This window comes from Drepanopeziza brunnea (genome assembly GCF_022702325.1).
Source record: "Drepanopeziza brunnea f. sp. 'multigermtubi' strain 214-2 chromosome Unknown ctg8, whole genome shotgun sequence".
Taxonomy (NCBI): domain Eukaryota; kingdom Fungi; phylum Ascomycota; class Leotiomycetes; order Helotiales; family Drepanopezizaceae; genus Drepanopeziza; species Drepanopeziza brunnea.
Window position 1 is genome coordinate 758,519 of NW_027094071.1, and position 236,470 is coordinate 994,988.

At 49.4% G+C, this 236,470-nt stretch overlaps 62 protein-coding genes across 64 annotated transcripts; 33 read left to right on the forward strand and 29 right to left on the reverse strand.

Annotated features, from left to right (window-relative positions):
• Nucleotides 1–14,394: 14,394 nt before the first annotated feature.
• L3040_005165 (uncharacterized protein) lies at nt 14,395–15,155 on the forward strand (the record flags this gene model as incomplete). The annotated part of the gene is made up of 3 exons (XM_066157255.1): nt 14,395–14,533; nt 14,800–14,861; nt 15,144–15,155. The coding sequence occupies 3 exons, from the start codon at nt 14,395–14,397 to the stop codon at nt 15,153–15,155; spliced, it is 213 nt and encodes a 70-aa protein (XP_066011570.1).
• Nucleotides 15,156–16,069: 914 nt separating this feature from the next.
• On the forward strand, nt 16,070–17,293 carry L3040_005166 (uncharacterized protein; the record flags this gene model as incomplete). Its single annotated transcript, XM_007296968.2, has 2 exons — nt 16,070–16,264; nt 16,319–17,293. The coding sequence occupies 2 exons, from the start codon at nt 16,070–16,072 to the stop codon at nt 17,291–17,293; spliced, it is 1,170 nt and encodes a 389-aa protein (XP_007297030.2).
• Nucleotides 17,294–20,855: 3,562 nt separating this feature from the next.
• Nucleotides 20,856–28,803, forward strand: L3040_005167 (uncharacterized protein; the record flags this gene model as incomplete). The annotated part of the gene is made up of 5 exons (XM_066157256.1): nt 20,856–20,869; nt 20,924–25,721; nt 25,775–26,826; nt 26,881–27,797; nt 27,890–28,803. 5 exons carry the CDS (start codon nt 20,856–20,858, stop codon nt 28,801–28,803), a joined length of 7,695 nt encoding a protein of 2,564 aa, XP_066011571.1.
• Nucleotides 28,804–34,319: 5,516 nt separating this feature from the next.
• On the reverse strand, nt 34,320–35,051 carry L3040_005168 (uncharacterized protein; the record flags this gene model as incomplete). The annotated part of the gene is made up of 2 exons (XM_007296971.1): nt 34,320–34,810; nt 34,865–35,051. The coding sequence occupies 2 exons, from the start codon at nt 35,049–35,051 to the stop codon at nt 34,320–34,322; spliced, it is 678 nt and encodes a 225-aa protein (XP_007297033.1).
• A 1,904-nt stretch (nt 35,052–36,955) lies between these two features.
• Nucleotides 36,956–38,394, reverse strand: L3040_005169 (uncharacterized protein; the record flags this gene model as incomplete). The annotated part of the gene is made up of 2 exons (XM_007296972.2): nt 36,956–38,177; nt 38,294–38,394. The coding sequence occupies 2 exons, from the start codon at nt 38,392–38,394 to the stop codon at nt 36,956–36,958; spliced, it is 1,323 nt and encodes a 440-aa protein (XP_007297034.2).
• Nucleotides 38,395–40,328: 1,934 nt separating this feature from the next.
• L3040_005170 (uncharacterized protein) lies at nt 40,329–41,440 on the forward strand (the record flags this gene model as incomplete). Its single annotated transcript, XM_007296973.2, has 2 exons — nt 40,329–40,759; nt 41,014–41,440. 2 exons carry the CDS (start codon nt 40,329–40,331, stop codon nt 41,438–41,440), a joined length of 858 nt encoding a protein of 285 aa, XP_007297035.2.
• Nucleotides 41,441–42,766: 1,326 nt separating this feature from the next.
• Nucleotides 42,767–46,982, reverse strand: L3040_005171 (uncharacterized protein; the record flags this gene model as incomplete). The annotated part of the gene is made up of 3 exons (XM_007296974.1): nt 42,767–43,226; nt 43,412–46,853; nt 46,907–46,982. The coding sequence occupies 3 exons, from the start codon at nt 46,980–46,982 to the stop codon at nt 42,767–42,769; spliced, it is 3,978 nt and encodes a 1,325-aa protein (XP_007297036.1).
• A 1,307-nt stretch (nt 46,983–48,289) lies between these two features.
• L3040_005172 (uncharacterized protein) lies at nt 48,290–49,953 on the reverse strand (the record flags this gene model as incomplete). The annotated part of the gene is made up of 2 exons (XM_007296975.1): nt 48,290–49,690; nt 49,747–49,953. 2 exons carry the CDS (start codon nt 49,951–49,953, stop codon nt 48,290–48,292), a joined length of 1,608 nt encoding a protein of 535 aa, XP_007297037.1.
• A 1,678-nt stretch (nt 49,954–51,631) lies between these two features.
• On the reverse strand, nt 51,632–53,890 carry L3040_005173 (uncharacterized protein; the record flags this gene model as incomplete). Its single annotated transcript, XM_066157257.1, has 7 exons — nt 51,632–51,943; nt 52,002–53,037; nt 53,090–53,133; nt 53,206–53,337; nt 53,390–53,431; nt 53,516–53,554; nt 53,636–53,890. The coding sequence occupies 7 exons, from the start codon at nt 53,888–53,890 to the stop codon at nt 51,632–51,634; spliced, it is 1,860 nt and encodes a 619-aa protein (XP_066011572.1).
• A 2,302-nt stretch (nt 53,891–56,192) lies between these two features.
• On the reverse strand, nt 56,193–58,609 carry L3040_005174 (uncharacterized protein; the record flags this gene model as incomplete). The annotated part of the gene is made up of 7 exons (XM_007296977.2): nt 56,193–56,246; nt 56,297–57,066; nt 57,141–57,590; nt 57,646–57,772; nt 57,826–57,996; nt 58,087–58,202; nt 58,261–58,609. 7 exons carry the CDS (start codon nt 58,607–58,609, stop codon nt 56,193–56,195), a joined length of 2,037 nt encoding a protein of 678 aa, XP_007297039.2.
• An 880-nt stretch (nt 58,610–59,489) lies between these two features.
• On the reverse strand, nt 59,490–59,907 carry L3040_005175 (uncharacterized protein; the record flags this gene model as incomplete). Its single annotated transcript, XM_066157258.1, has 3 exons — nt 59,490–59,590; nt 59,640–59,660; nt 59,706–59,907. The coding sequence occupies 3 exons, from the start codon at nt 59,905–59,907 to the stop codon at nt 59,490–59,492; spliced, it is 324 nt and encodes a 107-aa protein (XP_066011573.1).
• Nucleotides 59,908–61,480: 1,573 nt separating this feature from the next.
• Nucleotides 61,481–62,517, forward strand: L3040_005176 (uncharacterized protein; the record flags this gene model as incomplete). Its single annotated transcript, XM_007296978.2, has 3 exons — nt 61,481–61,786; nt 61,947–62,291; nt 62,353–62,517. The coding sequence occupies 3 exons, from the start codon at nt 61,481–61,483 to the stop codon at nt 62,515–62,517; spliced, it is 816 nt and encodes a 271-aa protein (XP_007297040.2).
• Nucleotides 62,518–63,269: 752 nt separating this feature from the next.
• On the forward strand, nt 63,270–65,515 carry L3040_005177 (uncharacterized protein; the record flags this gene model as incomplete). The annotated part of the gene is made up of 5 exons (XM_007296979.2): nt 63,270–63,316; nt 63,402–63,874; nt 63,923–63,979; nt 64,029–64,946; nt 64,995–65,515. 5 exons carry the CDS (start codon nt 63,270–63,272, stop codon nt 65,513–65,515), a joined length of 2,016 nt encoding a protein of 671 aa, XP_007297041.1.
• A 4,621-nt stretch (nt 65,516–70,136) lies between these two features.
• On the forward strand, nt 70,137–71,534 carry L3040_005178 (uncharacterized protein; the record flags this gene model as incomplete). The annotated part of the gene is made up of 2 exons (XM_007296980.2): nt 70,137–70,316; nt 70,362–71,534. The coding sequence occupies 2 exons, from the start codon at nt 70,137–70,139 to the stop codon at nt 71,532–71,534; spliced, it is 1,353 nt and encodes a 450-aa protein (XP_007297042.2).
• A 5,306-nt stretch (nt 71,535–76,840) lies between these two features.
• L3040_005179 (uncharacterized protein) lies at nt 76,841–78,790 on the forward strand (the record flags this gene model as incomplete). Its single annotated transcript, XM_066157259.1, has 4 exons — nt 76,841–76,991; nt 77,081–77,357; nt 77,410–77,448; nt 77,515–78,790. The coding sequence occupies 4 exons, from the start codon at nt 76,841–76,843 to the stop codon at nt 78,788–78,790; spliced, it is 1,743 nt and encodes a 580-aa protein (XP_066011574.1).
• A 2,163-nt stretch (nt 78,791–80,953) lies between these two features.
• On the forward strand, nt 80,954–82,138 carry L3040_005180 (uncharacterized protein; the record flags this gene model as incomplete). The annotated part of the gene is made up of 2 exons (XM_007296982.2): nt 80,954–81,364; nt 81,548–82,138. The coding sequence occupies 2 exons, from the start codon at nt 80,954–80,956 to the stop codon at nt 82,136–82,138; spliced, it is 1,002 nt and encodes a 333-aa protein (XP_007297044.2).
• A 1,045-nt stretch (nt 82,139–83,183) lies between these two features.
• Nucleotides 83,184–84,776, reverse strand: L3040_005181 (uncharacterized protein; the record flags this gene model as incomplete). Its single annotated transcript, XM_007296983.2, has 1 exon — nt 83,184–84,776. The coding sequence occupies one exon, from the start codon at nt 84,774–84,776 to the stop codon at nt 83,184–83,186; it is 1,593 nt and encodes a 530-aa protein (XP_007297045.2).
• A 1,697-nt stretch (nt 84,777–86,473) lies between these two features.
• Nucleotides 86,474–87,745, reverse strand: L3040_005182 (uncharacterized protein; the record flags this gene model as incomplete). The annotated part of the gene is made up of 1 exon (XM_007296984.2): nt 86,474–87,745. The coding sequence occupies one exon, from the start codon at nt 87,743–87,745 to the stop codon at nt 86,474–86,476; it is 1,272 nt and encodes a 423-aa protein (XP_007297046.2).
• Nucleotides 87,746–88,426: 681 nt separating this feature from the next.
• L3040_005183 (uncharacterized protein) lies at nt 88,427–88,784 on the reverse strand (the record flags this gene model as incomplete). The annotated part of the gene is made up of 3 exons (XM_066157261.1): nt 88,427–88,524; nt 88,572–88,715; nt 88,763–88,784. The coding sequence occupies 3 exons, from the start codon at nt 88,782–88,784 to the stop codon at nt 88,427–88,429; spliced, it is 264 nt and encodes an 87-aa protein (XP_066011575.1).
• A 543-nt stretch (nt 88,785–89,327) lies between these two features.
• On the reverse strand, nt 89,328–91,038 carry L3040_005184 (uncharacterized protein; the record flags this gene model as incomplete). The annotated part of the gene is made up of 4 exons (XM_066157262.1): nt 89,328–89,540; nt 89,651–89,807; nt 89,921–90,744; nt 90,796–91,038. 4 exons carry the CDS (start codon nt 91,036–91,038, stop codon nt 89,328–89,330), a joined length of 1,437 nt encoding a protein of 478 aa, XP_066011576.1.
• Nucleotides 91,039–92,029: 991 nt separating this feature from the next.
• L3040_005185 (uncharacterized protein) lies at nt 92,030–93,516 on the forward strand (the record flags this gene model as incomplete). The annotated part of the gene is made up of 6 exons (XM_066157263.1): nt 92,030–92,189; nt 92,280–92,312; nt 92,450–92,719; nt 92,773–93,233; nt 93,284–93,316; nt 93,364–93,516. The coding sequence occupies 6 exons, from the start codon at nt 92,030–92,032 to the stop codon at nt 93,514–93,516; spliced, it is 1,110 nt and encodes a 369-aa protein (XP_066011577.1).
• Nucleotides 93,517–94,256: 740 nt separating this feature from the next.
• Nucleotides 94,257–95,348, reverse strand: L3040_005186 (uncharacterized protein; the record flags this gene model as incomplete). Of its 3 annotated transcripts, none has more annotated exons than XM_007296987.2 (1): nt 94,257–95,348. In XM_007296987.2, one exon carries the CDS (start codon nt 95,346–95,348, stop codon nt 94,257–94,259), a length of 1,092 nt encoding a protein of 363 aa, XP_007297049.2. The 3 variants fall into 3 exon arrangements, with proteins under 3 accessions (XP_007297049.2, XP_066011578.1, XP_066011579.1); XM_066157264.1 differs by having other exon boundaries at nt 94,257–94,988; XM_066157265.1 differs by having other exon boundaries at nt 94,257–94,700.
• A 2,495-nt stretch (nt 95,349–97,843) lies between these two features.
• Nucleotides 97,844–100,162, forward strand: L3040_005187 (uncharacterized protein; the record flags this gene model as incomplete). Its single annotated transcript, XM_066157266.1, has 3 exons — nt 97,844–98,302; nt 98,368–98,397; nt 98,501–100,162. The coding sequence occupies 3 exons, from the start codon at nt 97,844–97,846 to the stop codon at nt 100,160–100,162; spliced, it is 2,151 nt and encodes a 716-aa protein (XP_066011580.1).
• A 488-nt stretch (nt 100,163–100,650) lies between these two features.
• Nucleotides 100,651–101,963, reverse strand: L3040_005188 (uncharacterized protein; the record flags this gene model as incomplete). The annotated part of the gene is made up of 3 exons (XM_066157267.1): nt 100,651–100,772; nt 100,867–101,672; nt 101,773–101,963. The coding sequence occupies 3 exons, from the start codon at nt 101,961–101,963 to the stop codon at nt 100,651–100,653; spliced, it is 1,119 nt and encodes a 372-aa protein (XP_066011581.1).
• Nucleotides 101,964–104,659: 2,696 nt separating this feature from the next.
• On the forward strand, nt 104,660–105,093 carry L3040_005189 (uncharacterized protein; the record flags this gene model as incomplete). Its single annotated transcript, XM_066157268.1, has 3 exons — nt 104,660–104,801; nt 104,868–105,006; nt 105,072–105,093. 3 exons carry the CDS (start codon nt 104,660–104,662, stop codon nt 105,091–105,093), a joined length of 303 nt encoding a protein of 100 aa, XP_066011582.1.
• Nucleotides 105,094–106,611: 1,518 nt separating this feature from the next.
• On the reverse strand, nt 106,612–109,280 carry L3040_005190 (uncharacterized protein; the record flags this gene model as incomplete). Its single annotated transcript, XM_007296991.2, has 7 exons — nt 106,612–106,775; nt 106,844–107,705; nt 107,754–108,108; nt 108,162–108,365; nt 108,411–108,541; nt 108,592–108,757; nt 108,952–109,280. The coding sequence occupies 7 exons, from the start codon at nt 109,278–109,280 to the stop codon at nt 106,612–106,614; spliced, it is 2,211 nt and encodes a 736-aa protein (XP_007297053.2).
• A 413-nt stretch (nt 109,281–109,693) lies between these two features.
• Nucleotides 109,694–110,180, forward strand: L3040_005191 (uncharacterized protein; the record flags this gene model as incomplete). Its single annotated transcript, XM_007296992.1, has 3 exons — nt 109,694–109,701; nt 109,810–109,937; nt 110,041–110,180. The coding sequence occupies 3 exons, from the start codon at nt 109,694–109,696 to the stop codon at nt 110,178–110,180; spliced, it is 276 nt and encodes a 91-aa protein (XP_007297054.1).
• A 532-nt stretch (nt 110,181–110,712) lies between these two features.
• Nucleotides 110,713–112,940, reverse strand: L3040_005192 (uncharacterized protein; the record flags this gene model as incomplete). Its single annotated transcript, XM_066157270.1, has 4 exons — nt 110,713–111,246; nt 111,302–111,788; nt 111,836–111,905; nt 111,956–112,940. The coding sequence occupies 4 exons, from the start codon at nt 112,938–112,940 to the stop codon at nt 110,713–110,715; spliced, it is 2,076 nt and encodes a 691-aa protein (XP_066011583.1).
• Nucleotides 112,941–113,368: 428 nt separating this feature from the next.
• On the forward strand, nt 113,369–115,253 carry L3040_005193 (uncharacterized protein; the record flags this gene model as incomplete). Its single annotated transcript, XM_007296994.2, has 3 exons — nt 113,369–113,518; nt 113,576–114,709; nt 114,756–115,253. The coding sequence occupies 3 exons, from the start codon at nt 113,369–113,371 to the stop codon at nt 115,251–115,253; spliced, it is 1,782 nt and encodes a 593-aa protein (XP_007297056.2).
• Nucleotides 115,254–117,039: 1,786 nt separating this feature from the next.
• Nucleotides 117,040–119,849, forward strand: L3040_005194 (uncharacterized protein; the record flags this gene model as incomplete). Its single annotated transcript, XM_007296995.2, has 7 exons — nt 117,040–117,087; nt 117,135–117,336; nt 117,384–117,633; nt 117,704–117,858; nt 117,921–118,280; nt 118,386–119,104; nt 119,157–119,849. 7 exons carry the CDS (start codon nt 117,040–117,042, stop codon nt 119,847–119,849), a joined length of 2,427 nt encoding a protein of 808 aa, XP_007297057.2.
• A 368-nt stretch (nt 119,850–120,217) lies between these two features.
• L3040_005195 (uncharacterized protein) lies at nt 120,218–121,674 on the reverse strand (the record flags this gene model as incomplete). Its single annotated transcript, XM_007296996.2, has 3 exons — nt 120,218–121,179; nt 121,254–121,520; nt 121,569–121,674. 3 exons carry the CDS (start codon nt 121,672–121,674, stop codon nt 120,218–120,220), a joined length of 1,335 nt encoding a protein of 444 aa, XP_007297058.2.
• Nucleotides 121,675–123,976: 2,302 nt separating this feature from the next.
• L3040_005196 (uncharacterized protein) lies at nt 123,977–130,164 on the forward strand (the record flags this gene model as incomplete). The annotated part of the gene is made up of 3 exons (XM_007296997.2): nt 123,977–127,045; nt 127,092–129,201; nt 129,248–130,164. 3 exons carry the CDS (start codon nt 123,977–123,979, stop codon nt 130,162–130,164), a joined length of 6,096 nt encoding a protein of 2,031 aa, XP_007297059.2.
• Nucleotides 130,165–131,374: 1,210 nt separating this feature from the next.
• L3040_005197 (uncharacterized protein) lies at nt 131,375–131,963 on the reverse strand (the record flags this gene model as incomplete). Its single annotated transcript, XM_007297005.2, has 2 exons — nt 131,375–131,478; nt 131,570–131,963. The coding sequence occupies 2 exons, from the start codon at nt 131,961–131,963 to the stop codon at nt 131,375–131,377; spliced, it is 498 nt and encodes a 165-aa protein (XP_007297067.2).
• Nucleotides 131,964–135,522: 3,559 nt separating this feature from the next.
• L3040_005198 (uncharacterized protein) lies at nt 135,523–137,145 on the forward strand (the record flags this gene model as incomplete). The annotated part of the gene is made up of 5 exons (XM_066157271.1): nt 135,523–135,556; nt 135,602–135,676; nt 135,721–135,797; nt 135,846–136,978; nt 137,046–137,145. 5 exons carry the CDS (start codon nt 135,523–135,525, stop codon nt 137,143–137,145), a joined length of 1,419 nt encoding a protein of 472 aa, XP_066011584.1.
• A 5,104-nt stretch (nt 137,146–142,249) lies between these two features.
• On the forward strand, nt 142,250–143,794 carry L3040_005199 (uncharacterized protein; the record flags this gene model as incomplete). The annotated part of the gene is made up of 8 exons (XM_007297008.2): nt 142,250–142,375; nt 142,461–142,675; nt 142,729–142,814; nt 142,871–142,956; nt 143,012–143,066; nt 143,229–143,249; nt 143,341–143,398; nt 143,449–143,794. 8 exons carry the CDS (start codon nt 142,250–142,252, stop codon nt 143,792–143,794), a joined length of 993 nt encoding a protein of 330 aa, XP_007297070.2.
• Nucleotides 143,795–145,282: 1,488 nt separating this feature from the next.
• L3040_005200 (uncharacterized protein) lies at nt 145,283–146,464 on the reverse strand (the record flags this gene model as incomplete). Its single annotated transcript, XM_007297009.2, has 1 exon — nt 145,283–146,464. The coding sequence occupies one exon, from the start codon at nt 146,462–146,464 to the stop codon at nt 145,283–145,285; it is 1,182 nt and encodes a 393-aa protein (XP_007297071.2).
• A 2,286-nt stretch (nt 146,465–148,750) lies between these two features.
• L3040_005201 (uncharacterized protein) lies at nt 148,751–149,374 on the forward strand (the record flags this gene model as incomplete). The annotated part of the gene is made up of 1 exon (XM_007297011.2): nt 148,751–149,374. The coding sequence occupies one exon, from the start codon at nt 148,751–148,753 to the stop codon at nt 149,372–149,374; it is 624 nt and encodes a 207-aa protein (XP_007297073.2).
• A 1,549-nt stretch (nt 149,375–150,923) lies between these two features.
• L3040_005202 (uncharacterized protein) lies at nt 150,924–151,772 on the forward strand (the record flags this gene model as incomplete). Its single annotated transcript, XM_007297012.2, has 1 exon — nt 150,924–151,772. One exon carries the CDS (start codon nt 150,924–150,926, stop codon nt 151,770–151,772), a length of 849 nt encoding a protein of 282 aa, XP_007297074.2.
• A 1,407-nt stretch (nt 151,773–153,179) lies between these two features.
• Nucleotides 153,180–154,439, forward strand: L3040_005203 (uncharacterized protein; the record flags this gene model as incomplete). Its single annotated transcript, XM_066157273.1, has 4 exons — nt 153,180–153,776; nt 153,846–153,971; nt 154,081–154,141; nt 154,378–154,439. 4 exons carry the CDS (start codon nt 153,180–153,182, stop codon nt 154,437–154,439), a joined length of 846 nt encoding a protein of 281 aa, XP_066011585.1.
• A 164-nt stretch (nt 154,440–154,603) lies between these two features.
• L3040_005204 (uncharacterized protein) lies at nt 154,604–155,900 on the reverse strand (the record flags this gene model as incomplete). The annotated part of the gene is made up of 3 exons (XM_007297014.2): nt 154,604–155,332; nt 155,385–155,751; nt 155,821–155,900. 3 exons carry the CDS (start codon nt 155,898–155,900, stop codon nt 154,604–154,606), a joined length of 1,176 nt encoding a protein of 391 aa, XP_007297076.2.
• Nucleotides 155,901–160,722: 4,822 nt separating this feature from the next.
• L3040_005205 (uncharacterized protein) lies at nt 160,723–162,925 on the reverse strand (the record flags this gene model as incomplete). Its single annotated transcript, XM_007297015.2, has 4 exons — nt 160,723–161,383; nt 161,605–162,355; nt 162,475–162,537; nt 162,733–162,925. The coding sequence occupies 4 exons, from the start codon at nt 162,923–162,925 to the stop codon at nt 160,723–160,725; spliced, it is 1,668 nt and encodes a 555-aa protein (XP_007297077.2).
• A 1,567-nt stretch (nt 162,926–164,492) lies between these two features.
• L3040_005206 (uncharacterized protein) lies at nt 164,493–167,905 on the forward strand (the record flags this gene model as incomplete). Its single annotated transcript, XM_066157274.1, has 3 exons — nt 164,493–165,373; nt 165,440–166,006; nt 166,063–167,905. 3 exons carry the CDS (start codon nt 164,493–164,495, stop codon nt 167,903–167,905), a joined length of 3,291 nt encoding a protein of 1,096 aa, XP_066011586.1.
• Nucleotides 167,906–171,731: 3,826 nt separating this feature from the next.
• Nucleotides 171,732–172,175, reverse strand: L3040_005207 (uncharacterized protein; the record flags this gene model as incomplete). Its single annotated transcript, XM_007297017.2, has 1 exon — nt 171,732–172,175. The coding sequence occupies one exon, from the start codon at nt 172,173–172,175 to the stop codon at nt 171,732–171,734; it is 444 nt and encodes a 147-aa protein (XP_007297079.2).
• A 2,132-nt stretch (nt 172,176–174,307) lies between these two features.
• Nucleotides 174,308–175,187, forward strand: L3040_005208 (uncharacterized protein; the record flags this gene model as incomplete). The annotated part of the gene is made up of 2 exons (XM_007297018.2): nt 174,308–174,464; nt 174,538–175,187. The coding sequence occupies 2 exons, from the start codon at nt 174,308–174,310 to the stop codon at nt 175,185–175,187; spliced, it is 807 nt and encodes a 268-aa protein (XP_007297080.2).
• A 698-nt stretch (nt 175,188–175,885) lies between these two features.
• L3040_005209 (uncharacterized protein) lies at nt 175,886–177,824 on the reverse strand (the record flags this gene model as incomplete). The annotated part of the gene is made up of 7 exons (XM_007297019.2): nt 175,886–175,973; nt 176,144–176,476; nt 176,595–176,776; nt 176,899–177,040; nt 177,098–177,312; nt 177,378–177,441; nt 177,526–177,824. 7 exons carry the CDS (start codon nt 177,822–177,824, stop codon nt 175,886–175,888), a joined length of 1,323 nt encoding a protein of 440 aa, XP_007297081.2.
• A 2,308-nt stretch (nt 177,825–180,132) lies between these two features.
• L3040_005210 (uncharacterized protein) lies at nt 180,133–180,704 on the reverse strand (the record flags this gene model as incomplete). The annotated part of the gene is made up of 2 exons (XM_007297020.2): nt 180,133–180,237; nt 180,411–180,704. The coding sequence occupies 2 exons, from the start codon at nt 180,702–180,704 to the stop codon at nt 180,133–180,135; spliced, it is 399 nt and encodes a 132-aa protein (XP_007297082.1).
• A 466-nt stretch (nt 180,705–181,170) lies between these two features.
• Nucleotides 181,171–182,887, forward strand: L3040_005211 (uncharacterized protein; the record flags this gene model as incomplete). The annotated part of the gene is made up of 4 exons (XM_007297021.2): nt 181,171–181,673; nt 181,739–182,640; nt 182,686–182,702; nt 182,870–182,887. The coding sequence occupies 4 exons, from the start codon at nt 181,171–181,173 to the stop codon at nt 182,885–182,887; spliced, it is 1,440 nt and encodes a 479-aa protein (XP_007297083.2).
• Nucleotides 182,888–183,084: 197 nt separating this feature from the next.
• Nucleotides 183,085–184,033, forward strand: L3040_005212 (uncharacterized protein; the record flags this gene model as incomplete). Its single annotated transcript, XM_066157276.1, has 4 exons — nt 183,085–183,219; nt 183,407–183,501; nt 183,582–183,607; nt 183,891–184,033. 4 exons carry the CDS (start codon nt 183,085–183,087, stop codon nt 184,031–184,033), a joined length of 399 nt encoding a protein of 132 aa, XP_066011587.1.
• A 5,067-nt stretch (nt 184,034–189,100) lies between these two features.
• On the forward strand, nt 189,101–190,257 carry L3040_005213 (uncharacterized protein; the record flags this gene model as incomplete). Its single annotated transcript, XM_007297023.2, has 3 exons — nt 189,101–189,480; nt 189,568–189,993; nt 190,164–190,257. The coding sequence occupies 3 exons, from the start codon at nt 189,101–189,103 to the stop codon at nt 190,255–190,257; spliced, it is 900 nt and encodes a 299-aa protein (XP_007297085.1).
• A 1,348-nt stretch (nt 190,258–191,605) lies between these two features.
• Nucleotides 191,606–193,483, reverse strand: L3040_005214 (uncharacterized protein; the record flags this gene model as incomplete). Its single annotated transcript, XM_007297024.2, has 1 exon — nt 191,606–193,483. One exon carries the CDS (start codon nt 193,481–193,483, stop codon nt 191,606–191,608), a length of 1,878 nt encoding a protein of 625 aa, XP_007297086.2.
• Nucleotides 193,484–196,356: 2,873 nt separating this feature from the next.
• Nucleotides 196,357–197,717, reverse strand: L3040_005215 (uncharacterized protein; the record flags this gene model as incomplete). Its single annotated transcript, XM_007297026.2, has 3 exons — nt 196,357–197,212; nt 197,260–197,527; nt 197,576–197,717. The coding sequence occupies 3 exons, from the start codon at nt 197,715–197,717 to the stop codon at nt 196,357–196,359; spliced, it is 1,266 nt and encodes a 421-aa protein (XP_007297088.1).
• A 249-nt stretch (nt 197,718–197,966) lies between these two features.
• On the forward strand, nt 197,967–200,009 carry L3040_005216 (uncharacterized protein; the record flags this gene model as incomplete). Its single annotated transcript, XM_007297027.2, has 1 exon — nt 197,967–200,009. One exon carries the CDS (start codon nt 197,967–197,969, stop codon nt 200,007–200,009), a length of 2,043 nt encoding a protein of 680 aa, XP_007297089.2.
• Nucleotides 200,010–200,461: 452 nt separating this feature from the next.
• Nucleotides 200,462–204,205, forward strand: L3040_005217 (uncharacterized protein; the record flags this gene model as incomplete). The annotated part of the gene is made up of 1 exon (XM_007297028.2): nt 200,462–204,205. The coding sequence occupies one exon, from the start codon at nt 200,462–200,464 to the stop codon at nt 204,203–204,205; it is 3,744 nt and encodes a 1,247-aa protein (XP_007297090.2).
• A 1,005-nt stretch (nt 204,206–205,210) lies between these two features.
• Nucleotides 205,211–212,307, reverse strand: L3040_005218 (uncharacterized protein; the record flags this gene model as incomplete). The annotated part of the gene is made up of 5 exons (XM_007297029.2): nt 205,211–206,116; nt 206,177–210,264; nt 210,312–210,876; nt 210,922–211,447; nt 211,508–212,307. The coding sequence occupies 5 exons, from the start codon at nt 212,305–212,307 to the stop codon at nt 205,211–205,213; spliced, it is 6,885 nt and encodes a 2,294-aa protein (XP_007297091.2).
• A 2,749-nt stretch (nt 212,308–215,056) lies between these two features.
• On the forward strand, nt 215,057–216,071 carry L3040_005219 (uncharacterized protein; the record flags this gene model as incomplete). Its single annotated transcript, XM_007297030.2, has 4 exons — nt 215,057–215,098; nt 215,149–215,167; nt 215,218–215,316; nt 215,488–216,071. The coding sequence occupies 4 exons, from the start codon at nt 215,057–215,059 to the stop codon at nt 216,069–216,071; spliced, it is 744 nt and encodes a 247-aa protein (XP_007297092.2).
• A 593-nt stretch (nt 216,072–216,664) lies between these two features.
• On the forward strand, nt 216,665–217,066 carry L3040_005220 (uncharacterized protein; the record flags this gene model as incomplete). Its single annotated transcript, XM_066157277.1, has 1 exon — nt 216,665–217,066. The coding sequence occupies one exon, from the start codon at nt 216,665–216,667 to the stop codon at nt 217,064–217,066; it is 402 nt and encodes a 133-aa protein (XP_066011588.1).
• Nucleotides 217,067–217,105: 39 nt separating this feature from the next.
• L3040_005221 (uncharacterized protein) lies at nt 217,106–217,879 on the forward strand (the record flags this gene model as incomplete). The annotated part of the gene is made up of 3 exons (XM_007297031.2): nt 217,106–217,210; nt 217,311–217,423; nt 217,474–217,879. 3 exons carry the CDS (start codon nt 217,106–217,108, stop codon nt 217,877–217,879), a joined length of 624 nt encoding a protein of 207 aa, XP_007297093.2.
• Nucleotides 217,880–219,090: 1,211 nt separating this feature from the next.
• On the forward strand, nt 219,091–221,811 carry L3040_005222 (uncharacterized protein; the record flags this gene model as incomplete). Its single annotated transcript, XM_066157279.1, has 3 exons — nt 219,091–219,329; nt 219,471–219,691; nt 219,755–221,811. The coding sequence occupies 3 exons, from the start codon at nt 219,091–219,093 to the stop codon at nt 221,809–221,811; spliced, it is 2,517 nt and encodes an 838-aa protein (XP_066011589.1).
• Nucleotides 221,812–222,791: 980 nt separating this feature from the next.
• On the reverse strand, nt 222,792–224,200 carry L3040_005223 (uncharacterized protein; the record flags this gene model as incomplete). The annotated part of the gene is made up of 4 exons (XM_066157280.1): nt 222,792–223,181; nt 223,254–223,545; nt 224,050–224,111; nt 224,165–224,200. 4 exons carry the CDS (start codon nt 224,198–224,200, stop codon nt 222,792–222,794), a joined length of 780 nt encoding a protein of 259 aa, XP_066011590.1.
• A 2,465-nt stretch (nt 224,201–226,665) lies between these two features.
• L3040_005224 (uncharacterized protein) lies at nt 226,666–227,135 on the reverse strand (the record flags this gene model as incomplete). The annotated part of the gene is made up of 3 exons (XM_066157281.1): nt 226,666–226,780; nt 226,854–226,926; nt 226,979–227,135. The coding sequence occupies 3 exons, from the start codon at nt 227,133–227,135 to the stop codon at nt 226,666–226,668; spliced, it is 345 nt and encodes a 114-aa protein (XP_066011591.1).
• Nucleotides 227,136–228,550: 1,415 nt separating this feature from the next.
• On the reverse strand, nt 228,551–229,053 carry L3040_005225 (uncharacterized protein; the record flags this gene model as incomplete). Its single annotated transcript, XM_007297036.1, has 3 exons — nt 228,551–228,665; nt 228,728–228,800; nt 228,894–229,053. 3 exons carry the CDS (start codon nt 229,051–229,053, stop codon nt 228,551–228,553), a joined length of 348 nt encoding a protein of 115 aa, XP_007297098.1.
• Nucleotides 229,054–232,392: 3,339 nt separating this feature from the next.
• On the forward strand, nt 232,393–232,698 carry L3040_005226 (uncharacterized protein; the record flags this gene model as incomplete). The annotated part of the gene is made up of 1 exon (XM_007297037.1): nt 232,393–232,698. The coding sequence occupies one exon, from the start codon at nt 232,393–232,395 to the stop codon at nt 232,696–232,698; it is 306 nt and encodes a 101-aa protein (XP_007297099.1).
• Between the last annotated feature and the right edge of the window lie 3,772 nt (nt 232,699–236,470).

Sequence of the window (236,470 nt, forward strand, 5' to 3'; positions counted from 1 at the left end):
GGTTTATATAAAAGCTTAAGAGAATCTTAAAATAATAATTTAAAATCAATAATTACCGAGTATAAAGGTCGAAAGTAGCTAAGGTTTATATATACGAAAGTAAAAGCGTTAAGAACTCGTGAACTATAGTTTATAAGTCAAAAGCGAAGAATAAAAGAATACGAAAAATACGAAAGAAAAAATAAAAAAAGTAGCTTAGCGTATATAAAATGCGTCTAAAAGATCTATAACGATCTTAAGCGATTACTTAAAAGAACTTACGAAAGCGCGAAATTTATATAAAAGCTTAAGAGAATCTTAAAGTAATAACTTAAAATCAATAACTATTAAGTATAAAAGTCGAAAGTAGCTAAAGTTTATATATACGAAAGTAAAAGCGCTAAAGACTCGTAAACTATAATTCATAAGTTAAAAGCGAAGAATAAAAAAATACGAAGAATGCGAAAGAAAAAAAGAAAGAAGTAACTTAGCGTATATAAAGTGCGTTTAAAAGACTTAGCGTATCGTTACAAGACTTAGCGTATCGTTATACAAGAAACCGACGATTAGTAAATGTGATTAATAAATATGATTAATAAATATAATTAATAAATATGATTAGTAAATATAATTAATAAATATGATTAGTAAATATAATTAATAAATATAATTAATAAATATAATTAGTAAATATAATAAGTAAATATAATTAATAAGTATTATTAATAAATATAATTAATAAATAAGATAAATAAAAGTATTTTTATAAAATATAAAATTTGTAATTAATCGTGAATTCTATTTTACATAAACTTAAGCATTAAGTTTAAGAATGATTTTAATTTCGTATCGCTATCTTTAACGCCGTAAAACAACTCCGGAGCTAGCTCGTTCTTTTTCTAAATCAATTGCATAACGCGTTAAAATAAAATAAAATCGCAATCAGCTTTTTTAAATTCAGCATTCTTTTCGAATCTTTTTATATTCTATTAAGCGGCTAGACCCGGCAATTCGTATTTAATTTTATCGGTATTTGCTTTAATTTTAGCTCGTTAATATTTCTTTTTATTAAAAGAAAAGTAAACGTAAAAAAGCTTAATTAAATAAAAACTAAAAGTTATAATATTAGTTCAATTGATTAAAAGCATAATAAAATGAATTCTTATTTAATTCGTTTTAAAACCGTGCTTGCTAAGTTTTAAGCTATCAATTCAAAGAAAGCTTTTTTATTTTTTAAATTAGCAGCTCGGCACTTCTTTATTAAAGACCGCGCTATACTTTGCTAATAGCGACGAAATTGCTAAACGGTTATTATATAACGTGACTTTATATTATTAATAAAATATAAATATTTAAATGAAATAAATGCTTACTTATGCGTGTTAACGTATTAATTGCCGAATAACCTTTTTTATCTTTTTATCGATAATCGAAACGTATTTATCGCGAAGTATATTATCATTTTCTTTTTCGTTTTTTCGCAAATTAAATTCTTTATAAACTTCTTCGTTTAAATTAAATGCTTTATTAACTTAATCGCTATTTAAGTATTTTTTATTATTAAATCTAATTGTAAAAGAAGCGGCTTGCATAGCAAGATTATCCGCGTAAATGCTTCGATTCTTTTTAAAATCGATTAGTAAATTGTTTAATAAATTAAAAAAAAAAAAAAGTACCGTTTATTTATAAAATTCTTTTGCATTTCGGCTTATCGAATTTTCCTTTTAGCTTTTGATGCTTAAGAATATTCTAAGGTTTATTTTCAAATTGCAAAAAGCTAATTAACGGCCGCTTGATTTCGTCTTTTAGCTTTTCGAAGCTTATTTGCTTAAGGATCTTGTTTTAGCTTTGCTATACGAGTATTAGCTTTTATTATATAAAGATTAGTTAATAATTAGCTTCTTTTTAGCCTTTTTCTTTAAGAAAAATTAATAAATTAATAAAAGTTAAAATACTACGTAAAAAAGATACTTACTTTGCGCTTGCTAAAGTTTCTTAGCACCGGATTGCTTGCCGTTACGATTGCCGTCGTATCGGCCGCATTTTAAAAAAAAACGTTTTTAATTAATAAATAAATTAATAAATAAGAAAATGATTTTTATTATAAATTTTTCAATCTTTTTTATTAAATTAAGCTAATTTGTATTTGCAATAATACTTTTTATCGAATCAAGCTGATAAGCGGCCATATTAAATAGTATTATAAAGAAGCTAAACGTTAAAAGTAATTGTTTAAAGTAAAATCAAAAGTAGTAAAATAAAAGTATTAAAATTAAAAATGAATTCGTACATTCTATTTTTAAAACATCTTAGCGCGGCCGCTAATGAATTTACGAAATAATAAAGCAGCCGCAGCTAAGATAAGGCGGCCGTAATTAAAATAAAGCGGCCGCTTCGCGCAATTTTTACTTTATAAAGTAAAGTCTAATTCCTTTTTATTATTACTTAATAATCAATTATAATTATCGCTTTCTTATTTGCTACGCTTTTAAATACAACGCTATTCATTACTTTATAAAGTCGTCTTTTTCTTGTTTAAAATTATCAACTTATTGATCGTAAATTAAATTATCGCAATTAAATCTTTTTATTAATACTTTTAAATAACTTTTTTATTAAACGAACTTTTGCTTTCGGACCGACCTCTTTCTACTAATATACTAAGCATTACAGTTAAAAGAGATAACGTAAGCTAAGATAAGTTAATTAATAAAGCAATTGAGAATCAAGCGATTAAAAGTCAAGCGGCTAAAAGTTAAGCGGCTAAAAGTCAAGCGGCTAAAGGTTAAGCGGCTAAAGGTCAAGCAGATAAAGACGAAGTATAAGAAAGTGAAGCAGATATAATACGCGGCGAAAGCGTAAAAAAAGAAAACTTAAATTTGCAAAGTGAATAAAATAAGTTTATATTTAATTAATCGAAGTACTATTAATACTTTTTTAATTACTTTGCTTAGCGCAAATCTTTATCTTTAGTCTAGCAAAGCTTAATTAACTACGGATACGCTAGACCTTACTTTTGCTAAGCGCCGCGCTATTACAACTCGATAGCTATCCGATTAGTATTTAATTAATAAATTGATTAATAAATCAATTGCAAATAATTAATAAGCATTTATAAAAATTCTTAACTTTACTTTTGCTAAGCGCCGCGCTATTATAACTCGATAGCTATCCGATTAATATTTAATTAATAAATTAATTAATAAATCAATTGCAAATAACTAATAAGCATTTACAAAAATTTTTAAAACTTCGCGCAGTATTGCAAGTCTATAATAAAGAACCGATTTATCTTCGTCCTTTTCTCGCCGAATTTCTTAAGGTCAAGCTAATAAGTATTAATTACTTTATTAATTAATAATTGCTAATTTCTATTATTTTAAGTGACGCTTTTTAAACATTAACAAACTCTCGCGCAAATACAAACTAGCACTTATCATCTCTTAAACCTTGATCCGGTAATATTTTTAACTTATAATTAATAAATATTTATTAATCAAATTTTTCTTTAGCAAACGCAATTAGATTTACTTTAGCTATTTAATCCGAAATAAACAAAAGCATCGTTCTTAACAATACTAGTATAAGTACTAATAGCTTTTAATAAGTTTAATCTTTTTAAACCTTTTTCTTTCGTTCGTTAATTGTTTTAAAACTGCTTTAAAAGCAACACAACAATCGACGAGCTAAGCGAGTGCATCAGCTCAGCTTTAAAACGAAGATCCGTCTTACGACTTAAGTATTAAAAACAATTCTTTTGCAGCTATTAAACCTTTTTTTGCTTTTACTAATAATCGTATTAAAAAAGCTTTCGCGCAAAAAGCTCTTAAAAGGTCTCTTACTATCCCGGGCTTAATTATAGCTATAAAAACCGCGACGAAAACGATGCTTTATAATAATACAAATAAAAAAGAGCAAAGCGATAATAAAAAAAACTTAAGTAAAAATAATATTCTTTTTTCTTAATACAAAAGAGCTAAAAAATCACTTTCGACGGCTAGAGCTGCTCGCTCCGTTCTATTAGCTAGCAAATCACTTTTAGCAGCTAAAACTTCTTTTCGTTAAAAATCTAAAAAAAGCAAGTATTTTAAAAAGTCTGCAATTGTTGCGAAAAAAAGAGGTTTAAGCTAACGAAAGCGCCGTCGCTACAAGCTAAAAAGTAAGTTCAATTAATTAATAAATTGATTCTTAAGTATAATTACTAATTTATATAACTATTGCGTTAAAAAAGATCCGACGATACTAAAAAAGCATCGAGCTTCTTATTAAAAAAACTCTTTTTTAGCGTTTTGTTCGAAAGATCACTTACGATTTTAAATAAAACTTTAAATTTTAAAGCGATGCTTTAAAATGTTTATAAAAAGCTTCAAAAGCATTCTTCGTAAAAGAGTTTAAAAGTAAGTACTTATATATTTATTTACTAATCGATTTACTAATCGATTTACTAATCGATTTACTAATCACTTTTAATAACGAACTTATATGCTATTTACGTTAAACGAGTAACGATTCAAAACAAAGATATAACGTTAATTAAGAAATTACAAGAAATCATAACTAGAAGTTTTGTTTAATAATTTTAATTTATTATAATGTAATGCAATGTAATTGTAAAGTATAACATATGTAATTAATAAATATAATAAATAAATATAATGATTAAGTAAAATTAATAAATATTCGTAAATTTGTTTTATTTTTAGCGGCTTTATATATATTATTTTTAGCTGTCCCACTTTAAACCCATAGGGTTTCCTTATCCTTCGTAAGGAATTTGACTTAAAAAAATCTTCTTTATAAGGTTTAAAAAAAAAAGTCCTCTATCGGCCAAGACCTTATGGAGGGAATGGGGAGGAAAACCCCATGGGGCCCCCACCCCATGGAGCAGCCTAATATAAACCCTTCCTTTCTCTTCCATCCTTTATTCACCCTTCACCCTTTTCTTTTTTTTTTTAAATTAAAATAATCTTTTCATAAAGAATCCCTTCCCGCCCCTTCTTTTTTTTTCCCCTTAAACAGAATTTATTTTATCTTTCATCCTTTATTATTTATAATTCATTATTTATTTTTTAATATCCATCCTTCGATATTCATCTTGCCTTTCTTCGTATCGATTATATATATCCTTTTTATTATATCATATTATATTACCGGTATATTAAAGCTAGAGCCAGAGCTAAAGCCGGAGCTAAAGCCGGAGCTAAAACTAAAGCCAAAACCAAAACTAAAGCCAGAATTAATAAGATCTAAAAAAAAAGGAAAGAGAGAAGGAAGATTATCCTTTTTCTTTTTTAAAAGAAGCGCACGAGACTTTGCGATTTATAGCGATTTATAGCGGTTTATAGCGGTTTTTTAAATACTTAAAGAAAAGGTTTTTAATAGAACCCTCCTCTTTGTGACGACCTTAAGCGATTACCTGAAGGAACTCACGGGAGCGCGGGGGTTCACATAGGAGCTTAAGAGAATCTCAAAGTAATGACTTAGAATCAACAACTACCGAGTGTAAAGGTCGAAGGTAGCTGAGGTCTATATACACGAAGGTGGAAGCGCCAAGGACTCGTGAACCATGGTTTATGGGTCAAAAGCGGGGAAATGAAAGAATACGAAGAATACGAAGGAAAAAGGAGGGAAGTAGCTTGGCGCATGTGAGGTGCGTCCAGGAGACCTGGCGTGTCGTCACACTCTTCCTCCTCCTCCTCCTTTCTTTTCTTATGTAAACCTTCCCTCTCCCTTCCATTCTTTATTCACCCTTCACCCTTTTCTTTTTTTAAAAAAAAATTAAAATAATCTTTTCATAAAGAATCCCTTCCCGCCCCTTCTTTTTTTTTCCTTAAACAGAATTTATTTTATCTTTCATCTTTTATTATTTATAATTCATGATTTATTTTTCAATATCTATCCGTCGATATTCATCTTGCCTTTCTTCGTATCGATTATATATATCCTTTTATTATATCATATTATATTACCGGTATATTAAAGCTAGAGCCAGAGCCAAAGCCAGAGCCAAAGCCGGAGCTAGAACTAAAGCCAAAACCAAAACCAAAACTAAAGCCAGAATTAATAAGATGTAAAGAAAAAAGAAAGAGAGAAGGAGGATTATTCCTTTTCTTTTTTAAAAGAATTGCACGAGACTTTGTGATTTATAACGATATATATCGATTTATAGCGGTTTTTAAATACTTAACGAAAAGGGTTTTAATAGAACCCTCTTCCCCCACTTCCCCCTTCTCCTTCCTCCTTACCTTCCCTTTTCTCTTACACTCCCTTTCCTTCACCTTTTCTTCCTCTTTTTTTTTTCTTTTCAAATTAAAACAATCATTTTATAAAAAACCCCTTCCTTCCTTCCCTTTCTTTTTTTTTTCCTTTCAAAAAGGATTCATTTTATCTTTCACCTTTCATCTTCTGCTATTTACTATTTATTATCTATCTTTTAATATCTATCTCTCATTATCCATCTTTTAATATCTCTCCTTCAATCTTCTTCCTTTCTTCGTCTCGGTTATATATATTCTTTTTATTATATCATATTATATTACCGGTATATTAAAGCTCGAGCCAGAGCTAAAGCCGGAGCCAAAGCCGGAGCCAGAACCACAGCCAAAACCAAAGCCAGACCTAAAGCCAGACCTAAAGCCAGAGCGAGAGCCAGAGCCGGAGCTAGAACTAGAGCTAAATCTAGAGTCAGCGCGAGACCTAGAATCAGACTCAAACCCAGACCCAGACCCAGAACCAAAACCAGACCCAGACCTAAAACCAAACCCAAACCCACACCCAAAGAAAGCCAAAACCAAAACCACGAAGATCTAAAGCAGAAAGAAAAGAAGAGAAAAGAAAGGGGTCATTCCCCCCCCCCCTTCTTCAAAAGAAGCGCACGGGACTTTGCGATTGATAGCGATTAATAGCGATTTAATACTTGAAGAAAGGGGGTTTTTCAATAGAACCCTCCTCCTCCTCCTCCTCCTCCTTCCCCTCTTCCCTTCTTTTCTTATATAAGCCCTCCCCCTCCCTCTTCCTATCCACTCCCCTCCCCCACTTTTTTTCTCTCTTTCTTTCTAAATCGAAATAATCTTTCTTTCTAAAGAAATCCCCTCCTTCCTTCCTTCCTCCCTTCCTTCTTTTCTCCTTCTTTTTTTTTTTTTTTTTTTTTTTTCCCCTGTAAACAGGATTCATCTCATCTTTCATCTCATCTTTCATCTCTTCTTTTACTACCTTAAAGGCAGGTAAGGGGTCATTCAAACAGTCCTCTAACCCTCTCTTACACAAGACGGTTATTGCAACTATCTATAATCAGTACTAGTCATTAATATCAATCAAGAATCATCCACCTTTGCAACCGTCCCCGAGCTTGCGACCGTCCCGTCGCCGTCCCCGTCTATATGTTCAAAGCCGGCGTCCTTACAAGCTCGTTTGAAAAAACCAAAACAATTCGATATCTATTCTTAAAAAAAAGTATAGTCGTAGTTTATAAATAAAAAAAAATTATCTCTTAAATAAAATCGTTCTAGTAATAATGTAATAAAATAAATTCGACGCCAAGATATTATTTTTCGCGGTATCGCGGCCGCCGGCTGATAGGTACCTATATCAACGCTTTACATTTTTTCATAGGCGGAATCGATCGATTCGGTAAAAGTTCACCCGTATAGGTGCGCCCCTTGAGCATTTAAGGGGGGGGGTGGTGATAAGAGGGTGGTATACCTACCTTAAAGGCAGGTAAGAGGTCATTTAAACAGTCCTCTGACCTTTTCTTACACAAGACGGTTATCAAACTATCTATAATCAGCATTAGTCATTAATATCAATTAAAAATCATCTACCTTTTCAACCGTCCTCGAGCTTGCGACCGTCCCGTCGCCGTCCTCGTTTATATGTTTAAAGCCGGCGTCCTTATAAGCTCGTTTGAAAAAACCAAAACAATTCGATATCTATTCTTAAAAAAAGGTATAGTCGTAGTTTGTAAATGAAAAAAAATTATCTTTTAAATAAAATCGTTCTAGTAATAATGTAATAAAATAAATTCGACGCCAAGATATTATTTTTCGCGGTATCGCGGCCGCCGGCTGATAAGTACCTATATTAACGCTTTACATTTTTTCATAGGCGGAATCGATCGATTCGGGAAAAGTTCACCCGTGCAGATGCGCCCCGCGCGCTGACAGCGGGGGTGGTGGAGGGAAGGGGTGGCAGACCTAGTAGCAGAAGGGGAGACGACTAAGTGGTTGGGAAAAAAAAAAATATATATATATATTTAAAAAATTGGGCTTATTAATCAACATTTTTCGAGACGGTTTCAAGTTCGGGGACCGGCTACAGAACGGCTACAAGACAGTCTTAAAACAGTCTTTTCGTAAAAAAAAAAAAAAAAAAAAAAAAAACCGACTTTGCTAAACAATTATTTAATCGATTACAACAACCTTATCTTAATAATAATAATCTTGAAACGAAAAAGACAAGCTTTTATAAAAAAAACGGTTAAATCGATTAATATAATTTTATTTCAGTTACGATTTAGATAATTAAAATCGTTTGTTTTTAAATTCTATTTAATTTTAAAGATCGGCTTGAAGTAAGCCACGAGCTATGCTAACTTAACCTTTTAAAATCGTCTTTAAAAAAGACCGTCATCGGATGATCAGCTAACGATTTAAATAACCCTTTACTTGCTTTTAAGGTATAGAACGGCTATAGAACGGCTATAAGACGGTCTTAAAACAATCTCTTCGTAAAAAAAAAAAAAAAAACTGACTCTTTTACATAACTATTTAATCGATTAAAACAACCTTATTTTAAAAATAATAATCCTTCAACGAAAAAGACAAGCTCTTATAAAAAAACGGTTGAATCGATTAAAATTATTTTATTTTATTTCAGCTACGATTGAAATAATTCAAATCGTTTATGTTCAGATTCTATTTAATTTTAAAGATCGGCGTAAAGTGATCTATTAGCTATGCTAACCTTATAGAATCGTCTTTGAAAGAGACCGTCATCGGATTGTTAGCTGATAGTTTGAATAACCTTTTATTTGCTTTTAAAGTATAGAACGGCTATAAGACGGTCTTAAAACGGTCTTTTCGTAAAAAAAAAAAAAAAAAAAAAAAAAAAAAAAAAAAAACCGACTTTTCTAAACACTTATTAAATCGATTATAACAACTTTATTTTAATAATAATAATCCTTTCACGAAAAGACAAGCGCTTATAAAAAAACGGTTAAATCGATTGAAATAGTTTTATTTTAGCTACGATTTAGATAATTTAAATCGTTTGTATTCAGATTCAATTCAATTTTAAAGATCGGCTTAAAGTAAGCCACGAGTTATACTAACCTTATAGAATCGTCTTTGAAAGAGACCGTTATCGGATTGTTAGCTGACGGTTTAAATAACCTTTTACTTACTTTTAAAGTATAAAACGGCTATAAGACGGCTATAAGACGGTCTTAAAACGGTCTTTTCGCAAAAAAAAAAAAAAAAAAAAACCGACTTTTCTAAACACTTATTAAATCGATTATAACAACTTTATTTTAATAATAATCTTTCAACGAAAAAGACGAGCGCTTATAAAAAAACGGTTGAATCGATTGATATAGTTTTATTTTAGCTACGATTGAAATAATTTAAATCGTTTGTTTTCAGATTCTATTTAATTTTAAAGATCGGCTTGAAGTGATCTACGAGCTTCGAGCTATGCTAACCTTATAGAATCGTCTTTGAAAGAGACCGTTATCGGATGATCAGCTAACGGTTTAAATAACCCTTTACTTGCTTTTAAAGTATAGAACGGCTATAAGACGGCTACAAGACAGTCTTAAAATAGTCTCTTCGTAAAAAAAAAAAAAAAAAACTGACTTTTCTACATAACTATTTAATCGATTAAAATAATCAATCTTATTTTAAAAATAATAATCCTTCAACGAAAAAGACAAGCTCGTATAAAAAAACGGTTGAATCGATTAACATAGTTTTATTTTATTTCAGCTACGATTGAAATAATTAAAATCGTTTGTTTTCAAATTCTATTCAATTTTAAAAATCAGCTTGAAGTAAGCTACGAGCTATGCTAACCTAACCTTTTAGATTCGTTTTTGAAAGAGACCGTCATCGGATTGTCAGCTGACGGTTTAAATAACCTTTTACTTGCTTTTAAAGTATAGAACGGCTAGAAGACGGCTATAGAACGGCCTTAAAACGGTCTTTTCGTAAAAAAAAAAAAAAAAAAAAAAAAAAAAAAAACCGACTTTTCTCAACACCTATTGAATCGATTAAAATAATCAATCTTATTTTAAAAATACTAATCCTTCAACGAAAAAGACAAGCGCTTATAAAAAAACGGTTGAATCGATTAAAATAATTTTATTTTCAATTACGATTGAAATAATTCAAATCGTTTGTGTTCAGATTCTATTTAATTTTAAAGATCGGCGTAAAGTAAGCTACGAGCTATGCTAACCTAACCTTATAGAATCGTTTTTAAAAGAGATTGTTATCGGATTGTTAGCTAACGGTTTAAATAACCTTTTATTTGCTTTTAAAGGTATAGAACGGCTAGAGGACGGCTATAAGACGGTCTTAAAACGGTCTTTTCGTAAAAAAAAAAAAAAAAAAAAAAAAAAAAAAAAATCGACTTTTCTTAACGACGATTTAATCGATCAAAACAATCAACCTTATCTTAATAATAATAATCCTTCAACGAAAAAGACGAGCTCGTATGAAAAAACGGTTAAATCGATTGAAATAGTTTTATTCGATTTCAGCTACGATTTAAATAATTTAAATCGTTTGTGTTCAGATTCTATTCAATTTTAAAGATCGGCTTAAGGTGAGCTACGAGCTATGCCAACCTTGTAGATTCGTCTTTAAAAGAGACCGTTATCGGATTGTCAGCTGACGGTTTGAATAACCCCCTAGCTGCTTTGAAGGTAGCAACTCCCTTTACGCACGACGAAAGAAAACACAGGGTCAGCACTTCGAATTATATATACACATAAATATATATAAATATCCTAAATCCAACCACCCCCAACCACCCATCACTCCACCTTCAACCTTCAACCCTCAATAATCAATAATCAAGGGACTTGTTAATCGAGAAAAAAAAGAGAGAGAGAAAAAAGAGAGAGAAAAAGGGGAAAAAAAGAGGAGAGAAAAAAAGAGAAAAAGAAAAGAGGGAAAAAAAGAGAGGAGAAAAAAAAAGAAGAAAAAAGAAGAAGAAAAAAAAGCCTATCTTCTTCTTCCAAGGCTTAAGTAAGAGACTGACTATACAATCAGTCAGTCAGTCAATCCCAAACACAGCCGCCCTGGATACGTTTTCTGATGAGATTTCATTCTACTTTGGATAGCCCCTCTCCACGTAGACAGACAGGCAGGCGGGCAAGTAGTAGGCCTGCAGGTCGGTCTCTCCCTCGCTCTCCCTCGCTCTGAGCTGAGAAAGAGATAGGCTTCTGCCGCCGCCGCTGCGAAAAGTGATTCGGCGGCTAAGAGAGTGATTAAGTGAGTAATAGATGAATGGAAGATGTGGGTGTGTGTGTGTATGGGTGTGTGTATGGGTGTGTGTATGGGTGTGTGTATGGGTGTGTGTGTGTGGGTGTATGTTTGGAATGTGCGTGTGTATAAGTAAGATAGGTAGAGTAAGTGTTATCCTTATTAGGACACAAAAGGATAGTTAGTGATATTGATGTATCAAGTGTACTGGCTTGACGGTAAGGCTGCCATGAATAGGAATTGAAAAGATCAATCCTTTCCGTAGTGGATTTTGATAGGATAATGGCTGGCTGGCTGGCTGCCAGACTAGAAAGAAAGGCAAGAGCGGGAGAGGACAGGAGACTGGATGGAGGACAAGAGGGAAGTAATAAGCCGTAGCTAGAGAACACAACACAGGGCACGATAAAGCAAAAGGCTTGGCGGCATCAGCACGCCCGACCGGCACTCGTATCCGTATGGTAACGATGAATAGAAATCGGATGGGTGTCCTCTTTTTCTTGGTTGTTCCTTCTGATGTAGTGTAATCGAAGAAGGGATGAAACCATAGATGGAAACAGTCTTGGATGACGGATGAAACGAGAGATGGAAAGAGGATTGGAATAAATAACACAGCGATATCCGTAGCAAAACTGCGCAGATTGACACATGCCCGAGAGAAAGAGAGAGAGAGAGGGGCAAAAAAAATCCGGCGAAATTAAAGAGGTATAAGCACGAGCTGAATGGGATCGAATGCATCCGATGGATCAATGGCTACCAAATTGAGTGAATGTCCTGCCCGGTTGGGACTCGGGGGAGCGGGTTCTCCGGATCTCTCCACCTGACGGTCGCCGCTCGGTCCCCATCCCCATCCCCATCCCATGCCACGCGATCTCTCCTCTTGGAAGTATATTCTTGGGGACACGAATGCTGAAGCGTGGAGTGTCGCAGCCCAAATGATAATCGCGTCGCGTGGGAGAACTCTTCTACGGCACGAAGAGTACCTACAGAGGAGGTAGGTGTGGGACGTAAGTTCCGGGTCGTGTTGATCGCGAGCGCACACCGTGCGCGAGTTGTTAGGGCGACCTGGACTTGGGAGTGGAATAAAAATTCTCGAGGGGATCTGTGTGCCTGCTTGTGTGCTTGTTTGCTTGCTTACTTGCTTAGTTGGGCGTAATGGAAACTGCTCGGGGGATCTGACGTTTCTCTGGTGTCCCCTCGATCTCTTGTTTTGTGCATGTTCACGGGGGTTGTGGGTGGTTGAAGGGTTATTTATAAGTGAAGGTAAATGCAAGTCGCGTCTCGAACGCGTCGTATCGTGTTGTTTCGTGTCGGAGGAGGGGGGGTGGATGGATGAATGCATATGCAAGCACTTGGGTGTTAGAGTACGGGTACGGGAGTTTAGTTGTCAGCCTCTTGGCCAAGTTTTCGTCGGTGGCTTGGTGGCTGACTGGAAAGCAAGAGGTCCAACTAAGTACAGTACCTAGATGCTGATCGAGATCACGGGTTTTGAACGATTTCATCAGTGAGTGAGTGAGTGAGTGGGTGACTAAGTGAGTGAGTGAGTGACTGGGTGACTAAGTGAGTGGGTGACTAAGTGACTAAGTGACTAAGTGACTGAGTGACTGAGTAACTGAGCGACTGAGTGACAGAGTGACTAAGTAACGGACTGAGAATCATAGTCCGTTCGTCGCTGCCACGAGCTATGCAACCTCGTTGGGAATTAGGTCATAGCCCGGCCGGAACGGGCGTAGCTCCGTCGACGAGGAACGATGACGGAAAGCCAAAGTGCGTGCAGAAGCTAAACACGATCAAAACGCGGCCGGTTGGGCTGAAGAAGGGGGCAGTCGCGTGTGGCCTTGACCCAGACACGCGAGAGGGGGAAGGAATTGGGTCCGGTTGCATGGCGTTGGGCTTGTACTTACTTGGTTAGGTTGGTTTAGGCGAAACGGGGGGGGAATGAATGGTGGTGGAGGGGATGAGATGAGATGGGATGGGATGAGACGGGAGGGGATGGGATGGGATGGGATGGGATGGCAGCGGTGGTGGAGGTCGAGGTTGGAGGTCGAGGTGGAGGTCGAGGTGGAAGTCGAGAGAGGTAGAGAGAGGGAGAGAGAGGGAGAGATAGAGAGAGGTCGAGGTACAGTAAGGCCGTAGTATGGACCGACAGAGGCTGTCGAGAAAGCCGTGGCTGGCTACCTACATGCATACGGAATACCCACGGTCTGCATGAAAATGAAATGTTATTAATCTCATAGGAGATGAACAAAGGCGATTGTTGTATCGCGGGCTCACGCTGCATCTGGCCGTCTGGGGCATGAATGAATCGGTAGGATTGTGATCTCATGCATATAGTATATGGTATGTATAGATGTATAGAAATATACGCACATGGGTCGGTGAGGCACATTTAGTAGTAGTTGCACCGGTGCTCTGTAGATAGATATCAATCCAGATATAAAATCCACAGGTGTAAAAATACCTATCCCCATCTCCATCTTCCCTCCAGATGGAGCTTCCTTCTCTCCGCCGCCCATGCCCATGCCCATCCCCACTCCACTCCACTCCACGTAGTCGTAGAGGAGAGTCGGTAGTAGTAGTCGAACATGTAACATCATCATCGCCGCCATCCATGATCCATTCCCAGCGATGCATGCCCGCCCATCTGCTACTAATACTACTACTACCACTACTACTACTACTACCGCGACTGCTATTACCTGACCAGGTACGACGACCAATGTGACCCAGAGGCTAATGAGGCACTAGGTAATGGTCCTCAGCCAGATTCCCCGGTTCCCCTGTCTACCACGTCCCCGCCAAGCAGCTAGAATCACGACGGGGCCAATCAACATGCCCCTCTAGGTCCTGGGCCCCGCTTTTCTTTTCTTCTGCCTTTCCCTTCTGGGCTAGACTAGGGCCGAGAGACCCCCGATCATGGATCAGGCCCTTGACCATGACCATGACCATGACCATGACCTGGACCTGGACCTGGATCTTGGCCATGACCCACGGCCACGGCCACAACCACTCACTCCTTTTCCTTTTTCTTCACCACGACAGCTCCACGACACGGCTCGTCTCTCTTTGGACCTGTGTCTTCTGCTGCTGCCGCCGATTCCTCTCTGTTCTTTTTAATCCGCCTCCTCTTTCTCCTGCTCGTCCGGTCCATCCTCTGTCTCTCTCTCTCTCCTCGTCCACTCCCTCGTCCCTTCCCTCCGTCCGTCTCGATCTCCTTCTCGCTTCTCACCTACCAGAAGGAATAGGTAGATAGATGATTCAGGATCTCGCCTAAACCAGATCCGATCTCACCGGCCATCAGACCAGACCAGACCAGACCAGACCAGACCAGACAGACCAGACAGACCGGACCGGACTATTGAAAGCAAAAGAAAATTCCTCTTAGGAGTGAATCGAAAAGAGGTAGTTCACCACCACTACCCTCACCCTCACCCTCGCTCGCCTCGCTTCGTGGTTGTCGCCCCGTCAGATTCCGTCTCCACAGCCTCAAATCCAATCGAAAAATTCCCTTCCCACCCCCCCGGAGCCTCTTTTCTCCCAACCACCACCACCACATCTCTTCCTCTGCCCACACTCCACCCTCCTCCAACTACAATCTTTCTTGTCGGTCCCGAACATACGTGGACACTGCTGCACCGCACTACACCGCACCGCACTACGATCACTATATCTAACTGTGCTCAGTTCCCAGCGTAGTAGTAGTAGTAGTCAATCAATTGACGTGTCTCACCACATCGACACGAGATACCCTCTCGACATATCCAGACGCGATCCGATCCAAAGACTCGAAGGTAAGTTCAATCGGTCCTCTCTCTATCCAGTCCAGCGTTCCTCGTTGCATCTCACTTCCTCCTAGATTCTTCTTCTTGCTGACCCTCCCTCCCCCCCTTGCGTAGCAGTTTGCGTGCGAACGGTCGCGTATCGGTGGCATTCCCAGAGAGACCTCCCCTCGTCCATACCAGACCATACCCAACCACACACACGACCCCCCTCCCTCCCTCCCAACCCGCGACGGATACGCTGGAGACGTTTACTCGTTCATCCGGCCGACCTCTCGCAAATTACAATCCGCATACCTACCAATTGACTCGTCCGGCACTCCGTCAAGGCGGTAAGGGATTCACTCACATTTTGTTCCGGAACACACGGTCGGTACGATTCCTGCGCGTACCTGCATTCTCTCTCTCTCTCTCTCTCTCTCTGTCTCTCTCTCCTCTCTCCCCATCCGGGCCTGTCTATCCCTGCCTGCCTGTCTGCCTGCCCTCCTTCCCCCCCCTGCTTGGAATTCCCCCGCTAACGACCGCTCTATTGTTAGATTCAGTGATATTGACCTGCCTCCTCCATCTCCGCAGCAGTCTCGACTAGCCTCTTCGTTCTTTTCACGCCTCACCCTTATACACTCTCTAATTCTTTAATAACTCGACATTCCGCCGAGTGTCAGTTCACCTTTGAACATCCCACAATCCTTACTTCCAGTGTCTCCCGAGCACTGTCGGTCGAAGCTCCTGGAGAACCTAGACATCCACTCCTTTCCGCACAACCACACACAGACGTCCCTTTCCCTAGAAAATCCCCCTTCACCTTTACAATCACCGAGCGAAGTAGCCAAGATGGGGTACCACCCACAGCAGCCTTGTGAGACGTTCTTCGTCGAGGAATCGCACCCTGCACAACGACCCCCCCACACCCAAGACTACATCAAGATGGCCGGTCGGCGCAGACAGGAAGCGATGGCCAACGAGTTGTCGAGACAGGCCTGCGATACCTACATCGAGGATATCGTCCGTCACATGAAGCACATGGAGGTCAGTGGCCGCGACCTCCCTTCCTCTCTCTGACCGTGGCTTACCTATATTTAGGACGAGACCCTTCCCGACGTTGCCTCGATTGATATTCAACAAGAAATCCAATGGTTCATGCGACCTTACCTCATCGACTTCCTGGTCGAGGCCCACGCGGCTTTCCAACTCCTGCCCGAGACCCTCTTCCTCGCCGTCAACCTGCTCGACCGCTACTGCTCCCGGCGGGTGGTCTACAAGAGACACTACCAATTGGTGGGATGTGCTGCGCTCCTGATCGCCGCCAAGTATGGGGACCGCAAGGAGCGCGTGCCCATGATCCGCGAGCTGAAGTCCATGTGCTGCAGTCTCTACGACGAGGACATGTTTACCCAGATGGAATGGCACGTTCTCAACACCCTCGAGTGGATGGTGGGTCACCCGACCGTCGACAGCTGGATGCAACTCAACCTGAAGGACGGCCCGGAATTCGACGACATCGAGGTCGAGCACATGTCCTGGTACCTCTGCGAGATCGCCCTGTACCACAAGGACTTCGTCTCCAAGAAGCCGTCCGTCATGGCCGAAGCCTCCATCGCCTTGGCGCGGGGCATCCTCGGCCGCCACGATATCATGGAGGATACCCACTGCGAGGTGAGCCAGACGATCGTCGAGCTGTCCCACAAGCTGGAGCGCCCCTCGCAGGTGCTGTTCCGCAAGTACGCCACCCCGCACCTGTCTCGCGTGTCCACGACCCTGGACGGCTTTCTCCGCCATCAAGCCATGATCCGACACGCCAGCCCGCCGAGCCCGCCCCGGGAGCCCAGCACGACCCGAGCCTCCCCGCACGAGGTCTACCCTGGTACGCCGCAGAAGCCCTACGGTGCGACGGTCAGTGGTTACATGACGCCCCCCATCACTCCGGAAGGCGAGTATTTCGTGAACGGCCACCCGGCTCCGCGCTGCCCCGTGACCCCGACCCCGACCTCCAACCAGCCGTACGTGCAGCCGCAACCATACCATCCGCAGTACCACCCGCAAGGACTGATGCACTGAGCGGTCAGTACCGGCAGCACCTGGAGGCTCGGACGTGGGGACACGAGAAAACCGACCCGAATCGCATTACATCATAATGGTCTTCTTCACCGCACGAAGACATTCTCCCCCCCTTACACGTGTGTGGCATAAGCGTCGTCATTCTCTCTCTCTCTGCTTCTCTTCGGGTGTTTGGATGGGCATAGCGACACAACAATCTGGGCTCGTCGTCTGTTTCTGTTTAATCTGTTGTTATTAGCGATTTGACTACAAAAATTTCCCTGCACGTCCCCCCTCTCTGCGCTCATCTTTCCCCCATCTTTCTTTTTTTCGGATTCTCTTCTTGGTTTGATCTGCCCTTGTGGGAGACAGGCATCACTTTCGAATCGAGAAAACACAGCGGACGACGACCATTTTCGCACATCACCCTTCTTTCTTTGGCGCACATTCGGGAATCGGAGGTGATAGAAGAAACACAAAGCCCATCAGGTTGTCCGCGGCTCAAAAACACCACGGGAGAAGGGACCCCCAAACAAAATTGGCACATCTGGCTGGCGGAGGGGATACCGAGCGCTTGGGTAGGAAGATGACGGTGATGGATACCAGTGGATGCATGGATAAAAGTGCGCTGCGTTGGGTATTCGGGGGGGGGTGGGGTGGTTGATGATACCCGGCTGACGTGTGAGCGCGTGGATTGTGGTGGAGGTTGGACGGAATTGCATCGGGGGTTGCTAATCGTGGATGGATGGGATGTGAACGTGGTAATCCTACTGCCGTACGTAAACCCGGGACGGGCATTAATACGAAGTATAAAAGCATCCCCTTCTTGAATGTTGATTTTTTAATCAACTAACTTTGCTTGCTTTTTCCTCTTCTTTCATGTATAAGGATGAAAAAGCAGAATCCACACGAGTGTGCACTTTTCTAAATGAAATCCCTGATCTTGTTGTCCATTTGGCAAAGAGGATATTATGCCTCCCCGTTTCCTCTTGACCAAGCTTCTTTTTAATTCGAAATGATCTTGTATATCCTCATCGTCATTGGAGTTGATTGTTTTTCTCTCTCCATCATTCACTCACCTCCCTCTCCTCTCCTATTCTATTCTTCTTCCTCTCATTCCCCTCCCTTCCCTCTCCCCTCTCCCCTCTCACCCTCTTCCCTCTCCCCTCTCCCCTCTCACCTCTTCCCTCTCCCCTCTTCCCACCTCCCCTCTTCCCCCTCCCCTCTTCCCCCCCTCCCCTCTCCCCTCTTCCCACCTCCCCTCTTCCCCCCTCCCCTCTCCCCCCTCTCCCCTCTTCCCTCTTCCCTCTCTCCCTTCCCCCTCTCTTCCCATCCCCTCCCCTCCCTCTTCCCCCCTTCCCCCTTCCCCCTTCCCCCTTTCACCCCTCCCTCCCCCTTCCCCCCCCCCCGCACCCACCGAATACCCGCTCAACGCCGCACGCCGCACGCCGCACGCCGCACGCCACAGACCTCTCGCACGCACAGGGCAGGAAGGGCATAAACATGTTGGCGCGCGTGCGTGTGTGCGTGTGTGTGTGCGTGGGTGCGTGGGCGGCAGGGCTGGGATTCTTTTTTTTCTTCTTATATTGTTTTTGTTTTTTTTTTTTTTTTTTTTTTTTTTTTTTTTTTTTTATTTTATTTTATGGGGGGAATTTTTTTTTTTTTAATTTTGTTTATTATTAATTTTGTTTATTATTATTTTTTCATGGTGGGGGCGGGGAGGGTTTGGGTCATTTTTCGGACATTTTGTACCGGTTGAGTTGAGTTGGGTTGGGTTGGGTTGGATTGAGGTTGGAGTGAAGTGGATCTTATTTGATTTGATTGGGTTAGATTTGATTGAATTGGATTGATTGGATTGGAGTGAATTGAATCTGAAGCATCCTTTTCAATCTCGTCTAGCTAGCTAACTAGCTAGCTAACTTTCCCTTCTCCTCCCGACAGCTTATGCTCTCTCCTCATCTCCACCTCCATCTTCATCTTCTTCTTCTTCTCTACCGACGGACGACGGGTGCGCGTGCGCGCGTGCACGGCTGAGCTGACATGTCCAGTCCCATATCCAATTCCGGGTCCGGCCAGCCTCCTCGTCCTTGCTCTTCTTCTTCGTCTTCTTCTTCTTCTTCTTCTGCTTCTTCTTCCAATAATACGTTAATGGCGTTGGCGTTGGCGTTGGCCTTGGCCTTGGCGTTTTTGGACTGCGTGCCCTGACGACCTCCTTCTTCTCCTGCTGCCGCGTCGTACAGCGGCGCTTCGGCGTTGGTGTTGGCGTTGCTGTTGGTGTTGGCGCGTTGCTGCTGCTGCTGCTGCTGCTGCTGCTGCTGGAGACGGCGGCCTAGAGGGCGGCGCAGGGGGGAGAGCGGGAGGAGGGTGGTGTGGGTGGAGGGGTGAGAAAAGGAGGAGGGAGAGGAAGAGGAAGGAGAGGAGGAGGAGGCCAGAGAAGAGGTCGGGGAGTGGAGGGTGTTGAGGGAGAGGGTCTGCGGGGAGTAGGTCTTGGTGTTGATCGTGCCGTCCTGGGTGCGGGTTGAGACCATGGCTGCTTGGGCTGCTTGGGCTGCTTGGGCTGCTTGGGCTGCTTGGGCTGCGGCGGTGGTGGTGGTGGTGGTGGTGCTTGGGGCTGTGTGTCGGGACGGGAAACTTCGAGGCTGCGATCTCTCTCTCTCTCTTGTGTTCTGGGGCGAGGGGTACAGGTTGGGGTTCTGGGTGTTGGTGGGTTTTTGAGGGCTCGTCTGGGAGTATTACGTTCTTTGTGCGTTTCTCTTTTTTTTTTACGTCGAGGAGTGTTGAGTGCTTGTTTTCCTCAGAGGCGGGGGCGCATGTTAGAGGGACAAAGGATAGATGGGTGGATGGGTGGATGGATGGAGAGGGATGAGGATGGAAGCGGGGTGTTCGTCTTTGTTGTTGACAGGCTTGGAGTGACGATGGGGCTTTCTCCGTTTGTCCTAGGGACGACGATGATCCTACGCCAGAGGGCAAGTCACGACGTCGACGTCTACTACGCTGACGGCTAGCTGGCACGGTATGACATCCTATCCCATCCCGATTTCCGAGATGCAAGTCACGTTTCATCAGGAATGAAAACCCCTCTCTCTCTCTCTCTTCTTTCTCTGCGCTTATCTATCCATCTACGTTGTTTCCAAGCGGGATATGAAATCTCGGGTGGCTTGGGAATGGAATAGCTGGGCCACCCCGACCCCGACCAAGACCGAGAACGGGCAGGACCCCTTCCCTCGCTAGTGCTCGTTGATTCTGATTCTGCCTGGAATGTTGGAGCATTGTCTGGCTGGAATCCGGCTGCTCACTAGTTGCATTCCGCGCGTTGTTCGATGGAGAGGATGGAGCACGCCAGCGAAGAATGCATTGTCTGTCTGGACATCCCTTTGCGAATTTCGACGGTCGGGAACATCGCTCTCTTCGCGCGCATTCGGGTCGGAGCAGCTATCTTGACACGAATTATCTCTTGCCAGTCGCCCTTTCTGCGCTGAAGACTGTTCCCCCCATTTTTTTCGTCTTTTTTTCTCTCTTTTTTTTTCTCTTTTTTTCGAAAGACTATTCGGATGAGAGGAAGTACCGGTGGTTGATAGACGAGATGGCTTCAACAGGGTACGTACTTTGGGTTCCATCTACGACGGGTGGATGAATGCTGAGCAGAAGTAGCGATGGGACCAGTCCCACGGGACCCGATCCCAACGAGTACAAAGGTCACCCTCAACCGCCACCAGACGAGCGGCTAGAGTCTGCTTTCAATTTTCTGGCGGACGAGGATTCAGACAGACACCTGGATTTCGACTCCAGGGTCGGCGAGATCGAGGAATACGTAAAACACCTCGAGGATCGCAAGATACCTTGCTCGGAGCAGCTCCTCAAGGATGTGAAAGTCATGACTGCAGTCCACCGCGAGTGGGCGCAGCGCAGGACGGATCCCCCCCCAGACAGCAATTGTGACAACAGTCGACCGGCCCGGCAACCCTTCTCGACCAGGCTCATCTCCATCCAGACCGCGAAGGCGCTCAAGGCCCAGCGCGCCGCTGCCGGCACCGACAAGCAGGCCAGAGAAGATCACGCCCCCTACTCGGCCTTCCGCGAGGACGACCACGGCGAGTTTCTCGCGGCGATGAGAAAGGACGCCGCCGTGGACCCGGATGAGCTCAACCCGGCGACCAGCCTCCTGCACGCCGAGAGTCGCGCTTACGACTGGGCTCGTCTCGATCCCATCATGATCCCGTACTGGATGCACCCAACCCAGGGTATTCCGACGAAAGGCTTCTCGGCGGCCGATCAGACGCCCTGGTACCGAGAACCAGTCCCTCATCCTCTAGAGGCCAACCGCCCTGCTCGAGGATGGGTGCCTCGGTATCTCCTCGACACGGAGGAGCGGATCAACGGCCTCCTCAGGAAAGCGTCCAACACCATCGAGGAATATGCCGAGCTCGAAGATCTCCTCCGGTTTGTCGAGCCCCCGCATGTGCGCCAACTCCATGATGAGAACAGCGCTTTTGACAATGACGAGGTGGCCTTTGCCAGCATTCTCAATCACCTCAGAGATGATGATCCGGCGAAGCCCCTGTACGCGTTCAAGGAGAAGGAGCGGCGGGCCAAAATCGCGCAGGACTTTCTCGAAGCGTACGACGCGTGGCGAGCCACCTTCAACGACGTGTACTTCATCGTCCGGCTCCCCAGAGAGACCACTGTCGTCGAAGTCGAACAGCCAGGCGTTTTCTACGTCGATCACGGGGTTCCGGGGCCTGCTCGGGCGGCTGTTCTCCAAAGAGCCAGTGCCCTTCTCAGGTCCGACACCCTGGCAAGCCTCACACAGGACGATCTAGCTGCTTTCACCCTTCTCGCGCAGCAATCGCAGGATGCTGAGATTACACATTACCAGAGAGCCAAGGCTGCACTGCTGCGGTCGGTGGGGGCAAATAGCAAGGACGATCTTGATGCCGGCCATAGGGCCACGTGGGACCATCTTCAGCATACAGAAACAGCGCTGCGTCGACAATGGCTCGTTAGAATATCACCACTTAACCCCGAGTTCAGGTATCTTCGCCCGGGGGAGATGGAAGAGAAACTGCCGAATATCTTGTACATTCCCTGGGAGATCACATCGGTACCAACAGCAGCGAGTCCGCTCCTGATCGAATTGGCTCTTCCTCGCGACGCCCAGGCCGCACAGGACACCATCAACGCGGAACTCCAGCAGGCGAGGGGGCCGAAGACGGATATAGATACCCTCTTGCAGTTTGTCCCAGCATTCTATCCTGCCCTGCGTGAACTGGCTGAGGCTCACCTGCGTTGGGATTTCCTCCAAGGCTTCGCCTCCACGAATTGGCGGGCCGAGGACTTGCGATTGAGGGGTATCCTGGACCCGATCTTTGAGCAACGGTTTGAAGCCTGGCATCACGGACTGGGACGGGAAGTCGTCGTCAAGATGCCCCGTTTAGATCAGGTCCCCGAGGAGCCGGGGATGCTGTACTGCCGCCACGAGCCAGGCCTGTGCAGTCAAGACGACTCGCCTGTCAAGATACAGAGCTTGGTAGATCTAGGGAGCTCGAGGAGTCCTGACCAGCAGATCCAACTCCGGAACCTGTTGGTTCGCCATCAGTACGCGGCACTCGACAGCGCGTGGCGGGCCTGGAAGGAGGCCGAGGGACAGTCTCCCAACCAGGCCAAAACCGACCAGTTGAAGCGCGCGTGGGAAGCCATGTCGGATCGGTGGACCCGGAGCATGGAGGGCTCGGTTATCACGATCAAGAAGACGCCGGATCCCCGCATCGATCCTGACAATGACCCTCGCGTGGTCTACTATCGAGGCCCGATAGCGTTCGAGCGGCACTATCCAGCACTGGACGAGAGCCTCCGAGCAGAATTCCATGCGCATATTGCAGCGGGAAACCGTGACACCGAAGAGTTTCGTCCGAGCGACGACGGACTTCTACCTGCCCATATCAGAGCTGCTTTGCACCGATACCTACATTCCGGTACCGCGCAAGACGGTGCGCTGTACGCATACCATCTTCGGTTGCTGTGGTCAAAGACGCTGCCGAGGTTTACACCGGATGTCGGTGTAGCTCATTCGCGTCAAGAGACGCCCACGGCTACACGTAGGCTATCGCAAGACAATCGGCTGGGTGTTGATCTTGCAAAGATGGAGCCTGTGATTGCTGCTCTCGAGGAAGACATCAATCACCTCATCAGAGATATCCGAGCGAAGTCAAACATTCAGAGGCGCAGCACCCTGCTGAGACAGCTTGATATGCTGTTGAGGCAGTTCCAACCTCGTAGCATCAACGCTATCGAGGTCTTTTCCAGGGATCCGAACGTTCCCAAAACCGATCAGAGGGCTCTGAAGCTTGAGGCAGCGAGGCAACACGTCGCATGGCGACGGCCCATTGTCGAGAATGGGGCTGTCATATCCAGGTCCCAATACACGCCGGTTCCTCGGGGCAGTGTAGTCCTGGAATTCATGCCCAATACGGCGTACAGCGGCGAGGCCTTCCAGATTCAAACAAGGGATCCCGCGAACGTTCACTCTTTACTGGTGCACAAATATGCAGACTATGTCACCCCTGTTGCAGAAGTTCCAAGCGCTCACGACAGGACGGACATTGTCACTTTGCAGAGCACGATCAATGATCTGCTCAGGGTGAGAGCTGCGGGTACGGATTTCTCGTGGGATGAAAGCGAGCTGCTGCTTGCACGTTTGCGAGCTTTGATGCCGAATCGGATCTCGATTCAGGAAAAGGCCCACAGGCTGCTGGACCGCGACGCCAGAGAGAGGCGCGAGCCTGAGCATGACGAAAAGTTCTGGGAGTCGTGGGATACTTGGAGCAAGACGTACGACGCCTGGATCGACAGCTTCCCCGGTGGCCAGATCAGAATCGCAACAGCAGCCAATGCTGCGGACAAGACCGCCATACCGCTCACCGCAACCGACATAACGGCCGCGGCTCTGAAAGACTTGGCAGAGCCCAAGCGTGTCAAGACGTTACCTCATGTTGTCAAGAGTATGGAGAACGATGTGAACAGTTACCTGTACGGTCCACTCGAAACATACTCAGATGCGGATCGGCAAGTTGGAGATGCTCTGCTCTGGGAGCTATTCCGAGATATAAGGGAAGAGCTGCACGAAGTGCTCCTCAGGCACATCCAAGTCACGTACAGCACCGAACCGTTGGACCAGAACCATTTGACCGCAGAGATCGCCGCTCTCGTCGAGTCGCTGGAGTTGCGTGCTTGTACCATCTTTAGAGACGAGCTGAGGCTGCTGGCGCCGAACCAGATCTCTATCCACGAGCCGCTTCCCGGCAAGTTCAGATTCTTGCCCGGCCCAGGGACCACTTTCGTCGGCGAGAAGCAGATAGCAGCGACTCTCGCAAGTCAACTCCTGATTGACAATTTCACGGACTCGAGGATGGAGTTTCTCGAGCTCACGTCGAAGATCAGGAGATACATACCTCTCACCCCAGAGGAACATGCTCGCTTGGAGAAACAGGTTGCCTCGCTGTCTCGTGCGAACCTCAAGACCATGCAGGAGCAGTCGGACACTGTCGCCAGACGTCTGGCTAAATTCTCGACGACCCATGGCTTCGAAGGAGATGAGGAGGCAGAGCTCTTAGAAGCCGACCGGAGCTGTCTCTGGCACCGATGGGCCCTCAATTCTCTCGACCCAGGCCTCGGGGTGCTGCGTAATCCACCCTGGCCGGATGTCGTGGACAGATTGATCGCTGCGGGCGCGGCAACAAGTATTCGCAGCGACGCAGTCGTCCCCGTCGTAGCACCCAGCGAGTTCGAGATCAAGGAGCTGGAGACGGAGATCAACAATCTGCTCTCGAGGCAGAGGATGGGCTCGCTGGATGGTTCCCAGGAATACGAACTCTCCTTCATCCTCAGAGAGTTGTTGCCGACTGCGCTCCGGGTGGTCAAGATACGGATTGACGGGCAGGGAAGGGGAATCCTCAGCTCGGCTGACACCGTCACGGGGGGTCTGGCCGTACTGGAAGCACAAAAGCGCTTCGCTCAACGATATGCGCAGTACCTGCGCGACTTGCCTGCGTTTGGTCTCATCCTTGATACCTGGTGGTACAGTCAAGAGGTGATCGGTGCCGCCTGTTCCCGATGGAAGACATTCAAAGATATGCATGTACACCAAGATGGCGTATCGCTGTTCCCAAGCACCTCTCGCCAGATCGAGAATACCCAGCAGAGGCAGTGGTTCCAGCGGTACGCCGTCCTCGTGGGATGGGTTGACCGTGGCTGCCCGGATCCTGCCTCGGCCGATGTGACATCGCAACTGCTGTTGGAGAACCTCGACAGCTCGCTCGCGGGTTTGCAAGCCGAGATCCGCAAGACCAGCTCTACGCTGGCGGCGGCTGATGATCAGGATGCTGAGCTCTCTCTTCTGAACGTCAAAGAGGAATTCATCAAGGGTTTCATGGCGTGGTATACCTCCTTGGCTGTAAGTTCCTGTTACCTAACCGTCGACATTACTTTGGCTAACACGAATGGCAGCCCCAGCAGTTAGCTGACATCCGGTCTGGTGGTGTCCGGTCCAGCGCGGTCGATTTCACCGGCAAGGCGGAAAGGAGAGGCATTCAGAGAGCTGCCATCGAGATTGCATTGAACCTCCTGGCCACGAACCAGGAGCAACACCGACCCGCGGATCGCTTCCGACTCGTGGACGTGGATCGTCAATTTGTGCCTCCACGGAAGGAGGTCGCCATCTCACTGCCCCTCGAGGTTCCAAGACGGCAGGTCGAGTACGACACTTTCGACCTGACCAAGAAGATGATTGCCTTCCGCGAGTGGAAGGATTTCGACCACGAGATTGCGCGCGAACACCTCATACAAGACCCGGTGCTACTCCAGTCTGATGATACGGGCGATGGTCGGATGGACTACACGACGGATGTTCCAGAGGGTGTTGGCCGGGAGGTGTTCTACCTCAACCCTCCCGTCAACTACATGGGACCGGTAGCCAACGGCGACGCAGCCGACTGGATTGAGGTTCGCAAGGAGCGTCACGCCGTGTTGACCGATGTGGCGGTGCGCCTGTCGGATGCCTACACGAAAGCTCCGCGGCCTCTACTGCAGAAAATGCTTGAGCGCATGAGCGATGGCATGCGCCGGACCAAGGATGGAGATGATCACTCTGAGTCCCCTCTCACGAAGCCGCAACTTGATCTCCTGCGTGAGATATCGGGGGAGTCGTGGGATGATACGAGTCGGGAATACGCAGCGCCCATTCAAAATCACCTCTCAGAGGAGCCCACTGTGAGAGACCAACAGCTTGCTCAGCTCGCCGAGTTCGAAAAGAGGCTCGCGGAAATTTCGGATGTGCCCTTCTGGGTGCCGCTCGAAGAGGATCCGGGCCTTTCCCGAACTGACCAGAGCCAATATCCCCAACTTCGGCACTCGAGCACCGTCCGAAGCTTGCTGGGCATGTCACTTGATCATCTGCTATTGGAGATTGGCAGTATACGAGCACAGCACGAGATGGTGCCTTGGTCTCTGGAGGACATCCGACGATGTCTGCGTGTCATGAGAGACTTTGGCCGCATCCAGTGAGCAGATCCCTTTCTGTAGATGGACATGGACACATTGCTGACGCTAGCTAGCTACGACGAACCTGCTGCCGGGGAGCCTGAGCAGGTCTGCCGCATACCTCTCGCCGGCCATCCGGAAAACAAATACGTGATTTCCATCCCTGCAGCTCAGTACTCGAACGGTGTGAGGACGATGCCGGACGGAAAGCTTGAGGTCACATATAACGCCCAGGGAGACAAGGGACCGGTCATTGTGCAGCCGAACAAGGAGACGTTCCTCCAAGAGCTCGCTTATGGACTCGGGCGGGAGATTGTGAACGTCCTCGAGGACATGAGGGCTCCGCAGATGACGCGACAACAGGCTGCTATCGTGCTGGACAGGGCGGAAGCCTTGGTCCAAAAGAAGATGTCTCTGCTGACTCCCGCGGACCGTGGTCAGACGGACGAAAGCTCCCCCGTCAACACCAACCTGATCAATCTCGTGTTGCTCGCGCGGGAGGCGATCGCAACTACGCCCAGCCTGGTAGCCGAGCTCGAGATCGACGATGTCGACAACATGAGTGAGCAGGAAGCTGCGGCAGTCATCCAGACCAAGACCCTCCAGGAACTCAGCGACAACTTCGAGCCCAAGTTCCGCGCGACGAACGACGTTTGGGGCTTCGCATCTGATCGGCTGGCGGAGCAAAGACGGGCCCGCAGCGGACGCGACGTCCCGGTCAAGCCTCGCCCGACGCAATTCTTCTCCATGCTGCGATATCCCGTGTGTTGCCAATCGCCAGCCGCGCAGAAGGCGATTGAGAGCTCGGGTCCCGTCATCGAGAGCAGGACCCAGACGCTGGTACCTCCTCCGCCTGGAGGCCGGCGAAGGGGAGCACATGACAAGACGAAGGTGAGGCACATCCGAGACCAAGTTCCGCATTACCCATTCGGCGAGACGCCATATCAAGAAGCGTACCAGAGTTACCTGATGGAATACGAGTTGCGAGATGGTATGTATCCCCCTTTCCCTTCCCCCCCCCCCCTCCCCCCCATCCCCTTTTTCGAGATGGAATGGAATCTCGCTAACGGGATTCGCCGCCAGTGTCCGAGTTCCAGCCGCAACAGCCCGACTACCCATGGTACAACCCCCTGCGCTACGTCGGCGTCCCAGCGGTCCCGGCCCCGATAACGCTCCCTCCAGAGGCAGATCTCGAGGCAGCCGCCGCAGACGAACCCGCCATCCCCAACGACCCCTACCCGCTCCCCAGCCTCCCCTGGACCCCGCGGAACATCTCGAGAGCCGACCACCGCCGCGGCCTCATCGACGCGGTCCAACACTCCGGCGGCTTCGCCGCGGTCCCCGAGTACTACTTTTCGCCGAGCGAGATCGCCGCCCACGATGTGGCGCGCGCGCACGCGGACCGCCTGCGGGTCACGGACGAGACGACGCGGGCGACGGAGAGGTTTGTGGGGAAGTCGATGCACGATATGAGTATGGCGGAGATGCTGGACGCGCATGTCCAGCTCGGGATCAACTCCCAGGATGGGACTTGGTTGCCGACGGCGACGGGGACGGCGACGGCGCCTACCCGGCCCGGCCTCGCCGCCCGGATCCGCCAGGCCCTCTTCGGACCGGAGACTGCGCCACCGCCACCGCCGTCGGCTATCAGACGCAACTCCATCCCCATCCCGGATGTCTTTACCGGGCCTCCTCCTATGGGTCATCCGCCGCCGCCGCCGCCGCGTCAGACTGGCCCTGGGGCTCAACAGCCACAGCCAGCTGCTGGTGGCGGTGCTGGTGGCGGTGCCGGTGCTGGCGTACAGGATGCAGTCACCACAGACCCCTTGCGCGCCCTCCAGATGTCCACGCAATCGGATCTGGCGATCGCGGCTGCGGCTGACAAGCGGCGCTCCGAGGCTGCGAGGGATGCTTTCCAGAGGGGGTTGATGCCTCCTCCTCCGCTTCCTCCTTCGCCTCCTCCTCCTCCGGGTGTTGTTGATGATGGGTGGGATTGAGATGGGGGGAGGGGAAGGGGGATTGAGAGGGGGATTGAGATGCGATGGGTGGGAGGAAGGGAGAGGGAGGAAGAGAGAGGAAGAGGGCCGGGGGGGGGTCGGATTTGTTTGTTTGTTTATCTATTTTTCTATCATGTTGGTTGGTTGGTTTTTTCATTTTCGTTTGGAGGGAAGGAGAGGGGGGGGGGGAAGGGTTGGCTTGAAAGGATGGGATTGCAAGTCATTATTAGTTCGTAGATTGAGATGAGATTTAGGCGTGTACGAATCGACTAAATAAAAAAAATAAAAAAAATAAAAATATTATACCCCCTTCTTGTTGTTATTGTTGTGTGATTGAGGGAAAAGGTGTTTGTTTGGAGGGTGGAAGGATGGAAGGGTAGAAGGGTAAGAGGGGGGGGGGGGAAGAAGGCGAGGTGTGGAAATGGATATGGATGGATAGGTTGACGGCTTGCAGGTTTGGATTTGAAGTTGAGGTTTGGACTTGAGCTTGAGGTTGGACTTGGACTTGATAAAGATTGATCTGGTAGCTCTCTGCTGCGTGCGATGTGCGATGAGGTGCTTCCTGCCTTTGTAGTTGTGTAGTTGTAGTAGTAGTAGTAGTAGTAGTATGATAATATAGTGGGGGGTTTCTCGGATGGGAAAGGCTCAAGGGGGGGGGGGGGGGGGGGGGGGGGGTAGTAGTTAAAAGGGGAAGGAGGGAGAAAGCGAGGCGAGAATGAATGGATAAATGGATGGATAGATGGATAAATGGATAGAGAGAGAGAGAAAGGAAGAGAGAGAAATAGAAACAGAAGAGGGGGGGGGGATTCGGTCATATATACATGTACTTAACGAAAAGGTTTAGAAGTGTATTGATTACCGGTATTAGAGCCAGCCTACTTGGGGAATTGACTCGGTTCTCCCATAATATCAAAATTAATATCGATATCAGTGTTAACATGTAAACAGCTTAGTTGATTTTGCTTTGCTTTGTTTTGTTTATTTAATTGTATGTACGGTATAGTATATCGCTTTAAGTCCCCGACTCTTTAACTGTATCTAGTCCTTGGATCTTTGGATTCTGGGATTCTTGATTTCGTGGATTTTGAGATTCTTGAACTCTTGGATTTTGGAATTCTTGAACTCTTGAATTCTGGAACTCTTGAACTCTTGAATTCTTGAATTCTTGAATTCTTGAATTCTTGAATTCTTGAATTCTTGAACTCTTGAATTCTGGAACTCTTGAATTCTGGAACTCTTGAACTCTTGAATTCTTGAATTCTTGAATTTTTAAATGCTTAAATCCTTGAATTCTTAAATCCTTAAATTCTGGAACTCTTGAACTTTGAAACCCTTAAATTCTCGAACTCTTGAACTCTTAAACCCTCAACGCCTTAACTCCTCAAATCCTTAAATCCTCAACTCCTCAACTCTACCAACATTCTCAACTTTAACTCCTCAACTTCTTAAACCCCTCATCAACTCTACAGCACATCACCACAAACAAACAAAGAAAGACAAACAAAGAACGAACGAACGGACGGACGAACGAATGAACGAGTCTTTCCCTCTCCCTTTTGTCGTGCTATAAACGACCCATTTCAACTTCGATTTTCTTTCTTTTGTAATTATAGTTATAGTCATACTTATAGTGATACTCATAGTCATAATCATCATTATACTTATAATCATATTTATAGTCATAGCCACCATCGTATTCTCTCTCTCTCTCTTTCTTTCTTTCTTTCTCCCTTTCTCTCTCTCTATTTGGGGATAGGGAGAGGGGATAGGGAGAGCTAGCTGGCGCGGTTACGATTCTGCTTCCCTGACCGAGCGAGGCCGAGAAGCTTTGGCTTTGAGAAAAAAAAAAAAAGTTAATAAGATTATTTTCTTGAGGCTTGAAAGGGGAAACCAAACTGGGATTTATGGTTTTATCATTCGAGGGCGGCAATATTTTAGGGAGGTGGGGGGTGGGGGGGGGAGAGTTAAGGTTGAGGTTGAATGAATAAGTAAAGAGGGCTGTAGAGAGATGGAGAGAGGAGAGAGGTGTGGGAATGGGGATAGGGGTATAGATGTGGGAATACAGATAGGGATTTGACGATGGTGGTGATAAGAAGAAGGATAGATGGATAGATGTTTAGGGTAGATGAGGTTGGGGGAGGGAAAAGCCTGAAGATTAGAAAGAGGTAGGTAGAAGGGTTTGATACGGGCGTGTATTAAGCGGGAATGAATGAGCTGAAGGAATACATTCTCTGAGTCGGGGATGGGAATAGCATGGGAATAGTGTAGGTGAGTTTAGATGAGAATTATATGGGTTATTGAGATATATAGGGAGGGCTTTATGATGGATTTTATATACGTTGAGTTATAGCTTGATGAGGAACTTTATCCGCTTGACTTTAATAGTGACAGTGATAATGATACTGATAATAAGGATCAAAACTGGTACTAACGCCTGAGAGTATTGAATACTTACCACCGTAATCTCTCCTCTCCGCGTACAAGTTTATATTAGTGTTTAGAAGACAAGGTTATTAGTATCTATAACCCGAGAGCCTAAGTTCTTCTAAGGCCTAGCTAGTCCTGCTCGGAATATCGTCTGTTAATATCGGTTAGTTGATCTTTGAACATTTTATCAAGATGAAATATTACTTGCCATCTTCGAGAGCATAAGCAGCAATCATTGTTCTCACTCTGCTTTTATTTTTCACCTTGATGCGTTCTACCGTTCCTCCTGTAACAAATATCACAGCAAAGAGGAGCTCAGTGTAGAGAACGGCTTTCTATATTGATAATAAGGACGTAAAACTTCAAGTTATCAAGCCTCCAAACGAAGATTCTTGCGAGCCTACCCACCGTCTTTTGTTTTTAGTTAGTTCGTTCGTTAATGAATCTGCCTTCGACTCTAGCGTTAAGGTGCGTAGTTGAGGACCAAGGTTAGCTTTGATTTCCTACAGGTTCTCTCTTAGAGCTGGGGCTTATTCACAGCGAACAAGTCATTTTTGGACTGGCAAGCAGCTGGCCAGATCAGAGGAGACGCTTGGCGAAGCTAAGCCCAAAGCGTCTCTACCGATGTAGAAAGCCGTTCTCTATACCGAGGTCTCTCTGTTATGATATTCGTGACAGGAGGAACGATAGAACGCTTTGCAATGTCGAGCCCGTATATTATTGGAGTTGGCCGCACGACGGCCGGCTAGCTTACAAGGGAATCGTGTCTGCTGCTTCCGTTGATGGATTCTGATGGGATGGAATAGCTGCCATTGGGTAGGGCACATCATCCATCCTAGGTATATGGGAGGAAAAGATCCCGCGTGCTAACAGCCTCCTTAAAATGGATGGGTGAATCGTATCAAAATCATTTCGAGGACTTGATCTTTACGTCGTCGGAGAGCATTGGGGCAAATGGCAGTCCATATCTATAAGCGTTCATTCAGAAGAGGGAAGTTTGAAAATATCACAAGTCCTCTTATACGAACTACCAACTCTCGAACCAGTATGCCGTTCACACGATTAGAAGAAGAGCGCGCGAACAAGATCTTATGTGAACTCAGATGGATCGTAACCTATAGAGGTTTTTGTTCTCCTGACGGCAAATCGTCAGTCCGCAGCTCGAATTTCGGCCATTGATCGAGATACTGCTGGTGCTGCTACTACCGAGAATTGCCGCCAAAGCTGCCGTGCTATCGGTGCTTGCTTACTTGAAAGCAGCTAACTACATGCCCGCCAGTATTTCATTGCAGTTCCCTTGCAACCTGCTTTACATCGGCAAGGAACCGTCGCAATGAGATGGGAGGAGATGAGGAGTTGCTCTTATCTTCATCTCGGGCATTGTGTACAAAGATTTTGAATCGAGTTGGCTGTGTCTTCTCTCGAAGCTTACATATCGCGCTTTCACTAAGAAGCCGGCTACAGCTTTTTTTTCCCGGGAAGGAGAAAGGGGCCGTATAAAGTGAGAAGAAGTCATCGCTTGGCTTCCGCTTTCAGATCCCCAAACAAGCCGAAGAAGACAGTGAGAGCAGAGTACGGAGGAAGGCACCACAAGGGAATCCGATAAACAATCAACGCTACAGCTCCTCCGAAGCTCGTGAACTCTTCAGCTAGAGAAGTAAGTGAGATGGGCATAAACACCTCTCCTCCCCTTTCCGCCCGAGCTATTCATTCACGCATTCATTCCATCGGCTTTTGCACGCACGCACTGCTCTCGCAAAGAAATAAACGAGAGGGATATCGTCCTGCTAGGTAGTAGTGCTTCGTGCTTCCTGCCCGAAACCTAACAACCACCCACTTTTTTAGATTGAAATTGGCAGCAGTGGTACAGCACGTCCGTACCCCTTATAAAAGAGGTGTGATTCTCGTATACGAGCAAGCTTCAAACGAACAGGACAGGCCTCTCTCTCTCCTGATCCGCTATCCCCCTTCATATGATTCTTTCATCATCACCGACCCCACCACCCCCCACCCCCCGGTTTCGTAGAGGGGAAGATGGATGGATGGATGGAGACGCATCTGAGGTTTCCACCGACGAAACGGAATGGACAGCCTCCGCTGAAGATGGACCACGGCAGGATCAACAGACATGTCTTTTCTGTCCCAGACGCCAGAGAAGGACACTAGGTCGGTCAAGCGGGCCGCCCCTTTGCAAGCAGACTTGTGAGTCAACCTAGGGATATTCTCGGTCTTTCAAAATCCGCCGATCTGTTCTCTCGGCCTGCACGCCGCGTTTTGCCTCCTACAAGTACGAACGGTGGAGCATCATCCAGTGCCTTGCCGGAAATGAAATGAAGAAAAAAAAAACAAGTTATGACAAGTTCATTGAGACGTGAACGCGGCTATTAGCAATCAGGGGTTGGTTGGGCCAACTTTAAGTTGGACTAGATTAAAGTCCGTACTGTAGAAAAAAAGCGCGGTAGTAAGTAGGTATGTAAGCTTTTTAAAAGAACTTTTTTTCAAACTCTGTTTCATGCCTTCGTTCTTCCGTCTGAAACGTCGTCGTGGGTCGTGCGAAAAGAATTATCTATTAATAATAGTCGGGGGAGAAGGAGCTTAACGCAGGAAGGTTGATTGATTGGTTTGATTGGTAATGAGTAAGATTGAAATGGTCGCAGATATAGATAGATGATGGTTGGGAGGGAAATACGGTAAGAGGAGTAGGTGTTTGTCGATATATACGGGGAAATTGCGGAGATCGGAGAGGCAAGAGAGAGGAAAGTAGTGACAAGGGAAGGGAGAATATGGACTTGAAGAAGATAGGCGAATGAGGATATACGAAGTAAGCAAGACGAAGAAGAAGTACTTACTTAGCGCGTTATGAGCGATGAAGAGGCCGCGAAGCGCCGTTTGTTTTATGCTAGCTGTGCCACTTGGCGACTCGCAGAGACAAATTGAAAAGAGAAGCATATTCAAACATCCATCAGCTGTCGTCTCAGAGTCCATTATTATTTAATCCTGAATCCTTCAATCCGAGATATATACCGCCACAACACCATTAGCCAGAGCAGCTAAGGGCCTCAGTACCCTTTCCAAAAAAGAACATCCTCCTACCTATTCACAAACCCGAACGCCCCCGTCTTCCTCCCGGCACAATTGAGACACCTCCGCTCAGCACCCAGATTGCTGACAGAACAGCCATGACACACGCACTTTCCACACGCCGTACAGGCATGGCTTTTCACCATCCCTGTATCCATATCCATCACATCCACATCCATGGCGTCCACATCGTTCGACGCTCCCAGCGAAGCATCACAATCCTCGCAATTCGTCGCAGGGAACATCGAGTCCACCCCCGGAGAATCTCCCGGGGTCGTTACAGGTGACGCCGAGTAAGCACTCGATGGCGAAGCATGCCGTGTCGACGACGCCGCCATTGGCCCGTGCCAGAACGAGTGCAGGCTAGCTTGTTGACTCGGCTGACTCGACGGCACCGCAGACACGGGTTTCTGCGCGGGTGACGACGGTCGAAACGAGGTGGGCAGAGAGCATTGGGGCGGCCGTTGCTGCGCCGAGAAGAGAAGTGATAGGGTGTGTTCTGTAGATGGAATTAGAGCCTGCCAGTCGGCGGACAGGAAGAAGCATGGCATACGATGAACCTCGGACTCTGCAGGACGGTTGTCGCGGTAGCGTTTCCGGGTTCGGGAGGCGAAGAGGGAGGGCATGGCGAGTTGCGGTTGGGAGTCGATGGGCATGAAGTTTGATGATGATAACGGGGAGGAGAGGAGCGACGATGAGGTGGAGATTTCGGATTCGGAGCGTTTGCGTTTGAGGACCATTGTTGCGCTTGATAGATAAGGATATAGATGATTCGGGGTGTGGATTGCGGATGAGAAGGGGATTGCAGAAGATTGAGACGGGGTAGTGGCAGGATGAAATATGAAGTGGTGGTGTCTAGGAAGTCTAAGAATTAGAGGGTTGGAAAGGGGACGCGATGTCTTTACGCCAAAAGTCGCGCTAAGAACCGTGTCTACTTTTTAGCGAGTTTGCATGATTCAAGATGAATTGCACAACACTCGTCGGTCAACTGCTCTATTAACCAATGTACTAACCGATTTCCCAGATTGTCCGTAAAGAGGAGAGCTTCCACTATCTAGAACCAACCCTCTCTAGTCGAGATGAACCTTGTGTCTCTCCCTCTCTCCCTCCTTCTTTCTCTCTATAACTATCATTTCTTTCCTTATCTCCATCTCCATTTCCCCGTCCTCCTCCTCTGCCTTCTCCTTTTCCTCCTCCCTAAACACAACAATATAAACAAATTAATCTACAACGCGCTCGTTCGTTCGTCTCCGTAAAATACATATACCAGACCAGACCAAAAACACCCATCCATCAATCAATTAAATCAAATCGATACAAAAACGGCCTATAAACCAAACCCAACCCATCCTACTCACTTATTCACTGACTTACTCATCTCATCTATCCATCTATGCATCTATGCATCTATCCATCTATCCATCTCTGCATTATCCCGCGATCCCACTATGCCATCCCATCTACCGGTACCGGTATCTATCCCATCATCTTGCTTATCATCTACACCCTTCCTTAGCCGTTTCACCTCGTTTCAAGTCTCATCTCATCTCATCCCATTCATCTCATCCCATCCCATCCATCCCAACCCATCCACCTCATCCCCTCATCTGATCTCCTCCCCCTCTCATCTCAAATAAACACAGCGCACAGCGCACGTATGCATTCCACTGACACGCACGCCATATTATCAACAGAATGATCAATTCATCTCCGCACAGGTACAGGATACCCCGAGCAAGGGAACGAGGAGATGGATAAATACGACGAGGGATAAATACGAACGACGATGGGTGAATGGATGAATGGAGGGATAAATGAATAGATTGATAGATCGATAGATAGATAGACAGGATAAATTAGACGGCATGCAGGGCGTGCCTACACGCGCGCGGCTGAAACGACACCCAAAGCCAAAGCCAGAGCCAAAGCCAAAGCCAGAGCCAAAGCCAAAGCCAAATCCAAAGCGAAAGCTAAACCGGTCGGACGAGGAAAAGGTAGGCCTAGAGCGCAGTATCAAAAAGTCAGTATCAGAAAGTGACGAGGACCCAATCCTGGCAGAGAAAGATCGACAACGAGAGTGAATACGGAACCCGTCGGCGGCTCGCTGAGGGAGGGGAGGCCTCCTTTCCGTGCATCCTTGCAGTGCCCCTTCCGACGAATGATGGGGGGTCTCGGTTGTGGCGCGACGCGGCGGGGGCTGGGCCAAGTCCAAGCCCAAGTCCTCAATCCGAGATTCACATTATCAGATTCATATCATATCACATCATGTCATATGTGTAAAAGAAAGATACTTCGTAACTATAGTCATACGTATAATCAGAGCACGTCAAGTATGGAACAAATCATGAATCTCGGATCATGGAATATGTAATTTTCTTTATTGTTGTCGTGACACAAGTTCCCTCCCGATCCGCACAAAGAACTGAAGAGGATTAGGCGGCGCGGAGAGGAAAGGCGGGGAAAACGCAGAAGTGAATGGTACAAAGTTGTAGATAGATCCTTCCAGAGACTCTTCCTCACACACGGGTTGATGGTGGCGGCTGGCGCCAAACATATACAAGAACGCAACCACGGGGAATCTTGCCGATGGTCAAGCCCAGGCGTGGTAGCAGCGGGTAGGCCTGCAGAGAAAAAGAGCTGACGCCTACAAGCATTGCATGTAGTAGTCGTTGAGCTTGGTGCAGGTGCCGGACGCGCAGTTGGTTGGGCCGGAGTAGCCTTCGCCTCCGCATTGGGCGTAGAGGCCAGCGGTGCCACCGGTGCTGCCACCGCCGGTACTGCCACCGCCAGTGCTGCCACCGCCGGTACTGCCACCGCCAGTGCTGCCACCGCCGGTGCTGCCACCGCCGGTGCTGCCACCGCCGGTACTGCCACCGCCGGTGCTGCCACCGCCGGTGCTACCGGTGCTACCGGTGCTACCGGACGTACCCTTGGCCTTCTTGCCCTTTTTGCAGGACTTGCCCTGGCCTTTGGGAGTGGACGTGCCCTGGCCTCCGGGAGTGGACGTGCCCTGGCCTCCGGGAGTGTACGTGCCCTGGCCCCCGGGAGTGGACTTCTCCCCTTCGCCACCGGGGGCAGGGGTGGCAACGGAGGCGGGGCGGGTCTTCGTGACCATGGTCTTTGGAGCAGTCTCCTTCTTCTCGGGTTCGGTCTCCTTCTTCTCGGGGTCGGTCTCCGGGGGGGTCACGGGGGTCACGGGCTCTGGGGTGGTTGGGGGAGAAGTAGGGGGCGTTGAGCCACTTCCTCCGTAGACAGGCGGGCCGGGAATGGGGTAGGTCGACTCGGCGAGGCTGAACAGGATACCAGGGTCGGTGGAAGTGTAGAGAGCAGTTCCGAGGACTCCAGGTGGATTATCAGATCCGCCTCCCGTGACCTCGAGGTTGACGCACTGCGGGTAGGACTGGGCACCACCCTCACCGCCGGCGCCGTGCAGCGCGATCAACTCGTGGCGGATGACATAGTTGCCCGCTGCGATGCCAGCCGGGATGGTCACGCTTGCGGTCAAGCCGTTGGCCATCATGGCATCGGTAGCCCAGACGCCCCCTTCCAGACCGGCCTCGGCGATCTTGAAGAACTCCAGGGTGGTCTTGTCGACCGTGGTGCACGAGCCACCACAGTTGGCCATGTACCAGAGCACGGGGCCCTTGTGCGATTCAGGCCAGGTATTCCAGCGCATGGAGACCTCCCCACCAGCCGCGACGGGAATGGAAAGGGCGGCGTTCTTGGCCTCTTTGTGGCAGATGATGTCCGGCGACGCGTAATCATTGGAACCCACGTAACCGGAATCTACGGCCGTTTCGGACCAGGCAGGGCTATCCTTTGGGGGGTTCATGTAAGGGTAGGTGGTCATGATGTATCCCTCGTGACTGCCGATGTCATGTGAGTGAGTGGAGGGACGCGAGAGAAGGAAGAGGAAGAGAGAGAAAGACAGCGAGAGAGGGAGGGAGAGAGAGAGAGAGCGAGAGAGAGCGAGCAAGCTTACGCGACACCATCAGCAGTAATCTCTTCGACGTAACCGTGAGCGGAGACGGTAGCGACAGAGGCCGCAAGGGCCACCAGGCCCGATCTAGTCATGGAAGGCATTTGGAGAGAAAGTCGTTGCTTGGTTTGGCGTGCTTTGGCTTGGAAGAGACGGGAAGCGTCCGTGTGCAAGGGTGAAGTGAAGGAGTGACTGAGTTGCTGATTCCAGACCGGCTAAGAGAGGGTAGACAATCGTTCCAGGACGACGTGGGAAGAGAATGGAAAGTTGGTAAAGGAGAGTGATCAGAAGAACTGGAGTGGATGGGGGTGGAGAGGAAAGAGTGAGTGAGGGGGGGACATGAAGCTTACATATATATAGATAGATAGATATATATATATAAAGCTCAACAGGAGTCCACAACAGATGGACTAATAATCTTCACCCGTTTCGAGGGGCTGACATTGAATCCGGAATCGGCTCGGCATGCGTAAGCGAGCGTTACTCAGATTGATTGCCCCGGGAAAAGAGCGGGGCGTTTAAGCATTTCGACGATAGATGAGTGGTGAAGTCTGAGACCAAGGTTGGACTTTGGCTAAATCGGCACACCAGAATCCACGCTGGCTACTTAACTCGACACGCGGATCAACCGCCGAGGGTTGAGTCCCCATGTCAGGATATTTCGCAGTCTCTCCCCTGAGGCCCGAATCCCGAAATCTCTCCAGATATCCTTTCAATCTGGGCTAAGCAGTCTGTGTGTGTAGATTGCGGTGGGCCGACTTGACCTTGGCCATACTGCTTTATCCAGGACCGGTACTAACGGAGTAGTGGCTGGCTGGGTTGGCCCAGATGACCGATATACTAGAACAATGAATGAATGAATGAATGAATAGATGGATGAATGGTTCGAGTGGTTAATACGAGCCCCCAAGAGTCTGGGTTCCGGGGCAGGGAGGGGTGAAACATCCAAAGCGATAGTGCTGACTGGTAGTTGTCCGCTGTATTAACGCTGCGCTTTCGCTACCAGATTTACCAGATTAAATCAGGCAGCCGAGGGATAGGCGCGTTGGTAGCCGACATTGCCGCTCCAAGGGGGTACGGTAGCAGATGGGTTGCGTGCGAAAAAGCCCAGCCCGAGAAGTACTTATTAATTACTTGTCAAATAGAGATGAAGTCGCAAGAGATTGGCGAGATTTCACACGTTGCTTGGCAGGGAGGGTGGTTGGGTGGCTGGACAAGCAAACGGGGGGTGGCGGTGGCGGTAGCGGTAGCGGTAGCGGGTGGGGTCACGTGTATAGTCTCGATCACGTGCACAGTCTCGATCTCGATCTCAAGATCGATAGACGGAGTACCGCCGCTGATGATTCAATAAGCCCAGCTGGGCGCTTGTCCTTGTTGGCAATTTCACAGTGGTGAAGGCGATCCTTTCGGAGGTTGGGTTGGTTGTGGACGTCGATTGCCGCTCTCTCAAGCAGGTCGGCAAACAGACAAAAGCGACAACAGGTCAGTGTCGTATCGGACAAAAAGAATAGATCGACCATTCTGAGGATGAGACGGGCATCTACCCATCTTATTTATGTCTGTAGGTAGGTGGGGAGAAGAAGGCCGGCACCGGCAGGCATTTTGAGCAGGTTTGAGCACTCTCGAATTTCAACCTCCGAGCCAAAAGAGCCTTTCCCTATCAGAGTGATCGTCGCAGAGCTGAAGAGAATAGCCAGCTGACCCCATACACGGTTGCCATCAACAACCTGTGCTATGATTATGATTATTATTATGATTCTGATTCTGATTATGGTCATGATTATGATCGTGGTCGTGGTCGTGGTCAGCCTTCTGCAAGCATTAGCGAGCGAGAGAGCAAAGCCCGTGTCCATATCAATGTCATGTCAATATGATCAATCCATCCCCAACCTCTGATCACAACCCGTACTCCACGTGACACACGCGCAACCTCCCAATTTTTCTCTCTCTCTTGCCCTCGTCCCTCCGCCCGCCCGCCGCCGTCGCCACCACCTCCCCGGTGGACACGTTCAGTCAAATAAATAAGGGGAAATCGGTAATGGATCCCAACTCGCTCTTTTCCAACGTCGGTGCCTCCGCCACGGGCTCCATCATCTCCAAGCTGGCCTGCTACCCCCTCGACACCATCGCGGTCCAGTACCAGACGTCGACGCGCCGGCCCCTCCTCTCCATCCCGCTCAGGGCGTACTACCGCGGCATCGGCGTGACCATCTTGACCGTCACCCCGGCCACGGCCCTCTACCTGACTACCCGCGAGGCGGCCCAATCGGCCTTCTTGCCGCACCTGGGCGACGGGAGTCTGAACGACGCGCTGAGTGGCTGCGTGGCCGAGTTGGCCGGCAGCGTCCTGTTCACGCCGATGGAGGTCCTAAAGGCGCGCCTGCAGATCTCGCGGAGTGGACGGGAGGGGAGGCTGATGTACCAGTTGAGGGACATTGCAGCGAAGGAAGGCTGGAAGGGCTTTTACCGGTCAGTTTTTTTTTTTTTTTTGTTTTTTTTTAATGTCTCCTCTCATCTTCTCAATTTCTAACTTTCTATTCCTCATTTTTCTATTTTCTTATCCTTATCATGCATTCGGTTTGATTTTCATTTTCTTGCTTTATATCGGTGGTTTTGGGTCGAAGGGGTCACATGCCCTACCAGATAGTAGCCTAGCCGAGGGGGCGTGAGCGTGAGCAAAAGCGAAAACGAAACAAAAAAAACCCATGCTGAATTTCCAATAGGGGATACGTAATGGGCATCGCGAGTTACATCCCCTTCAACATCCTCTGGTGGACGACCTACGGCAAGATCAGGCGCGGCATGACGGACAGCGCTCCCTCGGTGCAGATCGCCTGCGGAGCGGCCTCGGCCGCCTTCTGCTCGGCCGCCTTCATCCACCCTCTCGAACTCGTCAAGACCCGGTACCAGGTCGCAACCAGCGACACGGTCGCAGCCGCCGGCGTCGTGACGGGGTCCCGGACTTCGGACCGGGAGGGCCTGCGCCAGGTGATGCGGAACGTGAGGGCCGAGAGCGGGCTCCGGGGCTTCTACTCCGGCTTCTTGCCGACCGTGTTGCGGAGCGTGCCGAGTTCGATCATCATGATGAGTGTTTTTGAGCATTTGAAGGCGAAGCGGACACCAACAAGCGTCGACGACCCTGCTTTATAGAAATGGTTGCGAATAGACCGAGAGAGAGAGAGGGGAGAGAGAGAGCTTGCATGCATCGATGGAGTTTTTGCGTTTAAAAACATGGGCTTCTTTCTTTCTTAGGTTCTGATAGAGAGAGACCCTACCTACCTAAGCTTTTTGTTTTTAGTTTTTAGTTTTTTTTCTCTCTCCGGGCCATGGGCGGGTATCTGTGGTCACGATCACGGCGTTGGCTTTTTTTCTTTTCTTTTTTTCTACGGAGTCTGCTCTCTACATACATCCGGACTCGGAACGTTGTACCATACTTGCATACTTGCATACTTGCATACTTGCATATTCGCACATTCGCATACTTCTCTTCTCTCGCCTTGGGCCCATCGTGAATGAAACCCGCGAGTCCACCTTGGCGATTGAAAAACCCACCCTCTTTTTTTTCTTCCTTTTTTTCCTTTTTTTTTTTTTTCTTCCAAACTTTCAAAATTTTCCAATCTTTCTCCCCTCCCTCTCTGTCTCTCTTCCGTTCCCTTCCCTTCCTGCGACGGACGGACGGCACCCCTCAACTCTTATCCTGATTTTTATCCTGATTCTTATCCTGATTCTGATTCTTATCCTTGTTAGAGATTAAAAATCAAAGAAAAGAAAAGAAAAGAAAAGAAAAGAAAAGAAAAGAAAAGAAATTAGTGAAATTAGAAATTAATGAAATTAGGAGAAAAAAAGAGGGAAAAAAAAAATTTATGGGAGAAAGATTAGAAGAAATATAAAGGATCAGAATTTGCAGTGGGAAAATGTTTTCAGGCGGGTTTGAGATGGTATGATAAATGGATGGATGGATGGATGGATGGATGGGGAGGTCTCTCTTTCGTGACTGAATGAATTGGATTGAATTGAACTGAACTGATATTGATATTGATATGTTTCCTATTTCCTTTCTTCTTTTCGGATCTTGGATTTAGGATTTGGGATTTGGGATTTGGGATTTGGGATTCGGGATGTGGGATTTGGGATCTAGATCACTGGTATTGACACTGACAGCGCCAGCCGAGAAAGCCGAGAGAGCCGAGAGAGCCGAGACAGCCGAGACAGCCGAGAGAGCCGAGACAGCCGAGAAAGTGCAGAAAGTGCAGAAAGTGCAGAAAGAAAGAATAACTGAATGAATAGAATGAATAAATGAGTTAATACTTGGAGCTCTGTCGTTATACTCTTTGATTCATACGCGTTGCCCTGGACGTTTCCCTCGTGTATTCATTCCGTCTACTTTGTGGCTATCCATCTATATTATATTTATATTTATGATATAATATGATATGATAAGCAACGCACCCGCCCCCCTCCCCCGGATCAGCTCTCTCAGATCGGCTCATCCCTCGGCTCAATCATCACCTCATTGACAGCAACATGCGCCGGTTGCACCAGCGCATAGACGATCGCATTCGCCACATCCTCCGCGTCCAGCACCCGCGCCCCACTCGGCTCCCCATACTTCTTCAGGGCGTCCGCATCCGTCGACATGCCCAACAGATCGGTGCTCACGTTCCCCGGCTGGATACTCGTGACGCGTAATCCCGTGCCGGCCGTCTCGACGCGCAGCGCTTGCAGCGTGGCTTCGACGAAGAACTTACTGGCGGAGTAGACGCCCAGACCGGGAAAGACCTTGCGGCCGGCGTCGGAGGAGATGGCGACGATGTGTCCGCTCCCCCGCGAGAGCATGCCTGGGACGGTGGACGAGAGGACGTGGAGGAGGCCTTTGCAGTTCACGTCGACGGTTTGCTCCCATTGCTCGGAGAGGCAGTTGGCCATCATGGTGAAGCTAGGGGGGCGGGGAGAACGCGGAGTCAGTATTGCCTGCTATTCAAAGGAAACAAGAGAGGAGCATGGCCAGGGGGAAAAAAAGGGGGGGGGGACCGGCAAGAATCGTGAAGGGCGAATTGTGAACAAGGCTAAAGACTCCCCCCCAGAGGTCCAGAAAGAGAAGAAGAGGCCTGGAACACTTACTACATGACACCCGCGCAGGAAACCATAATATCGACGGGGCCGAGGGCTTCCTCGGTAGTGCGGACGAGAGACTCGACTTGTTCTTTCTTGGTCACATCCGTCCGGAAGACGATGACTTTGCCGCTGTAGATGGACAGTTTGTTCTTGAGGGACTCGAGAGCGTCTGTTCGTCGGGCGGCGAGGGCGACGTGTGCGCCTTCTCTTGCTAGGGCTGTGGCTGTCGCTGCACCGATTCCAGATGAGGCACCGGTCACGACTGCGACGAGGCCACTTAGAGGGCCTCGCTTCATTTGGTTGCCGAGTCCGTTAGCGCCGTTGAGACGCAGTGGTGGTCGTGGTAGCCAGCCGCGAGCATACCAGTGACGAGCGTATGTTTCGAGCAACTTGACGTCGATCTGAGGGCGGTGTAGATCCTTGAGGACAGGCTTGGTGGCTTCGTCGTTGAGAATCGTTATGTCTTTCAAGAATTCAACGGTTGGCATGCCCCCTCGTAAAATTTCGGCAGTAAAGGCACCGGCTCCTCGTTTTGCGGATCCGCGTTTCTCGGTCCAGAGAGATACCCATTCGTCCCATTCGAGTTGCTTGGTCGGGTAGCCGAGCTTAGCGAGGTCGTCAAAGAGAGACCTGGTTTCGACGGGTTTGGCGTCGCCGAGGTGGAGGACGCGCTGCTGGGAGGTGATGTCGTTCGAGGAAGCGGTGATGGCTTTGCTGACGAAGTCGACTGGTGTCATCTCCGCACGCCAGCCTGCGATGTTCGGTGAGTAGCCTATGTGTAGCGACTCGACAATGATGGCAGTAAACAGATCGTACGTGTTTGTCGAGCCAGACGTACTGTGGCCACTGATTGTTCCCGCACGAAGAATTCGTACTGGCAGGCCCCGAGCACCAGCTTCGTGGACGAGCTTTTCTGCGACCCATTTTGTCTGTCCGTATCCGTCGACCAATTTGTCTGGAACATCATCCACCTCGATCAAGGAGCTCTCAGCCCACGCCTTGGTTGAGGGCGGCAAAACACCATTTGTGGAAATGTACTGCACTGTCGCTCCACTCTCACTCGCTAAGCGCAGGACCTCCCTCGTACCACCAACATTCGCATCCCGTAGCGCAGCGTAAGGGTAGACTAGGTTGACAGTAGCTCCAGCGTGAAAGATTATTTGGACGTTTCCAACAAGATCCTTGTATGCATCTGGACTTAGACCAAGCTTCTTGTGGGAAAGATTGCCAGGAAGAACCTCGATACGGTCCAGGATCGAGTCTTGCCAAAGTCCCAAGTCGAGCAAGTTCTTGCGGATTCTTGCCACTCCAGCTGGGCCATCCTCTTCTTCGGGGTTGTTGAAACGCACGAGACAGACAATTCGAGCTGACGTTGCTTCGAGGAGGTCCACCAGCAAGAAAGCCCCTAAGAAACCGGTGGCACCAGTCAGCAAGACGGTACGAGCTGAGGAAAGTGAGCACATTGCAGCTCCTGTGGGCTTTACATCCTCGCTAAGAGTTGCGTCTGCACGTAGAACGGCAGGCAAGTCAGCTTGGACCGCTGCCGTGCGACCGTCGCGAACTGAACGCACAACTTCCAAATGGCCTTCCAGAGTTGGGTTGACGACGAGGCGTCCGACCGGGACAGTAAACCCAAAGGCTCTTGTGAGCCTAGTCGCAAGGTCGGCAAGTGTGAGAGAGTGTCCTCCGAGGTCGAAAAAGGTGTGCTCTTTTGTCACGGAGTTGATTGGGACATTGAGAGATGTAGCCCAGATTTCCGCAATGGCCTCGATGCCGATGCTGGTATCGCGCTCAGTCTTGGTGTGATTGAATATGGTGGAGATGGAAACGCCAGGAGGAGGCAGCCTCTTGATGTCGGCTTTTCCGGAGACTCTGTTAGTTGGGAGTTCATCAAGCTCAACCCACAATGCTGGGATCATGTATTGTGCAAGAGATGCCGAAAGTGTCCTGCGAGCCACCAAGCTGTATCCAGCCTCGTCGATGATGGGGATTGCGCGGTCTCCAGCTTCTTCCTTGTCCCGAACTATGTATGCAACCAATTGCCGCTCCAAACCTTCGCCCATGGCGATAACAGCACACTGCTTGACTGCGAGCAGCTCAATAATGGCATTCTCGACCTTGCCAGGCACGACAGAATAGCCCCGGATTTTCATCATAGCCCCGACACGACCAGTAATTTCTAGCACCCCAGAAGGTAGCAGGCGAGCTGAATCACCGGTTCTGTACATACGTGATCCTGGAGTGTTGTCAAATGGGTTTGGTATGAAGGCCTCGGCTGTCGTTTCAGGAAGGTTGAGGTAACCTCTGGCAAGCAGACCACCCCCAACAAATAGCTCTCCACGGACACCCACATCGACCTTCTTCTTGTTCTCATCCAGGATGTAGATATGCTTATTCAAGGGTTCTCCCACCGGACAGTAAGAGCGCTCGTAATCGATGATCTCCCGGATATCCCCACAAGCGATTTCATGAGTCTCACTAGCACTGTAGCAATTGAGTAGACGTGTGTTTGGCAGTGCTTTGATAGCTCGACGAGCGAGATCGGTAGTGACAACCTCGCCATTGAACCACAGCGTTCTAAGGTCCGGAAGGTCCGACTGAATATCTGGATGTCTGGAAAGAACCGCTGCTAGAAGAGTGGGCGTTACGAGAGTTTCTGTGATCTTTCGGCGAGCGAGAAGATCAACAAGGGATACTGGGTCGTAGCTGGCCTCGTCTGGAACGCAAACTACGGTGGCTCCACGCAAGAGAGGGCGCAGCATCTCCCAGATGAAGAAGACGTTACAAGCCACGCGGTCTCCCGGAGCAAGATCACTCAAGCCGAACCTCAGGTTGTATGAGAGCACAGGTGCCATGTGTGGATTTGCAATGCCCTTCGGTCGTCCGGTCGTCCCACTGGAGTACGAGACGAAAGCAAGTCGCTCCAGATCATCATCAGCCGGAAGGGGTGGGAGTTTCTCCCCGTTGGGCTTGTAGGACCCCTTGACGATCTCATCGAGGATGATGAGGGGAACATCCGCGTTGATCTGGCTGGCCTGGGTGCCGTTCGTGATCACCACCCTCGGCTTGGCATCGTCAATAACATCGGCCAGCAAGTTGGGCGGGTAGGCAAGTTCGAGTACTAGGAATGCACCACCTGCCCGCAGGGCTGCGAGACAGGCAATCACATAGTCCGCGCTGCGTCCCAAGAGCACACCCACAAGGCTGTCACGACCAACACCGTGGTCTCGGAGCCGGTTTGCAAGATCTGTTACTTCGAGGTCCAGCTCGCTGTAGGTGTAAGACGAAGTCTCGTCTTCTAGAGCAACAGCAGCCGGCGTTTTTTGAATCTGTTGTGAAATCAAAGCGGACAAGTCTTTGGTGATATCGATCACTTGCACGCTCTCTGCTTTCTTGATTTCATAAGGCTCTTGAGCGTCAATCTGATGTGATGGCGAGCTCCCATTCCCTGGAATATAGTGTCAACACTCGCTCTCATAGCCTCTAGCTTTCCGTACTCACTATTTGAAGAATCATCGCCAGTGAGGCGGTTTTCAATCGACTGTAACGAGCCGGTCCCGGTCTCTGAAGGATGCATCTCTGGCTTTCGTTGTCCTGCTGCAGATCAGTAAAGAGCAATGAAGCGAGTATCTGCTTACTTGCCACTTGTGGTTGACAGGAAGACGAGTTTATTGTATCGGGAGACCAAGCCTTGAATCTTTTTTCTTTTCTTTTGTTTTCGATCTCGACGCTCCCCACTATCTATCGGAAGATCTTTTGTATTGCTTCACATGTGATCCTTCTGAGAATTGTGCAACTTTCAACTGAAGCCTTGATAAATAGACGGAAAAATTTGTTGGCTACTTGCTTCATATGACTTTGACCTGTCACAGATTCATACTATCTCGTGTGGCGTACGAAGGAAGAAGCATAAATAGATATCACGTGAGCGCCAGATCGCAGTACCAATAGCAGCTTGTCTCTGCTCCTCCCTTCGCTAGAAGCAAGCTCCGATACGTTCCGTAGAGAGCGGTCTTAGAAGCCACTTCGCAAGCCCCTTGAGCCCCTCGTAGGTTTGCACGACATTTTTAAAGAGAATCTCTATCCCTTACAGCTACGACGGCTTCTCCGTAAATGAAACAAATAGGTACTAATCTTCGACCCACTCAGCAACATATCTAGACCACCCTCGATAGCGCCCTGTGAAGCACATTTCCACCCGTCAAGAAACTCCACTAACTTGTCTCCAACCCCGTAAACGCATCCCGGGTATTTTCCCCAATTTTTACTTATGATATATGGAATAATTGAGCTTGGCTACATCTCGAGTCTTCTGATTAGCAAAGGCTTGTTTGGCTCGAGCTTCCAACTTCAAAATCAGTTGCAATGACCAGATGAGTCCAGGGCTCAGATGAGTCGGGCGGGAGGAGATGCTGGCGAGGTAGTTTCCACATGTATGTATACACACACATATATGTATTTCTCTGTATATATACATATCAAGTATATTTTTCTATATGCTTCATATATATTATGGCATACCCATCCAGTGGAAAAAAAAATAGGAGCATATTGCCATTCCCATTATCGGTGGGAACGCCCGAAAAAAAGGAAAAGCAAAGAAATTTGGCGCCGTGCTCCCTGCTGAATCAACAAAGCATATAAACAAATAGATAGTAGACGGTATAATTAGACGACGGGTATTTCAACACATCCCCAGCTCTGTCTCCTCTTCTCTTCTTCCCCTACTCCTCCACATCTGAACTGAAAAAGGTGCAATACATACACGCGTCGATCTGGCTATAAAGTTTCTGTATATAGTATAGCTCATAATTTCGTATCCTCATCTTCTCGCCCTTCGACGTCCGCCGAGTCTCATATTCGGTATGAATCTTGAGCCGCTGGCTAGCGTCGCGGCGAGACATCGTCGGTGCTCCCAATGCTAGGGGATGCGGGATCAACATGTATAGTTGGCAGCGGGCTCAAATAAGGCAGCTGCGTCGCACTCGTACTGCTCGGCCGATTCTCGCTCGCCAGGTGCCCAGCTGGGCTCTGCGGTTCCCCGTCACCGTCTACCGATATCGCTATGCTCGAGAGTCGGAAATCGGGGCACAGAGGGGAGACGGGCGACATAGGCGGGAGGGCAGAGTCGTTGCTGGGAATTTCGCCTCGTCCTCGGATGGGAGAAGGCGGGAGGGGAGAGTCGTTCCTGGGAAGTTCGCCTCGTCCTCGGATGGGAGATTGGTAGTCCGGCGGCGGTTCGTGAGGCGGATGCGAATTTTCGTCACGCAGTATGGCTGAGGACGTGTTTTCGTATCTAGGTGGGCTATTCGGCGGTACATTCTCTTGATTGATCATCTCGGGACTACTGCCCGCTCTCCCCTCAGGGCTTGTTGAGGGTCTCCTATTTGTCTGATGGCTCACATTGGAATTCCCTCTTGATCGTGTGATGATGCGCGGGGAGGGTATGCGCGGGGAGGGTAAGTCGGAGTTCTGCGTATCGATACTGAGGATTGAAGACGTGCTGCGTTCACGCCGGTGGTGATGACGCGAGGTAGTTGCAATACTAGCCGCGTCGCCCAGCAAGCCCTGGTGTTCGCTATCCACGCTGTTCGCCCGTATCCTCGTGCCATCGTGTCTCGCGACCCCAAGATCTCCGTATGCGACTGCAGCAACAGGTTTTTGCCTCTCCTTCTTGATCCGTTCATGCTCAGCCCGCAGCTCCTCGACCGTCTGTCCGGCACTGGCTCCATGGGCTGCTCTGGCGCTAGCAGCCATTGCTCTCAGTGCGACGTAATCGCCTCGTTCCCGGGCCTCTCTTCGTAATCGCCTGCGTTCCTCTCTCTCTTCGTTTTCGCGGCGACGAGCAAGCCGGACTTGGTACAGCGCCTCCATCTCCTCCTCTCTCCTCTCTTCTTCCTCCTCCGGTGCCTCTGGAAACTCAACCACCACATCTATCCCTCCTCTTTCTCCCTCCCTCCCCAGCACTCGTTCGTTCGTAAGCGCATTCGCGCGGTACGCAGGTAATGTCATCACCGATCTCACACTGGCAGCCCTGTCCACCACGGCCCCTGTCGCAGCGTGAACCGTCGCCGATGCCTGGTTTGAGCCGTTGCGGGATATGGGCTCTAGGGACTCGGTCGCGCCAGTGCTGTAGGGTCGAATCGAAGGGTTCCATCTCTGCCAGGCATTCTTGAGGAATGGCGTCGGTACGTATTTTGGATTCTTGTGCTTCAGCCGCATCTTGCGGAGGAGGATGAAGCCGATTGTGAGAGCGCATACGGCACCGAGGACTGCCATGACAGACTATTCCACATGTCAGTTTCTCTTTCAAGAGGCCCGGACCTCGAGGCAGGACCTACGATCAACACGGCAGTGTTGGTTTCGCCGATCCCAGGCCCAAGATCCAGCGTGTCTGTGGCAGTCGGGGGCAAAGAACTCGATGAGGAGGTCGGCGAAGCTGCAGGTGAGCTGGTGATTGAAAGCTGCAGACTGTTGGTTGGCTGAGTTCCAGGCGCTCCCCCCGACTGGCCCTGCTGGCGAGCCTCCAGCGAGCCCGATAGATGCATCCTCGCGCGGTTCCTAACGACGCTCGCAGTGGCGGTGGCTCTGTAAGGATGATTGAAGTGGGATTCGCGAAGAGATGCGATAGAACGGAATGCTCATGCCCGAGAGATGCGAAAAAGGTCGGTGGGGTTGTCGGGTTTGAGTTGGGTCGGGTTGGGATGCTTTCGGATGGATTGGCTGGCTGGAACTCTCTCTCCGGCAAACTGCGGGCGAGGATGGCGAGACTAGAATACACCCACGGTGCGAGTAAGTAAGACCGAGTAACAGGTAATTATAATTATTGGCGCTGAGGAGATGAGAGAGAGGAGGAGGAGGAGGAGGAGGAGGAGGAGGGAGGAGGAGGAGGAGGAGGAGAGGAGAGGAGAGAAGTCGACCACAAAGTCGTCAGCAACACCTCATTTGTGTCTGGGATAAGCAAATAGAGAAATGGATGTCAGCGTCGATGGTGAGCCAGTCAGCGATGGAATGGATTCTCGAAAATTAGGATGAGGGAATAAGCGACTGAGGGGGAGAGAGTTTCGAAGTTTGATGGTTGGGATTGACTTGGGTCTTTCTTTGCCTTGTCTTCTTCCAAGTTTCTAATAATAAATGTGGCTGGAGCTGCTCAGCAGTAGCTGGGCGGGCACGGCTTCCAATCAAACGGCCGATATGAGCGAGGTACGAGGATTGATTAGGTACAGGTATTATTATCCGGAACGCGAACGCGCCTTGTTATTGTTGACCTTGGATTGACGTTGTGTTGTGTTGTGTTGTGTTGTGTGGATGCTCTCGAACGTAGAGAGCCGTCGGTATTTGTACGATTTACCTCGTCTTGTATTTCTCGTACTATATTGTACTTTCGTAACCTGGCTTCGCGCTAAGTGCCTCCATCTTCTTGAACGTCTCTCTCTCTCTCTCTCTCTCTCTTCCCCTTGCCCCCGTGGAAGTCTTCAATTGCTCTATAGCCAAGGTTGCTCTCAATCGTCTGCTACGACCGGTACTTGCTTTCCTCTCTCCGGTCCCAAGAGGTACAATACCGTCCTACCCAAGAAGACAAGTTCGGATCCCGACAAGCTGGCCTGCCGTTGACAGATCTCAGCCCATCATGACTAGCCTGAGACCTGAGACAGCGCAAAGCTTGAGACTGCGCTAAGGTGCAATAAGTAAGTAGTCCAAGCTGAACAGGAAAATATCACCAAACTCTCTACGCAGAGTTCACCATGGGATATGTAGTATACTACGTATGTCTAAATCATCGCTATTGCATTGAGTTATCTGCTCGTGACTCTAAGGCCACGTTCACGCCTCCAACGTCCTTCCCACCGCGGTTTCAATTCTGTCCTCAACTGCGAACCGATTATTATCGGATGCCTGGCAACACTGCAAGGTCTCCGAAGGGTGCACGAAAAACCATCATCCATATCCATATCCCATCCCCAGATCCTGGACGAAAACCCATGCAAAGAAGATCAAATAAGCATTCGCGAGCGCGGTAGAACTTTTGAGGAAAGTGTAAAAGACTCAAAGATTTCTTCGAGTGAATCTTGAAGGCCATGTAAGAAAATGTAGGGACAAGCTGAAAGAAGTTGCGAGGACGAGGGAACCGGGTAATTTCGGAAAACTTTTGGAGAGAACCGTGTGATCCCGAGACTCATGAGCGGCGTTGACTCTGAGTCTGAGAACTTGTGCCATAAGGCTTCTTTACTGCTCATCAAGAATTATTCTGCGGTAGAATCGCTCTACCAACAGATACCTATCCTCGTCGATTGGGCTCAGGTTTTGCGAGCGAAGTCCTGCCAGGGCAGCCATCAATCTCAGTGCATTAGCGTAGCGTCGACCGCTCCCGCTCGGCATGTTGAATTGTTGTTGGCGAACCGGTTGGTGGTATCTCTGGGACGGGTGTCCATGTTGATAGACCTGGAGTATGTATCCACTCTGTGACATCTTTGATGGCTCGACGTGGATGTTTGGCTTCTGGTACGTGGAGATGCTTGGACCTTGGCGTACATCCTCCTGCTTGACCGTTAGTGAAGGCACGAATTGGGTACGGATACCGGCGAGAACAGCTTACTTGTAGACTCAAAACAACGCTCTCAGCCTCTGCGACTGATGCCCATGTACCCTTGAATCCAAGCTCAACAACGGGGTTGTGCTCGAGATGGTTTGGTCCGGTCTCCGGAAAGACAATTCGGCAACCAGTTGTATCTTGAATCGTCTTGATCGAGTCCTGAAGGTGGAGACCGAGTTGATGGAAACGCTCCGCGCTGAAAGTCAGAGCTGAAAATAGCGTGTTGCCGTTGTCCTCTGCACCGATAGAGTACAGACTCACGCATTCAATTTCAGGCAGGCACTCTGGAACAGCGTGCAGAACAAGCGAGTGGTGGTCCGAGATGTCTCTCAAGATATTTGTCTCGGCTTCGTCTCTACCCGGGACTTTTGCTGGACGACAGGTGGTTGAGTAGTCAATACCTCCATGGCGTAGACGGGCAAGGTTGGAGTCGATGATGAGGAATATCTTGGCCAGCCGAATTCCTGGAAAGAAAATGGTTTGAATTCCGGGAACGAAAACAAATCCGCCCAAGAGAGTGATCATAGTGAGTTTGTTGTAGACCGCAACCCGAGTGGAGAGGGTAGACAGAGCGAAATGAAGGGGGTCATCAAGATCCCAGGTGCAGCACTGGTGGAAGCTTTCCGTGTTTGAAACAGCGATTTGGCGAATATCCAAGCCTCGGAAGCCCACTACTGCGCAGAACTGCTTGAGAGTCGTGAGGCAGGAACCTGACCGAAACAGTATAATGTCTGCAGCTGGGTTGAACAAGACAGCTCTCTCTTGCTCGAAGGGATGTTGAAAGTCAAGCTCAGTGTATTTGTAGTATTTCGCAGCTTCGAAAGCCGATTCCGTACAGGCATTCCAAATTGGCGGTGCTCTACGAGAGCTAGGTGACACGGCGTAGAAAGCATCAAAATGTCTTGAGTGGGGATGCGTCGGAAGTCGTTGATGTTCAATTTCCAAGAACCGAGGGTGGTTTGCGGCCATGGCCCAGATCATGGCCCGAATCTCGGCAGGGAGGAATGGAAAGAATAGGAACTGGGTTGCTACACCAAGGCTTGCCAAAAGTCAGCGACGGAAAACTTCAATGGAAACACTTCTGTACATACCTGTTGGCCTTTCCGAAGTTCGTACACCAATTGAGGGTACTTTGCTAAGCAAAAGAAAAAAAAAGTTAGCAGACACGGAGTAAACCTAGCGTTGACCAGGAAATATTCGATCTTACCAGGCTGGGACCCAGACTGTTCAAGGCTTGAACAGTCAGCTCCGCATCTCCACGCTCAATTCCTTTCGGAAAACGAGGCAGCCAATAGTATTCGGTGCACAGCAGATGTAGAGGTTCTTGAGCTAAATCGGTCTTGCCAAATCATTATCTTCGTAAATCGAGTCTCGGGTTGGGAGGTACTTACAATTAAAATACCCTTGGCAGCGTTGCAAGCACTAGTTACCGGCTATAATTACTGTTAGCACATTGTGAGATGGCAGCATGACGGAGTCGATCTTGATCGCTGGTACTCCAATCCACACGGACTTACAAAGTATCTTGGGTTGTAACCAAGACTTGCGAAAAAAGCCTAGAAGGCCGTTAGATCTTTGACACGTCTGGGAACCTCGCCCTGAACAAAACAAGTTATCAAGAAGACGGAGTACTGTACCAGGTCGGTCTGAAGCTTCGTAGACACTATATCATCGTACTCCTGCTTACTCAAATGACTAGGCAGATGGCATGGGTGTCTCCAAGAAAAACCCGGCCCCGTAATGCTGGGGTCCCGGTGGCAGTACGCGTAAAGCTCGCCATTGCTGATCCCAAGTATGGATTTGCAGAGAACACCGCCTGGATCTTTATGATATCCGATATCGATTGCTGTGAGAGTAACCGGCAGTTGCCGACCTGCGTACGAGGCATTCATAGCTTGATGCGGAAAGCGGAAAGATGCTGGCAATGGAGAAAGTAAAAAGAGTTTCTGCTAAGTCAGCCTTTAAACAGATGCTGTTGTTTATCAAGAGAGCTGCCGAGGCAGAGTAAACATAGTTCTCGACTATGTATCGTGTGTGTTGAGTTGGTGGGTGGGTGGAGAAAAGAATACGCTTGTAGTGGAATTAGACGGGGTATATGTACCTGCAAATCTCAAGGTCTGACTTGATACGAGGTTCAATGGTGAATATCTTTAGACTAATAACTTAGTTGTATATTCATTTCTAAATATTGTGCCGGAAGATATCGGTGACACTATTCAATTGATTGGCGGATTTAGCTAAGTGAATCTTCAAGATACTCCGTTTACTTTCTTAGCATGGCTGTAAAATTTACTGCTTGTAGTTCGTAGTTCGGACTACTTTGGGTTTTGTTTTAAAGTTTGCGTTCACTTGTAGAACCTATCAAACCCCGCTAAAAATCGTATGGTGAAGCCATTCCTTCTCTCGCTGAAGCTATTTGGTCCGAAAAATAATTTAGATGTATTACTCACGGAAAGTTTGAAGTTTCAAGCCATGTCTCTAGTAACTTTAGATGCTTCGCTGTAAGTGCTTAAAATTAAGGTATTACGATCCTCCTCTACTGCATTAGTATACGTAAAAGTCTGCATGCATTCTTTTATGACATTAATCAAGCCTTGATAGATTCACTTTAACCTTCTCGCCGAATTTATACGTAGAGCTTGGTTGGAAGAAAAGTTTAATGTTCCAAGCTTTGTTTATATATTCAAGAGTAAATTATTAGCCGAGCCGGCTCGATGAATAGATGACCTTCAGATTCACGCTTATCGTATAAAATACTTGATAGATAGCAAGCGGCAGCTGCACCATTCGCCTTACATATAGCCGAGATATCACATAGTTATCTCGGTTAAAAAGGTCGCGGCATCCTTTCGTCCGCCAGCGCCTTTATAGCAACCTTTATTTCTACTGTTTTGATCGTTAGACCCCTGAGCTAGCTTTACCGACCACGTGACTGCGCCTGGACATTCCAGCAGCAAATTTGGCATTACTGAAGTCCAACGCCATGAAGCCAACGCCATGAAGCCTAGCAAAGAACTGTTCTGGCTCGTCTTAAATCTGACACCACTCTTTGTCTCCAAATGTGCTATGCATCGATTAAGCATTCCCAGTTCTTTTTCGGTGTACTGTTGTGAACTGCCAACCATTGCAATGGTTGGCAATTGCCAACTGTTTATATAGTATCAACCTTGAGGTAAATGAAGGCAACTAATCAAAAGGAGTAGCACGGGCAACAAGTTCTACTGCGGCTGGCAATCTCGGCGTCATTTCCCGATCTGCCTGCAGTAAAAAATAGTAGCTACGACCTGGGCACTGAGCTACGCTACCTGGTGGATGTATATTCTCGCTCTCCAGCATCTTTTTGCTACGGAGATTATGACCATTACAGCACAATCTAGGTTTCTCTCACCACAGAGACTGGCCCGAGGAACAGTATTCAGCGATTCGGGGATTCAGGAGCTACAAAAATGTTAGTTGGCCAGATACGCCATTTCCATGCTAAAGCAGTCCTACATGACGAGCTCTGCAAGATCGAGTCGTAGCTTCCAATTTTTCTTTTGGCTACCTAGTCCAAAGGTGAGCCTGACCTGCGAGTCTATCCGACCATGGTGCAAGATTCCATACCGTCCCTATTTTGTTGTTTTCACATTATCGCGAGTCGAAAGCCACATGGGGTACACAGACATCTGCTCTACGCTGTCAAGCGAAATGGAAATAATCTGCCTGTCAACTTCAGCTTTCAACGGAGTTCAGTTCGCTTCTCTTTTCTTTCAGATTCAAGCCAAATTCTATTACACTTGTGGCTTATTCCCTACTCAGCTCGTTCTACGCACCCAACCTTGTCCGTTACCCAGCTGTTAACTACAAAGGAAAGCTCCAACAGTCTTCCCCATTGGCGTAGATGCTACCGGCGAGAACACCGGCGCAACACGAGATATCAAAATATCCACAGCCTGAGAGGCAATGGGTAATTTTAGCAAAGGTGGTGGAATTTTTTTCATCCGCCAAGAGATTATGATTAGGCAGTAAGTATCGTATTGCTACTTTGATCTCATAAGGCCCAACGGAAAAATTGTTTTCCGCCCCCGCGCACTGCATACTAGTCATAGGATCAAAAGACGATAGGTGCTCTTCCAGACTGGGAAAGCAATCGTGGTCTCGTTGATGAATACAGAAGAAGGGGTGCAGCCTTGTCTTGACCGCTGCCAACCGTGGCTACCCGCTGCGAAAAGGTGGCAGTCCGTGTCGTTTCTTGATCATATCTGCAGCCTGATGACCAAATCAGCAAATGTTCACAGGGAACGTATGCCGCATCTCACCTTTTCTGCAGCGGCGTATAGTGTTGCCGACGGTGCACTGGCGGGTGTGATGGGGAAGAAGCTGGCATCTGCCACACTCAATCCCTTGACACCATACACTCTCAGCTGATCATCAACAACGCCACCTAGCTCACGCTTCATCATGGGTAACGTGCAGCACTCGTGTGCATTCGACGGGTTGATCCGAGCTCGGAAAGCAGCCTTCAACTCGTCTTCATTCGTCGTGTTCCCTCCTGCGGTTATTTCGGTTGGCCCAAGTACCTGCATTGGTGATTGGTGCATGATCTCGCGATTCTTGAGGTATAGGGCAAGAACAAAGTCGAGATCTGTAGGATCATTCGCTGCGCCGAAGTCGATCAAGGGGTTGTCGAGGATGCTCGTTGTGGCGATTTTGATCGAGCCTCGACTTAGAGGCTTGATCATGTAGATTGTTGTTTCGGGACCTGTGTTCCAGCTGATACTGCCTACTGAAGTTCTCGAGGATGCGTACTGCTTGAACAATATCTCGCGTTGGACTGCGTAGCCTTTGACGACCGATGGATGGGTGTTTGGCGCCAGTAGGGAGGCCGGGCGCAGAGACTTGGCTTTGTCAATAATTGACTGCCATTTCGAAGTGGCGTTCTGGAGTGGTAGGAGGACTATGTTGTTCCCTGTATTTCGAATGAGTGTGTATGCGCCTTGACGAGATGTATCGTACAGAGCCCTCTGTTCTGCATCGTAAGTGGCATTTGTGTTCAGCGTGCCGGCGTTGGGCTTGATATTGGAAGTAACTATTGTGTTCAGCGCCGATTCTTAGTTGGAAAATCCCCAATCTTGGACACCCAAACTCGAAACAGATGCTCACAATTATAGTCAACTTTAAGATCCATATGATCTTGGAAGTTTTGCCCAACACCAGGCAGGTCCACTACGACATCGATTCCGAGACCTTTCAGCAGCGCCTCGGACCCAACACCAGAAAGCTGGAGAATCTGTGGCGAGTGTACAGCTCCAGCAGCCATGATGACTTCTTTGGTGGCCCTGGCAGTGTTGATCTCTCCTGTACTGGGCGAAAGATATTCAACGCCAATAGCTGTCTTGTTCCGGAAAACCACCCTGTTCACAGCATGATCTGTGAGCAAATGATAATTTGGACGCGACTTCACTCGATCATAGTGCGCAATCTTGGCGTAAGATCTTGTCTCCGAGACAGGATTGAGAGCTCTTAAGAGCCAAAAAAGTCCAGTAGCATCCCCAGAACTAGGATCCATGCGTGGGGTTATTCCAATAGAGGTTGCGGCATTCCAAAAGTTTGCTGGAAGAGGTCAGAGAATTCGTTACCAAGATTTGGGGGGAGCGTCTTCTGGTACCACTAGACTCGTAGTCATACGGCGAATAGCTCGCTTGAATAGGCCCGTCAAAACCATGGACGGAGTCAATCCAGGTTATATTTCGGCTCTTGGCAAACGATTGCTCTGGTCTCCCGAAAGCCTCGCTCTATGAATTGTCAATTTTAATCGTCTCGAAGCGCTGCATTAAAAGTCACCCACTTTCTTGAAATAGGGAAGTAAATCTTCCCAGCCCCATCCTGGATTGCCTAGGGCTTCCCAAGAATCGTAGTCCAGGGCTGGGCATCTTAAGAAAAACATGGCATTGATGGTAGATCCCCCTCCAACAACTCGTCCCATGGGAACAAAGTATGTTCCATTATTTAGACCCCTCTGTACTCCGAAAAGTCAGTTCGACAGCTTTCCCCCTACTTGGGGTGTTTAGAAGTCTCCAAAGCGCGTCGAATATCAAGGCTCACTTACCTGAGGAGTACTGAAGATGCTGGGCCAAAAGTACGGTACTGGAAAATATGACCCCGGAACCAAAACAGTATCTTCACCTTGATCGAACGAGCCGTATTCGATAACCAATACTGAGGCTACATCATGTTAGGACCCGGCCTGCGAAGAATATGCAGGTTGAAATCTTGATCTTACTATCGGGGTCCTCGGTGAGACGATCAGCGACTGTAAGCCCACCAATACCAGCCCCAACGATGATAAAGTCGTATGTTGTGTTCGAGGCTATGGCCGGGTTGACCACACGAGCAAGCTTGCCAAGTGGGCTCGCATATACACAATACGCAAGCCCTACAAGGGCCTCAGTTCGGTGAATGAGCTTCATGGCGGCGAAAGGAACCATAGGCTGCTGTTGGAAATTCTCTCGGTAGAGCTCGAGTTTATAAACAGCACATCCATCCAATGTAACCATGGTAAGCACTACGCAACCGAGACGCAGCCCCATGTTGCCAAGAACAATACAACCTGAATGTGAGAGCGTGAACATCTGTTCCTGGATTTGAGAGCCATCGAATGTCGTTGATGTCCCCCGCAGATGAAAGATGAGATAGCAGGTCGGGCCAACCGCTTCGTGCATACCATGCTTGCAATGATAGACCACTCATCGTACACTCATTCAGTACAGTCCAAGCAGGTAGGCATGGAGACACACATACGGAAGTTACAAGCAAAACAGGCTAAACAAGGTACAGGAATACAGGCCTTTGGGATCTCTACTGATCAAGCCGGAATGCAGATGTGAAGCAGGGAAGCAGTATTGCCACCATGGTACGACGCTGGCTCCAAGCGAGCACTGCGGAAGACTGGAAGGAAGGATAGGCCGAAAAGTACGAAGCAATTTAATAATCAATGAAAGGAGACCTCGGATCTACCCAGAGAATCAATGCCAAATTCCTCGATCCTCATGGATGACCGGACTTTCAGTCGAAGGAGATTCGGAAACGATCTATTGGACCACGACGTTTAATGGCAGCGAGACGATATTGAATATTGCTGCAAAAAAATATTCATAGCATGGTGAAGAGAGGGAAATCATGAAGATGGTGTTGCAATGAGGTTGTGATGGGGGTGAGCTCGGCGCATTCGTTCTGCTCAAACGCGTCGACGCAGCTTGTCCGGCTTTCATTTCATCACTCCACAACCAATCTAAAGGGACGACTTCACAGTCGTACAATGTTGGTACACAATCAAGCTCCACATCCTCCTGGATATATGCGGATGAGCCGATCAGCCTCCGTCTCTTTGGCTCGAGCCCGCGTTCCGAGTAAAAAATTTAACTGAGAAGCTTCGACCGGCTATCGCAAGTGCGTGGGAACCTTTTTTTTTTTTTGTCCTTGGAAGCCTCGACAGATGGAAAACACAACCGATCATGAGTATAAGGAGAACCCAGCGATTAGTGACCACAGCCCATACCAAGTGGACCCAACGAGGAAGATCTTCTTGTGCCCATACATGTCGTCGAGTCGCGCTGTCAACGATGTCAGATTTGGTCTTTGACCTTCAGGACAAGAAATTACCGTTTTTAATGGTGCTGTATACTAACTATCAACTGACAGTATTCCGTGGGCACGAACGGAATGTACCGAGTCCGTGTTTAAGACCTGTCAAGGCCAGGATCTGTGCCATGCAAATAGTAAAAATGCAGGCTCCTTCGTGCAAGATTGACATCTGGCCTCGCGATTGAGAAAGCTCAATAGCAAGGCCCTGTCCCGGCCCACGATTAGTATCTCCGTCTATTTTGTCGCCGTGGAGCGTGAATTGGTCCTCGAGGGAAGCCACAGCCATGCTCGTAGACTCATCAGGGACGAAGGGGCAAGAAAATCCAAGTGAGGACCTCGACACGGGCGTTCTGGCCCCAGAAAGGACGTGAGGTTCGCTTTCAGCATGTTGGGTGAGGGGTTTGCAATGTACATATCACCAATGGAATTGACCATTCCATTTCGTCACTGCCGCCGGCCGGCTCCTTTCCGAGAGACGTAAGATGACTACCTGGGATCTCCGTACATAAATCAGACGTCCATCTGCGACTGGGACAGCTGGTGGCAGCTGCAAGGCCGAAGCTTACGGAGTGCGGTAAAAACTTGAAAATCATAGTGCGATGCTACTGCACACCGACTCAACTCCGTTACGTGACACCTGACCTCGATCGACCGAGCGGCGAGCTCTTTTCAGAGCTAAATGGCGGCTGCTTCTTCGGCCTCATTCAGTGGAGTGCGGCTTTCGTCAGATGTAAAGATTCTTCAGCTCTATCCATTAGCCTTCATATATCTGTCCTCTGTTTTCCACTAATATATTAAACTATTACTATTATGATTATGATTATGACTACAGCACAAGTTTACCAAATCTCGTCATCCGCTTCTTTCCTCTTGAGACATTAATTATCCCCTATTGGCAGTCACCCCTCCCGTTGGCTGGTCTGTAGTTCTATACCGTTTCTCTCTTTCTGGTGCTTCTTAGTATTTGAGCAATAGTAGTAATGCCCTATTCTTATCCACCTGTTCATCTGCTGTAATGTAATCAGGAGTTTGCTGCCAAGCAACATCGGTGAAATGAAGTATGGTCGCACTTGTGCCGTGCCTCAATCAGGTATAGCAGGTACTGTACGCATGGAGGAAGTCCAGATCGTTGGAGAAACAGAGTGTATTACCACGCGTCCCGAGCGAATCGAACTTAGGGAAGCCTATTGGTGAATCGATGTTTTCATATACAAACAGCTACATGTCTTCAAACCCGACGATAGCGATAGATTGAGCGCAGATCTAGTGCTGTAGGTATTTTTTGCTCTCTCTTACGCAAGATATGTTTATGGAAGTAGCATTTTATGTAGCTCTGCTCGGATAGACAGAAAAGATTTTATTAATTCTGGGGAATTGACATTTGATGCTGTTGGCCCGCTTCAGGACTTCCTCGTAAATGCTAGAGCGAAGTTGATATTCAATTTATTTATCAACAACGTCTTTGATATAGACGTTTAACGAACCCGCTAGTCACTATCTTGAATAAAATCTGCAGAGAAAGGTGGAAGATGTAGGTTCTAGAATAGAGAGTAGGAAGTGTGTGCAGAAGAGACGTATATTGGAGAAAGATGAGGGGGATAGAAAGGTATTGTTTGAGAAGAAGGGAGCGAAAAAGCTCAGTCAATTACACTTAGCTCGACCTGCGCTAGTCTGTATCGCGCCTTCCATTAGTTGGGGTGCTAGACTACTTCCTTATTGAAAGGTGACACTAACAACAACGGTCAAACGCCGTCTATTTCCAACAACCTTCGGGTCATTGATCTTCCCACAAATTATCATCCTCCCACCTCAATATTCAAAAACCAGAATACCTTTCGACTCGACAGCAAACAGTCAAGATGCCAGGGTTGACATCTCTCCCCCCTGAGCTACGAAACAATATCTACGACCTCCTCCTCCACGTTGACCATCCGATCTCGATTGTATCTTCTCGCAAGGCGCGCAAGGCGCCAGAAACCCCCGCATCACAGATGATGGACGAATTTTTCCATCGGATGCCGGTCCAGCGGCCAGAGAAGCATTTCGCGAGTCTGATTCGCGTTTCCAAGCAGATTGGGGACGAGGCGCGCACGACCTTCTATGGCCAGAACAAGTTCGTCCTGGGTAATGGCCCCTGGGGCAGCACGTATGAGCCGAACATGCATGTAAGTCTCTGCTTGAGGTGGTCGGCACGAGCTTGGTGCACTCACTTGCGATTCCTATTTTTGGTTATTTTGGTTATTTTGATTGGCGCGTTTTCCATTTCTGGAGATCTAAAGTGTAGGATGACGATGGCTGATTTGTTTGTTCTTCAACGTGTAACAGGGTCTCAAGACTTTCCTCTCTCGAGTCCCGCACCACGCTGTCGCTCAGATCAAGCAGTTGGAGCTCGCCATCTACTTTACGCGTAACGACGTCACCCATGCTTCCCACCAGAGAATGTTCCCCAACGACGTATCGGAGTTCGAGCGTCTGTGCAAGACGATCCTGAAACACTTCACCGGCGTTACAAAGATCGTCGTGGTGGAGCGGAGTGTGGTTAGAGGGTACGGCGAGGCGGGAGTGAAGAATGGCCCGGCGAAAGCGATGATCATGCTGCTGCGTGATTTGAAAAAACTCGAGGAAATCGTCTTCGTGCGCGATGAACACTGCTGGATGGATTTGGATCGGGTGAGCTGATACAGAATCTTGGAATTTATCTTTGAGTCTAACTAACTAACCATGTGATTAGCTGGCCCGCGCTTTAAGCAACAAGTCTCCGGTTGGATTCAAGGCACTGGTCGGCAAGATATTGGAGATTCAGGACGCCCAAGGAAAAGACGGCGAAGAGGAGAAGCGGATTATTTGGAGATCTGCAGAGACAACGCCCACGAATCAGTCTCAGTGGAGTTTGTAGGCAACTTGGGTAGGAGAAATATCGAGAATATTCGCAATTTCAATGCTGCATCAAGGTCTATTGTCTAATTCTGAATAGAGCGCAACAGAGAGGCAGCTTCGTCAGCTAAAGCAAATAAAAAATCGAGATATCTGGATCCTAGATTCAGCTACTTCGTCCTTGTCTTCCACTACCTACGTAGAGTAGATTTCCTTTTGTCCTGGTAGTTTCCAGCTTTGAGAAGTCCTGCTTTAAGTCCGCATTGGTCGCCTTCCTCTCAAGAGTCAAGAATCTAAAGATAAGTTCCGATGACGTCGTTAGTCTTCAATCTGAAGCTCCTATCGATCAAAACAAAACGAGCAGCCGAAGCCTGATTCGAACTGGCTATACGGACGATCCAATTCTCCAACCAAGGTTTAGAGAATTAAGCGATGTACTAACGTGTAAGCAGAAAGGCATTGAACTTATATAGCTCTTATTTAAAAAATGGCCAGAGATGAAATGGAATGTTGTTGAAAGAAAGGTTGTTTTTCTCGCTTGGGTGGGCTTCGGGCTAAGGAAGTTAGTTGTTGGAGTTGTGGGGAAGTACTTATTTTAATTTAAGTAAGGACAAACAAAACAAAATAAGGCTGCCATCAGCAAGCCCCAAACTCGACCCACATTCCCTCTCTGCTATCAAACAACAAACAAAACATCTCGAATGCTCATAAGCTGAGTATCTGGGGATATCTTCATCATGTCCCTTTAATCACATCAACCGTCTGCGATCTGCTATGTCTCTCGTCCCATACTCCTCTCGCGATAGCCGTGAGATTGTCCTGTGAGTATCAACTTGCGCCATCATAACCCCGTTATACTACTCCTATAGAATACCTTAATCTGAATGCTAAGACTTCTTCCTCTAGTCGTCACAACGATGCCATTGTCATCCGCGACCCTCAAACCCGACAGCTGATCCTGCGAGGGGCGACTCCTTCCCCTTCCTTCTCCGACTGCCCAACTTGCCACCGACCTTTCCGCGCCCCGTCCCCCGAAAGGCAATCCTCTCCACATCGAGCCTCTCCGTTCATCAGCCCCGAATACTTTCGCATGCTGCAGGCTGCCCATGATGGTGGAGAAGAACATGAATCACCACCGAGCCCGGTCAGGAGGCTCGTCCAGCCTGCCCTTTCATCTGCAGCGAGTAGTACTGGGGGATCAGTGTCAGATGCGGAGTTTTTAATGAGAACGCCGACTCCGCAGACGGGTCACAGTATCAAGAAAGAAGCCTTCAGTCCGAATTACTTCCAGAGATTCTTCATTGAGGAAAAGGAGCTCGGAAGGGGTGGGAAGGGGGTGGTGCTGCTGGTGCGCCATGAGCTGGATGGCGTCTCGCTGGGTATGCACACGGGTTAAAATCTGTATATGGAAGTGCTGACTGTCCTAGGCCAATTCGCATGCAAGAGAGTGCCGGTTGGTGACGACCATGCCTGGCTTGAGAAAGGTATATACATTTATCTGGGTGGAGCGTCTATGGCAGCTGACAGCAGCAGTTCTCATTGAAGTCCAGCTTCTCCAAGGACTATCACACCCCAATCTTGTCTCCTACCGCCACGTGTGGTTGGAAGATGTCACACTCAACCGCTTCAGTCCCTCTGTTCCTTGCGCATTTATTCTGCAACAGTATTGTAACTCTGGGGATCTGCTACACTATATCATTGGTCCCCCTCCGCAGATGAAAAGTACAAAGGAGCAACTGAAAGAGCAAATGCGAAGACGATCGAGAGGACAGGGGGAGCGGCCCGATCTAAAATCTTTACAGCGGAAGCTGTCTTTCGAAGAAATCTACTCGTTCTTCAAGGACATCACGTCTGGGCTCGCGCATCTTCACGCTTCAAATTACATCCATCGAGATCTCAAGCCCAGCAACTGTTTGCTCCACAGGGATGGAAATGAGTTCCGATGCTTGATCAGTGACTTTGGAGAAGTCCAGGCGGAGAATGTGGTTCGAAAGTCCACTGGGTCCACCGGAACAATATCATACTGCGCTCCAGAAGTCTTGAAGCAAGATCAGTTCGGGCGCTATGGAAACTTCACTACGAAGTCGGATATCTTCAGTCTCGGCATGATCCTCTATTTCATGTGCTTTGGGCGACTGCCCTACAAGAGCGCCGACAGCATTCAAGAAGAGTTTGAGGATATGGATATGCTCAGGGCAGAGATCAGTGGCTGGTCTGGCTTCCATGACGAAAGGTTGGAAAGACCCGAGCTACCCAATCAACTCTACGACTTCTTGAAGCGACTGCTGGCATTGGATCCTAGCGAGAGGCCCAGTGCAAACGACATCCTCACCGCGATTCGCACAGAAAAGGGGCTTGAGACCCCCGCAAGGAACGGGAGTAACCCGGGGCTTGGTGGCCGGATCATTCAGTCTTTCGAATCTCCGATGCCGCCAGGCAGTCCAATCAACGGTATGTTCTTCCCACGCAATTTCCAATTTTCTTTCTCATGGCGAACAGAACCGAGCAAACGAGTACGCTCAGGCGCATACATCGAAGATGCCACTGAACCTACATTGTCCCCCCCACCCCCCAGCTCACAACTACTCCTGGAATCCAATTCAGATGCTCGATCCTCAAGCCCGCGTCGCAGTGAGTCACCGCCAGTCAATCCCAAGACCCCACTGTTGATGCCGCCGCCATCAACGGCGCTCTCACGATTTCAGCACCGGCTTTCGATACACAGACATTATGCGGAAACTTGGGCCCGCAGGAACCGGCAAGTGCTGGAGCTGTTCCTCAGGTTGGGTCTCTTCCTCGGCAAGCTATTGAGCCTCACCAGACCGTGCGCGCCCCTTGGCTCCCGGGACGTCGTGATGTGGCCCTTGATGCTCCTGGCGGGTTTGGAGCTGGCGATCGGTACCAGGGTCGGGTGGCTTACCTTGGGGCTGTTGCTTGTGCATCTCCTCGTGTTGGGTGTGACGATGAAGTTTGGTGGTGGTCTGTGCGCTAGGGGTCAGAGCTGGGGATGGGCAGAGTGAAGGGTGAAGGATGAAGGGTATGGTCCATTATTTCGGTGTCTTTGGTATCTGGGGAGTTTTTTTAGTTTTTTAGTTGTTTTTTTTTTTTTTCTTTTTTTTGTCTTGTTTCCGTTGGGGAGTGAGCATAGGGCATTGGCGGGACGGGGGCGGGCCGGGTGGAACGCGAGCGGTCATCTTTTGTTGTAAATAAATACCCAGGGACACGGCGCATGATGTGTACGAGAGCAAAACGAAGGGGGGGAATCTCGCTTCTGGGCCGGTATGTTCGTTCTACTCGGGACCTCGAAAACCGTTCTAATTTCCTCATCGTGTACATCTAATTTACACATTGAATCCTCTGTTTTTCTTTTTTGTTTCCCCCCTAGCAGGCCCGAGCGAGGTCTGGGTGGAGGTCTGGGTGGAGGTGAGTCGAGAGGAGCGCGTCCTCTTTCTCTGCACGGAACGGAGTACCGGTAGAGGAGTAGAGGAATAGGTAGCCAGCCATGCACCCTTCGCGTGGTACGGCATGGTGGGGGGGGGGAGACTAGGGGAGAGGTCGAGTTCCATCCTCACGGACGCGTACCGCTCCAGTAGGGGGATGGAAGGGGGACGGGGGTGAGCCGGAAGAAGGGTGGGTGGTTGCAGGCTGTCGTCGATCTGAATTGCGGGAACGAGACGAGACGAGAGCCGGGGAATCGGGACGGAGCTGGGATGGGATAAGATGGGGATGGGGATGGGGATGGGATAAGATGGGGTATCCGATCGACCAAGGCATCCATCTATCCATCCAGAAGGTAAGTACCGGTACGGATTTCGTCTTCTTACGTACGTACGTAGGTAGGTACGTAGGTAGGTAAAGTTAGTTGGTTGGTTAGTTAGTTGGTTAGTTAGTTGTACGTGCGTATCACCCACCTACTAACCAACCAACCTTCTTCTTCTCAGAATTCTGCTCAGAACAGAAGCTCACGATCGGTACCGGTTAGGTATCTTGGGACGCGCGCGAATCGTGGGATGGGGATGGGGGAAGAGATGGATGGGTTAGAAATGGAAAAGGGAAAAAATGAAAAGATTTAAAAAAGGGACAGACGATCCGATTTTTTTTTTTTTTTTTTTTTTCTATCTACGAAGTATAAAGGAAGCAGATCCTGGGTTTGGATCTATGTAATCGTCGGTTTACCTTGAATTTCATCTGTCAAAAATCCCGACCTGGCTGCCACCACCAAGGCGGGACAGGAACGGTATACCACTCATCAAACCACAATTATCCATCTAAATAAAAACTAGAAAATATCCTGCGCGCTTCAAACACTCCGCTCTCCAAGTGTAGATTAGAAATATAAAAATGCATCTGTTTTTGAGGATATGGTACCGGTACATGAGAATGAAATGGAAATGGAAATATCGCTGAAAAAAAAACTGTCCTACATACCTAATTCGAATTCACTTGTTTGTTGCGGATATCTTGATAACTAGGTAGGTACCACTTTAATTGAAGAAAAAAAAAAGTGAAAAAAAAAAAAGTACAACAAAAAAAACGTTACATAGATCGAAAACAAATGATTTAGTCCATGATATTTAGTGAAAGTGATAAATAATGATTAAATAGAAATTGAGAGTAGTGCACGTATTTCTTTTGATAGGTAAGGTAGGTTTGAATAAAAGTCCGATGTTCGTTTCGTGTTCCTCGCTTATTCTAATATATCCGCGGCAATTCTGATATATACCTTACTCATGAGTAAAATCGAAAAAAAAAAAAAAAAAAAAAAAAAAAATCGAAAAAAATATCAACAGTATTATTTTTAGTACTTTCAACTTGACACAATAGAGGAATCAGAACTGGTGATTGGAATTCGATTGATTGGTCGATGTCAAACACGATACGGTGCATCTTTCGAGACCAGAATAATTACGATATAATGGTTGGTTGATTTTCTATTCATTATAGAGGAGCGAAGTTTACTGTGCCGCCTTGGTGGTGCCGACTTGCTATAGCAAGTCGGTCAATCCTTTCGAATTGGATTTAAGGAAAGCGACGATTAGACCTAAGATGATCCGCTAGCTATACTAACCTGTTAAAATCGGCCTCTAAAGAGATGGTTATCGGACGATCAGCTGACCGTCTAAATGCTCTTGCATTCCCCTTTAAGGTAAGTAAGTAAGTAAGTAACAAAACCGATTGATAGATTTCAATATATAGATTCGCAGGATGGGATTGGACGGCGTGCTGTGCTGTGCTGTGCTGTGCTATGCTAGGTAGGTAGGTACTTATGTATGCTTGCTTGCTCAGCTGCTGCTGCCCCGTTACGGTTACGGGTACGGGTACAGAGGCGCACTGCAGGATAATACTGTACAAGAGATACAATAAGTAGATACAATAGGTATGTAGGTAGGTAGGTAGGTATGTATGACGCGGCTCAACCGTTCGCGGCTTGGTTTAGCTTTGCTTGGTTTGGGGCGAGCGAATGGCGTGGCGCAGCTTGGGTGTGGAGTACCGGTAGGATGATGGCGTAGGCCGGCTGCCTTTTCTCTTCAAGGTTACTAGGTACGTATGTTTGCTGTTGGGTCTGGGCGGGTTAGAGCAGGTGGGCGGTGGGCGGTTGCTGGCTGGGTGGGGTGGGACGGGGACGGGGACGGGGTGGGGGAGGGGGAGCGTGATGGCTTGGATGGCTGGGGGCTTGTGACGACGGCTTGGTTACTGGGTTTGGGAATGGGGAAGTGGGAATGGGGAATTACGAATAGGGAATTTAGATGGGATTAGGTGAAGGAGAGGGAAGGGAAGGGAAGGGAAGGGAAGGGAAGGGGAACGTCACAATTGCGATGATCTTGGAGGTATATATACGGATCTACATATATACGTAGGGAGAGGAGATTTGGAAGAGGGATAGGTAGTGAGTGATAGATGCGTGGGAGAGACAGGTTGCTGGCTAGGTTCGAGATGGTTCACCTACCTAGGTACCTACTGTATACCCAGATGAGAGATCTCGGGTTGGTCGAATCGCGATGTCCTGGGAACCGGGCCCTCGTGGCTGTTGTCGCAGATCGAGATCTCGGGTCATGGCCCGAAGAGCTGTATCCGTATACGTATCATATATTATCCCGATCGCTGCTTCTATTGTCGGGACATCATCGCATTGCAGCAACGTGCGGCAGAACATCTCACGTGTGTGTGTGGCATTGGGAGTGAGTGGTCGGGTCGGGGAAGTTTCTGGGACCATTTGGTCACGTGGCAGGGGGGGGGGGGGGGGGTTCAATCCCCCAAGAAGAGTGGGTTAGATTCCCAGTTGCGATTCTTGTTGAGTCGTGAGCCTCATGAGCTTTGCCTATGGTCCGAGAAAGCTCGGGATGTGGAAGCGATTCGCAACATGGCTATTCCGATCAAACCCGGACCCAAATCCACCATCATAAAGAGGCTCGCTCGCTCTGGTCATCCGGGACTCACATGACGCGATTTCCAGAGCAGAAGGTGAGTATTCTTGCGCGATGAGAGAGAACTCCGGATGGGAATATATCCCAAAGCCGGTCTGGCTTGCTTGCACCTGATCTGAGCTGGCCTGGTCGCTTGGCACTTGGCACTTGGAATTTCCCAACGACGACGACCGTGACAACATCAACATCAACTTCAACTTCAACATCCCGACTTCGTATATACTAAACGGAACGACGTGGGTAACATCTGATCTCAGCTACGGCTACGGCTACAGTCACCGCGATCGCGACACAGAATCCTTCGATATCGATGCAGCCGCAGATCGTCATGACGATCAGCTGCGGCGCAACTGGACCTTTCATGGGTGCTCAACCGTGTGCATGCAGCTTGCCGGTCCAAGATACTGAATGGCTGGCTGACTGACTAACTGACTGGTACCTATTCATCTATCCGTTCCCGTATCTGGTACGCCGTCATACCGTTCGTCCCAGCAACCCAGCAAGTGCTAGTCCCATGCCCGCAGAGTCCCAGCAACCAAAGTGCCTGCCTGCTGTCCGACGTCGGTGAGAATGTGGTGATTTGATGATCGAGATCCGAGGACGGATATCCCAGCCCGGCGCTGCGGAACGGAACAGAACAGAACCGAACGATGCCAGCAAGCTGCATCGATGGTTGCAACGCAATCCGTTCGAATCGATCTGTTCTGTTGTCTCCGGTTCCCCTTCATGTTTATTTTTAGTCGGTTGTACTAGCGGCGCATGCGATCGTATTGGGTTTAAGCTGCGGCTGTCGGCGACCACCGTGGCATTTCTTCTGTTCGGAGACCGGGAGAGTTGCATCGAGAGTGAGATTGGGAGTGAGAGTGATATTGAGAGTCAGTGACTTTTTTGCTTACTTCTTCTTACTTCTCTCTGAAGGATCAAAGTCATTCCTGCCCGCTACGCTAGCTGCGTACGGATATACTTATGTCCATCATTGCCCACATATTGACGTCTGATTTTTTTCAATCTCGGCTGCCCTGATACAATCACAACCCCGACAGGACACGCTCCCTTCTAGAAGCTTATGAAGAGCTTCGACGTCAAGTCAATTCAAGTCAAGTCAAGTCACTTTCTTCTTTACATATAACCCCAATCACAATCACAACTACGACCAACCACAGCCCTTCCTCGTCAATACCCACTTGGGTCTTTCACAACCTCCCGAGTCCCTAAGATGAGAATCACAACTTTAACCGGCCTCCTCGGAGCTGGTACATTCGTGTTCGCATTCGTAGCTGCGATACCGGCACAAGTCGAAAGACGCAGTCCGGATCATATGGTCGGCTCGAGAGATATCACCGTCATCTACAAGAACGCCAAACTGATTACTCCTAAAGTATTCATTATCTCTATGGTGAGCCATCTTCGTTCCCGTGATGTCGATTTCTAACAGTCACAGTTCTCCCCGGAAGCAGATATCTGGTACACCAACGCCAACACGGCCGGCTCTATTGGCGACCTTCTTGCAGTCAACGTCACCGTTCCCGGCCTGTCTCCTCTATTCGCCGACGTACATTGTCTGGCAGATGGGTCCGTCTGCCAAATCACCACCGGCGAGTCGGAGATCAACGCTGCGGCCACAATCACCGCCCTCATGCTCACTCCTCTCTTCAACCTCAAGAAGACGTACTTCCTAGTCGGTGGCATTGCGGGTATCAACCCCAGACACGGCACCATCTGCGATGTTGCGTTTTCCAAGTACACTGTCCAGGTGGCTCTGCAATACGAGTTCGACGCGCGCGAGATCCCCTCCAACTACAGCACGGGCTACATTCCCCAAGGCTCTTTTGCCCCAGACCAGTACCCTCTCAGCATCTACGGCACCGAAGTCTTCGAAGTCAACGAAGCCCTGCGTGACGTCGCCGCCCAATTCGCCCGCACGGCCAAGCTCGACGACAGTAGCGATGCCATCATCTACCGCAAAAACTTCGCGAGACCTGCTCCCTCCAATGCTACCCTTTACGCTGCGGCCACCAGGGCCCCGGGCATCATCAAGTGCGACACTGCAACATCCGACGTCTACTACTCCGGCACCCTCCTCGGCGAGGCCTTCGAAAACACCACGTCGCTGTTTACGAACGGCAGCGCCACCTACTGCATGACCGCCCAAGAGGACAACGCCACCCTCGAAGCCATGATCCGCGCCGCTGTGCATAAGACCATCGACTTCTCGCGCATAATCATCATGCGTACGGCTGCGAACTTCGACCGCCCGTACCCCGGCCAATCCGTCGAGGGCAACCTGTTCTATTCGCGGCAAGGCGCTTTCGAACCTGCCGTGCAGAACATCTATCTTGCTGGTACGCCCGTCATCAAGGGGATCTTGAGCGGGTGGCGAACAACGTTTGAGAAGGGCGTCAAGCCGAAGAACTACATCGGCGACATTTTTGGCACCTTGGGTGGCGTGCCGGATTTCGGCCCGGGAAGCGCGTTCGATCCGAAGGTCGGTCAGCCGGCGAAGAGGCAGGATGATTTCCCTGTGCGCAGTAGGGTAGAGATGTATAAGAAGCGGGTGACGATGAAGGGCCAGCTCGGGGCAGAGGTGGCGCGGAAAGCGAATGGTGCGGCGTGATTCGACTTCTTGATCACGCCTCTCTTACTTTGTATTACCGGATGTGTGTGGTGGTTGCAGGTACGGGATTTCCGGCGGTATTTTTTTCTCTTCCTTTTTTCGTTCCTTTCCTTGTGTGGGTTTTTATGTGTTCTCGGTGTTTTTTGCCTGTTTTCCTTCTAGTATTTTTAGCGAAAAGGTTTCCTTGTCTTGATTTAGCTTCTCTTGGGTTTCCGACGGAGGGGAACCGGGGATGGTGCGAGCGGTACACCATGCGAGGCTATATATCTAGATTCTGGCTGTAGACAAGATATTGGGGCAACCTAAGTGTGGGGCGTGTGGGATGCGGAGCGTTGCCTTTCTGTTCTGTTCGTCTTTTACCTTCTCCTGGTGCTTATTCTCGGCGAGCACGGAGATGGACGTCGATAGAACGTTTCTATATTGTGACTTGATAGATAGATAAGGAGAGTCTGGTTTGGGGGTGCTAGATACAGCGGGGGTGTGTGGTGTGGGGTGTATGAATAGAGGGCCAAGCGCGATAGATGCGAAGAAGAAAAGAACATTATCTTTTACACTCGCTACTCTCTCTTCTTCTTCTTTTTTTTTTTCTTTTCTTTTTTCTTTTTTCTTTTTTCTTTTTTCTTTTTTCTTTTTTCTTTTTTCTTTTTTCTTTTTTCTTTTTTCTTTTTTCTTTTTTCTTTTTTCTTCTACATAAGGTATCTTATTGTGCACAAGCAGACCTGCAAATGCACCATTGCCGTTTCCAGTATTCTATCTAACCTCTACACCGCACGCCGTATCTTTCTTTCCATGCTAGCGGGGCTTTTTTTGGGGGGGGGGGGGGGGGGGGGGGGGGGGGGGGGGTAGGTATGTATACACAATGCAAATCGATTTGGTTTGATTTCCGTACCGGTCGGTCATGGGATACTACTGGCTGGGAGGAAGCGGAAGTATGGGACGTAGATGGAGAAGGAAGGGTGGAAGGGTAGAAAGGCTGGCTGGCTGGCTGGCTGGCGTCGAAGCAAAGACTTTTTTTTTTTTTAGTTTTTTTTTTTACTTTTTGGAGAGAGAGAGAGGAGGGGAGGGAGGGAGGGAGGGAGGGAGAGAGGAGGGAGGAGGGATGGAAGGGTAGGTAGGTAGGTAGGTAGGTAAGTAGGTAGGTAGGTAGGTAATCGGACTTTTGACTTTCTGATTTTGATCTTGATCTTGATCTTGATCTTGATCTGGAGGGGTTGGGTTGGGTTGTGTTGGGTTGGGTTGAGCTGCGGTTTCTTGGAAACTGGGAATTGGAAATTGGGAGTTGGGAATTGGGAGTTGGGAGTTGGGAGTTGGGAGTTGGGACGGAATGAGTAACTCGGAAAAAAGAAAAAAAAAAAGAAATTTTTTCAGAAGAAAAAGATGGTGTATATATATGTGTGTGTGTGTGTGTGTGTGTGTGTGTGTAATACGAGCGAGTGCCGCGAAACGAAACGAAATGAAACCAGCAAGTCCAGCTCTCGAGTCGCAAAGCTTCCTTTTATTCTAAAATTTCAATGCTGATTCCGATCGAGTCTTCGGAAGAGGCAGAGCAGAAGGCTCAAACGAGCAAGCACCGGGAGGAGCTGATGGAGGAAGACTAGACTAGGTAGGGATAGGAAATTGAGCTAGGGTGTGTGTGTGTGTGTGTGTGTATGTATGTATGTATGTATATATATGTATGTTTGTTATTGAGGTGAGGCTTCTTATGCGTTGTAGATGGCTGGATGGATGGATGGATGGGTTTCTTGGTTCTTGGTTCGGAGGAGATGGATGGGCTATTAAGGTGAGGTGAGGTCTTTAGTTTAGTAGTAGGTAAGTACCTAAGGGAGTGAGCGAGGCAGGTAAGTAGGTAGGTAGGTAGGTATTCACTAGGTGTTGCACACTCCTGAGGTAAGGGACGGTACTTAGAATAAGTTCTGATTCTTAAGGAAGAAAGAGAAGCTCTAGCGAGCCGGCAAGAGATGCTCCCACCTGGCTACGTGCCGTGGCGCCCCGTGGCCCCTTTTTTAAGTAAGAGATCTTGGAGTGGTCAACTTACTACGCTGTAGCCCGCTAGACGTTAACCAGCGCGAGCTGGCGAGCTTTGTTGTAGTATTTATGGTCGTAGAGACAGGGGGAGGAATGTGCCTAAAGGTATTGATAATCGAAGACTCAAGATGTCCTGTTATTTCGAACTTGAAATAAACTAGGCTTCGGAAATTCTGTGGACGACACTCATTTGCACGTCGAGGTATAATAGGTATACGTCTATCTTCAAACTCGATTGCGTGGGAGGAGGAAAAAGGTGAAGCTTGTGAGTTTGGGCTGACAGGCGCCCGTGAGCTTTGATTAGTGTGATGACAGCTAGCTTGCAAGCTTCTGAAGTAGCTGAGAGTACCGTACCTTAAAGGCAGGTAGGGGGTTATTTAAACGGTCAGCTGACAATCCGATGACGGTCTCTTTGAAAGACGATTCCAAGAGGTTGGGCATAGTTAGTAGATCACCTTAAGCCGATACTTAAGCGTAAATAGAATCTGAAAATAAACGATTTAAATTATTTAAATCGTATTTAAAATGAAACTATTTTAATCGATTAAACCGTCTTTTATAAAAGCTCGTCTTTTCGTTAAAAGATTATTATTAGAATAAGACCGTTCTGATCGATTAAATCGTCCTTTATAAAAGTCGGTCTTTTTACGAAAAGACCGTTTTAAGACCGCCTTATAGCCGTCTCAAGGCCGTCTTAAGGCCGTCTTCGAACTTAAAACCGTCTCGGAGAACGTAAATTAGCAAGTATATAATCTCTTTTTCCTTTCAATTACTTGCTAGTCTACCTTTTACTATACTACCCCTTACTACGCCACCCCTTTGTAGACGAAGGATGCGCACTGACGCGGTTGAACTTGTGCTGAATCGATCGATTCCGATTATAAAAATTTAAAGCGTTAGTATATAAGCCGTGGCAGCGATACCGAGAAATATCTTGGCATCGAATTTATTAAATTATTAAGACGATTCTATTTAAGAAATGATTTTTATTTACAACTATATCTTCTTTAAAATAATTAACGAACTATTTCAATTTTTTAAAACGAGCTTATTAATAAGCCGGTTTTAAAAATACAAAAAGGGACGGCTATAAGACCGCTATAAGACGGTCTGAGGCTCGAGGACGATTAAAAAGGTAAACTGTTCTCGATTTGTAACTAGTATTGATTTTAAACGGTCTAATAACCGTTGTTTATAAAAGAGGGTGAGAGGACCGCTCAAATGACCCCTTACCTGCCTTGAAGGTACGTCAATAGGTGCACTCTTAAGCTCACTTTAGGATTACGTAAGCTTCTCGCTGTTTACGTCAACTTACTTAATAAATACAATAACAATAATAATGACAACTCTTTGACTTTATCATTTCTGCACCCCACTCTTCCCAGGACGTGTCCGCGTCGCAAGCTTATTTATTGGCTGGGCTATCTCATCCGCCTAACGGAAATCAACACTGAAATCATTTTCATTTTTATTATCATCACCACCTTATCCGGAAATATCGGACGCACATATTTCTCAACTCCTCATTACTGCGTCTGCCAGGGCCGCGCTCACCAGATTACCCGTGTCATCGAAGATTACGGGCTGTGTGTGATATAACAGCGAAGAGTTATGCTACGGCCCTTGTATTGAACAACCGAAGAATATGTAGGAGTGGAAAACCGAGGCAGATGAGCGATACTTGCCTCTAGGCACTATAATAGAGTAAGTATGGTGCTATATTTGTGAACAAAGCCATCGAGTCAGGCTACAATTCCAGGGTACTTCGTGCCAGACGGCAGCCGCACCGCCGGGATCTTTTCCTACTTATTCATTCAGCCTGAATGTGATAGTATTTCTTCTCCCACGAAACCGACACGAGGAAGAAAGAAGAAGCCTGGAAGCATGGAGCCTCCAGACGGGTAGGAATTGGATGCGGAGTAGAGTTTCTCCACAGCAGCTCTCTCACGGTTCACCACCAGAACCGAAACCGATCACCGACCACCGACGGCCCTTTGTACAAATAAACTTTGGGGCTCCGCGTTTCCCATACCCCAGGTCGATGAACCCAATCCCTTCTTCTTCTCCATTGACCATTGAGCCGATCCAGTCCCGTGTCTATCTAACCCCCCTTGATTGGATCTGAGACCATCCAGCCACCAGGTTAAGGTCACTAATAACAGAGTACAATTTGGAAGAAGTACCTAGTGCCCGCGACGTCGTTGTCCATGTCAGATGTTCTGGAACATGCGATGAGCATATACTTTTTTTCTTATTTTATCTTTTCGGCTCGGGAGAATGCACAGACAGCTGATGCTAGGGTTAGAGCCGGTACGCCCCTAGGCGACCCCTTCTACCGTCGATTTATGGCTCGCGACAGAGTTCAACTCCTCCGTATTTACTCTACCATGGTCCGGCCGCGTCATCATCAATCCAAAACCATAAAATCGCCCAAAAAAAGGTCGGTCGCTTGCTTGAGAATCTATGTATGTATGTATCAGGTTGACGCTGTACTTGTAAGCTGTAAGTACTGTCGTGCCTCGGGCCGAGATGGCACCTAGAATTTGTCGTCTCTGACATCGCTATTTTCTTAAATCAGTCCCCTGGCCTCGACTTATTCCGGTGGAGGGTGGGTAACCGGGATGCTGGGCGCGAGCTCTCTGGGGTTCTTCGGCTCTCCTTCTCTCTTCTTAGCTGGGGTCTCTCTCCCTCTCGCTAAGTAAGAAAACAAACAAATACTGTCGACAATGCTGAGCGGGCAGCCGTATGCTGAGCGGGCAGCCGGGGGAATTTACAACTACAATGTAAACAGTGGGTATTGTACAAGGCCGCGGTCCCTTGTCGAATTAGAGAGAGTATTTGCATTAGCATCAGCATCCACATCCAGTAGACTCAGCTCTTTCAAGACCTCAAGACTTCAAGACTTCAAGACTTTCAAGACTTCGCCATGCCGTGGGGCACCCAGTCCTCCCCACGCCAAAGGAGCAGGCCTGTCTCTTTACCCGTCCACGCAGTTTTAACCGGAGCTGTCAGTCGTTCAGTTAGTTGCTCGTGAAAGCTTGTCTAGGATAAATCTCATGCGGCCGCCATCATCTGCGCCATCACATCCGTACATTTAACATCTCCTATGCGTCGTCCTCTATCCTACCCCAGACTTCCTCTCTAATCATACTTCAACCACTACCTCCCTCACCTCTCCTCATTCGTATTGCATTGCAGCTAATTCCCCTATTCGGAAGAACATTCATCTCTCCATCAAACATTGATCTAACCGTGGCTATACATACATACAGAGAAGCAAGATGGTTGCCACCGAAGGTCACGTCGGCGTCTACGATGCAGCGCTGAACCACCGCAAGGCCACCATGGGCGCGAGTGGCCCTGCCGCGCTGGTCAAAAATAGCAAGGTCTTTATGATTGCGCTCTTTGCCTGTCTCGGAGGTTTCCTCTATGGTGCTTGCCCCCCCCCCCCCCCCCCCCCCCCCCCCCCCCCCCCCCCCTGTCTATGGCCCCCCAGATCACGACTAAATTCATCTTCGCAGGCTACAACCAGGGTGTCTTCTCCGGCATCCTGACTATGCCCTCCTTTGAGAGGTATATGGGATCATACGTAACGAACCAGTCGAAGAAGGGGTGGCTCACTGCCATTCTGGAGCTCGGAGCCTGGTTTGGTGCCCTCGTTTCGGGTTTCCTGGCCGAGGCCCTGAGTCGAAAGTACGCTATCATGGTTGCCACGGTGGTCTTCATCATCGGAGTTGTGATCCAGGCTACTGCCCAGGAGACGGGGCCGGAAGGTATCCTCGCAGGCCGTTTCATCACGCAAGTACACCCCGTGGCACTCGTGAGATAAGGTTGCTAACACCAAAGGTAGCGGTATGGGAGTTGGTTCGCTCTCCATGATTGTGCCCATGTAAGTCTCGGGCTCAAGCTCCTCCTTCAGCTACTCGCACTTGCACTCATACTGATACGTCCTCAGGTACAACGCAGAGGTTGCACCGCCCGAAGTCCGTGGTTCCCTCGTCGGACTGCAGCAGCTCGCGATCACCTTCGGCATCATGTTGTCCTTCTGGATCAACTACGGCACGCACTACATCGGCGGGACCGGAGACGGCCAGAAAGTCTCGGCATGGCTCATCCCTATCTGCTTGCAGCTCATCCCAGCCGTCATCCTCCTCGTCGGCATTCTGTGGATGCCTTTCTCGCCGCGCTGGCTGGTGCACCACGGCCGCGAAGAGGAGGCGCGCCGGGTCCTCGCCAACATCCGCGAGCTCCCCATCGACCACGAACTGATCGAGCTCGAGTACCTGGAGATCAAGGGCCAGTCCCTCTTTGAGAAGCGCACCGTGGCCGAGCGCTGGCCCGATCTGCGCGAGCTCACGGCCTGGAACACCTTCAAGCTCCAGTTCATCGCCATCGGCTCCCTCTTTGAGACCAAGCCCATGTTCAAGCGCGTCGTCGTCGCAACCGTGACCATGTTCTTCCAGCAGTGGACCGGCATCAACGCCATCCTGTACTACGCGCCCACCATCTTCCAAAACCTCGGCCTGTCGGGCAACACCGTCTCGCTCCTGGCGACGGGCGTCGTCGGCGTCGTGATGTTCCTCGCTACCATCCCGTCCGTCCTCTACATCGACCGCCTGGGCCGCAAGCCCGTCCTGATCGTGGGAGCCATCGGCATGGCCATCTGCCACGTGATCATCGCCTCCATCGTGGCCGCCTTCCGGGACTCGTGGGACGAGAACAAGGTCGCCGGCTGGGCGGCCGTGTCCATGGTCTGGCTCTTCGTCGTGCATTTCGGATACAGCTGGGGTCCCTGCTCGTGGATCATCGTCTCGGAGATCTGGCCGCTGTCGACCCGGACCTACGGTATCGCGCTCGGAACCTCCTCCAATTGGATGAACAACTTCATCGTCGGCCAGGTCACCCCGGACCTCATCGACGACGTCTCCTACGGCACCTACCTCCTCTTCGGCGGCCTGACCTTCCTCGGCGCCGCCTTCATCTTCTTCTTCGTGCCCGAGACGAAGCGCGTCAGCCTCGAGGAGATGGACGTCATCTTCGGCAGCCCCGGCGCCGCCCAGGCCGACAAGGAGCGCATGGACGAGATCAACGCCGAGATTGGCCTGACGGCTATGCTGCGGGACCTCGGCGCCGTCGTCGTCGCGGAGAGCCGCCACCCGGAGACGTCTGAGCTGAAGAGGGAGAAGGAGGTCATCCACCAGGAGGCCGTGGGGAAGGAGGAGCAGGTCTAGGTCTAGGATGCTCTGGGCTGAGCTGGGACATGAATCTATCTTGAAGGGGGGGGCTTCGGGGGCAGACTCGGCCGGTTGTGCTATACCCATCCATCTATCTATCCATCCATCTACATGTACACGGAGTCAAAGAAGTTATGAAATAATCAAGAATAAACCATAAAATATATATATAAAATATATATATATATATTGCAAAGAATGACTTGTAACCAGTGACACAGCCGCTTCCTCGACATAAGAGAAAAACAAATTATAGAAGCTGACTCACTCTTGCCTAATCTTTCACGCTAAAAGACACACAATCTAATATGTGTCGTGCGGCGTAGGGTTATAATACCGGAAACTGCAGTGTGCGCCGCAGGTCTGCTTCTGCACAACATTATGATAATAAGGTTAAGATACTAGGCTATAGAGCTCCACCCAACCAATCAATCAACCTAATATGTTAGGTCCTTACCAAAATGTAAATATTTATATGTGTGTAGAGCCCGAGAAGAACAAGAGGATGCATGAGGTGAATTAAATAGTTAGTCAATAAGTAACCAAGTTAGTTTAGTAATATAAGTCGACGATATGCAGACGATACGCAGTATATCAGTCATAGATTACAAGTCATGACTATGAGCATCCCAGCACAGCACAGCACAGAAACACATAGAGACATACGAAGTACAAGGAATTTACCTTTACCTAATGCATGGTCCTCTTATGCTTCTTAACTAGAAATCTACGTAGTAACAGGTGACGATGCTAGCAACCATATTATATATTTAGCGTCAACCGAAGTACTTGCGGTAAGCGAGAACCTTATATAATAATCTAAGCGCCCGGACGGCGGCTCTGCCATTGCCAGCCCATTCAACCACATCCCATAGGATAGACAGACAGCATCTGGAGTTTCAGAAGACGACGAACGATCTAGAAGAAGAGTTAATATACCAGCCTTTACGACTACAGACTTGATATCTCGATATGGACTTCTGCAGTCAACCTGTCTGGTTTCATGATCGGAGGATCAGCTGACTTTGCCCAGCTGTCTCGCTAATGCTGTCTCGCTAATACTTCACCTCTTAGGAATATATACATATGTCTTACGAATTATGTTCAGCACAACAGCAGCAATCATTAGACAGACAGTCAGTCTAGCTTCCGCTCCCTCACAAGTTCCAAACCGAATTGCCGCATCGACTTATTTTTGACTTCCACCACCCCCATCTCCACTATTAAGCGCCGCACCGCATCTCCCGCCTCCCCTGTCTGAGGTGTTTACCGCCAGCTCGCTACCTACGCGCCGACGAACAGAGCCTCTTTCCCCCTTTCCCTCTCAGATTGTTCTCCCGCGTCCGCCCCTGCGTCCTCGCGACCAATATCAGGACCGGCCATGCGGCCAACGGTCCTCGGGCGAGACTCGATGATCCTCCCCCGGGCCATCTCGATCGCGCCTGGGGGTTTCAGCCTTTGTTCTTCCCGCGGCCATCCCATTCTTTTCTAAAAGCAGAAAGGCCTCCGTTTCATCTTTTAGTAAGGGGTCTCGATTCAGGTGCAGTCCAAGATATTTGCGCTCGCGCTGGCGTCAGTCAGTAAGGAAGGCTATAGACGCATCTTTGTTTGGCGCCCTCTCCATCGTTGATCTCTTGGTTTCTCTGCTGCATCATGTTTCGCAGCAACTTTGTATAAGAGACGACTATCCGGTCTTCTCTGCCAGGCCTTCCGACCTTCTTGCTTCTTCTGTAGAGCCTCTCCGCGACTCCGTTTCTGTGTTTTCGCTTTCCTTCGTAACCACCCAAGATACCCCTCGATGCGAGTTTTCCAGTCTTCATCGTTTCATATCTTCCTCCTCTCTATCGTTGTCGTCGTCGTTCATTTCATTTGATACGCAATCCTCCTGGCGAGGTATCTTAATTCTTAATTCGAACTCTCTCTACTCATCTGTCGTCACTCTCGTGGCTTCGGGAGCAGTCACATATACATCTCCACTCTTTGTTATCCATGTCTGAGATGCCCAAAGGCCACCGCTCTGTTAGAAGTCAAGGCTCCTACCGCATAAACCCCATCTCCATTACCCCAACAACAACAACAAGAACAGCAACACAATACGCCCCCCTTTCCGCCCGAACCACACTCCCGGGCGAGTACTACAGCTCCGCACCCAACAACACCATGTCACAACAAGGAGGCTACCCGCAAGGCCCATCTAGCTACGTCTCCAACGGTGGTCCCGTCCAACACCCCCTTGCACCACAGTACCAATCCATGCCTCCCGCTGCGCCCCAGGCCCCGGTACCCATCCGCGCATCCAGCGGTGCCTGGACGCCCGCAGACGACCAGACCCTCATGGCAGCCAGGGCACAAGGCCTCAACTGGGCCCCGATCCAAACCACGTATTTCCCGTCCAAGACGCCAAATGCATGTCGCAAGCGGCACGAGCGGCTGATGGAAAGACGTAGCGCGGACGACTGGGACGGATTGAAGCTCGAGAATCTAGCGAAGCATTACATGGTGATGCGGCGGGAGATATGGGCCTCGCTTGCGGCGCAAACGGGAGAGAAGTGGAACGTGGTTGAGCAGAAGGTGTGTATATCTCTTTACTCCTTTCTTTCCCTTTCCTTCCATTTTCTTCCCGATAGGCGATGTTATGCTACAGACCCTCATATCCCCCCCCTTCCTTTACATCTTGGCTTCTTCCCGTCCCTTCCTTCATGTCTCTTCCCTCTCTCTCCCAAGCCAAGCCACAACCACTGACAATTAAAACAGTGCATGGCCCAAGGCCTCAAAAATCTCCAAACAGCCGCCCGCTCCTGTGCCCGCCGCGAACGTCTGGTCCTCTCCCCCAACCAGCCACACTCTCAACATGACTTCTCTTCGTCCTCGTCCTCCCATCTTTCCCAACACCATCCCCATTCTCACAGCCAGAACAACGCCTACCCTATAACCACCACCACGACCAAACCCTTCGACCACCAAGCCGATGATTCCGGCTACGCCGACGCCGACGCCGATGCTGACGATCTCGACCTCGACTTGGAGCCGGGGTACGCTTCAGACCGCTCCTCGACTGGATATCAGGGGGGCCACTACCACTCGCACTCGCACCCGCATCCGCATTCGCACTCGCTTTCCAACGGGAGTAACAGCAACAGTAACATCAGCGGCAATGGGAGTATGGGCGGGTACGTCAATATCAATATTAACGGAGGGGGAGGGACAGGGGCAGGAGGGGATCCGAGGTTTCTCAGTCAGCAGCAGCAGCAACAGCACCACGGGCAGGGGAGGTTGCCGAGTATGGATATGGGGATTGGAGCCATCATTAATCGCACGGGGGTAAATCGTACGGGGGGGAGCTAAGATCAAGCGGGAGGCCCAAGTGGGAGGAACAGAGTTCTATCCTACTTACTTGCTCATCTTATCGATATCTTTCTATCGGTTGAAATCGCCTTCATCAGGCATGCATATATATAATATGCATAAACGAACGAACGTCAACGAAACTGGGGATAAAAATCAAAAGGAGGCAGGCCTTTCTTTTTTATCTTATCTTTTTATTTTATTTGGTCTGTTTGGAAAACAAGATAGATGGATAGATAGATAGACATGGGCTGGGGCTGGGGCTGGATAAGAGAGGTGGTTTTTTTTTTTTTTTTTTTTTTTTTTTTCGGCGTAAGCGAGCTAGGAGCTAGGAGCTAGGAGGCTAAAACATCTGTTTACTTTTTACTTTCTACTTTTAACGACGTTAATTATCGAGACTGCTTTTGCTTTTGCTTCTCTCTCTCTCTCTTCCTTCCACTCCTTCATTTTATCTCATTTGATTGTATGATTTGATTGTATCATTTGATTGTATGATTTGATTGTATCTCTTTTTCGATACATACATGTGCATACACACACACACACACACACAAACACAGAGAGAGAGAGACATTCAACCAGTCCAACCATCCCAATCAATAACTCCGACAGAATCTAAAAGAAGAGAAGAGGTGATGCAAAATTGGAATGTTTCGAATACAGATACAGATACAGATACAGATACAGATACAAAAGAAACCATCCCTGTTTGTACATACCTACCTACATACCTACCTAACAACCTGGTTAGTGACTAGACGAGACGAAAGACTAGACGAAAGACGAGATGAGATCCAGATTTGGCACGACACGATAAGATAGCTTGGAAATACCTACTAGTCGACTTAGTCTATCTATCCATCTATGTATCTACTCTACAAGTTTTACCGAGAAAAAAAAAGAATGCGGTCCGTCCAGTCCAGGTTTGGTTTGTTTTGTTTTAGTACAGGCTTCACCGAGTCAATTCATCAATCAATCAGTGGATGCAACGACGACAACAGCAACGCCCTCCCCCTCCCCTATCGCCCTCCCAGATCATATAATTTCATCTTACAGAGAGAGGGATAGCGGGATTACGCGCTTCGAGAATGGCATTACCTTTCCCTTCCCTAGTACGCACCACAGCCTTTCCGTCTTCCTCTTCCTCCTCCTCTTCTTCATCCAAGTATTCCCCATCCTCCTCGTCTTCCAGGTCCGGCTCGCCGACAATAGCCCTCCACACGCGCTGCCACATCCCCTTCTTCTCGACCATGGCCAAGATCATCACCGCAGGCAGATGCCACACGCTCGCCCAGAACAAGCCCCTGGCACTCCCCTTGTGTCCCTCCAGCTTCCAGAACCTGACTGCCTCTCGCAGGAGGTAGATGTTGACGGGCGCGCTGGCAACGGCAAAGCTCCACTCCGTGACGTTGAAGTAGCACAGCCCGACGCAGATTGGGAAGAAGAGGAGAGAGTAGCGGAGCGCGACGCGGCCGTTGCGGGCAGGGCTCACCCAGCAGAGCATCCGGTAGCCGGCGTTCTTGTATTCCTCCCGGATGGACCACGAGAGCGACATGAAATGCGGGAATTGCCACGCCACCAGTAGCCCTGCGAGTAACCAGCCGCCGATGTTGTGCTCGCCCAGCAGAAGCTCTCTCCAGTCCCCGTGCGTCGCGGATTGTCCTGCGGCTGCGGCCCAGCCCATGAGTGGTGGGATCCCGCCGACGACTGCGCCGACCCAGGTGTTTATCACGCTGACTCGTTTCAGGGGCGTGTAGGCTCCAGCGTAGAGGGCAATGTTCAGTGCTCCGAGGAAGGAAACTGTCGGGTTGACCCCGAAGTAGAGGGCTGTTGTTCCGCCAATTCCTGCTAGTATGGCGAACAAGGCTGCTCCTCGTGTAGATATCAGACCTCGTACCAAGGGGCGGTTCCTCGTGCGGGACATCATGGCGTCCCATTTGGGCTCGTACAGCATATTGAAGGCATTTGCAGATGCGGCGCACAGCGTTGTGCCAGTCGTGAGGAAGAGCAAGGTCAGAGGAGAGAGAGATGGCGTATCGGTCGCTGACGGGAGTAATAGCTCGGGGACTGGATATAGAGAGTAGGATGCGCAAGCTGTGAGGACGACCAGCACCGAGAGGCGGGGTTTCGAGAGGGAGAGGAGGACGGGGATCAGCCGTCGTATGGAGTTCGAGGGGGCGTTGGCGGCGGATGTAGAGAGATTGGAGGACGAGTTCTCCGGCAGAACGAGATCTGCTTCTTTTGCTGCCCGTCGCGCAGCCTGTCGTCGTCGGTGAGGGAGATCTTGTTTTGATGTCGGAGTGGCGCGGATAGATGTAGATGAGAACTTCGCAACTTCGTGCTCCCCAACGATGGAACTCGAGTCCGGTATTGCAGTCGTCCCGGCTCCCCTATTCGAAACCGACCGCACTCGACTCAATATCGCGTTCGCAGAGAAATACCCAGCCCTCAATCGTGGATTCGGAGTCGAAGGAGTCGATCCGGCTGCTGCCAGCGCAGCTTTAACGTTAGATTTCTGCGAGAAGTTCCTCGTCACCGTCCGGCGCGCCGGCCTTGCTGTCGACAGTAGACATGACAGACACACGGTGCTGAGACTATTGGATCCAAGGGCGTTCGTTGTGGGAGACCGTATAATCATAGCTTGTCGTTGAAGTTGTGTTCGGGTAATGCGCAAATTTAGGTGTGAAGCCTCGGAGCTAGGGAGACGCCGCCGGCCGCATCGAGGAAACTTCCATTGGAACTTGGGTACGTAGGATTACTAGATTTCTTTCCAGAGGATCAATCCAAAATAAGCCCAAATATGTATGATAAAGCATGTATCACTATCGATCTCTAGCCCCCATACAAGTGGTTTGTTTTTCGGATTATTTGCACACGTGACTGACATATCAAGACCTCGGCGGGCGTGATTACTATGTTGATGTAATAGAATTGTAAAGCTTGCTGGCTCGGGCAACCTCTCGTCCGTAACACTTCAAACCCAGCATTTCGCATCGGATTTACTACACTTGATGCTTTTTCAGGCCACGGTAGACGTTGGTTTGTTCAAGTGAGCATTCCGATCGCTAAGCGTCGCCTATTTTTGACGGTGTTGACTTTGGCTTCCATTCATTCGATGGAGGCCCAGACGGAAGAGAAGCTTCTGATCCAAATCCGTACATATTGCTTTCATGTCCATTTGATTTTCGGTCTGTTGAAACGCCGACTCGTCGGTCAAAAACTGGCTGGTCGTCTTGTTACTCATCCAGCAGCCTCCTTTCCTGCAGCTTAGCCGATATGTTTAGTTGGAGCCGAGGGTCTTCGTAGTCTCGGGGCGGCGACGGACTTTTGCCTTGCTGTGCGTGCGTATGCGAGTTAACAGAGTTGGTACATTAGTTGAGGCCAGAATGATCTCTCCACTCCTCTCCCAGCGATTTATAATGTACAATAAATAAAACTTGATTCACAGCATCGTCCTGCATCTTAAAGTCATATAATATGAACCTTCCATACTGTGTCAGTTCATAAACATTCTATCAAACTGCTTGATATAGACGAGGCCATGTCCTCCGAAAAGGACTTCGAAGCAGCAGCTCTTTCATAACATTCCACATCACCTACACCTCACCATGACATCGAGGGTACAGAAACACAGGCAGGAGGAAGTCATTTTGAAAATGCGTTCCCTTTGGCGAAAATGGATTAGGATGCTCGGCTTCATCATGTGGATATATTCATCTACGCCTATACCCGCTTTACTGCTAATTAAAACCAGCACGGTAGCAACACCCGCATACACAGCCATACCCTTGATAATGTCACAGTTTCACGTTGAACGAGAGATAGCCATCTTTCCGCTGTCAATGTACACATTCGGTTTCGTCCTTGGCCCTCTGATAGCAGCACCCATTTCAGAACTATACGGGAGGAGGATAGTTTACTGGACAACAATGCCTCTCTTGGTGATATTCATAGCTATTTCTCCCTCACGGATTACCATGATTCTGCAAGCGATCACCTTTGGTTAGGGTCTAAGCTGCCCGTCAAGCAGTTTGGCAAGCAACTGTGTGAGAATTATCCGGAGAAGAAAGACAAGTTCCTAGTGGTGGACCGATCGAAATTCCTATCATCTGAAAGACTAGAGATTGGCAGATGGATAATGTCAAGGTCCTCACATCTGCTTCGCAAAGATGCCATCAGCGGCCCACAGCCAATCTCAAATGCCTTGCAAACATCCCGCTCGAGAATGCTTTAGCTGGCACACTATCCTATCAAGACCTGTAGTACCAAGCAGGAGGATAATTCCAATCCATACCAAATGTGTAACCTTCCTTTGTACGATCTCTCGGTAGCTAATTAAGGCTTGATGTAACCCCTACCCAGCCCTCCGGTTGCCCTCGGTGCAGAATCGACCATCGGCCGGCATCCAGCCTTAATACCCCGAACCAGCTGCTCAATAATCGAGAACTTGCGCCGTGGCAGATGGTAAAGCATATTTACGAGTGGGTAGTAAGTACCACGGTCGCCCGTCATGCGCAAGAATACCTTACTCAACTTCTCCATACCGACCACCAACGCCAGAAGCGCATCGAGCTTCTCCTGCCGCTGAACCTGAACCGCCCGCGGAGCCCCCCTCTCCGTCGTCGCACCCAGCCCCCAGCTGACACCAACAAGCTCAATCGTGACCTCCTCCACGCCGACGAGGCTACCTTCCAACAACCGGCCGAGAGCCAGCAGCGTCTCCTGCACCCCACGCTCGACGCATTCGCGGCCGGCGCCGCCCTCGCGGCCAACAATCTTGAGCCAGCCCTCGGGGAGGTACAGATGCAAGTCGATCTTCCTGATACGGCCGACGTCGACAGCCGGCACGAGCGCCACGAAGAGCTCCAGGCCGTGCAAGTTGGCCTCCGTGGGGGAGCCGTAGGCGCCGCACCCGAACGCGAAGGTGTTGCCTGCGAAAAAGACCGCGCGCGCCTCCACGTTCAGCTGCCGGTCGACGCGCATGATCGCGAGCTCGGTCGTGTGTGGGTGGGGGAATCTGCTGGGCTTGGTGGACGGACTGCGGGGCGAGGTTGCGAAGAGGGGGTACTCGCTGATGACGAAGAGGCTGTAGACTATTTCGCGGACGTTCTCGTCGAGGTCCTTGAATCGGAAGCCATTGCCTGCGTGGTTGATTTGGATTTGCGGGCGGAGGTGTGAGGCGACGGTTGGGGCTAAGGTGGGATCGAGAGAGGGAGCGATGGTTGAGGTTGCGGCGGGGGTGTTATTGGATTCGTTGCTGTTGTTGTTATTTTTGTTTTTGTCGTCGTGGCTGAAGAGGCGGGAGTGCTCTGCCTCAGCATCACCCATTAGGTAGTCGACACGGGGGGAGACAGATGATTTGCGCTTACGCTTACGGAGCGGCTTGAAGGTTGTGCCGGCAGGCTCGCTGGACGAGAAGAATGGAGAGACCGCGCCGACGGCAGTGATTCCGTCTTGCTCGTGGGAATCAAGCAGATCGCACTCGGAGAAAGTTTCCTGGTGAGCAACGAAGAACGTCCTTCCGTTGTGGACGTAGCTGTCCTGCCATTCTCCGAGACCAGGAGGTGCAGGGTTTTGAGGGTCGATGTCCATCGCGGAGGTATCCATGGTGGCGGACGATGCGGAGGTGTTGGTTGAGGTTTGGTGGGATGAGAGTTGTGGCCCCCGACGCGCCTCTTATTTTTTCGCAGTCGAGCGCATGGTATCAGCACGAGCGAGCTAACAAGACACGCTATCGTGGTATTGTAACTCTTTAAGTGAATTCAGATCGGGCTTGCCGAGTCCTCGAGTACAAAGGTCAAGACGAAGCATGAAAGACTGTTTACATGCTATCCTTTGAAGCGAGATTAGCGCGCTTTCACACTTCATAGATGAAATCCAGACGGTTGGGTAGAAACAATTCAGATTAGGCATAGCAATCAAGTCGCAGTCGCAGGTCCCCCCAAAGCATGCCTCAGAAGGTCTAGAGTGTATTTAACAAGAAAAATGCTCGAGCGGCTCCAATCTCAAAGCGTGCACAGCAAAATCACCGCAATTCCAGCAAAGAAACCCAGGCTGGTTTCAAAAGCCCTATAAGCGCCACCAGTAAATGGCAAAGGCAGGGTAGTTGCTTCAGCCACGGTTCCGCTGTCTCTTGAAGTCATTCCTCCGGGAATGAAATGAGGCAGCGATTCTGTTGTGACCACAGGCCCGGTGCTGGGCAACACCCAATTACACGTAACTCCGGCAGCGCAGGTAGTTGGCCCATTACTACCTGTCCACTTTGTTATCTGGCCACTACATGCACAGCTAGTTGGACAGGTGGTGGCGGTCTGCGTGCCGCCGGGAAGCACACACGAGCAGCTGTCTCCAGCAGAACAAGGGAGTGGTCCACCTCTCCCGGTCCACTTTGAGGTGGTTAGCAGAGGCAGAAATGGTTTTCTACGGCACTTACAGTGGATTTCTGCCCAGTACAGGTTTTCTCGAGGGGGCAGGAGGTGAGCGTAATCAGCTCGGTCACGGTCTTGGTGCCACCCGGAAGGACACACGAGCATGTCGTATGTGCAGAACATGGCAGAGGCCCTTCGGATCCAGTCCACTACACACTTGTCAGCGATAGAAAATATAAGATGGATGTTAACGTACAGTAGAGGTCTGTCCTGTACATGTTGCTTTGTGAGGACACGATGTCAGAGTTGAAATGGTCGTGACTATAACAATAATCACATCTTGAATCGTGACCGATCCCGAAAAAAATGGAACGTTGACCGCGGCGGTCACGGTCGGGTTCAATGCGGCAATCATTTCAGACGAGGCAGAGAATAACTGAGAGTTGGTGATCATTGCTTCCGATTCTGTCGTAGTTCCAGAGAATGTTCGAGTACTTTCACTGCCGACTGCATCTCCTGAGGTACTGGACGCCGATTCGACACCAGATGTAGTAGATCCAGACAATGTTGGGAAGGTCATAGTCGTTACATCCAGCCCGGTGAAAGAGACACTGGAGAACGTTGCAAGAGGCGAGGTATTAATTGTCGAGTCCAAGAATGTTGAAGTTTGGTATCCGAAAGATATCGAGGACGAGGTCAAAAGGCTTAAGCTAGAGGTTTCGGCGCTGTTAGCGTTAAGGCTTGCATTTTGGGAGCTTGAAGTTTGGACACTGAAAGTTTGCGAAATGGGGAATGAAAAGCTCGCAGATCGAGAGCTAGATTTAAAGCTTGTAGTTTGGGAGCTGGAAGATTGGGAGCCAGTTTGAGAACTCGTAGTTTGAGAACTCGTAGTTTGAGAACTCATAGTTTGAGAACTCGTAGTTTGAGAACTCGTAGTTTGAGAACTCGTAGTTTGAGAACTCGTAGTTTGAGAACTCGTAGTTTGAGAACTCGTAGTTTGAGAAATCGTAGTTTGAGAGCTCGTAGTTTGAGAGCTGGAAGACTGAGAGCCAGATTGAAAACTTGTAGCTTGGGAGCCAGATAGTAAAAGGCTTGCGGATAGAGAGAGAACAGTCTGAGAATCTGCAACCTGAGAGCTCCTTACCCCAGAGCTAACAGCTGGCAGCCCGGGGGTGTAAGAACTCGAGGTCTCGGAACCGAGACTCTGGAAGCCAAGACTTTGGAGGCTGGCGACTTTAGAGCTAAAAGTCTGGAAAATGGCAGTCTGAGGACTGGGAAATTCTGGAATAGGCAGCTGAGAGCTGTTGTACATGAGCTGGAAGTCAATCACCTCAACAAGGAAAGATAATAGAGAAATCAAGCAGGGGTATAGCCAGTTGTACAGAATCGTAGACGAAAAAAATCTAAAACTAACCTGGTGGTAGCTGATACTGTCCTGGACAAAGTGTCACTCGACTGAGAATTGGGCAGTATCACCGTCACACTTGGAGGTATCTGCCCTCCGGGACCTTGGGATAGTGGTGTACCGGAAGGTATAAGCGGGGTGGTAGCTATCGAAAATAAATCTGTCGGAACTGGAGGGCCAACTGGCGGAGTGGAGCTCGCCAGTGTGGTAGAGGTTGAAGACGAGGACACCGGGCAATTATTCGTTACCACTATAGCATTCGAGATCATAGTAACGGCCCCTGTTAGCCCGATAGCCCGCCCAAGAAGTACAGCATTGCCATTGAATGTTACCGAAGCAGATGCAAGTATGGTTCCGGCAAATGAGGTTCTTCTATCGATGGTTGCTGAAGTTCCGACCGTCCAGTACACGTTGCAGGGTGTTCCGCCCCCGATGAAGACCACAGCAGCATCCGGTGCTGTTGTCAAGGTTGATGCAATTTGGAAGTACCATGCATCGTTTGGCGAACCAGTCCCATTGAGCGTCAACGTTCCTGTCAACTGGGCACTACTGGTGAATCTAAACACCCCAGGAGACAAAACCAGACCTCCAAGCTCCATCCCTGGTATCAGACTGGGACCGAAGCCATTGATCGCGGTATAAGCGGCTCCGGCATCTGAGAAGGCTGTGAGAGTTTCATCGCCAATAACGATTCGGCCAGTGACCACCAACGAGGTTTGCCCTGTGATGCTGATTCCTCCTGTTCCAAGATCACCGACGATTGTCGTGTTACCGGTGTTGGTGACGGTCGATTTACCTAGAATACCATAAGATTGGGCCGCTCCCAGGTTCACCTGGATGTGTCAGCTTCTGTAGCTCGTTCGCTTCTGATGGGAGTATCAAACTTGTGCGGAGCTGAGAGCAGATAATCCCAAGACGCACAGAATACCAATGAATCGCATGATGGAGGACAATATGTTGAAGGAGAAATCCAGACGCGGCCTCTCGTACTTATCGCGACCAAGGCTGGTGATGAGGAATGGAATATGCAGCAGTACGCGGGTACATGCCATTCCCGGCTCTGCATCAGGATTTCGAGGAACAATAGACCAAGTTGATGGGCCAGTTCTTGGTTGGCGGGATAGCATCTTCGCTTAGATACTATATGAGACATAGCGAAAATACAAAGCCAAAGCCAAGAATGGATTGACATTCTCGACGACAACAATTGTTTGTGTCTGTATTAGCGTCCTGCGAAAGCTTAAAGATAAGTTATGGACAGCTCTCCATGTGATATATCCTCCTGAAGCGATTCTTCATTGAATTTAAATAGGAAGCCGGCTTCAAGAAGATGGACAGAAAATATAAAAGGCATGGAGCCGCGGATAGTATGAAAACGTGACCCTTACGCGCTCTGCATACCTTGTTAACGTCTGAGACATTGATATCGCTTTCCTCGAAACCTAATGAAATACTCTGTACGTGTCGGTGGGGATAACTGTATAGAGCGATTCGGCCCTGCAGTTATCGACTGATTCAGGGTTGGGGAAATGCGCTTGAAAGAGAAGGAAGCTGAAGAGCAGGTCGCTGAAGAGAGAGAAACCTTGCATAAAAGATCATGAAAATGAGGAAATGTAAAAAGCATTGAGTAGGTTCATCAACGAATAGAATCCAACAGACAGAAATAGAAAGAAAAAAAAAACTAATAAGAAAATCCGAGAGAGATCCTTTGATGGTCGTGCAATGGTAAAAGAAAGCCGGATAAAGTGAGAGGTCGTTGTTTTAAAGCTCTAGCGCTAAGTATTTAATTCGTGGCTTTGCATCACTTAAATCTTCCTACGAGACATGGAGTTTTCTTATCATGACAGAAATGGAAAAAGAAAAAATAATGAAGACGAAAAAGAAGGGGAAAAAAAGACCACGAGGATGGACATCTCCCTTCTTTTCCAGCATCGGCTGGACCACATTGTCCCTTTCTTTCGAGGCAGTTGACCGACGCGGACACCAGCCACAGCTACCGTGGGACACACGTGACTGTCCCACAACAAGGCTTAGAAAAAAACGCGTCTCCCAGCAACCTCGTCGACTTTCCAGTCCAGGCCAATCCTACCAGCACAATCTCTCTCCACCTCCGCCACAATGCTCAGTCGAACTGGCTTTGTTGGTTCCCGATGGAGGAGCGCACCAGTTCTATCTACTGGTTCATTAACCCGCCATAACAATTCTTCGCTGCACTTTGGCCGACGGCGACAAGCTCCGGGATACCACAACCAATATGGACAACCTCGTGGCATTTATGGTCAGCCAACGCAAGGGGGGTACAAAGAATATTTCCAAGACCAAAGAGGTGTAAGGAGAAGAAAATGGGCGCAGAGGTCTGGGTTAATAGCGACGTTCATGGCCGCGTCGATGGGGCTCATATGTAAGTGCTTTAGCAAATCCGAGAGTCAGCTCTCTGTCTCAAATCGCATATCGCATTGATAATATCTTTAATAGTATATAATTCTGCTGTTAAGAAGGGGTGTCAATGCTCAAATACATACTAATTCGTTCACATAGGGGTCACGTTTCAAGAAGAAATCCCGGTCGTAGGAGGCAAGCAATTCAACATCATTCCTCACGAGTGGATGCTACGACATGAAGCAGAATGGGACATACACGTAAAGCATATCCATGCTATCGTGAATAAGATAGCTCCACAAGAACCTGGAATCCTTTGGCCTGAAGACCATCCTACATCGATGGTGGTGAGAAAAATCTGGATCAGATTGCTAGAAGCCAGCGGATACGACCCGAGCTTGTGGAAACTACATATCGTCAATGCGCCTTGTAAGTGTGGTTCACCCCATAATATATAGCGTTCAGGTGTGCTGACAGCATAGCCATTGCTGCTTGCGTGGCCAGCTTGGACAGGCAAGTAGTGGTGTACAGCGGATCCCTCCATGCAGCATACGATGAAGCTGGCATGGCAATGATGCTAAGCGGTGCAATCGCACGAGTGACTATGAATTCACTTGCTGTAGACGCCAGCCATTTCTACTTTGAAAAGGCCGCCGTACTTCCAGTTGTTCAGCTCATCGTCACCTCTTTCTTCCTCAAGCGCCTCTGGTTCGTGGCTCTACCTTACTCGTACCTGTATTTCGCTGTCATGAAGAGACGATTGAGCCTCGATGTCATGGCAAAAGACTTCAACGATTGCACCTACATCTCGCTGGAGGCGATGTGTCGAGCTGGGTACGACCTAACGGACGCACTGAACTTTGCTGTGAACAATTATTATACTAGTAGGGATCTTTTAGCCGAACTCGAAGAAGAAGCAGAGAGAGGGACGGTGGACCAAGGCGTAAGATGCATTGCTCTCTTATTTACCACTGTTTGCTGACACCTATTTAGTATGTGGATGCAATACGGGAGTCGAATTATCTGGTAAGTGGGCTGAAACATCTCTGCTGGATGTCGTTAACGAGACCTAGGACCAACTCAGGGTCATGAAGATGCATCATATGATTCCGGAGATCACAAAGAAAGTTGGGTCTGACAGGATGGAGAGGCAAGAGCCGAAACTCTTGCCGACGGAGGTCTACGAGCATCCGGGAGACATTCAACCTACTGTGTCGTGGGATTAAGAGGGTCTAGACAGCACCTAAGATGGTTTTTCTTGTATATTCTCCATGTACGGTACATCTTGTATTCGGGATTCCGCCTCTACATTCCCCCCCACCAAGGCTTAGGCCAGCTAGTCAGATACGATATACCGATAATGACTCGAAATGAGAGAACCTTTCCTTCCATCCCTTACGATGTTAACTTCAAAATCCTGCTCTGAGCCCTCCTATTGCTATTTTCCACAGAAACACCCGAATTTCCCCATTCTCACAACCATCGCCCCCGTCTCACTCAATGCCCCAGCCACTGGGCCTCTCAAGAAATCACGATTCTAAGAGCTCTTCAATCCGAATTGCTTCCTCGCCGGTTACCCCCAGAGTGGATTTTATCGGATTTTATCGGTATCCGAAGTGGAGAAGTTTCACTGATGCTGCAAAGGCCAAGTCGACATGGAAGTAAAGCGTTCCCACATCTTCGGCTCCTGCAGTTGCAACTCCAATCTGCAGCGCAGTTGCGAGCTCTTTGGTGTACAACTGCATCAGTTTCCGCAGTTGTTGATGACACTGCAAACCCCGTCTGCATCGCAATGGCAAAGTTGCCATCAGCGAACAATATTGCTGAATGCTCAGACAGTCAAACTGGGAAGCAAACAGACACAGCTTGGAGATCGGATCAGAGATCATCTTCCTCTCGCCCACACACTACGCATTCTCCAAGACAGGATCTGCTGGCAGCCCTCTGCTGCGGCGTTCCTCCCCCCTCATGCATAAGGTGGCGGCTCAGCAGCATACGGCGGTAAAGTCGCCAGTTGCTCAAATGCCTCCCGGCGGACGGTCTGCAGCTCCAGCCTCTTCCGGCCCAGCACCGTCTTCAGCTCATCCGACGACCTCTTCACGTCGTCCCTCCGCCTATCACTCGCCCCGATCTCCCTATGCAATTCCGCCTGTGCATTCTGCAGCTGCAGCATCGAGCTCCGAATCCTCTCCTGCATATCCATGTCGGAGAAGATGTTGTCATACACCGCGCTGCTCAAGAAATCCATCTGCGCAATCGTCATGGGCCCGACACGTCCCATCGCCGGCTGGATCCGCTGAGCCTGCGAGACAAGCAGCTCCACCTGCGCGACGTGGCGCTGGCACCGGCTCAGGGCACTATTCTCCGCCAGCTCGGCAAACGAGCTACTGCCCACGCCCCAGACGTCCATGGTCGCGTCGCTCTCGACCTCCTGCAAATCGCGGAACGCGCGCTTCAGCGACGCGTTGGCCTCCAGCAGGAGGTCCCGGGTCTGCTTCTCCCGGCTGAGCACCAAGCCCACCTCGTTATACCGGGCCTCCGCCTCCAGCACGGCCCGCTCCCGCTCGTCCTCCTCGGGGATCTCGGGCGTCGGCCCACCAAAGAGCGAGTGGTACAGCGCGTCCAGCTCCCGCGCCGCTTGCTCGTGCGCCTCCACCGCGCGCCGGAACTCCTCGCTCGTCCCCTCCGCCTCGGCCATTCGGGCCCGCAGGTGGTCCCGGCCCTGGCGCGTCTTCAGCTGCGTCGCGACGGCGTCCAGCCACTCCTTCTCCTCCCGAGACGCCTCCTCTTGGAACTTCTCCCGCCGGCCGCTGATCCGGCTTGCCAGGCGCCGCATGTGCGAGTCCCGGAACTTCCGATGCTCCGCGTACTCCTTGTCAACGTGCTTAGCCAGCAAGGCCAGGCGCCTCTCGGCGTCGGCGATGGCGCTCTCTAGGTCGCGGATGTAGTCCTGCGTTTGTTGGTAGGCCGACACGGCGTACTCGGTCTCGGAGATGAGAGTTAGCAGGTGTGTGTTCTGCGCCGAGGCGGCCTGCAGGCGTTGTTGCATCGTGGACATGATGGTGGTGGTGGCAATGGTAGTAGGACTATCTTAGGGACCGCTTCGTAACTCTCTTCCTTCCGCGATATCGAGTCTCTGACGTTCTATGTCCGGGGGAGGGGAGGATGAGGCGTTCTAGATATGTACCTACCTATGTTTCTCGACCTGCATCTGGCCGCACGCGGCGGCATTGGCACCGTGGCTGGGGTCGGGCTGTGCATACGGAGCGATACGGCGGATATCGCATCACTTTCTCGAAAATGCTGAACATTCTCATTATTCATAGCGTCTCCCGAAATTGAATCATGCATAAGCAGTATAAATAACGACTCACAAGTATACGAATCGATGTATGGATCCAGGCCTCGCGATATCTACGTATACGGAGTATACCCCGCATGAACATTTATCGACATCACGAATACCCCACTTCGAATCCCTTATCCGAGACGCATTTTCGCGCAAGCCATTAGCAATAATTTGTACCCGAATGGAGTAAAGCGAGCTTAGCACAGATACCTACCCAGAAGATCTTTCCGGAGTATTTCGAACTTCCAAACTTCAAAATTCGAAAATGCCGTTTCAGTTACCTGCTAAGTAGGTATTGGCGTTTTTCGGCTGCAGCTGAAGTCAATATTGACTTGTTTTTATCCAATGCAGATAAATCAATCAGCGAATAAATACTACCCCGCCTTCCCCCGCTTCTTCCTCAAGTACCTACATGTCAAGAGTGTAATTTTGCAAGGGCTATTACCAGGGGCTGGACCAATACCTTGAAGGCAGGTAGAGGGTTATTTGAGCGATCCTCTGACCTTCTTTGATAAAAAAAAGGTAATTAGACCGTCTAAAATCAATATTAATTACAAATCAAGAATAGTTCACCTTTTTGATCGTCCCCGAGCTCAAGACCGTCCTATAGCCGTCCCCGTCCAGATTTTCAAAACACGTTTATTAAGGAATTCGTTTCAAATATTTAAGATAATCTAATGCTCGTTTTTAATCATATACGATTAAAATACAAAACCGTTTTTCTAATACTATCGTTTGAATAATAATTTAATACAATCGATGCTAAGATATTTCTCAATTTCGCTGCTACGGTTTATATATCAACGCTCTAAAGACTTCATAATCAGAATCGATCGATCTATCAAATGTGAACTTACTACCGTGCAGCTCTTTCGCTTACCAAGGGCTGGGGGAGGTGAGGGTAAGAAAGAGGAAAGGGGCAAGTTAAAGGAAAAGGGAGCTGAAAAGCATATTTTACTATTCGTTTGCTTACTAATTTAAGTCCCTCGAGACGGTTTAAAATTCGGGGACGGCTTTAGGACGATCATAAGACGATCTTGAAATGGTCCCAAAAAGCTCGGAGACGGTCTTTTCATAAAAAGACCGACTTTTATAAACGACGATCCAATCGATTAAACGGTTTTGTTTTAATGATATTCTTTTAAGGAAAAAACGAGCTCTTAGAGAAGTCGATTTAATCGATTAAAATGATTTTGTTTTAGTTACGATTTAAATAATTTAAATCGTTTGTTTTCAGATTCTATTCAATCTCATGTATCTGCCTCAGGTGATCTATCAACTATGCTAACCTCTTAGGACTATCGTTTAAAGAAACCGTCATTGGATTGTCAGCTGACGATTTAAATAACCCTCTACCTGCCTTTAAGGTAAGCTTATAGGACTTAAGCCTTGGAAAGTATCTTTAGGCAAGTATTTAGTCTGTGCGATTGAGTTGACAAGGCTTTGAGCCATTCAGAAACCACCGCTCTACGATTCATAGGGCTAAACTGGGTCCAACTATATTCAGGGGGGTAGTAGCGCATTAGATTGCAATTACCAAATATGAAATTGTACTTAGTAGTCCCTCAATACGATGAGTCTCTGAACAGTAATGGCCCTGGAGATGTGATGTGTTGATGCTTTTTATTAGCTTGGTACTTTTCTTCTTTTTTATTCTCTTTTTTTTTTCTTTTTTGGAAAAGCTGCCGCTGGCGGGTAATTATATCTTGAGCAGATGTTAAAGCTCGTCAGCAAAAATTTATCCAGATTCAACTCTGCTCCGTAATGTATAGATAGGCTGGTTTGCAAAACTCCGTGGTCGCAAATAAGACTTAAGCGGATCTCGGATGAAAGCGGGCGAGGTGAGGGAAACATATATATGCCTGGTTGAAGGATTGAGCGAGAGCAGTGTGAATATTGCAGGGGCAAGGAAGAAGGTCACTGATCGCTTTCGGCAAAGCATCCATCCCCTCGTGATGGGCGATGTTGATCATAATTTGCCCGGCCGTTGCTCAAGCCTCTTCGTCTTATTCCGATCACACGATATGGGATGATGACACCTCCATGGTGTTTCGGCTTAGGCTCCACCCTTCGCCCGTGCACCCTCTCCGTAAGCGCATTCCAAGCCGTACTCTGTAAATCGAAGCCTAACAAGTACCCATACCTATATATCAACGCCTCCGCATCGCCAACATCAATGTAGCCTCACATTCTTAATCCCGATTATGCTCGTTATATTGACCTGCCTTCTTCCATTGCTGGTTTTAGCCCCCCCTACTCTCGCGGGCTCTTATCAATGGCAGGACCAGCGGCCACTCATCGACATTGGCACAGGCGAGAGTTGGCAGAAGTATGTACGCTCTCCCCCGAGTGCGGTTGTACGACCAAGCCGCGTGCTCGGGACTCTCACACGGGGGAATGTCACCAATGCCGAGGGTCTTCTCACGGGCAAGGGATCGACGATCCTGACCAGGACACTGCCGAAGAGCGCGTCGATGGCGGCAGACGCGTCTGACGTTCCACCAGCCGTCGTTGTTGACTGGGGCCAGAACATGGCTGGCTTTGTGTCCATCAAGTTTGGAGGGTCGTTCAATACCACCCCAGGGCTTCCAGGTATTAGACTGGCATTCTCGGAAACGCTGCAGTTCCTCAGCAATCGAAGCGACTTTTCGCGATCGGATAATGTGGGTTTGATATGAATGTCAATATGTAAAATGGGAGGACGCATTTCTGATAGAAAGTATCGTAGGGACAAACCATAACTCCTGGAAGCGATCAAGTAAGGACCTCTCGAGGAAGTCGGCTCGGCTCGGCTCGGCTCGAGTAACGATACTAACATTCACGTGACAATAATTTGGCACGTGATGGCTAACACGTGACAGATCGCGGTTCGTCCGACACCATATACCTGGACGGACAAATATGGCTGCGAGTTTGGCGACCAAGTCTGTGCCGACGGCCTCCATGGATTCAGATATATGAAAATCTATCTGGATGCTCTTCCGGCTGATGCACCCTACACCTCCTCCTATGGCCAGGTCAACATCGATTCCATGAGCCTGGAGTTCACGGGCTTCCTGGGCACCCCGAATACCTTCACCGGCTGGTTTGAGAGCTCCGACGATCAGCTCAATCAGTGGTGGTACGACGGGGTATATACCAACGACCTGTGTATCGACACGTTCCGAGAAAACGATACCGATCCTCGAGGTGCAGGCAGCCCGACGCTCATGGGGAAGCTGGTTCTTCACGATGGCGCGAATCGAGATCGAGATCCTTATGTTGGAGACCTCGCCGTTGCCTCGAGAACCTCTTACCTGAGTCACAGCGTTGCGGCAGCCACCAGAAACGTGCTTGCTGATATTGCGGATCATCAGCGGGCGGATGGGTGGCTTCCTCCGGCGAGCATCCAAAGCTACACGTTGCCACTATACGATTACCCCTTGTGGTGGGTTGCCTGTAGTTACGATCTCTTCATGTATACGGGCGACACGGCATACGTGACCAAGTACTATCCCAACCTCGTCAAGGTGCTGGACACCTTCTACCCATCAACAACTGACCCAGCAACCGGACTGCTGAGAAAAGGCCTTGGTGGAACGGGTGGCTATGGTGATTACGCCTTCCTCCCTCGCTCCGGTCCAGTCACCTACTACAACGCACTCTACGTGATGGCGCTCGATAACGCCGCATCTATGGCCAGATACCTCGGCCACGAAGCAGACGTCTCCCGCTGGTCAGCACGAGCTCGCAAAGTCTCCCAAGCGCTGGACGGGAACTTCGACCCCAAAGCCGGCGCCTTCTACGACGGTACCTGTGGAAAGGCATTCTGCCAGACCCACGCTCAGGATGGCAACAGTCTGAGCATCGTCAGCGGCGTAGCGAACTCTACGCGAGCGGAATCCATCCTCGCTTACCTCTCCGCCAACCACGAGCGTCCGTACGGCAACTCCTTCTACGATAATGATCTCCTCGGGCCTTTCTCTCAGCGCGTCTATGCTTTCATCTCGTACTTTGAGATCGAAGCCCGGTTCAGGACGGGGCTAGCCGCCTCTGCTCTGGAAGAGATCAGACGGCTGTACGGGTGGATGTCGACCCACGACCCGAAGATCACGATGTGGGAAGGCATCGGCCCGAAGGGCGAGCCTTACGAGGATGGCTTCACGTCCATGGCGCACGGCTGGGGAACAGGCGTCGTCCCAGCCTTGACGAACTACGTCCTTGGCGTCATGCCCTCCGGCCCTGGCTTCTCAACCTGGGCCGTGAAGCCCATCCCAGGCGACGTCAGGTGGGCAAAGGGCCTTGTGCCGACGCCCAAGGGTCCGATCAAAGTCTCCTGGAACCATAACGATGCGGGACTGTTCTATCTGCAAGTGACTGGGCCGGCGGGTACGAGAGGAGTGGTGAGCGTGCCGAGGGGGGACAAGACGAATTCGGTGTACTTTGACTCGCAAGCTGTGCAGGGCGACACGGACAATGGCTATGTGAATGTGGCAGTCGAGGGGGGAGCGACGCATAATTTCAGCGTTGGGTTCAAGCTTTGATGAATAAATCGATTATTATTAATATTATTATTATTTACCTTTCCCTGGTTCCGCTTGCTTCCCGAACATGCAGCGCAGATAGCTTGATGGAAACCCCTCCAGGTGAGTGTTCTTTTGGATAATCAGAGGGAGGAAAAGCAGTCGGTCTCTGCGGTCGAAAAAGCCGGGCGATACACACACACACATACCTAGTCCAAGAAAGGGGGCTGTATACCTCTCCAGAGCCAACTCGGATTTCCAACATCTTTCGCCCATCTTCGTGGACTTGTTTCTACTTTTTGCGTCTGGCTATGAAGTCAAGTTCAGAATGGACGAGCCTGAAGGTCTGAGGTGAAGCTTGAATGCTATTACTTCGTCTGCATAGCGTAATATATCAGGTACGAGAAATTCGACTCACTTCTTCCGTCACTCAGCTTTCGCTACCGCCAATTCGTCTAAAGACAGGTAAAAATTAAAAATTAAATCACTCCGTGGTGGTGTCACACCATCTAAGCGTAGATGTAACAAAACGGCCCATCAATAGTCGAGACCAAATCTCCAATGGTCGACTGCTCACCCAAGAACCCCATATCGATAACCGAGTCCAAGTTTCCTGCAGCAGACGGCGGCGCTATTATCTCAACGTCAGCACGCACGCAACGCACTCACTTACTCTCCCTCGCTTGCAGGATTCTAAGCGAGAGTCGGGGGGCAATGCAACCTACAATCTTTAATGGTCATGGTATCAGCGATCTCCAGCGTCCGGACGGTCTGGTTCAAGCCCTGCCAGATGGTCCACACGCGATCCACCTGCGCATGATGGAAATGGAACACGGGATCCTGGGCGCTGCCCCACAGGTCATCCTGTACGCCTCCCGTCGTCGTATGCCCGTTGTTATGCAGAGCGGTGCCGGCCTCGATCTGGTTCGTGAAGGACTGCAGGTCGTCCTGCGACAGGGCCAGCGTGACGTTGTCGTAGGAAAGGCTGGCCGGCAGGACGCCATCGCGGAAGTCGCGCGTGAGACAGCGCGGGTTGTAGGCGAAGCCGTCCTGGACGGGGGCGCCGAAGGGCCCGAGGTTGATGGTGAAGTTGGCGAAGGGCCCGGAGGTCAGGCAGCCGCCGCCCGTGCCGGACGTCGCGGTGGAGTTGATGACGGTCGGCGTGGGGATCAGCACGTAGCTGCTGTGGGCGACGGCTTTGCCGTTGCCCGAGATGGACGTCTCGCTGCCATCGAAGAGCGGGTGGGCGGCGTGCGTGCTCGTTGACGACCAGTCCCAGTAGGGCTGGTACCCGGTGTAGCCGCACTCCTCGCGCAGGGCCTTCTCGTACAGCCAGGTGTACTGCCTGTGCCAGGCGTAGAAGACGGAGGTCCAGTGGATGGTCGTGGTCTGGTTGATGTGCAGGGCAGCGAAGTCGTCGAAGCGGCTGCGGACTCCTTGGACGGCGGACACGGGGGTGATGGCACTGCTGTTCTGCATGCACTTGATGGCCGCAATGTAGCTCAGCTTCTCGGCAGACGAGATGGCAGACCTGGAACCAATCAGTCAGTCGGTCAGTCAACCAGCCATTCAATTTTGCGTTGCCGTCAGCGTCCAATCTGTCTCTGGCCCGTGGTAGAAGGGTCACTTGCCATTCCTTGCGGACGACCACGTTCTGGGATGTGCACGTCGCCGAGGCATCGGCCAACCTCGCCTCGAGGATCGCCATGATGTTGGCGCTGGACTCGGCTACCAAGGCATCCAGCGTGCGGTTCCTCGACGCATAAGCGCCGCTACCCACGAGGCTTAAGGCCACAGCCAAGAAGAGAATGGCGGCTCTCATGACCGAGCTAGTTTCAGGGAAATCGGACTCGGAAGTGCAAACGAACGGACTGGAACAGTCTAAGATCAGCCGGGGTGGGGGGGGGGAGGGGGGGACGAGAGACTGATAATGATGAACTTTGGTCTGAGAAAGAATGAGCGGCTTCTCCTGGGATTTTCTGGAAGTGCCCATCTGCAGCTTGCTATTTGTACTCTTTCTCTATGCGTTGAAGTAATCAATACTTCACAACGCATCACCCTTGCAGAGCTGTGTGGGTATGTTTGTATGTATGTCATCGATAGATATCCCATCTCGGTGATTCCGCACTGCACCGTACCGTACCCTATTATCGAATTGAATATACCTACCTTTTTTGCGTTTACCACCAGCTCGGAGCCTCTGACTACGGCGGTACAGCGGTTATGTATTCCGACCCACGACGGAAACTAGCTTAATCGAGAAAAACCTCTACGGTCCTCCGCGTCGTGTGGCTGGACGCGACAATACAATACGTACTCTGTAGAAAAGGATTCTCATTTTGATATGTAATCAGTTTCCATCAGCTTCGATTACAGCCCGATAACCCTCCGGCGTACTCTCAACTAGCGCTTAAAATTCGAATTCGCCGACCTTTTCCCACGCATCCTTAGCTTATGCGAAGGACCGTAGAGGCATTACTCCATTGAGCTAGTTTCCGTAGTGGATCGGAATATATAACCGCTGTACCTCCGTAAAGCAGGGCGGATAGATGGGTACATACATACATACATGGACTATCGATCTTCCTGCTGATCCTGATTTTGACCCTGACCTGGTTCGGCAGTGTCCGTAGATCGGAAAGATAAGTCACTATATGCCTTTTTACATTTTTGTTTTGCTCTATTATAACGGGACTATGGGGTAGTACATACACTAATCTCCACTTCCCTGCCCTTGTTTACTTTCTTTGCCGAGTGATATGAGTGTCTTCCCCGCGTCGGCTTCGCTTAGGATGGTATAAGGCGGGGAAGCGGTACGTGGGAAGTAGAAAGTGGGAAGTGGGAAGTGGGAAGATGGCCTAATGACATGGATGATCATGATGAGAAAATGGTAAGTTGGTACATAAGTGCGCCGAAGCCGACGGGATGAAAAAGTTTGCCTTTTTCGTTCATTCCTTCCGCTCCTGGAAGTGGGAGGGGAGGTTGTCCGTCGTGTCTAGAAAAATATAAAGAAGGAAGGAAGAAAGGAAGATGAAGGAGAGGAGAGAGAAAAGCTACGGAAAATAAAATCATGCTAATACCGTACGTGTATTACGGCACATTTTATCCTGCTTTCCAACCGGCCCTCTTAAGAAGGAGAGAGGTCTGTACGTAGTTGGAAGTCCGTAAAACAAAACAGAAACAAAAAACAACAAAACAAGCATCGCGACGCCAAGCCTGGAGTAGGAGTATTTTCATTCATAATTAAGATATCGGTGACTCGCTATGAATATTCTACCGTCCGTAGGCCTTCAAGTTTTATAGAACTGTACATGTTCGTTATGATTCCTCGAGGACGAGAGAGGACTTTCATTAGTCTGATGCCCCTGAGATAAGAATTCCCTTATTCAGGCGCTGGAGAAAACCCGCTCGCCTACTTTAAGCGAAACCATAAGATTATTTTATAATGTATCATCCTAAGCTCGGATGCGGCAAGGAAGGAATGAATTGAAATGGCTTCTTCACTTTGGCTGATCAGATAAGAAAAAAATACCAGACATGTCCCCATTTCCGTACGATCGGGGTCGCGAATCCCTCCTCCGGCATCGATGGTGTTATTGACGTTGTTGAAGTAAGCTTCTAGCCTGTTGTCTCCTTCCGTCCACGCAGAAAGAGAGGCATAGGGTCTCCGTGATTTTCAAGATATAGTACATAGGTAAACTTTACCGAGCTCGTTCTCCCATTTCCATATCATATCGTGCCAATTGCTGCAGTTAGAGATCCCACCTCCAGACGAGATATGGGCACTTCTAGGAGGAGGCCAATCAATTTTCGTACAGAGGGGTCGTTACGTACATATATGTCACGCGTACCCGTTGTGTGTATGTTCGCTTCTGGCATCTGCATAAAGTCTCGGAAATCCCCCTCATCTCATTTCGAAAAGTAGCAAAGATCCTCACTGGAGCATCTTCACGGTGCCTAGCTGCTTGACGAGGTTAGCAACATCAGCACCGTACCTCTATCATATACAGCGTATGATCTGGCTTTCCGAATCTTATGTGAGAATGTGCGACAGGTTGCCCGGGTACCGTGATCACCTAGGTGAGGTTTTGGCATTCCGAGCTTCGGCACGCGAGACGATCAATCCATTTCTCAGGGTCGAGGCTAATTCGATCAGGATGCACACAGAATGCGATCTTCTTCGTAACGTCTAGACGAACGAACGAATAACAGGGAAGAAGTCGTAAAAATAGCCTATCAGCGAAGCGAAGTCTCAAACTGCCCGAATTTCACGTAAAAGTGAGATGGAGTGCGGTATCACTCGACTTTAGAATGAAAAACTGAGGTTCAGAGACAGAATAAGCGCTAAGTTAGAGCGTGCAGCCTACTTCGAAAGAAGAACGGATCAACCGGCGGGTAAGACGACGGGAAAAGGTATAAAAGGACGCTGTTTGTTCGTCCCTTTTTTTTCTTCAGTTCCCTCATCATCCATCTTCTTATCTCAATCGCAAAACTCCCAAAACTTTACCTTCCGCCAAGATGAAACTAACCACCACCGTCCTCGTCAGTTTGACCTCGCTCTTCAGTCTAGCTTCGGCGAGCTGCTACGGCAGCGGCGATGGTTGGCCCAACAAGGAGCAGGCACGCGGCTTCGTCTACGACGCCTGTCACAAGAACGGCGGTATGTTCACCGGTTTCTACCAGGCACACCAGCTCAAGTCAATGTGTCCTCAATCCGGGAAGCTAGGATTGCTGTTCATCGTCGAGAACCTCAACCGAGAGTCTGGTTTCGATCTGGGAGACGGCGATTGCGAAAAAGAATTGAACAGGTTGATCTTTGAGTGTGATCTTGGTGGTGATTCTGTAGTTGCAGGCTGGCACTTCCGGTAAGCGACTCGATATATAAATATTCGATACTGTAGTTTCGGGGCCGTTGCTGATGTTTAAGTAGTGCTGACCCTGGCGCATGCTAAGGGTTCCCAGATGGGGTGCCTCTACCGCTAGCACCAGTACTGTTGAGCAGGGAGTTCAGAGGATGTTGGGTGCAAGAAGAGGGAAGCTGGATTGGTGTGCCAGGGCAGAGGACGCAAGATGGAAGGGAATGGTGGCAGTGAGAGTACTCCAAAATCGGAATTTCAGATGCGAACAACTACGCTTCTTTTTTCTCTCGGGCTCTTGGTTTGAAAAACATAACAAGTTTCCTCTTTCTGTGTTCTAGCGGTGCCGGATCGTGATATAAGCAAAGGGCTTGAATCAAGACTTATTATTACGATCTACGCTATGTTTCCCCTGGAGAAAATAAGAGTCAGAAGTGAGCCGATGTGAATATCCTTTTTCTTCTTCGAACGCGGTTATAATGATCATCGTCTTCCACGCGAGTCCTCCAATTTTAAGGTATAAGACGACACATGGAAGAGCACTAACTGCCTCTCTGCAATTTGAAGCCCTTTGAAAAGGCTTGATGACGGTGCCGATTAGCTCACTCGCTCAAGTACTCACCCTCTCTCTTAGGCTCCATGCAAATAAACAAAAGCGCAATATCACCTTCAATAGTATCATCGCAAGCCAAAGTCGCAACAATCTGTATCTTAGTAGCATTAACAGTAAACAGTTAAGAACAAGGGCAAATTTAAGCTCGCAAAAGGAAAAAAAAAATAAAAAAAAAATATCAACATACAGAAATAAAACTATTTATAAGCGAAATCTCTGTATACTTGATGCCAAGGAAATCCTAAAGATCGCCCAGCTCGTCCACGTCGGATAGATTACCGTAATGGAAGAATTCGGATACAAACTAATATATTAGCTAATAGACGGCGGATTCAAGCCATACATATCTATGCATATACGGATTGCAACCAATCAATTCATCACTCAGTCCAATCTTTTGCACCGCAAGAAGTATAGACAGAGATAAAACCTTGACGTCCATGAACATGCAGTAGATGCAGTCTTATTACTCATCTATTCATTCATTCATTTCTTGCTTGCGCGCTTTCTTGCACGCTTTCTTGCTCGCATGCTTGCTTGCCTCCACCAGCACTACCACCAGCACCGCCACCACAGCACAGCATAGCATCTCCCAGCAAAAGACTTAGGCATCTAGGTATCCACAGTCCTCTCGCGGCTAAGAGACCCATCCATCCATCTATCAACATCCACTCCAAGCTCGGGTATTGTATCCATCAACTATCCATAAAGTCCTCCATCTACCCCTCCCTCAGCCGCCATCTCCGCTAAGTAAGGTAAAAACAACCGAATTTTGAACCCCCTTTGACGTGCTCAAGATTGGAAATAAAACGCCACCCAATGCCAATGCCATGTCAATGCCAAGCCAAACAAGCACCCATGCATGCACGCTCAAAAAAGAGACAAAGTCCAAGCCAGAACCTCAAGGAGGGAAAGGAAGAACGAAGGAGCTAATGTACAGACAAAGGCTAGCTAGCTCATCGCTTTCGTGAGATTCACTTGTGACGTTGTAGAAGCTGTATCTATGTAGCAACTACAGCAACTGTGCTGCCGCCACCATTGTTCAATAAAGGCTTCGTCATCTCTTTGTCCCCCTCGGTGGCGGGCTTGGAGCTGGAGGAGCGCTCGGTTAGTCCCGGCCGCCATTTGGAAAAGAGCTTGACAACCGTTGGTCTCGCGTCCTCGTCTGCATGATTTTGTCAATTAAATCTTTGAACAGTCACAAGAAGCTAGAAGGTAGAAAGGGGAGCTTACAGGTATCCCAAACATCCTCCACAGCATTCAATACCAGCTCTCTGACGGGCGGCCGGTACGCAACCAGGAACAGAAGGCTCTGCAGCGCCATGTTGACCGTCGCGGGATCCCGGCACAGCTTCTTCACCCGGTCCAAAACCTCCATGCTCAAGCCTGGGATATCACTGAGGAACTTAATGACCAAACCTCTATCCTGGCCGTCTAGATACGGCACCATGCCATCCAAGATCTTAAAAACCCACTTGTCGTAGTGCAGGATGGTGGCGTCTTGGTCGGCTTCTTTCATCTGCATCTTGTCGTTGTACCACTCCTCGCACAGCCAGGCCAAGGCGATGTCGATGCGTTTCCGGAAGTCCTCGAGGACGTAGCCGCACAAGAACTCACGGATATTATCGGCGAGGGAGATGTAGGATGGGACGTCCGATTCGGCTTTCAAGGAATCGAGCGCTTCGAGCCCGGCTGGAGCACGTGTAGCGATACGGGTCAGGATGGTGATCCATGCGTCTCGATCATATGCGCTAGCTGCAAGCCTGTTGATGCCGGCCTTGCTTTTCTTGCCTCTCTCTTCCAGTCCCCTCATCACGTCGAATACCTTGTAGACTGTCGACAGACCGACTTCGCTGGCCTGTGCTGTTGTTAAGGGTGGTGGTGCAGGGAGGGTAAAGCGGCCAGAGAAAGAGGGTATTGCGACCTTCGGCTCTTCCGGAGGTGCACCGTCGAGTTTGTTTAAAATTTGCTCTGCGTCTTCTGCTACATCAAAGTCTGGCTCGTAGTCATCTTCCTCTTCCACATCCAGATGAGCTGCGGCAGTGATTACGGCAGGCTTGGTGGCTTCCAAAATCTTGTACCTTTGACGGACACCCTAAAGTTTCGTTAGTCTCCAAATTCATATCTCAGAGATAATGCGTACCTCGACTGCTTGATTCAGCGTACTGGCATCAATCCTCTGCAATATCGTAATGCCAATCCTAAGGACCAGATCATCTGGCAGCTGTGAGACATCGAAAGCCTTCAAAGCCTCATCCGTAGTAACAGTGAAGAGTTCCGCAATAGTATGGGGCCCAGGTGCCAGAGGAGGAACATGAAATTTCGGGGCCAGGACCGGGGCAGGAGCTCCCAGCTTTTGTCGCTTCGCAGCATCTGAGCCATCTGTAGGCTCGGGGGCACCTCGCTTCCGTGACGACTCATCAAAGATATCTGCCCTGGCTCTCATCATCCGTTCAATATACTGGTGCATCTTCCCAGCAAGTGGATGTTGTTGATCACTAAAGTCTGTCAGCACTTCCCCAGTCAGTTAGATGGGAACTGGCATAGGTACCGCTTGAGGACATGGAGAAGCAACAATCTAGTGGTCTTTTCCATGGATTTGACCATAACACGGAGTTTGGGGTTCATGGGGGAATTGGCTTGCTTCAAAGGGTTGAAACTCAGGATGATGTTCAAGATCTTATTGGAAGTTTGGGGACGGGAACGAATCAGGATGGAAAGGGAGTTTAGGGTGGCATCGACGAGGATCGCATCGCTTTTCATGTCAGTTAGTTCGCATATGGGATGGGAGAGTACAGACCTGCTGTTTTCATGGAACACTGCTAGCATCCTATCTAACAGACCTGATGCCTCCGCTTCAAGATTCTTGGGTGGGATAAGAGGGTGATTTGACGGTACCATAGACAGAGAGACTTCGAGTGGTGTGCCGCGCTGGGAGGAAGTAAGTATTGTACGACCGCTGAAAAACGGATTATCCATACCCTCGGGTCAGCATCTGGGCCTTTGGTCTGTACCAGGACTACTTTCTGGGCGAATTTGATGCAACAGATACGCACACCAGGAATAGCCGTGTCCCACATCCGCAGAATTCTCGATTTAATCGCAGTCATCCGCTCCCATGTTGTGCTATCATACGAGTTGTTGATACTATCCAGGCATGCAAGTTAGACCCGACCCTTTGCTAAGACAGATGTGCCCGCCACGCGACCATCATCATAAACAACCAAGCGCAGAGAGCCATGGATCAATCCGGGTTATATAGACAGCGAGGATAGGTAATAACGGGCAGTTGTTCAAGACACATGCATAGGATTTCCAAGGGGGGAGGAATGGCTACATACATCCATCTCATCACCAGCGGGTACACGCTTGCCGCCGTCTGCACCACGCTCCTCACCACGGCAGGATCCTCCTGCGGATTCTCAATCATGTTCTTCAATGTCTCCAGCACCAGCAAGCTCAGGGTCTCCTTCTGCTGCGATGGCAGGGAGGGGGCCGCGAACGTCTCGGCCAGGAAATCGGCAACCCATCTTCGCAGCTCGACGCGCGCGCCGGGTGCAGCGATGGGCAGAATGCCTTGGATGATCTGCGGGTAGTGACTAGCATCGCTCAGGACGAGTTTGCGCGCATCGCCGAGTTGCTTGATCTGGAGCTCGACCGAGGAGTCCATGGTGAAGAGGAGCAGGGCAGGCGCTTTCAACAGCTAAAACGGAGCTCTAAGAGGAAATTCAGGCCTGCATCTACGGGTGTGACAATCGAATGTGGCATCAAGTAGGTACGGTATATGTCGTTGTCGCGGAAGATGCGGGCGAGGATGAAGGGAGAAATCGTGATGGAGTTGGGTTGAGTTGAGAACTCTTCTATGTATTGGTAGGTGGTAAGTATCTTTGTGCTTCCTTCATAGCTGACTTGACGCGCCTTCTGGAAAATAGACGGGCCGAGACCCGGGGATGGGCTGGCCCGAACCCTAGGCAGGCAACCAAGTAGGTACAGTGGAGGCGGGAACTTTCAAAGTCCATACCTATCAAAACATCCAACGACTTCTTAAGAGACCTCCCTTCGGATCTCGACCCAGCCGTCAATATGGGACTGTGCGTACCCAATCATCTTCCAATTTAATATGATATATCCATTCACCGACCCACCTACCTCCCCAACTTATCAATACCGCGCTGACCATCCCCTCCCCCACGGCGCAGTCTCCCCAAATCCTCCTACTATGACCAGCACTACAAGCAATCCGCCGCCTTGATCCGCGCCCGCCGCCCCTACCTGTTCAAGAACGCAGCGACGGGAGTGAGCCTGTTTGGTTTCTGCGTGGGTGTCTGTGAGAGCTGCCCAATTCTTTCCTCTCACTGTTCCTCCTACTCATACTCATAACTTCTTGAAATCCAATTCGGATATCTGCTGATTCTGCTTTGCTTCTTCAGACTGGTTCACCATCCGCGCCGTCTCGCAGGACGACTTCGAAGACGTCAAGGTTCCCGACGCGGCAACGCCGGTCCAGGCTCCGACGGCTGGCGCGAGTACGATGGCTAGGCAGTTCGACACAGCAGCAGCTGGCAAATAGAATAAGGATAAGGGCGTATGCAGGAATAGTGAAAGTAGGCTTCGAATTGGATTAGGCGAAGGCAGGAAAGAGTCCCCTCTATGTATGTGTATGATCGATCGATTAGCCTGGGAAGAGCCGTGTACATGAGGATTTCGCAAATAGGGATGATCGCACGGCACGGCATGGCATGACAGGGGCGGCGTTTTGGTAACAATGGGATTCTTTAGTATTCGTTAAGATATTTGACCTCATGCCAGAAATTCTCTTGGGGCGTCGGTCCGGTTCATTGTGAAAATCTCATAGATAGTTGCAGCCTGCTTCACCACACATATCGATCCCCGGGTAATAATATGCTACGCCAATAACTGCCACCCTGCCTGCCATGGGCCCATGTGTCTGTCTAGCTATGTATGTATACAAGACATGGTCATCAATCCAAAATTCCAACCAAGCATCGTCCGTGCTAAAGGTGCTAAAAGTAATAACCTCGAACGCCTGCCTGCGCCACATGTGCCCTGTCTGTCATTGGTTGTTGTATGAAAAAGGAGACTCAGAACCGACCCATCATCGCAGCAGCTTGCTCTCGCCTCACCTCGTGCGCGAATTCGCGCGGTACTTCAGAGGGACCCGCAGGAGGCGAGTGATGATGTACAATGTTGCTCTTTGGGAAATCTTGGCTATGCGACGGTGGGTGCCGGTTTTGCTGCGGGGATAGTGATGGTTGTCGACTTCCCAACGGGGAGGGTACGATGGTATGTGAGTGCGAATTGACGAACGGGTTATGAGGCGAAATACGACCCGTCATTGTGGAACTAGAATTGTTCGAGAAGGTACCAGAGATTGGCTGCACTCCAGGTTGGTGAGAGTGTCTTCGAGCTGGCGCTTGTGTCGATGTTCTGGGCGTTTGCTGAGCCGGTGTCTGCCTCTGGAGCAGATGCGCATGGGACGGATGTTGAGGATTAGCCCACGGCGTCTGTTCAATGAACTGTTCTTCAGCCGGCTTGAATCGAGACCTTGAACCAGCGTTGCGGAGCGCTTGCAATTCCTGCATAGGTACCGGCATTGGTTGAGCTTGTCTCGTTCGCTAAGCACGGTCAGCTTCTTGTTGTTCGCTCGGAGACTGTTCTTAGAAGACTGACCCCCATTTTCTCGAAATCATCTTCCAGCTCTGCGGCTGTGGCCGATGCCATTGTCGGAGCTGCAGGGAATCCAACATATTTCGCAACTCCACTAAGAATGGACACCTCGGTGTTATAAGCCATCTGGTTCTGAACTTGCTGTGCTTTCGTTGCCGGGTACTTTAGAGTGTAGTCCGGAATGCTACCAGCATGATTCCTCCTGTCGTGTTGGATTTCGTACCATTGCTTTCCGAGTTGCTCAAGCTTCCTCTCCCGGATCTCGCGAACTTCTTGTTGATACTGAACAAGAATCTGACTTCTTTTCGCCACTGAATGGTTCCTGAGATTCTGCATCTCAAGCGTGCGCAGGTTGTCCGCTATTCGAAGCTTATCGTCTCTCCGTGCATCGATACATTGTATCATTGCGAGGTAGTCTGGATGTGTAATTTTGTTCTGTCGCAGCATCGCTTCTTCTCGATTCAGTTGTTCTAATCGTTCATCGTAGACTCTGCTAGCGAGTTAGACGTGTTATTTCTCGAAGTTTGAAAACATTACCTGTCTCGGAAGGCAGTAAATTGCCGTTCGATGGCACTCAACTGTTCTAATGCAATTCGCTTTTTCTCGACTAATACTTGTCAACAGAGCCCAGGCAGCAATGCAAAAGCTCGGACTTACGTTCTTCCTCATTCTTGTTGGCAGCCTCGACTTCGTCATAACCCTCGTTTTCTGCCGAGCCTTCTTCGCCATTCCTGACTTCGTGGTCTCCATTGACAGCAACGTCGGCGTCCGGATCCTCACGACCACCGATGCCATTCTCCACGACCTTTTTCTTCTTTCGCCCTCGTCTCTTTGGCGATGTTGGCGCATCGATGATCTCTGGAGCCAGCTCCTCAGGCACGACAGCATCTCCAGCTTCCTCGGGACCTTCATTCTCTTGCGTTGCCTCACCCTCCTCACCAGACACATTCCCGCTGATTGGATTGGATAATTGTTCCTCGTAGTCAGGGTTAGCCTCGTCCTCGACCGCATAATCACGCCCGGGTGTCATCACTGAGCCAGTACGCTTGCGCAAAGGTTCCTCAAGGTCGTCGTCCAACGAAGTTCCAGCCATTATGGACCGTTTGCGCTTCCTTGTATCGGCATCTGAAGCAGACAGTAATGTCTTGACGATATCGCCCGAAGGTTCGTCAAGATATGTAGCAGCAGTTGTAGGTTCGAGTTCAGCTTCGCCCTGCTCAGAGCTCTTCGGTGAGTCTGGGGATTCGTTATGAGAAATATCGTCAGAAGATAACGGATCGTCGTCCTCATCGTCCTCTTCCATATCCATATCGGTAGGTGAGATTTGTTTGTTGAGCTTGCTTGGACTGTGTTTGTAGTTTTGGCTGGACATGACGAGGTCCTGTTGCTGTCGGAATTTAATGGGAGATTCTTCGAGACGCTCCGTCTCTGCTTCAGAATCGTTTTCGGAGGGGTTGCTGAGGTCCTCCGAGCCCTCTAAGTCCTCATCCTCCTCCTCGTCGATATTATTGTCCTCAATTTCGGAGAGACTGCTGGAGCCGTCTTCGCGATCGTCATCACCGACCTCAACTTCATTCAGAGCCTCCTCTGCTTGAGCTGCTTGCAGCAGGGCGTCGACCCCTAAGTCCATCGAAACACTCATTATACGCTTGTTATGCCCGTACCGAATAAGTCTTAGGTCTGCAGTAGTTACATGCCCTCTGTTCGACCAGCAAGCAGGACAAGATAGTCGGGGCGAGGGTTGTGCGCGCAAGTGTTTCCCGAGACTGGGGTTGTGAAGCAGAATTTGTCGGATACCGAGTAGCGGCGAGTAGCGGAACACACGAGGCAGCTGGCGCCAGGAAGTCCGAGCAGAATATGAGGAGGTGGATCGCGGTGGAAAAATGGTGGTGTAGGTAGTGCGTGCATGAGGGTGAAGCTCAACAGACCCTGGTCATTAAGGGCTCGGCGAATCGTCGGGCCGATCAAGCTACTACTAGCGCGTCTAGGTAGAAATTCTTGAATAGTTTAAAGTGCACAACTCATTCAGTATTGGGGAACAATTATTGAATATTGAAAACTACACTCAACATGGGAAAACGAAGTCGCAAAGATGGGGAGGCCTCTGAAAATATTGAGAAAAAGAAGGAGGAGAAGTCCAGCAGGAAAAGCAAGAGCAACAAGTCTCTGCCTGTAGAGGCAGTCCTCGACCCGAGCTTGGCCTTGCTGTTTGCGACAAGTGTAAGTCACCTAAACGCACAGTGGCATTCGGTATCTGAATACTGATCTCTCCAAAAGGCTGGTCCAGTCAAACCTCCTCCAAAATCCCGTTACCAGGAGCCTCCGCCGCCGAGGAAGCAAAAAATAGTCGACGAGGAATTAGAGCGCGAGGAGGGGGAAGCCGAATCCGAAGGCGACGACGAGGACCTGAGCAGCGTGGATGGGGACCTCGACGATGTAGACGTTGGAGATTTTTCCGAGTCCGAAAATGAAGCACAAGTCGGAGTTGAGCTAGAAAAAATCATCGAGGCATCCATTGCCAAACCCGAGCGCAAGCGAAAGAGAAAGGCCGAAGAAGAAGATCTCGAGGGGAAATATATGCAGAAGCTTGCCAAAGAGGAAGAAAAAGAAGAGGCTGAGCGTAAGGCAGAGAGACGGTTGAAGCGCCAAAGAACGATGGCCACGCAAGATCAGGACATGTCTGAAGAATCCGAGGATCTCGACTCGGACTCTGAAAAAGACGATGGGAGCGATTCTGATTCGGTTGAGAAGAGTGCAAGAACTGCGCCAGCAGATGTTCCGCTCCACGAGTCTCTGGCCCCGAGTAAGGATGCCGTAGAACTTGAGAAGGCCTCTCGGACAGTGTTCCTTGCCAATGTATCTACGCTCGCGATGACCGATAAAGCCGCTAAAAAGACTTTACTCGGACACATGGGCTCGTTCCTCTCTTCGCTTGCCCCTTTGGCAGGCAAGCCAGAGCATAAAATCGAGTCTCTCCGCTTCCGATCTACAGCCTACGCCGGTACTGCTCTCCCCAAAAAGGCCGCTTTCGCCAAGAAGGACCTCATGGCTGCGACAACCAAGAGTACCAATGCTTATGTAGTCTATTCTACGGCTTTTGCGGCTAGAGAAGCAGTCAAGAAATTGAATGGCACTATGGTCTTAGATCGTCATCTACGTGTCGATGGTGTGGCTCACCCGGCCAAAACAGATCACCGTCGCTGTGTCTTCGTAGGCAACCTCGGATTCGTTGACGACGAGAGCATGATGGAACAGGGTGGAGACAACGAGCGCAAACGTTCCAAGATTCCTTCGGATATCGAAGAGGGCTTGTGGAGACAGTTTGGTAAGGCAGGGACAGTAGAAAGTGTTCGTGTCGTACGTGACGAGAAGACCAGAGTCGGAAAGGGATTCGCTTATGTTCAATTTGAGGTCGGTACGTCCTATCCCGCATTTGATTAAATACTAAAATTTCCAGGACGCAAATTCCGTAGAAGCAGCACTTCTTTTCAACGAAAAGAAGTACCCTCCTATGTTACCCCGTGTCTTGCGTGTGGTTCGCGCTAAAGCCGTCCGCAAAACTGCTCTCGCCTCTGCCGCATCCCGCCCAGATCCTCGCAAAGGCAAAGTCAGCTCCAAACCCCGTATCTACCAACCGAAGACAAGCGCAGAATTGTCATCTCTGAAGGGCCGAGCAGGCAAGCTTCTAGGAAAAGCCGGAGCTGCTCAGTTCAGAAATGCAGCAAGTGGCGCCAACGGCACGGTGATGGGAAAGAAGGGAGATGGGAAGGCAGTAGTAGGTATATCGAAGACGCCCGAGAGTATCGTATTTGAAGGGTACAGGGCCAGCTCGAAGAATGGAAAACCGAAGGGTCTGAAGATGGGTGGGGAGAAGAAGGGCAAGGGAAAGCCGAAGGGTCGAAGTAGCGCTCGGGCCAGTTCCTGGAGAAAGTCTGGTGGTAAGAAGGTATCTTGAGCTGGGACTGTATTGTTAGAGTCTGCTCACAATTTGAACGAAATAGACTTCACAGGGACTTAGGAAATTTTATATGGAAAGGGGTGAAGATGCAGTTGGCAAGTCCTCGCCCTTTCGCTGCTTACAAATTATTTAGGAACGGTGAGGCTTCTGCGATTGTACCACTGGCATCTACTGCTTGCCGTGGCTACCTGTACTGGCCCGTATCTCACCACTGCGAAGGAGAGCTTTCGATTTATACGACTATTACTTAATCATCATGCCGATCGAACTTTGATTCACAAGTAAGAGAACGATGCAACAATAGGTATCGTACCGGCGGGCGCAAGTCAGATGTTTCCTGCTTGCTGTAATCGAGGAGAAAGAATTCAGTTCGATGACAAGGCAGTAGTCGTAGTATTGCTGCGAGAAGAAGCTGGCCACGATTTCTCCCACCGGCTTCGTGCGTACACTTTTCTGTGTAACCCAACGTAAACGTCGGATGTGATCATGGGGATGACCAGTTTTTCTTTTCGAGATAAGAAATGGTCTCGAAGATGTTGGTTGCTGTCGGACTGGACTGGAGATTTGATTTGCTCCGAGACCCGAGACGCAAGTACCGCCGTGTAAGTACGTACATATGTGTACACCATTGTCAACCACACCACCGCGATACATTCCGATCCGGGCATCTTGTCAGCACAGCACTGCACAGCAACCCTCAAGGTCTAGTTGCTTTCCCTTATACCCATTCTGCCTCGCCGTAAGACGGAGCCTGGTGACTCAGGATACGAGGACCGTTCGGGTCCGGAAATAGGACATAGTCATTCCAGAGCACATGTTCATTACTATTTGGCCAGATTATATCGCTCTGGGGATTGGAATTTGGAATACAGCTAGATTATCAAGTCTGATGACCTACGTATGCCTGTACCGTCGTGGGCTGCGGTTATCTTTATCTTCATTTTTTCTCTTTTTGTCTTCCATTTTGGGTCTGTTTTTTCCTAGCCGAACTCTCTTTTTGTCAAGTTCTGGTGTTCAGTCTCACCTCTAGTCTTCTTCCCCTTTTCCAGCCGAGCTTCTACGTAGCTATCATCGTTAGTCATGAGTCGTATTTCTTGCTCTATTCAAGCTTTGCTTTAGTTAGTTGAGTACGTCTTGGAGAGTCAAAATTTTGTTGCTTGATTGGCAGCTGGGCAGGCTCGGCTAGACTTCAACGGTTGATTATGCGGAGATTATGCAGTACTTACTTACCAGTGTTACTTACTTACAAGTCACCAGTATCACTACTCACTCACCAGTATCCTAATTCCCTGGCGCTATCAAACACCTGCAGCATGCACGTATGATGCACGTCAATAGTAACGCTGACTGCCGCTGTCGCATGGAAATCACCGTTTGAGCGGCATGGAAAGGACAGCATGGAAGGACGCCCTGGTTCAGCCACACAACACACATGGCTGATTCGCGAATGCACATACATTTCATCGGAACTTGACGACCAGTGTCTGCCATGCCCGCGTGATGAGGATGGATACGAAAGGTGCAGCGTACTGGCCTGCATACCGGCATCGCACCCTGGGGATAATCAGCCCTTACCATTATTTGGAACAAGTCTCAAGCCTCATTTTCACCTCCACGGCTTGTTTCCTTTTCAGTCCCCATGTTATAAAGATTTCTCTGGCCAGAACTATTCGTTTTCTTACAATACACCTCTCTTGGGTCTGCATCTTTTAGCTGCAAAAAATTCTGCGCAGGCACGCTCGTTTGTAACTTACATTAGCTCTATCAACAAACATTTTGGGACATGGGAAACTTTACATATGCTGTCAAAGCAGCTGTGGTGGCTTCGTTGGTATGCCATACAGCCCTAAAGCTGGCATAGCTCGCTGACATCTACAGCTCACGTCGTCTTTCTCGGCCGTTGTTGTGGAGAAAAGACAGTCCGTTGTGACAGGATGGACATATTATGGATGTCAGACAGAGGGCACCAACGTGCGGGCTCTTGCTGCGAAGTCGACAGCATATGATAGTATGACCCTCGAGTCTTGTGCCAGCGATTGTGCAGGATATACCTACTTTGGCACGGAGTACGGCCGAGAGTGTAGGAACTGCTTTCTTCTCGCGGCTGTGCAGGCTGACACGAGAAAGGCTACTGTGGCAACGCATTCGGAACTGGGTCTGCTATTGCACCTGCAGCCGATTGCAGCTTTAGCTGCAGAGGAAACTCTGCTGAGAAGTGTGGAGCTAGTAACCGGCTGTCTGTTTACACGGAAAGGTTGACAGGAGCGGTGTCGTCGGCCAATGCAGGCAGTACGACAAAAGTAGCAGCGACTACAGCAACTGTCGCGTCAACTCAGCCAGCTGGTCCGGGTCCCCAAAAGAGTGACATACCAGCTGGGTGGGCGTATTCAGGATGTCTACAGCATGTCCAGTTCCCTCCTTGACAAGAACCAATACTAATGGATCAGGGACAACATCCCCGCGAAAGAAAATGGGAATATTAAATTGTCAGTTCTCCCGTATAAAGTCTGGGATACGCAGACGAACGATCCCGTCTCATGTATCACTCGCTGTCAGCAATTTGGGTTCAATGCGGCAGGACCTGAGTACTCTTCACAATGCTGTAGGTAAACGCACGTTCGAATCTGGTCCGGGATAGGTACATACGCTGACTGACACTCGCAGTTTGTGGAGATATCCAGAACCTCCAGGTCGCATCTGCGCCAACCACCTCGACAAATCCCAATGATGTTCAGCAGTACACGTACTCTGCCCTTCCTCTCAAGTACGCCGACTCTGTGTGCAACGCGCTCTGTTCGGGAAACAAGAACTACTATTGCGGATCTGGAAACAGACTCACTTACTATACTTGGACGACCTCTCCTGTCAATTGGGCAATCCCAACTGGAAATGCGGGTGGCAAATACTCGCTCTTGATCGGAGGCGTTGTTGTGCCCCTGATAGTATCCCAAGCGATTACTGGCAAAGTTACGTTTTTGGAGAAAGCTGGAACTGGAGAGCCCAATGGCACTGGTGCCTACGAACGTATGTAACGAGCGGTCTCGGTATCATTTTTTATTTCAAGGCATCTTTGCTCTAGTCTCGAAACCTTCTTAGTCGGCCAAACACTGACTCCCCGGTGTCGCACAGTTGATCTTACTCAAATTAACACCTTTAGCATTGCATGGAGACAAATGACTGGTCTGAAAACAGATGTCTTCTGCGCTGCAGGTCTCACTCTTCCCGACAAGGCCGGAAGGCAAATCACCGTTGGTGGCTGGGCTGGTACGTCTAACTATGGTATCCGCTTGTATTGGCCAGATGGATCCGCTGGAGTCAAGGGAACGCAGCAATGGACTGAGGACCCCAATAACCTCCAATTGCTGGTCCCGCGCTGGTACCCTTCGGCAATGATCATGGCGAATGGCTCGATCCTGGTCGTCGGTGGTGAGATTGGTCAGAACGCAGATCAGCAGCCAAACCTGGAGATCCTCCCAAGAACAGGTGGAGGAACTGTCTACCTGGACTTCTTGCAACGAACGCATCCATTCAACCTCTACCCGTTCATCATGGTCGTCCCATCAGGCATATTTATCCTCTATTATAACGAGGCGAGGATCCTAGACGAGAAGACGTTTGCTACGGTCAAGATTCTGCCGAACCTGCCAGGTGCTGTCAATGATGCCACTGGAGGCCGGACATATCAGCTACAGGGCTCAATGGTCGCGTTGCCGCAGTATGCGCCTTTCACGGCTCCCGTAGGCGTCCTGGCTTGTGGCGGGTCCACTTCCAACGGGGGATATGCGATTGATAACTGTGTTTCTACGCAACCTGAAGCTGCAAACCCAGCTTGGACGATTGAGCGGATGGTGGGGTCTCTTTTGCTTTCCTCGCTTCTCAGATGTCGCTAATACGTGCCAGCCTTCCCGGAGAGTCCTGCCTTGCATGGCCGGTCTCCCAGATGGAACCTACCTCATTACAGGCGGCGGCCAGCACGGTGTTGCCGGCTTCGGACTTGGCGGCGCTCCCAATCTCAATGCCGTTTTGTACGACCCGTCCAAGCCAGTCAACCAGCGCATGTCAGTCATGGCCAACACCACCGTCGCCCGCCTCTACCACTCCGAGGCCATCACTCTCCTCGACGGCCGCGTCATGATCTCCGGCTCGGATCCCACCGGCGACTACAACAGTCCCCAGGGCAGCTGGCCCGAAGAGTACCGCGTCGAGGTCTTCACGCCCCCGTACCTGCTTTCCGGCCTCGCTCGCCCGACCTTCACCATCGCCACCAAGGACTGGCAATACGGCGCGGCCTACGCATTCGCGCTCACTTCCGGTTCCACGGCGAACCTGAAAGTGTCGCTTCTCGGCTCCGTGTCGTCGACCCACGGCAACAGCATGGGCCAGCGCACCTTGTTCCCCGCTGTCTCGTGCTCGGGGGCTACTTGCTCGATTACAGCGCCTCCAAATTCACACGTCTGCCCGCCCGGTTGGTATATGCTGTTCGTGCTCGATGGGCCGACGCCTTCCGTGGGCCAGTTTGTGAGGATCGGAGGGGACCCTGCGTCTCTTGGGAACTGGCCCAAGTTGGCCGGGTTTAATTTGCCGGGCGTGTAGACCAGAAGGAGGAAGGGGGCGAGCAGAAAAATGGTTATATCCTTATTTCATTATGTCGTTACGTCTAAGTATGTGAGGTTGGTTAGCGATGTTTATGGTTAGCGAGGTGCATAGTTAGCTATATTCCCCTGCTTCAAGCATCAAACTCATCTCGGTTTAGAATATAAATAACTACCCAATTGCGCTTAAATCTTTTGGGGAACAGCTATTCTGAATTTCTGGCCCTGGAAATTGCCTCCTCGAAACTAATGTGCGTGGTTTCCTAATTAGGAAACTGCCTATTCGGTCAGAGAACTTTTTTGAATTGCTGTTGTTGCGCGAAGCCTGCATCTCGAGTCTAAAGCCCCGAAAGTGCTCATTGAATCCGTTCATATGTTGCTGCCCTGTCTCTTGATCATTTCCTCGAACTCATCCTTCGCAGCCTTCATCAAGCTCGGGTCCGTTAGCGCCTCCAAGCCTGTAGCAGCGAGGGCCTTTCCAGCTCTCAGAGCAGCATTGTGAGCCTCCATCGTCCTTGCAGACTTCGCGAATCCAGGATTATGAGGCCCCTCCACACTTTCAATCTTGAAGCCCAAGCTCACACTCGGCATCGCATAGCTGATGTTCCCTTGATCTGTGCTCGCTTGCGTGGCGCCTCGGACGATATCTATCTTCGAGACAGGAATATCGCTACCGAGAGCATTCATCGCAGCTCTCGAGATCTTGCAGAGAGCCTGGTTGGGGACATGGTCATCATAGCTTATGACTTCAGTTATTTTCAACGTCGCTCCGGTTGCCTCGGCTCCAGCCTTGAAGCACTTGTTGACATTCGTCCTCAGCTCTGCCAGTCTTTGCTTGCTCAGCGCTCTTACAACGAACACGCCGGCGGCATATGCATGAATAATGTTGGGAGTAGCGCCACCATCAGTGATATGTCCCTGAATGATATCCCCTGGCATCGTCTGCTGTCTCAGCACACTCAGCGCATTGTACGCCGTAATCAGTGCATCAAGAGCATTGATTCCTTCCCAAGGAGCGGCAGCCGCATGTGCTTCTTTGCCAAAATACTCGACCTTGAAGCTCACGTATGCATTTGTCCGCATCAGTGCACAGTCGGCTACTTTTCCTGGATGGGAGATGAGGCTTATGTCGACTTTGTGGTCGGCGTAGGCTCCTGCATCTAGCAGTTTGATCTTCCCACCACCTCCTTCCTCGGCTGGGGTTCCATACAAAATGATCTTGCCGGGAAGGGAGAACTTGGTCATTGCTTCGCCGGCTGAGAGGGCCCCCGCCAAAGCGCAGGTGGCGATGAGGTTGTGGCCGCATGAGTGGCCGATCCCTTCGAGCGCATCTGATCTCTCAAGTCAGATTTAGCCAAAAAGAAAAAAAGAAAAAAAAAATCCACAGCAAGAGAGAGAACTCAACCGTATTCGGCATTGAAGCTAATCACCGGCCCTTTCTTCCCACTATCATACTCCGCGATAAAAGCTGTTGGGATGCCGTATGCAGAGGGCACTACCTTCCACCCTTTCCTCGTCTTCATGAATGTCGTCAGGGTTTCGTGAGCGAAAAATTCTTCATATTTCAGCTCTGGGTTGTCGTGGATCCTGACATTGACAGGTCGCAGAGCCTCGCTGATTGAATCGATATACTTGGAGACAAAGTCAAGATATTTTAAGGGTTCTTCCTGGGCTGACTTGGTGAGTAATTGCATTCATCCGGAGACTACACTCAACTGACCGATATCAATACTACCAAATGCTTGCGATGAATGTTGGTCTTGGCTAGTGGAAATTTCGACGTCGACGTATTCTTCCTCGTCGACCAGGTTGAGTCTGATGTCCATCACGTATGAAGAGTGGGGGGAGGGGGGTGTCTTGCAACCAGACTGACCACCCGTTCGATTCTCTCTTCCTAATTTATTTGGAGAAAGACTTTTTGGACATGTTTGGATGGCCGGCATAGTTGTCGTTCGTGAAAGTTAGGCCGTCAACAAACGATAAAAAATTGACAGTTGTAGGTTGTAGGCTTTATACACGCGACGCATATCACGAGGATGAGAACCTTTCGACTTTAAACTAGCTCTTCCGGCCACTTTCTTGTCTCCTATAAAGTTCAACAAACCCCGGAAATACTGCCAATATGTATATATACATTTTTTGGCCGGCTGCTCCTGTTTCTCTTCGCGTACAGATCCTTCTACATTTGGAATTGTATTATAAGACCTTGGAAAACAATCCGTACGGAGATGCGCCTGGATGCGACTGATCACGTTATTTAGAGAGCCACCTTTCGTTTCAATCAAGACCAGAGCAAAGCGATACAAGCATATCGTGATGGCCAAGACCTGTTCCTCAGGTAATGTATGTACAGCGTGCAGATGTACACTCCGCATATGCTAGGCTCCGAATGCGTCTTCAGCATATGCATTCAACCTATTCCCTTGCGATTCCATCCAGTATCAAGAGAAGCATTTAGGAAATATGCCAGAGGATGGGGCTTGACGGTCTAGGCGTTCGTGGATAATCGCTGAGCGTGTAACGTCAAGCAGGCGAATTTTTATTGCCAGCTCATCCGGTGCTCTAGACCGTCCAACATCCTCTCGGCTCTGTATGCGCCACATAATATATATATATATGTGTGTGTATATGTATATGTATATGGTAAGAAGACGCGTAGATTGTGATATCAGTTAATTATCACTACGTCTGATAGATAGTTTGAATAACTTTATTTAAATGACTAACGCTTTTAGCTGCCCGGCAAACTTTTCCTAGTATAATATTGCCGACGCTTTGTATCTCCCGGAACTGTGTTCTGCCTTACCCTTTATCGTGCCTGACTAGTCATTATATAGACCAATATTATATTTACAGGATTTGTCTCAGTCTCCCTCATTCCAGCAATATTACTTGAATTTTTCATCTTCGCTATCATCAGATTCTACTTGGTATTCAATACGATTGTATCAGCTGTTTTCGTTGCCATAGATAGATCTGATGTGTAAGGCAGGAACAAGCTTTGAGATTAACCATTTCACAACACTTGATTATTAGAAGGAAGGAATTAGAGACTAGTCTGTGATACTTCGAGAGCAAATACTGCTCTGCCACCCTGTTGAAAGACTACGCAGGAATAATATTAACCAAAACAAAACATATTGAAACGAATCGAAGCGAGCTCGCTTCGAGCCCCTATTCGGCCAAAACACATTCACAGCTTGGAAATCTTGAGCATCAAAGTAAAACAACTGAACGATCTTGAATCGTTGATTTATACACAACATGAGCAGCCTTTCAATTGTAAATTTATATCGCATTGATGATTTGGTCCTTTTTAAATGTCTCATCCTTCAGCTGCCAGCTCCTTTAGCATTCAAATTCCCGAGAACTACCGGGAAAATAGATATATCACCATATATTTCCGACAATAAAATAATCATGGCCATGGGGCCTAATGCTAATCTGAACTGGAGATCTGAGGAGTTGGCAAATAACTTCTCCTGGCTGACTGTCCTCGGGACCTTGACCGAGCCACCACTTGACGCGCTAGCGACACGACAATTGAGTAAAAGCGTATCAAGGATTTATTCGACAAAGCCCCTACAATCATGGGGATGCTAGTGTGGCTAGAATATTTCTGTTTTCAGGAGGTAATGTAATTCCACCGGCATCACCGGGCCTGCAGTCATATCTTCGAAACCTCATAAATATGGATAACGATACAAGGAAAGGATAAAAATAAATACAAGATGTACGCTAATCACTGGTTGCACAAGTGATAGTTCCTCGCTGCAAGTTTGTAAATGTATGTATCGTCTAAAGACCGAGTGCTGACCAAGTTGCATGGAATAAAGTACTAGGTACCTAGATTTTGAAGAATCGCGAGGACGCAATACTGCCCAAGGCGGTGAAGCTAAAGTGGTTCTGGTGCCGCGTCTTGAACGCGATTTTGTCCATCGCTTCTCAACCCTACTGCAACTTCATCTGCGCCTCCAACTCCAGCTCCACGGCTTCCTCCTCATCGAATTCACCCTCTCGACAACATCAAAAGTGAGGATATGCTTGCGGCAGATGGAGTAGAGTCACGAAAGTAGGTCTCGATGCAGGTTACACCAAGGGGATCCAGCCATAGCGCTCGCAGCAGCCATGTTCGAGTCGGCGGCGGCTGCTTTGAATCCACCACCATCCCTCCAAGCACGACCTCCAACACCACCCCGAGAATCTGTTAACAGCGGACCGAAACCTGGCTCTCTTGGCCTCGAAAAGTTTCACTTCACCAATTCGAATCACAGAAGGGCATCTGCACCAGCCGCTAGTTCTGTCACCACAGACGACTCGCCTGTAGATAATCCTGGCTCGTCAACAAAGTCGGGGAAGAAGAGGGTTCTGTGGTCAGAGTTCACGGAATACTCAGACCCCCCCACTGCTTCATTCGACGGAAAGCATATCACCCGGATGGTCCAACCTTTGGCCCCTTCCTCCGAACGAAAACCCTCTAAGTCTATCCTCAAGACATACAATGTCCGTGAACAAGAGTACAATGGTGTAGGGCCAAACGCGAAATTGCTACCTCTCCATCATCACGCATCTTTTGCAGCCATGCTGGACTCGATAGTACAACAGTTGGCGGGAAATGATAGGAGCTCGAAAATGGATGCATACCTCATGTTGTCCAGTACACTGAAGGCGTCTGAAAATGTACCGGACTTGAAGGCATTGAAGCTTAAGATGGGAATTCTGTGCCAATTAATTGGGCAGGATCTTTCTCAGAAGCTGGAGAATGGCAAGCCCGACACCTCTCTGGTGGTCAATGCTTTAGTCCTGCTCTCGAGTTTTCTTCAGAAACACGCGGTGTCAGCAATGTTTCCGGCGGAATTTTCCGTACAACTTGTGGATCATTCTATCAAGACCTTTGAGGAAGAGGCACCGTCCAAGGAAATCATCAAGCATCTGATGTTCATCTTGGCCCAGCAGAACTTCTCCTTGAAAGTCATGAACGAGAAAAGAGTCGGGAGGTTGATCACGGCGTTACACAACATCGGAAGCCACCTCAAAGGCAAGAGCATTGCTATGTGGAGGATCAGCATATTTCGGGCATTATTGCGGCAGTGTCGTAATCATATGATGGCCAACTCGTCATGGTATGTGGACATGTTCGACGGCATGCTCAACAGTCTCAAGGAAATCCGCACGCAGGCAATCATATTCGCTTTTGAGGCTGCCATTACTCTTGGTATCGAGAGCAACGCTACCAGGGCCGTTACGCATGTGTTCGCACATCAGCATGACAAGGAATCTTATGCGAAACACTACACCGGTAAATTGGAAGATATGTTGAGGAAGAAAGTTGATTGGGATAGCGCTACAGTACCACAAATATGGAGCATCGTGATGTTGTTCTTCCGTTCAAGCCCTAACGCTTTGGAACAGTGGCAATATTTCAACTCGTTCCTCAACATCATCCAGTTGTGCTTCAACTCTAGCGATATACCGACCCGGACAGAAGCTAATTTTGCCTGGAATCGCTTCATATTCGCCCTCCAACCGAACGAAAAGACTTCTAAAAAGTTCCGCGGTTTGCTTTCTCAGGCTCTCTTCACCCAACTTAAGTCACGCAAACATGGGCGAAAAGCCGCACTAAGCAGTATGAATATTCTGTTATATTACGCACTCAGGCCTCAATCTTCCGCGACTCAGCTAGAAATTTACTGGGATGAATATGTCGCTCCTCTCGTGGATGCGTGTCTGACATTTGCAAAGGAGCGTGAGGGTCCAGAAGTGGCCAAGCAAGAGGCTATGGATGCATGTATTATTCTCCGATGCCTATTTGACACGACAACACAACGAAAGTGGTCGGAGACGAGGGCTATCGATAGCCTTCAACAAGCTGTCATGAGCTCGTCAGAACTCCCAGCACTCGATTCGAAGTGGCTACGCAAGAATCATGCTCGAGTTTTTAAGGTCCTGGCGCCGCTGATGGAGAAGCTATATTGGGATCTTGGCCACGATACGCCTATCACACGACTTTGGAAGACCTACATTGCGTCCATTTCTTCGCCAGCAGTGACGGAGATTAGACCTCATCTTGATACCATGTCTTGCATTGCCTCGATATTTGGCATGTTACACAAATTTTGGACAGTCGGTGGAGAAAAGCTCGGAAATTTGCCCCCAGCAAACGCCTTTTCTACGGCCGAGAAGTCAGCAGCGTTCTTGAAAGGATTCGAATGCATCATTTCTTCAACCATTGCTGGTCTTCGTTTATCACCCTTCGAGGGCGAGAGGAAGATCTCAATTGCACACGATTCCTTCTTTGCGGTCGACACCCCAACGCATCAGCAGCCACGGAAAATTCGCAACGAAAGCAGGACCCCGTTGAAGCATCTTGTCTTACTGTGGACCAGTTCTTCGCCTGGGCTGCAGTACAGCCAGCCATTCATGGATATGGTCCACCGCGTAGTGTCAGAATTCATGGGGGCTCGGCCAAAGAAAAACGCCAAGATGGAGCTTATCAAAAGTCTCTTCCACCTTTTGCCCACTGATAATCGCGACTCGTCTCGGGCTATTTGGCAAGTTCTTGCCGGCTTTGCCGCTACCATCATCAGCATGAGAGAAGATCAAGATAGTGGAAGTGACGAGCAACAACTTGGCGTGGCATATAAAGAGCTGGTTGAGATTCTAAGACTCGGCGTCAATTTTTCCCCAAATTCCATTCCTCACAATTGGGAGACTCTTTTCGATGCATTGATTACCTCAGTCACTATCAATGTCGGCGATGCAGGGAGGGCCATCGCTGTTGTTGAACCCCTCGCCAAGTTTTTTACTACCTCAGTACCAGATGTCGATACGGAATCAAGAGGACTGTTCTATCTCAGTTTCATCCTTGAAAGCGCAACTTACCCCAAAGACCGACGGGCTCTGGACGCAGCCTCAAGGAGATTAACAGGGGGTCCTGCCACCCAAAAGCCCTCGACCTTTGACCCATACATTCATTTGTACGAGTATGTAAGAATCGGTTTGGAGACAGCCTATGACACCCACTCTACTGATCACCTCTCCGAGAACGCGGATATCGTTTCAGCCACGACATATTTGCTAAGGAAATGTCCCGTTTCGTTGATTCTGCCTGTTCTTGCCAAACTACAAGCGGGCATCGCATGCTGGATCATCGATAGCGAGGCGAAGCTGGATAGTGGAGATTTTTTGTCGAAAGAAGTGAGTACCTTGGTTCTCTTTCTCGATCGCTTGCTGACAGATATAGGTTGCAACCATGTGGGCGATGGTAAAGAAGCTGATTTCTCAATTGCTCGATGATTATAGTCATTCGAAGGTTCTGAATGAGCTGGAGATGTTGATTTGCGCGGGGTTAGACAGCAAGCACGAGGGAATTTTCGCAGGAACTATTAAATTCTGGAACGATTATTTTGGCTCCTGCGAAGAACCTTTGCACTACCCAGATTATATTCAAGAAATTCTTCTAAGAGTCCGTCGAGTTGCTGAAATCCAGCTCCCTTCTTTCCCAGACGACCTTGATGAGGACCTTTCTGCAGAGACAAGACAACCGAGAGATTTTCTCGATACCCAGGATTCGTTCTATCCCCCTCCAGAAGAAGAGTCTCCTATGACAAAGAGATTGAGGTCAACGACGCCCCAAGTTCTGATCCAGGTCAGTCGGTCGATGTCGGCAAAACGATCTCGCGAGAGTACCCCTACTTTCAGTAAACGGAAGCCAAGAAAACCGGACGTCACGCCACGACTTCGTCATGATGACTCGCAGGTCCAATTCGAAGCTATTGAGTCTTCGCCAATGGCAGATAGAGTCATGGATTCTCAGCTTTTGACGGATAAGCAGAAAGAGACCAAGGAGCGCCAATACGCTGACCAGGCCATGTTTCCCGACCTCAAGTCCACTCCGGTGCCTAGAGAGAAGTCGACGCCGAGAGGTCCTGAGCTAGAGCTTCCTACTCATCGTTCCTCGTCGCAACTGCGGACTAGAAATGCGGGGATTGATCGAGACACCACACCTAGTCTTGTCCTTCCAAGTGACGACGATGGTTTTGTTGCCTCTTCCCCGACTCCTACACGACCAATTCGGGATGAAAGTAGAATCGTAGACCCTCTATCATCTCTACCCGAGGCCGCATCAAGAAGAGCCAGACCTTACAAGAGCCCCCACAAGAGCCCTTACTTGAAGGCCACTCCATCTCCCAATTTTTCACCAGTGTCCGAGAACGGCCAATCGGTGCTTGTTGGTAAAGCTGTAAAGCCTGTCGCCGATGATGAAATCCCATCATCTCCACCGGACACGACGTCTAAAGGCGATGAGACTATGGATCTAGATCATACAGCGGAAATTAATGAGGCGCGTCTCGGACTTCCAGAGCTTGAGCCATTGAATGAGGGTCAAGAAGTTGTCAACGAGACACCTTCCCTGGGACCTTCTGCTCAAGTAAATCCCTTTCTATTTACCAACACCACGATTTCAAGCGTCCAATTCTCCCTCACGGGACGCCATAAGTCACCTGCGGAAGACGCTCCGTCGGGTCAATTGATAGCTCCTCATAGAGAAGAAGAAGAACCGAAGTCGGCAATGGAAATCGACAGCAAAGAATCCCCACCAGTTGGACTGGATGCGGAACTTGCGAACCTAAATGAATCTGCCATGAGGCCTATATATGATTCTCGGCCTCCTGGCACGCCTGCTCAGCACTCTGTCAACCCTATTAGCCCTCCAATCGGCGATTTCATCGATACGAACTCCAGCCCTGCTTCTTCCGACAAGCAGGTCTTTGGAGATGCCGTACCCTCTCCATTCGTGCTGAGGGGTAGGCCCATACCAGTCCAGACACCATCAACTCCAACCGAATTCGGCAATGACTCGAGCTTGGTTCGTATGATGGCCGAATACGATGAACTTGTTGCTACAAGACCCGTTGCCTCAAGACCCGTTGCTTCTCCCACAAACAATTCTACACGACGAAGTCCTCGAGTATCTTTGTCGAAGTCGGAAATTCCACCTACGCCAGAAGTTCGGATTGCATCGGCTCGCAAATCACCATTGAAGCAAACAACCAACGCCCGGAATCTCGTGGACAAAGAAATTACCTATAAATCAGATGCACTCAAGTCTTCTTCGATAGCTTCGCTGATCCCAGATACGCCCGGTGTCAGGGCCAGAATACCAATCATTGGCGATGATGGAGTCGAATACAACGAGGAAGATACTATCGTCGTCGACACCTCCAGCCTTGACAGATACCAGCCTAGAGCCAAGCGTGACAGCAAGAGGGGTAGAAAGCGAAAGCATCCAGACCTCGACGGAGATTCGAATGAAATACCTGACAGCCAGGACTCCGCGGCTGTACCGGATAGTGGGTTCTTTGCATTCACTTTCAGGTTTTTGACTGACGCCTATAGACACTTCACCAAGAAAGTCGTCTTCAAAGAAGAAGAAACGTAGAGGACGACGACCTAAGAGAGCTTCTCAAATTAAACATGATGAGTCACAGTCTCAAGAGGTCGACTCGAGTCAAGATATGTATGATGGATCGGTCGATCTCGATGCACCAGTGTCGGGAACGAACGTCGACGGCACTGCGGTGTCGTTTGCTGACGCTGAGATGGAGGACATCGACGGAGAGGTCGCCCGTACAAGCACGCAGAGCTCCGAACATCCAGTCGAAGGAGAGCATGCTCGAAGTGACAAGCAGATTCTCGGGGAAGTTGAGTCTAAGCTTTCTTCGACTGGTGGCGTCCATGGACCCAAGGAGACGCTTTTCAGGGGCCTCGAATTCTGCCAAACTACTGAAGAGTCTTTAATTGAGGATACCATGGCAGATTTGGAGCCCGAAATTGAACAACAAGTTGCTACCGAAGGTAGCGTTGACAAAGGTTCTTCAGGCTCCTACGGGACAAACGACCCATCTGTCGTCATCATTGAAGAGACGCGCGTCGAAGATTCCAGCTTTTTACGCAAATCTAGCTCGCCCGTCATTGAAGAAAAAGTTATCGGTGATTCGATTTCGTTGGATAGCTCTGGCTCAAACGCCGAGACGGGGGTCAGACCTGAGGAGGAGGTTGTATCGCGCGAGGTTGTCATAGTACAGGCCTCTGCCACAGAGCCGGGAGTCTTTTTAGGGGCCCAAACTAATGTGGAAGCGCTTGTCACAGTTGAAAGCATGGCCCACAAACTTCAGAGTTTGCTCAAGGACTTGCAGACGGCGTCGCTGAGCAGAGAGGACGTGAACAGACTCGAGGATTTATTTATGGATGCGAAGGGGCACTTGTATGATGCTGCACGGAGGGGCCGGCGATCAGCGGATAAGGGTTTGTAAATTTGCATGGCGTGGCGTTGCACAGCGAAGTGCTTGGATTTTTTTTTTAGGCGACCCTTTTGGGCAGGTGAACATTTTATGAGGTATCAGGTGTACAAAGGTGGCATTGATGGAGTAGCATGACGAACTCAGTGTAGAGACAGAAAGAGATACCAATAATAATTGGCGGGTTTGGTTGCCTTGTAGTGAGCTCAATGAGCAAGGTACCATATGTAGATTTCTGATGTGTTGATATATCTTTGGATATTTGAATAAACTCAAACCATCACAGGAGGTATTACAAAAAAATGAATATGGGCACAAGAGGAGAGTGACATTGGTCGCCCCTATCCATGGTAAGAGTAGTGACCAGGACTCATTAGCTTCACCTTATGTTACAGTAAAGCTCCAAGTTTCAATAGTATCGATATAAGTATATATCACGAAGCTCTTTAAGATGATAGGAACGGGCTTTACGCCTGATTTTCGTTAGGAGCTTAATAGGACTGTTAGTTTGTTATTCCTTGACTTGGCAATACAACAGGTTGAGGAAGGAATCGAGGGTGGACTGGACCCTGGATGAATACTTAACTGGCGTCGTACCTGATAAGGTCATCTTTCGCAGACCTAGACTCTACAGTCCCCGACCTGCCGAAAGCACTTCTCGCTATAGCGAGCGACCGCAGCTGGCTTGTGAGACTTGGGAGAAGAACCGGCTCGGGGTGATGGCAGAAGAAGCAACATTTTACTTTGTTCTCGCTTCAAAACTTTGGCTTCTTGTTCCCTTGTTTTCAGCAGTACCTTCCTGTACACTTCAGTCCACTTATTCTCGATGTCTGAAATTTCGAAGGAAATCGCACACAGAGACTCGGAGAGACGATACTGACGTGTCGCGAGTTGAGAGCTCTTAATTTTGCGATAGTCGGCAAGAAAACACTACTTGTTACAAATAGGTGAAGACGGGCACGCTGAAAGTCAAAAAAAAAAAAAAAAAAAAAAAAAAAGAAGAAGAAGAACCCCCCCCCCCCAATACAAGCACGCCATGCAGGAACTCAAAGATTACACTCAAACACTCGGTACCCTCGTCTTCAAGTCCGAGAATACGAGGGCAGACTTTCTCCTTTGGAACCATACAAGTGATTTCTTTTTCGGAGAGAGAGCGACAGTGGACGAGGCAAGTAGAAATCTCAGCTCCTTCTATAACCCGGGAAGGAAAATCACGCAGTTGAAATCAAGAAGTCTTGCGGCACTTGGTAGCGGCGCAGTAGCCACTGCAGCAGTTGAGAAGACGGCATCCGCCCTGTCCGTTCATGCCACCGCACCACTGGCAAGTAGCTATCACGTTCTGTCAGCGCTGTCTTTTGCCCTCATAAATTTTTGAGAAGAACAAGAAGAATAAGAAGAAGAAGAGGGGAAAGAGACTTACCATAGACCGGCAAACAAATGCCCTGATCTCCCGTCGGCTGACAACTCACGCCCGTCACCGCCCTGGGTGGGCCGACATGCACGCCGTTGCCATCTGCGTCTCGCGTCACAGCAACCTGCTTGCCGCCGTCGTCTTTGAAGTAGAAGTTGCAGTTGTAGTAGATGTCGAAGTCGGCTGGCGTTACGGTGATCTCGCTGACGGCTAGAGGGTTCGAGACTGAGTAGGTGTTGCCGTCAGCCCTGAGGGCGAGGTCGTAGGTGGCTGGGCCGCCGTGAAAGGTGAGCGTTAGGGGCTTGTAGGTAAAGAAGGGGTTATCTGGAGCTGGGTAAGCCAATGGGTTGGCGGCTGTGAGGAGGGGGAGGAGGGCGATGAGAAGAGAGGTGGTGGGAAACATAGTTGTTGCTGCTGGTTGTCGGGGATTTGGTCTTGGTGATATATGTGTGATTGTTTGTAATGTTCTTGATATAGCTATGAGTTTTCTGTATCGCTTTGATACATCAAGTGGTTTGTGAGCTCCGAGGAGGACTTTATAGAGTGAGAGGGGGCGGCGGGTACAGTAGGCACTAGATCGCGTTGCGCGGAGGAGCGAGCCTACCGAATATCTAAAAGTACCGTAGGATCTGCTGCGCGACACATCGTGCGTTTCCGAGACTATCACCAGTTTATCGCGGATAGCCTGTCTCTCACTCATTTACTACTACTCATTTGTGTCCTGATCCTCTTCACACCATCATGCCGCGGTCAGTAGGTGACGAGGGTGGGTCACATGTTCAGCGATACGAGGCTGTGCAACGGCAATCCTGAGCTGGTGGTAGAGCTGAAAGTAAAAATAGACGACGCTTTACAATCGTGGTAAGACCTAGCTGATATTGGGCCTGGCTCTCGGGTTGAGGAAGGGCTGAAATTTAAGCGAGGGATATGTAAACAAATCAAACAAAAGCCCCTGTTCGCACCACACCTCCTTCCCTCCCTTCGGTTTTCTGAAGAAGAATTCCGAATAAATTGCCATAGCCTCAACCCGCTGTACCAACTTTGTTCGTACTGTTTCCATAGTGGCTTGTTCGTGCTAGACTTATACTTTCTCTTAAGGTGTTGCTGATGCTGGTGAGGGCGATGATGAAAAGGAGGGGTGCAGAAGTTTGGTTTATAAGAAAAAAATCTTTCATCTGGCTCACTTCCAGCATACTCCTAAGGTTCTCAGCTCTATGCAAAGAATGCTAATATAAACTTGTCCCAAACGTGAGTGCGGGTCTTCGCATATTGGTCCTTCTTAACTATGAAATGGGGATATCAGGCCATCCTCGCTGCGTAGCCGCACATACGGATCGGGTGTAACGTAAAACCCGAGCTTTAAGATAGACAGCGCTGTTATGTTTGTGTGTCGCAGAGCTAGTAATGGTAGCTTCATTGAGCAATTATGAAGTGGCAAAAGTCCTGAGAAGCGACGAGCAATAATCAGGGCTAGATCCTAGAATGTCAACCAGATCCCAAGACCTTACCGGTTCAAACCGCTCAACCACGTATACCTTCGAGGCAAGAACAGCAAATATAGGCCTCAATTTTGCCGATTAATCGCCATCTTGTCCTTGGAAAATGGCCTTTCTTACAGCCCTCTTAAAGGCTCACATCCTCCACGTTCCCGGACCTCGCTTTCATTTCTCGGGCACTTGAGTTTTGGTTGGTTGCCAGAGCAGTTTTATTCTTGGATCTGTTCAGGCTCTCCGAGTCCTGCGGCTCTAGTACCAATGGTGAGATGTTCGAAGAGACACGAACCAGTTGCATATCTGGGATTGAAGTATCGTAGTAGGGTTTTGAGCCGAGTCGATAAAAAAACCTGCACACTCTCGGGCCCCCTTCAGAGCGGCTTAGGTTTTAAGGCGCGCATTGAGAGATCCGGATGTTTTGAAAGATTGGACTGATGTACATCTACTTGCCGAAACCGGAATACTCTATGCGCTTCTGGCCATGGGATTATCCGCTGGTTTTGCTCGTTTCATTCTCATTGGCGATTATGGCATGCTGCTGAAGTGCTGCTCAAAGAGTAATTAATTTTGCTATGGCAGCAGATGATTTTTTTGGTCCGATAACATGCACTGATAATCGATTTGTTATTGCCAGCGAGGAGAGTCTTCTACTTTTATCGCAAATTTGCCATTGAATGCAGCGCTCTTATGAGTGCCCTCTTAATTGGACAACCTGAGCATCTTACAGACATTGAATTTTCAACGTTCATTAGATCCACCTAATGGGGGGCCATCATGAAGACCGAGTTTTAATTGTCGATGTTGCCAAACCACCGAGATACAAAAAATTCGTCGCAGGTACGTACTTAACTTGATTTCGTCGTTCTTGACTCCGGAGAATGTGATCCTTAGAAGATAATTCCAGTTGACCCCTGAGAGAAAAATTAACCATCTGAATAGTTCAAAATGGCCAGAAATGATGAGAGATTACTTCCAGAGCTGCTATTGCATGCATTCTTCTAGCGTCCACTTGAAACTCCAAGATCGATAGATAGCCATGTGCGACTACCAAGAGCCACTCGAGTTGTACCATAGATTATGTCGTGGCCCAGATCGTGTGATGGACTGAGGTCCCAAGAGAACTCAAAATCGGATACCTTCGCAAATAGATCATGCTTCCTCTCTAACAGAACTGGAAAAGAAACTCCTCGAAGATGCAGTGCCATCTCATCGAATACTGATTGCAGCTCTGTAGAGCTTCAAATTTGACACCATGCTGTTCGATTTGAATTCTCGCAAGAGTGAACTGACCACAGAGGTCGCTATTGAATCGTGTGCAACCAATGACACGCGACCATAGCGAAACCGGCCTCTCAGGTACTTGAGTAAGTAGCGCCAGTAGAAATTAATTAAGTACGGTAGCATTTAGCATTGACTAGAACTTCGGCACAAAGCTCTAGAGCATAATATAAACAAACAAAATTGAATACAATCATTGTCACTCACCGTACCAGGTGGCAGTACCGCAAAGGGTTCAAAGAACTAGGGGCTATATCATTTTGAAATAACAAGCGATAGTATCTGCCCTCCATTTTCTTAGAAAAGAAGAGGGAAGCTGCGCTTCAAGACACGTGATATCGTGCACGAGATCGCTGGGCATTATTAGCTTGTTTGTTTCGGGATATAGTAATGCCGAAGCTCCAGTCCTATCTTCAGCATAACTTGATCGCCAAACATCTCTTGCAGTCAATGTCAATGCTGCGGACTACTACGGACTTAACAGCTAAAAGCTAACAGCTAACAGCTAACAAATGACAAGGACAAACCTCCACGTCAACAGTCAGAGACTTGATTCTATCGTCGCTGACCTCGCCGATCTCGCCGACAACAATCCACCTGCTAAACTCCTCACATTTGGACCGACTGCCTCTCTATCTTTTACCCCGCAATGGCCATTTGCGCCCCTCGTGGCACCTCTTGAATCCGGTTCCAGATGCCCACCGATCCGCTGCAGCTTTAGTCCGGGTCCAGCATACAAAGGCTGTACAAAATCAGGTTACATCCCACGGCGCGAGAGACGTGGTACAGGAGGCCCGATCGTAGATATCAGTGGGGATATCCTCACCACATTGCGCGAGGACAGCAGAAACACATAAATACAATACACGCATTGCATTCTATTCTTTGCTATTCATATCTGGGTGCCAGAGATCGAGGCCTTCTCCATAACATAAACCTGGGCTATAGCAACCTGAGATATTGGGAGAAACTAGGTTGACTTTCAGGCCTACGACTCGGCGTGCCAACGATTCTGTCCATAGATCGTAGACTTACGAAGCAAAGACTTTGAACTTGGACAAAGGAGAAAGAGGCTGGACCGGAGAGAGCGAGGTTTCGATTAGCTTCTGCGCAGAAATCCACGAGGACGCCAGTTTCGATCGGACTATATCTCCAAAAAAAACTCGCCCAAGACCGTACGCAAGTGCAAGAATGGCTACACCATCTGTTGAGCTGAAGGGGACTGGTTAGTAGCTCCTACATACGTAAAGAAGCCGGCTGACACTGCCAGGGAAACTGGACGAGGTTACCAGCCTCATGGGAAAGCTCACAGCAGACCTAGAGAAGATCAGCTTACTACCGCACCGTATGTGAACCTGCACACAACCGCGACCGTGCTGATATCTGTAGAACGCGATGCAATCCTAGAACAGGTCAAGGTTCATGGCCGCGACCCTACTGACTCCGATCCTATCTTCACGAGAGAGGCAAGTTACAGAGCCTAATGCTATACCTGCAGAAGCTGACTGTCACAGGGCATAGAGACACTGTCCCGCCATGCCTTCAACAGCCCCTCCCTTACAACTTCCCGGAATGCCCTACGAGTCCTAGCCAACGCCCTCCTTCTCAAACCCGAAACGAGACAAATATTCGTGGATCTGGGATTTGAGCAAAAGGCATGCAACAAGCTGAAGAATGATAGTCGAGACGATGAATTTCTAATTTCCCGGATCCTCTTCCTCAGTACCTATGATACAAATCTCGACCTTCAAAAGTTGATCGACGATTACCACTTGGCGGAGAACATATGCCAGAACATCGGCAGGAATTCGAAACAATACGTCACGAAGGTCGACCCTATGGAGGAAATGGCTTTGATTGAGATGGCCAAGTTGATGTTCAACATCACACACTACTGTCCCCAACGGATTGGAGCTTTCTCGCCAGCCATCCAGCCAATGTTGATTATCCTTACGAAACGTACTATTCCAAGTGGCAAGCCCCTGGAACCTCCGATCGGATCTCTGGTCAATGCCCTGATGAACCTGGACCTGGAGCATAAGGACAATGTGGCAACTCTGTTCCCCAAAGCAACACCAAACGTTAATATAACCCGCCTCGTTGAACTTCTGGAAAAGAGTGTGAAAGTTTACACTGAGGACGAGCTCGAACATAACGTCTCGCCTCTCTTGACAGTAATCAGAAAAGTCCTACCCCTCGCCCCAAAAGATGTCCAAACCTATCTCGGCAAGCTTCTCCTTCCCTCCGAAGAAGACCGCAAACAAGTTCTCGGCCGCACCGAAACTTTGCCCTCCCGTCTCCTCCGCCTAACCAACAATCCTCTTAGCCCACAGGTCCGGGAGTCTGTCTCCGCCCTACTCTTCGAGCTCTCTAACAAAGATGCCCGCACCTTTGTACAAAATGTAGGCTACGGCTTCGCATCTGGATTCCTGTTCCAGCATAACGTTCCTATCCCGGAGAATGCATTGGAGGCGTGGAGTACAAGTAGTGAGGGTAGTAACACAAGAGCGAGTCAGGATAGTATGGCGCAAAGGGTAAATCCTATCACGGGGCAGTTGCTGGACATGGAAGAGCATGTTGAGATGGAAGAGATGACGGAGGAGGAGAAGGAGAAGGAGGCGGAGAAGTTGTTTGTGCTGTTTGAGAGGTATTTTGCTCTTCTCTCTATTGAAGGCGAACGTAGAAACGGAGTTTATGGACTGACATATGACTAGACTCAAGAAGACCGGCGTCATGGACGTACAGAACCCAGTCGCGAAAGCCTACTCGGAGGGTAGATTACAGGAGTTGCCCGATGATGCGGAGTCTGATTGAAGCTCGGGCTGCGGTAGACTAGACTAGTCTGGTTGAGAGGGATGGGAGGCTGGGTATATACGGGTGGGCGCTTCTGGGTTATAGTTTGATGTCCAGAAATATCTACTCGGAGCTAAAGGGCACAAATGAATGAATGGACTGTTCGGATCCAAGGACATTGAATGCATTATGCATAGAAGAGGGCCGATGTTCACAATGAAAGAATAATCTAAATGCCTTCATTTCCTGCTCCATTGTGTTGGACCCCCTTTCACTTTCACACAATCCCATTCACATATTGATCTTGATCGCGTGGTTCTACTACCACAGTTTCTTCGCCAGCTACCGTATTCCAAGACCAGCATCGAAAATCCACATTCTCGGCTTTCGCACCGCGCCGGTCACCCTCCCCGCCTCCGCCTATTGCGAGAAAAAAAGCTATCCTATCTATCATCTTATCTCCTTCACACCAAAGGCGTAAGCTTTTTCAAGCACGTTGAATCAAAAGCAAATCTAATTCCGCCGACGCTATGATTACAATCGGCGCTAACGCTTTCTTGTAGAAGCTCGTTTTCGACTAATAGCTTGGAGGTTCAAGTAGACGGAAAGGCTGAGAGGCCTTTGTAGTGTAAAGAAGAAGACTTTGTACTGTAGAGGAGGAAAATGGGTCCTCTTCCTTTGTTTCTTTTTTAAGCCGCACTTTCCTTTTTGGTCGATATGGTATTCGGCATATAGCTATTGCCAAAAGCTATTGCCAAAGAGAGAGTTGCCGATGTCGGTAATATCAATATCGAGTCGACGTACCACGGTACAGGCCTAAGTATTACCCCCCCCGAGGGTGCCTCAAAAGTCTAGTTTCCACTTTAAACCCCCTAGTTACTCTACCCTCGAGGGGTAATACTTACGCCTGCGACGTAGTAGTTGGAGGAAAGAGCAGGCTCCGTTATCTCGGGTACGAAATGAGCAAGCATGCCTTCGCTTAGCGTGGCATACCTTTGAGGAGCCCTAACTCCCTTGTAGATACTATGATATAGCTAGTGCACGTAATTTATTCTAATCGCATAAGAGGAATCGACTCCCTTGATGTCGGTATATCAGTATCGAAGTGGCAGGTTCGGGTATCTCAGGCACGGATGAGCATACCTCGCTTAGCGTGGCACGCTTTTCAGGGAACCCCCAACTTCGGCAGAAACACTATTATATAGCTAGTGCACGTGATTCATTCTAATCGTCTAGAAGGAGTCAGCTCCCCTGAAGGTTGGGGAGTACACAGAAATCAGGTACTATTTTTACCCTATTGTTTTGCAATTGCAAGGAGCTACTACGTCGCAGGCGTAAGTATTACCCCTCGAGGGTAGGGAAACCAGGGGGTTTAAAGTGGAAACTAAAAACTTTTGAGGCACCCACGAGGGGTAATACTTAGGCCTGTACCGTGGTACGTGCGCTGCACGCTAGTGATAAGAAGTTACGAACGTTCGCTACCGGCGATCCAACACTTGAACCTTGGGGAGCAGACAGAAATCAGATACCATTTTTATCGATAGTTTTGCAATTGCAAGAAGCTGCGTGCGCTGCACGCTAGGAACGATCGATGATCGATCCTTACCGGCGATCCAACAAGCTCATTAAAAATCGGTGAAAGACGAATTGCTAACGTCTAATAATGAAAACAGCAGCCTGAAGATCTCATTAAGGCTTCGAAGTATATGAGAATAGGAGTGCGTTATCGAAAGAAACAGCTAATACAAAAAAAGGAAAGTGCGTTATTACTATTTTTATCTTTAAGCATAGCAATCTTAATCTAAGCGTCTAGAGCTCTTATGAACTTACTGCCTTTGCCGTCGGTCTATTCAATATTAAAATCGAAAGAAGGATCAAAGGCCTCGGACGGAGGCTAAAAAGGAGCGTGACTTACAATATGATCCTTAGCGTTCTTAGAAATTCTTAAGAGTACTAAAATGCGAATAGCGATCAAATATCTTATGGTAATAGATGCGTTGAGCTTGCGTGCGATAATCAAAAAGTCAATGAATCGCGGCATAATTCAAGAAAAAGCATTCGAGTTTAAAAGTTTTTTTTAAAAAACAATCGTATCCTTTGCAGCCTTAATCTTTCAATCCAGTTTAAAGCAGATTAGACGCGTACATACGATACAACGGGAGGGCTAGCTATCAACTAAGCAATAAATAGAGGAACTTGAAGCTAAATAACAATTACTAAAAATAAAGAAAAAGATTCGTGCAAGCGAAGTGTTGGTTCCTCACTCATCGAGCTACGAGTCAGGAGATCACGATGACGCTGGCTATCTGTTTTTCCCCCTCTGCTAGGTCTCGGTAACCGTTTGGGCCGGCTTCATATGTGTTTCGGAGCACTCACTTCCTCGTTACACGGTCTCCACGCTGTGTAAGACTAATCTATCCAATGCGTTATGTAGATAGAATCCTTTTCAGCTAGTACAAAATCAAGAATCATAGACCAGAATCAATATTGAATGAGATTACTATTTTTACCTGTTGAGATACACAGAAGAAGCTTCATCTTGTTTGATGTTTATGATCACCGGCAAACCAACACGAAGCGTACACGTTTTTCGGCCCTTAATTAAAGTTTGTATAAAGATGTTAAACACTATTTCAATTAAAAGAGCTTCGGAATCCTCTTTATGATATATCGTATTCGTAAAAAGCTCACGAAAGCCTTATGAGTTTTGAAGAGGAATTAGGGGTCATGAATTGCAGCAAAACAATTCAAGCGGAGGGAAGAGTCGAATTGCAGCGGTGGAAATTCGAAAAAGGTCTAGCTTTCTTCAAGATTATAATCTATAAAGGAATCAATTTAAGGTACTCGAGCTGAGGTAAAGCAAGAGCTATTGTAATCTAAAAATAGCTCAGAGTTGCAGCGGAAGCAAATCGAAGTTTATTAAGGAACGGGGTCAATACTACGTATATCGCAGCGAAAGTGGGCGATCTTTCTTTGTATTACAGCTCAGGAAAAGTAGTATTATAATAGCTACCAATTTATACGCTACGTTGTGTGAAAGAAAGACGCGAAGAAGAAGAGAACTAGTAGTATAAAACGAGACCGAAAGTATATGCAGCCCCTAAGGCGGGGGATATCATGTAACCTTGGCTGACCAATCCACCCCCGGACCTTAAGATTAACGTCGGGTGGTAAGCTTTGCCTGCCGTCTTGGGACCTCTTATAAAGTACGGCGACGTGTTAAGTAAAGGAATTATACTTACTACTGTACTTACTATAGTATACTTACTATAGTAGGTATATAAGGTACTTTCTAATCGAAAGTAAAAACCACGTTGAGAAAAAGCTTTTTTTTTATAGATAGACTCGAGTCTCTGAACCCGCGGTATCGCATAACTTTTATAATTTAAAAGCATTTCAAATTGATACAACGCAGCTGCTATCGATTGTGCCTTTCTTTAACGGATAAATTAAATCGCAAAAAAAGAAGAAAAAAAGTTGGTAAAAACAATAAAAACTTAAAAGCAAGCTGTAGCGTAAGTAACGTATATCGGTATCAATTGTCGAGGACCGGAGCCGGTTCAGTGGCCCTTTCGAAAGCGCAATATCGTAAATCGTCTTAACCCTTTATTGATTTCTTTTACTTTGTTTCCTTTTGTCGCAAATCATTTTAGTATTTTCAATTAATATGCTAGTTAAAAATGGATCGTAATCGGCGTGGTGATCGAGGTAAGAAGAAGCTCGTTCGGATCGCCGGTTAGGAGAAATCTTTTCGAAAGGCTACCTTGATTTATTTTCGGCTTCCTAAACTCTTTTTGTCGAAAAAAAGCTAAAGGTTCGTAAGGGGCACCTCGAACAGGTAAAGAATCGTAAGTAGTACAATCTATCACCACCTGAACAGCCTCTACGCCGGTCTCGTCAGGATTATTGGCATCTCTTCTTCTGTCGGCCTAGACGCAATTGAAACGCGGGGAGCTGGTCGCGTACATAGAGAATTAAGTTTGAAGCCGAAGAAAGAAGAGAGTTTGAAGCCGGAGAAAGAAAGAGAAAGCGGGGTAGGTGGGAGTGGTGGGCGATCTGCGATGCCGGGAAGCATCCTAATTAATGCTCGACGTCGGGGCTGTGCGGTTGCCGAAGATCGGATTCGGCTGATCAATCCGGGCCCAGTGTTTCGAATGCCTCGAATATAGGCAGTGGAACCTCCCTACTACCTGCAGGTTCTCTCCTTTTAGTAGAGTTAGCAGTTCGGAGTACACATTCCAATCGGGCAACAACTCTGTTAGATAATGAATCGCCCCAATCCATAGAGACTATGCGGAAGTCATAGAAGAACATCAAGAGGCATAGAGGACAGTCGAGAGCTTCCAAGTAAGGATTAATACTTTGGTTCATCTCACCAAGCTGTAGTCAAGAAGAGCCAAGGCATCTTGGGGTAACATACAACGTAATGCTACTCCATACTTCATCCGTAACCCCAGTTCGGTAGTTGTAAAATGCGAAAGCGGAATTGTGCAAGGGCTCTCACAAACCAGTAGAAAAACATTCTGATTTGAAGAGTGGCTTCAAAGCAAGCATTTGGTCTGTGCAATGGGATTGACAAGACTACGGAGTATTTGCTAGCTGTAAAGGTTTATTACTACTCTACAAGGACTGTAGTGCAGCAGGAGAGAGGGAGAGTTGAGAGATGTACTCTGTATACTACAATAGAGGTAAGCTAAGAGGCTGGCTAGCTCTGGTAGGAGGAAAGCGAAGGTCTCTACCTCATACTGTTAACAGTACTCCTTACGTACGTACTGCTTAATCCTATCACTATCACTCATTCAGAAGTCGCCCTTCTACGAGCTACGGGGCTAAACTGGGTCCTGCTTCTGACTCGGGGACGGGGGGTAGTATCATTTTGACAAGCTTGGCCATGGCCCGAAACTTGAATTTTTGCTCGGCGGCGCCGTGAGGCTTTTGACGTACTCTAAACAAGTGTTACTACTACGTACTTTGTATATAGTCCTAGAGCGCGACAATTCATTTCGTGGTCAGTAGTAAACATTTCGCAGAAGCTGGCTTTCTTTCGGTTTTAATCGCGCTGCTCAAATCGCCGCTATACATTATTTTCCTTTTATGAAATAAAAACATTATTCTCTATACAATCATGAGGTTCTCACTTTTTTCGCTCTCTCTTCTCGGCTTGAGAGTCAGCGCCCTACCCTCTTTATTCTCTGGCACAGACGCAGTTGCTGCTCTCGCTAAGCGCCAGACCAACGACGAGGTCATCGGTGTACGTAATCCTATTTATTTATTTTCAGTGTTTCAAAGATTCCGAGGTCTTGAATCCTTCCAATGCAGTGCTAACGTTTACAAAGTATGCCAGCTTAAACGGAGGAACCACCGGTGGCGGCAGCGCACCGACTACAACAGTGACCACATTTGATGAACTTGTCGCCGCCGTTGCCGGCGACGAAGCCAAAACGGTAATCGTCTCGGGAACCATTAAAATGGAAGCCGCACAAGTGAATATTGGAAGCAACACGAGTCTCTTGGGGAAAGACAGCGGTGCGATCCTGATCGGTTTCGGAGTGTAAGGCGACTAGCAAAAATCAGCGAAGAATAACACAGCTGACCAGAATGCAGTTTAGTCAAGGGTAAGACCAATGTTATCATTCGTAACTTGACCATCCAAAAGGTCCTCGAGAAGAATGGTGACGCTATCGGTGTCAGTGAGTAGTCTCTTGTCGCTGTTCTAATATGACCAGCGAATACTGACTTATGCCAGGCACCTCTACCAACGTTTGGATTGATCACGTAGATCTTTCGTCCGAAATGACCGGCGACAAGAATACCTATGACGGTCTTATTGATGTTAGTCCAGTCCACCAGTTCTTCCAGTTAAGATCTACACTGACATTTTCGCCAGGTGACAACCGGATCTGACTATATCACTATCTCCAACTCCTTCATCCATGACCACCGTAAGTGTCGATTGTTAGAAGTGCCATCTCGAATTTTGGATATCTCAGGAGCTACTTCAAGCATACTCCCCTTATACTCCCCCCCCCCTTCCCCAAACCCAAATCCCTTCTGAGACTCAATGAAGAACTGAAATAAACTAACCACAAAATCCTGGTGAACAGACAAGGCTTCTTTGGTTGGAAGTAAGTCCAGGCGATCCCGTCTTTTCCTACTCTGTCTCCCCCCCCAACGTTTCTCATTAAGGCAATCATTGACTTCCTGGCGTCTCGACAGACGGCGATGACACAGGATCCATCGACAGCGGAAAAATGAGAGTGACCTTCCACAACAAGTCAGTACATCCCAATCCGAAGCTGAATCCACAAGCTGATCTCGGTATAGCTACTTCCTAAACGTCGGCTCCCGCGCCCCGCTCTACCGATGGGGATCCGGCCACGTCTTCAACTCGTACTTCGAGGACGTCCCGGACGGGATCCACGTCCGCAGCGACGCGCAGGTCCTGGTCGAGTCCAACACCTGGGCCGGCGATGTCAACAAGGCGATCTTCAGCACCAGCGACGGCACCCCGGCCGGACACGCCGTCGAGAGGGACAACGACTTTGGAGGTGCAACCACCGATTTCCCTGTCGGCACCTTGACCAAGGTCCCGTACGATTACACTCTTCTGGGTCCGGACAATGTTGCAGCCGCTGTCAAGGGCTCCGCCGGAGCCAAGTTGAAGTTCTAAGGGAGGGATTTCGCACTCGCTGGAGGCGCGAGAACCTGGTAATCGCCCGGGATCATGGTGATGGCCAGGGCCGAGGCCTTTCAGGTGCAGCAAAAGTGCACCTCTAAGATCCTGCTGGTCAGGAAATTGAGCTTCTACTTTTCGCTAAACCGGAACGCCCTTTGGCTGTGATCGAGCCTCCCCTATGAGAATAAGCCATCCAATACCTACCAATTTCTCCTCACGACTGAGCCTTGCCAACTTTTTGAGTATGAGGGTATTGACAGTCGCAGTCTTATACCGGCTCACGTGTATCCCAACTGTAATATTTCCTCCATTGCCTTTGCCCTGCCCCCGCCGAAAGAAGAATGATTTCCGAGTCAGCATTCTACTATACCGTTCTTCGAGGCGCAAACCTTATCATCAACCCATGCCCCCTCATCTGACGCTCATCAACCATTCCCAGAGGCATCCTTCACCCTCCCGGAACAGCATCGTCTCGTAACCGCCTTGCATAGTTCAAGATCATCAACGACGGTGGTACCTTTTCAAGTCAAGCCGAAAACTCCCTTACCGGCCTTAGCGACATCTACTTAAACAGAGTCAGGTTTTGATGTAATAGAGAACACGCAGATAGCGCATATACACAATGCTCGGGAAAAATCGCCGCCAAGTCATACCGGATGAATATATCTTGAACAGCGCTTCCATCCCAACCATTGGCGGAAGTGTAACAAAATATCCTCTTCGTGTTGGCTTCTAGAGCCTTGCGCCCGCTTCTCGCCTCGATTAGCGGAAGACGTGTGATTCCGTTCGAAACAAGTATCCATCTAATACTCAGTGCGCTGACTTTTACCTGCGGGCTCTCGGTACCAGTCAGGACAAGCATTAATTATTATAATATTTATTGCGTAAAAGATAGGTTTTTGGAAAATGAAAACTCGTAGCAAGCTTGCAGCTTAACTTAATAAAAGGATGTAAGGAGGCCCACCTAAGCGAGCCGACGATTATCGATTATTAAGCTTGAAAGAAAGGCTTCGGAACTTCAAAATATCAAGTAGAATTAATGCGATTTAACTCGAATTAGTCAATAACGCAACGAGTAATAATATTTAAAAATAGATGCACGACATACAATAATCGAGCTCTATTTAATTGTCGAATTTTATTTATATAGCTGTTGTCAAATGCAACTAATATCGTAAAATATAGCTTTTTTCAATCGGAAATAAGACTCAATTTTCTTCTTATAGAACAAACAGAAGCGACGCCAGTGACAGATATCACTATTCATTAATAAGGCCAGCGTATGAATTCCTAGCTGCCGTCAAAACAGAAAAGAAGAAACGAGAAGCAGATTGGCCGAAAAGACATGATGCGTGAAGTGGATGTAACAAGACGAGGCCTGTAATCTGCAGGGCTCGGTAGCAAGTTGTAATTGTTTGAACTATCAGCTTGAACTTGAAATATTTGAAATATATTGCAGATCGCTACCTCGATCTTAAATCTTCAAACTTGGATTGCTCTCAGGAAAGCTGGACTCTCGTTACCCTCGACAACTGCTGCGAACGGCGTAGCATTCGCGTCAGAACTTCCAGACTGCTCCTGGAGTCGTCGAAGGTACGACTGTGCCACATTGAGCCAGGAAGCCCTCTCCCCTCTGCTTGCACCGAGTCCTCGCCAGACCCAAATCTCTTTCCCAACATCAAGAAGGAAGATATCGTTACCGTCGAAATCGTCTTTGTTGACCGGTTGGCTGTCCTTGACGAGGTCAAAAGATAGCTGCCCAGAGGAATCGCTGAGGCGGAAAAGCTTCCTGGGCCGCGGCTTCGCAATACTGGGAGACGAAGAGATGGTTCTGGCAGCTTTAAATTCGGTTTGCGTGATGCCCTCGCCGCCCAGCAAATTGATAAATACCTTCGACCTCGAGTCCGTCTGTGCAAGAACCTCCACGTCGATGTGTTTCGCTAACGTCATATCATTAACGACCTGCGCTGCCTTTGCCTTCTCCATGGGACTGCATTTTTTGCCCTGCCAGACCCATATCTTTTCCCCCTTATCCAAAACGAACACATCTTCCTCGTCAAGACTGTGGTATGTCGGCTCAACCTCAACCACTACGATTCCCCGACCAGCAGGGTGCTTGAATATTCTCAATAGTGTCGTGACATCCTTAGGCGCTTCTTCCTCCACATGCTTGAAGCCCGATTTAATGCCCCCAGACAAGATCCTCAACCTTGGGAACAGCTCGAGGAAGTCCTCCGAAGGCTGCTCCTGCGTCTCTCTATGCTGCGTTGCCACGCCTCCCAAATACTCATCCAGCTCAACTGTCTTATACGCCGCAGTTCCTGCCTCGTCCTGCGAGGTCTTGCTCCCCAGCCAAAAGAATATCTCGTGTACCAGCTTTTCCTGCCCCTCTTTCTCCCCGACTTTGTACGAATGCAGCACGATGTAGCTGTCGCCGTCGTAGAATTGACCCGCCCTCTCTCTAGGCCACACAACGACCTCGAAGTCTTCGATTCGCCATATGTAGAGGCCCGCGACCTTGCCTACGTGGCCATCGTTCCAGGCGGGCTCGGTGAGGGCGGAGTTGTACTTTACCCGGTGGTCGATATCAGTGCCGATGAGTTCGACATTGCTATCCTTGATATCGTATTCTTTGAGGTGGGTGAGACCGTGGTTGGGTGGCATTTCGAGGGTGTTCCGGGAATAAATTGGGATGAATTGGAATGAATCGTAATGAATTGGGATGCCTCTGTGGGAGCTTTGATGGCGGGGTACAAATCGAGGGGTCTATCTGGAATCATAGGGAGCTTAGTCAGCTTAGTCAGCCGGGAGCTCATTGAACTCAACCTCAACCTCAATTCGATCGATCCAACCCTCCTGTTCTATATTAATTCAGAACTTCAACATATCAACCTACTCGTCTAGTACGACTGGATTGGTCTTCACATGACTGCAGTCTCCCAGAATCAAAGTTCCTGGAAGTTCTGAAGATCCGGAAAGAGATTTTATCGAATGCTATGGGCTTGCTTGGACAAGGATCCAAAATTCTGTTCATGTTTCGTTATTCGTATCCTCTGGTACCCAGTTTCGGTTCTATGTATTGCACTTAAGATCCATTTTTACTTATGTACCTGTTCGTTCTCCTATATGCTTCCTCGCATAATCTCGATTGTTTACTTGAAGCTCTGGATTTTGGAAGAGATGTGGAGTGAAGCTCGTGAAGTACTCGCTTCCCTCCCTCCGAATATTCGCTCAGGATTTACAGTTATATACTTCTACCGCTGTTACTTGAATAGCGGCGCCTAATACCTAGAGCCATACACTTTTATCAATTTGATGCCTTTATTCTGCATCCCTATTTGAGTTGTTCAGCTGGGCTGGTCTTTTTGGTCACGTGGCAATGCCTGACGCTGTCCGGTGGAACAGATGTTATTCCCCTTGTGCTTCATTGGCTGAAAACATTGATCCTCGACTACTCTGGCTTTTTTCTATACGTGATATATCTAGCAAAGTTAGCTTTTATCTTACAAATGGATGCAAGACGGATATCGGCCAATAGTTATGCAACTTCTTATTCTTGGTGTCCTTCCTCACCCCGGCCAGAAACAATTGAGCCTCTTCCGGCTGCCAGCCCAATACCCTGGTTAACATGGCCAGTGTAAATCACTCTACTCCATCGAGCGTGTTCACCATATTCCATAGCCCAAGTGTCTTCTCCTTCTCTCTTTTTGGCCAAGTGTTTGACGGCCACTTGTACAGCGAGGAATGCACATCGGTGAAGCCTGCAGCCATCATCCACTGAGCGTAGTGCGTGGGTTTTATGCGGCTTTCCCATCTTCATCGAAGCCTCCAGCATGAGGTTGTTCTATCTCGTGATGGAGTTTCCGGGATCCTTTGAGCCGTCGTCACAGCGGGCAGGAATGCAGAGCTCTTGCATTGCTAACCAGCCTCCGGGTTTGATGTGTCTATTTGCTTATGATATTTTCCTATTAGACGAAGCCAAGGGTGGGGCTATACGAGTGCTGAGATGGATTTCAGACTCACTCGAGAGCCTGCGCCATCAACCTCCTCTCTTCCACGGCGCAATGCCATTGACATGAGTGAATAAAGTCGAAATGATTATTGAAGATCCATTCTTCTGTAGCATCATCGATCATGAAAGATAGGTTTGGTGGAACGCTTCTACAGTCAGCTAAGGTACATCTTGCTAATTGACGAATTCATGGCGCACAAGTCAGGTTGATTTGGTGACAAATCTGTACCGAGAACTTTTGCCGAAGGATGATCATCGGCTTTGGACCATGTCAACAATCGAATTCTGCACATCGCGTTAATACCACACCGAATTCAATCGCCCACAGTCCTGTCCCTGTTCCGATATCCAGAAAATGCTGTGGATCTATCTAAATGGGGGCAAGGAACGGCCTCTGATCCATCATCAATTTGAACAGGTGGTGTTGCAAATCTAGCCTCGTTAGCGCAATAAAGCTTCCCCAAGAGTTGACAAAAGAAATACCCAACCGATCCTTCTCAAGCTGTCGTGCTGTTAGACCATGTGTGACCAAGCAGAAATATATAGGCTAGTACCTCGTCATCGGAATACGCATACTCTGCGAAATCTTAGCATCGCCACTGAAGCAGTCTCCTTAACTGCGCACCTCCATCTTTGTACTGATGATAACTTCTTCCATTTTCGACCCGGTACCGAGCAATGCTTGAGCTCAGGGAGGTGGAGATAGAGCGCCTTGTCTCATGTCAGCCTTCCGTTTTCCAGGGCACACGATCCCTTGACCCATAATCGTCACTCTCAAACGCAGAATCTGCCCCTACGAGCTACATGTGAACGATCCCAACTTCTATGAAGAATTGTACGCAGCAGGAGGCAGAAAGAGAGATAAATATTCGTGGGCTATAGAAATGTTTGGGCAATCTGAGGGATCTCTGGGGACGGTAGATCACGACTTGCACCGAATGCGGCCCGCGGATATCAGCTCCTTCTTCTCGAAATCTAATGTTCGAAAACTTGAACCCATCATCCACTCGAACATCTCCAAGCTAATGGGAAGAATGTATGAGCTGGAGTTCACGAGCCAGCCTATCAATCTGAACGTTGTATACAGTGCGTTTACGAGCGATATCATAATGGAGTATGGCTTTGGGGAAAGCCAGCACTACCTGGAAAAAGACGGTTTTAACGCCGATTTCTTTGGCATGATGGACTTGATGCATCACCTCCGCGCTGCAGCGAAACAATTCGGCTGGTTGTTGCCTGTGATGCTGTCTATTCCTGAGTTCATCACGACGAGGATTGACAAAGGCATGGCTGCAAACAACAAAGGCCTTGGACGATACCTCGTCACGTTTAGCAAAGGCTCGAGACAGTGCGTCGGAATCAATCCCGCCTACAACGAGCTCTTCCTGCGTCTAAACGCCGTCTTTGGTCGGTACGGTGGTGTGGCGGGCGTGGATTCGACAGCAGCAGCCACGCTATCCCTGTTCAAGACGACGAGGGCGGATATGGAGTCAGATCGCGACTTGTTCGTTCCGGGTCCTAAGAAGGGAAGTAAAGGGGTCCGGGTGGTTTTCTCGCGTTAACGAAGAAAGAAAGGTGGCGGCGATTTGCTTTGCAATCTCAGTCAGCTGTAGACGGGGCCGGCGTTTCCTATCTGACGGAGTAATCATGCAACTTTTAATCAGCCCACCATTCCCGCACTCTGATGAAAGCACTATGGAGCGCTATCGTGAGTATTGTGGAAGGGGGGACGGGATAATAGCTATTATGCCAAATTAGCGACACCCCGTCAAGTATAATCAAACCTCACCTCTCCTCCGTCGTCGTTGAGGACTTTCGGATATCGAGAACCCAATATGTAACATGCCTAACCGGTCCACTATATAAATATTCCTTTTGCATTAACTACTATCTAAGTCCCGGAGATATTCATGAGATAGTTCAGCTTAAATTTTCTCCTGGTGCTTAAAACAGCTGCTACAGGTGGTGGTGGTGGTGGTGGGTGGTGATATTTCCCGGACGATCATCCAATAGTTCAGCTTAATTCTCACGGAAAGCGATCGTTTTCTTATTTCCATAGAGCAAGAAGAATTCGTAAAGTTTTCCTTTCGTTGCTTTATTAGAGTTCTCTCTCTGCATGCAGCTTGAAAAAAAAAAAAAAATCCCGCTCGCTCAACTCCCACTCTTAGTACTGTAAGGTATTTGGTTACGAAAGGGAATGACAGTATCTTTTTTATTTTTAGTCTTTGGAATGTATATTTTAAGATTTCATCATCTACAGCTACTACTACTACGTTCAATACGGTATATTAACCATTAACCTCCCCCCCCCCCCCCCAATGTATCTTCACTAAAAGAATACTGACCGACTGCGAGTTAAACTGGTACTGCACAGCATTTCCACGGGCGAGACGGTTTATGGTTGGGATTATTTACTGTAGGAGTGGGTACATGTGAGAGGAGAGCTGAATGAATGAAGCATCTCCGTACGATGCCGAGGGTCGGAAGGAAGGAATCTGGCTTACTATCCCGACCTTTAAATGCCAAGTAAAGCATATATAGGTATGTTGTGCAATATAAGTAAAGTATAAAGGTGATCTTCGTAAGCGGCCAAGAAAACCAACCACTCCGAATTAATCATATCAACGAGATTTTTTGGGGGTAACTAAAGCACCTACTGTGGTCTTGGTCTAAAAGAGCTCGGGAAAAACAACCAGCCCCCTTCAGCATGTAAATCAATCCCAATATCGAGTCACCTCTGGAGATCCAATCGGTGGTCCTAGTTGCACTTTTGCACTTGTTGTAATGGCATGATTATATCACGTTCGTCTCCCCAACATGCCTTATTTCCCTTGCTTGAGGTAGGCATCCCTTGCATCCCACGACCCCCCCCCCCCCCCACACATGCCCTTGCGATCTTCCGCCAGAGTTTAATTCGTTATCTGGTCAATGCGGAGAATGAGTGAGTCTTCTGTCTCTTCTCCACCTTCGAGTCTTCATTCTCAAGCTGTCTTTCATTTATTTTCAACGTACGGACACATTCGCTCAATGTGGGAAAGAACCCGTTGTATGCGTTCGCAACGATGAAAGATGGCAAACGTTTGGAAATCACCGATTCGCAGCTCCGACACGATGATCTTCCCAAGCCACAAAGCAGAGAGGAGGTACCTGGATAGGGGACGGGGCGATGAGACGGAGATCTTTCTCTACTGGGGGCTGAGAACTTGGACCTGGGTGTGTCTACTGGGGATACAGGTTGGGCTCTTGAGGATCCGTCGGATGAGAAAGACTGTGCCGCAGGAGACGATCCCGCAGGCAACCGAGATTTGGGCGGCCGTTGGTTTGTTTTGGGTCTGCCAGTCCATGCTGAACGGTATCGGTCTGGCGGTCTTCGAAGTAGTGTTGGAAGAGCTCTCGCTTCCGGCCTCGCTAAACATCGGCCTGGTTGTGGAAGACGAGGTGAGTCTGAGATCGGTAGTCGACCGGATCTTCGTTTCGTGGCTCGTACACCACACCGTGGTGTTTTTCGCAGACGTGATCATCCCGTTCTCCAAAGACCGCGGGAGGAGTTGGGAAGAGGTAGTCACCACGGCATTCTCTCGCGTTGCGCTCACCCATACCTTCCTCCACGCTGTCGTTTTGGGGTCCACGACTCCAAAGGCTACTCCCGTCTTGCCCGTGATCCCTAGATCGGATCCGTGCCCCGATAGCTCCAACTATGTTGTACGTCTCCAACGTACGAACCATCCGAACGAAGGACACCGGATTGTGGGCTGGAATCTTTGGATTGGCCAAGACGCAATGGACGAGATGAGAGAGATACTTGGTCCCCCAGGAGGATTCGGGGAGTTGGGCTTTAGTATGTCGGCAGATGGAGTCCGGTTTGAAGCTATGGGTAAGGGTACGAGTTTCGTGCTTGACTTCGAGGTTGATGTTACCGTCGAGAAGAGGAGAGCTGTGAGGAGGCGGAAAACGAAGTAGCCTTCGGACCAACCCGCGCAAGCCAAAGTACAAAATATCAAGGAACTCAGGTCGATGCTCGAGGCGCGAAGTCGACCCCCTCTACGACGCCACAATTTCCCCTTATCTGACTTCAGCTCCTTATGAGATGAGGATTCACCCGTCTTCGGATTCCCGCGTCCCGGCCCTTGAATACTTTCACCAACGGTACCCGTGCATCCTCAACCTCCACGATATCCTCTTTGCCTGCAGAGTTACGCTTTGTCGGTAAACAACCTTCAATCCGTATCACCATGCCCTTTACGCCGCCGACCGCCTCTCCCTCTTCAACGCTTACATCTGCACGGCACATATTCGCCAGTCCTTGGTTGGCCCTTCTATATTTAAGAAAATGGAAGATTCCAGCGGGCGAGTTTGCAACATGTTCGTCGGAGTGTGGTCGTTAGACGAGGTGCATATTTCCAGTGTGCGAACGACGAAGACTTCAAAGGGCGGGGGCTAACGTACCGATGATGGTGAGTCTGAACCGGGAAATGGCGATCTCGGAAGATACTACCAGGAAGGACGCAGTAGAGGAAACAGGCTCAAAGAGAGAACCGCTAAGGTTGCTTGAAAGGAAGATGACCTGGTCCTGCAAGAATGTACACGAGAGCGCGAAGAGCGAGAGGCGGCAGCCCTTTTAGCTGTAGCCTGAGGAGGACTCTGTAGTTAGAGAGAAGATGCGGTGGTGATACTATGAGATTCTGTACTCGGGCGATTGTGGACGCATCCCACAGTTCGAATAGAAGCACGTGTATACATCCTCAACACAACCACAGCTATCGTGGCAGATAAACGAACAACCCGTGCAACGATGAGGTGGATCTTTCTTGAGTTTGGTGGCCCCCCATCCGCTGAACAGGTCGTTACAAACATCTTCGCTGTCTGTTGGCTTTCACGCCTCAATCCCGTGTAACCACTTCACCGATTGGTTGATCTATTATTACCGAAAGGAACTCAGTGAAATAACTTCGGACTCGAAGAAGAAAGCTCATTCTATCCAAGGTACCGAGATTTTGAGAGGGTTCGAAGGAGTAAGCTGGGAAATCGTGAAATGTAGTGTCTGCACCATAGGATCGTGGAAGGTTGGCGTCAACCGTAAGAGAAATTTTATACCTCGCTTGCCGCTTCTCGGATAATGTCCTCATAGATAGCCGAGAGTCTTTTGCTTCTGAAATGTTTGTAAGAGGCAAAAGATGTTGGAGAGAAAAGGGCAGACTGGTTGTAGGTGGAGCTAAGTTGGCACTAGCTCTCGGGGGAACTCAACTCCGGCCGGTATATTTGTTCTCGGGACATTCGCCAGATGTCTTCTTCAACTCCCGACGCGGCGACGACGACAACAGCAGCACCTTTTTTTCTTGCCATCTCAAAACTCACGCAACCGCAACTATGGATTCCCTCCGCGCCGCTCTCCAACCAATCACTCACAATCTACCCGCTCCAATCCACGACCTCGGCGTCTCTATCGTGGGCGAGACCTGTTACAAAACCCTGCTCCTCGACATCGACATCTCCTCCCCCGAATGCCTCAAGCTCGCCATTTCCAAGGGCCTTGGAATCGGTATCATCGCCGCCTCATCCATCGTCAAGGTCCCGCAGATCCTGAAGCTCATCAACTCGCGCTCCGCCTCGGGGATCTCCTTCCTCTCCTACCTGCTCGAGACCGCCGCCTACCTTATTAGCCTCGCCTACAACGTGCGCCAGGAGTTCCCGTTCAGCACGTACGGGGAGACGGGCTTGATCATGGTGCAGAATGTCGCGATTGCCGTGCTGGTGCTGCATTACAGCGGGAAGCAGAGCGCCGCGGGACTGTTCGTTGCGGCGTTGGCGACGGGAGCTTTCACGTTGTTCAGCAAGAACATGGTGGACATGAAGACTCTGGGATACCTGCAGGCTGGTGCTGGAGCTCTGGGTGTTGCCGCGAAGCTGCCGCAGATCTTGGCCGTTTGGCAAGAAGGTGGAACTGGGCAGCTGAGCGCTTTCGCTGTAAGTGGTCGAATCCTATCCTTCTACACCATTCAAGGATGACAGAGACTTAAATTTGCCATGCTAAAGGTCTTCAACTATCTCCTTGGCTCCCTCTCCAGAATTTTCACTACTTTGCAAGAGGTAGACGACAAGCTGATTCTGTACGGATTCGTTGCTGGCTTCGCGCTGAATGCCGTCCTGGCCACCCAGATGGTATATTACTGGAATGCGCCGGCCAATAAATCAACGGAGTCGAAGCAGAAAAAGAAATTGCCTGTTGCGGCTGCCTATGGACAGTCGACCTCGACCTCGATCCCCAAAGGCAAGAGCCCGACTACTCGCAGAAGAGGATAAGCCTGCTCTTGCAGCGCCTTTTGATTCCGGTTCGTTCGACTCCTGCCATATGCAGTTGCAGTCATTTTAGTCTAAATATTTTCTCCCGCATTGCCCTCGTCATTTTCTCGTTTAAATATTCAGTTTGTCAGCTGTGTCGGTCTTGTGAATTTCTTTCTGACCTCTATGTTGGTTTCTGAATTTTTTTTGGTTAGATCACAGTGATGATTACCTTTGGTGAGGTGCCCGCGGATCGTTCCAAGATACTGAGAATGGGGCTGTATAGGTCAGACTGCGGGAATTATCTATTTTGAAAGATTCCACCTAGAAACGGAAGCATCGTTCTGACTGTTTCAGCGCTGGGTAAGCACCCTCAAGTCTTGCTTGGATTTACTCATTATTTGACATTTTTTCCAATCTGGGTATATAGGAAAACTACCATGTAAATTATATACAGATCTCATAAAGTATACCCGTATCCTCTACCCCTCTACCATCCCTCCAACAAACGACTAACTGTACCAGTTGTTTCTGTTCCAGTTGACGTATGAAGCATCGATCTTCTTCAAATCCCCAATACCCAGGTTGGCAGCATCGAGAGCGATCTCTTTCTTCAAAAGCTGGATAGCCTTCGTAACACCCTCCTCTCCATAGACGTTCGCGTACATCATTGGGCGGCCCACTCCAACAGCCTTCACACCGAGAGACAAGAGCTTAAGAACATCGGTTCCGTACCTGACTCCACCGTCAGCGTAGACCTCAGTCTGTTTGAAGACCTCAGGAGCTTTCTGGTAGATCTCAAGAGCAACCTCGAGCGAAGATGGGGCACCATCTACTTGGCGCCCACCGTGGTTCGACAAAATGATGGCCTTGCAGCCATTCTCTACGGCGTCCTGCGCGTCTTCCACCGTCATTATACCCTTGGGGATAATGGGCAGGGAGGTGAGATTCTGCAGAGTGTGGAACGTTTCCCAGGTAATCAAAGAGTAGGAGCTGTCCGCAGACCCGACGCCGTAGCGGACGGCGCGGTGGCGGTTTCCGTCTCCAGCTGAGTCAACGGTGTAAATGATTGCCTTGCCGCCGGCAGCCTCCACGCGGTTGAAAAGTTTCTGGGCGGCAACCAGATCGCTATCGACGTAAACCTGTTGCATGGTAACCTGGGGTGTTTCGTTGGTGCTGTTGATGGGTGGGGACTTCAAGGCACCGATTTCCTCGATTGTCAAGCTGGCGAACAACGAAGGCTGCAGTCTGTTAGCATCATCTTCCTCGTTCATGCCAGACATGTGTGCTCACTATATATAGAATCTTCTCGGATGCAGCCGCCTTGACCAGACCAGCCTCGGCTTCGGGGTGGCCGTAGCTACCACGTGCGCATGGGGAGATGAAGATGGGCGCAGAGAACGGAAAGCCGAGGATGTTGGTTTCCAGCGAGTCCTCAATGTTGATGATGTTCTTCATGACCCGAGGACGAAGGGTGTAGCGTTGGTACACCTCCAAGTTGTTGCGGTAACTCCACTCTCCACCAGCACCGTTACGGTAGTAGGTGTACGCCGTGGCGTTCAAGTATCTTCGAGCGGCCCACTCAAAATCAGGCAGGCCGACGATGTTCTCGAGTGGAATGAGAGTGCCGTTGGCGACATCTCCGAAGATTTCGTCAATTCTGGTAGCCACCGTTAGCCCTTTCTTTCTCCTGCCTCTCCACTCGGGTTGCTGATGTCGGGGATCTTACCCAGTATCAGCCTCGTTGAGGAACGGGCGCACGGCGAGGACCGAAGCCACGAAGGGCAGAGCTTTAAAGAAGGAGCGCATATCGAAAAGAGAAGATGAGGAAAGGTCCAAAAGAATGTGCTGTCCAGGAAAGTCGCTGGCTAGGATGGACTTGAATTGAGTGAGCGAGGTTCGACGGGCTCAGACGCTTCTTATAATGGGTTGATTGTTATCGCCTTTCCTCTTCTACTATCCCCCTTCCCTGAGATAAAGGTCGGAAGCGGTGATTTTGCAAGTGGGTTTGATAAGATAACTTGGAAAAGTTTCTTCAACAATGAGGCTTTTAGCCATTTATAAGCTTCCTTCCTATAAGATCCGGCAGGACTCGGGACCAGTACGTTCCTCTCATTTCGGCGTTGGCCAGACTCGGTAACTGCGGATGGGCCTTGGCGAACACCCGTCGTCACTTTTTGACGAGTACGGAGAGCCTTCTTTAGCGAGACTTTTTTTCTTCCTTTTTTTTTTTTTTTTTTTTTTTCTTTTTCAGGGTGGGATTTGTAAGTGGCTTTGCGCCACACGCTATCACCAAAGAGGTAAGAGCGTCGCTAGAGCTAGATAGTAGAAGTTGTATATTCCTGAAAAGACCAAGATATTTTTTTGCATACTCTCTTTGGGAAGACAAAGCTAAGAACTGTTTTATGCTTCTAAGGCTTACTATAGGTTGAGAAGAGAAGAGCTTCTTTCTTCCTTACTTTTTACGCGCATTGATAGAGCGATCTGAAGCGATTTCGGAACGGAACGGATTTCTTGGTTTACGATTAGTTTGTAAGGTCTTGAGGTAGTAAAACTCATGGCAAGTGAGCGAAGGAAGGCTTCAGAGCTAGGCTCTACGCTAGAGTAGAGCTAGCGGGCTCGTTGGAATGAATACACTTTTCCTCCAGAGGCGAGAGCCGGCAGTGAGCTGATTCCGAGAAACCCGTCTGGTAAAGTGGATCGCAGGCAAAAAAAAAAAAGTCGCGTGGCATCTTGTTCCGGCTATCTGTATCGTCTGTCGATCAATTGATTACTGTTCTAGCAGTGCGTCGTATGTCGACTGCTTACTATTCCGGCTCTGTGTGTCGTTGACTCGTTGGTCGATTGATTACGGAGACAATTGTGTCATTGGGAAAGGAAGTTGGATGTCGATCATGACGGTTCGGTGGGTTGGGTGGGCACTGGGTTAGGTAGGGGTGGGGTTCGGGGAGCCCTTTCTTTGCTTTTGCTCCCATCGGAGGAATGTCGGAAAGATCCGCGCCTGGACCGATGCCCTCTTTTCTCTTGGGCCCTCCTGCAGTAGGAGTTGGGATGCTTTGGCGAGACTCCTACCGTCTTGGCGTGGATGCAAATAAACAAACGAAACACCACACTACGGCGTCTTGCGGCGCGTTTTGCGGCTTGAACTATCATGGGTTTACTTCCGTGACGCAATTGTGACGAAATGTGATGGGATACTCCGTAGATAGTGTACGGCACTTTTACTCTGTTGCTCAAGAGCCATTGTTTTGGTTTCTTATCTTCTGGCTTACAGATCCTCCCCCCTTCTAGCTCTTTTGTTTTGCATGGAGTTCGTTCCATTGCATTCCACAAGTGAGAACACAACATAAAAAAAAACAGGAGAAAAAAAAGCTTGAAACTTGAAGAGGAAGTAAACAGTCAAGCAAAACAAGAAGAAGCGAAGCGAGCGAAGCTTTTGTGCATCCCTTGCCAAGCGCGGGAGCCAAGGACGGTAATCTCTCAATCTTATTTTTCCATGGGTCGGGGTGGATCTGTACTTAGTACGTACAAGTTAACCACTTCCTGGAGCACGTGCGTCTGGAAATTCTCCGTGCTGTTATCCGTCCAGGTTTCCAAGAAAAACGCTTATCAACGCTGTATCATACTGTAAGGAAGGCGATCAACCGACTGACCAAACTCCTTTTTTTTTTCTGTCGGGACGGGTCGGGACGGGGGAGGAAGCGAAAGGAAGGTAATCCAGGTTACAGGTGAGTGAAGAAGGGAAAGGGTATCGGATCTACAACTCTGGAATTTGATTTTTTAATTCTTTTGTTCTTCTTTCTCTTTTCGATTCTCATAATTCTCGGCTTAATCAGCAATCGGCTTTTTGGTTTTTAAATTCCTGAGGTCTCCGGAGTAGATCTTTCTCTCTCTCTCAGGAATGGATTTGCATCACCCGTTTTGTTATCTTTTTGTCTTTTCCTTTTTCGCTTTCTAATTTTTTTTTTTCTTCTTTTTTTTTCTCCCATGGAACTAGGAAGGAAGTGAAAAAGTGGAGTTGGATTCATCCTGATGCCCGTTTCATTCAATAGGGTTATTGGGACCCGGGCGCGCATGCGTGCGTGCGTGCATGGATAGGCTACTAGGGTTCGGAGCCTCGTCAGCTACTACGTCGCAGGCGTAAGTATTACCCCTCGAGGGTATGGAAAACAGGGGGTTTAAAGTGGAAACTAAACTTTTAAGGCACCCTCGAGGGGTAATACTTAGGCCTGTACCGTGGTATGATTCAGAGAGAGGGAGGGGGGAGAGAGAGAGAAAGTAAGCAGGTCAGTGATGAAACGTAAGTTACAACTGCATGAACAAACAAATATCCATCCACAACGGTTCGCAGTTCAGTAACGAAGCGCGAGTTAAATAAATAAACAAATAATTATTCATACTGATGACTTCGTCCTTCATCTCCTTCTCCTTCTCCTTCTTTCTCTCTCCTTGTAAGTTGGCCTATGCTGCTGCTGATACTGATGTGGTATTCTTCACGGAGTATACCTATCTGTATGTCTTCGGTTTATTTTTAGCGAGATAGGATGTAGAAGGTGGGGTATTTACTCCGACATCGGAATGTTTACTTTATGCTTTAATTGCCAAGCCTCGCTTGCTTGCTTGCTCTTACTCCGTAGTACCATGTCGCTCGCTTGCCGCAGGGCTGCTTCTGTTCCAGTCGGCGGATCCGCAGCCAGACTAGACTAGGCTGGCCAGGTCGGGTCGGGTCAGGTCGGGTCCGCTACGCTGGCAGGACAAAAAGGATTTACATAAGTCTTTTTTTCTTCGGGGTTTCCCAGAGGTCCGAACCACAGGGAAGAGAGAGATAGGGCGCCTACCGGTACCTGGCTTTTGAAAACTGAGCGTAAGTTAGTGTTTGGTCCAACGTAAAAATTGACTTCAGAAACGGGTTATGAATAACTGTTTCCCAATCCATACGAATCCGTGGAGAACTGGAGAATCACCTCAAGAGTCAAGAGGTTGTTTTGAAGTCAGTTTACTTCGTATGACTTTGTACGTTAGCTAAGCCACTAGGTGATTTCAATAGTTCAATCCACTTTTGCCACTTTCTTTTTATCGATAATAAGGCGCTCGAAACGAAGTAGTACTTGTTGTTGTTATATTTATTAACGTCTGGCGGGTATCCAAAACGCAATGCTTGGACCCTAGGACTTCCCATAGGGTACGGCGACGTGCTAAGTAAAGGGATTGTAAACACCTTATAAACCCCTTAAAAGCAATTCATAGTAATGTGCGCCGAGTTTTCTCTCGTCAACTATCCACTACGTATAGCCTTACGGGCGGCCTCGATCCGTATAAATACAAACATCGTTCTCTTTTATCGTAGAGCTAAAAAGGTTCGCGTTCGTAGCCCTTGTATAGAACCGGTATGTTTGCAGACCGCTTTTTCGAAAGCGCAATACCGTGTTTTCGATTAATCGAACTAAGCTCTTCTTATTTTGTCTTTTATACTCGTTCCTCTTTTATCGCAAACCCTCTTAGTCTTTTCAGTCGGTATACCCGTCAGGTATAGATCGTAATCGGTGTAGTGTTCGAAAAGAAGGGAAAAAGAGGTCCAGAACCGCCACTAAAAGTATTTTTCTTGGAAGAGACGTCACATATCGATAGTTCAATTTCGGTTCCCCTGACTCTCTGCCGCAAGAGAGTGCTGAAGATTTGTAGAAGGCACCTCATACAGGTAAAGAATCGTAGCCTCCCGAAACAAAGTAGTAGATCCACGTGAATATAGCTTTTGAAAGATCTAAAAAGATGATGACGTATCGAAATCACGAGACATACAGATCAAAAAAATCTTTGTTTAAAATCGATCAAATTTTTGGTTTCAAAATATCAGTTTTTACAAACCGTGCTACAGAAAACTCTAGTTTTTTTTTTTTTTTTTTTTTTTAAAAAAGGTTTTACGTCAGTTTTTATAAACCGGAGTTGGACTAAAGGATAAGGTAAGGTAGAGTAAAGTAGGATATGGGATGGGTAAACGGAGCTGGATACCGAAAGAGATACTTTTTTTTTTTTTTCAAAAAAAAAAAATTATGGAGCAAAGCTTCCATGCCTGTTTGACAAAGCGAGTGGAGGTCTCTCGTCCGTCTTCGATAGATTGGCGGATATGATGGGATGCCAGGGGATGGGATAACATATGCAAAGAGAAAAAAAAAAGAGAAAAGAAAAAGAAACGGTGCAAAACTAGCATAGTGTATAAAAATTCGGGAATTGTATTAGTTTTAAAATGATTTGAGGAGTATTGCATATTCTCCTTTGCCTTTTGGTTTTGCTTTTGGTTTTGCTTTTGGTTTTGCTTTTGGTTTTGCTTTTTGCTTTCCCGTTGCCAATCTTGGTTCACAGTGAAGGACCCTTTCATTTAGTCGAATTAAGGGCCCGGGTACAGTTTCCGAGATGTCGCAGACGGGTCAAAATTATCGCTTTGTGGGTTTTGGTATTGGCTTTGTTTGTTGCTCAGTAGTGAGGTATAGTAATGGTGGATTTTTATTTACTTGATCTCGCTTCTTTCTATTGTCCATCCACGCTCCATCGACTACCTACATACAAACAACTGATATATATATACACATATATGTAGCCGACCTTCCCTCCTTCTAACTCCACTTCCCCATCTTCAAACAGCAACAACCCACCTCGTCTCCTTATCCACCACATTCCGAACGCGATACGCGCCCTTCAACTCCTCAATCCTCTTCTCCACCGTCCAGTGCATGCTCGGCTCCAGCTCCCTGACGGCCCGGAAGCGGCCCATATTCATGCGCACCACCTTGCGCCATTCCTCGCTTCCCTTCCGCTGCACCCGGACCTTGACAGGCCAGAACTCCAGCACCCACCACCCCTTGGCCATGACCAGCTGGTCGTTCATGGGCGCTAGCGCATCGAAGTAGTCCTCGACTTGCTCGGGAAGGAGGTCGAATGTACTTTCTCCTCCTCCTTCTTCTCCTCCTCCCTCTTTCGCTCCCTCTTTTCCGTTTATGCTTGCATTCGTCCTCTTCGCATCCACGCCCAGGGCCGTGGACCGCCTGCTCAAAGGCGGCAAGGCGCCGCTCTCAAAGGCCGACACGGTGCGCGGCGAGGGCCCGAGGACGGGCTTCGTGGGCGTCTGGTAGACGGGCCAGAGCGTCGGGACGTCGATGCCCGTCTCGGCCAGGGCGGCCGTGTTGAATAGGATGCCACTGTTGCACTCGAAGCTTTGGCGAAGCATCCAGCGAAGGGGGATGCGCGAGAGCATGTGTCGCTCACCGTTGGGGACGGCGCCGCCGCCGACGTCTGCACTGTGCGAGTGAAGAGGAGTTGGTTAGTTGGTCTGAGTGAATCGTTGGGGAATCTGGGGAATCCGGATGGTGTCGATGCTGGAGAGTGGAAAGGGCTTTTCGTTTGAACTTTGAACGGGAATGAGAGGTCGATGTTTGAGCGATGGGTAGCATCTTGGGACTGGACTCGACTGTCTGAAAGGAAAGGGGAAGGAAGGAGACGTTGCAAAATCATCACTTACTGGCATCCTGCGAACCACACCTCCTTGGAGTCCGTGGTATGGCCGTGCGACGACGACGCCTGATCGGCCTTCTCGAACTCCTGCTCCAGGTCTTCCTGGTCGACATCCTTTTCCTTCTCCTTTTCCTTCTTCTTCTTAGATCCCGCATTCGAGCCCGATCTTTTCCTTGCCGTCTCCTCCTCGTCATCGTCCACGCCTGGCGTCGGCTTCATCCCAAAACAAGAACTGAACAGCCGATACAGACGACCAACATCCTGATCCGTCTCCTGCCTCAACTTCTCCCCCACCGGCTGCGTCTTCTGCGCATCGTTCGGATTGGCGTGCACGTAGTGGCAGACCTTGAACTTCGCGCGATGCTCGTCCAGCGCTATGGCGTGGCGGAAGTAGCAGATGGAGTTCGTCGGGCTCTTTCCGAAGGGCAGCTTCCGCGGGATGAAGCCGACGCTCGCGACGCAGTCCCACACGCCGACGAAGTAGACGTTCACGTCGATGCAGAAGGTGCGCTTGAACTCGCCGCTCATGGCCCAGCCCTCGGGTGAGTTGTTCTTGTAGAAGTTGTAGGCGAAGTTCACCTGCGCCATGTTGTGCTTCGGGAGGAGGCCGACCTTGTGCAGCATGCCGGCTAGGCACCGCACCGTGTACGAGCCCCGCGAGAAGCCGAGGAGGCAGATCCGGTCGCCCTCGCGGTAGGTCTGCATGAGGAAGCGGTAGGCGTCTTTGATGTGGATGCCGAGGCCGGATCCGACGGCCACTGTGGAAGGGGTGGGGGTCAGCTTGAAGTATCCTGAGAGATGAGTTTGTATGCTCGGAGCATGCTTGCTTGAAATCTACTCTGTGAACGAGGCGAGAAGCGAAGAGGGAGATACTCACTATCGACAGCGGCGGAAATCCCTCCCTTAAGGCCGTGGCCATCGTAGGTGCCAATTCCCGACTCTGGATAACGGGAGCGTCAGCAAATGTCTAGCTGAAGAGATAAGGGTACCTCGATCGATAGCTTACGGTACTGTGAAATTTATCAGTATGGTAGGAAGAGGATATTGAGAAGAGGTCGAGAAGCTCTCTTTCAAAATAAATAGGCGAGATCAAAGCCCTCGCCAGTGCGGGCAACGAACGAGCGAACGAACAAACCTACATAGGTTACCTGCGACGGATCATCCTTCTTCAAGCAAGCAACAAAGTTAACTACATTACTATTATCGTTGTCGAACTTGTCGCCAGTGCCGTCGAGGCAGATCACCAGGGTGCGGATGTGGGGATATGGAGCGCTCGAGTCCCGTACTGCACGAATGGTTTGTGGGAGCTGGGGACTCGTGCTTGCCATGGTAGCGGTATCAGTCGTAGCTGGGGCTACAGAACTGTCGCGGCGGCCTCGATCGATACAGGTCTGGCTGGGATAGGATTTTGGTCGCCAGTGTTCTTGTGGCTGTTCCTCTTGTTATTGCTGTTCTTGTTGTACTCGAGTGGTCATGGTACGGTATGTATGTATGTGTGTATGTACGTATGTCTCTCGATAGTATATATCTCTCTCCTAGCAGACAATGCTTTTCGTCCACGATATATGATGGGCGATAGCTGTCTGCCTTTCTGTGCTCCAAAGCTGTCTGTCATGTCACCTGTCTGTCTATCACTCAGTCTCCATCTCCCAGCAAGCCGCACCCGTCCAACCCAACCCGCCAATCCCTCCCCTCCGATGCGATCTGTGTGTGTGATAGACATAACATGCAAGGCATTGTACGCTCGCTTGCTCGCTCGCTTGTCCATCATCGACGAGAAACAAAACATTTTAGCGAGCTCGGGATGTTCGCTTATGTTATGCAAGCTGATGCAGCTGGTACTCTGTCCGTACATCAGTGCAGGAAAGCAAGCGGTCCGTACCGACGCACAGAAAGAAATAGCGGGGGGTGATACATGATCTGCGAAATCGCGTCTGGTCTTTTTCTAAGTAAAACCAATGGCTCTCGTCGGTATTGCAAGCCCAGTTTCGGTTTTCAGCTCCACAGCTGCGCAATGGAATGGAATGACTCGAAACTAGCTCCGTTGATTGCTAAAGAGATATCAATTGTCTCTGGTTTGACGACACACCGCATGCATGTACGACAGACAGCTTCTACGTGCACTTCTCTCTCTCACCTCGGTTAGTTGGACAAAAGGACGAATCTCAGCCAGCCTCTTTTCTCCTCCTATGCAACACCACCCTCACGCGGGACGCAGAAAGCAGTATTGGATCGTCGTCGGTCGTCCACCAGCTGAACAAAGAGCTTGCAGTATCAACCAAAGCTCTCGCAAGCAGCAGCAGCAGCAATGGATAATCCTTGCATCGATCATATCCACATATACATATATTCTAAGCTAATTAATCGCTATTTCAATATTTCATTATTAGTATTCTCCAATTGAAAAAGAAAATCCATTACTTCAACAAAAAAGGAGGGAGCACAATACGCGGAGGAGAGCTCGAGCTGCACAAAGGTGTCAAGTCCTTGTAACGCCTAAGACATACAATGCAGCACTACTGCCGTGTTCGATCAACAAATAAAAGGAGAGGCGATCAATTGAGTGACAGCGAATGAAATGTGACAAGCTTCTTGCCCTGGGTTCCACTTGAAGCTTTTGGGGTTGCGTCTTCCTCGTCCCCCCGTCCCAGTCCCAAGTTATTTCCCTGGAATTCCGTCTAAATACCATCTACACTCTCTCTATTCAATACCACAATACCAATGTCAAGGTCAAGGAACTTCAACTCGTGAACGATCAGATCAGATCAGATCAGATCAGACCAGACCAGACCAGAACCGTCTACCGAGGAAGGACCTATTCAATTGGACTTTATCCGAAATATACTTACCTGCCTACCTCATCATCCCATACCGAAGCATCGATGACACGATACCATGGCTCCTAACAACCTCAAATCATTGCTGGGCACCATTAGACGAAAGCCCAGTAAAGCCCCAGATGGCAAGACCGACGCCGAAGCAGCTCCGCCCGTGGCAGCAGAAAAGACATCCATCGTCAAAGATCTTCTCACACTCAACCCTGGCCAGGCCGCAACTGTGGCCCAAGCATTCTCCACGCTCGCTTCTGGCGAACCCATGGACGACAAGGAGCTGCTCCTCGAGCACGGCGTCAGCATGCTTCAAACCCTCTCCTTAGACAGCGGCTTGAGCAAGAAGATCTCGGATGAGTTCATTGCCTTGCTTTACCACGATCTTCCCCATCCGCCCCCAACGCTCGTTGGGCCGACAGTCAGGTACCGACGACACGACGGAGGCGGCAACAGTCCGTGGGACTCGGAGATGGGGAAAGCCGGCTCGCCCTACTCGCGCTCGGTGCCCCCGCTCAAGAGCCAGGGGCCGAACCTCCCCGATCCCGAACTCGTCTTCGACCAGCTCCTGAAGCGGACGGGCCCGTTCCGCCCGCACCCCTCTGGCCTGAACCGTCTGTTCTTCTCCTTTGCGACGGTGGTCATCCACGAGTGTTTCCAGACATCGCGCGAGACTCCCTGGATCAATGAGACGTCGAGTTATGCCGACTTGAGCACCTTATATGGGAACACCATCAAGGAGCAGGCGCGGGTGAGGACGTACGAGAATGGGACGATTTACCCGGACTCGATCGCGTCCGAGAGGATCATGATGATGCCGCCGGGTGTGGTTGCCGTTCTGCTGATGTTCTCACGGAACCACAATCACATAGCCCAGAACTTGTTGACGATCAACGCGGATGGGAAGTACAAGCCTTGGGATACTCTAAGCGAGGAGGAAAAGAAGGCGTGAGTTTTTTTTTCCTCCTCCCCCACACAAACCCCTCTGGGCAGAGGTACTAAGCCATCGCCCAGACAAGATGAAGACATCTTCCAGATCACGCGCAACATCAATGTTGGCTATTTTGCATCCGTGGTCTTGCGGGACTACGTGGCCGCGATTCTCAACACTCCACGGGCCAACTCGACCTGGTCTCTGGATCTCGCCGCTGAAATTAAGAAAGGTGGCAGACGGGTCGAGCGAGGAACTGGAAACGTCTGCTCGGTCGAATTCGCTGTTCTTTACCATTGGCATGCCGCACTCAGTGCTGCCGACAATGACTGGATGGAATGGGTTGTCAACAGTGACATACCCGGCCTCAAGTCAATGGATGATCTCACAACAGAGAAGTTCATGGGGATGTTAAAGAAGCGAGGACATGCCTTGATGTCCAAGCCAGCCAGGGAATGGACATTCGGTGGCCTGGAAAGGGGTCCGGATGGCAAGTTTGACGATGTTCAGCTGGCGGAGGTTATCAAAGATTGTATCAATGAGCCAGCTCATGCTTTCGGAGCGCACAGTACTCCGGCCTCGATGAAGATTGTGGAAATCTTGGGTCAGATACAAGCACGGGATACCTTCAATGTTTGCACACTCAATGAGTAGGTCACGAAACGTGGAAATCATGTGCGCGATGAACGCTGACCGACGTCCACAGATTCCGAAAATACCTCAATCTCAAGCCGTATGAGACCTTCGAGGACTGGAATCCGGAGAAAGAGACCGCGCGGAGGGCTCGGTTGCTGTACGGCCATATTGACAACCTCGAGCTGTATCCTGGCCTGATGGCCGAAGTGACAAAGCCCGCGGTGCCTGGTAGCGGAGTCTGCCCTGGTCAGACCACCGGGCGAGGGATCCTGAACGATGCCGTTGCCCTGATTCGAGGTGATAGGTTCTTAAGTTACGATTTCAACGGTAGCACTCTGACCGACTGGGGCTTCTCTAAGCTGCAAGCTCCCGTGCCAGGCGCGTATGGGGGGATCATGCCATATCTGCTGTTCAATGCGCTTCCAGGTGCCTGGACTGGCACATCACCATACGTGCTGCTTCCGTTCTACACTCCGACAGCCGCCCAAGGGATACTGAAGCAGAACAAGACCATCCTGCAGTACAGCTTGGAGAGGCCACCCAGCGGGATGGACGTCATCGGAATCCACACCCACGAGGGCTGCAAGAAAGTGTTCGAGGATCGCGAGAATTTCCGCGTCATATACCAAAAAGCCATTCGGGATTGCACGAATGGCCACGAGTTCATGCTTGGATGGGATGATGCGAAGAGACACGATGAGCGGTCGGCAATCCTCCATAAGGTCATGTTCGAAGACGACTTCGAGGGCAACATGACCAAGTTTTTCCGGACCAACGTCGCCCAGCTCATCAAGAAGTCCTCGCTTAAGTACTCAAACAGCGCCCGGAGGTCAATCGACATCGTTCGGGACGTGACCAATGTCACGCCCGTCCTCTGGCTGGCGCAACGATTTGCCATTCCGCTCAAGACCGAGCAGTATCCGGGCGGCCTGGTGTCGATCCCCGAGGCTTTCAAAGCGTTCATCGTAACATTTATGTACCAGAGCTTCAACATCATCCCGGCAAACGAGTTCGGGCTTCGAGCCGGCGCCATGCAAGCGGGCGATGCCCTCCGACCAATCTTCGAGGCCCATCTCAAGACCCAGCAAGGCTTCACCGAAGGACTCGTCGACTGGCTCGCCAAGGGCTCTGCCTTCGAGGTCGGCCCCGAGGCAGACCGACTCTACCACGCCCTGAACGCCACCAAGCTCCCCGTCGGCGACCTGGTCGGCGACTGCCTTTGCATCGGCGCCGGCGTCATCGGGAACCTCACGCAGCAAGCCTCCCTCCTCATCGAGCTCTATCTCCGCCCCGGCTACGAGCAATACAAGGCGCGGATCGCCGAGCTGGCCCACCAGGACGACGCCGCCTCGGACCGCGAGCTGCTCGGCTTCGTCTTCGAGGGCATGCGCCACGCCAGCATCGTGCCGGGCCTCCCCCGGGTCGCCGCCCGCGACGTGACCGTCATCGACGGCGCGCGCGGGCCCGTCTCCATCCCCGCCGGCCGCACCGTCCTCGTCGCCACCTCCTCGGCCGCTATGGACCCGGCCCAGTTCCCCCGCCCGGAGAAGCTCGACCCGCACCGCCCGCTCGGGGACTACATCCTACTCGGCCACGGCCTGCACGCCTGCTACGGCGCGCGCATGGTAGGGTGCAGCCTCGCCGCGACGCTCAAGGAGGTCTTCAAGCTGAAGAATCTCCGGCGCGCGAAGGGGAAGCGGGGCGCGTTCATGGTCGCCGAGCACGAGCTCACGGGGCTCAAGATGCGCAAGTATCTGGATTGCAACGCGGCTGAGAGCCCCGTCCCGACGACGCTCACGCTGGAGTATGACGAGGACGAGGGGTATGGTGTCCCGGTAGTGGTGGGGGTTGGGGCGAATGGGGCGAATGGAGCGAACGGGAATAGGAATGGGAATGGAAGTGGGGTTTGGTAATGAAAGGATACGGAGATTCGGTTAGCGGGATAATGTCCATTGCATCTGCAGGGAGTAAGTAGTTAATCTAATATCGTTTCATCTGATTAGGTCCTGAACTGCATTTCCAATGATGATTTGGTTTCTTCTGTCAAATCAATTTCGCAAGCTTTTATTAAAGATCGTGCCATAATCTAAACAGAACGATCAAAATGAAAAATACTTCAAATCTTGAAACCATTCAAATTCTTTCTTTAATGAAAAAGAAATGAAAAGGAAACGAAAAAGAAACGATAGCAAACCAAACACTTCTTTACTTTCCAGGCGCTGTAAATAACATCAAAACCTAGCAAAAAATAATTATATTGAAAAAAGAACTGATAACCTAGACGAAGCCTGTTTCTGCATTCTAGTAAGAAAATCGTACTGCGAGCAGATTTAACATTCTGGACGAAACGAGTTGAATAGCTTATTCAAAGAGAAAAAGAAAAAAAGAGGAAAAGAAGAAAAGAAAAGAAGAAAAAAAGTAAAAAGGAAAAAGTACAAACGGAGAAAAGGAAAAAGGTCCGATACATATGAAAAATAAACTACAAAAAAACCAAAAGGAGCTGGGAACTGAACGCAGTGCGTAAAGTAAGATCTGGTATAGTATGTTCAACGGATCCATGAAACTTTGCTCGAGAGGTCAGAGGTAGAAAGCAGCTTTGAGCGATGGGTAATGGAGGCGTTGGAAAGAGGGGGAAGGGGGGAGTGAAGGAAGGGGATGACTTGTTATGTTTTTAAATATTATTTGATTAATGATTTGCTTCTCTGTTCAAGGCACTTGGTTAATCGTAGGGTAAGGAATGGGTCGTGGAAAGAAGAGATGATATAGGGAGGAAGGGGTATTTGATAAGAAAGTTTTAATCTTTCAGAGAGAAAGAGAAGAGGGTAATGGTTAAATCACGTGCAAACGAGAAGAATCGCTAGCTAGAACGCTCTCTCTCTATCTATCTGGATAGTTCTACAGCTCGCAAGGCCAACGATATTTTAAGGCTACCTTTGTTTCCAAGCATGGGTCGTATAGAAACTGAGTGGATTTTCTGCTCCTTAGGTGATAGAATCAGGAGTGCAGAAGGTGTAGTAGTAGAAGGTATAGTAGATTAGGTATGAGAGTACTGAGAGCTATAGCAAAGGAGTAGCCAAGAGACCAGCCAAGAGGCTAGTCCATACAGAGGAATACGAGTAGAACCCGATATTCCAACATTAGGCGATACTTCATAGAGGATAAAATAAGAATGTAATGTCTGATTCGGGAAGCTGCCAGCTGTGACGGATATACCTCGAGCAGTTCATCTTCTTGTGCAGATAGTTGTAGTAGCAGATTCACATTAAAGGAAATCTAACCTAACTTCTCTTCACCGCACACACATATACTCTGTAATTAAATGCAGTTTTCTTTTGCCCCTAGTACTAATATATGCCGTACTCTCTAATTTGAATGAGTGCATGGCAAGCCGTGCGCGGTAAGGGCTAGCTTTCAAGGTAGAGAAGCGAGAAGAAGATGATTCAGCGAGCGAAATCCAACGTCGTAGGACCGAAAGCGAGCATTTTGACTGCGTAAAGCTAAGAAATATTCTGGAACTTACGGAGGTACAACGGTGAATTGTTGTAGCCTTGCTACTCCACAGCCACTATTCTAACCTAATTAAGCAATAACCTGAGCGTAAGCACGGAACCTTATACTAAGTATAGAATCTCGAAATGCCTTACGGAGTAATCCTCTACTTTGTATTAAGGTCAGGCTACTGCTCCATTAGGTTAAAATAGTGGCTGTGGAATAGCAAAGGTTATAGCACTTCACCGTTATACGCCGTACTACGTACTACGTACTTGGTAGTACCTCTGTACAGAGTATACTACGTACTAATTTCGAAAGTATGTACTCAAGATAGTAGATACTCCTCCGTAGATAGGTAACCTCGGCGTCCGAACCGGATATTCTTCCAGGCCGTCGTCCGCGGTCTCGTGTCTTTTCCATTCAATTATATTTATATAAATGTATGTATATGTATATATTTTTTATACTAGCGCGCTTCCAGAAGAGAGCCCACGCCGGTCTTCCACCGAGCCGAGCTTTTCAATATTCCTTGTTTCATAGTACAGTATCATCTATTTTGAACGAATTTGTTTTCGTGTTCCCAATTGATATATATACTTCTCCCCATCTCCTTCAGATTCGTCGAATACGCATCCAAGGACGAGCGAGTCAAGAAACGTCGGGGAATAGACGTAACTCCGTACGGAGTATACCACTTGTAGCGAGCAGTAGAATACCGGTAAGTAACGCCAATGACAATTTAAAGAAAGGGGGAGGTCTTGGCTGTCGCCAGCCCCTGTATAGAAGTTTGAACAACAACCATCTGATCGAATCCGCTCCAGCCTGGAACTTCTGGTTCCTTACAGATAATACTGCTACTATTAGTTGTGGTACAGCACAACGTATATTGCCAAGGTACTACTTCGCGACCAGATGTTTCAAGAAGAGCGCGAGTTCATCTCTTTCTCTCTCTCTCTCCATCTCCAATTCTCCCATTCTCCGCCTCTCTTTCTCTCTCCTCAATCAATCCCCGACCTCGCTTCCAAGAGAACGAAAGCTACGGTATACAATCAATCAATGATTTCATTTCCTATGGGAGCGCTATGCAACGAAGGGATCGATCGATCCGTATGGCCTCGACGGACTTGTTAAACTTCAACTAGTACCGGTATATCGACTGTACTCCTAACCCAAGCAGGTAATACCTACTTCTGCGCCTCAAGCGATGGCCCGGCAAAAGTCCGACTAATACAAATTATCAATGGGAAAGCGTGGGAGCCAGTCTCAACCTATAGATAACCTACGATCAAAATTCCAAAATGAAGCTATTCTTAAGTTCAAAAGGTTAAGAATAAAGAGGAAAGTCACAACTTGCGCACGATTCTTATTCATAGTCGGCTAAGCCCCTGCTTCCAGTTAGCTTATACTCAAATATACGCATGCGTACGATTTGCGTTACGGCTAGCTGAGCACGTGCGTCGAGTCAGCTGAGCGCTGCTACGCACAAAGTATAATTTCGCAAGGCCTCTCTTACCAAGGCTCAAACCAATCCTTCTACTACGTATAAAGATTCCGCCTTGAAAAACTTGAATACTAACTTCACGCAAGTACGAAGTATTTATTCTGGGCAATAGAGTTGACAGGGCTTTGAACCATTCAGAGACCACCGCTTTACGATTGATGGTTACGGTATACGTAGTACGTTGTACTACTACTTCCTTTGCACACGTTCGGAGTACAGGGTAGGTTCTCGCTGTTTTTGCAAGCTTTTATTCTACCAGGCTGTGTACCAGCCCTCCGCCGCGATTAGCGGTACGTCTAAAGAACGCTGTCTCATAGTTCTAATCAAAGCAACAACTCTATCCTCTTCGATCGAACCCCACGCTTCCTGAACAACTCTTCTTAATTGGAGATAGCTTCAATGAACTTAAGGGTACGAGTAGTACATAGTATATAAAGACACGTTATTTTTAAAACCAATTTGCGGATTATAATCGTCGATACCATGTTTTAATTTGTTGATAATCAGGTCCTTAACAGCTTATAATAAAGACAGACTTAGTTTTTATCCACTAACTTCTTTCTTCTGGAAATACATTGAGCTCAACCCTAATGTCGAAGAAAATAAAAAAGGCAGTCCAACTGCCTTATAGATCTCAACTTCAAAGCAGAGTCCAATCTACAACTTAGTCCGTCACTAATCCCGTGCCCATCGTAGCCGCGCAATGTGCAGAGCGAGCGAGCGGATAAAGCTTTCAATGTAGCTACCTAATTCCAACCGCAAGGAACCCGGAGGATAGAGCCGGGGGTAATTGAGTTGTCCTTCTTGACAGTGTCGGGGTTCAACGATTTTAAACTAGTAGTGTCGGCGCAGAAATCACTCGCAATGGCGTTGAACAGGTCGCCATCAACGACCGTGTAATACCCATAATCACTGCCCGGGATCCTAGCGCAATCGCGTCGTCGTATTTTGCAAGGAACTGTGTAAATATTTCCGTCATAGAAGGGGGTGCCAACGTTCAACTTTGCCAAATCTGTTCCCTTACTGCAAAAATCTAACGCGACTTTTTGTAGGTTGTCGTTACGCGTGACGGTATACCAACCGTTGCCGGAGTTGTCGGGGTCGGTGTCGTCGGGTTTGCAGCTTCGGCGGAGGGCGGTTCCGACGCCGAAGAGGGAGGCGAGCAAGAAGAGGTTGCTATTGAAACGCATTGTGGAGTTGGTATATCAAGGCGATCGTTTTTGACGAATTGAGCTTATAGAAAGGTTGAGCTTTTAAGAAGATTGAGCCTATAGGAAGACTATAAAGCACTGTGATGATAATAGATGATGATTGTGTGTGATCAGAGTAAAAGTGTGGAGGGGAACAGCTCATCTTATATAATTGTATTTACGAGGTGGTTCGGCAATTTCGTATATATACTTTCTATCGCTGATACTATCCTCCCCCTGAATACTACGTACATGTCGGAACCAGTTTAGGCCCATAAATCATAGAGCGGCTGTTTCTGAATGGCCTAAAGCCCTGCCAACTCTTTTATACAGACTTAAAACTGACCTGAATATACTTCTCAAGGCTGGACTCCTATAAGTTGATTGGTTTAAGCCCTGGTAAGATCCCTTGCGAAGTTATTCCTTTGACATGTATTCATGCGGGGGTGGATAGTATGAAAAATACACGTACAGTACGTAGTACTACTACGTACGTACGACGAGCAATATACTTCTTACAAGGCAGGCCAGAGGTAATTCGAAACAAGGGGTTTTTTTTACACTCCTACGTAGAAGGAAATTAGGTTTTTCGAGAATCATCGTCAGGAATTAGTAGTAGTAGAAACCTGAAAGCTCTCGGCCACAGTCAAGTTAAGAAGGTCAGTAAGTGTCTGAACTAAAACCAAGAGTAGCCGGTTGCCGATATTATTACCGCACGGTTATACTACGTAGTACTACGTACTACGTATTTTTCTCGGCTGGAATATTGAAGCTAAAAGAAAAGGTAGAAGAAGCAGAGTTACTACTATTAGTAGTATACTCATCGATGAGATTTCGAATCAATTCGATACATACACTTTTGCTATGCTATATTCCCGATCCAAGAGGACGCTTCTCCGATTTATTGGAGGCTACGTTGTACTACGTTTTTAGGGGGGCGGTAATACAGTATTAGCGCTACTCTCCCCCCCCATGAATAAATGTCGGACCCAGTTTAGGCCCATAAATCATAGAGCGGTGGTTTCTTAATGGCTCAAAGCCCTGTCAACTCCACTGTATAGACTAAATACTGGCTCAAAGATAATTTTCAAAGCTGAATCCTTATAAGTTGATTGGTTCAAGCCTTGGTAAGATCCCTTGCGAAATTATACTTTCGACATTTATTCATGGGGGGGGAGAGTATTAATCGAGAATCTCATTCCGGAGTACTCGCAAACCTCTTTTCTTCGTTGAACCAACTTCTTTGAATTAATCGACAACTCGACCTTAGCACCACCTCATTTACGACTGTTTATGTAATTTGCCACCTATAAAATTGTAATAATAATCTGCGTTGAATAGCGTAGATTGAAAAACGAAGACTTGGAAGCGTTGTCTTTCTACACTTTTTTTTCCCCTTGGCCATCAAATTACGTAGTACTACGTACTGCGCATATTCAAACCATTGCCGAGCTATCCGGGCCCCGCTGGTCTTGAGGCGCAGCTCCACCGGAGAAGGGGATATTACCTAATTGGGTTAATGGCCTGGTCGATATACGTTCTACCTCGGAGCCCTTGTCAATGCTCAACTTTCATCCGAGAAAAATGATATTACCCCACACGACGACGTGAGAGAAGAGATACTACTACAAAGATAAGAGAATGCTTGTACAAACAACAGCCATGTCTTTCACCATGTCTCGTTGCCTCAAGTGAAACTTGTTTCCTCTTTGGAAAGGGGGGGGAGGCATCCGGCTTCGTGGTATAGGGTTCGCCAACGCTTGATCAAGGCGCACCCCAGCCACTCGTCTCCGGTTTATTGACTTCTCGTTTCGGCGAGCCTAAAAAGCAAATTACAGGGCCCTGATATAGTAGTAGTAGTACTAAGCAGATGCAGAACTCTATTGCCATAGCCGCCTGCTTGGGACTCCATCATTCGGGATAAGTACCGCTACTCGCTCGTACCCTTTGACGTTCTAAATCTTATCCTGTCGCTCCTTATATTCAGCAAGTCAACACTTTCGTTCAGCTCTAAGCCGGTCTTTTTGCCATCGTTCCACTTTCTACAATCGCTACATTCACTCTCAGAACTTTTAAACCGCTCAACTTTCGAATCTATATCCTCATATATTACTTGCGTTCGTTCGATCATCATGAAGTCCGTATTTATCGTCCCGGCCTTGCTGGCTGTCCTCGCTTCCGCGGCTCCATCAGAGGAGCTCACAAAGCGTTATGCCACGTCGGAGCCCACGGTGTATCTGGCCGGTGACTCGACCATGGCCAAGGCACGCAGTAGCTCCCCCACTACAGGTCCGCATGCCTTCCCCCCCCCCCACCCGATCTCAGTATGACTGGCTCGCTAACCGTGTGACTTCTCCTTCAGGCTGGGGCCAATTCTTCTCCAAATACCTAGAGGGCATCGAGGTCGTGAACAGGGCCATCGGGGGCCGCTCCGCCCGGTCGTTCACCAGGGAGGGCCGATTCGACGAGATACTCAAGGTGGTCAAGCCCGGTGACTTTGTCATCATCTCCTTCGGCCACAACGACGTGGGCTCGCCCCGGAAAAACGACAACGGGCGATCGGCCTGCAGCGGCTCCGGCGACGAGACGTGTATCTCGGACAAGGATGGTGAGGTCGTCCAGACCTACCCGACCTACATGCGAGAGGCGGGCAAGAAGATGATCGATGCGGGCGCGAGGGTCATCATCTCCTCGCCCACGCCCAAGAACATCTGCCAGTCCGGCAAGTGCGAGTACACGCCGACCCGCTTCACCGACCTGAGCAAGCAGGTCGTGGAGAGCCTCGGGGAGGCCGCCAGCTTCATCGACCACGGCCAGTACGTGGCCAACGAGTTCATGCGCCTGGGGAAGGAGAAGGTCGACGTGTTCTACCCCGTCGACTACACTCACCCGAGCCCAGACGGCAGCAAACTCATCGCCGAGCTGTACGTCAAGGCGGTGCTGTGCTCCAAGGGCGTCATGGCGCCGTTCGTCAGCGTCGACGAGTCGAGCCTTCCCGGCGAGTGTATCTAAGGTGCTTGTATATCTATGCATTTATACATTTCATTTTCATCATCTTTATGAATCATCCAGTAATAAGAAGAGGGGACGCATGTATTTATCGGTACCAACATTCCTCGCCTAAGTGCGAGCGGAGCTGGGAAACGTGTTTTCTTTTTTTTCCCCCTCCAAGCTGTACATGCGCACATCCAAGACGGGGAGGAGTGTACGTATCCGGAAATACAAGAGGGATGATGGGAAGATGATGCCGTTATGAGAAGAAGAGAAATTTTGTCTAAGCTAAATAATCATCCCTACCTAGCTGCCTGCCTGTCTGCGCCAGCCTGTGTCGCGCCTCCCTTTGACACTTTTCTTCTTCTTCTTCTTCTCCTTCACGTCTTATCTCTATACTTTCTTTCTTTCTTTTTCTCCTTCTTACATATCTTCTTCGCTAGCCGATCAATCTATGTATCTAGCTAGCTAGCTAGCTATCTGTCACGTGTAAAAAGAAGCTCGCTCGCTTGCGGAAATCTTCAAATTCCTCCTTGGTTGATACCCCGGCCCGCGAGATTAGGTGAACCCCATCCTACCCCGTTTTGATTTTTCTCCTCTATCCTCTGCCCTGCCCTCACAGGGCAGGGGCCTCGCAGGAAATCCGATCGCGCCGCGTAGACTAGTTAGCTGCTCGTTACAGAAGACCAGGAAAGCGACGAGGGAAGCGACCCGGCGCCTCAAGAAATGTTATAATACGAGCGGTACAAGATGGCCGGGCCGGCGTCGCCGTCGTCGCCGGTCAGGGTAAACTGCGTGTTGCGCCGTCTGCAGTTGCCACGGGGAGTTTAGCAAGTACATTTTTGAGAAGATCATTCAACACATCTTTGAGATCGAGGGAAGAGGATGAGATGTGTGGATGGGAGGATGGATGGATGGATGGATGGATGGATGGATGGAAAGGGATGAGAGGCCCAGGAGAGATCAATGTTACGTACTCGTCACGGCCCAGCGGTCCTCCCCTCGGCGCCTGGGCCTGGGCCTCCAACTCGGTATCGGCGGTGCGGAGCGTGCTGTTTCTGCTGCCGTCGGTCTTCGACGGTATCACGCCCGTCGGTCGCCGCCACGTCCAAGTCCGGGCGCGACGCACCTGCGCCGCGCCGTTGTCGTCGCGGATGTCGATGCGGGTGTCGTCGAAGGAGCGGAACTGGAAGCAGTGCTGCAGGAGCTGCCAGATGCAGATCAGGTTGGCGACGGTGACGCTCACGGAGGCCTCGCGCAGGTACCAGATCTGGTAGATGGTGGTATCGGGGGAGGCGAAGTTATAGAATCTATTCGCGTTGGTCAGTTGGATGGTTTTGGGGTCTAGGGATATACGACACTTTTGGCGTATTTCGTCTTTTTTTGTGTGTGTGTAGGAGAGGAGAGGGAAGGGAAGATATGGCTTACTTGTTCATGATGGCGCAGGCTATGGTGAGGGAAGCGAGGGAGAAGACGGCTGTGAGGATCAATTTCCGCTTGAGTGGCAGCTTGGTCTTCCAGACGAGGGGCATGGGTGACATGACGAGGAGGATGTCGGAAGAGACGTTGAAGCTCATCTGCACGATGGAGTACATGTGGTAAGTGGCGCACTTTGTCAGAGTATATGTTAGCGCTGGACTTTGCCACAGTTCGGGGTTGGAGATTGACAGGAGAATCTTGGGCCTGAAGATGGCATTTCTTTCAAGCAAGGAGAGAAGGCTCGAAAACTCACCTCGGAGTTCTCGACAGGGACAGCCCAATATTGCGCGAAGGGCGTGCAGAACAAAAAGAAGTAAAGAACTTCAATTACCAAGAGGCCGACGAAGATGTAGAGTAGGAGGAAGTGCAGCATGATTTCGTAACGGGTTTTCCGGCTGGTATCTGCCGTCAGTATTGAACTCAGGGTTCAGAAGAGAAGCGGACTGGCTCACTGGACGCGGAAGAGGAAAGCCCAGATGCACAGCTTGCAGCCCCAGGTGGTGAGAAGCATGGATTGTTCCAGTGCAATGACGATCTTGGAGCCGAAAACGCGATCTGCGACTTCTTGGGGATCAGCGAGGATGGCGGCCTCTTGCTCTGAAGGGTACAGGTTGGTATCGAAGCGGGCGGAGACGTTGACCCAAATTAGAAGGTTGGTAAAGAAGATCTGTGAAGATCAGCAAAGCTCGAGTGAATCCAGGCGATGATTCGCCCATGGGGGAAAGAACTTACAATCACGATACACATGCCATAGTCTTCGATCTGGATCTTCCTCAAGACCCAGCCGCGGTTGAGCCTATTGTTCCCGTCAGAACTGCTCTTCCCATCTCAAGGTCTCCGATCTCTCTTCCTGAGCGATAGAGAGGAGAAGGAGACTTACATGCGCAAGAGGAAAGAGATGTACGCCACAATCCCAAAGCCAACAGAATTCCACAGAAGCTCGTTGCGGGTCGGACTTGTATTTCCACGCTTCCTGAGCACGTTACCCTCTGTTAGAGAGTGCGCACCATATCGCAGCCAGTTGCGAAAGTCGATAGCAGCTAGAGCGCGTGTCAAAATCTTGCGGCTGGTTTGCTCTGTATGCGACGGGAGGAAGGTTACGATGAGGCCTGCGATGATGCAGGCGAGGAAAAGACAAGTGAAGTAAACAAAAGGCACCCAGCACGGTTGGTGCGGCATATTTGCGGTTGCACAAGAGGGACGAGAGTGTGTTTGTTGTTGACAGTGGTATATCGACGAGGGACCTTGATGTCAAGGGATGTTGCTGTCGAGGGACGTTGCTGTCGAGGGACGTTGCTATCGCGGTTGATAGCGGCGTGTCAACGAGCTGCGTTGCTGCCAAGTTTTGCTGCTACCTTTTGACAGTGGCGTATGGACGAGCGAAATTCCTATCAAGGTAAGTTCGCAACGGAATAGTCGCTGACGAGGGAGCAAACCTATTACTGAAAGCAGGATGGGTCTCGAGATATAATACTTCTAGTTAAAGACATCGAGTCTCGGAAGCTGTGTTTTATAAGGGGCATCAGGAAGGGAAGATCGAGGCGTAGGGAGTATATATTGAATAGCGTTGTGAAGATAGGTTAAAGTCGAGCGTGTGTTTGGTAGGGATTCTGTTGTTTATGGCCTCACTTCTGAATTGAGGCTTAGCGAGACTGTTCGGTCGTCTGAAGGGTAGCACAAGGACTTACTCAATGGGCGCATTAGGAGAAGATGTGAAATGCCAAATTAAAAGCTACGTATAAGATAAAAAGAAGCACTGGAATGAAAGACGGATGGAAAGAGTGGGCATAAGATAAGATGCTGAAGCTTGTGCTACTTCTTTATATCAAGATATATTGCACCCACCTGCATTTGAGTTCATGCATCGCGGGTACGCACGTTAGATACAGCATATCTTCAGCAGCCAGGGACAGTCTCTCCATTTCTTTTACCCAAGTATTACCTAAAATCCTCGTCCGAAGAACCCAAACTGATAGGTCCCAAGGATCAGGTACCTTTGTCCAGTTCATCCTTCGTGGGATCAAAACCAGCGATACAAGCAAGGATGGGCGGTAGAGGCTGCAGACCAGAGCACGGAACAACGCATCGTATGCAGAAGCAGGGGCGCCGAAGATCAACATACGTTGAGCGGCTCGATGCTGTGCGATCGCAAGTAAGCCTCCTTCGATGGCCGCAGTCCAGGTGTAAGATGCAGCTCGCCGTTTCGCCGAAACATTACTTAGATTTTGTTAGCGAGAGAGACAGGGAAGAAGGGAGAGGGATGGTTTATATAAGGTACCTTTACGATCCCTAGTGCATATTATACGGCTCTGAATGTTGGAACGAGGATGGAGAGAGTAAGAGAGTTATACATACTGCATCTGGTTTGGCATTGGAAACAGGATGAAAAATGGATAGCCTCTGAGTGTAGACCGGCGAGATACTGGCAACAGTAAGTGTACTTCATGACAGTTTGAGACGCATGATCTGGTGATCTCGTGTCCAGTGATTAAAGACCAAACAGGGCGGCTGTTTTTAGAATGGGTTCGTGCTACACAGTCGAGGTGCTACTGCAGAACAACAATGGCCTGCTGGAAATAGAGAATCGTTCAAACATGCCAATGGATGCTGTGTACCCGTTGGCATATTTGTGGTTATGCAAAGAGAACGCTGAGAGCGTGAGGTATTGTTTGCCGACGAGGAGTTACTGCTGTGGTGAGTTTCTTAGAACGCATTCTGCTGTCACCTTCTCTATTTTCAAGTCCCTGTGTCGCCGGACTATCAGATGCCATTTCCATTGCTATGATATTCGTAGCCCAGCGTGCCTGTCTTAATAAACAAATTGCCGAGCATTTGAATGCATGGACTGGCAAGAGAGTAGCTGTTGTTATTGGTGTTGCAGATCTCTGCATGCAACCACAGCAACTCGGCCTCTTTCTTATGATGCGCCGCGACAGGCGCTGTTTTACATCTTAGAAGGAGGTGGATATCCAAGAGGTCCTAGATCTCTGGTTGTTGGAGAGAAGCCAGCAGTCCTGGCTCTTTGATATGTTGAGATTTAGGGCCTATAAGCCATTTTACCAAGAAGTTAATCCCTGATATCCGTCCAAAGAGCATCGAAGGCGGTGTTACTATAAATGAAAGACAATAAATTACATGGTCGAAATTTTCAAGTGCTGGAGAGCTTCTTCCGTAGTATCAGCCGTCATATCTTTCCGCTCGTAACTGGTCAGCCAGTGTCCACGATTGAGTTATGAAGTTGCCGCCAGCATAGGGGAAGAAGCAAAGAAGCGCAGAAGGGGTGGAGTTGTTTGTTTGCAGAAAGAGCAAGTATATTTTGACTTCCAAGCAATGCAGAGTCTCTCCTAGTCGCCATCAAGGAAGCGTCGGGTGTGCCTTGCTATGCTGCAAAGATCATGCCTTCGTGCCTTCGTAACCTCCGAACTCCAATGCTATGCGAAGTCCCATGTAGAAAGCAAAACTTCCTCTGCTTCTTTGAGCACAGTCCTTATGCTGCGGGTGTGATGTAGGCCCTCAGTGCCTTTTCCGCACTTCCTTCATAGGCCTTTAGCAGGTCCGTGGCTTTGGCCTTTGTCAACTCCAGTTCTTCAATCTGGAGAATATAACTATTAGCAAAGCCACCCAATATATAATAAGCTTTGGAAAAAAGGGGGGAGTCTCAGTAAGTCTGCAGCAGCAGAAATAATAGACAGACTATCAACTGCTTAAGGACTCAGAAAATCAAGCATGCGGAGCATATCTTTGAGAATCACTTTATTGACTTACTACCAGAGCAACATCTGCCGCCTCAACTTTCACAGACTTTTTGACAATCTTCTGCTCATCCTTCTTCGCGACAACTCCATTTGTAGCTCCAGAACCTCCAAGTCTCTCCATAGCCTTCCTAACAGCTTCTTGGTCCACATCCTTGCCGGCAGATTCCTCTTCTCTTGTATCGAGGGAAGATAAAGCCGCAGCAGCCTTTCTATCCTCTGCAGACTTTGCAGCTACTGGGGTCTCGTCGTCTATGTCCCCTGTTGTCGCACCCTCAACTATAGTAGGGGGCTGGGATTCGGCCATCGCAGGAATAAGGGCTTGTCTGAGAGAGTTTGTAGAAAATAGCTTTACAATAACTGAGGGTCTGGAGATGGAGCTGGATTGAAGATGATTTTAAATGGTAATTTCGAGACCATGAACAGAGACGTCGTTGGAATTAACAATTCTGGTGGGGGGCATAACTCCAGGCGCTATCGGGGGCGGTCCAGCGCCAGGCCAGTCGGCTTCAAGCCGCAGTCAAGCCGGTCCTCCACTAAAGCTCCGTAGCACCCGAAATTAAGGCAACAAGAGCTGATCCGCCAGGCCGAAATATTCCAGCCCACAAATTTGTTCGGAGTTATTCAGTCGACCAGATATTCCGAACTCCTCCACCATCTGCCTCCATTCCCAACTTCTGATCCAATCTCGAATCTTCTCCCAAACACACAAAAACAAATCATCGCGATTGATATAATCACCTCTACAGCTACAGCATCTGCTCGCTCGCTCTATGGCTTCCGTCAATGGCACTACCAAGTCCGCTGACTTGGACTCCGCGCCAGCGTGGTCTCCAAGCTCTTGGACCTCGAAACCAATCAAGCAAGAAGCCGTCTATGAAGACATGAAGAACGTAGAGAAGTCACTTGCAAAGCTGGAGCGTCTCCCGCCCATTGTCACTCCCACAGAAATAGAGAAACTCAAGGCAAGTCTTCGCGATGTCGCTCTAGGTAAGGCCTTCCTCCTCCAAGGTGGAGACTGTGCAGAGCTCTTCGACTACTGCGAGGAGAATGCCATTGAGTCGAAGATCAAGCTGCTGCTGCAGATGAGCTTGGTCTTGATTTGGGGATCTAATAAGCCGGTCGTCCGCATTGCTCGTATGGCTGGGCAGTATGCAAAGCCTCGATCCAGTCCTACTGAGCTTGTCAACGGCGTCGAGACTCCTTCATTCAGAGGAGATATCTTGAATGGCTTCGCTCTAGATGAGCGATCTCTCGATCCAGCTCGTCTTGTCAGGTAGGCCTTGTCTCTTCTCTGCTTTCTGACCCCCAATCCGCTGACCAGCACTTCTTCTTCACTAGTGCCTACTTCCACTCTGCAACAACTCTCAACTTCATGCGTGGGTCTATTGCATCCGGAATCGCAGATCTGCACCGTCCTCTCGACTGGGGACTTGGACACGTTCGTGATCCAGAGCTACAGGCTAAATACTCCTCCATCGTCTCCTCCATCACGGACTCCCTCCGCTTCATGCGCACAGTTGGAGCAGACACGGCAGGCCAACTTCAAACCGTCGACCTCTTCACTTCTCATGAAGGTCTCCTACTCGACTACGAGCAACGTCTAACTCGTCTCCTCAACAATCCTACGAAAACCTCATCACGTGCAAACTCTGTCTCAGACGACACCAAATCCTACTACAACACTTCCGCACATTTTCTCTGGGTCGGTGACCGTACAAGACAGATAGATGGCGCTCATATTGAATACTTCCGTGGCATTGCAAACCCTATAGGTGTCAAGATAGGTCCCACAACTTCCTCTTCCGACCTCCTTACCCTCCTCCGCACGCTCAACCCTGCTATTGAAGTTGGCAAGATCACACTCATCACACGCTACGGCGCGTCCAAAGTTCGATCCCTTCTTCCTACACACATTAAGACAGTTGAAGGTAGCGAGTATGCCCGCAGCGTGGTCTGGCAGTGCGATCCCATGCACGGCAACACAAGATCCACTTCTACAGGCATTAAGACACGACAATTCGCTGATATCCTTTCGGAGCTTCAAGAGACTATCGCAGTCCACAAAGAAGAAGGTAGCTATCTTGGTGGAGTTCATCTTGAGCTCACTGGCGAGGCCGTCACTGAGTGCACTGGCGGTAGCGAAGGCTTAAACGAGGACGACCTGTCTCTCAACTACACCAGTTTCTGCGACCCAAGATTGAACGAGAAGCAAGCTCTTGAACTTGCATTTCTGATTGCAGGTCATCAACGTGGGGAAGTGGCTCTGGCGTAGCGATTTTGTCAAGTGTCGCGTAGATCTTTAGTAAGTTCGTCCTCTGTTTTCCGCGCTTCTCAACAGCCTTATCACTTTGATGTACACGCCGCTATACTTTAGTCAAATCCTTTTCATTTTTGCACGGTAACCTTACTTTCCTTTTGATATATGTCAAATCCACTGATTTTTAAATACTGATAGCTGGTTGTGTTTAGACTTTTGCAAGAATATAGCCAGAGTTGCTTCTTTTCCGGAATAGCTATAGGCTAAACAACAAACAATCATCTACTCGCTCTCGCGCAGATTTATCGCTTTCACTATACCACCAGTTGACGCTGTATTACCATCTTCTTTATACAAACAGCTTTGTTCTCTTTCATCATATTGCTACAATCGCGGTATTCTCCGGCAGGTCTCTGCCTCTTCCAGCATGCTTCGATTAACTCAGCAAACCTTCATGCCGGATTTCATATTTCCAACGGCAGTCGTTGCAAAGGCAATGCGAAGGCGAGACATGTTTCAAGGCATGCGCTGGGACCTGGTCGACTTGCAAACAACTCCTTGGGTGAGCGTGTGGAGTATAATTCAATGCTTACTTATCCTTTCCGATTGATACAGACTTTCGGCTTCTTCAGTCTTGCGCCTGTGTACAAAGGATGTGTGGGCATCCGCTATGCTGACAAGAGTATAAAAGCGCCGCTTTTACGAGCTTTTATTTTCAATTATCTCGAGGAAAGATGTTTCTCCTGTAGCTCAACTCTACTCTAGAGCAGCTGGAATCTATTCGCAACTATTGGCATGCTTCCATTCGATTACTGCTGGGCACTCGGCTGGTGTCGAATAATCTGTACGTATGCCTTCCTAACATTCTCCTCTTCTTAATACTCTGTCGCGGTCTTGAATTGCTGCTAACGAGGAATTACAAAGCTTTATTTCGGCGAGCGACCAGGATGGTAACTTACGGAATTCTCTCCTCCTTCCCATCTGATTCCCAGCCTGCGGAGGGTTTGACCGACTTTCAAGCAGATCCGGGCTGGCTATGCTCACCCAACTAGTCGATGCCATCTTGCAAAGACTTCCATATCTTGGAGAATAAGATTGAAGCAGACTCCTCGTGAGAAGTTGTGCGTCCTTCCGCTGGTAGACATATATGCGGTAAGATTTCCTCTTCATTTTACCAGAATAGGAAATCCGCTTAGACCTTAATTCTGTACGAAACACTCCTTCACACCATAGCTCCATTGGCTAATCTGGCAATCGTTTTCAGTTACGAGTATTACCTTTCAGATAAGAACAACATCGGTACGTACATGAACAAGCAAGGCTACTTCAAGTCACGAGCAAATGGCAGGTTTGCAGCCAATGCCTTCGAGCACTGAGGAACGTCTCATGCACCATGTTGCGCCAGATCTGCTAGACCTCAACCGTCCATCTCCTAACCTTCCGTTATTTCGAGTCTGCCTGTTGGTTATAGATAAGTCGAAAATCAAGGTCCGTAATATTACGATATTGCTGATGCAAAAGGGTTTTCTCTTCTTTTCGACTGACGGTTATGCTAGAAACGCAAGTATCTCTATTGCCTTCTTCCAACAGCGAAAGGATTGAACATCTTAACGGGCCCGACAAAGAGGTCCCAGATAATGCTAACGCTATCTCCAATAAAGATGTGTTCCTGCATCAGCTCTATTATAGCTATCATTTTATGATTTACACATCCATCCGGCTTGATGTTTTCATCATATTTAAGTAAGTTGTTCCTTTGATATATCTATAGAACCCGAAAGGCTGTTGTTAATAACTTATCTTACGTCAGACAAGTGTGAGATCCGTCTATCTCTTTGTAAGCTCGGCAGATCCGATGTTCTGCCAGATGCTAACAAGCTCTTAGAAAAGCCAGAAGATTGCTGCTTCACGTCTCCACCCAGCAATCAACTTCGCATCTCTGATATCACTTCTTCTGTCGCTACATTACTGAGCTAGCAACTCGGACTTGCACTGGACCACGTTAATTATGCTACACAAGGGCGTGGACTAAGAGAACGCCCTCAGTAAGATATCATCCCTTAACTTACAACGACAAACAGCTGACCTTTTTAATGATCACTGTCCCGTGTCTGATCCAAGTGCACTAAACCTCAGTGCACTAACAACTATTGACGGAAAAAGGCCTGGCACAATGTCAGACGAACCCACCTGGCCGGGGAGTCAACTCCCGCTTGTTCCAATGCCCACCAGCGCTCTGCAAAACCTGGAGTGACTCCTTGGCCGACCTAAAGAAGAAAACCCGGAACAAACACATCAAATTCAATTTGGTCACCATAAGTGAAGCGCCAATAACAAGGTAAGCCTTCCTGCTTTGACTATCTCGACTTAACGACTCTTTTCTGACATGCTCTCATTAAAGCAGTCTATATTCCTGTCACCTAGTCTGCTCTTGTCGCTCCTACATAAGCATGTTGGGGATTCTCGTGCCCAGGCATGTTTAATGCCTTTGTGGCCTTGGAGATGCTGTTAAGAAAGACGCCACTTTGAATGACAAGATGATGGGTGGATGGCCTTGCTTCTCATGCCCTGGTATGTTCAATGCCAGTTGTGGCCTTGGAGGGGCTGGCAAGGCCGATCCAATCCTGAGTGATAAAACATGGATCGATGTTTTTCTTGGCACAATGTGAATACCTTTCATTCAACTAGGAATGGCATTCCTATTGAGGATATCGGCTGCGGAGGAGAATTTTCCCACCAAGGTAAGGCTTCTATTCAACGGAACCTGAAGACGATATCGCTAACAATAGATTAGGGATTCTACATCTGGCCTCTCCCAACCGAGGTCCAAACTCTCTTTGGCCCTCGTAAGAACCGAACGAGGGGCCTCGCAAAAAGAGAACGAAGCAAGTGCCATTGGAGCCTGACGAGGATGGTCAGGATAAGGGGATCAAGCTAAGAATGATAATCAAGCCGATGAGCACATCTTCTGCGCACTAGATTCAAGAGCTTTTTACGCGGTCATCCAAGCTCTAAAAGCTTTCTTCAGCCGGGGGAGCTTCCAGTCCTTAGATGGACTCCCTGTTGATAAAAAGCAGAGTTCAAGCTGATAGTGAGCTGTGCAGAGGAGACAGCCACTGGTCGCACAAAGGCTCTCAACAGCTGCCTTTACTATCTGGCCGCACTAGATTCAAGAGCTTTTTACGCGGTCATCCAAGCTCTAAAAGCTCTCTTCAGTCGGGGGAGCTTCCAGTCCTTAGATGGACTCCCCGTTGATAAAAAGCAGAGTTCAAGCTGATAGTGAGCTGTGCAGAGGAGACAGCTGCCTGTACTATCTGGCCCGGAACCAGGTCGCTCTGATGATCGATCTGCCCAGACTCAAAACCCTTCTGTTTCAGTCTTCTGCTCTTATCGGCAAAGAGTACAAGCCGGTGCTCATCATGAATGGCGTGAGAGTAGCAGATCTCCCGGGGGACTACGGCACTGCCGTGTGGTCGCAGCTGATTGAGCAGCGTCATGGCTCCGGGGATCGAGGTCGAGGTCAAAGTCGAGGTCGCTTGGGGTGCTTGCGTGCGACCTTGAAAGGAATGGTCGTCTTCGTGCAGCGCGGCGTGCCCGGTCCGAACGAGATCCTTCCGTTGTTGTTGCACCACCAGTCATCAAGCATCTTCGTGAAAAGTACCGCGAGATCCGACCTCTCGGCTTGCGTGGAAAAGGCATCAAGCCACGCGTGTAGCGGCTGCTCCCATACTTGTAGCAGCTTGAGATTGCTTATGTGCCTGTTGTTGTTGTTGTTGAACCAGTCAAAAGGCATCCTTTTGGATTTCAGACGCAGAGGTACATAGCGGCCACATTCAAGACTTTGCCCTCTCCAGATGGAAAATGACCCCTTATACATAAATGAGATCAACTTGCGAAAGCAAGCAGACATATATGTCAAGGAACAAGAGCTTTTAAGGGTCATTGTTCGGATTCCAACATTGAGCTCGCTACGATCGTATCGTAGGCTCTGCGCAGCCCAAGCCTAGGACCTACGACAAGCGACTATTAAATTTCCATTCATTATTTAGATTGAAATAAATACCTCTTTTGCCGCTCTGAAAAGCTAGCTGCTCCAAAACTTAGCCCTAGCAGTCCATCCCCCCCCTCTTCTCTCTTCTCTCCTCAAACTCATCGGCGCTAAGGATCACACTTTTTCACTGTTGTCGTCCCGACCTCGCTATGTATCGATCTCAATACTCTTTCACTGTTGTTCGGTCTGTTTCAGACCGAATCTTATCACCTAGCTAGCAGCGAGTGGTGTGCTTTGCTTTTGTTTTGAAGTTTTGGTCTCGATGCAGGCACGGCCTAGGATAGGATCCACGGGGCTCACGTGCTTTTGTTGCATATCGCGAATCTCATCTCGTGATGCATCTATCTATCTATCTCATATATATATGTATATTTATAATGCCATCTTGAAAAATTTCTCTCCTGATTATCCTGCTGCTTTAGGTGTGTTCTGACGGACGGACGCTGTATCTCGATTTTCGGGTCAGGTAGTGGGTGAGTGAGTGAGTGAGTGGTATACAGTCTGAGGGGTTTTATGATTAAAGGTAAGGAGGAATACGGAGTACGGAGTACGGATTACGGATACCGGTCTCTCTCTCTTTTTCAGATGATCGGAGATGTGGCTTCGGGAAGGGGGAGGTGGTTTTGAAAGCAGGGATAGGGAAAAGTTTGGAGGAGGAAAATCGCCTTGGTTTGAAAGAATATATTGATGATGAATGGGACGGCGGTGGCGCGGAGGGAAGAAGCAGACGGGCGACGAGCAGTGACCTGATTGAGCAGCCCTTCTTCGGCGGAATGTTTATTGTAAGAGATTGGGAAGAGAGGGATGATGTTGGGTAGGTACTTGATTGTTATTTTGATCTCGTGTCTCACCTGCTTCGTTGCTATTGACGGCGCACATCTTGGGATCTTCGAGCCTGGCATCTATCTGTATAGTTGTCACCTGGTCGAGGCTTGCAGCTTGCGGAATAAAGGGACGGCCAGGAATTTGGAATCCGGACGCCACGAGACGCTCTCTCGCAACGGAACGCGTGATATGGTGCTCTGGAGTTTCTACCGGGATTTGGAATCTAAGCGGGAAGAGGAGAACTTGCAGATGAATGAGATCAAAGCAGAGTGTCTACCCCAGATCTACCATCACCCCCGCCTTTTCCCCGCTTGTATTTCCGAACTTGGGCTTGGAGGATTGATGTCTTTTGCTTATATATTTCGGTTAGTTGTTCACGGGCTTCTCAAACGGGGGCCGGACGTGATTGATTTACTTTGGGGCGGATTTGAAGATTGGGAACAGCTCGTTTGCGATTATGGGTTGTTTACATGTTTAAAGTTATGAGCGAGGTTCGGTTTCCAGTCGCACGTCGCAGTTCTAGAATAATAACGAATGTATTCACTTAGTAGACCTCGGACAGACTACCTAAACCGATCAACGGCGATGTGGGGGGCTCGGTAAGGTACCGGTAGTAAGTAGCCAAATAAACAATCTTTGTCGCGCGTTCAGCTAAGAGGTCGTAGTGTATGGCCCTCACAATGAATTCTTCTTGTATGATCTGTTATTCTTTAATACTCAATACGAATCTCCATCAGAACTCTCCACGCTGAATTCTGACCTGGCCGCCTTGCCCTGCCCTCGGCCGAGATACCATGCGCTGATCTCTGGGCCGGGCTAGCCAAGCACGATGCGAGAAGCTTAGCTTTTTCTCACCAAATGGCAAATTTACCGCCACCACGATAATGTCTCGGACAACACTCCAACAAGACCAGACACCTCACCTCGTCTGTGCAGTCCATAGCGGGCATGTCATCTGACATTCACGACATTCGGCAGGACAAAGAGATAGAGATGGACAGGACATTTCAACTACCAAAGCGAAAGGAAAAGCGGGCGTGCGAGCTACTGGCAAAGGGGACGTCGTAGACTACGCCGTTGCTGATCCCGGTTCCCCATGCCGATCCCCCCCTGACTCGACGGACTCGCGGAAGATCAGCACCCGTGGTAGGAGTGAAGTGGTGAGATGCGTGCCCCGGGTACGAGTGCTGCTGCTGTGGGATATGATATGATTTGCTTCTGTCGAAACTTACTGACCGTCTGTTGTTGTTAGTTCGGTTAAGTGGTGCTGAGGAGGTGCTAGTCCTGCTTCCAGCCCGTCAACCGTCCATTTCAGCGGAGACCTCACCCCGGATGCATCGACAGGCTCTCTAGTTTGTTTACCCCGCCATCCGGAATCTATATATCCATCCCTCTCCCCCGCGGTCTGGCACGATGTAGAGCATCGTCTTGTTCTTGTGCTTTGGTCGGTCAATTGCACCAGCTCCCCAACTTCCTCGCCAAGTCCGAGTATATCAGGATATATATACCTATATATATATATATATATACAAACACTCCTCCGCTGTCAACCCTCGAGCATTTCACAATGGCAACCACCACATCCACTGACGCCACACTCAAGGAGTACCACAACGACAGCGGGATCGACCACGCCGCGCCCAAAGCTGGCATCAACGGCACCCATCCGCGAGCCTACAACTATGGAGGAAACCCCCTCGCTCACATGAACACGGGCAATTCGGCTCGGTTCCCAGCTTTCGGCGGAGAATTCCAACCGGGTCTCTACAAGCCCACCACCGAGCGGAAATTTGCCAACCCGGCCCCGCTCGGATTGAGCGCTTTCGCGCTGACGACGTTTGTCCTGTCCTTGATCAACATTGGCGTGCGTGGTGTGAGCCAGTCGAATATTGTCATTTCCCTCGCGTTCGGCTACGGGGGACTCGTCCAGCTGCTGGCGGGCATGTGGTACGTAACATGATAGCTTCCGAGCTCTGCAACCCGCGAAGCGAGTTGGATGACAACAAAATGCGCATCACTCACACCTCCCAACAGGGAAATGGCCGTGGGCAACACCTTCGGCGCCACCGCCCTCTCCTCCTACGGCGGCTTCTGGCTCTCCCTCGCCATCCTGCTCACCCCGGGCGGCTTCGACATCGCCGCCGCCTACTCGCCCACCGACAGCACCGGGGCCGCGACGGGCGCCGGCGTCAACGACTTCAACAACGCCTTCGGCTACTTCCTCGCCGGCTGGTTCATCTTCACCTTCATCCTGCTGCTGTGCACCCTGCGCTCCACCGTCGCCTTCTTCATGCTCTTCTTCACGCTCACGCTCGCCTTCCTCATGCTGGCCGTCGGCCACCTCGAGGCGAGCGACGCCGGCGTGCCCCAGTCGGCGTGCATCAAGGCCGGGGGCTACTTTGGCATCTTTGCCGCCTTTCTGGCTTGGTATAATGCGCTGGCGGGTATTGCCGATGATAGGTGCGTTCTCCTCTCCTCTCCTCTCCTCTCCTTTCCCCTTCTTTCCCCCTCCCCCTCCCTTCCAAAAAAAAAAAAAAAAAAAAAAAAAAAAAAAATTTAATTCCAACCTCCCCTCCTGCGCCCCCATCAACTCCATCCGATCTCGCACTGATCCCTCCCTCCCCCTACAGCAACTCCTTCTTCGTCATCCCCGTCGCCCACTTCCCCTGGTCCGTCCAGGCCCGGCAGCGCAAAGAAGACAAAGGCGAGCGCGCTACCGTCTAAGCCCAAGCCCAAGCCCAAAGCCCAAACCCCTCTCTCTCGCCTTGCAGCGTCGTCGCGATTACGGAACTTTGGATATAAATTTACATATATATATGTATATATATATGTATATATGCGAAATCAATCAATAGCCTCTGAAGACGAAGGGGAAAAAAAAAAAAAAAATCACGGTCCTGAAAGATTGGCTGTTACTGTACTTATTGTAATGTAATGAAGAAATGAGTAAATAAAATGGGTTCGGGGAAGCAGCGGTGGTGGGTGGTGGGTGGTGGGTGGTGGCTTTGGGAATAGGAAATAGTCATGTCGGATCCTATCCTGTGCGTGCGTACGTACGTGCGTACGTACTTGTGTATTTAACGAAGGCTGGCTGGATCTCTGGGCTGGGGGAGAGGAGTTTTGATGTTTATTTATATGTATATGTATGTGTATATATACCTTATATATGTGTGTGTATGTGTGTATATATGTACATACGTACGTATATATATATGTATATATATCGTGAACAGATACCTAGCACGAGATGCACATGCACATGCCTCTATATATGAATATGTACTGATATATATGTATATATGTACGTATATGCTTACCCAGCAAACCCAATATCACCAACTTCAAAAATAACCGCTGGTCCCGTACCGGTACCGGTAGATCAAGGCCAAGGGCACGAGGAAGGATTGCACCTCGCAGACGCCCAGAAAAAAAAAAAAGAAAAAAAAAAGGATAAAAAAAGAGAGAGAGACAGGGGGGCCAGGGGTGTGTGTGTTTGTTGGTGTTGGTATTTACGGTAGGTACGCGTATATAAGTCTCGATCGAAGGCTTGAGTCGCTCGTTTTACGGAGAGGTACCGGTATTCGCGGAGATTGAGATTGGGATTGAGATTGGGATTGGGATTGGGTTTGGGATTGAGACAGCGCTGCTGGAGTCCGGAGAGGAGAGTAAGGTAGGAGAGAAAGAGCGACCGCACGGTCTTGCGTGTCGGAATGCGTATACTAGTGGATAAGTACCTAGGTAGGTAGGTAGGTAAGTATGTGGTCACTCGCTCGCGTACCGGTACTCGCATACTCCCATGCGGGACGCGAGGGAGGGGAGGATTGCCACGACCGGCGCGTTACATAGGTATTGATAACGTTGAGCTGCTTCGTCTAGAGCAGGGTAGGGGATCCAGGGCGACGAAGGGTGGAGGAGTGGATATTGTGGGATGGGGGTTTAAAGTGTAGAGTTTGAAGCAGAATTACTTCGTGGTTGGGTTGGAATGGTTTGGGAGACCGATGTACGGGTGAGTGAGTGATAGGAGTAGCATGCACCGCAATCCTGAGGGCGCTGCAATAAGGAAGGGCTGCTACTATTCCCTACTTGTACGTTCACCACCGTGAACCCTGTTCTCCTCTTCCTCGTGCTCACTCCTCGCACTCTCATCCTGATCCTCACCCTTGCTCTCGCCTTCGCCTTCGCCCTCGCTCTCACTCTCACTCTCACTCCCACTATTGGCATCTACTTCTTGTCCCCTTCTCCTATCCCTTCTATACCGCCCCCTTGAGCCTACAAAGCTCTTCAGTGGCCTCAAGAACCCATCAACATGAACCGCCCCCTCCATCTCCTCATCACTCGGCAAGATCCACTCTTCAATTTCCTCCTTCTGAATCCCATGCACAAGCTCAAGATGTCTCTTCAACGCCGCAACATCGACAAACCCCTTCCGTCTCCGGGGACAATCGTGGACAGGGCAAAACGTCAGTTTCTTCCCACTCGTCGAAGCATTTGCAACAACTTGATCCTCTTCGTCCGAGTCGAGCTCTGGATGGCTAGAGGAAGACAGCTCGGCTTCATCTTCGAGGAAGGGAGGTATCATCTCGGGCAGGTATTGCGCAAGGACATCATCCCCTTCTTTGTCTTCAGAGAACGGCACCTCAACCAGCCGTCTAACACTCATACCCTCCCCAAACAGATTCGCACATCGCTTCGCAGCCCTCTCCACCACGTCTTCTGGAAACCCAACAAGTGCAGCCATACCAATCACCTCGCTCCAATCCCTCAGGCCCAATTTTTTCTGTCTCGAAGCCCTCAACTCCTTAGAAGTTGCCCTTTTCATTGGAGACCGTCGTCTAGTAGGAGACGGAGACTTCACCCGTTTAGATGCTGTGGGCGGCGCGAATACTGGGAGAGGCTTCTTCTGGATCCTGGCGACTCTTACGAGATACTCCTGCTGGGACTCCCCTTCTAGTCTCTCATAAACCTTGATAGGACGACCTGGTCCTTTCGTTTTCTTTCTGAGTAAATCTTCAGCATCGGTTTTCTCGGGCTCGGTGACAGAGATGGAACCGGCTATCGATCGGTTGGGCAGGCTTTTGAATCTCCTAGGCCGGCCACGCGGTCTCTTAGACGCCGAATGAGCTTCAGAGACGGCGCTGCCGAGTATGGATTCGTCGTCCGTGGTGCCAGCGTCGGAGTGCGAGTACCGATGGCATGTTTTCCGCGCGTGATGTAATGCCATTAACAATCCATCAAGCTTAGCAAGCGTGTGTCTGACTGAAGGCAGTAGAAGTCCTCGAGAGCGCTCGTCGTCTGCTGATACCACAGGCTTCAGGCGATTCTTCTTCGGTGGGGGGCTTGGTGCCTTTTTGACAACAGGTTCCTCGGTTGCTTCCTCATCTTGAGAAGACTGCACATCATCACTCCCCGTAAGATTCGTCTCATCCTGCTCCTCAACCCTGCGTCTCACTTTTCCCTTGTCATGGAACACTCCATCCTCTCCATCAGATTTCCTCCCCTCAAACCTCTCCTTCGCAAATCTCAGGCGCAAGCCCACCAGAACATCCTCCATCTCCCGACTCGGCGCCGCATCAACTCCTCGCCTATACGTGAATTCTTCATCCTTCTCCTGCGGCCCAATTATTTCCCCATTCCTCGGTACATCACCCGGGGGCAGCGGCCACGCAGTCCAGTAGTTCGGGGGCCTCCAGGTTCGATCTCCTGCATCCGCACCGCCACTTCCTTTCCCGTCTAGTTCCGAGGCCCGCCGTTTCAGCGCGAAAGCATTATATAAATGCACACCCAGTTCCCCATTCCTTAGCGCGTCCAGACTCGCTGCCAGTTCTCTCTCGGCTTCCGTGAGCGACGTCCACGTCGACGGCGGGCCTTGCCATCTGTTCGGTCTCTGATCCTGCTCTGCATCTTCTACCTCCACGTCATCTGCGGAACTCTCGTTGCTGGGTTCTGACATGAAGTATTGAGTGTCGCTCGTCGTCGATTTACGGTGGTTGGCGAGGCTGAATTATTCTCCGCCAAGCGGGAAACGAGGCTGCGGAAATTGACAAAAGGTAAAAGCGAATAAGCGAATTTTTTAGAGCTTCTCCAGACTGCGAAGGCGGCCGCAGATAAATCAGCAAGAAGTTTGTATAGAGATAATTGATCGGCAGTTGATCTACATTAGGGTGACTTGCTCCACAGAAATACGTAATCGTATCGAAACAACGCAGACAATTCTAGACAGCTCTATGCACACTATACGTACAAGATGTACGTACGTACCTAAACGTTGGTTAATCGTCGGCTCGCTTAGGTGGGCCTCCTTACGTCCTTCAGTCTTCGACGATTAATAGTGGGCCTTGACGTCGCAACTTTTGGGGACCTTGAATTGAATTTGTGGAAAAATCCCGACCTGGCGAACCACCAAAGGCGGAACACCTAATTTTGCCCTCAAAGATCGATGTAAAATCAACCACCGATCATATCGTAGTTATATTTCTGTATGGAGATACGCACCATCCCGAGCTTAATCATAACCATCCGATATAAAATCTAGTTACACATTGCCATTCCGTTATTGTGCTCTGTTAGAGTAGTAAAAATGGTAACTTTTTGTCGCGAGTAGAAGGCTTAGTCAGGCGAGCTGACTAGCGCTCTATATATACTAGACTGGTTTGCGCCGGAGCGTCCTCAGTTAGTCTGTCTTTTTGGCCCGTTTGGCCCAGTGGTAAAGCTATTCAGCTAATGGTGCCTAACACTTTAATCGTACTTTTCGATGTTACCAGTCGGTGCGCTGGCTAGACTTGGCGTGTCTAAATTCTCAACCTCATTAAAATCGCGCGAGTATGAGTAATCGATACATCTATTACCACCCCTTGTCGGCAGCAATTTCATTAGTAGCGATTTTAAGTCTGACGATGACGTTGATGTGATACGACAGGTTACGATAATTACTGATTTTGATGCTGTTTTCTTATGCGTGTATATCAGAAAGTGCCGTGTAGATGCTAGAATAAGCGAGGAATGCGAAATTCGGACTTTTATTATGATCTATCAAAAATAAAAGTTTAATACTACCAGCTTTCTTTAATAATTATTTCCTTTTCATTGTATTATATTCGATTGTTTCTTGTTGGGCCATGGTACATTTTTTGTAATTGGAGTTGTGGTTGTTGACACATGAGGCGGACAAGTGAAATTTATTTATTTGGGACAGTTTTTGGCCGTTATCATTACATTATGGTGTTTTGACTTGCGACAAATAGATTTTTCTTTGCAATGAAAATTTTTGTGGCAAAATTTTCTTAGCACTTCTTTTTTTCCCCCATAAATGTTCACATTGGTAGTTGTCATTTAACAAGTGTTGTGATGAAAGTTTGCGGCATTTTTTCTTCGAATCAAATTCAAGGTAACCGACGATTATGCAAGACGTACCTAGGTCATTGAAGAACCAGGTCCAACCCCTCGACGGTTGTGGCCATAAATCCATGATGTAGACATGTACTTAAATTAATACTTCCGTATGAAGTAGAGCCAAAAGTTGAAAAGTTGAAATATACTATTACCATATATCTACTCAAAAAATGACGGAAACACTACAAAATCTTGCAGCTATATGGGTAGCGCCGCTGGCCTAGACCAAGCTCCCATATGCTCGCTACCAGACAATAAACAGTAACCAATACTACCCAACAATAGACGCCTCCAAGCGAGCCTTTTTCATCCTACCTACCTAGCATCCACACGTAAATCTAAACTCCGGTAGACTTTGGATTGCATCACCACTTCAACAGCACTATATCCATAAGCACTAACTCTACCCTACTCATCCTCCATCCCTCATCTATCGCCCTGCCCGTCATTTCATCACTATTCTATCATCTATCCTCAGGACCTCATGGCTTTCAACCCTCCCGACTATACCTCCAGAGACAACTCACCCACCCCAGCCCCCTACGCCCCGAATTAGCAAAAGCCCCCCCTCGCAAGACGCCCCCGGAAATGAGCGAACTACACCCCTTCATGTGCCTGCCCCCTGAGAACATGCACAGACACGCACGCCCTCGGGTGATGGAGGAGCACAGTCTGCAGCAGGATGAGGCTGTTGATGATGAGGAGTGTGCTCAAGATGGGGAGTATGCTCAGGATGAGGATGAAGATAATCATGATAAATTTAGGGGCTCAGAATTTCGGGCAAAGTATCTGGAAGTGGGAGAGGGGAAATGGAAAGGGGCAAAATGTTTTAAGGAAAGATGCAGTGCGTGGATTAAGAGGAAAAAGGGGGATATTGAGGTTCTAGTTTGGGAGTGGCAATGGAAGTCGAGTTTTGCGAAGAGAGAGAGGCAGGAGAGGAAGGAGTCCAAGGACAGGGAGGTGAAAGCTGACAGGAAAGAACAAGACCGCCCCAGGAAGTGGGGTAGAGACAAGAAAGTGACCGGATGTGCGAAAACGAGGGCGACAGAAGTAAAGGGGTGGTGGAAATGGCATGGCGTGGGGTGTTTGACACCAGAGGCTGGTAACGAGAGAGGATCTAGTAAGAGGGCGATTAGGGATGGAGAGGCCTTTGTGGATAGGAGCGAGATGCAGGAGGGGATGGAGAAAGGACAAGAGTGATCGTTAGGACTAGTTCTCGGATCTTGAGGGAAGAGGTGGAGCGGGGAATAAGGGTGATTGTTAGAAATACTTCTCAAATTTTGGAGGAAGAAATGGAGAGGAGGAGACAATCGGGTCTGTCTTGGAGTGTATATTAACTTTGGTGCTGGTTATCAAATAATGAAATTGGAAAGATGTGTGATTATGAATTGAGTGTGAGAGATGATTAATGCTTGATATTGATCTTACGAGCGCTCATATCTGTCTTATTTCCCTTCCACGCATCTCGGGTCTCTCGACTTCCCATTCATCGCGCAAGACTGCGAATAGAGTATCAGCGACCAGAATACTCAATCCTAAACTCCACACCAATGTGATTGCGTAGAAAAAGTTTGCGTTCCCACTACCAGCATAAATCCACAAGTAGTAGAATGCCGGCCCAAGTAGTGTCGCGTACAGAACGGTTGAGGACGCCAAGAATGTATATCTCATTAGCGGGAATATATGTCTGTAAAGCGGCAGCAGGGCCAGGAACAGTGATGTATCGGAGATCGATGGGTACGGCTTGAAAATGGCAAAGATACCCATAAGGATTGTCAATACGAATAAGGGCTGTCGGCGCAGCCGGATAGTCAGACCGGCTACATAGGACGAGAGGTGGATCCAGAAGACGCCGAGGAAGAAGTTCCGGAAGGAGTCGAACATTTCGATGAAGAAGTACCACCAGAGACCAACATTTGGTGTCAAGTCTGGTAGGAGTAGTTGAACTCCGTATGTAGAGTGTAGAAACTCCCACGATCCAGTGATTAGGAAGGACAGTTGGAGAAGGACGAAAAGGGAGCCCCCAACGGCTAGAGCATTGCCAATTACGAAGCTATGCATCGACTCCTCGGCCTTTTTGTTTCTCTTGCGGTCGTAACAAAGGATTGCCAAGGGTGGGAAGAGGAGGACGGGGTACAATGAGAGGTAGGCTGCAAAGGAGAGGGCGAACATGGATGTGAAAGAGGCGCCAACTACGGCTTTCGAAATTGCATGGAGGATCGCACAAGTGGTGAGTACGCTTGTAGGCCGGCCTATACATGTCGCTATTGTGAACGGATTGAAGAGAAATCTGTAGAATATCAGAACGTGCTGATGGATAGAGCCACTGGGACATACGCTGCCGCAATTGCATAGCTACTCCATCGTTTGTCCTTCCTGGGAGATGTGTACAACTTCGAAGACCCGGCCTCCCCGGTCTCAGCAATTTTCATAAGCGCATTGGCGCTGGAGAGGTCGACCAGTATGTACAAGAGGTAGGTGAAGATGGGATACGACATGGAGCTCGGGAGGAGAGAGAATAGGGGGAGAAGCAGCGGTGCTTGGTGGTAGACCCCGCCATCGTAAGGGGAGACATTGTGGTTATAGAGGAACAGGCCTTCTTGTACTATTTTGAGTCAGATTTGTACGGGCATTTATAGAGAGGAATGCCTACATCTCTTGAAGCTGGTTACTGGAGTGGATATCTCAACGCGCCCAGTTAACAGATCGGGCAGGCCTGGGAAGCCTACGAAAAGGAGAAGCCGCACTGCTGCCGCTGTGGCGAACAACGTAGCTTTGCTCCTGTCGATATTCATCTTGGGATCATATGTGAGCAAAAGAGTGATGCTCACAGGTTGAGTCGAATTTTCTATTGATATCTGAAATTCCTAAACATGTGGTCCGCAGTTCAGCTGGCTCCCTCCACGCGCCTAATCAGGAAGGCGGTAGCCATCTCGGCTGGCAGAATCTTGAATTTTTTTGAACAAATTAAGATTCTCTCCGACATTTTCTCATCCAACCCCGCCACCTAGACATCCCCAACCATCACAACATCCCGCGCAGCAATGGCCAGAATTAAGAAAAAGGGCGTCGCCGGACAGGCCAAAAACTTCATCACCAGGACCCAAGCCGTGCGGAAGCTTCAAATTCCGCTCCCCGATTTCCGCAAACTTTGCATCTGGAAAGGAATCTACCCGCGCGAACCACGCAATAAGAAAAAGGCTTCGAAATCGTCCAGCGCATCTACGACATTCTACTACACCAAAGATATCCAATATCTGCTGCATGAGCCGCTGCTACAAAAGTTCAGAGAGCAAAAGGCGCTCGAGAAAAAGATATCCAAGGCGCTGGGACGTGGAGATGCGCATGATGCGCAGCGTTTGGAGAAGAATGCCAATCGGCCGGAGAAGACGGGGAAAACAAAGTACACGCTCGACCATGTTATCCGCGAACGCTATCCAACGTTTGTGGATGCGTTGAGGGACTTGGATGATTGCTTGAGTATGCTGTTCTTATTCGCCAACTTGCCTTCTACACCGACTGTGCCTGCAAAGATGATCGCTCGATGCGAGCGACTGTGCTTGGAGTTCCAACATTACTTGATTTTGTCGAACAGCTTGCGCAAGTCCTTTCTGTCCATCAAGGGAATTTACTATCAGGCTACGATTATGGGTCAGGACATCTTGTGGTTGGTGCCGTATAAGTTCAATCAGCGTGTTACGAACGATGTCGATTTCAGAATCATGGGCACATTTGTGGAGTTCTACCAGACTTTGCTTGGTTTTGTCAACTTCAAACTTTACACTCAGATTGGCTTGGTCTATCCTCCGAAGTTTGACAAAACCAAGGACGATTCCGGAGCTGAGTTGGGTGCATTTTCTCTCGAGGGCAATGGCATTGGTGCTATTGTGCAACCAAAACCAATTACCAATGGAGAGTCCGCCAAGCCAGACCCGAAGCTTCAAAAGGAGATTGACAAGTTAATGTTGCAATTGCACCAACCCGAGGAGGCCAAGAAGCAAGCCAAAAGTCAGACAGTAGGAGAAGAAGAGGAGGAAGAGCAAGCAACCGATACCATCGACAAATTCGAACCAGCAGCTCCTGGTGGAGACATCCTGCTTCAGCCTTCATACGCTTCGACTGACCCGTCTACCCTCTTCTCGAACTTTACATTCTTCCTCTCCCGAGAGACTCCCCGACAACCGATCGAATTCATCCTCCGCGCCTTTGGCTGCAAGCGCATCGGTTGGGATGCCGTTCTCGGTGACGGCGCGTTCACACACAACGAGCTTGACCCTTCCATCACCCACCAAATTGTTGATCGCCCCCCTATCATTCAGGCTGACCCGGAGTTAGAAGCGCAGGCCGAGGACAATCAAACTTCACAGAAGCTCAGACCCGGTGCTAGAGTACCAGGACGTATCTATGTTCAGCCGCAGTGGATTTGGGACAGTGTTAACGAGGAGGAACTCAAGAGACCAGATCTGTATGCACCAGGTGCACAACTCCCACCCCATCTCAGTCCCTTCGTGAAGAAAGTCCGGGGACAATACGACCCTAGCGCTCCTCTCAACGAGCAAGAGCGTGAAGATGAGGAGCTGGAGATGGACAGTGAAGATGAGGCTGAAGTGTCCGATGATGGTATGGCTGTCAAGGATCCTAAGATACTCGCCGATGAGGACGTCGATGCCACTGCTATGGGTATGGATATCGCAGGCTCAGAAGACGACGAAGAGGAAGATGATGAGGAAGACGCCGGATCGTTTGGCGGCTTCTCCGATGCCGAAGAGGAGGAAGAAGATGAAGCTACCTCATCCGCTCTCCGAAGACAGCGCGAGCTCGAAGCAGAACTCACCGGTGTCCAACTCGAGGAGAAGGAAGTCGACCCCAAGGCCAAAGCAAAGGCCGACGCGAAGAAGAAGAGAGCAAAGGAGCTCAAAGAAGAGGATGAGAGCACGGAGAGAGCTAAGATGATGATGAGCAGGAAGAAGAGGAAGATCATGGAGAAGATGATCTATAGTAATAAGGCGAAGGACGCCGAGGCTGAGAAGCTTAGGGCGAAGAGAAGAAAAATTGAGAAATCGGGTAAGGGCCCTGTGCGAAATTAGAGCTGTTTGGGTCACATGTGGGAAAAGTGTGGCGTTAAAAGGCTATATGTATGGCGTTCTGGTACCTAGCTATACTGCGAGGAATATATTGTTTCTTACTCATCCGTGACAATTTGTAATAGAGTTGAGCGCGGAGGGTTATAGCCGAAGCAGCTGTAGGGATGAGCATGTTTAGGTACCTGAGTCCTTACTTATCTTACTGGGTACACCTGAAGCTCATGATTTGCCGAAAGCTTGGCATTCGCTCTGCGTATGCCGAGACTGAACCACAACTGTCTCTCAACTACAGATGCAGCATCAAGTGGGCATTCACGACAGCGAAAACAGACTCGCGTTGACTTTTCTCACTTCGATGACTATCTTCTTTTAACTTGTCAATGTCTAATACAAACATGTCCAGAGGCCAACAAACCTAATAATGCTCATGCACATCGCTCAAGCCCTTGAGCACAATGACCTCGCAACATGGCCTTCCCGACCTCGATGCCTCCAGCACATCCCCCATCGAGCAGCTCACAACTCTTAGCACACTTAGCTCAGCGACACGCTTCAGCGTCGGCAGCAACGAGACGGGCGAGTCAAGCAGGGCAGCTAGCCAGCGCAACAGCGGCTCGACGCACGACGGGCCTCCGAATGGCGGCGTCAATAGGAATGTGGACGTCGAAAGGCCGGTGAAAAATGGCAGGGGCAGCCATAGAAGTCATAGGAAGGAACGGACAAGTGGTGGTTTTTTGCTGAGCAATGTGACGTTCGAAAAGCCTTTTGAGAGCGTGGGGGACGGGAAGGCGAAGGTGAACGCGATGGAGAGCCTGTTACGGACAAGGCGTTCTGCGAAGGAGAAAGAAAGGGAGAAAGAAATGCATGGCCATGGACCGAAGATCACGGAGAAGAAGCATGCAATAAAGCGATCGGTGGCCGGGACAAACGTAGGAGGCAGCCCGCTGGCTGGGAATGTCACCGATGTGGGCACGGCAGATATGAATATGAATAGTGAGGGCGTAGGAACTCAAGACCACCAACCGCCTGCTACACCTTCGACTACGGGACTCGATGTAGACTCGGCTCGGATAGTCAATCTGGCGCTGAATCTGAGCGAGAGTAGGAGGAATGCCCAGAGGAGATTTGTATCCACGCCTTTGCCGCCTATCCTTGGATCTGGGGAAACTGGAGGAAGTTTGAGGCATCATCTTCAGCAGCAAAGACGAGTGTCGCGGAATGTGAGTCCGAAGCCAGACAGAGGGGACAGGATCATGACTGCCTCGCCCAGAGTGGTGGCCGGGTCGAGGATCAATAGTCCGCTACAAGGCTCTTATGGTAGTCATGCTGAGGGCTTGTATGAGTATAATTTCACGGCGTCGACTTTGGCGAGAGCAGCGAAGGCGAAGGCTGCCATTGAGCTTATGGCGCAATATCGACGGCTGTTGCAGTTTGTGCCTCCGCTCAAACCGCAGGCTGAGGAAAAGGCTGCGAGTTCTTCTAGTACGGCTCCTGGATCGCCGGTGTTGGGCACATTACGCGGAGCTGCTCCCACTCAATCGATGGGAAGACCGTACAACCCGTTGCAATACATCAGGAATCGGAAAGTACGAGCTCGTAATTCGAGATCCATTGATGGAGAAGCTCAAGGATTCGGGGATCTTGAGAAAGTGTCTGCATGGGTTGATGCGGTAACTCACCATGCCTTTTCAGATGAAGCCCAGGCGGGGGTCTGCCTCTCGATGCCTCTTTTCTCAAAGGCCGCGGAGGATGCAGCATCGCCCTTTGGATCTCCTCACTCATCCCTCGGCAAGAGCCACGGCGCTCCTGTGAAGATCAAGAGACCCAGAATTGACTGGATTACGAGTCCGGCCGATATGATTGCAGATGTGTTTTGGCTGGAACAGGACGACAATAAGAAGCTCATCGAGGATCGCCACGGGCGGAGAATATTCCCTCAGGCTGCAGAGCTGAAGAGGCCCATGTCACGTATGGGTGAAGACTCGAAATTGAGGAAGATTGCCAGTCTCAAAGAAAAAGCCGAAGGGCTCGGTATGCAATTGACACTAGACACGAAACTTCCTGACTTCAAGTCGGCGAAGCCTGAGTCGGAAATATTTTCAGATCCGTCTACTTCGAAGGCGCGGAGGAAGTTCCGGGAGGCTCGTGCTGCTGTACGCTTGCATCACGTCCATAGCAGTTCGTCAAGGGAAGGTCGTAACATCAGAGGCTCTCGCAGTAGATCAGATGATTCAGATTCGGATGATAGTGACTATGCGCCGAGAAGGAGACGCCACAACGATAGTTCTGAAAATATTGAGCAAGGTAAAGACATCCTTGAGAAACAGATGATGGAGATGCTTGCAAGAGAGGCCCAGGAGGCTCGACGGGACTCCCGCGACATTGAACGGCGCAGTACTGTGACACCCAAGCCTGCTCCTCAGGACATGGACAGAACGTCAGCAAATGGTTCAGGGGCTCATGGTAGATCCGGCTACTCGTTCACAAAGAGGCGAGAATCTCTACCTGCAGGATCATCTGGCCGTACAAGTCTCGAGGTACCTGGTATGAATGGTCGCAGGTCTATGGAGGGCTTGAGCACCACTTCACCAAACTCTCCTTCCACGAAAGGACAACAGGGTGAGTGGATCATACCTGCATCGGACTTGTCGTCTGGGAGAAGCCGACCGACATCTCCGTCTCGAAAACCCCTATCGAAAATGAAGTCCAAGATCAGGCCTTTCATTGATAGGAACCATGAGTCTAGCCATCCTCTTGAAAATAGTATGGCACTTTTAGACTCGATTGAGCATGATCCAGGTACCCCTGATGGCCGTCGACGCTCTATGAGTCCAGTCAAGAAGGGTATTTCCAAGACGCCAGGCGATGGCCAAAAGTCTACGAGCAAAGCAAGCAGCAAAGGCAAGGGCGAGGATTCAGGTCTTCGCGGGCTCTTCAAGAACGCCCGTAACCCTGTCAGCAGAGTCAGCGACATGTTGTGGAAGAAGGACCCTTCTGCTGGTTCTGGCTTCTCGACCGACGAGTCTGATATCGAGGAAGTGCGTAACCACCCAGAACGCATTAATTCTCGAGATAGTTCTGTTGGTGCCACGCTCGAGGATCTTGACGAAGCTGCTCCGGAGGAGAGGAAGTCTTCCTACATGAAAAGCGTCCCACCTCTGCCAGTTTTCACCTCGCCCTTTGAGCACCGTGGCCGACCAACACGGATGCGCAGTGATGAATCTTTTCATGCTGCCCCCAATACATTATCACGGCAGCTTCTCACCAGAGAGGAGCGACGAAAGTACGGTCCCCATCACTTAAACGATAGCACACCTAGAATCGACGTTCAAGATGCCTCTCCAACATCCTCTCCTGAAAATGTCAAAATCTCGAAAACCCGCCCGAATTCCTCTATTCCCGACTTTCATTCCAACTACTCAAACGGCATCAGAAGCGCAGACGCCCACCTCAACTCTATCCTCGGTTTCCCAGGTAGACGCCGTGACGCCCTCCCCATCACAGGCCTGTCAAACCTCGAAACTAGCCGCTCCTCCCTCGGTCGCCAATGGTCATACTCCGACCGCTCGAACCCCGAGGACCGTGGCCCTATAAGCCGTCGCGAGATTGCTCGTGTACGAGCTCTTTTGCTATCTTCAGGCATCAAAGCAAAGGAAATTTCGCGGCGCGCAGCTGAGCTCAAAGACATCACATCCGACCCAGACTCCTCCTATGCAACCATTGCTGAATTTGCCCATGAGCCATTGGACTCGGTTCCGAAGAGCCAACAGCATCGTCTTGCGGCAAGAGTCATATCGGAGGATGTTCAGCTCTCCTCACAGATATGGCAAGGCTACGCCGACGAATTCGTCAATTCCACCGCTCCTCTCCTCATCTCCCGCATCTCAGTCCTGCAACGCCGTCTTGTTGATAATCTTACGCCGGCTACGCGTGCAGCGGCTGATGAAGCTGATGAGGTTAGTAAGGATTTAGTCACGAGCCAGATGTTAGGGGTGAAACGGATCGGGGATAAGATAGATAAGATGATGAGGATGCGACGGAGACGGTTCAGGTGGGCAAGGCGAGGTGGCTGGGTTGTGGTGGAGTGGTTGTTGGTGGGGGTTATGTGGTATGTGTGGTTTATGGTTGTCATAGCGAGGGTAGTTATGGGGGTTGGACGGGGAATCGTGGGGGGTGTCCGGTGGTTGTTTTGGTTGTAGGGTGGTGGAAAATAGGGAGGGGGGGGGGGGGGGGGGGGGGGGGGGGGGTTGGTAGGGACAGAATGGGAAAGGGAAGGGATCTCATGGTTGGATTTGTGCATTGGTTGGATGAGTGGTTGGTGGTTGGATTATGGGAAGCGGTTCCGTTACTTGATACCCCGATTAGCTACCTCTAATTAATTACCTTTTGTTTATTTGCCTGGGTGTTGAAGCTCGATGGACATTTTCCTGACGCCAGGTGAGTGAGGAAGAGGTGGATGTGGTTGTGTAAGTGCAACCGTCACCATACCTACTGAATGGATATCGTGAAATGCCCTTTACGAAATCATCCCTTCTTCAAATTCCAGCTCATTTTTTTTCCCGACAAGAGCTTTGTGTTCTATCAAGTCCGGACAACACATCTTGGACATGCACATATCGCTTAGCACAAAAGCAGACGGAACGGCAGATACCTACGCGTAAAAATCTTTGCTGGCAGAAGTAAAAGCATTATAGTATTATGATTTCCGCTCGGGCCTTTCGCAAGTCCATATAGGTAGGTACATACATAACATAGCCTGCGAGATGGAGAGGGTTTGGACGTTGATACACGCACATACACACATACACACATACACAGACAGAGAGAGAGAGATACACAGAGAGATACACAGAGAGATAAACAGATACACAGAGACACGAAGAAAAAGGGGGGCTATACAGCGGCGCTGAAGGTGATGATAACAAAAGACCGACCACACCTTCCTCGAGGAAAGAGACCCCAGACGATGCGCCATCGCAGACTTTGCTAGAATTCCCAAAACGCCGAAATGCCAAAATGCCAGAGATCCCACCGACAACGCCAGATAGACGAAAGCTAGAGAGGAATTTTTTGTTTCCTTTTCCTTTTCCTTTTTCTTTTTCTTTTTCTCTCTTTTTCTCTTCTTTTTCTCTTCTTTTTCTCTTCTTTCTCTCTTCTTTCTCTCTTCTTTTTCTCTTCTTTTTCTCTTCTTTTTCTTTCTTTTTTCAACCCCCTCCCTCCCTCCCCTCCTTCAACACCGCCACAAACCTCGCCGCCAATTTACTCTTTCCCAGGACCGTCTCAGCAAGCGCCCAGAAGCTCCCACTAGTCAACAACTCCAAGACCTGCAAACTCGCTTCGAGCTCCCGCGTGATCCAATTCCGGATCTCAATCGCCACGAGGCTGTCGAGTCCGTAGATCACAATCGCCTTGCTGGCGTCCATCTCCTCCCTCGGTACCATCAGCACGGCGCTGACTTTCGTCATCAGCCCTTCGCAGATCAGATCGACAGCTTCCTCTCGCGATCGCGCCACGCTCAAGGCCGTGCCGAGAGAGATCGACGTGATGGGCGACGACGACGAGGAGGAAGAGAGTCCAGAGGCAGAGGCGGAGGCAGCGGCCTCGGCCTCGGCTTCGGCTGCACATCTGAGGTGCGCGAACTTCGCGTCGTTGACCCAGAAGAGCGCATCTTTCGCCTCGGGGGGGATCCGGAGTCCCGTGATACAGTGGCTGGCACACTCCTGCCTCATCTTGCCCGTGATGGCGGCGGCGATCAGCGCGAGCACTTCATTCTCGGAGATCGCTTCGGAGCCGAGGTTTTCGGCGACTTGGGCGGCGCGCTTCGCGGAGCCTTCGGCGAGGTGGCCGACATCGCTGACGGCGGTCAGGTCGATGGATGAGGCGGGGAGACCGAGCGAGATGCGGTGCTGGGCAAAGGCGTTCTGGAAGCAGTTCGCGGCGGCGTAGGCTGCTTGGCCCCTGTTTCCAATGGCACCGGATGCGGAGGAGAGGAGGATGAAGAAGGAGAGGTGTTGAGCGGCGAGAGCGTGGTGGAAGTTCCATGCACCGTCCACCTTGGCCGAGACGACGGATGTCCACTGCTTGTGGGTCATCTTTTCAAACAGGACGTCCTTTTTTTTTTTGTGGTCAGCAAAGCCAAATTTCCAAAAATGACACCCAGGGTAACTTACCTCGAGGACCATGGCGGCGTGGATGACTCCTTTGATGGGTGGGAGGGAAGACAGGTCTTCGGAAACGAGCTTCTCGACTTGCTCTCGGTTGGCTACGTCGCATGATTTAACCACGATGTTCGCGCCGACGGTCTCGGCTTCTGTAATCAGCTCGCCGACTTTTCCATCGGTCTTTCCGCTGCGAGACAGCAGGATGATATGGCGAGCTCCCCTCTCAATCATCCAGCGACTCATGCTACGACCCAGACCACCTGTGCCACCGATGATTACATAGCTGGCATCAGCTAGCAACAAGTTTCTAGGCGTCTTGCGCGGCGCGGCCATGACTTGGCAATCTGCATTCGGTACGATGACAATCTTGCCCATGACCTTGCCTCCTTGCAGAGCGCGGAACGCCAACTCAACGGTGGACATGGGGAAGACGGTGATGGGCGAGATGGGTTTCACGAGGCTCTTGCCCATCAAGTCAAAGACGTCGGCGAGGAGTCTTTTCATGGTTTTCGGGCGTTCGGCGGCGACAACCGTCAAGTCCATGGAGGCGAACGTGGCGTTGTGCTCGAAGCGAGCCATCTCGAGACGAGAATTGGATGTGATGTCGCGCTTCCCAATCTCGATGAAGCGTCCGAAGTGGGCGAGAGAGTCCCAGGTCTCGCGGAGTGCGTCTCCAGCGAGGGAATTGAGGACGACATCGATACCTTGTCCGTCCGTAGCGCGGTGGATGGCTTTTGCGAAGGATGTGCTGCGGCTGTAGAAGATGTGGTCCTCTGGGATGTGGTACTCGCTCATCAAGAACTCCTTCTTGGCCACACTACCGACTGTGGCAAAAATCTCGGCTCCGATCATTTGGCACAGGATGATGGCCGCTTGTCCAACGCCACCAGCAGCGGCATGGATTAAGACACTCTCGCCTTTTACTAGGCGGCCGAGGTCGAAGAGCGAGTAGTAAGCGGTACAGTAAACGACTGGAATTGTTGATGCAACCTCAAATGACATCGAGTCGGGGATCTTCTGCGCGGATGTGCCGCGACAGCGAGTATATGTTGCGTATGCACCTTCCGACATGGCAGATACACGATCCCCGACCTTCAAGTCAGTGACTTTGCAGCCGACTCCACTGATGATACCTGCACATTCCACTCCCAGATACTTACTGGAGAGCTGACCCATTGAGATCATGATATCCTTAAAGTTCATGCTGGTGGCTTTGACTTCGATCTCAACCTCGTAGTCAGGTAATGGCGTGCCGACCGCAAGGTCGTCGGTGAAGTATATGGTGTCGAGCGCGCCGGGGCATTTGATGGCGATCTTCAAAGGTCTGCCGGGCTGGTGGAAAGGTTGCAAATCGGGTTCAGCAGAAGGCTGCGTCTCTTGGTGCACAAATTTGTTCATCGCCGCATCTTCGACAACACGGGGAACGAACAGAGCTCCATTCCGCTCTTGGAACTCCATGTTTGCACCCACAGCAGGCGAATCTGAAGAAAAGGTTCTCTCCAAGACCTCAAAGATAATCTCGGCAGTATCGGTACTTGAAAACCCGGGCGAAGTCCCAAGGTCTAGCGTCGCGAACTTCAGCAGTGTCTCCGAGCGAACACTGCGCGCCATGCCAACAACCATTTGAGCGTCTGGGTTCGAGGAGTCGGTATAGGCTCCTCGGACCGTCCATAAGATACCGGCAGCGCTGGAAAACATACTCTGGATAGCGTGGAAATCGGCGGGGCTGAGTGTTGACACGATAGCTTTGGAGAGCTCTGAGATAACGATGCATACCTTGCCTTCGGTGTCAACGTTTCCCAGAGACCCTACGGCGGGAGACTGCTGCGTGAGTTCGACGATCATTTCCTTCAGGCTGGATACCAGGTCTTGCTGAGTGCTCTCGTCGCAGATGATCACAACCTCGCGTTCGAAAGCCGGAGGCGTGAGCATACCGCTGGTGCCGCTGAAGCCATGGACACCATTTCCGTAGAATCTACTCATCTCGTGCATAAATGTCTCGCTCGTCGCAGAAACGGGGGTGTCAGCGCCACCAGCATGTTCGTGCTTAGCATGCAGTGGCTCCCATTGAAGCTTGTAGCAGAGCTCGCGGTTCGCAGTCGAGCCAGTGGTCTCGGATCTATCAAAGACAGGAGTCATGACCAAGGACTCCATGCTGATGAGAGCCTCGTCTCCACTATCAGAGGAAGTAGCAAATATTGACAGCTTGGTTGCTGTAGGGTGCGCCGGTGTTGGATTGCCCGTACCGAAGACTCTCAACCGATCACCACTCTTGCGAGTAATGCCAGTCGACAACGACATACTCTGGAGGAAGGACGGCATGTAGAGAACATCCAGTCCCTTCCAGCCGGCGCCAAAAATCGGCCACACTATCTGGATGAACTGATCGAGAAAAGCTGGGTGGATGATGAGATCTGGCTCGTAACTCTTGGGCATGATCGCCGCTGTGTCTGGCACAATTAGATCGGCGACAGCATGATTATCACTTGCACGACAGTTCTCGAGGCCTTGAAAAGTTGGGCCATATCCAGCTCCAGCCGCTGTAAGATCCTCGTACATCGCTGGCGTATCGACGTCTGCTTTGCACGTCTCGGTGAAGCAGTGTATCTTAGACACCAGAGCGCTCTTAGCATTCAAGATCTGCTGGGCTCCGTCAACAAGATTGCTATCAGCAGACTTCATCACAGAGATGAGTCCACGGCAGTGTTCAATCCAACTCCTGTCTTTGGCCCATGAAAAAATGCGAAACTCGTCCCATGCATCAGAAGAACTCCTGGTACCTTCTGTGAAAGGGCGGAGGGTGATGTTGGCTTCAACGTCTGAGCCTTCGTGGATGACGAAAGGTCTGCTCACCGTCACTTCACGAAGCTCGAATTTATCAAATACCACGTTCCGCAGCGTAGCTCGCTGAGATGCTGCTTCTAGGGCCATGGCAATGTAGCCCGCCATGGGGTATACAGACATGTTTTGCATCCTGTGGTGTCGCACCCACGGCATATCATCTGCTCGGATGATGTTGCGCCATGTTGGCTCAAGATCATTGGAATAGCTAGCAAGTGTGCCGATGAGATCGTTTCTCGCGAAAGGTCTGTTTGTATGCTTCTCAGCTATGCGTGACTCGTGCCAGTATTTGGTGGAGTGATTCCAGGAGTATCTCGGAAGGTTGGTGAGCAGGGTCGGTGCTCTGACACCAGGAAATGGGAAGTTTATTGCTCCGAAGTCGATGTCAACACCCTTCGTGAACATAGTCGCAGCGAGTTGCAATGCGGTGTCCACGGCATCTTTATTTCGTATGAGGGCCGATGCATATGGAATTCTGATAGCGTTCCCGCCAATTGACTTCAAGATCTGTTTTACTGGACCCTCGAGCGCTGCGTGAGGACCGATTTCGAGTAAAACATCGACGCCCAGAGCATTGATATCGTCTGTTGACGTGCACATACTCTGTAAAGCCTCGCAAAAGAGAACCGGATAAGTCAAGTTCTCGACCCAGTACGCTTCGCCCAAATCCGCTGTTCCAATCTGGCACCCCTTCAGTGACGAGTGAAAGGCAACCGAGGAAGCGTCTTGCGGCTTGATATTTTGGATCGAGTCGCGATACTCTTCAGCTACAAGCTCCATGTGGTGTGAGTGGTAGGCAGTGTCAACACGGAGCTTTCGATTGAACAATCGCTTCGCTTCGACAGCCGCTGCCAGCTCGTTGATAGCCTCCTCATCTCCAGAAGCAGTGATGCTTGATGGACTATTCATACAGGCTACAGTGACCCGGCCTCTCTTCAGCATCTTAATCAAAGGCCGTATGCTGTCAGGACTTCCGCCAACTGCCATCATGGCACCCTTGAGGTCGGGGTACTTGTTCTTCAGTAGTACGATCGCTTGCCCACGGAAGTAGGCGATCGCAGCACAGGACTCCAGGGATAAAGCACCGGCAGCATAAGCTGCTCCGATTTCTCCACTGGAATGACCCGCCACCGCAGATGGCTTGATACCCCAGGACTTCAGCAAATCCGTCAAAGCGAGCTGTACCGCAGTGCAAGCAGGTTGACTGATATGAGCAGCTGATACTCGAGAAGATTCGGCGTCTTGGGATAACTCATCTAGCTTGTGTTAGTGAGAGCCATATTGGACTTGAATGTTCCCTTACCAAGCAGCGAGAAATCCGCGCCCAGATCAAGCAAATAACGATCCATCCTCCCCATGGTAGCCGCGAAAACAGGGTAAGCATCAAGGAGTTCGCGGCCCATTGCATGCCACTGAGCTCCCTGTCCAGTGAATACAAACCCGATTCTCGGCTCCCCAGTGGAACGAGACGAAGCAGTGTAGTTGCTCGCAAGGGCGGGGATCAGCTCGGCAGATCCCCGAGCCGGAATAGCGACCTTGTACGCAAGATGGGATCGTCTCTGCCCAAGAGTGTAGGCTAAGTTCGGCAAGAGAGAATTCTGAAAGACTTCTGGGCGCTGCTCTAAATACACGGTCAAGTCGTTCATACGAGCTGCTAGAGAAGACTTGTCATTTGCAGACAGAACATAAAGTCTCTTCGCCAGAGCTTTAGTTCCGGTGGCCAGCGTATCGTTTGTTCCGGGTAGAAGAGTTCTAGGTGCGACAGGGGAGCGTTCAAGTACTACATGGGCGTTCGTACCACCGAACCCGAAATTGTTGACACTCGCGTATTTCTTCCCTCGTGGCCATGGGCGCTGATTTGTCGGGACCTGGGCTGTTAGCACAATCTCTCAAGGTGGCAAGCGTGGACCAACCTTTATTCCCCATTCGTCAAATGGGATCTTTGGGTTGCCTGCCTCAAAATTGCAATTCGGGAGGACGAATCCCTTGTCAAGCATCATCGCAGTCTTGATGACGGAAACTACACCACTAGCGCCTTCCAAGTGTCCAATATTCGACTTTACAGAGCCGACGAATAGAGGCTGCTTCTTTGTACGCCCTTCGTCAAAGACCTCGTGGAGAGCCTTAGCTTCAATCGGATCTCCAACTTTTGTGCCAGTGCCGTGAGCCTCGACGTATCCCGTCTCGTTAGGGTTGAGGCCGAAATTCTTGTAAATCGACTTCATCAGCGTCACTTGAGCATCGCTATTAGGCATCGTGATCCCTTTCGTTCTACCATCCTGATTCATGCCAGATCCAGCAACAATTGCCCGGATCGAATCGTTATCCCTCAGGGCCTGATCTAGTGGTTTCAAGATCACGCAGCCAGCACCCTCTCCACGCCCAAATCCGCTCCCGCGGTGGTCAAATGCAAATGACTTGCCTTCGTTCGAGAACAGACTGCGACCACAATTTAGCGACAAACGCAACGACGGACGTTTCTTACGCAGAAATACTAACCTCGACATAGACATGATGATAAAGTAGTCCGGTAAGATGTTCAGATGGCAAGACGCCACGATCGCTTGACTCGACTCGCCACTCCGTAAGCTCTGACATGCCAAATGTAATGCACTCAAGCTCGACGAGCACGCAGTATCAACGGTAAAGCTGGGGCCACAAAGGTCGAAGTAATAGGAAAGTCTGTTGGACAAGAGCGACTGCGCACATCCTGTAGCCTGGAAGTTGGGGACTGTGTCTATATCCCTACAGTTTCGCAGCTCGTAATCCGCAAAGGAGCCTCCGACGAAGACGCCAACGTTTTGGCCGACCAAGGTTCGTTTTGGTATTCCGGCGTTCTCCAACGCCTCATATGTACATTCGAGAAGTAGCCTCTGTTGTGGATCCATGGAGATAGCTTCTTGCTCCGTCACGTTAAAGAAGGGGGCGTCGAATAGAGCCACATCTTCGTCGAGAAAATGACCACCCTCAGGGTTGTAGCAGCCAATTTTTTCTGGATTTGGGTGATGGAATGTGGAATGGTTGAATCTGGACTTCGGCACAGGTGACCATCCACTGCGAGCACGAGAGCACAGCTCCCAGAAGTCATCTGGGGTCGAGACGTTGCCGGGAAGGCGACAACCCATGCCAACAATGGCGATGGGCATGCCTGAGTCCTTTGATACCTCAGTTATCGTTGGAGAATCATTGGTCTGATCATCGGTCGGGATGGTCCTACGGCCATTGCCTACTTGTTCGATGTATGTGAGTGACGTCTCATGGAAATCTCCGTTCACAACAGTCGTGGCTGATGGCGCCATGATTCCAGGAAAGCAATATATTGAATTCTACGGAACTCAATTAATTAATTGATCTGCACAAGGCAAACAGTCAACATTGTGGTCCGCTCTCCCAGCTAGATTTGTCTTAGGTCTGGGTATACATACTATTTACAGCTCTTGATAGCCGAGGGAACGAGCGTACAGAGGGTAGAGGGTACCATCAAAAATTGACGCGCGCGGGGTATATGAATTTGTTGCGCTCTGCAAATCCAAAAGTGCTCTTAGTCTCAGCATCTGATGTGACAAGTTCACCTAGGCGTTGGCTTGCATTGTACGGAGAACGCGTGTGGGGTCGTAGTAGGTAACTTCAAGGAGGGAATCCTCATAGACGTTGACCTTCTGCAAGCCCAAGCAAACAAGTTGATCAACAAGATGATATGTGACGTGTGAGTACAGAAGCACCGCTCAACGTCAACCAGTCTTGAAGCTCTGACAAGGTAGTAAGGGGTACTACCAGGAACCGCAGCATCGAGGCATGTGAACCTCGAGATGTAAACCTGGGGAAGCGTCTTGATATGGGGACTCACATGGCTGAATGGAACCAGACCCACGACGCCCACAGACGATGGAGCCGAGCCATAGCTGGATCACTACTGAAGTCCGTCTGGAATTTGGCGAAGCCGAATGCACTAAGCGAGCCTAAGATTGCCGACCACAAAGTTCTGTTTGTGCTCGAGACTGCAGGAAGAATCCGCAGGCTTAGGTAGGACGAAAAGATCGATCGTTACCCACCATGTGTGAGGTGACAGATGGGACGATTGGGCTTGATGCTAGGGAGAAGGCAGGGAAGATCACGGCGAATCCGATCTGATCACGGAGAGCAGAACTGTGGGAGCGGTGGGGGGGGGGGGGGGGGGGGGGGGGGGGGGGGGGGGGGGGGGGGGGGCGGGGTATTATTGTCATTATTGTTTATACGAGTAGAGGAATTGGAATTAGCCAATCTCTGAGGAGCCAGGACCGAAAATCTGGTGATTGCTGCCAACTCAGCTTCAGATCCAGATTCCAGATCCGGGCTATCGTCGTCTTCGTCTCATGTGTTCCATGGCATTGGCAGACTGGTACTCGAGGTTCTCTGCCAGTGGGTTCACGGGTATGTTCTATGTATGACAGGATTGGACCAAGCGGGTAAGCTTGCGCCGTGATTATTTTGTAGTCGTGTTGTGTTGTGGTTGTGGTTGTGGGAGGTGACGATGGAGGGGGGGGGGGGGCGTGGGGAGGAAGGGGGAAAGGTTGGAAGAGGGAGAATAAAGCAAGAAAGCAAGAAAGCAAGAGGGCAATAGGGCAAGAGAGAAGAGTGAAAGACGAGAGGAACTTGGATCGGTGAAGGAGGTAGTGAGAATTGACTTATGGGCCTGAGTTGGGTTTGAGTTGGGGGGTGTGGCACCTTCGAATTACCGGTAGTGAGCCCCTTAACGGTCGGTTAGAGACTTGGAAGCAAGAGGCGAATCAAAACATCGTCACCCTGCAGCTGGAGAGTTGCTCCGTCGATCATCAACGCCAAGTCGCTCTCGGCAATCTATTCTGAAAGGCAGAATGCAGTAGAGATAGACATCGTAGACGTGAACGAGTCTAGACGCGAGTCTAGACACGAGTCTAGACACGAGTCTAGGCACGAGTCTAGGCACTCAGGCTCCTCCTGTTTATATGTCCATGCCAGAGGTACTCGAACGAGCACTCGTACAACAATCGCAGCACTCTTCTCTCGGATATTATTTCCCCGCACATCGCCTTGGGTTCCACGACTTTCCATTGTTAATATCTCCCAGCATCCCTCAGCAGCACAATGACAGACTTGGCCAGGAGTACGGACGCCGGGACACAAGGAATTTGGACCTTGGGGCACGCCGGGAACGTGCAGTCTAACGTCCGATCATCAAGCACAAAGCCGCCCGCTTGCACCTTCTTCCCATGCAGGTCCGTTAGACGTTAAGCAATACGGAGTACGACGGAGTACTACGAAGTACGGTACCGCTGCTGCTGCTGCTGCTGCTACTGCTACTGCTACTACCGGTACTACCACTGCGACCACTGCTACTACTACTACTACTTCCCATGCGGGTGCCGAGACGGGACCAAAGCCATCACGCTTCGTCCCGTCACGGTCAGACCTATGCTCTCATCATATGCCGGCGCCTTACCCGCATCAATCTTACGCTATAAAACCCCGTGCAGTCCACTTACTGAAGAACCTCGTTATGCACGTCTCTTTGCTCCATGCAGGAATCATGCATGAAGATCTGATGATCATTCATACCAGGACCTGATCATTCATCCTCGCAATCTGACGCATAGAGGGTGCGACCTGTGATAAGCTCCCTCGTTGGTACTTATCGAGGCTCTCGATAAGTGGAAGCCTAACTGCCTCAGCCCCGTAGAGAACAAGTCGTATCTGTAAGTTGGCTGCATCCGAGTTTCATAATTGAAATGCAAAAGCTGAGAGATAGTTGAGAACGGAAGCCACCTTCGTCAATCTCTTGTGTGAGTGAGAAGCCAAAAACGGACAGAAAAATCAAGAGCCAAACCTGAAAAAGCCCTAAGTGCTCAATCGCAAGTGGAAGGTCGAGAGCCCAACAGAAGATAGGTAGAAAAAGAGATAGGGGAAGCTTTTGAACAAGCCAAGTCAATTCCATTACGCGATACCGGGAGTCGATATTTCGTGTCATACAAGAGGAGCTTGTGGGGGAAGTAAAAGCTGTGGATTATAAAAGACGAAGGAGAGAGACGCAAGATGAGATTTCTTTGCCTACCGGGTGCCTATGGCAGCGCCAAGGTAGGTGCAAATCCTACCAACAACCGTTGGTCACTTCTAATTCCAACCAGAACTTCGAGGTCCAGCTAGGTACGATTTGCAGCGCCCACCAGAATATGTGAGCTAATCGGATCTTGAAGCCCCCTTCTGTAAGGAGCTCTCTTCCGATGGCAAAGTCGAGTTCTTCTTCACTCAAGGCGAGAATCCGTGCCAACCACCGGCAGGATTCCTCGAGTACTGTGAGTCTTGCACAATTCCACCAGACAAACCGTCTCGGAACGCGAGAAAAGCGAGAAAAGCGCCACACCATAATTTTCGCTTGCTGTGTTGACTCGGCTCCTTCGCCGCCCACCATTTCATTCACGATTTCCTGAAACAAGGCCCAACTAACATCCCCCTCCAAAAAACAGTTGGGCCAGCCCCTCACTACCGCTTCATCGAATACGATGGAATCGATCAGAATGACGTGCTGGAACGTGTGCGCGACTTCCCCGAAAGCCAGAGCCCCGAGGACGTCCTCCGGGAGCTGCTGCCGGAGGGTGACACCAAGATTCGGGAGTCGGTCCGGGCCGCGCTCACCGCCATCTACGCCACCATGGAGGAACATGGGCCCTTCGACGGCATCTGCGCCTACTCGGAAGGCACCGTCGCGGGCAGCACCCTCATCGTGGACGAGCGTCGGCGGCTCCGGGACGAGGGCCGGCCCAGGATGATCAAGCGCGCGGTGTTCTTCGCCGGGTGGCCACCGCTGGATCTGGAGAATGACGGGATGCTGGTGGCGGATCTCAGCGGAGAGGTCGTGGACGTGCCGACGCTGCATTGCATCGGGGCGGATGACCCGTACCTGCAGGGCGCGATGGCGTTGTACTATGTTTGTGAGCAAGATGAAGCGATTCTGTTCGATCATGGGAAGGGACACACTATCCCGAGGGATGCGCAGACCTTGAAGGAGCTGGCGGAAGTCGTGAGGAGGATGGGCGAGGCGAGTTTCTAGATTTGCGATTTGCGATCTGCGATTTGCGATTTGCGATTTGCGATTTGCGATTTGCGATTTGCGATTTGCGATGTTAGAGTTGCTTTCACTGGTATAGTAGGAGAGAGGTAGATACGTACCTAGTAGGTGTACTGGAGATAGCATCTCCTAAGGAAGGCTCTTGCAAATCCGATGCGGTGAAACTGCTGAACTGTTGCTGATCCGAAGGGGAAGGTGCCATCCATGACTTTCCTGCTCCTTCTCCGCTGCTGCCGGTTTCTTGTTCGACTATCATCACCATCCGGATGCAAAAAGATCAATCCAGGTGTTCAGGTGCCCAGGTGTCCAGGTGTCCAACGTATGGATGACTAATGCCTGCTCTTTCAGCTCAGGAGGCAGGCGTGCCTCCCGTGGTGTCACGCGACTCAGCTCGTGACAAGTCGGTCTTGGCATTCTGACCTTCCTCTAACTTGAATCCAAGTCGCTTGAAGAAACTCATCTCCCTCAATCCACTCTCCATCGCATTCACCGTATTCCACCTTCCACCTTCCACCTTCCACACAAACCCTCCCCGTCTCCTCATCAACCTCTGCCCTCTGCAAGTCGCATCAATCATGGCCCCATCAACTGCCCTCGAACGCAGAGGCAGCATCCTCATCACGGGCGCCAATGGCGGCCTAGGAAGCGCATTCGTAGCCAACTTTACCAAATCGCCCCTGGGCAAACAATACCGTGGCCTCTACACCGTCCGGAATCCCTCCTCGGCCACCGAGCTCGAGAAGGTCCTGGGAAGTGCGCCTGCCGAGACCACGTCCGAAGTGTTCAGCCTTGATCTCGGCAGCTTGGAAAGTGTGCGAAGCCTGGCAGCCGACATTAATGCGCGGGTCTCCGATGGCACCCTCGAGCCAATTCGGGCTGTGATCTTAAATGCTGGCTTTCAGAATGCTGGGGATGACGCTTTGGAGCCGACGAGCTTCACGGTGGAGGGGTACGAGATGGCATTCGGAGCCAACTAGCTCGCGAACTTCGTGCTGGTTCTGGATATCTTGCAGTCGATGGATAAGGAGCACGGCAGAATTGTCTTCGTCTCGTCCTGGACGCATGATGCCGATGATCCGAGAAACAACTCACCAAGTGCCATCTACCCCGAGGAATTCAAGGTGTGTGTGGTCCAACAGCCCTTGCCCTGAGTCTCGGTATCGCTTGCTTCGTAAACAAACAAGGGTGAATCGTCTAGGGGAGTAGCTTACTTCACTACAGACTATGTTTACAAGTACCGATGCCCTCGCCAAAGGTATCACGTACACCGACGCCGGCTGGAATGCAGGTATGCGACGTTATGGCGTTAGTAAGCTCTTAGGAGTGATGTGGATGTACGTTCCTCGCGCTCACCACCTATTCCCTCCATTCTGACACGTGACAGGTACGAGCTCCAGCGCAGGCTGAACTTAGATCCGGCATTGTCCAACATCTCAGTACTCTCCCTGGATCCCGCAGCAATGGGAGGAACAGGCATCACGAAGAGGTCCGGAGCACTCATCCGCTTTATCACCGGCTACGTCCTCGTGTTCCTTCAGACTATCCTCGTCTACATCATGCCCAATGGATCTTACCGCCCACCCTGGAAATCTGCGCAAGATTTGATGCTCGCATGCTTTGATGAGGAGCATCTGGGAAGTCATCCGAAGGCCGTCTACTTGAACGGAAGCGTGAAGGGGGTTTCTTCTATTGAATCGCGTGACGAGGCGAAACAAAAGCAGCTGTGGGAGGATAGCTTGAAGCTGGCGATGATCCGAGATGGGGAGACGGCGTTGCAGAACTGGCAGTAGGAGGGATGCCTAGTCATCGGCGCCTAGCGTCATTCAAGCGCCTGCATTCAGCCAGCCCCGGCCCACGCCCACTGGTTGTATTCTTGGTGACTGTCGGTTTCATCGACATTCGGATTCTTTGCTTGGGGACTGTTAGCTTTCTCTGTGCCATTGCTCGTACTGCTGGGGCCCAAACTTAGAGTGCGGAGTGTAGATCGCGATCAGAGATGTTTACTTGAAGCGTTGGGGCTTCTAGGATCAGTTCCCTATACTGCTGAAAGTAGCTGTGAAGTTCATTAAAGCTTAGAGTTCAAATAAGATTGATTGAACGTACTAGTGCAATCCTCAGTGCGCTGCTGCTTGACTATTTCCTAGTACACGCTTTATCTGGAATACACTTAGTGCCTGGGTACGGCGAATCTACGGCACTACCGGATCGATACCGTTATCATATTACGAGGTCATTATACGAATCGATTTGGTGATCAAATGGATTAAATCCAAATCATCGCGATGGCCATGATGATTATTCGCGGTTTCGGTACTCAGCAGTTCATCAAACGCCAGATCTCATGGGGCTACCTCCGTATTGTTGTGTTTACATAGCCTATATCTCGTTGAGTAGGTGATTGAAACCATGTTGAGATGGGAGATATCCAGTCTTGACTACCTACTAGTACCTACCTTAGTATTCTTTCTGTTTATTCTTCTACTCCACAATACAAGACAAGGCTGATGATCCTACGTAGCAAAGGATTTTCTCCGAGTGGAGGAATTGCACTTTGTCCGCATTGGCCGAGATGGAACCGATGGCGGCTGAACTTTAATCCTGGCGGCCGGGCCAGGGTCCGGTTCACCATCTGCCGCTACGCGAGACTTTTTGTCAGCCGCGATCTGATGTCCAGGATTACATTCGCGATACTCCAACGTCGGCCACCAGCCCACCAGCCCACCACACGATACGACACGATACGACACAACGCGACGACCACCTCACGCAATCCCATTACGCAATAGCCGAACCTCATCCCTGGTCTGAGGTCTGATTTGGGATTCTGGCCTGGCCTTGAAGGCTTGAAGTCGTTACACTCACGGTTCGCCTACCGCCTACCACCTACCACCTCCTTACCCAACGACCATCGAAGTCACGAGTCAGGACTAACGGTTTACGGCTAACCCCATCTGTGCTTGGGAGCCCTCTCATATATACTCACTTGCAGTCCCTCCTCATGATGCCCCAGCGGCAGCGGGCCCTCCCACCTGAACACCTCTCCATCCCCATCCCTCCCATCCCCCGAGACAACACCGTCGTCAAGACGTCGGATTCGGCCAGGGAGGCCTCGTGTCGGCTGCGGAACGACAAGAGATGGAACTTCCATAAGGATGAGATCCGCCGCATCTATATCGAGGAGGACCGCACGCTCCAGGTCACCATGCGGATGATCGAGGAGAAGTACGGCTTCAAGGCAAGGTAAGTAATGGCCTACATGGCCCCCGTCCTGTCAGATTCCGATTCCGATTCCGATTCCGGTGGCGTGTTGCCGCGAGAGGCCCGGTACGGTGGTACTGTAACTGTACGAAACCCAACTAACTCGACTCCCCACCTCTTCAGCCCGAGGAAGTGGAAGATGAAGCTCAAGGAGTGGAACTTTGAAAAGTACTTCCCCTCGGCCGTCATGAGCTTCGCCGTCGCCAAGAGGGAGAAGAGGAAGAAAGAGGAGGGCAAGGATACCATATTCTATCACGGCAACTCTTTGATCCCGCCCGAGAAGATCGAACACTTCAAGCGCAGGAAGATGTCAAATAAAGCGCGGATGGCAAGTCCGGATCCAGGTAAGCTGGGCAGGCAATGAATGCATCTATCTTCACTCCACTCCACAGCACGGCATGGCACAGACGCACCGGACGAACCGCCGCAACTGACTTGCACTACTATAGGCACGCCAAGAGATATAAGCTACTCGACCCCAGGTCCGGAGCGGTCTCCGTCGCCCACGTCGGAAGATGTCACGACCACCCTCGCTGACTACCGCACGACGACGGGAAACCAAGGGCCAACGGGCCAACAGAGTGTCACGCCGAAGATGGAGCAGAGTGTCACTCCCGTCACGGAGCAGAGCGTGAAGCCAATGGGAAAGCACTTTGCTCCCCAGATGAGGGAGCAGAGCATGCCTCACTATCAACCTCCGGCGATGGGGTACGCACCTAGAGGACAGGATGGCGATGAGGATGCTGACGGCGATGTGACGACTCCAGCACCGCCTAGCTACACCGATGAGCTTCCTGCCCTCAGTCCTCTGAGACCCCCCTCCTCGCCAAACTCGTCATCCAACCTCCAAGAGCTCTCTCAAAGCCCCCCATCGACTTCCCAAGACCACAACACGCTTCCTCAGATGAAATATCTGACTATCAACCCGGTCCTCTTGGATGTCAATCATGTCGGGGACGACACGATTTCCTCTAATGACGATCAAATGGTATATCAGATGGACCGCCGCGGCTCAAGTGTGCAACCCACCGATATCCAAAAGGTATCCGGAAAAGAAACCAGCACAGAGCCATCAGATAGCATAATACACGGTGTAGTGATCGACTTCCCGCGGATCGCCTCCAGATTGTCAACTTTTGATATTGCCGGTCAGACGTCCTACCTTCGGGGCAGCGATGACATGCTACCTCCTATCGGCGACAACGCAGACGAAAGAGCCTTGGACGGAAGTCTGGCCACATTTGAAGAAAAAATGGACCTTGCTCAAACATATCGGGAAAGCGGCTCTTTGCGAAATGCTGAGTCAGCATATCTTCAAGCTCTGGTGGAGTACTCTGAAATTGCCTGCGCCGAGGGAAAGATAGCTCGACATATCCCCGAATTTCTTCTTTTCTTCAAGTCTCTCGAAAACACTGGTCCTGAACATAACTTGCACCAGAGCATCTTCATTTGTCGCTGGTTACTGGTAACATGCGAAAAAGAACTTGGCCAGGGGCCTGAAACGATACGAACTATGCATGCACTAGCCGGCTTGCGATTACGATCCAAACGGTTATTCGACGCGGAGGATTTATACACGAAATCCTTCAGCGGCTTCGAGAGACTGGGGCTAGTCAAGGAAAGACTGGAATGTCAACGCTCCCTCGGAGTACTGCTCTTCAGTGTGGGACGCCTCGACAAGGCAGTGCGGATGCTGGTCTCCACGCTCTGCGAGTACATGACCGGCGACACGCTCGAAGGCCTCGGGCGCGGCGACGAAGTATGCGAAGTCCTAACCGCGCTCTCTGACGCCTTCATAAAAACCAAGCACGATAGACACTGGAACGCCATGAAGTCCTCCGTGTCGCAACTCCAGACCCTTCTCGTCCGGCCCCAGGAAGTCTGTCGATGGTCGCCGAACATCCAGCCGAAAGTGTTTCTCGAAGCCATGAAGCTGGCATCCACAATCTCGGCAGAGGATTGGTACGAGACGGCTGAAATGCTGTACCTGGTCACCGTGCCCAAGATCCACGCGCTCGACAACTTCATATACGGGCGCAAGAAAGCAGACGCGTTCATCGCTTACTGCATGCAACATCGGCGGCGCAAAGAATGGCGCAAATGCATCCGTGACATTTTGCACGCGTACAAGTGCCTGATGGCCGGCGACCGCGAATCAGCCGTGCAGGAAGGACCCGTCGACCTCCTCCGGGAGACCTGGTCCGTCATCAAGAAAGCCATCGTCGACGAGCCGGGCGTCACCAAAGACGCTGCGACACGAGAATCGATGCGCAAAATCGACCTTGCCGACCAGAAATTGCTGTGCTGGAAGAAACTCCTGCTCTCCGGCTTGCTGGACGACGAGAGCGAGGAGGAGGACTGGGACAAGGACGCGACGGCGCGCGACTCCAGGTACGGCGTCACGTACAGCGTGAGCGACGTGACTGGGGTGAGCTACTCGGCGTATTACCGAGAGCTGCGGTAAGAAAGGTATGCATCTACCTGGCTGGTGCTTTTGGTGCGGGAAAGGCCTATGCGACACACGACGAATTATATATATATATATATATATACGGCGACAGCAGATTTACGAGATAATACCCCCTTCCTAGGATGGCTGGTCTGGTTTGGCTCCTTTCCAAGTTCGTTTCTGTTGGGGGATGGATGGATGGCGAGGCGAGACTTGCGAGCGAGATCATTTTTGCCGACTTCCCCCCCCCCCTCCCATTTTCCTTCAAGTTTTGGGATTTTGTGTTTTGAGCGTTTTGTATGTGTGTGTGTGTGTGTGCTTCTAGAGAGCCCTGATTTACCCATTACCATTACTTCTTACCTCTTACCTCTTACCTCTTACCATACCTTACCTCGTGTGTATATATATGTACGCTATCTCGACCACGCGATGAATATGATTGCACTTTCCGACTGGGGGGTCGCTTATCCCCGCACCCAACCTACCCATCTTTGATTCTGCAAATGGGCTGGTGGGTGATTGAGTGAGTGAGTGACGTGTGAAGAGTGTTCATGGTTGATTGTGTCTGTCTGTGGCGGGCAGCCGAGGGGGGAAGGTACGAGGGTCGAGGAGAGAGAGTGAGAGAGGCATGGCAGATGCGGAATGGGTGTTGTTTGGAAGGCAGGCGGGGAAGGTGATTGACACAATGTGGAAGTTAGGTTAGGAAAGTGCAAGCGATCTCCTATTTCACGATTCGCACATGGGACTGGTTAGATTACAGAGACCTAGGTTTATTGTAGGGAAGCCACTTTGGATGAACTCCGGAGCCCAGAAGCTCTTCAGAATGAATGATATCGAATTAAGGACGGCAGTCTACTACAAGTAACACCACGCGTGCCAAAGTAACTCCATGCGTCCCTCAATCCCACCTGCACAGCTCCAACAGTTTCAACCATCACAACCCGTTCCCAGCGCCAGTGACCACACTCCCACCTCCACCACGACCATGCTGGCCCTCAGATGAACACCCGCTTCACGGTCACCTTCTCGCAGGTTGGATTCTGCGGCTTGCAAGTGCCCACCACCCAAGCCAAGGTCTCGTAGACGTATCCGGCGTTCGTGAGGCACGCGTACCAGCGGTAGAGGCGCTCTTTCCGGTACACGGGCGGAGTGACCGTGTCGTCGATGTAGCTGGGAACGAAGAGCCTGTCGTCCTTGTCGAAGCCGAAATTGGCGTAGCCTTCGGGGCCGGGGAAGAAAAGAGGGACGGCGACGTTCGACGTTGCGCTCGGCTGCAGCTGCAGGGAGGAGGAGGTGACGAAGTTGCCACCCACGAGCAACCATGTGATCAGACCAGTGTAGCCAGTCTCGCTGTCCTGGGGTGGGCCGTTGATGTCGGTATAGTTCTGCTCGGGGCGTTAGCAATGCATCCCTATGGACTTGACCCGCTCGAGGTGGGTGACGGGTGACAACGGTACCAAGGTGAAGACGCCGGAGGAAGCGGGCGCGGTTTTGGCAACGCAGAGGCCTTCGATTGCCGCCCCTTCGTGACAGGCGTAGAGCTTGGATCCGTCTAGAGTCTTGTTGCGTGATGACAGGACGAGATTGAAAGGTGCCGACTGATTGCGGTAGTAGGGCTCCTCCTGAGCGCAGATCCCGGAGGCCAAAGCAAGACCGGCGGCGAGGAATGCAGATCTCATATTGGCTGGGTTGTTGGGTTCGGATTGGATGATGGATGGAGTGATGATGGGGTTCTCAGCAACGGGGGGGCTGGGGGGGAAGAATTTTGAATGTTGGATGTTGAATGTTGATGATGTTGATGATGTTGATGATGATGATGATGATGATGATCTTGGAGGGAGAGATTGCAGTGGATGGGATGCTTATATAGCTCATCTGGGTCATTAGGATCGCTCTTACCTTTACCCCGTATGTGAGGTGATGTCTAGAGATCATGCCAAAAGCGGCAGGAAGCACCCCGATGTAATGCAACTGCGGGGTGCGATCGACATGACATGGCGTGAAGCGAGTTCGACCTCGTATCCAAGCAGCAGCAGCAGCCACAGTCGCAATCGCAGTTGCAGTCGCACCAAGAACGAGTTTCTAGAAGGCATCGACTATCGAAGGACTATTGAATAGAGTGGCCTAACAACGGGGCCTTCAACCACCTCAGATCTTCAAGGACTCGTATATCATGTTTTTGCCGTTCGTATTGGACTTCCGCATGCATACACGAAAAGAGTACCAATCTCCCAACGTGTTGGTGGCACACACCTGTCCTGCAGTATGGTGCGGTGCAGAGCAGAGCAGAGCAGAGCATCAAGCTCACCGACACCCTAACTGTTAGTCAGCAACATACATCCATCAGCAACAGCCCAGCAAGCAATACGCAAAGTCGAAAAAACGACGAGATGGCTTCTCGCATTGGGGCTTGTCCCGAAAGCAGAATGGCAAAATGCTGCCAGCCGTCACATCTCGGAAAGGCCCCTTCGCCCACCGAATCACGTTCCCCGGCAGATGCAAATATCCTCGCGGGTGGCGGACGTGTGTCTCAGGTAAGGTCGGAGGAAACGATTGAGGTGGATTTGACATCAATCACCCAGAGACGGAAAGTCCGAGAGGCGAAAAGAGAGAGCGAGAGGGAGAGGTTGGGAAAAGCTTCCAGAGTTGGGTCTACGGTATATTTGTTTGCCGAGGCACCAGCTCGTATGGAAACACAACATCACTCGCTTATTTTGGTCACTGGGATACGGAACCAGGAGAGGAGCACAACCTCGGGGAATCTGATGGAGAGTGGACTGGAGTGGACTGGACTGGAGTGGGGTACAGATCGATTTCCCAACCGGGACCTTTGGTATCTCACATCTCAGATCTTATACCGCTAGAACAACAGCCTGTCCCAAGAATAGAATAGATAAGCGCCAGGGGTGTTGGGCACGTGATCACGCCCCCCCTCTCTCTAGCGAGGAAAAGGGGAAGCGAGAATCCCGCTGCTCGCCCGTTTCCGCGCATGCGTCAAGCCGATCCTATCTCGGGGAACTCAAGAGCTGGGTATTCTTCTCGAAAAATGTAATGAAAGACTAAAGCTGAGCAATAAAGAGGAGAAAGAATCTAATCTAATATAATGTTAATCTGATATAATGTTAATCTGGTATAATGTTAATCTGGTATAATGTTAATCTGATATAATGTTCATCTGATCTGATATAATGTTAATCTAATATAAGTGGATCCTGTCCAAGACCGTAAACTATTAGAAATGTGGTCACCTGATCTGCGCCCGTGCCGTTGATTGAGTGCATTCATTCATTTAAGCTTAAGCCATCGAGGAAACATCAAAAAACTTGACTAGGTAGGCGCTTACTAATATCGCTTATTAATACGGAAAAAAAAAAAGAGGATCTTGCGGTTTTACCAAGTCACAATTGCACTCTTGCAATGGAAATCTACCTTTTGCGATTAAGACTTACGATTGTAAACTCTTTTCCTTTCGAATACTTGATTCATAGCTAATTGATAATAAAAAGAGAAATGCTCGAAAAACAGCTTTCTGCATCGCCTCGAGAGAGGCTATTGCTATACCTAGATTAAATGCTCGCAGGATGGCTAGCTAGCTGTACCGGGCTGAAAGGAACTACGGCTATGAATTGCATGCTCGAAAAATATATATATATATATATATATATATAAAATAGCTGGCTAGCCGCCCCGGGCTGCAAAGAACGAGGTATTCTAGAAGAGAAAAGGCTACTTACCGTATTGCTATCGATGCAATGCTCGAAGGGTAGCTCGCTCGCTCGCTGGCTAGCTGCATCGCCATAAAAGAAGCTATCATCTTATCGTAGATTAGATCGCGACGAATCTTATCCCGCGACGTCCGGAAAACTTATTCCGGAGCTTGCGGAGGGCCGTAGGTTTTTAGCTTTTGCGGCCGGGCCAAAGCGTTTGTTGCATGCTCTTTACATACGTAGTACATGCATCCTTTTCTAGCGGATTTCTGGTCGGAAATTGCTGTAGCATTGCTGGCTAGCCGCCCCGGGCTGCAAAGAACGAGGTATTCTAGAAGAAAAAGGGCTACCTACTTACCGTATTGCTATCGATGAAATGCTCGAGGGGTAGCTAGCTAGCTCGCTGGCTGCATCGCCATAAAAGAAGCTATCATCTCATCGTAGATTAGATCGCGACGAATCTTATCCCGCGACGTCCGGAAAACTTACTCCGGAGCTTGCGGAGGGCCGTAGGTTTTTAGCTTTTGCGGCCGGGCTGAAGCGTTGCATCGTTGCATGTTCTTTACATATATGCATCCTTTTCCAGCGGATTTCTGGTCGGAGATTGCTGTAGCGTTAATGGTAAAAGGCCTCGCGAGGCAAGTGGTGCACCACGACCGGGCGGAGCGAGGTCTTTGGGCGCCGGAGCTGGCGGAGGGCCGCCGGGGGTTAGACATGGCAATACCGTACAAGGCCTTCGTCTGATATGCACTAGCGGAATCGGAACAGCACATAACTTCGGCTAACTAATGCCGTCCATAATAGCTGATGAAAAGCTCCTCCCAACGCGCCTCTTGTGTATCACGTTCGTTCGTCATAGGGATAAGGTGAGAAACGGTTAGAAAGAAGAAAAAGAAGCATCAAGGTTGGCAAGAACTAGCCTGACTCTGTCGAGGCTGTCAAGAAGTATTTTATTGCTAGCAAAGAGAAGAGAGCATGGTGGGTGCAAGCTCAAGAAGGGAGAACAGGCCGCACTACCGGTAGGTGACCTTTACCGAGCATCACTATAGCCAACTTAAACCGGCTAAAACCAGCAGCCCATTGCAGCTTGGGTAATCGCACTATCACCATGGTCCCTGAACAACAACAAGGATCTCTTATAGAGAGTGTCGGACCGCGGCAGCTAAAGGCAGAGGAAAGAAGAGATGGCATCATTGAAAGAGGACCAATCGCTCTGGATTATGCTGTAGGACGAGCCGCGATAAGTGAAGTATTGTGCTTCCCTGCAATCGGGATCGCTGTTTCAATTGTTAGTCGCCTGAATTGTAATCCAAAGAAAGGGAGAGGAGGGCGCCGGGGGGGGGATCTTACATATAAAAGGAGCATATTCTGCCGCGGGTATCGAAAGACGTGATCGTATCGTCATACTTAGCTTCGACGTTTTCTTTTACTAGAGTAAGCTTTCGTCTTGGAAAAGCAAGAGAGGGAGGGCTTACCACAAGTGTTGACTCGAGCAACAGGCTCGAAGCAATTCATGTTGCCGGCATCCTTGCATAGGCTGATCTTAAGTTTCACCTCGGGTATTTGAGGAGCTGCGAGGACGGCAGGAGAGAGGAGAGTAATTGCGGCGGCGAAAGCGTTGATGAACATCATCTTGATAGAATGAATTGCTTGAGCTAGTTGTTGGTTGGATAGATAGATCGATAGATCGATAGATCAATTGCTTGAGCTAGTTGTTGGTTGGATAGATAGATCGATAGATAGATAGAAAGATAGTAGATAGATAGAAAGATAGATAGAAAGAGAGATAGATAGATGTTGTGAATGGATTTCCAGATGATTTAAATACTTATTCGAGAAACCTAAAGTATTATTAAATTAGTTTCATTACGTACGGTATTTCGGTTCTTCGTTGCACATAAAGGCATCTTCGAGCTAAGTCGACAACAGAACTTATTCACAGCCCGTCCCCTGTCGGTAATCGTCGGTCTCCTTAAATTTTAATTCGAAAGAATTAACCGACTTGCTGTAGCAAGTCGGCACCACCAAGGCGGGAACACCCAGCAAGGCGGGACAGTAAAATTTGCTCCTTTTTAATAAATAAAAAATCAACCAACTATTATATAATATTTATCTTTGTATCAAAAGATGCGCCGCATTGTGTTTGATATTAATCGATTAATTGAATTTCAATTACAAGTTGTTATTCCTTTATTGTGTTGAGTTAAAGTAATAAAAATAGTACTTTTGATATATACTTTTCGATTTTTGTAATGCGTAGGTACCTAAGTATATATCAGAATTGCCGCGTATATATTAGAATAAGCGAAGAACACGAAAATCGGACTTTGATTCCAATCTATCAAAAAAATACGTGCATCACTACCAACTTTGAGTTAATAATCAATATCTTAAGCAATATAATATATTAAATCATTTATTTTCGATCTATCTAACGGTTTTTTTGAATTAAAGTTATGGCTATTAAGATATTTGCAATAAACAAGTAAATTTGAATTATTTAAGATAGTTTTTAACCATTTTTTTCATTACATTTCAATGTATTAGATTACTACAAATAAATGAGTTCTTATAATTTTAATTTACGTTTGTAAAGCAAAATTTCCTTAGCATATCAATTTTTTTTTTCTCCTTTTTTATAATGATAGTTGTTGTTTAATACCTAGTGGTACACCGTTACTGTCCCGCCTTGCCGCAGCCAGGTCGGGATTTTTTACAAATTATATTCAAGGTAACCGACGATTATATTAACGTCGACCCGGCTCGGCTAGGGAACGGCTAAACGGAAGAGAAAGAAGCATCAAGGTTAGCAAGAACGAGCCTGACTCTGTCAAGGCTGTCAAGTATTTTATTGCTAGCAAAGAGTAGAGTAGAGAGCATGGTAGGTGCAAGCTCAAGAAGGGCAAACAGGCCGCACCAGGTGACCTCTACCGAGCACTACCACGACCAACCCATCTCACCCGGCTAGGACCAGGAACCCATTGCAGCCTGCGTCATCGCACTATCACCATAGTCCCTTCACCACAACCGGGATCTCTTCGCTGCAGCTAGAGGCAGTTGTAAGAAGAGATCGCATCATTGAAACCGGGCCTCTCGCTCTTGAGCAGGTCATTCATCGTGCCGTCGTAAGAGTACTCCGTTGCTGCGTAGCAATCGGCCTCGCTGTTTCAATGGTTTGTTAGTCGTCTGAAGTGTAATTCGTAGAAAGGGAAGGGGGATCTTACAGGTAAAAGGTGCATATTCTGCCGCGGGTATCGAAAGACGTGACCTTGTCGTCATAGGTGGGATCGATGTTTTCTTTTACTAGAGTAAGCTTTTGTTTTTTTTTTTTTTTTTTTTTTTTTTTTTTTTTTTTTTTTCTTTTTGAAAACCAAGAGAGGGAGGTCTTACCACAAGTGGCGACTCGAGCAACAGGCTCGAGGCAAAGACCACCAAGGTCGGGATCCTGGCATAGCTTGATCTTAAGTAAATCTTGAGGGATTTGAGGAGCTGCGAAGACCGCAGGAGAGATGAGAGTGATAGCGGCGGCGAAAGCGTTAATGAACATCATCTTGATAGAATAATAGAGACTGGTTTGCTTGAGCTAGTTATTGGTTGGATAGATAGAATGATAGATAGAGAGATGGATGGAGAGAGAGATTGCTGTTGTGAATAGATTTCCCGATCATTTAAATATTTATTCGAGAAACTTTAAAAAGTACTATCAGGTTGGATTCATTACGTACAGCGTTTCGCTTCTTCGTTGCAAATAGAGGCATCTCCGAGCTGAGTCGACAGAACTTGTTGTTCGCAGTCCCCCCCCTCCGTCCCCTGTCGGTAGGTACATCAACGTCGACCCGGCTCGGCTGGGGAACGGCAGGCTCGGCCTGCTCGGTTACGGGATGAGCTGGCTGATGCGGGCATACGGGTCCAGGGGCCCCAACCTCCTTGTAAATACTATTTAGATGGCTAGCTTTACGGATTCCTTCTCCTCGTGCACTAGAAGGAATCCACTCCCCTGGACCCTGGGGCGCAGACAGGAATCGCATACCAACCACTTTCCCCGAAAGGAGTTGCAGTTGCAAGAGGCGACGTGCGCTGCACGCTACGTGGTTGGTGATGAACTTTCGCTACCGGCGAACCATCCCCCCCCCCCGTTTTTGCATGAATACACGTGCAAGATCAAATTTTGCAAGGGCTCTGGCCCGGCCTTGAATCGATCAGTTGCTAAGGATCCAGCCTTGTAAATCTTCTTCGTGCGAGTTCTTGGTTTCACTGGTAAGTAAGCAGAGTGGGATATGGCTTGGAGCCACTGACAAACCACACCGCTTCACGATAGACGAGGCTAGATTGTCATTTGCACCTGTATTCATGCGTCGAGGCGGGACTGTAATGACTGAGTTATCTCTCTCTACTTTTTCGTCAATTTGGTTAGATGGCGCAAATGGATTTCCGAGATGGAATCATCGTATTATTACCCACGGTACAGGCGTCGTTGTTACACGCGTAAGGCTGCCTCCCAAGTTTAGATTTCCACTTTCAAGCCCCTGGCTACCCTACCTTACCCTCAAGGGTGTAACAGTTACGCCTGCGACGCCGTAGTAGTAGTTTACTACGTACTGCTAGGTACGTAGTATCTCAACTGATGTAGCGTAAACTATTTTAAGCTGGCTATACATAGGAACAAAAAGAAATCTGCGTTTGATCGGCTAGTAGTATGTTCCAACATCTACATAGAGCCCCTCTCTGAAATCACAAACGAAAGTATAATCTGGCAAGGGCAAGGCGTGCGCCGGCTAACCTGAAGCGATTCAGCCCTGAAAGGGATTCTTCAAGCACGTACAGTACAACATTTAGTCTGTGCAGTCGAGCGGACAAGGCTCCGAGCCATGCAGAAACCACCGCTCTAGTACCGGATAGTACCATTGAGAGAGCTAACCTGGGCCCGCCTCTCCTTCAAGGGGGGCAGGCACGTCCTCTCGCGATCTCGTGCAATAGATTGACATTTGGCGATCAGCTTCGTCTCCTCCCACTCGTTTCCCTCCGATCGCCGGTTCTGCGCCCTACGGCACGGCCCGGCTATTCGATGGTACCGTGCGTGCAGAGGGGAAGAGGCTGGCTGGTCTAGAGCGGGATTCAAGTTTCAAGTAGCTACCTACCTACTACGTATTAAGGCGCGGGGACTCAGGCTCCACTGTTTTCGCGGCGTGGGGAATCGCTGGCCCGTTTGGGTTGTACAGTAATAATACGCAAGCTGGACGGTCTCAGGGGTTCGCGACCGCTGACTTGCCGACCGGCGTGGTACCGGTATTCTTCTTGTACGTGTATTGCCTTTCTCCGACCTGCGGATACTCTTCTGCGCTGACGGTGCCGTCAGTACCGGTAGGTGAGCGCGTCCGGGAGCCAAGGCCCGGACTTTCGGTAGGCTGTCGGCAGCCTTGCAGTGTAGGGGAGGTGGTTAAGAATCTCCTGATCTATTTATATTTAGAGTTCGTGGATATCAGATCATACTGTGGAAAATCATGACGCTGGAAATGTCGGAGAAATGCGGGGCCAAAATCTTCTACGGGTTCGACGGATTTCCTTAAAACGAACGGTCGTCTTAAATCGTCGGTATGTATAGGATGTACTATATTACAGATACCAAGTGCTACTACAAGAGTTTTTTACAAACCCAGTACTTCAGAAAGTGTCGACGTACTGGCGGTGAACCAAACGGCACCTTAACCCACTCAGTTGCTACGTATCTTAGAGATAGAGTCAGCGCTACGGCTAGGAAGTTCCTGCGATACAGGCCTAGTTGTTACAGCTCAAAGGTGCTTTAAAAGTCTAAATCTCTACTCAGAGCCCGCGGGTTACCTTACCTTCAGAAGATCACAGTTACGCTCATGACATTATGATAAAGTAGACGGTTTCAAAACGTCACGATCACTAACCTGCCGACGTGCGTAGTATTCTTGATGGGCTATTTCGACCTGCGAATACTCTAGTCGACTTAGTTTACCTCTGGTTTGAGGTTGACTCTGTGCCCGACCCTTGACCTGTCTTTTCGGAGCGCAAGCTGAGGCGTTTTGTAGCGAATCAAGCTGAGATAACTGATTAACTCAGATAACTAATTGTGGTGTTAACTCAGTAGCGACTCATTTTGAGTTAGCTCGGCTCCGAGACTTGTTGATAATGGGGTTGATTCCGTAACGAACCCCCTCTGTTCCTCCCACGCTTCGGAGTACGGTCACGTTATAAACTGAGGAATGCCAGCTACAGGCATATCTACCTGCAGCTCCGCTTCGTTTCTCTCCTCTTCATCCTCAGAGATTTTGCAACCCCGCCCACGGCCCCTTATCGCACGATATATAGCAGACGCACCTAGTAGATAGAGCCCTCTCAAAACAGCAGGAGCGAAATAGCCCTGCGTCGATCCCGGGTCGCTAATCCTCGCCGACTGCCATGCGGACTCTGTATAAATAGTAGTAGTAGTAGCAAGGCTCACGCTACCCCGGAGAAAGATCAGCGCTACGCTATGCCTAGGCATACAAAGTATAAGTACAAGTAGCGGGAATCCGAACCGGTTCCCGCTCCGTCCTTCTCATTCGTTCGTCAGGGTGAAGCACGTGAGTGAGAGTATATTGGCATGAAAGTCTCGGGAAGATCACGCTGTCGTCGTCACACCTACCCCGCTCCCAAAGCGGGGCCACTCGTCCAGCTCGCTCGCGCCTCATCTCCATAATTCCGTCGCAGCAAACGCCTCAACCACAGACACTCCCGAGGGAAAGAAGTACGGTCGGTACTCACTCCCCTTCTTGTCTCTACCAACACCCGCTCAGCGCTCACCTTCACATCTTCCAGACCACGCGAAGCGGCACCCATCTAATACCACCACCACCACCACCACCACCCGCGAGCAGCGGAAATGACCGCGATCCTCACCCTCGTCTACCCCAAGGGGACCAAGGAGTTCGACATGAACTACTACCTCACCTCCCACATGCCCATGGTGCAGGCGACCTGGGCCGGCTGCGGCCTGCAGAAGTGGGAGGTCGTCCAGCTGGATCCGGCCAGCGGCAACGTGACCAAGTGCATCCTGTACTTCGAGAGCGCCGCGAAGATGCAGGCGGCCTTTGGCGGGCCCGACGCCGCGAAGGTGCTGGGCGACATCCCGAATTACTGCGACGTCCAGCCGCTGCAGTACGCTGGGGAGATTGTGGGGGGTTCGTAGGATGGATGGGGGGATGGGTTGGGATGGGTTGGCTTGGGTTGGCTTGGGTTGGGATGGGTTGGGTTAGAAGGGAGGCTGACCGATCGGAGAGTGCACCCAAGCTGCGGATCGAGGATTTGGTTTTTTATATAGATAGTTATTGAGGGGAGCTGCTGCTCTTGCGGTGATGCGTGTGATACGCGTGTTTGAAGAAGCTATCCATGCTTGCTTGCTCCTGGTCTTGAACCAGCCGACTTTGCAATACTCGAGCCCTCCTACGGTTCGAGAAGCTACTGGTTTGGGACCATGACATTGGCATGGAGCGAGCTGTTACTCCTCCCTATTCACACGGTCCCCCGTGGTACCATCCCACTCGGCCCTCCCAGGGTCATCACACACGTATGTGTGTCTATATACATAGGTATACCGATATACACCCCTCCACGCGCCCCCGTCCAGCCCAGCCTCTACGCACCCGCGGAACGGCGTCTAGTAGTTCGCCGGATCATGCTTCCCAATGACATACCACGCGTCTGCCACCATCACACACACAGTCAGCACCGGCCGCGGCCATCGATAGAGAGATAACCATCCCCCCACATCCCGACTCTTCTGAGACGTCGGCGGGGTGGAGGAGAGGAGAGACGAGCAGAGCGAGCAGAGCGAGCAGAGCGAGCAGAGCAGAAGAGAGCAGAGCAGAAGAGAGCACAAGAGAGCAGAGCTAACTAACGGATCACGCCAGGGATCCAGCCCAGAACGCAGAGCAGGATATTGATCAGGACGTCGGCGCTGCAACCGCGCTTCAGGAAGACCGAGACGAAGGGGAGGAGGATGGCGAGGAGGTAGAGGCACACGTCGGCCTGTGTCGGTGGTAATTAACTTAGCTGCCTTTTTTTTTTCTTTTTTGTTTTTTTGTTTTTTGTTTTTGTTTTTTGTTTTCTTCTTTTCTTTTTTCTTTCACCGAGAGAGAGAGAGAGAGAGAGAGAGACAAAGGGGGGAGGGGGGATGACGAGCTGGGCGTTCGTTGTCTGAGGAAGAGGAGGAGGAGGAGGAGGAAAGACGTACGTTCGATGAGGCTTTCGCCATGGCTGCTTGTCTAGGTATACTGTACTGTCGCGGGCCTTGGTCTGCAGAGGTGTGTGTATGTTCGTATGTATGTATGTTCGTATATATGTACGTAAGGATAGGTTACCTAGGTACGTATCTCCTCTATCGAACCCTCCTTTCCTTCCTTTTCCTTTCTTTCTTTTCCCCGCGAGCTATGCTGTGCTGTGCTGTGCTATGATAAGCTATGATAAGCTAAGCTATGCAATGCTATGATATTACCATCTCGGCCCCCACTTCCATCCGACTACCGGTACCTATATAATCAGACTGACTACCGTACCTATCCCTCTTCCTCTCCATTCGGGAAAATAATCCTCTTTGCTCTTATGTACGTAAGTAAGTAAGTAAGTAAGGTAGCTTTCTAGCTTTCCTCCCGCAAGCTCCCAGCTACGTCATCATCGCTATACTCTATCTATCTATCTATCTATCTATCTATCTACCGGTAGGTAAGTAGGTACGTACGTAGGTATGCATAAAGTAAGTACTGTACTGTAGCTACTATACTATACTCTACTGCGTTAGGGCCCAGCTAGCCTAGCTAGCTAATAAGATACGTGCGATCCGGCGGCTGGAAGTCCGACCGAGCGGGGAGGCGGGTGGGGAGGGGGGGGGTCATGGTGATTCGGATTTTCCGGTTGTATATGTACGCACGGTAGGTACGTAGGTACGTAGGTAGGTACGCACGTACGGTACGTAGGTACGTAAGTACGCACGCACGGTACGTATACGTATACCGGTCTACCTATCACGCGCAGGAACAGGTACCTATCCCATGATAATGCGAATAAAGTGCGACGGGCGTCAAATCGGCCGAGGATCTTTTTTGGGGGAAGGGTCTGGAGGGGCTAGGGGGCTGGCTGGAAGGGGGGCGGTTGGGAGGGAGAGGTTGGAATTTCGGATTTCGACGTACGTACGTACGTATCGAGATACGGTGATACTGTATGTAGATGGATGGATTAATAGATAGATAGATAAGATAGATAGATAGATAAAATATGCAAGAGGGACAGGGTCGGTTTGATAGATAGGTAAGGTAAGTACTTATACCGGTGCATACCGGTGCATAGTTGACGAGATGATAACTCGTGCTTGTACTTAGATAAATATAAGTCTAGATTTATACTTAGACTGAGATTTAGATTTAGACTTAGATTTAGATTCTGAAGAATTTAGAGAATTGCGTTTCGCGTCGGGAGTAGATACGTGAGTATACCGTACCGTACTTACTTATCGAAGAGGGCTCTGCATCTAGACGGGGTTATTACGGTGGCGGTCTCGGTCTCGGTATCGGTATACAGATGTGCTTGCTTTATGGGTTAGTAAGCTAAGCTAAGCTGAGCTGAGCTGAGCTGAGCTGGTAGAGGTAAGCTAGGTTTTCGAATGCTTAGGTAGGTATTCGCTTAGGTGTCTTTGTTTTGGCTGGTTGGTTTCGCTAGACAGAGAGAGCGTTTTTTTTTTTTTTTTTTTTTTTTTTTTTTCGAAATACGAAAGGGAAGGAGGGAAAGAGGAAGGGAAGGGAAGGGAAAATGAAAATGAAAATGAAAATCAGAAAATAAAAACGAGAAGGAGACTTGCAGATGTGATCTTTTGTTCCTTCTTTTCTTTTCCCTTAGCGGCGGTCTGCTAGTGCGGAGAAATTTAAATCTGCTTGCTTGCTGTGTGTTTACGAGGTATGCTTCTCTCGAGTAGGATTTTTGACGACGGCCGTTTGAACAGCGGGTGTTGGTTGGTGCGAGTATGGGCTGAATTTGCTGCTTGACTCTCTCGCTTACATGGATGTATGTATGTATGTATGGATGTATGGATGTATGTATGGATGTATGGATGTATGTATGTACGGTATGTATAGGTATGTATGTATGTATGTATGTATGTATGTACGGTATGTATAGGTATGTATGTATGTATATGATTTCAAACCCCGAGCGAGCTATGAGAAACCCAGAGGGCGTTGTGAATCATCCCTTTCTCAACACTAAAACAGGTTACACAGAAAAGAAACACACACACACACACACACACACACACACACACACACACCCGTACATACTAGACTTCAAGCTCTCCTCCTCCTCCGCCGATGCCGATTGATGCAATCACAAAACAGGAGCACACGTGACGGATTACTTTAATTCCCAACGGCCAGCGCCGCTCCGCCTCCTCTCCACATCCGTACTGTAAAGAGAGTCTCGGTCCCAAGCCATGCCAGACAAAGGTACCGGTAGCTCAACGCGATCCGATCCTACCGGTATCCTATCCTCCCCCCGTCCTAGATTACCCTCCCCATCACGAGTTAGCTACAGATTAGCAATACAGATTAGATGAAACCCCGCGTACGCCCTTTCCTCTTCCATTTCAGAACCAGCCCCCGTCCGCATCCCCCGCATCCCCCGCATCCCCCGCATCCCCCGCATCCCCCGCATCCCCCGCATCCCCGTCACCTGACCCCTCGCCGCCACCCCTCCGGAGGCTCGTCGTCCAATTCTCCCGGTCCGCCCTCACGCGTTCAAAGCCCCGCGCGACACCCCCCACACAGCCCTCCAGCCACTCCTCGACCCTCTCCCTCCCCCTCTCCACCTTGAGCTCCCACTCCAACTGCAACTGCAACTGCAGCTCCAGCTCCCACTCCAGCTCCAGCTCCAGCTCCAGCCCCATTCCCATCCCCATCCCCATCCCCAGCCCCACC